The 245,652-nt window shown below is 41.4% G+C and overlaps 1 protein-coding gene across 9 annotated transcripts; it reads right to left on the bottom strand.

Moving 5' to 3' along the window:
* On the bottom strand, positions 15,173–232,293 carry TBC1D4 (TBC1 domain family member 4). Of its 9 annotated transcripts, none has more exons than XM_021065667.1 (21): positions 230,922–231,419; positions 99,615–100,202; positions 97,282–97,371; positions 93,055–93,159; positions 85,548–85,680; positions 76,918–77,009; positions 76,214–76,324; positions 74,969–75,088; positions 67,090–67,164; positions 65,542–65,768; positions 63,620–63,784; positions 58,608–58,631; positions 49,161–49,321; positions 46,071–46,280; positions 42,494–42,652; positions 38,488–38,646; positions 35,173–35,417; positions 30,011–30,170; positions 25,861–26,030; positions 20,437–20,613; positions 15,173–17,738 (listed from the first exon to the last, which is right to left on the bottom strand). In XM_021065667.1, exons 1-21 carry the CDS (start codon positions 231,417–231,419, stop codon positions 17,505–17,507), a joined length of 3,903 nt encoding a protein of 1,300 aa, XP_020921326.1. In that variant the 3' UTR covers positions 15,173–17,504. The 9 variants fall into 9 exon arrangements, with proteins under 9 accessions (XP_020921326.1, XP_020921332.1, XP_020921333.1 ...); XM_021065673.1 differs by lacking the exon at positions 230,922–231,419 and adding an exon at positions 106,537–106,843; XM_021065674.1 differs by lacking the exon at positions 230,922–231,419 and adding an exon at positions 103,484–103,647.

Here is a 245,652-nt window from a genome sequence, read left to right on the forward strand (position 1 = left end):
GGAAGGGGCTTTGCCTCCCGGTTCCACGGCGCCCCCCTGGGGCAACTCGCGCAGTGAGTGCAGCTTCGGCAGAACCCAATCCCCACTGAGCAGGCCCCTGCTGCAGTGCTACGACCAGCAGTGCACAGCACCTCCGGCCTCTGGGGCGCAGTTTTCCCGCACACTCCCTAGAGGGACTTCTCGGTGGCGTGCCACTGGCTCGGCACTTTCCCGTCTTCCCTGGCACTGCCTAGGGGAGCTGTACAGCCTCAGCAAACTTCTCCACCATCCAGGGAGCCTCAGCCACGCCCTCTCCAATGAGTCGGATCTGTCTTCAGGTAAAAGGCTGAGGGTGGCTTTTCCGGATCTGTTCCTTCCGTGGGTGCGCTCTCTTGCTGCCCTTAGAGGCTGCCCCCTGTACCTGCTACTCTTCTCTTCTCCACAGTTCTTTTCACTCCTCCCTGGCCAACTCCCATTACTCGATTTCTGTTACAGTTAATGAACGTCTCTAAGATGTGGTCCCTGATCAAATAACTTGCGCTTTATGCTTTATGTCCCCTGACTGGACCCCGGCTGATCCACCCTACAATACATCGTACGTAGCCAGGGACATATCCAGGCTTTGCGGGATCTTATGTAATATGAGTCCTTCTTCAACGGAAATGATAGGAAACTATTAATACGAAGTGAAGGACACAATCTTGGGAGGATCTCCAGCAAATAAGGAACCCTAGGATGTTGGCTTCATGGTAAATGCACCACCGAGGGGCCACCCTCTTCTTCAAGGAATAAAAACACAATGGGCAGGATACCTGTGTCCCGTGTCAGATGACCTTGTTTCTCAGCATCATGGTGTTGGGGAAGCAGAATTAGTTACCTCTACTCTGCGGAGGGAGAGTGTTTTGAGGAACAGCTCATCAAGGGATATCAAAGCCTGCTGGACAGTCTGGGTCTTCACCCTTTCCACACATTTTCCCCCTCCCCACCCCCACAACTGCCTCTCTGTTGGTCCTCTCCTGACTCTTCAAGGCTCACTTTATAGGTACTTGAACTCAGTTGCTTGGCTGCCTATCCTCCTGGGCACAGACTGTCTCCTTACTTCTGCACAAAGCTTAAAACATATCTTATTATGAGGAGTTCCCATCATGCCTCAGCAGAAATACATCTGACTAGTATCCATGAGAACGCAGGTTGGATCCCGATCCCTGGCTTCGCTCAGTGGGTTAAGGATCTGGCATTGCCGTGAGCAGTGGTGTAGGTCTCAGGCGCAGCTCAGATACTGTGTTGCTGTGGCTCTGGCGTAGGCCGGCAGCTACAGCTCCGATTAGACCCCTAGCCTGGGAACCTCCATATGCTGGGGGTGTGGCCCTAAAAAGACAAAAAAAAAAAAAATAGTAAAACATATCTTATTATGGAACTCACCAAACTGAAATGTAGATATTTATCTGTCTCTCTCCCCAAGAACAATGCACATAGTCGTTATTCCATAAAAGTTGTATGAGTCGAATTAAATGATGCCAAATTCAGGTGTTCAAAAAACATCCCTGAGATTATGCTCTTCAAATCAAACTTTGTGGGTGATTGATTATTCTTCCTACTCAAAGTTGTGACCATGAAATTATGAATACAAAATGAGGCAGTCTGCCATTTCCAGTTCTATAGATTTTAATTCTAGATTGTATAATGTATCAATCCAATAAAATTTAAAATAATTCCCCCAAACCAAAAGAGATGATGCAAATCTGAACCAAAAAGAAACTGGGTGTCAGAACCAGAGAACCAAATACATCTACAAAATGTTTTGAAGTGACTTTCATTTAAATGATATTAGCACAGAAGTTACAGCCACCATCAGAAGACAATTTCCATCTTGTCCTCTCCCAATAAAAAGGAAACCCATTTTCTGGAAAGCTTAGATCATTCTGTTGAGGGCAAATGGCCCAATATATTCTTCCCCCACTCCCAACATTTTCTATTGCCACTGTTCAATTACTTTACCAAACACCAGTGCTGCAAAAGGTTGAGATTTCTTCCATCCACTCACCCCTCTTCCAGCCAGTCAGCCAACACAGCACAATGCGAATAAGCACAGGTCTAATTTCAGAAATCCCACCTCTGATCAAGTAGGTCCTTTCTTTTTCCACACTGTTTCTCAAAGTGAAGCCAAACTTGTTTTCCACCTCACAGCTACAGGTCCCTAGAAATCACTGAACAGATTCAGATTCCATCAGGTCGCACAGCTTTCCTTGCAGGCACACACAACATCTGAAATCGTGATGGAAAAACCTGATTTATGGTCCTTCTTGAACGTGTGGACTCAGAATGTGTCCACAATTCCATTTCCCATCCATAAGCTCATTAGAACAAAATACTGTAGCTCTGACTCCCTCCTACAATGATCATCTTTTTTAGTCAGATCTTGGAGAGACAGCAGTGGGTGATGGCTTGGAGAGAGATCTTAATTCTCTCTGCTCAGGAACTGAACTGGGCAGCTTGGGTGAAAACCAGACATCCTAGCCACTAGACCAGCTAGAGGTAGAAGCATCAGTGCCCTGATTCTTGCTCCCTGTTGAAAGCATGAATGTTTCAAGGAGATCAAGACTGCAAAACCAGGTACAAAGTTTAGTGTTTGAAACACAGCATGACACGTGGGAGAGCACACAGAGAAGTAGTCAATTTATCTAAGGCAGAAGCAAAGCAGAAATACACACCCAGAGAAGGACTGCAGGTGCGGGTGTCCCCCCTCGATGAGGCGTGCACAGGAGAGGTGACTGAAACCACTTACATGGGGCACTTCTTCCAGGTCTTCGTCTTCCTTTGGCCAATTATCTTGTTTTATCTTTTATACCTGGCCGGACTCAGGAACCTCCCAGATCTGTGTGCATACCTTTTGGCCAAGATGGATTTCAAAGCAAAGCATGGTGGGAAGGTTATCTAGACGTATTAGATAACCTTCTAATCTAAAAGGAAGGAACTACATGATCTCTTGGTCTCTTGCCCAAGTAGGGCTTAGCCCCTCTTTGGATCCTGTCATTACCATCATTTAACAAGTTCACCCAAGACAAGTACCAATTATTTGCCTTATGTCCACCGTTATTTCTATCTCAAAGTATAGATAGGGGGCTGGCTGTAAATGGTTATCCTGGAGCCCACCTATCTCCTGCCTCAAGAAGTGTAAAGAAGAGGCTAGTTATAAATGCCCATCCTGGAGCCTGCCTATCTCCTGCCTCAAGAATGTTTCCACGATTCCATTTCTCATCAGAAGAAAATATCGTAGCTCTGACTCCCTCCTACAAAGACTGTCTTTTCTAGTCAGAGCCAGGGAGTAAAGCTAGAGAAAGTTATGAGGAGCAGAGCTGGAGAACGTGAAGACATTTCTTCTTCTTGACTTCCGCCAGACCCCAGACTAGACGGCCACGTCTGCTCTGGGTAAGGATGGCACGTGGAGGATACAGATTCGTATCCAGGGATTTCTGTAACCTTTTATAGAAATCCACTAGAGCAGCAATTGATATGTCCCTAAATTCTATGTGAAGCTCCAAGGAAAAAAAATAATCACCAAGGGCTATAAACTGGCTTCGATATGGGAATCCAATAAGAAGTCAAGAGTAGTTCACAGTCGCTCTCAGGCTTTGATTAAGGCCCTCTTCACACAGCTTTTGAACATGACAGGTCATCAGATACGAAAAGAATCATGTCTCTCTTTCCTTATTCATCTCCACCCTTCTGACCACCCCCCCAATCTTAAACAGTCTTTGCTTCATGAATCATTCCTAAATTGCTTATCTCAGTACATTCAATACGAGAAGCATTCTCAACTGGAACAAATGCACAGGAAACCACACCGCAAGATATTATGAGACTTAGAGACGATGTGACCTAGATAAACCTAGGAATACTGCTCGCTACCCCAAGGAAGTCTACAGTAGCACGGCAAAGGCACTGACAGGACAAATGCTGCAGTCAGAATATGCAGCATTTGAGCCCCAACTTCATCCCTTACTAGCTGTGTAATTTTATATTTTTTTCATCTGTAAAATAAAGATAAAATTGTAGAGGTCCAGGATGGAAAACACAGCTTCATGATTTGGAGGTGATGTGACTGCTTAGGCACAAACAATAAACACTTTCATGATCTCTGAATTTTACGCTCTCTTAATGTGATAGGGTCAGTCTATAGACTTAAATTTTAACCAAAGCTGCACAACCTTTTACATGTCTTTTCTGCCTTTGGACATGAGCAACTAAACCAGCTGACCATCAGTATTCTGACAAATACTGTCACTGTCTGAATGAGAGGCAGAGTTAAGAGCAGTATCAAACTTCCTGAAAGCATCAGGCATGCTGACTTGGCTCTGTGGATGGTATCCTATTATATTCTTTAATCTGAAAGAAGAGAGAATCGCTCCAATTATCCATGAGCCAAGAGTCAGTTAACAGACACACATAAATTAATACTATGTAACAGAACCAACCAACCTAAAGTAAGTCTCTTCCTTCACCTTGGGTTTCTGTGGGAAAGGATTCTTGCTCCCTGGATGAGGATGGGAAAAAGCTACAAGAAGCAGAGAGGTTAATGAGATCTGTAAAAGCGAGAGACCTGGAAAGCTTCTCAGGATGAGTGTTGGGGAAAGTTCCCATAGACAGCTGAGAGAGAAAGATTCCAGCTGTGGCGGATTTAAAGAAGAGCGTCGAGAGAATTTAAGAAGTGAGGCTGCGGTTTATAAATTGGATCTTTTTTTTTTTCCCCCTACAAATTTCGTTTACTTTGATGTGGAATTTGAAAGCTACGGGAAAGCGAGACTGGATTACACAGGGTTCTGGATAATATCCGGGTTATACTGTCCAAAGTAGAAAATTATTACCATTTCAATAGAAATATGACTTTGTATACATTAAGCAAATTTTGTCATGTACCCATGGAACATATATATTCCCTCCTCTTTACAGAGAGTCACTGAACTAGATTAAAAAGTTATTTTTCAGATGTTGCCATATGATCTGGGGGCCCAAAGCCATCTTAAATTCTGGGAGCATAGAAAGCATTGGAAAAAAAAAAGATTTAAAGTACATTGCTGCCTAGAAAATATACAGATATGCTTAATTCACCATATACTAGCAGCATAGTCTAAGCATTATTTTACTGAATCGTGAAGGAAATCCCAAATACAATATAACCTTTAGGGCACAGACTTTAAGAACTAGAAAACATTCAGTTATTTTAAATTGATTTTTCACATATGTAGTTGAATGAAAGCACATCTGCAGGATATATGAAAGTATATAAATATGGAAAATGTTAGTAAATGTTGGTTCACTTTAGTAGCCATTAATCTTATGCTTATAGAGATTTTAGAGATTTCTAATGACATGTGTACGTCACAATATTAACAATACCAGAAACAGAACTGTATTCATGACTATATTTTGAAATGCATGGAAATGATGACAAAGGAAATACACCAACATATTAATAATTACTTGTAGGTGGGAGCAGCGATGTAAGTTTTCTTAAAATTTTCAGGGTTTTGTAATTCGTTATTCTGACTTCATATTTAGAAAAAAAATTACAATCAATTTATTATTTTAATGAGTAATACTACAGTGAAAGGCTGTCTACTAGAAGACTCTGGTCAATTTAAGCCTGAAATTCTTTCGGTGTCATGTAGACAAATGACTATTAAAATTCCACTCATGTAATTAAAAGGCTTTCCTGATCTCAGGAGACTGGGGTAAGTGCTCCCCCATTTCTTCTAATAACACCACCTCATCACATCTAGCATGAAACATATCCGACCAAGTTTTGTTGCCTCTTCTTATCTACCTTCTCTGTTAGACTATGATCTCAGAACCTAGCACAGTGGCCTGCATACAGCAGGTTTTTAATAAATGCTTCTTGAGTGAATGAAAAAATAAATATTCCGATTTACCTCACTAGTGGATTTGTATGCTATGCATAATGCTCTATATAAATAAGAACGTACACGTTCCCATGACAAGGAGAAGCAGATACAACACAGCACAACAATAGAAAGACAGTTTATTAGTGTGAAATAGAATAAAAGTATACGTGTGTGTGTGTGTAATTTCTATGCCCCCGTTCAGGCACAGAGCTCCTAAAATGCTTGCGATATCCTAAGTGATAAAAACACTAGGAACATGTTTTGTTCTAATATTTGGGCGTTGACCCTGGTTCCTGAGCCTTAAATCCCTTGGAATCTCCTAGGTGATAGCAGTGTGACTCTTGGTAGACTCTTGGATAACTTCAGGATGGGACCTAGTCATCAGAAGGACCAAGCCATCCTTGGAAGCTTGGAACATTGCACCCATTTCCATCCCCTGGGGAGGGGAGAGAGGGACTGCAGACTAAGTTAACGATCCGTCCTGTCTCTGCAATGAAGCCTCCGGGAGGTCCTCAAAGTGCAGGGTTCAGAGGGCTGCTGGGTGGGTGAACACCTGGAGCTGCTGGGTTGGTGCTGTTCCCCAAAGGGTCATAAAAGCTCCAGGTCCCTTCCCACATACCTCACCTACAAATCTTCTCCACCTGCGTGTTCATCTGTATCCTTTATCACATCCTTTTATAGTAAACAGGTAAATGTGTTTGCCTGGCTTCTATGATCCAGTCTAGCAAATTGCTGAGCCCAAGGAGGGCATCGTGAAAGTCCCAATCTATAGCTTGTCAATACAAGTGATGCGCTGGGACTTGAAAGTGTTGTCTGAAGTGGGGGCTCTCTTGCAGGACTGAACGCTTAACTTGTGGGATCTGATGCTAACTCCAGGTAAGGAGTGTCAGAATGGAATTAAATCGTAGGAGGCCCAGCTAATGCTACAGAATTGCTGGATGTGTGGAAAATTTACAGATGTTGGGAGTTTCCATCGTAGCTCAGTGGTTAATGAATCCAACTAAGAACCATGAGGTTTCGGGTTCGATCCCTGGCCTTGCTCAGTGGGTTAAGGATCCGGTGTTGCCTTGAGCTGTGGTGTAGATTACAGATGCGGCTCGGATCCCGCGTTGCTGTGGCTCTGGTGTAGGCCGGCAGCTACAGCTCTAATTGGACCCCTAGCCTGGGAACCTCCATATGCCATGGGTGCGGCCCTAGAAAAGGCAAAAAGACCAAAAAAAAAAAAAAAGAAAAGAAAAGAAAATTTACAGATCTGGTGTCAGACGTGTTGGAATATGGCAGTACTGTGAGAGTAAAGAAGAAACATAGGGAGTTCCCATTGTGGCTCAGAGGTTACCAAACCCAGTTAGTATCCATGAGGACTCGGGTTTGATCCCTGGCCTTGCTCAGTGGGTTAAGGATCTGGCATTGCTGTGAGCTGTCATGTGGGTTGCAGAAGCATTGCAAATCTGGCATTGCTGTGGCTGTGACGTGGGCCAGCAGCTCCAGCTTTGATTCGACCCCTAGCCTGGGAACTTCCACGTGCCTCGAGTGTGGCCCTAAAAAGATAAAAAAAAAAAAAAAGAAGAAGAAGATGATGAAGTAGAAACATAGGAGAGTTTTCTTGCACAAACAGGTCTTTCTCTATTTGCCAACTTTCATTCATTTACAGAATGATGCTCAGTATCCCCCGTGTGACAGAAGTTGAGTAGAGAGTCATGAGAGTGGTATTTAAGAGTTAAGCATTTACGGAAGTGCATGTGAAAATAGTCTTTTATCTTTCCAGATTATAGATTTTTTAATAAACCAGAATTTTAAAATGAAATTTATTTTCTTGGTTAAATTAGGAGAAAATATGTATCATTCTTCCGCTTGCATCATTCCAATGAAGAAAGGCCCAACTATAGAGAAAATGCAGTCGCTATGTGCCAACACCAAGAATAAAGAGGAGGAAAAGGACTTATTCATCTATTTTTAAAAAAACAAGTCTAATCATAGTTTCCACTTGACTGGCACTACTTAGTAAAAAAAAAAAAAAAAAAAAAAAAAATTATTTACCCGGGTCATTAGTTTTATGGTATTTTTTTTTTAAGTCAACTATAAGATAAAGATGGATTATGGCAGTTAGACTAAAAGGCAAAACTAGAATTCTCCTTCCATCTGCCTTAATTTAGCTGAAGTTTTGGAAAATCAGTTACCACGGAAGTTATGTGGCTGCATGAAGCCATGGCAGTCTAAATGAAGTTCATCATCTTACAGATAAGACAACTCAGGCTCCAAGGATTTCCTCACTGGCCTCAAGTTCACACATACTAAGGGGAGGAGCCAGACCTCAGGCAGGCCCACATGTTGACAAACCATGCTCCCAAAAGGGGGCGCTGTATCCTCCCATCCACTCTGGGCTTCCCCAGATTAGCCAGGTTAAAGGTTCTGGGAAGCCCCCGCCAGAGTGGAGAAGTCTGTGTATTGTGGCTCAGTCTACCATCCCTCAGACTTATTTGGCCATAAAACCTGTTTGCCTTTGAGCAGTCATAAACGTCCTCCAGGAACAAACTTCGGGAAAGCCTGAGAGAGTCCACATATCTGGGCTACAGAGTCACAAGCACTAGATCTCACAGAGGCTACCAGCAATTCATGTGGCTGCCCATCCACAAGTGCACTAGGAGAAACCAGTTCTTCTCTGTAACTTACCATCGACGCAATACACTTGGGCTGGAGACACCTCAGCTCCGTGAAACGCCTACCAAAGCACAAAAGGTAACCCATGCTATCTGACTGTGCCTGTCACAGGAAAAGGTAACCTGACCAGTGAACCTGCGCAGCTGCCATCCCTTCCGACAGAGGGCTGCTGCCCTCTCTCAGGAAGTGGTGTTTTGTTTGCGCTGCCAGGGACTCTAACTAAAAGGCAGCGGACTTTGCCCTTAGTAAGTCCTGCCCACTGCCTCCAGGCTCAGAAAAATAGACTCAAGCAAGTCTATTTTCCAAATGCGCGCTGGTATTGTCTTGCAATCCTTTCATAGAAACAGCATGTAACATGTATTCTTTTGATTCTTGGAATATCTGGGATGGTTTATCCAAAGGCATACATGGCTGCTAATAAACTTGACTTCAGGAGACATGGGAAGGAAATCAAGCATATGAACTCATTCGGGTCACTGGTCCATCCCTTCCTGCCTTGCCTCATGACTTTAAATGTAAGTGCTATTAAAGTACTAATCAATGCTCTAAAAAATTCAAGAGAACCTGGAGTTCCCGTCGTGGCTCAGCAGTTAACGAACCCGACTAATATCCATGAGGACGCAGGTTCACTCCCTAGCCTTGCTCAGTGGGTTAAGGATCGGGCATTGCTGTGAGCTGTGGTACAGGTTGCAGACTCAGCTTGGATCCTGGGTTGCTATGGCTGTGGTGTAGGCCAGCAGCTACAGCTCCTATTGGACCCCTAGACTGGGAGCCTCCATGTGCTACAGGTGTGGCCATAAAAAGCCAAGAAAGGTAGTGGGGGGGAACCAAAGTGCCCAATATCCAATCCGCACATTCTAAGGTGCTTTTCATTTAATCAAAAAATGACTTTTACCTTGGCGAATTTACTCTAGTTCAGAGTGTTGAAGGTTCGACAATTTGATTTCATCGGCACACAAACCACAGATTCATTTCTCATGGGTGGACCCCCCAAAGCCCCCAAAACTCAGTCCTGAGACTGATGTTTAAAATCAGAATCCCAAAAAGCTATCTGTACACCTGTGGTCCTAGCAGCATTATTCACGAGCGCCAAAGGTAGACCCAACCCAGTATTTACTGACAAGATGAATGGGTAAATGAAATGTGCCATAAACATGCAATATTAGCCTTAAAAAGGAAATTCTGATGTATACTATGCATGGAAGATCCTTGAAAAACACGCTAAGTTAAATAAGCCAGTCCCAAAACACAAATACTGTCTGATTCCACTTAGATGAGGTACTAGAGTAAGTCAAATTCATAAAGACCCAAAGCAGAACGGTAGTTGTCAGGGGCTGGGGTTGGGGGAATACGGAATTCTCAGGTAAAAGGTCGAAAGCTTTTGTTTTGCAAGAAGATGAGAAGAGTTCCACGGATGGACGGTGGTAATGGTTGCACAGAGTGAATACTTAGTGCCACTCAACTGTACACTTAAAAATGGTTGACGGCAGAGTTCCCACTGTGGCACAGGGGGTTGGGAATCCAACTGCAGCAGTTTCAGTTACTGTGGAGGCTCGGGTTCAATTCCCCAGTGTGCGGATTTCCATATGCTGTGGGTGTGGCCATAAAAATTTTTTTAAATGGTTGATGCTGAGTTTTGTGTTCTGTGTATTCTACAATTTAAAAAATTCAGGGAGAGGAGGAGGGAGTGGGATGGATTGGGAATTTGGGGTTAACAGATGCAAACTATTCCCTTTGGACTGGATTAGCAATGAGATCCTGCTGGGTAGCACTGGGAACTATGTCTAGTCACTTACCATGGAGCATGACAATGGGAGAAAAAGGAATGTATACATGTATGTGTAACTGGGTCACCATGCTGTAACAGCAGAAAATGGATAGAACACTGTAAACCAGCTATAATGGCAAAAATAAAAATCATTATAAATGAAAAAAAATTCTGAATCCTTGCTTTTAACTTAACATACCAAAACAGGCTCCGGCAAGGGACTCAAGTATTTGCACTGTTATCACGAGCCTGGCCTGTATGACAGAGAGAATCTCTAAGTCAGAAATGGAAGGCTGCTTTGAGGACATACATTCCAACAAGGAGAGTCCAATGAACTGGATGTGTGGGGCCTCTGTCCAACACAGACACATCTATCTCAATAGGGACAGACTTGTCAGAGGGACCAGAACACGTGGATTCTGGAGTCCTCAGGTCCAATTTAACAATAAGAACAGCTTTGCCAGGGGTCTTGGCTAACGTTCCCCCCACTGGACTGCCAAAACCTGCCTGGTTTTCTTTCTTCTGGTCTTCCAACACTCACCAGTCCTTTCTAGTTAACCCAATCATTCTTTAGCTATGCAACTACAGTCAATTGGAGCACAGTTGAAGCTTTCAGACCCAAGTGCTATTCTGTTTAATGTAACCTTACAGAGGAGAGCAAAGATTGCTGATTTCACTCTAAGGAATCTCGTATTTCCTTTATATGAGGTTTTAGGGGATACCTCCTTAGAATGCCCAGGTATTGACATGTATAGATCTTACCCATGATAGTAAATAAAATATTTAGTTGAAACCCAACTTTTTGTTCTGCTTTATAGAGTTGGTATCTAGAAAGGTCAAAATTTCTTTTTTTTAAAGCAATTTTTAAACTGGAGTATAGTTGGATTTACAATTTCGTGTTCGTTTCAGGTGTAAGCAAAATGAATATATATACATATATCTCCATTCTTTTTCAGATTCCTTTCCCATATAGGCTATAACAGAATAGTGAGTAGAGTTCCCTGTGCTGTAGAGCAGATCCTTGTTTATCCATTCCATCCACGTTTCCCCTTTGGAAACCATAAATTTGATTTCAAGATCCGTGAGTCTGCTTCTGCTTCGTAAATACGTTCATTTGTATCATTTTTGTTAGATTCCACATAGAAGTGATATCATATGATGTATGCCTTTCTCTGACTTCACGTAGCCTGAGAATCTCTAGGTTCATCCATGTTGTTGCAAATGGCATTAGTTCGTTCTTTCCATTGCATATATCTACCACATCTTCTTTATACATATCTCCGTTGAAGGACAGTTAGGTTGCCTCCACGTCTTAGCTACTGTAACACTCTGATCTTAGGAGCCATCAATTATGATATGAAATGTTGATGGGAATCACCAAAAGATCTGAGACAAAATACAGCTTAGGGACAAGGGGACCAGCGTTAAGAAAATAGAAATTAAACATGATATAAAAATAAGAATGAAAAAGAGAAAGTAACTGTGGGTCTGTGTGTATGTTATGGAGAAAGGTACAGAATAGATATTACCGAATGCCCAGTAGCTCCCAAATATTACCAACACAACCTGAGGATAACATAGAGCTGAGTTTATTATCACAGCAAGGGAGAAAGCCACCTCTATAGAGCTTTGGTTGCATCTCAGAAGCCAAGTTCAGTTTAAGGTCAGTAATTAAATATGGAGCTTGATTAAGACTAGGTAAAGATTATGATAAAATGGTTTAAGATTGGTGAAAGAGCAAGGTGAGAGAGTTCTGAGGTGAGGGATTCGAAAAGCCTTGGGGTATAAAGTGTCTACTGAAATGTTTAAGAGTCTTGGGGGATGTCCCTATAATGAACAATACATTAATTTGTCTGGATAAGAGTCTCCAAGAATAATAAAATCATGCCAATGAAAACAATGCAATAGCAAAGTTATGTTACTATTGACCATAAGTTGTGTGGAATACATGGTCTTAAGTTCTCAGTATAATATGTACATCCATAATATTTAATATGCAATATATTTTATCAACTGCTATATTACACAGCTTTAGGGAGCACCACCCATATTATAGTTTTATCAGCAATGCTCCTGAATTATGCAATGAGATAGCCTATTTTATCTGTAGCAGGTACCGTAATATAGTTAAGGTAGAGTGTAACATACTGTATGATATAAATTATATAAAGCACATGTTTATAATAAAAGGCAAAGCCCCAGAGTCCTTTCGCACTTACAAAGTGTCACTCCGTACATTCTGGTTTTTTTCCGTAAGAACAGTACATTCATCAGGTAAGAACTTACTCAAAGAAGCTTCGGAGGGAGACATTTCTGAGGACCCAACATCCAGCAAAGTACCTGACCATGCCAGGCCACCACCACAAAAAGCTAAATAAAATTACACCTACTTCTCAAGTTACCTAAAATCAATGACCAGGTGTTTTTTATAACAGGGTAATGATGTTGTCAGCTTTGTTAATATGCATACTCCCAGCTGGGGGCCCTGAGATCCTGAGATGTCTGTGAAGGTCAGCAGTACCCCCGGGGGGCGCGGGGGAGGGGACACCAATGCTGACAGCTGGCCCTGGGCTACAGCGGAGGTGATCGGTTCGTCCCCTCCCCCCACCATCCTAAGCATGTCCTGAAGGAGTGAGCAGAGGGAGTGAAGGCAGAAAGAAGTCTCGAGACTGCGCACCCCCTCCCCGCCCCTGCGGGGATGCACGAGAGACAGTCAGTGTAAAGCAAAAGGAAGGGTGGTTCAAGAAACGAGACGGGGGCTCAACCATTTGACCAGAGCAGAGGACAAGGCAGGAGACCAGACGGGACAGCTTATCAGGGACACGCTCGGGAAAGGCCAAATGTGTCATCTCAAAAATTGCATGATCCTGGGACGAAAGAAGAGCCTCTGAAGGGTTTTACAGGGACGATAAACTGGGTGAGAGTCATGACTCCGGACGGTCCCTCTAGGCGAAGGAAGGGCAGTCCAGGAAAGCCATGATCACGCAGATCGGGGCTGGCTCCCTTCGCTGTGCCCTCACCTTGAAGCAGCGTTTGTAGCAAAACAAATCTGGTTCCATAACGTGGAGAATCAGGAAACGGACACAATACCGAATGTCACGGGTAAACTGGAAGGAGGCTAGGTTACTACCCCCAGCATTTGAGGCCACCAGGATTTCACTCCAAAACCGCCACCCAACATCTCTCCTGTCGCTTTCCCCCGACGCTTCCAGCTGATGCCCTCTCTCTTCTAGAGCCTTCTCTTCTTTTGACTGAAATGTTCCACCCCCGCCTTCCACCTGCCCGTCTCACTCATCAAAACAAACACCAAGTAGCTCAATATCGGTGACTCTGGAGCCCCTAGAAATGGGGTTTGGTCTCAGTTTAACAAACACCAAAGTAGCTCAATATCGGTGACTCTGGAGCCCCTAGAAATGGGGTTTGGTCTCAGTTTAACCCAAAGACAAAGACAGGAACTAAGGTACCTGCGACAGCGATGGAGGGCTTATGGAACCAGGTTCTTCTGCCAGATGCACAGCCAAGCAAACGCTGAGATGCCGAGGTTCGCAGCAGAGAAGGGGTTCATCCACGGGATAGCGAAGAGACCAGAGGACAAACCTCAAATTCGCCTCCGAGAAGGGAAGCGGCTCGGGGTACTTAGGGATAAAGCTGAAGCGTGGGGAGCGTGGGGAAGGCGATTGGAGAGAAGGAAAAGGAATCCGCGCAGGCGCAGCTAAACTGCACGCTTCTGAACACAGGGCACACGCTCTGAGGGTGGAGTTTCAAGCCCTCTGACCTCCAAAGGTCACGCATCGGACACTCGCACATGCCCAGTTGGAGGCTCATCGTTTCCAATCAGTCTTAACCAGCTCAAGTTCCAACTGGACACAGCTGACTCTAAGTTCCTGAAGAAGAACTTGGCAAACATCTTATTGTCTAGGCTCCCTGACACTGGGGGATGTGCAGGTTTTCCTAGAAACAATTAAGGCAAACTTGATCCGATCCGTGTAGGCAGGTTAAGTTCATTAAGCAAGTTACAGTTTAAGGGATCTGACGGATGACCACCCTCGGTTTCAGGGAGAAATGGACAAATATTTAGCAGACAAAACTAGCAGGTTTCATTGACATACTGTATCAAAAAGATAGAGAACTAGACTGACTTGCTTTCCCAAGGTCACTGTCACATACCAGGATTTGCTGTTTTCGGGGGGAGGGGGCAAGATTTTGATGGCATTCACCTAACTGCAGCCTCGCAGTCCCTGGTTTCTGTCCAAAGGTATTAAATGGATTGGAGCAAATCTTAGCATGCCTGTCTCCAGAGTTAAGAGACCATTCTACTTAAGCCCACCTTGACTGCTTAAAATGTTTAACTATTACATGTAGTGCAAAATGTTATACTGAGAAGATACATTATCCTTTTATTGAATTACAAACATGCTTGAAAATATTCTGAAGATATATGTGTGTGTGTGTGTATATATATATATATATATATAATGTAAACACATTCATATCCTATCCATCAATAAGTGCCCCTAAGGATTTTATTTGAGAGCTAACCCAATTTTAAAATTTTGTATTTTTTAACCTCTTTCTCTCCTTTGCTATTTATGAGGCATAAAAAACAAAAGGGGTAGAATGCAAATTTGCCTGTGGTTGTCTTTTTGTATTTATCAGCAAAAGGTTCCATCAGGAACGAGGTTGAAAATTAGTAACTGACAATGTACTTTCATACATGTTTCTAAAAATTATCTTTGTTGGCTCTGATTTAAAGAATTATCAGTGGGCAAATTTTAAGTAGCAACAATCCAACCGGTTCAGATTTTGCAAAGGAGTCTAACCAAGACCTTCTCTTTTCTTACAAATAAAAGTAGTATCAATAAGCCAAGGAAACTGCAGCAATGTATTTATTGAAAATGAACTAGACATATACTAATCAGATGAAGATGTAACAACGCATGAAGCATAATTGGTGCAACCTTTAAAAGATCACAAAAGAAAAATTCATTTTCAAAAGAAATACTGTATCCAAGACAACTTGAACTCTAAACACGGTAAAACAACTCGTAATGTTGACTCTGAACCTCCAGAATAAAATTTATTTTAAATTGAACAACTGAAAGGAAAAATTTCTTTTCCCAACTTGAAGATGCCCTGGCTACCACTTGTGTATCACACACATGAGAGAATTTTCATTGCCAAACAGTAACCAGATAATATTCATTATATTCCTCATAGGAAAAACGTCTCCTACAAATAGAGAAATCTGGGGGAAATCCAAGCAACAAAATAGCTGGTGCCCCCAAGTGAATGGGGTAATGAGAATCAGCATTTTCTAGAACCTAGAAATTACATTAATAGTCTGCTAATAAGACTTTATTTTCTTTTAAGAAAGTGCATGGGTTGGAGGGCATGCTGTTTTGTATCAAGAATCAATACATATACACTGAGCAATGGTCTAGAAGAGGTTTTAGATGCTGATCATCTGCTCATCAAGATTTTCTGAAACCTTTAGAGCTTTCTTCTTTAACTCTATAATACATTATAGCTTGTGTATAACAAACTCCCTTTGAAGAAAAGTATTCCAGACAATCCATCTGTGATAATATGCAAAAAGCAGTGGTGATAAATATTGTTTGGAAAGGCAAAAATGCTGCATCAACTTTCCAAGGCACTATCATAGAATCATCTCTGAAATGGAGAAATTCCACGGGTACGTTACAAATGCCTTTCCTTCCACACCCAGCATGCACGAATGTCCTCTAATAATCTGTAGGCTGAGAAAGTCGGGAGTCCGGATACAGAACTGTAGGCTTTAGAAGGGCTTTCTCCCTCCCTGCCCATGGATTTCAACAGTTTGTTTTACACATTCCACAGTTCTCATAAATCGTTACATGAAAGGGGAAGATGTGAGCTTATCACACCTCTCAATTGGCATTAAAAAAAAAAAAAAGATTCTCACCATAGTAACATCATCTTTAGAAAACCAATCATAATTGCATTTCCTTATTCTTCATTTAAGGTAGTGAGATCTAAGTAAGAGCTCCCACATTTTGGTGGGAAATGGCAAATCCTTGTCACCAACTGTGGCACCAAATAAAAGGGAGTGCATTCACAACTGTAGGAGTAATTTAAATAAAAGGTAGAGAGTTAGGAGTTCCCATTGTGGCTCAGCAGCTAATGAAACTGACTCATGAGGATACAGGTTCCATCCCTGGGCCTCGCTCCGTGGGTTAAGGATCCAGCGTCGCTGTGAGCTGTGCTATAGGTCACAGATGCAGCTTGGATCCCGCCTTGCCGGGGACCCCGCATCCTCGTAGACACTATGTCAGGTTCTTCATCTGCTGAGCCACAACGGGAACTCTCCAAAATTAAATTTTTGAGGACTGATATTTTTAATTTAAGTAATAATGCTGGTCTGATTTGCTAGAAAGTTAGTAACATTCTCTTTCACCTTGAGCTGGGTGGGCCAACTCAGCCACAGTCTTGCTTTCTCCTTGCACACACCTAAAGTAATGCTTGACCAGACTCAAAATGCATGTAGATGCAACATGCCCATTGGCACAAAGCAGGCAGCAGGGGGAAGGCCCCCACTTTCCTGAAAAACCCATAGGAGCTTGACTGGCAATCAGTCATTTTCCATATATATATATTATATATATATTGTCAGTAGATTTTAAGACAGGTCCACATAAAGCTACCCAAAAGTTTTTAACCTCCCCACCACTGAGTGAAACATGCTGTTCTTTGGAGAAAAAAATACATTCATTTTTTTCAAGTATATGTCAATATACAAAGATGTTCTAGCTTTGTTTCACTACAAAGACAAAATGATTTCACATGTGTCCAAGGGAATTTCACTTTAGCTTCCCTTTGATGTGGATTTCATGAAGTTTTGATTTTTTAAAAAAGTTGCCCTAAATATACATCTACTCCTTTTTTTCAGAAAGCAAGAACTCTCTAGGTCCATTATATATATGTATGTACATAGTCAACATGGACAGCAAAAAACAGTCTGCTTATGTACAATGGCATAGAACTGGCATGCTCTAAGGAGAGCGAGGGCTACCACTCCGATCTGGGCTCAGACCCGATTTGGTGGTTCTGTCAGCTCCGGTGTCCAGCGATGGGCCAGGAGCATGCAGCCTCCTCCTAACTGACGCATCCTGCATCCTCGCATCCTCGGGGCACTTCCTGCCCCGGCGGCCTGCCTCCGTTTATGGCTTGTTTCCGATCTTGGCTTTGTTGTTAGGGTTGCAGTTCAAGTCTCTCAGCAGCGGGTCAAAACTGGCCAGAGCATCTGGCGGCAGCAGCTTCCGGATGTGCTCCACCGCCTTTTGATAAGCTGTTTTCTCTTGTTCCAGCGTCCGGATCAATGACTTCATTTTGGTCTCTCGGGTTAAAAGATTTTCCAGGTTGGATTCCAAGGTTTGGATTTTAGCATGAGCTATCTGTTTGGAGCGGAAAAACAAAATCCTCCAAATCAAAAATTTGAAGAGTTTGGTTCATCATAGCAGCGGCCAGACCTTACATGTATTAACTAGTCATGTCCTATTACTTAATAAAATAGCATATGAAGGAGTTCCCATCATGGTGCAGCAGAAATGAATCCGACTAGGAACCATGAGGTTGTGGGTTCGATCCCTAGCCTCAATCAGTGGGTTAAGGATCTGGCGTTGTCCTGAGCTGTGGCTCGGATCCCACGTTGCTGTGGCTGTGGTGTAGGCCAGCAGCTGCAGCTCAGATTCAACCCCTAGCCTGGGAACCTCCATATGCCGCTGGGGCAACCCTAAAAAGCAATAAATAAATAAATAAATAAATAAATAAATAAATAAATAAATAAAAATAGCATATGAAGCAATAACTCCAAAACTTTCCATGAAATGGAGATTTTTTAGGTTTCTCAAAAGTATAACTAGGATACTAGACAAATACATATTTCACTAAAGACACAAAAAAAATGCAGTATTAAAACCTTTAATATTAAAATATTAAAACCCTCCCACGGTGGGAAGGGTTCTCACTCCACACACTGGTCTTCTCCTGTTGTGAGTGAAATCTGACAGAGAAACAGGAGATTCCTAACACGGCTTGAGGTTCTAAAAGAAGCTTTTTTTGCCCTCTGACTAGAAACAGGGGGAGTTTTCTCAACACATACTTGAGATCCTATCAGTTTTTAAGGTTGTTGGGAACCCAGAGATGATGACAGCTTTGAACTGTCACAGAAAAAGTTTGTAACCATTAATAAAAATCATTACAATATAAAGCAGGTACAAATCCACTTTTCCGAATGAGTATTCAATTAATCACCATTGAAACATCCTAGTAATGAGGAATACTACCCCAATTGTTTACTTTTCTTTCTGAAAATAGAATGTTGGCTCTTTTTTTTTTTTTTTCTTGTCTTTTTGTCTTTTTGTCTTTTCTAGGGCCGCTCCCTCGGCACATGAAGGTTCCCAGGCTAGGTGTCTATTTGGAGCTGTAGTCGCCAGCCGATGCCACAGCCACAACAACAAGGGATCCAAGCTGCATCTTTGACCTACACCACAGCTCACGGCAACGCTGGATCCTTAACCAACTAAGCAAGGTCAGGGATCGAACCCACAACCTCATGGTTCCTAGTCAGATTCGTTAACCACTGAGCCATGATGGGAACTCCTTGGCTCTTTTTTTGAATAGAAAAAAAAGCATAAAATTTTCTATGGGCCAGAGCTAATGGAGATGAAGCGAAGGAAGCAAGTGTTCCTTCTTGGGGGGCAATGAGAAGTCCCTCATTTCGAAACTATTTCTCTCCTAGTGCTTGTTGGAGGGCTCACCACACATGGAAGCAGAGTTTTATGGTTTCCGGTTTGTGAGGTTTGGGGGAAGGGCGAAAGCAGAAACCAAGGAGCCTTTAGGCACTTAAGCTCTAACTCAGAACTGGTCTCCCCCCAACCTGCCCGGCCCCCAGCTCCCCAGAAGGTTCACTTTCTCACCTCCTCCTCCTCTGATCACAGTCAAGCCCCACCCCTCAGGGCTCGGATATACAGCACACTTCATACAGACTGCAGATGCTCAATATTAGTTTATACTAAATCACTTCTCACATTTTAATTGTGCACTGATCAACAGAGATACTATTTTATATCCTGAAATAACTATAAACTCCTTGATGGCAGAGATGATACGACACCGGCTTTTACTCAATTCTTTCAAAAATGTCTCCTTTTCTTTCCATTTCTATGAGCTTTACTCTAGACAGTTCTCAATCCCCAATCGGATTTTGTCTGTTTTTCTAGGGCTACACCTGCGGCATATGGTGGTTCCCAGGCTAGGGGTCCAATCAGAGCTGGAGCTGCCGGCCTACACCACAGCCACAGCAACACAGGATCCAAGCCGTGTCTGGGACCTGCCCCACAGCTCACGGCAACGCCAGATCCTTAACCCAACGAGTGAGACCAGGGATCGAACCTGCATCCTCATGGATACTAGGCAGGTTTGTTTCCACTGAGCCATGACGGAACTCCCCCCAGTCAGATTTCTACAAATAATTGCTAGCGGGTCTCCCTACCTTCTCTCCCCATTCTCATCTGTCCTCATCAAGGTTTCCAGACTGATCTTTCTACACTATGGTTCAAACACATTCAGAAATCTCCCTTCCAACATCATTAAAGCCATGTTCTTTAACTGCCTCCATCATGTTTATCCCACCTCCTCCCCACAAATGAAATCTTAAGCTGTTAAGCTCCCTCTGCTGCGCTGTCATATCCTCCTGATGTACACCCCCCCCCAACTCCTCACTCATTTCTCCCACCGACCCTTTGGAGACCAGCTCAAGCTCCAAGCCCCCCAGAGATTTCCCAATTTCCTACAGTCAATCCCTCTTCCCTTTAACTTGAACCAAGTGTGGCACAACATCCAATAAGTATTGAACCAGATTCTGCTTTGAATTGCCATTTCATGATTTTATAAGAGTACGCCTTCCCTCCCAACTGAAATTTACTTTGCTATGTGCCTTTGCAGCCCCCAGAGCCCTCGGACACAGACTGATAATACAGGCCCACAGTCAGCAACCGCTCCATGCATGTCACAGCTCTAGCCTTCCTGGGGTGACTCTGTGCAGACAGGAGGCATCCCAGTACTTTTTTGGTCACATCGTTATCCCTGTACCTGTAATTTTTCTAGGAGATCCATGTTCTGTCTTTTCAGTTGGCTATTGGCCCTCTCCAGCTTCTCCATGGGCTCACTCTCCTCAGAGGCATATAAAGATTCCTGGAGTTCATCCTGCAGCACATGATACTCCACCTCATAGGCATGTAACTGTTTAGAAATGTCCATCTCGAAAACCTGCCATGAAAACACCACGGGTTAGCCTGACCTTCAGGATGGACACAAGATACAGGCTCTGCATCTGGGTACTTCATGTAGATTTCCAAATACTTACTAATGAGGAAGAGGACAGCATACTAAAAGGAAGAAGAGCAAATGTGACTGTCATATAAGGACAATGAAATGAATGAAACATTCTCATGAGGCCAAGACACTAGAAAAAAAGTGTTTTGTTTTGTTTTGTTGTCTTTTTGCCAATTCTAGGGCCACTTCCACGGCATATGGGGGTTCCCAGGCTAGGGGTTGAATCTGAGCTGCAGCTGCTGGCATACACCACAGCCACAGCAACGCGGGATCCCAGCCGCGTCTGCGGCCTACACCACAGCTCATGGCAATGCCGGATCCTTAACCCACTGAACAAGGCCAGGGATCGAACCCGCAACCTCATGGTTCCTAGTCAGATTCGCTAACCACTGAGCCACGACGGGAACTCCTAGAAAAAAGTTAATGTTCAAATGTTTTTCAACCCAGATGTACATAATCTAGTAACTATCTCCCCAAATGTAGCATACCAGACAAACAACATTAGTTACTGAGTAACTCTTATCTGAGTTAGAGATCATCCTTTCTGATTAAAAGCAAAATTGCGTAGGATAGCTCTATAACAATGAGACCAAAAGCCCTTCTAGTTATTTGTCCACGAGGCAGAGAGGTCTTATAATAAATATTTTCATCCTTTTGCTAATCCATCACTAACATATCCTACCATAGATATACATAGGAACCTTAAAATTGCACACCCAGAGCCCTGTCCACAGCTGTGGGGTTTAGTCGAGGCTGCCTCTGCTCTCCGATTGCCACCAAATGGGAAAACAATTTGCTTAGATGTTACAGGACAGCTAACTTCTCTCTCCATTCATTCCCTCTGATAATATATTTTCAAGTATGTCTTTATTTTTGGCTAACATTTAAAGATCTGTATGGCATGACAACTACTTAAGAGGAAGATAAGACTCCTTGCTACTAAGTGTGATACTGTGATATTTTAGGCACTAAAGCAGAGTTCTTTTTTCCTTTCTAATCTCATGTCAGGTTTTTTTTGTTTGTTTGCTTTTTGTTTTTGTTTTTTGCTTTTTAGGGCCACACCTGCAGCATATGGAAGTTCCCAGGCTAGGGATCTAATCAGAGCTACAGCTGCCAGCCTACGCCACGGGCACAGACAGCAATGCCAGATCTGAGCCGCGTCTGCAACCTACACCAGAGGTCACGGCAATGCCGGATGCTTAACCCACCAAGGGAAGCCAGGGATCAAACCCGCAACCTTGTGGTTCCTAGTCGGATTCGTTTCCACTGCGCTATAATGGGAACTCCACCAGGTTAGCTTATTTTAACAGAATGAAGCAGCATTTGTTGTAAGATGTACATAATCTAATGTTAACTTTGTGGTCTGAAGTGTTTAGCTGTCCAGTGGCTTGGTTGTTCAGCAAACCAAATTGTTTGTCATTGAAGTGTTCTGAGGTATACCTTGATATTTAAAAGAAAATGCTCATTCAGGCAACTTTGATCTGGAATCTACTTTTTAAACCTTCTGTCCCCTGTAGCTTCTGTCCCCAAGGCCTCTAGAAATTAGTATGCTAAACTGATCCAACTTGATGGGAGTAACTTATTCATAGGGCTTGTTTTCCAAAGAAAAGTATTGTTTAGAGGAGCAAAAAACCCTCCTTGGTTTAAGCTCACAAGGAAGCACTGCCATTTAAGCCTAGTATTTACACTAACACTGTAGGGAGAAAAGAAACTACAAAAACCTCATTTGCTTGCTTACCCTACTCCTATTAAAGATAGGCAAATCTTCAAATTTATATGATACTTCTCAATCTGGTTATTCCTCTCAAGCAAGCATCATTTTCCTCTACCCAGTGGGTATGAACACAATGGACTACTATATAACCATTAAAAATGACGGCCTGGATCTATACTTATAGGAAAATGGCCAATGTTGTACAGCTATTTTAATAAAAAATCAAGCTACAAAATAGCAGGTAGAGTGTGATGTCACTGATACATAAAAGTAAAACTGGATACATATTTATATGTGTATATACTTAGAGATTGTAAAAGGATGTTTAGGGAGTTCCTGCTGTGGCACAATGGGATCCGTGGGAATGCAGGTTCGATCCCTGATCGGGCACAGTGGGTTAAAGATCCAGTGTTGCTGCAATTGCAGCTTAGGTGCCAACTATGGCTCAGATCTGATCCATGTGCCATAGGGCAGCCAAGAAAAATAAAAAAGGATGTTTACAAGTTTTTAAATCTCAAAATGTGGAGATTTGTAGTTACTTTTACTTTCTTCTTTATGCTAGTCAGCATTACTTGAGTTTTTGTTTTGTTTTTTTGGTTTTTTTGTTCTTGTCTTTTTGCCATTTCTTGGGCCGCTCCTTCGGCATATAGAGGTTTCCAGGCTAGGGTCGAATCAGAGCTGTAGCCGCTGGCCTACACCACAGCCACAGCAACATGGGATCCAAGCTGAGTCTGCAACCTACGCCAGAGCTCACAGCAACGCCGGATCCTTAACCCACTGAGCAAGGCCAGGGATCAAACCCGCAACCTCATGGTTCCTAGTCAGATTCGTTAACCACTGAGCCACGATGGGAACTCCTACTTGAGTTTTTTACAGTGGCCGTAAATAACTCCTCAAAGTCTCCTTTAAAATTAACAGTTCATTCCATAGTTAATCAACTCTATTTGTCAGCAAATTATCTCCAATTTCAAGGCTATATATACCTGCCTATCAATTCCATCCATTACTCTTTGTTACACTCTCTAAAGCTAGGCAATTCCCTCATTAGTTTTTTTAATTAATTAATTTATTTATTTTGTCTTTTTCTAGGGCCGCACTCATGGCATATGGATGTTCCCAGGCTAGGGGTCGAATCAGAGTTGCAGCCACAGCAACACAGGATCCAAGCTGTGTCTGCGACCTACACCACAGCTCATGGCAATGCCAAATCCTTAACTCCCTGAATGAGGCCATGGATGGAACCTGAATCCTCATGGATACTAGTCGGGTTTGTTACTGCAGAGCCACAATGGGAACTCCCCCTCAATAGTTTTAGTAGAGAGGCGATCCGATTTTAAATCAGGTAACCATCTCTCTCTAAGAGCACAATCTCTGACTGCTTGCCAGCCAAGAAGATACTTCTGAAGAATCAGTAAACAACTGAATATGTAAATAAAGGTCATCTTTCTCAGTTCCCAAAGCACTGTAACAAAGAAAACTGCTCGGGGACATTTACAGAACATTCTGCTTGGGATTTCAATTCAATGTAGTGGACAGAAAAACGTATCTATGACAATATGAGTTCTTCATATAGAGTGAATTAGAGTGTACAAAATCCTTCTACTGAGTTATATTTGCTCCTAAAAACAATACATTATTCCCACTTTGTAAGGGTGGGAGTTGAGACCCAGAGAGGTTGTGACTTGCCCAAAGTCACTCGGCTAGTGAATAGCTGGACCCCAGTGCAAACTCAAACTCCCTTTCTATTGCTCTAAACTCTGTCTTTTTATCTGCTACCCCACGTGCCTCTAAAAGCGGTCAATTTTATCAATACTCACAAGTCGTGACTGCTTTCTCTACAAATGTGTTCTTAAATTTGTCCATGTCCTTTTATGTCAAATGACAATACATAACTACCACTTACCTGGTCCCTATGAAGAGCTTGGGACTAGACACACGATGTGCTGATTACTCTCCAGTTGCTTCCCAGGTCCATTCTCTGCCCTCGTCCATTCCCTGTACCCTGGGAGGCGGACCCCTGTGACTGCACTCCCCACACTTTCCTTCCTGCTGCCGTCTAGCTGGTACCACCCATGGGAAAGGCCATCAGGAGATCAAAAGGGGCAAAGAAAGCAGCTGGGTGCTTCTTCTGTGCTCCTTCCATGTCTGGCTCACCAAGAGCACAGCCACCTCTCACTGGGCCTGGTGACACTATTATATCCTCCTTCTCCGAACGCAGCACCGCAAGGATAAAGAGTCTCCCTCTGGCACTAGTTCCTGGGCACCTGGACACCTTGTATCTGGTTCTTTAATTGCCCACACCCGTGTAAATGGTACCTTCCTTTGAATCACTGGAGGTAGACTGTTTTCAGCAAGAGACCCTGACTGACACATCATGTAAGGTCTCATGTAAGCCTCGCAAAGTCTCTTGGAGGTGAGAATACTAGGGTTTGAAAGGTTAGGTGATGGGTGCAAGCCAAACAACTAATAAAATAGCTGGATGTTGATGGAAACCCAAGACTGTCTAATTGCAAAGTCTGTGATCTTATCATGGGTACTCCTTATACATTTTACAACAGAATTAACAATATTACAAAGGTAAGTGAGTCTCAGTTTGTTTATTTATTGGGTCTTCCTAACTCTGCCAGTTCTATCTTCGGTCTTACCATTGGCCTAAATTGGAAGATGCCTGAAAAACTCAGGATGCACTGAATCCCTTTGCCTGTGCACAGCCTCCAGGCAATGTTGGAATGGAGAAATGGCACAACAATCTCATTTCTAAGTAAAACATATCTGATCAGGAGTTCCTGTTGTGGGTTAGCAGAAATGAACCCAACTGATATCCATGAGGTTGTGGGTTCAATCCTTGGCTTCACTCAGTGGGTTAAGGATCTGGCATTGCCATGAGCTTTGGTGTAGGTCACAGACACTAGTCGGATCCTGCATGGCTGTGGCTGTGACATAAGCCAAGCAGCTGTAGCTCCGACTCAACCCCTACCCTGGGAACTTCCAAATGCTGTGGGTGCAGCCCTAAAAAGCAAAATAATAATAATAATAATTATATTATTGATATATACACACATGATCAATAGAAAAAAAAACTGTCAGGCAAAACTACATCTTTATGCTAAAACATTTTAATATACATAATTAGTAGAGAAACTCTATAGGGACTTGCCATTGTGGCAAAGCGGAAACAAATCCGACTAGGAACCAAGGTTTAGGGTTCGACCCCTGGCCTTGCTTAGTGTTTTAAGGAACCAGCATTGCCATGAGCTGAGGTGTGGGTCACAGATATGGTTCGGATCTGGCGTCGCTGTGGCTGTGGTGTAGGCCGGCAGCTGCAGCTCTGATTCAACCCCTAGCCTGGGAATCTCCATATGCTGCGGATGCGGCCCTAAAAAACAAAAACAAACAAACAAACAAAACCAGAAATTGCTGTATAATCTTATCCCTTATTATTACCATTTAAATCATTTAAACCATACCTGGGTGATAATTTTCTCCATTTCAGATGTATTCATATCAGGTAGCGTGTTTTTAAGGAATTCGACAATATTTTCAAAGTTTTCACATTCCATTATGAGTGTCTCTTGGTTACTCAGCAGGCTGAGGGCGACCTTAAATATAACTTCAGTTCCCTGGAGAAAAATAATATCTGAAAAAAGAGATATAATTGTCATGATCAAAATTATGCATACACTATTGCAAAAAGTGTCCTCCTTATGCAAATGGTTTTTTGTGTGGTTTTCTTTTGTGGCTGTTGTTTTAATTACTGCAACAGAACCTCAGAATATTTTACAAAAGAAAACTGGTCAAGGAGTTCCCGCTGTGGCGCAGCAGAAATGAATCTGAATAGGAACCATGAGGTTGCGGGTTCGATCCCTGGCCTCGCTCAGTGGGTTAAGGATCTGGTGTGGCCATGAGCTGTGGCGTAGGTTGCAGACGAGGCTCGGATCTGGCGTTGCTGTGGCTCTGGTGTAGGCTGGCAGCTACAGCTCGGATTAGACCCCTAGCCTGGGAACCTCCATATGCCGCAGGTGCGGTCTTAAAAAGACAAAAGACAAAAAACAAAACAAAACAAAACAAAAACTGGTCAAGATCACAGAGATTTGAAGAAATACTAAGATGACCAGAATAAACATGTTTAAATTTTCTTCTTACTTATTTAGGAATCTCAGATAAGGCCAGGGTAAAAAGAAAAAGATGTTATGTATCTGCCCATGAATTTTTAATTTTTAGTGGCAAATTTAATGGAGACTAGGTATTGCTCAAAAACACTTATTCAACTCATGTTTAGATTTTTCTTCACAAGGGAAATACCAAAGCAAATCAACACGACCAATTAGGGCTGTTTAAACTCTCATGACAATAATAAAATAGTAAACGAACCAGTTAATAAAGTAATTAAATCTGCACTAGAGCAGGAATTTTTTTAAAAAAACTTAAAAAGGAAACTCAAAGCCAATATATAACCTAAATCAGAAGTAAAAAAGAAAAGCTACCCTAACTCTGAACTCTGTTTCCTAACAAATACAACATGCAATAGTTTTGAAACGTTCTAAATACTTTTGTTTTGTTTTTGTTTTCAAGATCTAAAGCTTTTATTATTTTTATTTTCCCAATATATTTTTTTCTACTGTACAGCATGGTGACCCAGATACACATATATGCAAACATTCTTTTTTCTCACATTATCACGCTCCATCATAAATGACTAGACATAGTTCCCAGAGCTACACAGCAGGATCTCATTGCTAATCCATTCCAAAGGCAATAGTCTGCATCTCTTAACCCCAAGCTATGAGCGTTCCTCTCCATCCAGGCCCTCTGCAATCAATAATAAACAACAGGGAGCAGTCAGAAAGAGGGAACCAGGAGTTCCTGCCATGGCTCAGTGGAAATGCATCTGACTAGCATCCATGAGGACACAGGTTCGCGCTCTGGCCTCGCTCGGTGGGTTAAGGATCCGGCACTGCCGTGAGCTGGTGGTGTAGATCAAACCACACAGCTTGGGTATGATGTGGCCGTGGCTGCAGCATAGGCCGGCAGCTACAGCTCCAGTTCGACCCCTAGCCTGGGAACCTCCTTACGCAGTGGGACCCAGGAAACGATTACTCCAAACATGGTCATTCTTACTCCTGCATCTCTCCCTTTCCTGATAGTCTCTATTTTTCACCACATTCTAAGAAAAGGAGCAGCTATTGTAGAGCTGATAGAATCATTCATATTCTCTGAGCCAAAAAAACCAGACAACTGCAGAGATTTGTTTCCTGAATTCTGATATCAAGCTTCCAAGGATAAGTCAAAGAGAAATACCCTAAACATCACTGTGATTACAGAAGCTATTTTTTCTGAGAAGAAAATCTATAAATGAAAGGATTTATAGAAGACCCCAAAATGGGAACCCAACCTCCAAAGAAAACCTCTCTGGAGAAAAGCAATGGTGTATATATATGCAATAAAGAGAAATCTGGTAAACATTTCATTTTGTGCATCTTGGTTTTACTCTTTTGCACACTTTGCCTATAGACTGTATTATTACTAATGCAGTGTTTAACTCTTAAAACCACAGCCTCCACTAAGAAAGATATCATACACTGTAATCTGGTATGTGTATACATATGATGCATAGATTATTCAAGCTTGAAGTTTCCCCAAACAACATTTTTCCCTATGACGGTTTCCCTGTACTCCGTTGCATTTCATTTTTTTGCTAATGCTGGCAATGCCCTACAATCAGGGCAATACTTACACATCCACCAAAAGCTCTAACTTAGCAAAAGCACAGTTATAAATATGGATGACTTTCACCACGGATACAAGATAGATGAGTAGAACATAAAAGCTCAGAAAGGAAGCCCTTTCTGAGATCATTAAGGCCTAAACATTAGAACAAATCTCTGGTAAAGAGCTGATTTTAAAAAATAATAATAACTTTTGCTTTTTAAATAATGGATTTAGACAAACCTAACTAAAAACTCGTGTTCCCATAAGGGAGCAAGAACCATGTCCCACTTTCTTTTCATTCCTTGTTCTTAACACTGTGGACCAAGGCAGCAACTCAATAACTGACCTCAGGCTGGACCCCCAGTGCCCAGAGCTTTTCCCTGAGCCACCCAGTCTTAGAGATGGGCACCAACACCACCCTGGCATGAAGGCTAACGGGAATTTCAGTTACCTTGTGAAAACAAAATGGCTTATTAAGAAATGCCAGGGAGTTCCCTTCATGGCTCAGTGGTTAATGAACATGACTAGGATCCATGAGGATGTGGGTTCGATCCCTGGCCTTGCTCAGTGGGTTAAGGATCTGGCATTGCCGTGAGCTGTGGTATAGGTTGCAGATGTGGCTCGGATCCCGAGTTGCTGTGGCTGTAGTGCAGGCCAGCAACTGTATTCAGATTTGATCCCTAGCCTGGGAACCTGCATATGCCACGAGCACAGCCCTAAAAAGCAGAAAAAAAAAAAAAAAAAAAAGAAAGAAATTCCATTAGAAGAGTTCCTGCTGTGGCACAAAAGGTAAAGATTCCAACTGCAGCAGTGACTCAGATCGCTGAAGAAGCACAGGTCTGATCCTCGGCCTGGTGCAGTAGGTTAAGGGATCGGGAGTTGCCACAGGGCAGGCTGCGCTGCGGCTCAGATTCAATCCCTGTCCAGGGAACGTCCATATGCTGCAGGTGAGGCCATTGGGGGAAAAAAAGCCACTAGAGACAACACTGACATAGGTACTTTCATTGACACACTCAAAGAACATGCTTCTCTGTGTTTTGAATCCAGGGTGAAGAGGACAATGGGGGGAAAAAAATTGGAAAGATGTGTATAAAAATCTAAAAAAATATACAGAGGAAGTCTTAGTTCAGATTTTTAAAAAATTATACTCTGGAGCTCACGTTGTGGCTCAGCAGAAATGAATCTGACTATTATCCATGAGGACACAGGTTCGATCCCTGGCCTTGCTCAGTGGGTTAAGGATCCAGCACTGAAATGAGCTGTGGTGGAAGTCGCAGACGCGGCTCGGATCCCCAGTTGCTGTGGCTGTGGTGTAGGCCAGCGGCTACAGCTCCATTTGGACCCCTGGGAACCTCTGTATGCCGTGGGTGCAGCCCTAAAAAGATAAAAAAAAAAAAAATTATACTCTGATTTGTAGGTATAAACAAAAATAAGAGCACCATTGCAGCTTACTCAAATATGGGAGCTCGATTCTTCTTTTATTTATTTATTTATCTTTTTGGGTTTTTTTGCCTTTTCTAGGGCCGTTCCCGCAGCATATGGAGGTTCCCAGGCTAGGGGTCGAATCGGAGCTGTAGCCACCAGCCTACGCCAGAGCCACAGCAACACCGGATCCTTAACCCACTGAGCAAGGGCAGGGATCGAACCCAAGACCTCATGGTTCCTAGTCGGATTCGTTAACTACTGCGCCATGACGGGAACTCCTTCTTTCCCTTTTAATTTCAATTTTATCGAAGCCCAATATGGTTTCAAATTACTCTCAGAATGGAACCAGGCATATTTATTAAATGCCACAAGCAATGTGCTATTCTGTGTAATTCCCAACAAAACCGCTGGAGCAGTGTATGGCTAGAAGCCTATCCCCCGGAATAAATGCCACTGTCCCATTGGATTATCAGCGTCTCTTACCAAAAACTCTGGCTACAAATCCTAATGGAAACTGAGAGGCAAACAATGTCAGGAACCAGGGGGCAGCATAAAGACTGGGGCTGATTTCATTTTCTTCAAGATGATTGTAGAGAGCTCTGTGATAGTCATGAAGGAGCCTGGACAGCTGGTACATCTGTATCTAAAGTAAATTTGGAGAAGAAAAATAAAATATTATGCATTTATCTAAGTGTACATAAAATATACTAGCTTTAATTTCATTACTAATATTTAATAACAAATTCATGTATGTTCCAGAAATAAAAAGAGTATTGCTTTATATTATTACTATGTGAAAGCTGACAAACCCAAGTTCATTTAACTGAGGTCATAAAGTGGGTCACTGTAAGTCCATCTATGACCACGGACCATGTTTCTCTACCATGTCTCTTTTTGGCATCACCATAGCTACACAGAAGTGGTCATTTTTCCTCCTGTAGGGAGGCATTGCTTTTGGAATTTAAGCAGAACTGTCCTGGCTCAGGACTTTCACGGAAGGTCCATTCTAATTTCAGACCCATTCCAGAAAAGCTTCCATTTTAAAGAATCTACCACATCCAGTTCAGAAACAAAGTTTGTCTCTCTTTGCTGGGCTGGGCATCAAATTTATGACCGAACTCTGGCTTAGACCCACAGACAATCTGCATGGCTAGGACACTGCTAGGCTTAGAAGGTTATGGAGCCAGAAGCTTGAGCTGTGATTTCTAACATCCAAGGTACTCCAGCAGCATATTTTCCTTGAGAAAAGAGATTAAGGCAAGAAATGAAGTCTGAATGTTTCTAGTATTGAAAGAAGAAATTATTTCATTTGGCTACTGAGTTGATTACTTATATTTCAAAAAAAAAAAAAAAGAAGTTATGAAGACAACAGTTTGTCGTAAAGCTTAAACTCCTGTCTGTGGTGGCCAAAAGTAAAGCAGTAGCAAATAATAAACAAATTCATGAATTGTGCTTTAATTTAAATTTTTATCTACACAGTAACACACTGAGTAGTGGGTCCTTGGCCAGTCACATCAGCTTAACATTTTGGTGTGAAATATATACTAAATCCAGCAGAACTTTTTCTCTAGAAGACATTAGCAAAATATCACCCACAGTTAGCGCTATAAAAATACCTTAAAATAACCAATTATATTGTGAATTCAACCACTGTTGTTTTCAAAGCACAAAACTAAAAATCAAAATACTATACATCAATACAGCAAATGTTTGATCTCTGTAACACACACCTGTGGAAACTGAGGTTCCACACAAGCTGCAAAGGAAAGAATTAAAGAGCCACAGGAAGTCATCACTATAAAATAAGCTTAGCTGCAGTCAAACAAAGTTTTAAAAATGAGATTATAATCTCATGAAGTCATGTTGAAAGAAATCATGTATTTCCACTTAGGCCATTTACAATTTAGAAAGTAAATATACTGGGCTCTTTCAACAGAAGAATTAGTAATTTGGGGGCACAAAAATCAAAGAAGTCTATTTAGCAGGATAAAAAGAAAGCCTATCATCAAAAGCACTCTGTTCTGGTTCAGCAATGATCATAAGACAGAAGCAATACTACAATGTTTAATTTTTTTAAAAGGCCTTTACTTTTCCCCTCCATTCTAAACTTGGGGCTAAGAACATTTTTCCTGGAAAGGTATATTTACATTAAGTTTCTTTTGCAAAAGACAAACAAAAACACAACTCAGTCTTCCTTCCAAGGAAATTTTAATAATAAGAGGCCATTTCCTAAGGACAAATATTTCTTCCATTCTGCCCTATAGATAACATGGAAAATCTTCTGATAGAAGAGATAGAACTAGAGGAAGGGAGATGAAGGGGGGGGGGGAGATGGGAAAAAATAGAAACCAAAGACTCCTGATAAAAAGATATAACACTTGGGAAACAATAATGGAAACAAATATGCAAAAGAATGTGTAGATAGATGATGGATAGATAGATAGATAGACAGACAGACAGACTGAATCACTTTGCTCAGACAGACAGACAGACAGACTGAATCACTTTGCTCAGACAGACAGACAGACTGAATCACTTTGCTATACAGCAGGATTTAACACATTGTAAGTCACCTCTACTTGAATGAAATACATTTTTTTTTAAAAGATATTATGTTTTACACTTAACACAGAAAACAGCAGACACAAAACATGATGGGACATCTTTAAAAAGACCTCCACCCCCCTCATTCGCAGATAAGGCAACTGATGTGTTCAACCTACAGTATCCAAGCTCACCCCACTCAGGGAATCAGAACTTCTATCAGGTGATGCCAAGCCTTCTGTCACTTGCGCGTTCAAAAGTCATTTATTGGATAAAAAAACACTTTTGTCAGAGTTCTTGTTGTGGCGCAGCAGAAACGAATCCGACTAGGAACCATAAGGTTTCGGGTTGGATCCCTGGCCTTGCTCAGTGGGTTAAGGATCTGGCATTGCCGTGAGCTGTGGTGTAGGTCACAGACGCAGATGCAGCTGGGATCCTGCTTTGCTGTGGCTGTGGCTCTGATTCAACCCTCACCTGGGAACTCCATATGCCACATGTGCAGCCCTAAAAAGAAAAAAGACCAAAAAAAACAACAAAAACAAAAACAAAAACACTTTTGTCTCTCAAAGTGGAAAAGTGCTGCAACTCACTTTATGGATCAAAAAGTTCTACACTCCCAGAATAAGATCCCCAATCTTGTGGCCTATGAAGAATGCTGACCCCAAAGATTTTAGTACATTTTCATTTTCATAATAATAGACATAAAATATTTCTTGGTAATTGCAATGGTCATATTCAATGAACATAAAAATTAAATTTATGCAAATTTATGCAAATTTTATAATGTCAAACTAATGAGGACTTTTTAAATTGAAAAACTGTCACATTTTAAAAGTAATATCTGGGAGTTCCCGTCGTGGCGCAGTGGTTAACGAATCCGACTAGGAACCATGAGGTCGCGGGTTCGGTCCCTGCCCTTGCTCAGTGGGTTAACGATCCAGCGTTGCCGTGAGCTGTGGTGTAGGCCGCAGACGCGGCTCGGATCCCGCGTTGCTATGGCTCTGGCGTAGGCCGGTGGCTACAGCTCCGATTCAACCCCTAGCCTGGGAATCTCCATATGCCGCGGGAGCGGCCCAAGAAATAGCAACAACAACAACAACAACAAAAAAAAGACAAAAAGACAAAAAATAAATAAATAAATAAATAAAAAATAAAAGTAATATCTGTATCTATCCTTTTATTTATGAACCAAGCCAACACGCTACTCACAGATACACTCCATTCTTTCAAATTCCAGAACTACTATTTCCGAAAATTAGAGCTGATGAATTCCTTACAAGGGTGTCAATGCTTCCTACCCAATATGATACAGTAAACTGTTTAGAAATAAAATAAAAAAATAAAACCTTCATAGATTTTACAGTCATCACCATTTCACATGGGTGTTTATGGACTTACGAATAGTTATTAACTTGGAGTCACTGTACTTGATTTATGTAGCCAGGTGATTAATCTTCATATGAACTCTTCACATGAGCTCTCAGCTGAAACCCAACACTGAGAGCAAAGCCCTGCCTCCCTGTCAAAAATTTCATCTTGAACAACTAATGAAAAATGGAGCACTTCCCTCCACTCATCCTCTCAAGAAAATACCACTTACTGTAATACTCAAAAAGTGAAAACAAACTCCTTTTTTGCCGATGGATCCGTAACCAAAAAACTAAGTGTAAAAACTGATCATCGGGAACCAGGAAAAAAGCATATTTTAAAAGTATTTTTAAAATACTTTAGGAGTTCCCTTCATGGATAAGCATTTAAGGAACCCAACTCAGATGTGGGTTCGATCCCTGGCCTCACTCAGTAGGTTAAGGATCCGGCGTGGCCTTGAGCTGTGGTGTAGGTTGCAGATGCAGCTCCGATTCGACCCCTAGCCTGGGAACCTCCATATGCCGCGAGTGAGGCCCTAAAAGGCAAAAAATAAAAACATAACAATAAAAACACTTTAGTTCTTATCTAACGCACAGTATCATAGCATCATTCTTCCCTCATGCCAAGGGAGGAGAACCCTGGCATCTTTCTCTTTAAAGTCTTCCTGCGTATTTTTACAACCCACAGCTTTAAATTGCAAGGTAGTGATGGTTTGAGATATCCTATCTATAGACAAAATTTTAACTTTCTGTTAGAAACCAATACATTAAGGAAAGCGAAGTTTAAACTGGAGAAGAGAAATGTGTAAACAGGGCAAGTTTGAAATAGGTGAAAGATAGCAATGGCAACGGATACCTTCCTTAACCAAAAAACCTTAACGGTGCTTCTTCAGAGCGTGCTGAGAAAAGCAGACTGAAAAAGTACCACTGACTCAGAACACTTTATCCTCTACCAGGGCCTGTCCAACATTCAGATGAAGAAGGGGAGACATGGAAAGTTCTAGAAGCATTGCATGGAAAGTTCTAGAAGAAGCATGATATAGATGTCTATTATGTATGCACTCGAAGGAAAAGAATAAAACATTAGATTTTTATATTTCAAACAAAATATCTATGCTTCTTTTCGACTGACAAGTTGAGGAAAAGGTAACAAAGATATCTTGATACTTGCTCCAGGTACTTAGGAAACAGACTTGAGGACTCACTAGAATTGCTTATTCTTCTACCTCAGGAACTACGGAAATGGGAGTTTCCATCGTGGCTCAGTGGTTAACGAACCCGACTAGTACCCATGACGACACGGGTCTGATCCCTGGACTCGCTCGCTGGGTTAAGGATCTGGCATTGCCGTGAGCTGCAGTGTGGGTGGCAGACATGGCCTGAATTCCGCCTTGCTGTGGCTGTGGTGTAGGCCAGCAGCGACAGCTCCAATTTGATCCCTAGCCTGGGAACCTCCATAGGCCCTGGGTGGGGCCCTAAAAAGACAAAAAAAAAAAAAAAAAAAAAAGAAAACAAAGAAACTATGGAAAAGTTACTCTACATATGGATGCCATGCACTTAGAGCTTGGCAAAATTGCAAATCCCACCATGAGCTAAAACATGCCTCTACATTTTTCCAAGTTCCAAGACAATGGGTCCCAACTTCTTTAAATCTGAACCGTAATTCAGAAGAGGGCTTCCGCTAAGATTTCTGGTCCCAGCGTTACACGTCCCTCGTGAAGATGTACCGCTCACCTGTAGTGACATCATGTCAGGCCGGTACTGCTTGCGGAAGCCCAGGTCATACATGAGGAACTTCAGCATTTCAAAGGCTTGCTCTTCACTCATGTGCAGAAGCAGGACTCCGGCCACAAAGCTGATCCCCTGACAGTAACCCACTTCTTTGTCCAGCAATGAATAGGCTTTCAAGAGGTTAAAGAGAGACAACTGCCCTGCCCCGAGCTGTGCTGAAAAATAAGGGTGGGTAGGGAATGTCCTCCCTGCAAAAGAAAAGAACAATATTTTTGAGATGTCCTGATGCTTTGGAGACCAGAGTGAAATTGCAATTGAGTGATTTCCAGGGAGAAACAAATACTCTTTTCCAAACCAGTGAGAGTTGCTTAGAGCACCCCTCTAAGAGTCTCCCTCTAGACAGTCCCAAGTCCCACCTGCCAGTCCGTCATCCCACCTCCATGTATATGACAGTGGACAAACACTGGATGCTAACCAGCACTTCTTTTTAGGAAAAAAAAAAAAAATCCACAGACAAATCAAAGACATATTCAGGAGAGCTCCCTGAAGAATAGAATATAAAACTTATTCTGACTATAAATCAAGGCAAACTCTAAGTTCATATAAACTCCACCTGCTAACTGACATCAGAATTCTACAGGAGGGGGAGTTCCCGTTGTGGCTCAGCGGTTAATGAACCCGACTAGGATCCATGAGGATGCGGGTTCGATCCCTGGCCTCGCTCAGTGGGTTAAGGATCCGATGTTGCTGTGGCTCTGGCATAGGCCGGCAGCTGTAGCTCCAATTTGACCCCTAGCCTGGGAATTTCCATACGCCCTAGGGTGCAGCCCTAAAAAGCGGGGGGAAAAAATTATTCTACAGGCAGTATTGTAGGATTTAAAGAAAAATCTTAGACGTTCACAGTAGATTCCTTCCTGCTTTTCTTGTAATATGATGCTGGAGGGACCTTGCAGGGGTTGTTTTGTTGTACATCCAGTCTATCATTCAGGAAATAGTTCCTTTTCAAATATTCCTGGCTCTCTGCTTCTTACGCTACTTCTATGAGTCATGTAGACCTACCTCTTTTCTTTTTTCAATATATCCAAAAAGTCAAGGATAGGGAAGGGTCACGCTGATTTTAAATAAACTCCACCCTAAATTTCAGTTCTGTGTACAACATTACCATAGAGACACTTCAGCAAACAGACAACATGAATCTAGGGTTACTCAAAAGCTGGTACTCAACACTGAAACAAAGCCACCTTTACCACCTAGGCTGTACACGGTGGTAGGGGACTTTGCTTGCACCATGAAAATGACAGGGTGTTAGCTTCCTTGTGAAATGATTACGCATGTCAGTTAGAACTTGTAAGCATGCCAGATTTTTAAATGTTTTCCACCACATATGCTTAAAAGTGATTTTATCTTTCCAGGAACTGAAAAGTTGAATTCTGCAGCGTAAGGAAGGGGAAGATAGGAGAAAATAACACGAACACGCTGAGGAAACACAGATGGCTACGAGGAAAGTCAAATAAGCAATTTTTTAAATTATCTTTTTATTTTCTCACCAAAACTTTTGGCTGAATAAAACTATACATATACTGTCTATACAAGACATTGATTCTAGCTCCATTTTTTCCCCTAGCAGCCTTTCCCTGTAATGTGATTTCATCACTGTCTGTTTTAGGGCATCTTAACTGGCTGTAATTGCAACACCCCAATTTCGCATCTCATTATCAATTTCTGGTCACAGAACCACAGACCTGCAGGGGTCTATAGGGACTGCCTAGTTCACTGTCCTCATTTAAGAGAAAGGATTGCAACTCAGAAACAAAGTAATTTGCCTAAAACTACTGTTCCATGGCAGAATCAGGGCAAAAACTGAAGTTTTCAGTTTCTCTGTAAGATTCTCCTTTTCATTTCTACTGGACTCGAAAAATATTAAGCGAGTTGGCCTTTTCCCAACAAAAGCCCTTTGTCATCCAAAAGAAGCAGAGGCCCAACTATACTTCAGTAAAACTTTTAAAAAATAGAAAGACACGGCTCAGATCCTGAGCCACTGTGGCTGTGGTGTAGGTCAGCAGCTGTAGCTCCGATTCAACCCCTCGCCTGGGAACTTCCATATGCCACAGGTGTGGTCCTATTAAGCGAAATTAATTAATTAATTAATTAAAATTAAAAATAGAAAAAAAAAAAGCCTAGGTTTTGGACAGTGATTTTTACCTACCTTAATATAAGGTGACTGAATATACAGTAATCCCTTGTTTCTCCAAATGGGTTCAGATAACATATTTGGCCACCTTACCAACTTTTGGGGATTCAGATGAAATAACCCAATGTCAATATATAATATTTAATCCAATAAGTTACTTTAAAGTAATAAGATATGTTAATTTAGAGAAAAATTAGATACAGTGTAATTTTTAAAATCACCATTTTTACTTTCCATAAGTTATTTGAAATTCTATACCTAAAAAGATGACTTTATGATGCTGCCACTGGAAGTGCATGTAACATTAGGACAGCTAATTTTTTTTTCACCCTATAAAAATGTATTCATGATTTCCACAACATAACCACATACTGTATTGCCTTTTTTTTTTTTTTTTGTCTTTTTAGGGCCACACCAGCAGCATATGGAGGTTCCCAGGCTAGGGGTCCAATTGGAGCTGTAGCAGCCAGCCTACAGCACAGCCACAGCCACAGCCACAGCCACTCGGGATCAGAGCTGCATCTGTGACCTACACCATAGCTCACAGCAATGCCAGATCCTTAACCCACTGAGCGAGGCCAGGGATCGAACCCACATCCTCATGGATGCTAGTCGGGTTGGATAACCACAGAGCCACAATGAGAACTCCCCCGTGTTGCTTTTTAAAGGCTCACTCAAAGGTTTGTTTTCAGCAAGCTGTCCAAGAAGACTTAGTAGACCTGTGTTAAATTTTCTGGTGCCCTTGTAACCTTTTCTAACCTATTTCAAGACCAACGCTGATTGAAATGATGATAAAGGTCAGTTGTTCCAAAAAAACAGGAGCTGAGAGCACCCAATAATATGATCTTTACAATGATTCAAACACAAGATGACTTTCTTTTTAGAGGGCAAGTCTGAGGATGAAAACCTCAGGCATTTACATTCAGGCATTTAGAGTCTCTTCAGCCAGACACGACGCCACCTTGCCCTTAGGAAATTTCAGACACAGTCAGCAACCTGCAACCAAGAGATCCTCTTGATCAACACCAAAAAAAAAAAAAAACAAAAAAAAAAAAAAAAAACCCAAACCTCAACAGATAGGACCTAGCGTTTACTTCTGCAAATCATAAGCAATATGGCAGACATACCTAAGTCCACTAGAATAGCATGCTGCTGGGCCGTGAGCTGCTTTAAGAGCTCTTTGTAGGATGTGTCAGGAGGCTGATGCTTATTAGGCAATCTGTGTCTCAGACGATATTGCAAAGCGAGGAACTGCCAGATTTCTCCTCGCCGACTTTTGGGAACACCTACAAATCAAAGAGATACAAAAGTAAGGTCTAAAACACTGGAATGACGTTGCTACCTCATAGCTGATTAATGTGATGCTTGAAAACAGGCAGCTATACCGTCCTCCGTCCCACCCTACAATGAGACAACACGATGCAGTGACAGAAGCATATTTTGACAAGTTGAATCCTGTAGCTGCTACTGTCTCACGAAGGAAAGTCCTCAAATAATGAGGGTGATAATGGCAATATTAACAAGAGCAGCAGCCACCACTGACTGAGAACCTAATAGAACGTTTATTGAGGATGCCTGGCTTCTGAGCACTGTCATTATAGAAACTGCACCTAAACTACTCACATGTGCTCAGACAACAACCTAATGAGACAGGCAATTACTATTATCTATGCTTTACAGATGGCAAAGCTGAGGCAGAAAGGGGCTAAGTAATATGCCTAAGTTTGCTCAGCTAGTAAGCGGCACTTTAGAAGCAGGACTCTAGTTTCAGAGGCTAAATTCCGAAATATTAAAATGCATTCCTGGAGTTCCCATTGTGGTGGAGTGGAAACGAATCCGACTAGTATCCATGAGGATGCAGGTTCGATCCCTGGCCTTACTCAGTGGGTCAGGGATCCGGTGTTGCCATGAGCTGTGGTGTAGGTCGCAGACACAGCTCAGATTCCACGTCACTGTGGCTGTGGCATAGGCCGGCAGCTGTAGCTCCAATGTGACCCCGTAGCCTGGGAACTTCCATATGCTCTGGGTGTGGCCCTTAAAAAAAAGCCAAAGAAAAAGAAATATTCCTGCTTATTTTCTCTTTTTATTTGGCTTGACGCTAGTGACAAACGCTAATGTTCATATTCTAATGTCTAAATACGTGTTACTAAAAAGTAACTTTGTAAAAGAGAATGAAATAGCATTCTTCCATGGTCCACGAAAGAATGAAATAATACAAATGGCACATACAACATGAAGGTAGTGATCCATAGTATCACTCAACCTTGGAAAAGAAAATACCTAGCATATACAATGGTCTATTCATATATAATGAAGCATTCACTCCAGTGTGCTTGAAAACCAAAGGGTCTCAGATGAGCAATTCGAAGTATACTAAAGCTATGTTCTTTATGCCAAGAGACATGAAGTAAAGCACTGGGAGGGACAGAATGCAATTCTGTACAGTGCAGGCAATTTTATTTCACTGTTTTCAGTCCAAAAAGCCTAGATAAGGAATAGGTTCCTGAGTTCCAGCTGGTTACAGGGAGGTTTAATGGTACTAAGCTATTTGGAATACAATGCCACAGTTTGCAAGCCCTGAAAGAACTATCATGCAAAACACAGAAACTCAGGCTCAGGGACAGGAATTATTACAAAGTCCTTCACAGCATCTACCTCCCCACTATCATTTTTTGTCCCATTTCCTCCTGTTCCCTGCCATACTAAGTGTGCGTGTGTGCATGCGTGTGTGTGTGTGTGTGTGTGTGTGTGTGTGTATACACTCAGTATCTTAGTGTATAACCTTAAGAAGCTTATGGTTATTTTCACGCCTCCAGTTTCTGGTTCCTACCGTCACCTCTATGGAATTCTAAGCACCTCCCATTGATTGCCCAGTGTATCTCTATTTTTCTTTTTTTTTCCGGGGCGGGGGGGGGGGGGGGCGGTCACACCCATGACACATGGAAGTTCCCAGACTAGAGATCGAATCAGAGCTGCAGCTGCTGGCCTATGCCACAGCAACATGGGATCCGAGCCTCGTCTGGGACCTACACCACAGCGCAGAGCAATCCAGGATCCTTAATTCACTGAACGAGGCCAGGGTTCGAAGCCACAGCCTCATGGTTACTAGTCAGATTCGTTTCCACCGAACCATGACAGGAACTCCTATTTATCTTTAAGCCTGAATGTCAATCTTCTGCAGAACCTCTCCCTAGCATCTCTGGGAGTAAGTATTCCCTTTTCAGCTACTCTGTGACTCACACTGTAGCATCACCAATACTGGACTGCAGTTAGCACCATACTGTCTGTTTCTCTAGTTTCTTCACTTAGATGGTGAGCTCCTTGAAAACAGCACTTTCCTATCTGTATGATGAAATCCAAGAATTTATCTTGCTACCTATGCATTTGTTGAATGAATAAATGAATGATCTTATGCAAAGGGTCATTTTTAGAGGGTAGCTTTCATTAGCCCATTAAGTGAATTGCTGATCAAAGGAGTGGGCTGTTTTATCACCCATCCAATAGCAATTCTACAAAAAGGATATTCACTTCAATTAAATACTTATTGAGCATCTGACAAGGAGCAGAGCACAGAGCATGGCCTGGAAGATACCTGTCACTGAAAGACGAAATCCATTCTCAGGAAAATGCCTCATGCATTCACTCAGTAAATAACTTGTGCAAGATGCTGTCTTAGGTGCATGGTGTGTGGTGGTGGGATGAGAAAACATTAAACAGGTCTAGACACAGATACAAAATTACAGATGGTGAAAAGCACCATTACAGGGAAAGAATCCAAGAGAAAGACTAATAAAGCAAAACTAATTTTTTTTTTTTTTTTGGTGGGGGAGGACACTGAAGAAATGGAATCTGAACTGAGAGCTGAGGGATAACAGGACTCTCCAGGCTGGGAATGGAGGCACGATCACTTTGAGAAGAAGACTATATGGAGGCCCTGAGAGGGGCAGAGAAAGAGAGGGACCAAGGAGGAGTGAGAAGATGATGAGGTGGAAAGAAAGGGTGGTGGGAAATGGGAAGAAGGCAGAGAGGATGGAAGAAGGAGGGTACAAAGAACGGGAGCATCCATGCAAGAAACAGCCTGTGCCACACTGGGACCCAGAGGAGTTAGCGTTTCTGGAGCACGACAAGGCAGGGAGAGGGAGCAAGCGAGACGAGGGATGAAGGAAGGAAAGCTCATGCAGGGCCTTGGGCACAGTACTAAGGAGTTCAAACTCTGTGCTGTAAGAAATATGAAGATGTGCACCCCTAAGACATCTTTCAAAGTCATACCAAAGGATGGCGGGAGCTACAACTCACATGCATTCTATTAGCCATTATTTTGTCTCCCAAATGATGCCTTCAGTGGAAATCTTTGGGATTTCCATATCTTCAAGGAAAAAGAGCATGTATCGAGTGTGTAAATGTAGCATCTTATAAAATTAATCTCGGAGTTCCCGTCGTGGCTCAGTGGTTAACGAATACGACTAAGAACTATGAGGTTATGGGCTCGGTCCCTGGCCTTGCTCAGTGGGTTAAGGATCTGGTGTTGCCGTGAGCTGTGGTGTAGGTTGCAGACGCGGCTCGGATCCTGCGTTGCTGTGGCTCTGGCGTAGGCCAGCGGCTATAGCTCCGATTGGACCCCTAGCCTGGGAACCTCCATATGCCACTGGAGCAGCCCAAGAAAATGGCAAAAAGACAAAAAAATAAAATAAAATAAATAAATAAATAAATAAAATTAGTCTCAATTCAAAAAATTAGGCAACAGTTTCACATTATCATAGGCTTTTTTTCTCCTTCTTTTTTTCCACCTGTACCTGCAGTGTATGGAAGTTCCCAGGCTAGGGGTCGAATCTGAGCTGCCACTGCAGCCCTATGCCACAGCAACACCAGATCCCAGCCGCATCTGTGACCTAAGCAGATCCTTAAACTACTGAGCGGGGGCCAGGGGTTGAATCTGAATCCTCACAGACACTATGTCGTAACCTGCTGAGCCACAATGGGAATTCTTAATTTCCTTTTTTCAGTAGGCAAAGCACAAAGAAAAAAATTATGCCTGAGCTGCGCACACACACACACACACACACACACACACACACACACAAATCTGTGATGCTTTAAAAAAAAAAAAAAAAGACTTGAGACGATCCGGAATACCTTCTTTTAGAGAAGTATGAATATCTTCCATATCACATCGGATTTTAGCTCTGCAGTTTAACAACTTCTTATCCCAGGTTATGAAGACCTCCTTCTGACACACACCAACTTCTTCATAATCCAGTTTAACTTTCCTGGACTGGAGTTCATCTCTGCTTGCTAAGAAAGAGAATTTCCAATATGACCAGCATGTTTTCTAAAACCTAGTATTTGTAATGTTTTATTGCATTTGAAAAACCATACCAAATAACTTAGGAATCAACCACTAACCTTTTCTTAAAAAGAACATTAAAAAAAAAAAAACCTGAGAATATATGAAAGGTTCTCAAATTTTGAATCATTTCATGTAAAAAAAATATTAACTTTCTCAGGAGGTTTTATTCTGTATCTTACAGATGATAACGCCGCTAAAAGCATTAAAAAAACAAGCCATGTCTGCTATGCTAGAAATTTCAATTTTTTGACAAATGTGATAGCCTCAGAAGTGACACCTTGCTCATTTTAACACCATGAATATGTTAATATTTTACATATGACATTTGTGAGAAGACAATGCCTCATGCTAACCTTGACTTGAGAAATATTTGATCACGGTAACCTGATACATTTCTATACCTGTTTCCAGAGTTACCAGCACTGCCCTTAGGAACACTAAGTCCTATATTCCTGTGTCCATTTTTAATCATCTTTAAGAGTAAAATTCATTTTATTGAAACTAACACTACTTTCACTTTTCAAAATGATACAGAATTCTCTCTCATTTGATGATCTAAAATCTAAGCCCAGAGTTCATCAAAAGAAATGCAACTACTGGAGTTCCCGCTGTGGTACAACGGGATCGGCGGCATCTTTGGAGCACTGGGACACACGTTTAATCCCTGGCCCAGCACAGTAGGTTAAGGATCCGGCATTGCTGAAGCAGAAGCATGGGTCACAACTGTAGTTCAGGTTTGATCCCTGGTCTGGGAACTCCATGTGCCACGGGGCAGCCAAAAAAAAAAAAAAAAAAAAAAAAAAGGAAAATAGAAGAAGAAAAAAAAGCAAATACTAACTTCACTTGGTCTTTATCTTGAAGAACTGATTCCAAAAGGGAAGAAGGGAGAAAAAACATGTGAGTGTATTTCTTCTCTTTCACTAGGACCACACTGAACAGGAGATATCTGTAACTATTCAAGCTCCAGGGCTCAACCACCTTACCTGCTGCAACACAAATCTTTGTCATGCATCCAAAGTCCTCGACAGCACAAAAACAACAGCAGAATGAGTATTACTCTTTACTTACTGTTTAAAGCCATTACAAAAGAACTAAAATATCTTACAATAGGCTGTGATTCCAGCAGGCCAGTAAAAATTTATACGTGAAAGTCCAGATAGAATCAAACGATAAATTGCACTACCAAAAAAAAAAAAAAAAAAAAAAAAAAAAAAAAAATCCTCCTGGACACCACTAGGTGGCAGTCTAACACAGTTTAGCTTTGCTTCTCTATATTTGCTTTGTGTTTCTGTGATTATCAATTTTTAAAAAGAAGCTAGTTCATTAAAGCTAATAATAAACATAATTCTACATATATTTACTAATGATATCCCTCACAATGGACAAAGCATAATATTTCCTCTGATTTTTTTTTTCCTCCAACCTTCTCTAGATCATTCATTACTCATTTAAAATCATCATCATCTACTAAGTGCAGGTCACAGGCCCTGAAGATAAAGAGCTGAGTAAGAGCAGTTAATATCTGCTTTCAACTGGTTAACGAGGCAAGAGCAAAGAATCATGAAGAAATGCTTATCCGCTGGCTAAAAATTTTAGCGGATTAAGCTATTTTTTGTCTGTTACGTTAAGTACAGAAATACAGAACTGACAAAGGCTTCTGTTCATATATTCTAAATGTTACCTCCTCTCTTATTCTTCCACTTTATACAGTAAAACTGACCTCAGAATACACAGAGTCATTTGTATTAAAACATTCCAGTTCCTTAAGCTAACCCAGATAGTTGAGAAACTCTATGGTGTACTGGGAAAAAGCCCAAGAATTAGGATAAATAAACTAGAGTTTTAATACTTGTTCTGCAGTACAACACTGTTTGATCTTGGGTTAATTCCTTAGCCTCCCCAGGCCAGTCACTAACAGCTGCAGAATGAAGAATGGAGCTAAATAATCTCTAAGGCCATATCCAGTTCAAATAACCTATGATTCTAAAATTACCCGTTAATATTTAATATAATATTCTACTGCACATACTCCCAACTGTTAATGAGTACAATTTCATGCTTTAAGTGTTTTAAGGAAATAACCGTTTTTTCCAGCCTCTTTTTCTATTTACGAGTTAGTTCAAGATATAATCAATTACATAAAAATATAAACCCAACTCCTTTCAAAAAATCTATGGAAGCTTCAGTTGCCGTACCATTTATCACACCAAACTTTTAAAAAGCTTGTCGATAACGATTAATTGCATTTTTAACTTGAAAAAAAAAGATTTATTTCCTAAGGATGTTTAGAAATCTTATGTACTTTTCTTTCTGCTAAGGACAGAGCAATAAAGAAAAATTATGCCCTAGCAAGCTAAATAAATATTAAAAATTTAATTGGACTACAGGCATAGTAAGAAGAATCTATAAGATCCATGAAGAACACAGAAACGTGAATGCCTTCACTGAAAAAGCTTTTTTGGAAGACAACATACTAAAAGCAAGTCTGAGAAGAACCTAGATTATTTATATTTTTCCGATAATCTTAAAAGGCAAAGGGTCCACTTAAGTTAAATCTTTCATTTTACAAATCTTAAAAAACAAGGCCTTTTTATGTTAAGTAATTTTCCCAAGATAATGGCATTGGTACATTTTTCAGATTTCGGTACTGTGTGCACAGCTTCCTGTGTGTGATTCTATCAGTGCTGGGGGTAAATAACATCATTATTTCAAAGTTTAGAAAACACATTCTAAAGCATTTGGTTTTCATAAGGCAATAAAGTGCTACAAATAGCATAATAGCTGTTATAAATTATCCATTTATCAATTTAATGATTCCAATAGGAATGTTGTAAATAGCGAATTTATAAAACAGTAAAAACATTGACACCTTGATAAGTAATTAGACAGCTGAACTGGATACAATATAATTCATCTGAAATAGGCACATTTCTTATTTACAATTAGCCTGAAATTTGAAAATCATATTCAACAAGACATGAACTTGCTTGTTCACATTTGAAGTTCTTTAAGAGATATTAATGATATTAAATCATATTAAACTTTCAATCATATTAAACACATTGACTTCACTATATACATTCTATTACCTTCTATCATTCGATCACCCAAATATCCTCTAAAAGAGTCTGATGTTTTAAATCCAGTCAACAAAAAGGCAATTTTCTTAAGCTGACTTTTCCCAGGACATAACCACCTCATACACCAGAAAGAAACTATTTCAATCAGTAGCTATTCTAGTAAAAGCGGGCACACAGTCCGAGAATGAGGGCAGGTCTGTCTGAGGGCAGGACAGTTTTAACAAACTACACCTTTACACCATGGTATCATATCCTATCGTTGAGCCCCGTTTGAATGGCTAACCTTCAAGTTTCTGGTTTTCTTTTTCCATTCGAAGCAACAGGATTTGCTGGTGTATAGCTTTTCTCCACAAACTCCTCAGTTCTTCCGACTTTTTCCTTCCTTCCACCTTTTCCGTGTCATCTTCAACAGATGTGAATATAACCAGCGGTTCCTCCTCCATGGTTGGCGCCAGAGGGGACAGTGGCAGCAGCTCACTCCTGTCCAGTCCATCTGCAGAGAAGAAAACAGTGAGCGGCATTCCTAAGCAGTCACCCAGACGACAGAGGTTCTCTCTAGACTTGACACTCTCTCCTCCTATAGTCTACCTTTAAAGAGAGTCACAAAGCCGCTGTCCCAGGAACTGTGAGTTTCTGGAACCAATGATTTAAGTAAATTCACTAGCCTGAATTCCCCTTTCGGATTTCCCTCTCCCAGTGAAATGAAAGCGTAGGTAATTTCACCACTTCTTCTTTCGGCACAAAAGGACTCAGAAGCTAGATGCTCCAAAGTGACCTGGCCTTTCCCCAGAGTGCAACACTTCTGCAATTTAGGTATGTGGACTCTCTGTGCGAGAAACTAAAAGATTCCGTCAGGAGGTGGTAGTGTGATCGCCTAAGGTCTACTCCTTACATCAGAACCTGTCCAGAGAAAAGCAGCTGAGAGACTCTGGCCATGGCCTGGCTCACTCAGCATCTCTGGGCATTCCTGCAACGCTGTGACCCAATTTCCAGGGCTCGTTCTCTCCCTCTGTTCCAGGTCATCTTTTGCACTGTCGCCAATTCTTTTCCTGTTAACAAACAAGAGGAGCTCTCATTGCGGCTCAGTGGTAACAAACCCAACTAGGATCCATGAGAACTCGGGTTTGATGGCGGGCCTCACTCAGTGGGTTAAGGATCCAGCATAGCTGTGAGGTGCAGTGTAGGTCACAGACACAGCTTGGATCCCACGTTGCAGTGGCTGTGATGTAGGTTGGCAGGGGCAGCTCCAATTCACCCCCTAGCCTGGGAACTTCTGTATGTCGCAGATGCGGCCCTAAAAAGATAAAAACAAAACAAAACAAAAAACCACCACCTGATTTTGTGTCTTAAAAATTTCAATGGTTGCCTACATCCCAAAGAACAAAATCCAAACGCCTGGGAATGGCATATAGATCCCTTCAGACTTTGGCATCGAGAACCTTGCCAGCTCCCAGGCTGCTCTCATCACACGGAATTTCTCAGAACTCCCTGACCCACAAAGTTCTAATGACTCTACAGCTTTTCTTTCTTTCTTTCTTTCTTTTTTTTTTTTTTTTTTTTTTTTTTGTCTTTTTTTTGCTATTTCTTGGGCCGCTCCCCGCGGCATATAGAGATTCCCAGGCTAGGGGTCTAATCGGAGCCATAGCCACCAGCCTACACCAAAGCCACAGCAACGCATGATCCGAGCCGCATCTGCAACCTGCACCACAGCTCATGGCAATGCCGGATCGTCAACCCACTGAGCAAGGGCAGGGACTGAACCCGCAACCTCATGGTTCCTAGTCGGATTCGTTAACCACTGCGCCACGACGGGAACTCCTCTACAGCTTTTCTAGTTCCTCTTTCGGAAAGACACTTTTCCCAGCAGTAAGTTTAAATAAATATCTAACTTTACTGTGAAGCTTTCTCGGACCACCCCAGGCAGAGTTAATTTCATCTCTAGAAATGCTTTTTCCTTGATTTTTTTGTCCCTTTATTAACTGATCTCTGCCCTACCCTTATTGTTTACTTCCTTAATAAACTATTTTTTTAATTTAAACGCATGCATAGAATACTTAGTACCCTTGGATTTTGGCTTTCTTGGTTTGAGAATTGCCCTCTAAACACCACTCCATTTTGATATGTTGGATTTTGACATTTTCTTCTTTCTGGTTTCTAGGAACACAGGTTTCAGTCTCCAAACACAAGTAATTTTTTAGTTGTCCTCTAATTCTTCCTCCCTTCCTTTTCCAGTGTGATTACAGAATACTGTATAAATAATCAGGATTGTCAGCAATTTATTCAAAACTCGTTATAGCTAAGTACATAACTAATTTTTAATTCTCCCATGTGTGCTAAAAATGAATGAATGTTCTCAATAAGTGGCGAGGTTCTATATAAATGTCTGATCAAGCTTATGCAACTGTGTTTTTCAAATACGATTCCTCTATATTTTATTTCCAGAGAGGAATATGTTAAAATCTCCCAGGAGAGCTATTTACTTATTCATTCATTTCTCCCCACAATTCTATAGAGTGTTATTTTCTAGCTCTCAAAGCTGTATAATTATGGGTGTTCTCGTCATTCTTAAATCTTTTTTGTTTATTCTTATATTTACTTTGCCCTTTTGGGCATTTTGCTTTAATTTCTTATTGGTCTAATGAGCAAAGGCAGCTGCTAGTGCTCTCTTTTTGCATATTTCTCTAGTGAATCTGGATCCATTTCTTTACTGTTCAACATTTCTACCTTCCTCTGTTCTGAGTGACTCGTAAAAAAAAAAAAAATGTTGCTTTTCTGATAATAAAAAGATCTATGACGTCTTTTCTAGCATTACGCTGGCTTCCCATACATTAGGGAGCAGGCCTCTTCCTCTTCACAGGTTTGGGGAAATCATATATTCACTCATTCATTTAATCGTTTGTTCACTCTTTTTTTTTTCTTTTGGTCTGTCTTTTTAGGGCCACACCCGCAGCATACGGAGGTTCCCAGGCTAGGGGTCCAGTCAGAGCTATAGCCGCCGGCCTACACCAGAGCCACAGCAACACCAGATCTGAGCCTCATCTGCAACCTACACCAAAGCTCACGGCAATGCCAGATCCTTAACCCACTGAAGGAGGCCAGGGATCGAACCCGCAACCTCATGGTTCCTAGTCAGATTCATTTCCGCTGTACCACGATGAGAATTCCTGTTTATTCATTCTTCACTCAACAAGCGTTTGCTGAATATCTGATAGGTTTTAATGATATCCGAGAGGTTAACCACTATATTGGATATAAAAAGAGAAATTATTTCTCCACTGCAACCACTTTAACATCTTTATACTAAAGCACCGAATTCCATCCCCTAATTTATGCTGCCAGGAAGGGAAAACCGTTTCCTGAGTACCACACGGACCCTGCTGCTGCATTGCTGACGGAGATTTGTTCATGGGCGAGGCAACCCTAAGAAAGATGCGCTGTCGCCAGGAAATTCGGCGAGGAGTGACGGGGGTTCCTCCAGTGTTTAGCGACTCATTGCTGCAGGTGGATGAGGTCCTTTTCCTCCCCTCTCCATCGCTGTAGGAAAGCACAAAAATATACAGCTTGTAAGGGGAACTGTATCACATGATCCTTCACAACCAAATGGTAGCACAAGCCATTCACAAGTTCCAGGACGGGCAAGCACAAGCCACAGGCACCATGGAGCACTGCATCCCTGGTCACCCAGGCCACCGCATCCTGGGACAGATGCGGTCCAGGCCACAGCTCAGTCATCAGAAGCTCACCTGTTTCTACTCATTCCACAGCAGCCCACCACTCCAAGTTCTAACCTGAGCAAAAGTAGTATTTATACAAAGGAGTGAAGGCTGGAGTTCCCGTAGTGGCACAGTGGTTAACGAATCTGACTAGGAACCATGAGGTTGCAGGTTCGATCCCTGGCCTTGCTCAGTGGGTTAAGGATCTGGCATTGCCATGAGCTGTGGTGTAGGTCACAGACGCAGCTCGGATCGCAAGTTGCTGTGGCTCTGGCGTCGGCCAGCAGCTACAGCTCCGATTGGACCCCTAGCCTGGGAACCTCCATATGCCGAGGGAGCGGCCCTAGAAAAGGCAAAAAAAAAGAAAAAAAGAAAAAAAAATGAGTAAAGGCTGATTAACTAATGAATCCATGCTTTGCTAAAAAAACCTAAAATTAGTAGTATATTCAAAACAATGTAAATATTTCAAGAAAGGCTCCTGAGGAGCTTTTCGTATAGCTCTTTTGGGATGGGCTAACAAGATAGCTTCTAGTCTTCTGTAACTGTTAACCATCTCCAAAGTGTTACCTACCCATAGCTGAATCACGACAGAAAGAAACCTGAACAAAGGCAGAATGGTCAACCTTGGGATTATTATTTCTGTTTTCTGGCTGCACCTGCATCATGCAGAAGTTCTCGGGCCAGGGATTTAACCCACGCCACAGCAGCGACCTGAGCCACTGCACTGTCAGTGTCAGATCCTTAACCTGCTGAGCCACACAGGAACTCCAACCATGGGATTATTGTGAGGTGATATATTAAAGAAAAAAGTGTGGCCAATAAGATTGGATAGGTTACATTTTAAAATATTAAACACAAAGTTTTTAATGGCTGTTGTGGCTCAGTGGGTTAGGGACCCAACCTTGTCTCTGTGACATATGGGTTTGTGCCCTGGCCTCACTCAGTGGGTTAAGAATCTGGCCTTGCTGCAAGTTGCAGCATAGATCTCACATGCAGCTTGGATCTGGTGTTGCTGTGGCTGTTGTGTAGGCCTCATCTGCAGCTCTCAACTGACCCCTAGCCTGAGAACTTCCAGATGCTGCAGGGGAAGCTGTAAAAATAAAAAATAAAATAAAATAAAATAATTAAACAGATTTCTTTAGAGCAAGACTACCTAGAGATTGTAATACGCTGGCATGTATTGTGACTCTCCAAAGGGAAATAGTATACAGAAATTTCCTAACTTAAATTATTTGACCCCAGAATCACCTTCCTTTTTTTTTTTTTTTTTTTTTTTCAGAAGGGTTGGCAGTTGGGGATGTCACATCTTTCTATGTTAGTGCTTTGTAAAACAAACATGCAGAAATGCTGCTCTGCTCTAAGAATTTCATTTCTAGGAAAGAGCACTCTAAATGACACTGGGGCTATCTGCAAGAAAAGGTCATTGGGGGAGAAAAAAAAAAAGGTCATTATGACTCAAACTTACTTTTGAAACCAACACTATCAGCAGTCAAAATACCATGCAATGACTATTGCTACTTGTGGTGGGAATATTTTACCCTTTGTAAATTTTGTTTGTTTGTTTTTCTTTTTAGAGCTGTACCTGCAGCATATGGAAGCTACTGGTCTAGGGGTCAAATCAGAGCTGCTGCTGAGGCCTATACAACAGCCACAGCAGTGCTAGATCCAAGCTGCATCTGTGACCCATGCCACAGCTCGCAGCAATGCCAGATCCTTAATTCACTGAATGAGGCCAGGGATCAAACCTGAATCCTCAAGGACACTATGCTGGGTTCTTTTAAGTTTTAAAGCCTTTGAGCTTTCCTGAGAGAATGATGAAGATAATATTTACAGGAGATGACACCAATGAGTGAAGGCACAGAACTTCTGATGGAGCCAGGAAGTGTTCGTAGTTAGGGCAGAAGTGAAATTCAGCTGGAAAAGCCATAGCCCTGCTCAGGTACCCAGAGGAACTCACTAGGGCGGAGGCAACCAAAAGTCAGAAAAGCAATTCAGCCCTCGTCTGTGATATGTTTATTTATTTTGTGTATCCACACTCACAGTTATCAGGTAATTCAGTTATTTCTAATCTTGGTATTTTCTGAAACTACTGCTTTGGGGTTAGCTAAATTAAGGTTAAGAAAAAGACATACTGGGAGCTCCTTCATGGCTCAGTGGTTAACAAACCTGACTAGGATCCATGAGGATAAGGGTTTGATCCCTGGCCTCGATCAGTGGGTAAAGGATCTGGTGTTGCCGTGAACTGTGGTATAGGTCAAAGACGCAGCTTGGATCTGGCATTGCTATGGCTCTGGCATAGGCTGGCAGCTACAGCTCCAACTGGACCCCTAGCCTGGGAACTTCCATATGCCACAGGTGCGGCCCTGAAAAGCAAAGAAAGAAGGAAAGAAGGAAGGAAGGAAGGGAGGGAGGGGGGAGGGAGGGAGGGAGGAAGGAAAGAAAGACAGACAGAGAAAGAAAGAGAAAGAAAGAAAGAAAGAAAGAAAGAAAGAAAGAAAGAAAGAAAGAAAGAAAGGGACATACCTTTGAGCTACTAAACAGACAGCAAGTGACATGCTCTATTATGATGCTTCAGAAAGTAGCTGATACACACATTCCAATATAGTCAAACCCACTTTGTTATGTATCCTGGATAAAGTTCTAACCCTCACATGTGTCCACGGTTCAAAACTCTGCAATACTGAATGAGTATGTCCACCTTCGCTTCCACTTTGGAAACCATTAACTCAAATATTTCCCTTTTGGGAACTATGACTCAAACATCCTATATATAATAGTTATACCCTAAAAAACACTCTTAATGTATCTTCATATGTGTAACACTACCTCACTGGCAGTTGTGTGCTAAATGCCTAACTCGAGGGTATATTTATTTCTAGCTTCTAGTGTAGTAACTGGCAATTAATAGTAAGCACTCAACACATAACCATGTAAATTAATATTGTAGGAGTTCCTGTTATGGCTCAGTAGAAATGAACTCAACTAGTATCCATGAGGATACAGGTTCGATCCCTGGCCTCACTCAGTGGGTTACGAATCTGGTGTCACTGTGAGCTTCCGTGTAGGTCACAGAGGCGGCTGGCATCTGGCGTTGCTATGTCTATGGCATGAGTGAGCAGCTACAGCTCCAATGAGACCCCTAGCCTGGGACCTTCCATATGCCGCACCTACAGCCCTAAAAATTGAGTAATTAATATTGTACAACCACAAAAACATTCACTCAGAAGGTTAAGTAAAATGAACAAAAAATATTGTCCAGGCTAACATGTTGGAAATAAATTTTTAAATCTACCTTCTTGAAACTCTTTTGTTGGTAATCACAATTTTTAAATTTTTCTGGCAAAAAGTTCTAATAGCTCCAATCCCCAAAAGCACAGGCTGAGATGGTGCTGGCGCTGGGAGGTACTGACAGAGACAGTACTGGTGATCAACAGCGTAAGGTGTCTTTCTTCCAGTTAAGTAACACATCTACATAAGGGTATCTAATTTAGAATTTGAGCCTAGAAAGCTAAAAGCAACTACTTCAAGGCTTCGCAGGATTAGGTGTTCAAAGAATAGTAGTTTGTCTTGACTCTTTAGTAGCTCTAACAACAAAACCAGAATAAACCAAACCGAGTTCTAAATCTGTATTTTAATGACATAACAAGTGTTTGGATAGAACTAAAATTAAAATTGAGAAGGGCCCCTATCATTTTTATTATTCCCTGTAAAATACACAGTTTGGGGGGGGGGGGGGCTATGTAGTTGATGCATAAGAGACCCATATATTCGCCCTCTATTACAGATTGGAAAATTTCATAACATCTTACATTTTCAATCCTGTAATCTAAATAAATTGCCAAATGACTCATTTTCCTCATTTGTCTGGAATTTAATGGCCAATGATAAGCCAAAAAGTAGCCGTCAAAATATAAGATAATGCTATACCAATAGCAAGAACGTACCTAACAGACCACTGACCCCTTATCATGTCCTGGAAAACGACATCCTGAAAAAGTGGTTTGGTGGCCAAGATAAGGCAAAAGCTGCCCTGCTTCATCTAATAAAAGAAATATGTATTCAGAAGTCAGGATCCAGATAAGGGTTTCAGCAGTCCGTGTATATATGCAACTTACAATAGTTTCCTTTTTGACTTGCATTTAACCAGCAATCTGACATTCCTAAAGTCGTAATTTCAAGAATTAAAACCATGTGACACACTTTTGTGTCTCAAAGTTCTTGCATCTCACTTTGAAAATTTTACTGGGATGAGGGGGAAAAGTTTTTGTTTTGGTGGGGGTCTTGGTTTTGTCTTGATTATTTTTTGGCTTTTTTTTTTTTTTTTTTTTTACTACAACATAAGTTTTCACTTTAACATCTCCTTTAATTAACCTTAGCAGGTAAGCAAGCATAACACTCACCTTTTGAGTAAAAATGAAAAAACAACTTGTGGTGTTTATCAAAGTAATAATAAAGCTAATGCAAGAAGATATCCTGTGTGCCAGGCATTGTTCGAAGCATTTTTACAAGTGTGAACTCATTTCAATGTCACTGCAACCCTATGGGGTAAATGGTATTATGATTCCTATTTATAGTGAGAAAATTGAGGTAGAAAGGAACTACTTTCTTGCCCACAGTCTTACAGAGAAGCAGAGGAGTCAGGATTGAAACCCAGACAGTCCAGAATCCAGACACTAGGCACTGCAGTTTACTATGCCAATGTAAATACGCTTTGCATTAGTTCAGACAAAGCACTATTGGTTCATAAAAATCAAGCTGCCGGGACTCCCAGGATCCCCTGTACTTCTGATGAAAAAAAAAATAGTCTCTAATTAGCAGTAAGTCTTTTCAGTCAGTATTTTTTTCCATTTCTTCATGGAATAATGTCATTTCTTTCAGCAAAGAAATAACTTCAGAGTATTACTATACTAGGTGTTCATTTTTATAAACATCTCACTTCCTTTTCTTTGTTTTTGAAATTACTGCATTTCAAAATGTAAGTACTTTTTTATTTTTAAATAAGAGGATCAAATCAAAAATATATTACTATGGTGGAATATACACCAACATATATTGGTAAATTAATTACATTAACATTTTTTTAAATGATGAGGCAAATAGGAACCATCCCCTTATTTTTTCAAATAATCTTTTTCCTCCTTCTTTTGTATTTTGGAATATCAATACGTGCACTATAAAACTGCTTCCCAAGAGATACATTCAGGAAAAGTATTCTGTGCCAGTATTAGCTTTATCAAAAATTTATTTAATTAAAACTTAACAACTTCGAAGCAAATACAATGTGAAGAATGCTCACCTATTTTGGTATTGGTGTATTCTACATTTTCTTTCCTTTTTTCTTTCTTTTCTTTTTTTTTTTTTTTTTTTGGTCTTTTTAGGGCTGCACCTGCAGCATATGGACGTTCTGAGGCTAGCGGTAGAATTAGAGCTGTACCTGCCAGCCTAGGCCACAGCCACAGCCACGTGGGATGCGAGCCACATCTGTGACCTTCACCACAGCTCATGGTAATGCCAGATCCTTAACCCACTGAGTGAAGCCAGGGATCAAACCCATGTCCTTGTGGACACTCATAGGGTTCATTATCACTGAGCCATGACGGGAACTCCGTCTACATATACTTTCTATTACCAGTCATCAATTAATCAAGAACCACAATCTATGAACACACATGAGAGCTTTGCAAGCAGAGAAAAAATCCTGTACTATGTGTGTCATGGTGTGAGCTGGGAGGCATTTCCAAGTCCTTCTGGACACAGCATCAATCAAAATATGGATATAAAATGAACCTCCCACAGAGCTTCAAGACAACTTTTTAATTTATCCTTGACCAAGCAGTTATAGCCTTCAACATATCAACTATAAAATTGATATTATTTTATTTATTTCTTACACAAATGGAATTTTAATGTATACTTGCCTGCTTTAATACAAATTAATTCCAGGGAGTTCCCATCATGGCTCAGCAGTAAGGAACCTGACTAACATCCATGAGGACACGGGTTCAATCCCTGGCCTCACTCAGTGGGTTAAGGATCCTGTGTTGCCATGAGCTGTGGTGTAGGACGAAGACGAGGCTAGGATCCCACGTTGCTGTGGCTGTGGTGTAGTGGTGTAGGCTGGCAGGTGCATCTCCAATTTAACACCTAGCCTGGGAACTTTCATATGCTCCAGATATGGCCCTAAAAAAAGCCAAAAAAAAAAAAAAAAAAAAAGGATTCCGGTAACAATAACACTGGATATGACACAGAATGAAGGTGTTTTAGTGACCACTCACAGGGACTCAACGTCAAGAAAGACGCAGTTAAGTTTTATTTCCTACCAGGACTAACACGCGGATACACTTTTCACACAGGTGAACTCTTAGGCCTGGACCAGTCTCACAAGGTGGTGCTCTGCTGGGTAGCAAATGACAGCCCATCCTCTAACCCCCTAGCACCCATCTAAAACTACCAGCATCATAAAGCCCAAATAAAAGGCTGCACACTGATTAAATCTATGTCTAAGTCACAATATATTATAACTCAAGATAGAAACAAAACTTGATTAATGTCACAGCATCATTCAACAGAAACTGAAAAGGCTTCCTCTTTGTAAATGCCTCAAGAAAGGCTGCATAGAACAGCACCGTGGTTAAACTTGAGGTTTTTCCCCATAGGACCCACAGTACAATTTAACTCATAATTGCTTCTGGGGCACAAATAGCTTATCTAAGTCCGGGCTTTAAGTGGGTATGCATCTATCATCCTATAGAAAATCTTTACTAATTATATAAAATTAAGAGTGAGCTATTCTAGTGGAAATCAATAGATGGCATTTGAGCTGAATCAGAGATAAACTGATCAGTGGAACCATGTGTAAATCAAAAATAAACAAAAAAGAAGAAAAAGAATTCTCTTTCCTAGGAGTTCCCGTTGTGGCACAGCAAAAATGAATCTGACTAGTAACCATGAGGATGCGGGTTTAATCCCTGACCTCGCTCCGTGGGTTAAGGATCCAGTGTTGCCGTGAGCTGTGGTGTAGGTTGCAGATGCACCTTGGATCCTGTATTGCTGTGGCTGTGGCTGTGGCTGTGGCTGGCAGCTACAGCTCCCATTGGACCCCTAGCCTGGGAACCTCCATATACTGCAAGTGCAGCCCTAAAAAGCACACACACACACACACACACACACACACACACACACACACACACAAGAATTTTCTTTCCTAAACCATACACTGACTGAATAAAAAAATTAAGTTCTCTGCTTTGGAATTTAAAATATCTCTGAGTATCCCGTTTGCTTACTCACCTCTTCATAATGTAAGATTATGAAAATGATATCAAGCAAGAAATGAAACTGCTGTGGGGCTCAATCTAACCATACGGAAAATAAAGAAATTCTAGGCCAGATGATCCCTAAGGTAATAATACACAGAAGTGGTCTTACACCCAACTATTAAAAAAATGTAGGTCCTAAAAGGATACACAGGAAAGCCTAACATTTCTGTTGGGCTTTTAAAAGTAGATAAAAAAATATTACTGAAGTGGTCTTATACCCAACCATTAAAAAATGTAGGTCAGCTACAAGTCTCCAAAAAGTCACTTTTTATCTTAGTGTGGCCAAAATCATTTTTTTCTCCTTGAACCTCTCCTGCTAGTCCAATCTTTATTCCTGGATTATACTCCCACCAGAAAGAAATCTAAATGTCAATGGCCTCAAACAGGAAGGTGGGATGTGTGTTTTCCAGTGGGCTTGTGATAGGAGCAAAGCAGAGAAACTACAATAAAGCAAAGAATAATCTTTTTTTTTTTTTTTCTAGGCCCACATCCACGGCGTATGGAGGTTCCCAGGCTAGGGGTCTAATTGGAGCTACAGCTGCTAGCCTACACCACAGCCACAGCAATGTGGGATCCAAGCTGCGTCTGCAACGTATACCACAGCTCACAGCAACACCAGATCCTTAACCCACTGAGCAAGGCCAGGGACCAAACCCGCAACCTCATGATTCCTAGTTGGATTCGTTAACCGCTGAGCCACAACGGCAACTCCAGCAAAGAATAATCTTTTTAAGTTAAGTTGTTCAGCCATGATTCTGGACATTCACCACAAAAAGCTTGTGGGTCAAGGGGAGAAAATGTCATCACAGATGGGGTCAGACTTCCATAATAAGGAAGTCGGTATTTTCCTATACCCAGCCCCGTGGGAGGTCTGGAAGGCCTCAGCAGTATCTCCAAGGAACCAATGTGTCAGGAATTAAGAAGAACAGAAAGATACTAATAAATGTCTTCAGTGAAAGCCAGATTGGACTTTTTTGTGTGTGTTTTTTTTGTTTGTTTGTGTTTTTGGTCTTTTTAGGGCTGCACCCTCAGCATATGGAAGCTCCCAGGCTAGGGGTCAAATTGGGGCTATACCTGTAGGCCTAAGCCAGTGACAGCAACTCAGGATCTAAGCCACATCTGCAGCCTACACCATAGCTCATGGCAACACAGGATCCTTAGCCCACTGAGCAAGGCCTGGGATCATCAAGCCCGCATCCTCGTGGATACGAGTCGGGCTCATTATCACTGAGCCACGACAGGAACTCCAGACCAGATTCCATTTTCTGAGTCTGTTTCTTTTAGGATTCTCATTTCTGCATCTTCTTGGGACTGGAAATAAACTCCTTCAATGTACATATGCACCTCCAAATTAGCACATTCATTTCTATTAGTTCAAAATTTAAATGAACTGTGGGCTTCGATCGAAGCCTATGGAAATGTCAATGTGGAACAGAGTAGAAACAGGATTTTTGTTTGCAATCAGCCTTTCATACGATCATTCATGATCTTTGATTACACCAGGCATCACATTTCTTCACAGCCCGGGAAGGATGGCATGCATTCAGGAGACAGACAAAACTGATTTTTTTTTTTTTTTTTTACCGCACCCGTGTAATGTGGAAGTTCCCGGGCCAAGAATCAAACCTGCGACGCAATTGTGGTTTGCACCACAGCCGTGGCAACGCTGGATCCTTAACCCACTGCACCACGAGGGAACTTCCCAAAGTTGATGCTTAAATTAATGGTGACCATCAGGTGGAAGAATGAATACATTTTTTAAATGAAAATATTTAGACCTCTAATCACCTTGATTCTGAAGCAGTGTCCTGTCTAGTAAACAGGGAAACAAGGAAGGGCATTAGCACAGAGAAGAGAGATGTCCCAAACCAGAGTTTAGAATAAAAAGATATCCCCAATAAGACACCAAAGAACACGGCTAAGCTCAATAATAGACCATAATGAGTGATTACACTATTTTGATCAGTGCATATGAGAGAACTAAAGAACCAAAACTGTACCACAAAGTACTTAATCAGCAAAAATCTTATTTTCTCATTTTAAAAGTTTTATAAGGGAAGTAATGACTGTCATTGACTTCTGGCTAGTGAATTTCCACATAAATTATTTTTTAAATAAAAGCTTAAAAGCTGAGAAGCAATAATAAGGAGGAACAAAGATGCTTGTCTATAACAGGAGGTACTATATTTGATATATATATATTTGATATATCACACACAATTATATTTTAGCTACTAAACAATTAAATAAAATTAAGCTTTTAAGAATCAAGTCCTGGTAAGGTGAAACAAAACATTTGCATACTTGCTTTCCTTTAGCATTTCAACGTTGTGCAAATGAACCTACCACTCAATAACTGTGATATTAAAGATATCTTGCCTTCTTTTTCTCAGCCTGCTTAAAAACAATAAACTACATGTTTTTAATAATTCAGAATAGTGGTCCTGGAGAAGGATGCTTAATCTGAATTTCAAATTTCAAATTAACCTGAGCTTTAAATAGTACCTTAGGAGTTCCCTACGTGGCTCAGTGGTTAACAAACCCGACTAGGATCCACAAGGATGCAGGTTCGATCCCTGCCTTGCTCAGTGGGTTGGGGATCTGGTGTTGCCGTGAGCTGTGGTGTAGGTCATAGACACAGCTCAGATCTGGTGTTGCTGTGGCTGTAGCGTAGGCCGGCAGCTACAGCTCCGATTAGACCCCTAGCCTGGAAACCTCCATGTGCCTCAGGTGCAGCCCTAAAAAGACAAAAATAATAATAATAATACATTAGCCTATGTGCCAACCCACCCTCTGCCTTACTTGCCTGTGAATATTTAGAGATTCACTCCATGCATCTAATAAGATATGAGGTACCCAAGTGAAAATTACATTTCACAGTATTCTGGACCTCTCCCTCTCATTATTCTGAACTGTTCCAAATATCATGGTAATTGTGTGCATAAGATGTTTTCTCTGATACCAGTGATAACAAGAAAAAGAGAGTTCAGAAATTACTGGCTTAAAACCACACGCATGAATATCTTAGGAAATAAATACACACTAAAGTGTAGAGAGTAAAGGGACTTGATGTGGGCAATCTACTCATAAATGGCTTAGAATAAAGAAAAATATATGCATATATGTATGCATATATATGTATGCAATCAGACAGAATGATAAAGCAAATGTGGTAAATGTAAAAAAATTGATGATCTTGGATAAATGGTTAGCAGTTCTCCACAATATTTGTGCAACCTTCCTGTAAATTTGAAATTATTTCACAATATCCTTTTTTTTTTCTTTTCTTTTCTAGGGCCGCAACCGCGGCATATGGAGGTTCCCAGGCTAGGGGTCTAATCGGAGCTGTAGCTGTCAGCCTACGCCAGAGCCACAGCAACTCGGGATCCGAGCTGCATCTGCAACCCACAGCACAGGTCACAGCAATGCCGGATCCTTAACTCACTGAGCGAGGCCAGGGATCAAACCCACAACCTCATAGTTCCTAGTCAGATTCGTTAACCACTGAGACACAATGGAACTCCCATGATATCATTTAAAAAAATCTCTCCAAGATTATAACTAGTAAATGTGTGTCTAAGTAACTTACTAACTGAAATTATTAAGAATTTTGTCCAACAGTTTTACTACTGTATAAAAAATCAATAATGCACAGGGTAGTTTCTCGGTGGCTCAGTGGGTTAAAGACCCAGCTCTGTCATTTGCTGTGGCTCTGGCTGCTGCTGTGGCAGGGGTTCAATCCCTGGCCCAGGAATTTCTGCATGACTGTGTGGGCAGCCAAAGAAAAAGCACACAGGTGTATACCTCTAAAGATACGTACAACAATACCCCAGGAGAATATGCTTTAAAAGCCAAAATACTAGAAATAACCCATATGCCCGTGGGCAAATGAATGGATTGACTGTGATACAGTAAATAAAATACTATTCAGCAATAAAAGTGAATGAACTGAAGTGCATACAAAAATAGGCATGAATCTCATAAAGTAATATTCGGTGAAAGAAGTGAGATGAAACAGAATTTATGCTGTATCATTCCATTTATAGAAAGTTTAAAACCAGGCAAAACTAAACTATGGTATTCGAGGTCAGGATGAGGGGTGGAGACTGGGTGGGGAAATGGGAGGAGCTGGAGGGGTGCTGGTAGCACTCCATTTAGTGACTGGGTGGGGGTGACAGGGGCGGGTGCTCACTCTGTGATAAGACACGATGCTGTCTGCTTAGGATCGGTGTACTTTTTAATGAAAATGTTAAAGTGTCTTTTTGGCCTTTTGATCCTATACTGTCAAATTACAAAACATTGTACAAAAAGTAAACAAAAATACAAAAAAAAAAAAAAATAGCGCTCTCTGATTTTTTTTTTTTTTTTTTTTTTGGTCTTTTTGCCTTTTCTAGGGCTGCTCCCGTGGCATATGGAGGTTCCCAGGCTAGGAGTCGAATCGGAGCTATAGTCCTCCGGCCTACACCAGAGCCACAGTAACACAGGATCCAAGCCGCGTCTGCACCCTACACCACAGCTCACGGCAATGTCAGATCCTTAACCCACTGAGCAAGAACAGGGATCGAACCCACAACCTCATGGTTCCTAGTCAGATTCGTTAACCACTGAGCCATGACGGGAACTCCAATGCTCTCTGATTTTTAAAACTTCTCAGAGCCAAGAAAACATTACAAAGCGCCAAAAACAGGATGATTTTAATAATGCTTCTGATTTAAAAGCCCTCTGCATGTTTAAATATGTCATTTCAAATGAGATAATGTCAGTGCAAAACTACTTGCCCTCTGACTTCAATATCCTCCTGTTAGAGTGAGGTACACAAGAATGATACCCACACCTAAGCAGAAACTACTGAAGATATATATATAACTTTACATTAAAAACTCTAATCTTGGAGTTCCCATCGTGGCGCAGCAGAAACAAATCCGACTAGGAACCATAAAGTTGAGGGTTGGATCCCTGGCCTTGCTCAGTGGGTTGGGGATCCGGTGTTGCCGTGAGCTGTGGTGTAGGTCGCAGACACGGCTCGGATCCTGAGTTGCTGTGGTTGTGGCGTAGGCAGGCAACAGCTCCAATTAGACCTCTAACCTGGGAATCTTCATATGCTGCAGGTGTGGCCCTAAAAAAGACAGAAGACAAAAACAAACAAAAAAACCTCTAATCTTTTTTAAAAGTCACTGCTTTTATACTCTATAACCAATTCATAGCTCATCTTCAACCTTCTTGGTGGCTTTCCCTAATTGTCACCTTCAGGCACTGTTCTGCTTCTGGAAGGAAACAAAGATTCTCCTGCTGCTCATTTGAACAAAACAAGGGGAAATTGCAAATGGGTGTCACGGGAAGCATTGTATTCTTATTAATAGGTACTACTACAGAGATAATAAGACAAACTGACATTTTGATAGGTATACATTCTCAGTTCTCCAAATTCATTGCTTCTTCAATATACATTATGCTAATTTTATGGCTAACTTCTTGTAAATCTTCTGCCATAAGGTTGTCCCTGAAAAACCCTTTAAAATCAATTCTGCACCAACTACCTTCACTAGAAATTCACTGTTTGAACATAACTTTGTACTAATTCAGAAGAAAGTTCAGATTCAAAATTTTATTAATCCAACATTAATTACTGTTCTTGGGGTACCAAAAAATTGACACACATAGATAAGAGATATTCACAGATAACTCAAGGGTTATTCTAATTTAACTAGTTATCGTGGGTTACCTAACTACACGCTAATTTTTGGATTTCCTAAGTCTAAAAGAAAGGAAGTGGAAAGAATACCTAGGAAGGTCTGAGTGGCACACAGGCTCATTTTTAGCATGTATTCCTCTCCCTGATTGCGAGAATTGCCAATTATCAATCAATACTCATCAGCAAGAGAGTGGGTAAACTCTGGTCTATTAAATGGAATACTATACAGCAATAAAAATGAATGGCTCAAGCTACACATAAAAATAGCAATGACTCTCAGAAACGTCTAAGGCAACAACAACCCCTTTAAAAGAACTTCCAACTTATTCTAGCACTTTCCAAATACTAGACTATCCCACTGAGAATGTGCAAGATCAGTGAGATTTCACAATTTCAAAAAAATGTAAAATCAATCATCAAAAAAAATCACATTTGATTTTGTGTAGCTCTAAGAGCAAAGAACAAGGTTTAATATATGCTACACATTTTCAATACTGGGGACAAAAACAAAACAAAATTGAATGTCTACAAGATTCAAGATCTCCCTCATGCTGTCTGAAAGAGTTGCTGACCACATGATCCTGGTACCCATTATGTGACTTAATTCAGAAACATCTATGTCATTGAAAAATCAGAGAAATGCCTAGGAGATATTCCATATACTTAAAATTATAGATATGTCATCTTCATCACTGAGGTACAGTTGTTTAAATCAGTGGCTTTTGGGCTCCCTAAGATATGTCCAGAGAAGGTAAGATTAAAAAGGCATGATCAGGGGAGGATTTCTTAGTATACGTTAGCACTGGGTCTGGTTCCAAACAAAGCAAAGCTTAGACTCTGGGGCGCAAGGCAAAGAAACACACAAAACTGTACAAAAAAACATAATCCAAAAAGTAAGATTATCATGTCACCTAAAAGCTTTGAAACATTGGTTTTAAAAGTTTTCTTCATATTAATTTGAATTGAAACCAATATATTAGAAACAGGTTAGAACAAGCACAAACGGATGCATTCATGTCACTCTAAAATTAATCAGCCACTTCTTAGTAACATATCAGTATATCACTGCAGAAAATGTTGCTTTGCAAACAGAGGACACTGATCTCACCTGATTTCATTTTCATACTGTGGGGACAGTCTACCTGAATTCTGGTAAAAGCTTTTCAGGAAAGAGGGGGCAGTGAAGGAAGGGGCAGAGGAGGAAGTATGAAGACTTGGAAGACTGGTGGAAGAATTATTCTCCTTGTGCATGCGCCGAACTGACGGAAGGCTGCTGAGTACAGAAAATACAGCAAATGCATCTTAATTTATATTTTGGCACAATCTTCATTCACTGTGAAATAGCATAGACACAGGTTCTTGCCATTGATGTAACCAGGGCTCCGTTTATACGGGAAAAAATTTATATGCATGCAGTTCTCTATTAGATGACTATGACCCAGTTCCTTGTCTCACAAACGGAATTCCTTGTCTACACAGCGTTTGTCTCTAAAAAAAACTTTTAACAATTTGAGGACAGAAGGTGTCTGTCTTGACATGCAAAAGATACTTCAAGGGGAAAAAGTAGGAAAGCACAAATAATTACAGGAAACAACTTCCGGAAGGAAACACTGATGATTCGTAGTAGTTCAAGGATCTGATTATTTTTAAGATATAAACCCTTCCAAAAATTTAAGAACATGTTTGATTGCTGGAATTCATCATAATACCTTTAACTTAACAAACATTAAGGTCCCAAGTTCTTTCCTGCAGCCTATGGAATTATGCAGCCATGGGTTTATTGGAATCTCTAAACATCCTACAGACATTTTTTTTTCGAGAAGAGACTTCTCATAGAAAGATTTAACCATGATATAAATAGTACCTTTTTATCTTGACAGAAATCCTTTGAGCATATACATTACAAAATGCAGAAAACATAAGGAAAAATAGAGACATCATTTATAGTTTAAAATAATTAATGTCAAGTTCTTAAAAATGACTTTCATTGGAAAAAAAAGACTTAATGCCTTGGGTAAATATAAATGATCATAAAAAATTTTTGATATGCACATGAGTAATACATTTTCATTTAAAAAATCTGAGGATAATTCTATTAATTTACCTTATTTTCATGTATCATAAATATCTTATTTTTAAATATAGAATCATTCAAAAAAACAGCAGTTCCATTGTATCCTTAAAAGAAATGCTGGTAAACTTGATAACAACTAATATAAAAATTAATCTTCTTTGTACTTAAAGTTGTGGGGGTTGTTTTCCTCTGACTGGGATCCCTATCAGACTGTTTCCTACACCAAACTCATAGGTAGAGGAGAAACAAAATTAGTTCTAGAATATAAATTCTGATTTGTGCTACTCAGTGAGATGTATAATCATTCTACGATTCCCATTTTACTCCCTTTATTATATCTTACCAAATGCCAAATGATTTTGTTAAATCATTTTTTAAACACCATACAATTTCTAATGGACACGTCCCATCAATTATGGTATATGCACCCTTTTGTATAGATTATCACTTTATTCTAGGTAAAATGCTTAACACTTTTTGTACTTGGCTTTAATTTGCTATGAAATAAAATACAGCCAAATTTTATTCCATGTGTAAAGGTAAAGTAGGTGATTTTTTTTTTAACCTTCGAGTCTCATGGTAGGCAACAGGATGTTATTTTCGAATTTGCTGACCGTTTCACGGAAGTCATCATCAAGGAGACACTAAGGAACACGTGTCGTCAGCAGTTTCGTTCAGACCAAACCACCGCCTGATACCTTGCGGCCTCCGTTTTCCTGGGAAATCAACATATTCCCGACCTAAACCTTCTCTCTCTTCTCTTGGGCTGTGTCTTAAAGCTGGCCTGTTGCCCTTAGTAACGAAGGATTTTAGAATTCAATTTATTTTTATGGCCTTTTCTGAACCCCTGAGCGCTGGCTGCAGCACGAGGTCACCACCCCTCTCGACTCCCCAGGGGTCAGCGCCCAGGGCCAGGTGGCCGGGGCTCCCGCTTGCGGAGAGCGGTTTGGACTCACCTGCAATGTTCGCTGGAGCCCTGCCTCAGCAGAGGGGAGCGGACCCCATGAGCCTTCCCATCCTGGAAATTCAGCTTTCTCTTCGTGCTGGAAGGTGGGTGGCTGAACGTGTGGGCCCGTCTTCGAAACTGCGGGGAGTCGGAATCCTCTTCAGGGAACGTCTGCCAAGCGGCGGACAGTGGGGAAGCCGGCGGGGTCCCCGGCGGAGAGTCTCCGGGCGAGTAGTCCTGCAACGCAAGAAGCCAGGCGTCTGCCTCCCTACATGGAGCATGGCAGACCCGCTCCAACACGGAGCTCCGAAGTGACAGGGGGCCTCTTCTTCCTCCTCCTGAGTCACGACAAACTGTTGTTTTGTTTAGTTTTACTCAATCCATGCTGAGGGCTAATCAGTATCACCACCACCCACTTCTGCCGATAAGCAGCTGTAAGACCGCATCCGTGAAGACAGGCCCGAAAGTGAAAGGCTTGATAAGAAAAGGTATCCTTTCCCCCAACCCCTTTGCGGTGCAATGCTATACAGCTACTGTACTTTTCTCTCCGTTGCCAAAAAAGATGAAAAGAGATCCTGACCAAAAGAGGGTGGAGTCTGTATTTACCTACCGACTGCTTTCCATGACTTATCAGTGGCATGTTTCCTGTACTGTCAAAACAATATCACACTGCTTAAGTGTCCCAGGCTCGTGGCAAAAGACTTCAGGAAAATAAAATAAAGCCTGTTAAGTATCTCCCCTCACTGGGGATGTTTCTATCCAACTACGGGTTCCCTGAGGTAAGAAAATCTTAAAAAGACATGAAAAACAGGAAATGAATGAAAAGGGAGCTATGCCGGAATGCCTCTCATATTGCAGGGGGAGACATCATAAATCTTTCAATTTAGACAAGAATGCTGTTTATACTTTCCAGAACAGTCTCCGCCACATAAATGTGTAGTCTGATGAACAATGGATTGGGGCTAATGGACTCATAACTGGACTTAAGTCCTCCATTCTACCAAAAGAAACTATAGTAAAAATATTTTAATATTTTTTCCATTTGAAAAAAAAAAAATAGGTTGCCTTTGCCTTAGGTGACATGTTACAGGAAACAGGAAACCAAACCAACTGAGAATCATCTGTGAAATGAAGAAGAGCTGAATATTGCAGTTAAAAGGGTTAAACATGGGGGGTGGAGAGCAACATGAAAACAGAACAAAAGATGAAAAGATCACCGTGCAAGTGCAGTCATCATATGGCTCCTTTTTCTATGGCTTTGGATCAACAGTTGCTCACAGACAGTCCCCTAAACCCCTGTTATCTCCAAAGAGAAAAAAGCCCCATAGTGCAGCTAGCCAGCCAGGGATGTTTTCCGTCCCACCAAGAGAAAGCTTCAGTTGGGTCAAGAGCAACATGCTACTATCCAGAATCTTCTTTCAAATAATAAAGGCTCAAATATTTATTTTTTTAGTCATAAGGGCTCATAACAAAAATTACTAGGCATGCATATTATCATGTTAGTGTTGGGTTTTGCCCAGTTGCAATGGTAGTGAAAAAGGGAGCTCCGCTTAGATACCTTCTCTGAAGCAAGACTGTTGGACCGTTCAAAGCTGTCCATACTTCCAAGCCGGCCTCTCATTCTGTTAGCTCCCTGAGTGAAGACAAAAAAATTAAAGCATTCATACAGTCTGCATTTTTACTTTTTATTTGTTGCTTGGTTGGTTGGTCTTTTTAGGGCTGCACCAAAGGCATATGGAAGTTCCCAGAGAAGGGGTTGAATCGGAGCTGCAGCTGCTGGCCTACACCACAGGCCCGGTAACGCTGGATCTGAGCCATGTCGGCAACCTACACCACAGCTCATGGCAATGCCAGATCCTTTAACTCACTGAGCAGAGCCAGGGATCGAACCCAAGTCCCTATGGATACTAGTTGGGTTTGTTACCTCTGAGCCACAATGGGAACTCCTGCATTTTTACTTTAAATATTAAAGGCAGCTGCCCCTTTATGTCGGCATTACACGGGAACTTCTGGGGTTCATTCAAATTTGTTGGCAGTATTAACAGCCATCCCCAGCATGGCAAAGAGAACAATTCACACTCTATTTCCATTATTTCTAAATCAGCCATTAGATAACCAGATATTCAGACCACACTTATTGAAGTGACTTTGGTCACAAGGTTAAACATTATTCACCCATAAGACCCAACCCATGAACTTGGTGTTGCAGACAAACACCAACATGGAAGGTACAGCACAACAAATCTTAACAGTTCTAAAGAAAATGGCTTAATACCCACAATTTCCCTACAACCTAGGTCACAGTTTATATTACAGGATTACAATAAACACAGGTTAAAAAAAGAAAACCGGAGTTCCCGTCGTGGCGCAGTGGTTAACGAATCCGACTAGGAACCATGAGGTTGCGGGTTCAGTCCCTGCCCTTGCTCAGTGGGTTAACGATCCGGCGTTGCCGTGAGCTGTGGTGTAGGTTGCAGACGCGGCTCGGATCCCGCGTTGCTGTGGCTCTGGCATAGGCTGGTGGCTACAGCTCCGATTCGACCCCTAGCCTGGGAACCTCCATATGCCGCGAGAGCGGCCCAAGAAAATGGCAAAAAGACAAAAAAAAAAAAAAAAAACCGCAACCAAAAATGTACAGATTTAGCTTCATTCATTATTCCATAATGCAAAATGAGTCCAATAAAGCCTTTCTCCCAGAAGACTAGATAAAAGTCAGCTTCAATAATGGTGAGTTGGTTCTTGTTTTTCGGTTCACACAGTCCTTTGATATGGATTTGGTAGATGATCAAAAAAGGAACCAAAGAGACCATCTCATCTCTACCCCTCACTTCATACATGAAGAAACTGAAGCCAAGTATTGAAGGAAAGAAGACGGAGAGGATCTTACGAGACAAAATACCAACTGAGAAGTTCCACATAATTCTAAAACACATGGGCAAGTTGTAAAGAGAAGAAGTAGACATACATCAAGTCAGTGTGACAGCGACTCTACACAAGGAAAAAAATGCAAAATATTTTTACAGCATTTCACAGTTTTCAAGTGTGTCTCCAAACATTCTTGGGTTTAATTTGGAAGGGGTTTAAGTGTTTAATTTTTAATCAAAGTAATGCCGACACAAAGTTTCCAAAGTCATATGGCGCTACCAAGCTTATAACGATAGGTGGCCATCACCGGCCGCCTCTCTCACACATCACATTCCCCAAAAGCAAACACTTGAAATTATTTCTCTCAGTACTTTTGTTGGACGCTCCCTGTGGCCCAGTGGGTTAAGGATCCAGTGTTGCTGCAGCTGCAGCGCAAGTCACAACTGCCTCGAGGGTTGGATCCTTGGCCTCAAAGGTGAGATGCCATGGGTGTAGCCAAAAATAAAATTTTTTTTTCTTTAATGCTTTTGTTACTCTTTTTACATTACCATTAATCTTTCCATTTTAGGCACTATCTATTCACCTTCTACTCTGGAAGAAGAGACTTTATGATTCTCACTTCATCACCCATCCCTCTACACACTTCTCTCTTCCCCTCTTCTCTCAGGAGAATTCTATCACAAGTTTCAGCTAAACCAATACTTTATGCTTAGATTTTTATGACCTTATAAATACTGTTTACGGAGTTTCCATTGTGGCTCAGTGGTAATGAATCCAACTAGTATCCATGAGGATCAGGGTTCAATCCCTGGCCTCACTCAGTGGGTTAAGGATCTGGCATTGCCGTGAGCAGTGGTGTAGGTCACAGACCAGCAGCTGTAGCGCCAATCTGACCCCGATCCTGGGAACTTCCATATGCTGTAGGTGTGGCCCTAAAAAGCAAAATAAATAAATATATACATAAATAAATACCATTTACATCTGAGTTATACATTTTGCTATTAATATAACTCATACCTTACAGAGTTTGTTTTCCCCAGAGTTAACAATTGCCTCAGTAATAACTAATTTATTACCAATAATTTATTTATTATTCATTTATTGCCAGCAGATTTCTATATGGTCAAACATCCCCTAATCCATTAATTACATTTTTTTCTTTTTCTTCGGGCTACATTTTGGAGACCTCTGTCTTCCTGTCCCAATCTGTTCTGGTGGTAATTTAGGCTTCCGGAATAGATGTTTCCAGTATTTTCCTTCAATGCTATAATTTTTTTTTTCTTTTTAGGGCCACACTCATGGCATATGGAGGTTCCCAGGCTATGGGATGAATCGGAACGGTTGCTGCTGGCCTACACCACAGCCACAGCAACGCCAGATCTGAGCCACGTCTGCAACCTACACCACAGCTCTTGGTAATACCGGATCCCTAACCCACTGATTGAGGCCAGGGATCGAACCCACATCCTCATGGATCTTGGTCGGCGTTCATTACCACTGAGCCACAACAGGAAGTCCCCTTCAATGCTATTCTAGGTTGGAATTTCTGTTTCCTTGAGCTCATTGTCTTCCTCTTTTTTTAGTTTACTTCCTCATTTTGATGGAATGTATACTCCAGGTGCTTTCCGAGAAAGGGAAACTGGGAAGTAAATTTTTTTTAATTTACATGTCTATAAATGTCACTGTCCTATGTTTGTGTTTTAATAATGGTTGGGCTGAATATACCGTTCTGCTTGGAAATGTCCCTTCAGAATATGTTAGCATTGCTCAAGTGTCTTGGTACAGAAGTCTAGTTTCACTAGGATTCTTGAGCTGTATGTGTCACCTGCTATTTCTCTCTGGAGCAGAATCTGAGCTGACCTTTGGGCGTTCTGAAATTTCACAACCAAATGCCTTTGCATTGCTTTATTCAGTCCTTCTAGTGTGCATTTTCTGAGTCCATTGAATCTTGAAACATATCCTTTAGCTCTGAAAAATTTCTTAAATGATTTCTTTGAAAATTTCTGCCTGCATCTTCTTTCTAGAACTCTTACCACCTGGCTTTTGGATCTCCAGACTGATCCTTTAGCTTTTTACCTAATTCTCCAATTTCCCATGACTTTATTTTGCTTTACTTTCTGGACAATTTTTTTCAAACTCTTGCTTTCCTAGCCTTCTACTGAATTTTTCATTTGAGGTCCACAATCAGAAAATTTTAAGAGTTCTTTCCCATTTGCAATTGACTTTTTTTTTTTTAAGAAATATGTTTAATCTTAAAACTTGTACTACTTTGTCAAATAGTAACATTTCACACCTATTTCTTTCATTTGTTTTTTATTTTTGTTTTTTTGTCTTTTTAGGGCCGCACCTGTGGCATATGGAGGTTGCCAGGCCAGGGGTCGAATTGGAGCTGCAGCTACCGGCCTAGGCCACAGCCACAGCAACGCTGGATCCGAGCCGTGCCTGCAATCTACACCACAGCCCATGGCAACACCAGATCCTTAACACACTGAGAGAGGTCGGGGATCGGACCTGCAACCTCATGGTTCCTAGTCGGATTCATTTCCGCTGAGCCAGAGGGAACTCCTCAATTGACTCTTTTATATTTATGATATCCTATCTTGTTTCATAGAAACAATATTTATTCTAATATGTGTATATTAATTATAGTTTTCTATCCCTGGTGGCTCCCTAAATAACTACATCAATTATAAAAGAGAGCTGCTTCTAACATTACTGAATACTTAGCATATGCCATGTACTATGTTAAGTATTTTACCATGTATTACCTAATTTAATCTCCACAACAATTCTAATGAAGTAAGCATATTTATTCAGTGTGCCTGTACAGAGAAGTAGGTTGCCAATGTTTACACAGTTAAAGGGCAGAACAGCAATTTGAATTCAGGGAGCACAACTTTAAAATGAACCTCTTGAACTATTACTCAATACTACTTCCTGAAGACACAGAGCTTTGTGAAAATACCATTACAAAAACAACAATTAGCCTACATTGGTTAAGAGTTATTTTGCAAATGTCCTAGAACTTGATGTAGGTTCTATCAGTTCGTTAGTTCTATTCAGTGACATGAAATACTTCCAAAAATAAACTATTCATGTGGCTGATAAATTACTGGGTTCATATGTGTGGTCAAGAAAAACAGGCCATGTTGCTTTCTACTTTTTTTGCTGCTACTGAACAACCAACCTGCCTGGTTATCTCAAATAGGTTATTCATAGAGAATGCAGTCAGGTGGGTATCAAATCATTTCCATTATTTGAAAAACAAGGGAGTCCTGTACTGGTGCAGCGGAAACGAATCCGACTAGTATCCGTGAGGATGCAGGTTCAATCCCTGGCCTCGCTCAGTGGGTTGGGGATCCAGCATTGCCATGAGCTGTGGTGTAGGTCACAGATGCAGCTCGGATCCCGCACTGCTGTGGCTGTGGTATAGGCTGGAGGCTGTAGCTCTGTTTCAACCCCTAGCCTGGGAATTTTCACATGCCACAGGTGCAGCCCTAAAAAAAAAAAGAAAGAAAGAAAAAGAAAAACAACATAAATCACACATTTTACTCATAGGAGTGTTTTTTTTTTTTCATTTCTGAGAATGCATATGTTCAACAAACCCAAAAGATACATATATAACATATATCCAGAATATATTTACACTGACGACAACAAAACACCCAGCAAAAATGAATTACCCCAGGGGTTATGGGGAATGTTGAGTAGTCATTCTCACTCTTTCCTACTTCTTAGTTGTTATCATTATTATTATTATTGGCTCTGACTGCAGCATGAGGAAGTTCCCAGGCCAGGGAAAGAACCCACACCAAAGCAGTGACCAGAGCCACAGCAGTAATAATGCCAGATCCTCAGCTGCTAAGCCATCGGGGAACTCCAGTTATTATTATTTTGTAATTTGCAAGCAGGAAAGCAAGGACAAGTTCTAGCCCTGGATGCTGCCCAGGCCACATGGCAGCCTTGCCCTATGTTCTGATCTGATCCATCCTAGGGCTGGATGGAATCCCATCCAGGGGCAGCTGGGGGAACAGGAGTTCCCGAGGGTTTCTCCTTGGGCTTCCCAGACTGCCCACTGATTCCCAGATTCAGACAGATGGGGAGGTCATCTGTGCCCAGAGTCTGCTTGGGCAAAAGAGAAGGAGACGGGAAGGGAGCCAACAGAAAGATGTGCTAAGAGGAAATATCTCATTCTTTCCCTCCGGATTCAATCACAATGAAAACAACGGCTCTCTCCCCTTCCATCAGTTCTTTGTCTCCTCTGCAGCCGCCTCCCTCACCAGCCCTGCTTGCGGGCTCCCAGGATGGCTCATCCATCTCTGCCTTCTGTCCCCAAGGTGCCCACAGACAACAAGACCTCTCTCTGCTCTCTGTGCCATAAGCAGTCTCACCATAGGAAGTGTTTTATCCATGAGTTTTCCTTACACACAAAGAAAAATAAATGAACTTGAAAATGATACTCTACCCTCCCCCAATTAATTCATCAGCAAGTGAGGACAATGGCTCTCACTCCGAAGAAACCATGAAATGAGGACAGTTTTCCAATGACTCACACTTTCTATTAGTAAATATTTCTCTTTCAGGAATATATGCATATACTAGTAAACAGTCTTCTTTTGGAAAACATCAGTTTAAGCAGAGGCAACCGACAAACAATACAAGAGCCTGTCTTTGCACCTCTGAACACACAGTGTTTCAGTTTTAGCTATTATAACGTGGTAATGTGGGTGTCGAGTCTTTTCCTTTGGACCCACTTTTGAATTATTATTGAGCTGAGCGCTAAGGCATCTTAAAAACATATCCTATTTCATAAACAACTATAGTTAGTTAAATAAAATATGCTGACATTTAAAAATAGCAGCAACTGGGAGCCAAACACCATGCCTGGAGTGTCAGTTTTCTACCATCTCACTCAGAAAGAAAAAAAAATAAATAAACAGACAAGTTTCAGAAGTCCACAAAACCTCTTTCCTATATAACCTTCGATACAACATGGGTACGTGCCAGCCTTCCCCACAAGTCCATGCTGCGGTGTATGGTGTAAGCGAGACCTTGTTAGGTCACATAATTGATGGTAGTTGGCAGCACACTGGGACACAAAAGCTACAGTATCCACCTTGACCGAAACAGACTGGCTGTGCCCTTGCTGAAAAGTCATGACAGCCGTTCAAGGCTCTGCAAGCGGCACTTCAAAGTCTGCCGCGCACATACGGAGCAGCGAGCCAAGGTCCTCAGCGGGGATCAAGAGCGTAACGCTCTCAATACCCTTGTGGCATTTTGGAAGTGACAGAGGTTTCGGAGCTTCCCACTGCTCTGTGTCCCACTTCATATCTACGGTGGGCTCTTTTCCTAACATTCTGACACCTCCTTTGCACCAGAATGTGACTGACACAGGTAGGAGGACGCCCATTTCACAGGTGGGGAAACCATGAGTGAGGAAAGGTAACTAAGCTCATTTGTATCATTTTTTTTAGATTCTCCATATGCCTGGTATCATATGAAAAAAGGATACAAATGAATGCATTTACAAAACAGAAACAGTCTCCCAGACATGGACAACATAGGCAATTCCTTGTCCTGGGCGCCCTGAAGGCTTTCTCCCCTCCACCCTGGCTCTGACACCCTGCATGGGGGCATCCCCACCCCCCACAGTCTGATGCCCTTATCACCAGCTCTGGTTTCCACTCACTGCACAGAACCATCTGCCCCAGCACCCATACAGCCTCTGTCTTCCTGCACTGAGCCACTGTGGCTGCCTGCCTCACAGACCCAAGGTCAAGACACCAGCATCTTGTCCAATAGCTTTCGGAGTGAACTGTTCAGGAAGGAGAGGAAGAGAAATCACTTGGCTTATTTCTAAACAGAATATATAAATTCACTAAATGGAACACATACATTTCTATGAACTTATACTCACTATTTTCAGCCTTCCCTATCAGCTTTCTGAGAATGAGCTAAAGAGGGGTTTCTTTATAACTTCAAAATGTGGCAAACTGGACGTTCCCATTGTGGCGCAGCAGAAATGAATCCGACTAGTATCCATGAGGATGTGGATTTGATCCCTGGCCTGCTCAGTGGGTTGGGGATCTGGCCTTGCCATGAGTTGTGGGGTAGGTCACAGACGCACCTCGGATCCTGCGTTGCTGTGGCTGTGCCATAGGTCAGCAGCTGTAGCTCTGATTCGACCCCTAGCCTGAGAACTCCCATATGCCACACATGCATCCATAAAAAGCAAAAAAAAAAAAAAGAAAGAAAGAAAGAAAGAAAAAGAAACAACACAAAATAAAATGTGGCAAAAGATAAAAAGGTCTCAGGACTGGGCATCAATGTTCTATTTCTCCTTTTCTATACATATATCTCTGCTACTAAATCTCTACTGCTCAAAGACAGATATCAGAGGCACCAAAATAAAGCTAGAGCTGCGAATGAAACTAAATTTTCAGAGATTATTTTAAATAAGGGCTAACTAAATTAATCTTAAGGTTTTTTTCCTAAGAAAATGTGCTGTGAGCCAGTTGAGAATGAAGCAAAGTAGTCAGAAAACACAGACAAGAGCCTCAGTTTGATCTTACCCTTGAGAAGATGTTTTCCAGGGAGCTAGTTAAGGATCTCTTAGCTTTATTTTTCAGGATGTCAAGTTTGAACCTTCCACTGCTCGTCGAATTTTCCGGGATTGTACTACTGGAAATAGTCTAGAGAAAGAAACACATCAATTTTCGTTTGGAAATACCCAAGGTTAAATGAAGCTTTAAAGACAGGCTTATGATAGGTCATTAAAAAGCACAGGAATTCTTCTCTAGCTCTGTTAGGAAGTAAGAAGTTGGGATTCACAATGTGAACATAAAAATTATATGGAAAAGGGGTTCAATTATTAATATTGTAAGTAATAAAAAGACAGAAATAAGACCTTTCTGCTAAGACATTCCTCCTGTGTTTAACAAAAATTAATCTTGAGATGTCAATGTTTATGGCTGTCATTCTGATTAACAACGATAACCATCCCTTTCCAAGTTGCCTGTATGTCCAAATTAGCAGGAAAAACAAGAAATAGGTTTCAAAGAACAAAGTATCTTCTAGTAAAGCCGGATTCTTCTAATGCCTTTGTTGTAATTCCATTTTCATGTGTGAGTGGGTCATTTATCTTTTCAACAAATATTCACCAATAGTACTAGACTGCATGAGAATCTACAGTGTATCCACTCTATTTGGTTCTCTAAACATTTTATTTCATATAGAGATAAGAAGCCACTATGTACATATGTATATTCCCTGGTTCGTTCGTTCGTTCGTTCGTTCGTTCGTTCTTTCTTTCTTTCTTTCTTTCTTTCGTTCGTTCTTCCTTCCTTCCTTCCTTTCTTTCTTTTTTTTTCCCGTCTTTTTAGAGCCACACCTGTGCCATATGGAAGTTCCCAGGCCAGGGGTTGAATCTGAGCTGCAGCTGCCAGTGTATGCTACAGCCACAACAACAAGGATCTGAGCCACATATGTGACCTTCACCACAACTCATGGCAACACTGGATCCTTACCCCACTGATCAAGGCCAGGGATTGAACCCGCATCTTCCTGAATACTAGTTGGGTTCATTAACTGCTGAGCTACAACAGGAACTCCTTCCCCGGTTCTTAGTGCCAGGAAACTTCCGAGAGAGAAGCCTTCTCCTTTGCTTGGGGAGGGAATATAGGACACAAAGCCACACCTAAGTATCAAATATGGAGCCAGGAGTGGTGGGTCTCGTTGGTCAAGAAGAAAAGGGTACTTTGATGGAGTGTATGAAAAAAAAAAAAAAGCAAAAATAGGTCAAGGCGAAACCTTCTCACCGATGGGCCTTCCCCAATGTGAATGTGTGTCCTCTGCTTGGCTTCACAGAGCTGCCTCAGATGTAAAATGACAAGTTCATTCTCCTCCTGGTCATTGATGGGCTTCATTTTCTGTTGAACAGACAAACCAAAAGCACATTATGGCAATACGGCTTCTGTTTTATTCTTTTTTTGAATTTTTTAATTAAAGTATAGTTGTTTTATAATGTTGTGCCAATGTCTGCTGTATAGCAAAGTGACCCAGTCATTCCTATATGTGTGTGTGTGTGTGTGTGTGTGTGTATACACACATTCCCTTTCTTATATTATTTTCCATCATGTTCTATCCCAAGAGAGTATACCATACAGCAGGACCTCACTGCTTCTCCATTCTAAAAGTAATAGCTTGCATCTACTAACCCCAAACTCCTAGTCCATCCCACTCCCTCCTCCAAAATTACAGGCCAATATCTTTGATGAATATTGTTTTATCCTTTTCTCGGTTAGTTGAATCTGTCTCACAGAGGAACATACATAAAACTAAATGTTCATGTCTAGCTGCTCTTGGAAGCACAAGCAACAGTGGCATTCTAGTAACTACCACATGGTACAATAGGATACGTAGCTTGAACTTCGGATGGAGAAAGGAAGAAAATGAACTCACAAAAACAGGGCCCAATTCTCATTCCTTAGGTCTTGTTTCTGAAGCCTAGAAAGAATGTTACCTGGACTCGTTCAAAGATGTCAGCTTGCTCATTATCAGTCAATGATGAGAGGTGCCTCTGTATTACCAGCTTGGCTCTTGGTGGGTAGAGACCTAAAAGAAGGGGAGGGGATTGTTGGTAAACAGATTCTGGCCCCACAGGTATATAAGTAATGCATTGGAGCTTGTCCCTTCACCAGCAGGTTAAATCTCTGGGAGATGCACTCCTGCCTACAACAAGCCTTGGAATACTGCAATGAAATGATGAAAATAAAAGAGAAAATCCCCTCTCTCACCAAAATCAGTGACGTGATGGCCTTGTCAGTGGCCCTGTGAGTAACCCTGAATTCAGATTTATTAACAAAAAATGTCTAAATGATGCCAAAGCAACAGCATAACCAGAGACAATGGAATATACTAACAAATTTAGCCACCCTAGAAGCTCATAGGGGTTTAGCGGAAATCTCTAAACTTAAAGCTTGACATTTAAAAAAGAATAACAGTATTAAAGAGCAGAACTAAAGCTTAGACAGGAAGCTCTCCCCCTTATGCAGGTCTTGGCAATAAAACGCCAAGGTCAGCATTAGTATTTAGGGATATTTTTTAGGGCTATTATTTTACCAAGAAACTGTTTACCTTTTGACATCATATTATTTATATATCACACTTCTACACATAATTTATATTAAGTCCTAGGCCAAAATTTTTTTCATAAAAACATTTTTTGTTTCTACACATTTTTTAAAAAAGGGAATAATGTAATTCTGATTTACAATGATTCACCCGGCCATCCGTTTTTAAGGAACAAATCTCCTTTGCACAGTTAGGGGCAAGTTATGGAACTGCTACTCATGGTATTGTATTTTGATTAAAAAGAGGATATCTAGGCGTTCCCATGGTGGCTCAGCAGTAAGGAACCCAACTAGTATCCATGGGGACATGGGATTGCTCTCTAGCCTCATTCAGTGGGTTAAGGACCCGGCATTGCCATGAGCTTTGGTGTAGGTCACAGATACTGCTCAGATCCCACATTGCTGTGGCTGTGGTGTAGGCTGGCAGCTGCAGTTCCAATTCAGCCCCTAGCCTGGGAACTTGCATATGCCACAGGTGCAGCCCTAAAAACACAACCAGTAAATACACACATACATATATGCATACACACATACATAAAAAGAGGCTATCTAGTTATATATAATATTTAATGAACCTCATAGGTAGACTTCTCTTTAAAATCCCTGGAAGAGTCACCTCAAAATATGCATTGTTTTAAAAGAACCAGAATTCATTGCACTGTGGTTCGAATGCATACAGTGCCTGTTCTAAACCACCATGCAGTATATAATGGGAATCAGAAAGAAGAAAAGCTTCTAAAAAGTCCTCTGCTCTACCTTTCTTTGTGAAATGGACACCAAATTACTGTGACAATCTCTGTCATCCCATACAGAAACAGTGGGCACTAAACTTCATTTTGACAGTGTGAGGCCAAGCGTTACCCCAGCTTATCATTTGCTGGCCAAGTCTCATTAAGAGTCTCTTTAGGCAATGTATTAAGACACTGATTCGCAGGATTGTTTTTGTTTTGTTTCATGTGGTTTATTAGTCCATTATGTTATTTGCACGCATAGGAGGATAAAAGACCTACAAGAAGAGAGGTAAAGAGGGTACTTATTTGAAATAGGTAACTAAATCCACAGCCCAGGAAGTTTCTTGAAACCTTTATTTCGGGAGCGGCATTGCAAACAGATGGAGTTTATTTTCAAATTATGCCTGCCCCCTACACTGCCATGAATTTGTTCTGACTTCCTTTAATTCCCCCAATGTGGAATCACTAATTAGCGAATTAATGCATCCTGCGTGCTAAGTATATTATGTATCCCTCAGGGATGTTACTGTAGGAAAACAAGATTGAGGATAATTGCTCCGCCTCTATGATGCTCAACATCACTTTGGTTTCACCCTCTGAGGACTGGTCCTTGAGAGATGGTCCCCTTAGGCACTGCCTCCTGGATTCACTCTGGTCCACCGACACAGCGGACACGGTTCCTTCCCATCTAAATGGAGAGGCTCCTTTGACAGGGGCAGAGATATCAGGGCTCGCATCAGCACTCTCATCTACTCCCTTTCCTTTTTTTTTTTTTTTTTTTTTTAACTCCAGTAAAAACAGAGCTCCTTATTAATGCACCCAAATGTATGGACAGGATTCTATAATTCTGAGTAAGTGATATGAAATCCTACTATCTAGGTACGTCTAAATATCTTTCTCATTTTCTACTATTAATTTGTTTTGAGTCTAAATGTGGTCCTTTCTCCAGCTTTACACTTTCGTACCTACGCATAACACAAGTTGAGAAGTCACACTGTTATCTGACGTAGATGGCAACAACGCCTGGGGAAACACACGGATGCCAAGGCTTCTAGACATCTTGGCCCTGGACATGGCAGATTTCTGATACACTTTCAGAGAGAAGCATCAGGTTGCTTTGGAAACAGATTAAACAAGTTCAAATCCTGGTTCTGCCCTTCCCAGGCAATGAGGACGTGGCCGTTCTTACCCACTCTGTGTCTCAGTGCTTCAGGGTTCTCACGAGTAATGTGAGGATTCAAAACGGTCCCTATTTGGCAGGATTTCTACATGGAAAACACAATAGTGCCCAGAGACAGTAAGTCATATGAGAGTATCTGCTTTATTGTTATTGCTTTCATTCTCTCAGAGCCCTGCCCTATCTTTTGCTCACTTTGCACGATGTCAAAGGCAGGGGTAAGAAATCCAATCAGAAGGTGTCATCCAACGCCTCAGGAAAAGCAGCCTTTGTGAATCCTTTCCAATCCATAAGAATCTTTCCTTTGCTCCCTTCAGATAGATGCATACTTTGAAGCTAGGGAAGCTTAAGTTGCAAAGTCCTTTGCAGTCTTGGGAGGGGTCCCACTCATTCTGGATGTATAATTTGTTTTTTAGGGTTTTTTACGGCTGCACCTGCAGCATACGGTAATTCTCAGGCTAGGGGTCGAATCGGAGCTGCAGCTGAGGCCTACACCATGGCCACAGCAATACTGGATCCAAGCCACACCTATGACCTACAACACAACTTGTGGCAATGCCAGATCCTTAACCGACTGATCAGGGCTAGAGATTGAACCCAAATCCTCTGAGACAACTTCAGGTCTTTAACCCTTGAGCCACAATGGGAACTCCTAGATGTACAACTTGTATTCTCTTTCTTTACAAAGGTCCCTAAAAGCATAAACACTTCGGATGCCACAAAACTGAGTCCCAGCCTTATATACACATAAACAGAGTACTTCTTATCTACTAAAGCTCTGCTGTAGGGTACGCCCAGCTTCTGACAGGCTGCCTACTTTTATGAAAGTTTAAAACTTTTTTTCCATAATAGAAAATATAGCTTAAAACACACCTACAATGTAGTTTTAAAAGAGAAATAACAAAAAAAAAGACAAAACAAAAAAAGAAATACAAAGTTGCCTTTTGATTCCAAAGTGTTTAGCTTTGTCTGCATAGACAGAACATGTGTACAGTGTGAAGTTTGAAAACTAAAAATTCAAAAAGGAAAATGATACTCATCATTATCTTACCAACATCTAGAGCATATTTGCTTCCAGTTTTTTCTAATGTAATTTTTTATTTATATATAGAGAGATTTGATTTATATCTTATTACTCAAGTAATATAACTTCCATATTTTTTTTCTTTTTAGGGCTGCATATGGAAGTTCCCAGGCTAGCGGTCAAATCGAAGTTGCTGGCCTACGCCACAGTCACAGTAACTAGGGATCCGAGCCATGTCTGTGACCTGTACCACAGCTCACAGCAATGCCAGATCCTTTAATTCACTGAGCAAGGCCAGGGATCGAACCAGCATCCTCACGGATACTAGTCAGATTTGTTTCCACTGCACCTCAATGGGAATTCCCCTAAGTTCTACATTTTATATATTAAAAATACTTATATTTAAAATAACATATTAAAATATTAGAATTTGCCAATGATAGATGCTAAAATCAGTGGGCACAGTCACGAGGGCAAATTTAGGTAGATTCAAACTATCTTCCCTAAGACATGTGTTGGCTCCAAAGGGAATGGTAGTGATTTTACAGTGAAGGATTCCTGAGACCACCAGGACCAGGGGGTGAGGCCAGCAAGACTAGGAGTAAATCTTATCAGCATCACAAGCTCTTTGATAAGATGCACTGAGAAGGAGGCAGCCCCTTTTCTATAGAGCTTTTGTCTCAGAGGAATGACTTCAGTCCAAATGTGAGAGGCGGTCAGACAGGCTGAACTGATGGACGTACAGCAAAACAACTGAGTGATTCCTCATAGGAGATGTCAAGGTCATGAATGAAAAGGAAAGCTGGAGGAAGAGTGGCAGACTTCAGGGCACCACGGCGAGTCAACAACTATTTACAATACACGATGCTAACTGGGATCCTGGACAAAAAAAAGGACCTGGGTAAAAAATAAATACGTAAATAAATCAATTAAATTAAATCAAATGGAGCTGGCAAAGATCAAAAGAAGTATTTCGTTTGAATAATAATATTGTACCAATGCTAAAGTCCTGTTCTGATCATGGCGCTGGGCTATGTGAGATGTTAATGACAGGGAAAATGTGGGGACGAATATTTGGAAACTCTCTGCAAGTCTTCTGTAAGTCTTTAGACCAAATTAAAAGTTTTTGGGGGGTTTTTTTTGGGGGGCACACCTGAGGCATATGGAAGTTCCTGAGTCAGGAACGAAATCTGTGCCTCAGCAGCGACCCAGCTGCCGCAGACACAACACCACATCCTTAACCCGCTGTGCCACAGCAGGAACTTCTAAGAGTTTTTTTAAAAAGAAATAGAGGGTAGGAGTCCCCGTCGTGGCACAGTGTTTAACGAATTCGACTAGGAACCATGATGTTGCAGGTTCGATCCCTGGTCTTGCTCAGTGGGTTAAGGATCCAGCGTTGCCATGACCTGTGGTGTGCTTCGCAGATGCAGCTTGGATCCTGAGTTACTGTGGTTCTGGCGTAGGCTGGCGGCTGCAACTCCAATTAGACCCCTAGCCTGGGAACCTCCATATGCCATGGGAGCGGCCCTAGAAAAGGCCAAAAAAAAAAAAAAAAAAAAAATATGGGGTATTATTTTATATACTTCTCTAGATTCGGCATCAAAGAGTAAGTACTACTCAGCAAATTATTCTTTTCACTCAATAATATAACTTTAAGACATATCCAAGTTGATAGGTGAGATTCAGTCCCATTCATTGCTCCACTATATGAGCATAGTTCAATTGCTACTGATGGACATTTAGGTTGTTTCCAATTTTCTAATATTTACAAATAATACACTTGAAAATGTCACCTTATGAATCTATACATGAGTTTCTCTTATCAAGACATGGAATTGCTGGTTGACAGCGTATATATTGTCCTGCAAATGGCTATACCAATTCACACTCCCATCTGTATCACATAAATGTAACAATCCCTACAATCTTAGCAACAGTTAATCGGGTGAGTATCTTACTGCTATTTTCATCTTCATGTCTCTGATATCTGATAGGATTGAGCATCTTCTCATTTTTATTATTGGACCTCTTTTTTTCAGAGGAGCGTTTTTTAATATGATTTGCATAATTTACTACTGGTGGTTTTATCCTTTTCTTATAGATAATAACCACCCTTAAAAATTCTGAACAGGAGTTCCTGTCGTGGCGCAGTGGTTAACGAATCCGACTAGGAACCATGAGGTTGCGGGTTCGATCCCTGCCCTTGCTCAGTGGGTTAACTATCGGCGTTGCCGTGAGCTGTGGTGTAGGTTACAGACTCGGCCCGGATCCTGCGTTGCTGTGGCTCTGGAGTAGACTGGCAGCTACAGCTCTGATTCAAACCCTAGGCTGGGAACCTCCATATGCCACAGGAGCGGCCCAAGAAACGGCAAAAAGACCAAAAAAAAAAAAAAAATTCTGAACATCAGGGAGTTGCGGTCATGGCTCAGAGGAAAAGAATCTGACTAGTATCCCTGAGGATGCAGGTTCGATCCCTGGCCTCGCTCAGTGAGTTAAGGATTGGCATTGCCTCAAGCTATGGTGTAGGTCACAGTCACGGCTTGGATCTCGGGTTGCTGTGGCTGTGGTGGAGGCCAGAAGCTACAGCTTCAATTAGATCCCTAGCCTGGGAATCTCCATATGTTCATATGAACCTCACGTGAACCTCCATATGTTCATAAGAACCTCATATGAACCTCTATATGAGGGTGCAGCTCCAAAAAGACCAAAAAAAAAAAAAAAATTCTGAACAGCAATCTGCCGTTTGTTGCTTATCATTTAACTTGCAAGTAAGCAGCTGTTGTTATGTAAAAATGTTAAGATTGTATGAAGTCAAATCTATCAATGCCTTCTTTTGATAGCTTCTGCATTTTTGTGTCTCAATGAAGGCTTTTGCGTTCAGGGACAAAATAACATTTTTATTTTCTTTTAATGATTTTAATATTTTGTTTGCTTACTCTTTAGACTTTGCTCTATCTAGAAAGTATTGTGAGTGGGGTAGGTGGAAGGAATCTTTGCCTCTCTGCATAGCAAACTGATGGAACATCATTTCCTGAATCATTCAGCTTTTCCTCCCCAGCTATAATATTCCCATTACTGGATTAGCAATGAGATCCTGCTGCACAGCACTGGGAACTATGTCCAGTAGCTTTTGATGGAGCATAATAATGTGAGAAAACAGAATGTATACATGTATGTGAAACTGGGTCACCATGCTGTACAGTAGGAAAAAAACCATATTGGGGAAATAACAATTAAAAATAAAATAAATAAACCCTATAATTTCCCTGTACCATATATCAAAGAATGTTTCATTTCTGTAAAAATTATATATATATATACATATGTTATGTTTGAAAATAAGGTGCATTCTGTAAAATCAGAATTATACATTTTAAAATTTAAATAGTCCTTGTTGGAGTTCCCGTTGTGGTGCAGAGGAAATGAATCCGACTAGGAACCATGAGGTTGCAGGTTTGATCCCTGGCCTCGCTCAGTAGGTTAAGGATTCGGCAGTGCCATGAGCTGTGGTGCAGTCCAGCAGCTGGAGCTCCGATTAGACCCCTAGCCTGGGAACCTCCATATGCCGTGGGTGCGCCCCTAAAAAGACAAAAAGACAAATAAATAAATAAATAGTCCTTGTTTACACAGTGGATATTCAGTAAACACGGCTATTCATCAGTTCTGCCACGTCCCTAGGATCCTCCTGCCTACTAAACTGATATCACAATTTGCATTTACAATGGCTAGTCCATTTTCTGCTTTGTGCTGGAGTTTGTAGTCTCCCCATCGACTGTAACACGAATCAGACTAAACTGCATTTACGTGCACGCACGCCTGTCTTCTGCTCTAGACTATAGGCTTCCTGAAAGCACAGTCCACGTCTCAATCACCTCTGCATCCCCAGTGCAGAGCACACAACCCAGCGCATGCAAGATGCTTAACAGGTGCTTAGTAAATTGTGTGTCTCCTCTGGTGCAGTAGTTCTCAGCCTTTTTTGCTAGTAAGAGACAAGGAGAAGAAGCGAAGATGAGTCAAAATCACTTCTCCTTCACTCCCCTCCCCCTCGTCCAAACACACTTTTGAACCTGCTTTATGATATTACGGCTGCGTGATTTTTTTTTTTTTTTTTTTTTTGGTCTTTTTAGGGCCAAACCCAAAGCAAATGGAGGTTTCGAGCCGGTCTAATCAGAGCTGTAGCTGCCAGCTGACACCACAGCCACAGCCACAGCAACAGCAACACAAAAGATCCAAACTGTGTCTGCGAACTACACCACAGCTCATGGCAACGCTAGATCCTTAACCCACTGAGTGAGGCCCAGGATTGAACCTGCATCCTCATGGATGCTAGTCAGATTTGTTTCCGCTGAGCCACGATGGGAACTCTAATATTCTTTCTTCTTTTTCGCTTTTTAGGGCCACACCTTTGGCACATGGAAGTTCCCAGGATAGGGGTCGAATCAGAGCTGCAGCTGATGGCCACAGACACAGCCATGGCCACAGACAGAGCCACATCAATGCCTGATACTGAACCCACTGAGCAAGGCCAGGGATTGAACCTGCATCCTCATGGATACTAGTCAGATTCATTACCACTGAGCCACAACGGGAATTCTCTGTGATTTTCAAATGTCCCTCAAAAGCCATGCAAGTTTCACTCCTGTTCTAAACTTTTAGAAGAAAAAAAAGAAAAAAGAAAAAAAAAAAAAAAAAAACACATTACCAAGTGCAAAGGGAAAAAAAGGAAAGACTTAAGTAAACAGTCCACATTCTGGGATGGTTTTGCCTTTCTTCATTCATACAACAAATATTTGGTCAGTTCTCACTGTGCAAGTAGCAGAGTCTTAAGAACTGTGGGAAATGCTCGTTCCTCCCTTGCATCTGCCTTCAGAAAAAAAAAGCAAAAAATTTAAAGAGAGAGAGAGAAAGAGGAAAAACAGCCAAGCACCTAGGAGAGACTGACAGCAGAAATCTGACTGGACATGAGAAATGATGCTTGGGGCTCTTGTTGCACCTCGAAACAAAGAACCAGTCAACAACAGTAGCGGCTTTCTCACTTCCAAATGCCAAAGCAAACTCCTGTTTTGCCAAGGCCAACTGATACGGTACCTTCAATCCGTTCACAGAGCTTATGCAAAGAGTGCATAGGGCAGGCCTCGCACAGCTTAATCTGGGTCTTGGCACTCTGCAGGGCAGCGGCCGTACTGAAAGCCTGTTTGAGAGTCAGCATCACCTCATCGACCTACAAGAAGAAACAAAATCCAGGTCTATAAACCTTTGCTTTCAGGGTAACACATTAAAAGCCCAACAGCGGAGTTCCCGTTGTGGTGCAGTGGAAGCAAATCTGACTAGGAACCCTGACATTTCGGGTTCGATCCCTGGCCTCGCTCAGCGGCCAGGGATCGAACCCACAACCCCGTGCTTCCTAGTCGGATTAGATTCTGCTGCACCACGACGGGAACTCCCACGTGCTTTTTCTGAATTCCACTGAGTGCTCCTCTATCACAGTTCAGTGGCAGCCAACCAGCTCTTTGTTTCATTAGTTTATCAGATGAAGATCTCTTCAGAAGTTTTGTCTGCAACACATAGGGAGCGAAAAAATAGGTTTAACATCCACTTGTATTAATAGGTATCCTATTTCCTTGATCCTTTTGGATGACGTTTATAGAGCCAAAACAAGCAAACATGTGTTTACCCAAAGTTCTGGAAAGAAATGAGCTCAATAAATAATGCTGGGGAGATCCTATGAAGGTGGCTGGTCTTTTCTCTATGACTTCTAATTTATTATCATTTCGCTTCTGATGTGTGACACTAAGAAGTTTTGAGATCATGCACTTTTTAATCGCTGGGTCTCCCCACTATGGAGTCAGCAGCTTGAAAACTGGATGCTAGCTTCTCCCTTGCTCTTCCCACGACTCAGTCAAGAAACCGAAATTAGCATCTGGTTTCTTGCTTGCTTCTCTGAGGTCAACTAACAGCTCATCCTCCAGGTATCAGCAAGCCAACTTCAGGCCAGGCTCCCCTCTGTGACACAATCATCAGTTTCAAGGGTGGTTTTCCCAACCACTGCAGAACTGAGATCTAGGTCGAAGACCTGCACTGGGGAACCCTGGGGTACCAGGGCCTTATGCATTCTTATTTTCATTTGCCTTGGAATGTATGAAAAAGCAATTTTAATTACTTATACAGATGTCTATTTCTGATTTCTTGTTTCTCATTTATTTATGGCACTGAAGGGGTTAGTCATCTGCTCAGTTTGCACATAGGTTTATTATTTGTTATTTAATAATACTGTGTTGCAGGAGTTCCTATTGTGGCTCAGTGGTAACAAACCCAACTAGTATCCATAAAGATGTGGGTTCAATCCCTGTGCCTCTTCAGTGGGTTGAGGATCTGGCATTGCCGTGAGCTGTGGTGTAAGCTGGCAGTTGCAGCTCTGATTCAACCTCTTGCCTCCAGGGAACTTCCATATGCTTTGTGTTCAGCCCTAAAAAGCAAAAAATAAACAAACAAACAAACAAACAAAAAACTGTGCTGTTAAAGGCCTCCAAATGGAAATAGTGAACTTTCATGTTTTCTTATCTATTTCTAGAGGAAATAAGAGGTCATTTTAATAGTGAGTGAAATGTGATTACCAATTTCTCCCAGTTGTAAATATTCTAAAAACTTTATTTGGCTTCTAAAAGTTTTAATTTTTTTTAATCTACTATTTTTTCCCAGATAGCCTATACGTTCTATGACGGGATTAAGGCAACTAAAAGTTAAATTAGTATACTATGAATAACTGTATTGTTTTAAGCCTAGATACAACAACAGCAATAACAAATTGTAAGTGGTGTTAAAAGATTAAAAGTAGGAGTTCTCGTCGTGGCGCAGTGGTTAATGAATCTCACCAAGAACCATGAGGTTGCAGGTTCAATCCCTGGCCTTGCTCAGTGGGTTAAGGATCCTGCGTTGCCCTGAGCTGTGGTGTAGGTCACAGACATGGCTTGGATCCCGAGTTGCTGTTGCTGTGGTGTAGGCCGGCGGTTACAGCTCCGATTAGACCCCTAGCCTGGGAACCTCCATATGCTGCAGGAGTGGCCCTAGAAAAGACAAAAAAAAAAAAAAAAAAAAAAAAAAGATTAAAAGTAAAAGAGGAGGCAAAGATAAATCAGTCATATGAAAACAAAAGAAAACACTCTTGGTGTGACCATCAGGCAAAATTAAATTTCCAGAGAAAAGTATGTGATGGAACCAAGAAAGACAATTTACAATACTAAGGTTAAAATCTGTCATGGAGATAATACTCATAAACATTTATATGCCAAACGTAGGTGTTTTGTAGCATTTTAGAATAAGAATGACAGAATGTGTAAGGACTTCAAAAGATTTTCTAGACTAGGAGTCCATCCCCTGGTGGCTCAGCAGGTTAAGGATCTGGCATTGTCACTGCTGTCGCTCAGGTCACCACTGTGGCATGGGCTTGATCCCTGGCCCCAGAACTCGCAAGGGCTGTGAGCATGACCAAAAAAAAAAAAAAAAAAAAAAAAGGATTATCTAGCCTAATTCTCTGGAAAAATCTACACTCTTAACCCTATACAAATCCTGGGTCTTGGTACCCTGGATTTTGGGGTGGGGGGGGTGTTTTGTTTTGATTAGTTTCTTGGTTATACTTTCCCTGGATATTATTGTCTGCTTCTATGGGTCTGTGGAGTTCTACTTTTTCTTTGTCTCTGAATAGTAGTCACTGTCATTTTTTTTTTTTTTTACACACCTTTTAAACCAATTTTGGAGAAAGCAGAAATGATATTTTTCAGAAATCGCAAGGGTTGCTTAAACAAGTTTAAGCCACCTGCCTTGGGCTATTTCACATAACAAGGAAAGAAGAAAGGTCCCCTCCTGGGACCATCAGAACCCGATACTGTTTATCAATTCACAGCAATTGCTGTAGAGAAGTAACTGAAAATGCTAGTTGTGAACTCTTTGTACTCAGAGAGTCAACACAGCATGTGTGGTTTTACAATACTTTGTCTTTCCCAACTGCAAAGCCACATCAATCACACACTGCTTAGACCTATAATATTTGACTGTTTCATTCTATATGTCAGCTGCTTGAACCATCCTCCTCTATACAGGAAATTTACATTTAATTTTTCCTCTAAGCTTGCAGTTCTAGTTCTCACCATCCAGTTAAGGTGCTTACTGATAAAATTCATGTCAACAGGATTTCAAAGATTCTAGCTAGACCCGTTCTTAAGAATAACGATTCTCAAACAGGGATTCTGGTCCAGCTTCCATGTAATAGGAAGACATTCTCAGCCAGCCTGGTCTGTTGCCTTAGTCACAGAGCTTCTTAAGGGGGAAAATGCAGCATGTTCCCTGACTTTCCACTGACTCCCTGTGTCGAAAACTCATTCCACATGCGTGAGGGTAAAACAAAAATACTAAAAACCACAAACAAAACAAAACTGGTGCAAGAGGTTGGACAGCAGAAGGTGTTACAGTTTTCCTTTCAGTGTAGGTTATCCAGTAATCAGAGATTAACCAGCACCTAGGAAATGATTGCCTGACATGAAGAATAACCCACTCACTCACTCAAAACACACCTAACAAACACCTGCTATGCTAGAAACTGAGGAAGACGACAACAATCAGAACGGTCTGAACCCTGTAGGATTCACAATCCAGTAGAGTAGCAAGTTATGTGAAAAATACATAAGAAAAAGGGAGTTCCCATCATGGCGCAGAGGACACGAATCCAACTAGTATCCATGAGGATGCGGGTTCAATCTCTGACCTCACTAAGTGGGTCAGGGACCCGGCATTGTCAAGAACTGTGGTGTAGATCTCAGACTCGGTTCAGATCCCATGTGGCTGTGGCTGTGGCACAGGCCAGCAGCTATAGCTCTGATTTGACCCCTGGCCTGGGAACTTCCAAATGCCATGGGTGTGGCCCTAAAAAGCAAAAAAAAAAAAAAAAAAAAAAGAAAGAAAGAAAGAAAGAAAGAAAAAAGAAAAGGGATTTACAGGATCTCTTAGAAACCTATGAACAAGATGAAGCAAAAGCACTGACGACAAAGGAACTAAAGGAGTCAATTCCTGAAAAAGAGGGTGTCAGAACGCCTTCACTAAGATGTGATCTTTAAGCAGGATCCTAAAAAAACACAGCGAAAGAGAAGGGGAAGGGGGTTCAAGTCACAGCAAAGTGAAGCGTGGCCTGCTTCCCATCCAATGCAGCAGCCAGAAAGAGAATGAAAACAGATAAAGAGAAAGGAGTTCCCTGGTGGCTCAGTGGGTTAAGGACCTGCTGTGGTCCAGGTTAGGTCCCTGGCCTGGAACTTCTGCATGCCGTGGATGCAGCCAAAAAAAAAGAAAAAAAAAAATAAGAGGTAATGGCCAAAAGAAAGAAAGAAATACAATCTCCTTGTATAGAAACAGGGTAGCAGGGTGGACCCTTGAGGGGTATGGGGATATGGTTGCCTTCCCTACGTGATGGTATAAAAGGAGTGAGGCCAGTTTGGCATTAGCAGATGCAAACTATATGCAATATCCTTGATAAACCATAATGGAAAAGAAGATGAAAAAGAATATATATGTATAACTGAATCGCTTTGCTGTACAGCAGGAATTAATACAACGTTTTAAATCAACTGTGCTTCAATAAAACAAATTTTGTAAAAAACCTTCAGTACCTATGGAATCAAAAATTATAACCAGGAGATCCTGTCATGGCTCCATGGAAACGAATCTGACTAGAATCCATGAGGACAAAGATTCAATCCCTGGCCTTGGTCAGTGGGTTAAGGATCTGGTGTTGCCATAAGCTGTGGTGTGGGTCACAGACACGGCTTGGATCCTGCATCACTGTGGCTGGGTGTAGGCCAGCAGCTACAGCTCCAATTCGACCCCTAGCCTGGGAACTTCCATGTGCTGCCAGTGCAGCCCTAAAAAGCAAAAAAAAAAAAAATATATATATATATATATATATATATACATACATATATATATTATATATTATAAACTTACCTTATAATAATAGAAAAATTAAACAATAAAAATAAAAAAATTAAAGCTGTAAACCCTGGCTCTGGCCTCCTCTGAGAGGCAGACCCCTCACTCCATGCAGCCAACAGTAACCTCAGAATGTCAGCTGCACTTGCGTGGGCCCCGCCACTCATTTAGATCCTTGATCTTATGTGTCCTGTGCTTGAAACAGTTGCTCCTCCAGTAGCAAGCCAAATAATGACACCATCCTACCTAGTTGTCACACCAGCCTCTGCAGTCTAGCCTGGAGACAGCTTAGGTCACAGAACAGCACGTGTGAGGCCACAGTTGTCACGAAAGGGCGAGCTTTCCAGTGGGCACCAGAGAAGACTAAGGAGGGCCCTTCTGCCATACTAGACAATCGAGATTTTTGCCCCTTAATAAGGAGGGAGAAATAAAACTATCACAGGATGTAGGAAGTGGATAGATGAGAGAGTAAACCAGTGGCAGGGAGACTAGTTAGGACACGAACGCAATAATGTCAGTAAAGAAGATGAATGCCCAGACTTGGGTACCAGGCAAAGAGGAAAAGGAGAGGAGACGGATACAGGGATATTCCTATCTTTGAGTTTATCAGATTCAGTAAACAGGTGGATCTAGATGGTGCAAGAGAGCAAGCTATGGTTTCTAAATTGGGAAGTTAGGCAAATGCAGCAGCCAAAATAAAATACAGGATCTACCACAGGTTTGGGGAAGGCAGGAGAGCAAGAGATCCGGAAACACGATGGAAGAATCAGCCACAGACTGGAGGAGGGACGGAGAAAGGGTAAGCTGCATGGGGGATGGGTGAGGAGTGGGGCAAATATCCCTGAAATTGCTATCTTCTTTTTTCTTTCTTGGGTTTTGTTTGGTTTGGTTTGGTTTTTTAGGGCCGAATCCGTGGCACATGGAAGTTCCCAGGCTAGTAGGGGTCAAATCGGAGCTACAGCTGTCAGCCTACACCACAACCACAGTAACACGAGATCCGAGTCTCACCTGCAACCTAAACCTCAGCTCATGGTAATGCCGTATCCCTTAACCTAGGGAGCGAGGCCAGGGATCCAACCTGCATCCTCATGGATACGAGTCAGGTTCATTACTGCTGATTCCACGATGGGAACACCTATCATTTGCTACTCTTATGAGATTGGCATTTTCCAGGGTTGTAGCCGTGGCTCTCTTGAGCTTTCTTGTTTTCTTCCCGCCCTGGGCGCTCATCATGTCCATGCCTTCAACTACTTTTTAGATAACAACTCTCCAATTTCTATCTTGAGTCCTGAACTGAACCTCTAAGACCTCTGATATCTCTCCTGGATAGCAACATGTGGATTTTTCATTGCTGTGGCTAACTATCCAGAGTGAGAACCAAACTCCAGTTACTCTCTTGAGTAAGCACCTGTTCGCCATGGGAGTCCAATAGTCCCTAGAGAAAAGGGTTAGGACCTGAAGTAGAGCAGTAGTCCAAAAGTGCCTCTGCACCAGTTCATTCCCTGGTTCCTCAACTCAGTGTCCACACTGGGAATGTGGAGGCAAGCGTGAGCAGGAAGGATGACAACATGCATCCAGGAAATGAGGAGGATGCTGCCTGCCTTACTCTGCATATGTCCAAATGGTGTGTGTTTCCCTGGGGGGGAAGGAAATAACTTAAGGAAATGCTTTGCTTCAAAGAATGCTGACAGACCCATGGAAAGGTCTGTATTACAATGCTTAGAAGAGATAACACGAGTGGAAGAATGAGTGCACAATTTTAGGAAAAAACATCAACTTATTTTCAGTCAACCAGATCTATTTCCAAGTCTGCCCTACGTCTTTCTTCTCAAACTCTAACTGCACCCCCTTTTAAAAGGGGGGGGTGGGGTAGGTGGGTGGGAGTGTTGGAGAGAAAAGCCGACTTTCAAATTCCAAAGAAAGAAAACAAAGGCTCAAAAAGACCATAAGGAAAGTTTTTTTGTTTTGGGAGGGGGGTTTGTTTGTCTGTTCTTGCTTTTTAGGGCCACACTTGTGGCATATGGAGGTTCCCAGGTGAGGGGCTGAATCGGAGCTACAGCTGCCAGCCTATGCCACAGACATAGCCACGCCAGATCCTTAACCCACTGAGCGAGGCCAGGGATCGAACCCACAATCTCATGGTTCCTGGTCAGATTCATTTCCGCTGTGCCACGATGGGAACTTTCAAAGAAAGTATTTTTAAAATGGGGGCAGGGCTAATGAAATTAAAAGGAAAAAGCAAAACTGTCCTCTACCCTGCTGAAATCAGCACCACCTATTCCGAGATGTCACAGCAATTGAGAGAATAAGAGGTCTTCCTTATCCGATGACAGGAGCAATGGAAAAAGTAACAGTTCTCCTCCTATTATTAGTCTTTCCTATCTTTGAAAAATCCTCCCAGCAACACGTCCCGATTTGTTTTTATCCAGGCTTAAAAACCGCCAGGACACATTTGCTTTTGGCTTTCCTTGGTGGTACTGCTTCAAAGGGCAGAAATCTACTTCGAAATGCTCTTCTTTTTCCACGGATGGCCGCTGTGTGAGGCCTGGGTTCACCAGAGATGAATCTCCCACTAGCCTAGGGGTGTGGGCGGGAGCTCGCAGACAGCAGTCACACCACTTACCAGAGACTCGCTGGCACACTGGAACACGTAACAGATATACTGGCTCAGCCCAGGCTCTGGCGACTCCCGACAGATGAAGCCAAAGTGATCGACGTGCTTTATACCCTGGAGAAGGAAGAAGGGCAGCGTTGACGGGATTATGTCCTTTTAAGTGACACCATGGAAATAGTCCTTGCTCATACACTTGCATGAATTTCTCCTTCACGGCGCTGTGATGGGAGACGATGTCAGAGCAAACTTATCCAGTGGCCTTTTGATACATAAAATAAAGGGTGAGACCAGCTCAGATTGCTCTGTTTCTGGCACTCACGCCAACTCAGGGCCACAGGAGGAAGATTATGAGGGCATGACCCACTGTCTCCTGTAATAAAACCACTACTCAGTGTTTACCGGTAAAGGAGTTTCCAATGTATTGCTTGTCTCTGAACAGTCAGTTTAATGATTTATCATAAACCCTGTTCTTGTTTACAGGAGACTAAGAATCATTAAAGACTAACTATGCTCTAATTAAATGGCACACAATTCCCTCAAGTAGGCATTAAAAATACTAGAATATTTGCCTATTTATAGACATTCAAGGAGCCACAACTTGCGGTCAGAAGACTAATACTTTAAAGAAATTATTGTAGATGTCAACTATCCAAATTCACAAACCTGGACTTTCTGAACACAAGCTAATGAACCTCAGCTACATGTAATAAAACATTCTGAATCATCTGAGAATCGCAATCAGCCTGCATACATATAAACCAATTAGTAGACAGCATCTTGGTATACTGGCAGAAAGCACAGTACTTTGAAAAGCCAGGAAGACAAAATATTTAAAGTTGTCCTACAAATCACTAAACCCCAGTGGGTTTCACAAGTCTTTCATAGTCTTTCGCAACTATCAATTGGACCACTACTCAAACCATGAAATTATTCCACAGTTAGAAGCTCAGTTTCATAATTGTTTGAAAATCTGTATTTTATGACTTAATCATAAAAATCACACAGTCAGGAGTTCCCCATCATGGCTCAGCAGAAATGAATCTGACTAGTATCTATAAGGACAAAGGTTTGATCCCTGGCCTAGCTCCATGGGTTAAGGATCCAGTGTTGCCATGAGGTGGGGTGTAGGTCTCAAACATGGTTTGATGCCTGGCCTCACTCCGTGGGTTAAGGATCTGGGTTGCTGTGGCTCTGGCGTAGGCCAGCGGCTAAAGCTCTGATTCGGCCCCTAGCCTGGGAACCTCCATATGCTGTGGGTTGGCCTAAGCAAACAAACAAACAAACAAAAAGATAGGAAAAAATCACACCGTCAATAAAGAAGTATAGAATAACAGAAAAGAAGGAGAAGGAGGAGGAGAAGAAAAGGGGAAGAAGGAGAAAGAAAGAAAAGAAACAGGCTTTGAAGTCAGAGATTTGTGCTTCGATCTTGGTTCAACCAATTTACCAGGTATGAGGTACTGTGCTGGGTGCTAAAAATTATCTCTGAGGCTCCATTTCTCATTATAAAAAACAGTAATGGCACCTGCCCTCAGAAGTTTTTGAGATTTAGAACTCAGAAATATCTTAGAGTTTCTGTCCTCTTTGATAGACAGTAACCACTATTCTTGTAATAATAAGCTCAATCTACCCAACAGATTTGGGAAAAGGAAATTAACTGATAAAAAGGGGAAAAAATTTCAATAAGCAGAAGTGAGGCTACAATCCATGAGGTGAAAGTAAATTCCATATGATACACCTCATTAGTGATTAATCTTCTACTAGCTTAGCACTAACTGGAAGAAATGTATAGGACCTCATCAGCTCAGCGGGTTTTCAGGCAGTGGTAAAGAAAACCATTCCTTTATTCCCCAGGCTTGCCAGGGACACCATCCTATCGATACTGAAGAAAGAAACATTTGGAGGTGTGCAGGTGTTAAAAAGGACGGCCATCCTGAAGGCGGCCAGGCTCCACTGGTTCAATTCTGTGCAAAGAAGGAATAAGAAAGAGCCACTCACTGAGGTGCAGAAGTTAACCTGCTAATTATTTGTCTTTGCACAGATTTTCCTGTTTTTATTTAATCCTTTTTTTGAACCAGAATGTCAGAATACAAAGCTTGTTTATTAAAAAAAAAAAAAAAAAAAAAAAGGAAAAGGAAATTCTTGTTTGAACTGTCAGTTTTACGTATTTGGTTTGGCTGTTTCTTTTTTTTTCTTCTTCTTTTTCTATTTTTTGTTTTCCTTTAGATGTTTAACAAGCATGGCTAGTTTCCTTGCTGGGAGGCACAGGCTTTTCCAATGACTCCTCTTGCTCTGGGGACCAGGAACTACAATGGTTTGTTCACCACTCTTTGCCCCATATTTGGCATAAGGCCCAATGTGCCGAAATATTCATTCAACAGTTACTGAATGCCCAAACATTAAAATCCATCTTAATACATGTTATTCTCTGATGCCCTACAGAGTAAGACACCTGCCCTCACAGAGCTTATGATCATGCAGGACATGCCTGCCCCGATACACAAGGAATTATAAGAATCCTTAATAATATGTTTCAGTTAAAATGAATAATCTTTCCTCTTTTTTTTTTTTTTTTTTTTTTTGTCTTCTTAGGGCCACGCCCAAAGCATTTGGAAGCTCCCAGGCTAGGGGTCGAATCAGAGCTGTAGCCGTCAGCTTACACCACAGCCACAGCCACACCAGATCCTTAGCCCACTGAGCGAGGCCAGAGATCGAACCTGCATCCTCATGCATCTCAGTCAGGTTCGTTAACCACTGAGCCACAAAGGGAACCCCCCAAGTGAATAATCTTTCTACCCAATTTTTTGTCCTTTATATAGGAATTTAGAAATTTGCCATATATTCTTCCTACAGTCAGATGCTGGCTCTCTAAATTCTTACAATAGAAAACTTTTGCCCTCACAACATAATTCTGTGTCTCCACATAATAAAAGAATCATTAAAATGAAATAGTAGAAATGGAAAAAAATATTAGGAATGAGACCGAATTAGCTGAGGCTAAAGAGAGTAATTAACCAGATGTAATAAAGTTTGCCATTTTCAAAGGGAAGAATGTCTATCATACCTTTGGCAATGCTAACTCCAAAACTAAAAACACCAATTTTTTAAAAACAGGCAGTCCTGATTTTTCAATGTGAAAATATAGGGAGGGGTGTTGGCAAAATCCAAGTCCCTGAAGGTACATTTAAGGTACATCTGCCAGGAAAGGAGCCAATGCTTCTCTATTCCAGGGACCTCCTCAGAGGCATCCCTGCATATTTAACGTTCCCATATTCAGCTTGAGAGGCTCCCTCTACTCCAGTATCTTCAGAAATTCTGCGTTTGCAATATATTTAGATAGCTCTAACCTTTGGATAGACATTCTAAAGTATCACTGTGGTGCTTAGGACACTGCTTTATGTCTAATATGACTTTGAACACATAGAGTTGCATAGATTACTTTAAAAACTTACAAATGCAGGGAGTTCTTGCCATGGCTCAGTGGTAACAAACCCAACTAGTATCTATGAGGACCCGGGTTCGATCCCCGGCCTTGCTCAGTGGGGTAAAGATCCAGCATTGCTGTGAGCTGTGGCGCAGGTCTCAGACACAGCTCAGATCCTGTGTTGCTGTGGCAGTGGTGTCGGCTGGCAGTTGCAGCTTCAATTTGACCCCTAGCCTAGGAACTTTCACGTGCTGCGAGTGCAGCCCTAAAAAGACTAAGTAGATAAATAAATAAATAACTTAACAAATACACAATTTGAGAATTAAAAATAAGTAAAAGGACAGAGATCTCCACCAAAACCTTTTTTTTTCTCAAAATTTCCTATTTACATGAATAAACTTGAAAGCACAAGTTCTCCTTTTATTACTTACTATGGCATAGAGAGCAAACATGACTTGTTAATGCCCACAAGACCTACTGCCAAGATTCTGAAGAACATTAACTGTGAAGATATTTTTCAAAAGAACTCACCACCACAAAAATTCCTTCCACCCCTTGGATGAAATGACACAAGGAGGAGAAAGGATTGATGAACATGAGGACAAAGCGTTATGATACTGAGGCACCTGACCAGGGTGCCTCACCCTGGCATAAACCCAAACACATGAACACTCTTAAGAAAAATCTACTTTTAAAAAAAATTTTTTTTTTTAAGAATAAAATCTGAAGGAGTTTCAGCCTAGTTATTTTGCGGTTACTTTGGAAAAAAGTCTTCATTGGTTTCTTCAAATACTATTCTCTACTTTAATACATACCTGGGAACAAGAAGAGATATCTTTAAAATTCTTCTCAAGCACAACTGATTTAGTGTCTGGACTGATGAGGTTAATCTCAAACCGGCCAACCTTAAAAATAAAAACATTCCAATTAATTCCAGCTGATCATTCTAATATTTTACTTTACAGTTAAATATCTGACTAATTATACAGATGCAAATGCTCTCTCCCAGATGTACATATTCACACGTGTCAATATCCAAGCCAATCAATATTTCAACCCCAATGACCAGCTCCCTGAAAACATTTCTTCCTTTCATCCAGAAATCATGGAAATTAAGTTGGTCTTAATAGACAAGAAACTACTTTTTTTCCCAGATTAGAAATTATTGTCTTTTCAAAAAAACCCCACTTTCCCTCACTTTATGATTTGTAAAGATTCCAATTATTTAATTACAAATTATAATCATACTTTCTAACAAATGATCAACAGAAAGATATACTCGCAATTTGGGATGATGAATTAAGAAAAAATATGTTTTGGCTTTTTGGGGCTGTACCTGCAGCATATGGAAGTTCCCAGGCTAGGGGTGGAATTGGAGCTACAGCTACTGGCCTACACCACAGCAACAGCAACTCAGGATCCAAGCCACGTCTGTGACCTACACCACAGCTTGAGGCAACGCCAGATCCTTAACCCACTGAGTGAGGTCTGGGATCAAACCCGAGTCTTCATGGATACTAGTCGGGTTTGTTACCACTGAGCTATGGCAGGAACTGCCTAAAATTTTAAATAAACAACCATTTAGAAAAAAAATTAGGATTCTGGCTAGCTAAGGAAAAGAACAAATCTAATATCCTAAAGAAGGGAGAAAACTCAGCATATCACCAGAGTATAGACACTTTAACTACATGCCTAGAGTTATCAAATCCAAAACAGAACAAAACAACCCATGAACTTCTGCTATAGCAAATACTACACACTGAGATTGTTTACCAAGGTACATGTGGAATTTCCTTCTCAAGGGCTCTTTGCAACAGGAAAAAAGGAAGTCGCTCTTTTTTTTTTTTCCAAGAAAACACAAATCTGAGAAAAACTCAAATTAATCCTCAAAGCTGAGGTTTAATTAAAGATCCTCTACAGGGTGTTGTTAAGAATTGAATTCTTTTGGGAGTTTCCACCATGGCGCAGTGGTTAACAAATCCGACTGGGAACCATGAGGTTGCAGGTTCAATCCCTGGCCTTGCTCAGTGAACCGCAGATGCGGCTCGGATCCTGCGTTGCTGTGGCCCTGGCGTAGGCTGGTGGCTACAGCTCCGATTGGACCCCTAGCCTGGGAACCTCCATATGCCACAGGAGCAGCCCTAGAAAAGGCAAAAAGACAAAAAGACAAAAAAAAAAAAAAAAAAAAAAAAAAAAGAATTGAGTTCTTTTAAGACAATTTCTACTCTGACATTTTCTACCCTATACAACTCCAAAAAGTACTTTTTAGAATTAAGAATTGTCTTTTACACCTATAACATAGCTTGTACCCAATTATTTTAATAACTGATCTAGTAAATTATTAGGTCTATGATGTTTCTTTAACTGTCTCTCTTGTGTGACAGAATACACTGGGGTATTCTCATCTGAATATACATCAATGAGTCTCTGGACCTTTTTTTTTTTCTCTCTAGAAAACTCTCTTTTCCTCATGACAATTCACACTCTTTCAAATTATATCTTCAGACCCTTTATAAGGTTGGCTTTCTGCAGTCGTTTAAAAAAAATTATTTAAGAATCAAGGAGTTCCCGTTGTGGCTCAGTGGTCAACAAATCTGACTAGGAACCATGAGGTTGCGGGTTCGATCCCTGCCCTTGCTCAGTGGGTTTAGGATCTGGCATTGCCGTGAGCTGTGGTGTAGGTTGCAGAGGCGACTCAGATCCCGTGTTGCTGTGGCTGTGGTGTAGGCCGGCAGCTACAGCTCCGATTAGACCCCTAGCTTGGGAACCTCCATATGCCAAGGGAGCGGCCCAAGAAATGGCAAAAAGACAAAAAAAAAAAAAAAAAGAATCAAGCTAAGGCAAACGCTGGTGATGCTAAGAGTAATCTATTCTTATTTCCCCACCAACTTTCCCTGACACTCCTCTAAGTGCTTCTTTCTCCTCCTCTCCCTGCTCCCTTTTTTCTTACACTCCATGTCTGCCTCTCACCCCTTCACTACTCTCCTTTGTTTGCTCTCTTTGTCCACTACCGGCTCTGCTTCCCAGGGGGTAAGACAGAAAAGTTGGATGCTTGCAGACTGAGGAACTGGGAGGAGCTGGCCACCCGGCCGCTTGCGTCTAGTAAAGGAGGGGGAAACACCCCGAGAGCTCGCGGCCAGGGCAGCACCTGGAACAGCATCGTTCTGTTCTTCTCCGAATCCGAGGGCTGGACGTGGCTGGGCGCGCTGGCGTGCCTCCTCCGCGGCTGGGGCTTCTGGCTGTTCTCGTGAACTTTCCTCTGCAGGACACCCGTGACGCTGCTGCACCGGGACCGGAACTCCTGCTGTTCATCAAAGGCAGAATCTTCCAAAATCCGCTCGGGGAAGCAGATGCGAGAGCTGGCCGGTCCAGGCTGGCTGGGAGCGGAGGAAAAGACCGGGTGGGTGTCGGCGACGCCGTCCCCTTCCTCGGACAGCGCGTCCGCGAGGGGAGCGGGCGCCTCGGCCACCAGTGCCGCCGAGTCCTCGCCCGCATCCGGGGGGCGGGGCTCGCCCTGGACCCTCAGGCGCTGCTGCTCGTGCAGGCTGAACTTCTCAATGCAGTCGTCGATGAGGCTGGACGGGGCCTTCTTGTGGGTCACCGTCACCTTGCCGCAGTACAGGACCTCGAACTTCTGCGAGTTGTAAAAGGCATCCTCGTTGTCTTTGCTGGGCTTGGCATCCTCTTTCATGGCCGCTTTCGATAACTGCCTTATGCTGCTGATGACATCCGGAACCTGGAAAAGAATTCCAAATCCTCACTTCAGTGGAGTATTTAGGGATCATTTATGTTTACCTAGACCTGTTATTATCACACAGATTGCATTCTCATACCAAATGACAAAATGCAGAGAGGAATGGACCCTACATAACATAAAGTGTAAACTTAAATTATACTACCAGATATATATGATTTAGGGATCAGACTGAAATTTTATGATATCAGCTTTAAACTTTTCCCTTTTAAATGTAATCATTTCCCGAAAACAAAATCATAAGACTACATAGGCCACAGCAATCTTTAGTAAATCATCATATATCCTTTGAGTACTTTTAAAAGTTATTATAAGGAGTCAAAAGGTTAAAAATTAAATTAAAAATAAAGTGTAACACTGAGGTACCAACCACGACTGAGATAAATAAATTATTACGAGCCTCAGCTGAAAGGAACCCAAAGTTTCAACAATGAGGGTAAAATTAACTTTCTCGATGAAAAGATTAAGATCCAGACACCCCCCCCCCCCAGCATTAGCCATCAGGGAAGATGCAAATTAAAACCATAGGAAGATGTGATTTACACACCTGTTACAATGCTAACATCAAAAAGGCCAATGCCCACCAGGATACAGAGCAACTGGAACCCTCAGCCATTGTACGCAGAAATGTAAAAACAGCACAACCACCTTAGGAGGCTGGCAGTTGCTAAGGAGTTAAACCTAGATCTATCTCATGACCCAGTCATTCCACTCCTAGAGATTGAGCTGAAAGTCTTTAAAAACATATGTCCACAGAAAGGCTTATACACAGATATTCATAGAAGCCTTAGTCACAATACCTCCACAAGTGAAAACTCACTAATCACCAAGGAAACGCAAAGAAAACCACAATGAAGGATCACCCTATACCTGTTAGGATGATTATCATCAAAAAGACAAAAGAAAGTGAGTGCTGGGGAGGAAGGGGGAGGGGAGAAAACCCCTGTGCGCTGTTGGTAGAAATATAAATAGATGCAGTCACCGTGGAAAACAGTATGGAGGTTCCTAAAATACTGAAAATAGAACTACCATATGATCCAGCAATCCCACTTCAAAAGAAATAAAATCACTCTCTTAAAGAGCTCCCCGAACCTCCATGTTCATCATAGCATTCTTCACAATAGCCAAGACATGGACACAAGTGAAGTCAGCCGAAGTGTCCAGTAAAAGATGAATGGATTTTTTAAAAATGTGATAAATATTATTTAGCCAAAAAAAAAGGAAATCCTGCCATTTGCAACAAAATGGACGGATCTAGAGGGCATTATGCTAAGTGAAATAAGTCAGATGAGAAAGGAAAATACTGTATGATCTCACTGTTATGTGGAATCTTAAAAAATAAAAAAAATAGGAGTTCCCATCATGGCTCAGCAGAAACGAATCTGACTGGCATCCATGAGGACACAGGTTCAATCTCTGGCCTTGCTCAGTGGGTTAAGGACCCAGCATTGCTGTGAGCTGTGGTGTAGGTCACAGACACGGCTTGGATCTGGCATTGCTGTGGCTGTGGCATAGGCCAGAGGCTACGGCTCTGATTCCATCCCTAGCTTGGGAACCTCCATATGCCGCAGGTGTTGCCCTTAAAAAATAAAAGGACCAAAAAATAAAAAATAATAAAATATTTTAAAAATTAAGAAAAAATACAAGCTCATAGATGAAGAGAATAGACTGGCCGTTGCCAGAGGCAGGAGAGGAAGGAATGGGTGAAGGTGGTCAAAAGGTACAAACTTGCAGTTACAAGTAAGTTCTGGGGATGTAAGGTACAGCATGGTGACGAGAGTGTTATAATACTATACCGTATATTCAGAAGTTGCTAAGAGAGTGGATCTTAAACATTCCCATCACAAGAAAAAAAAAATCCATAACCATGTGATGCCAGTGAATCTTTATGTGAGGAGAGTGATGTTAACTCAATTTCTGGTAATCATCTTGCAATATACACACGTATCAACTCATCATGTTGTACCCCTTGAACTAAATACAATGCTCTATGTCAATTATATCTTGATAAAACTGAAGAAAAAATGAACAGATAAGCCAAAGGCAGTACACTCACACAAAATGGAATACTGGAGTTCCTGTCATGACTCAACAGTTAATGAACCCGACTAGTATCTGAGGACAAGGGTTCGATCCCTGGCCTCCGCTCAGTGGGTTAAGGATCCGGCATTGCCTTGAGCTGTGGTGTAGGTCGCAGACCCTGCTCAGATCTGGCGTTGCTGTGGCATAGGGATCCAATTGGATCCCTAGCCTCGGAACCTCCCTATGCCGAGGGTGTGGCCCTAAAAAGACAAAAAGACCAAAAAAATTAAAAAAAAAAAAAATGGAATACTACTCAGCATCTCTCATCTGGCTTACTGCAATCATCTTTTAACTCACGTCCTCTGCCCCCTTCAGTCTACTCTCAAAAGTAAACAGGATCCTGTTTAAGCTTGTCATGTTGCTCGCCTCATTCAGACAAAATCCCCACAAAGTCCTACAGGGACCTCCCCCTCTGCATGTGACATCCCGTGTGTGACCATTAGAGAGTCAACTTAGATGCCATCTTTTCATCCCCACCTCATTTCCTCTAACCTTACTCCTCCTACCCTCCCGCCTCCCTCACTCTGCTCCAGCCACACTGGCCACCTCGATGTTTTGTTTTGTTTTGTGACACAGGTATTTCTTATTAAAGTATAGTTGATTTATAACATGCCTTCAATTTCTACCACACAGCAAAGTGACCCAGTCATACATACATACATACATACATATATATATATATATATATATATATATATATATATATACACACACACATACACATTCTTTTTTTTCTCATACTATCTTCCCCCATGTTCTGACCCAAGAGACTGGTCGTAGTTAGCGGTGCTGTTTGAACAAGGCAGGCACAATCCTCCTTCAAGGTCTCTGAACTCCAAGCTCCTCCCTTAGAAAACTGCAGTTCACTCCTCATCTCATTGAAATCCATCTTCTGATGTCACCTGGCAGCATCCCAAACACGCACATGCACACAGTCTGACACAGCCAGGGTTCCCCTAAAATTTTCCCCCATTTATTGCTCTCTATAGTACTCACCTCTTAACATTCTGTATAATTTACTTGCTAGAATATAAGCCCTTGGAGGGTAATGATTTCTGGCTCCTCCCCACCTCCGTTTTTTCCTTGTATCTCCAGAGCCTAGACTAAGACCTGGTACAGAGCAGATGCTCAGTATATGCACCGGAGAGGAAAAAAAAATCACCATTTGGGGTAATTTTTACCTTTGGAAAAGAGAGAGCTTCTTATAGATGGGGTTGCTTCACATTCCGACATATATGGTATTTCTTCAAATCTTCTACCACCAATTCTAAAACCAGAATCCCTTCTTTTTTACATAATTATTTTGGATATCCTGCCAGAGCATTCACAGTTTAAAAATCACAATGTTTTTAGCTTGCTAGTAGAATATTTCCTATGAAAGAATAAAGTCCAAATGCTACAGTTTCAGGGACTCACCCTGAACAGTTGACATATCTCCAGGGAAGTCAGATGTTTTATTCTAACACATGATCAGCAACCTTAGCCCTCTGTCATTTTCTTTTTGCTTTTGTATCTGACAAGGGCCAAAGCCATGGACAGTGACCTAGACATTGAACCCTGCGAAAAGTACAATGATTCTAGAAGGATAGGCAAAGCCCTAAAATAGATGGCTCCCTCCTTCCTCACTAATTATATTTCACTAAATACTTTGGGTCCTGATTTTCCAACCCAAGTACACCTAAATTTCCACAGTGTCTCTATGCTGTGCCAAATAAGAGATATTATCTGTAGGATTTTTTTCTGAACTTGCAGAATTGTGATCTTGTCACATACATTTTAAGGAATATTAGAGTTATATTCTATCGCTGAGACTGTAAATTAAAGTCAATCTGACCGTCTTTGTATCAATTCCTCTCTAGTATAAGTTTGTACGTTTTCTCTGTTGTTACACGGAGAGCTGTTATGTGAAGAATTGATTAGTGGCTGAATTTCCATGGTCTCAGTGGACACTTTCTTCTGACCACAGGTAAAAAGCTCAATTAGGAGTTCCTGTTGTGGCACAGCAGAAATGAATCCAACTTGGAACTGAGAGGTTTCGGGTTCGATCCCCGGCCTTGCTCAGTGGGTTAAGGATCTGGCGTTGCCATGAGCTGTGGTGTAGGTGGCAGATGCAGCTCGGATCCCGAGTTGCTGTGGCTGTGTCGAAGGTCAGCAGCTGTAGTTCCTAGCCTGGGAACATCCATATGCCATGGTTGCAGCCCTAAAAAGCAAAAAAATAAAATAAAATAAAATAAAAATAAAAAATAAAAAAGCTCAATTACATATAACTCTGTGAATGACCCAGTTTATATAAGTAAAGCTTATCATCTTGACTAAACTGATAGGTAATTTAATCTTCCAGTAATTTTAATTGTTAACTGCACCATAAAACACAGATTCTGTGCCTGTAATATCTTCTCTCGGGTCATGAATAAACACACCTTCCAATGACCTGGGCTGCAAAGAGACTTAACTGTGAAACTGAGCTAACAACATTCGGCTCTGCTTTTGCTTTTAAGTAGCAGATACACATAGAAGTGAATATTATACAGCCCCTGCCTCCAAACTCAGAGCTCATACCAGAAGAGACACACTGATAAAGCAAGGACAGTAAAATATCCATGACGGGGAAATGAGTTATCAGAGAACCATGAAAACGTTCTGTTGAGACATATATTTAAGGGACTCAATCAGAAGCAGCACAGGAAAAACACACAATCTCTAGTACTTGCCCAAACACAAGGCGCTTTGAGAAAACAGTATTCTGCTGCTATAGGACAGTGTTAACAGACATATATATATTTTTTTTCTTTTTTTCTTTTTCTGTAGCACCTGAGTCATATGGAAGTTCCCAGGCCAGGGATGGAATCTGAGCCACAGCTGCAACCTATGTCACAGTTGTGGCAACACCAGATCCTTAACCCACTGTGCCACAGTAGGAAATGAGTCTGACTCCTTGTGTTACTGCATCTCTCAATGTCTCTTTTCCTCTCAACCATTACACTACGTTCATACATTACACTAGTTCTTACAAGAAAGACTCAGCTGGGGTGATTCTGTGTCTTTAGTAAGTGCTTCAGTAAATTGAGAGTTTCTCCCATGTGACCACTGGGAAAGAAGTCTCTGTTCAGAAGAAACTGAGTGGCAGCTGTCAGCAAACAGAAGTATGCAAATAGTAAACGGCTACCTAGAAACCTGATGAAAGTTCTCCAGGATTGAGACAGGTTTAGTAAATTTCTGTTGATTATACGAGAGAGCTGGTACTCCCCAAAATGGAGACCTGTGGCTTTCCACTCTGTCCAGTGCTCCCCTCAACTAGGAAGTGAATGTGTGTGGCAAGAATGTCTCCAGGTGCTATGAGACACCTCCAGCCACACATTCTAGGTGTGTATTCTAGTTATTTGTGCTCTGGCTATGAATAACGCCAATGCTGAGGATCTGCCTACATCTCACAGAGGCTGATGAGGATTCAACATCAATTCAAGGCAAAGGTTTTATTATATGGCAGCACCTAATTTTAACACAAAATAACAATAATGAAAAGGGAATTAAAAATCCCTCTACCTCGGGATTGAGAGGTTTATACTCTGTCCCCAGATCAGCCAGGCATTTGTGTCATTCTGCATCCATCCTAGAGTTTCCTCGCTAGTACAGTGGGGCTGGATAGATGACCAATAAGCTCTCACTTAAATCTCACTTAAGCTCTCACTGAAATTTCTATGGGTTTATTTTTGCATCGATGTCAATACAAGAGAAAGATAATGGATATTAAATGGAGATAGAGAATCATCTCTATTATTAAGCCAGAAATAGTGTCAGTCATCGACATTATTCATTTCCATTAACACAATAACCAAGTCAACAAACAATAAGATGAATGGGGCTTTTTTCAAATGCCTCATGATATTTAGAAAAAGTACAATGCCACCTTTAGCTAGTACTTTGTCCTTACACCTTCAGTGATCTCGCTAAAAGAATTTAGATTCAAGTATCCAAATTCAGACGTTAAAGCAACTCCTCACTCTAAAGAAAAGAAAAACTGCCATTAGATCCCCAGATTTTAGGTTTTTGTTTCTCATTAATTCATTATCACAACCAGTAATCACACTCCAAGAAATCTAATGATATTGTAAAAATTACATGTCACCTGACTTTAAAAGAAAATAAATTCTACAACTACCACCCAGTGATGTTAAAAGGCCTACACAAACACAGGAGAAGAATCTGGATATTGAAAAGCACAAAAGAAAGATACCTTTGGTCAGGAAGCCAGCTGAAAATTGGAGTCGTTCTCCAAGAGCATGAATATGCCAAACTGATGTAATTAATCCTTAGTATTAGCTCTCTGTCGCACCTAAGAAGTTCTTCTTTCTAGATAAGCCAGCAGTAATTTCACAGTATTTGTTCAAGTCCGCGTTATCACTCTGCAGCCAATTATAAAACTTCCCAGGAATAACCGTTATTGCTTCAAAAGTAAAGTATTTCCTGACTCTGCAATCAGGAAACACACTGATTGTTCAGGACTAAAGAACAGACACTAGCTTTCTTAAAAAAGAAGCATTTTAACTTTGTGTACCATGTCTTTCTTAGGCTGTTTAAATAATCATAAGCCTCCAACGTGCATGAATTATGAAGGCAGGAGAAATTTAATCTATAATACAATGTCGTCTTTCCTCATAGAGTTTCAGTGATAAACAGATGAACTTCAGCAGATATTTAAAAATGGATACAAATAGGAACGCAAGGATAAGCTTCATAAGACATATTTAAAGCAAAAAATAACTGGGTACATTCTTTCACAACCAACATGAGCTTATTAGCTGCTGATTCATTATTAATCATTTAATAATAATCAGAGTAGACTCAGCAAAACTTTAATAAGCACAAAAAAAGGGGGGGAAGGGTAAAAAAAAAAAGTTCAGGAAAGATACTAGGAAACACTTCAAGTAAACTGAAAAAAAAAATCTGCCAACTGAGAACTAACAATTTAAACTAGTCTCAAAGAGAAACAGTGAAGAAAAGGTATGTATTTGCTTTGGAAGTAATACACATTATTAAGGGATAGGTAGATTTCCTTTCTAATTTTGTTTCACTTAAGAAAGGAGTAAAATCAGCTCAGCATTTGGAGAAAAGACTAGTTTGGTCATTTAATGTTATAATTTCTTTCTCTTTTTGTTTTTTAGGGCCACACTCTTGCCATATGGAAGTTCCCAGGCTAGGGGTCCAATAGGAGCTACAGCTGCTGGCCTACACCACAGCCACAGCAACGTCGGATCTGAGCCTCATCTGCAACCTACACCAGAGCTCACAGCAATGTCGGATCCTTAACCCACTGAGCAAGGCCAGGAATCGAACCCACATCCTCATGGATACTAGTCAGATCCATTTCCGCTGCACCACGAAGGGAAATCCTAATGTTAGAATTTGTTGGGCTTTGAAAATCTTATCTTCAACCAATGGAAAGTGATTGGAAGGTATATAAGTGCCATGAGATAGTTAACTTACATTAAGGAAACACTCACCATTACTAAGAACCCACAAAGATGTTCCAGCCAGAGTTACTCTGGAAGTAAACTCACTCTGGGTGTTCATTTTTAAGATGAGGCTGTCTGTCAATCTCATTAAGCAATAAACTGATTTTTAAACCATTTTAACGCTTACCCGAAAGTACTTCAGTGACTCTTTGTATCTGGTCAAGTGTATAAATTATCCTTTTAAGGTAAATTTTGCACAGTAAAAAAAAAAAAAAAAAGAAAGAAAGAAAAGGTGGGGAGCTAGGGAGATCAAGTCAAAATCAACTGGTTTTAAGATCACAGAATTTTAAAATGAAAGACATTCTTAATGGAACCACTGGTTCCCACTATCTTGTTTAACAGATGTGGAAACAAACGGTTTACATCACAAGTTAAACCAAGAAAGAAGAAACAACGAGATTACAAGGAACGCGACACTTTGGAGCCAAGCAAAGCAAGACTATCTCTAGGACTTAAACTGCAGTCATACAAGTTGCTTAGGTTTGAGTCTTGGGCTTCAGCCAAGACAGTTTCCTCTCTCAGACTAGGCTGTGGTTCTTAGATATTCTCAATTCTTTTGCTCCCAACTCTTTCTTGGCTCCTCACGTCTCTAACCGCCCCTTTCCTGGTGCCTCTGAGCTTAAGCATCAGAGAGAGAAACTCCTTAACCTTCCTTCCAAGTTCAACCCTCCTGTTCTGTCTCACTGCTCTCCCTGCTCGTTACCTTTGAATTCTTTCTCCCGAAGTTTTAACTTGTGCCTTTACAATCATTCAAAAATTTAAAAAGTGATCAGTTATAAAATAAACCAGGGTAACTCACAAGAGACATCCAGGGGCTCATGTGATTTTGATTAAGAGAATGGAAGCTCTTCTGCAGGGGCTGAGCTTAGCGCTACAAGGATATAAGACAGAAGTCGGGGTTGGTGAGAAGCTGGATAGCAAAGGAGAGGCAAAGGACAGACCTTTTCAAATGCCCTTTCAAAAGCAAAAATCACTTTTTTATTTCTTTTTATTTTATTTTTTTATTTTTCTTTTTAGGGCCGTACCCAAGGCATATGGAAATTCCCAGGCTAGGGGCTGCATCAGAACTATAGCCGCCGGTCTACACCACAGCCACAGCCAGAGCAATGCTGGATCCCAGCCATGTCCGCAAGCTACACCACAGCTCACGGCAACGCCGGATCCTTAACCCACTGAGCGAGGCCAGGGATCACACCTGCATCCTCATGGATCCTAGTCGGATTTGTTTCTGCTGCACCACAACAGGAACTGAAAATCACTTTTTAAAAATGGCTCAGTCCACAGCATGGCATATTAGAAAAGTACCGGATCGTTAATCCACTGAGAAAGGGCAGGGACTGAACCCGCAACCTCATGGTTCCTAGTCAGATTCATTAACCACTGCGCCACGACGGGAACTCCTGGGTATGATTTTAAAGGCAAAGTCAACATGATTTGTTAATGGATTTAACATGGACGGTAAAAGAATGAGAGGAAGCACGGGTGAACTTTATGGGTTTTAGATAGAGGATCGAGAAAAATGGAGCTGTCATGAAAGTGTGAAGGATGGCAGTGGCTTAAGAGAGTAGGAGCTGAGTTTTAGACAGTTAATTTTATGAAGCTTACAGACATCCAAGGGATGACGTCAGCAGGCAGTTGAGGGATGTGTCTAGAGCACAGAGGAGAGGACAGAGCTGAGAAGGGAAAAAAAAAAAAAAATAGGAAGGTATTAGCATATACGTGTCATTTAACACCGTAAGATTAGACATGTTCATCCCCAAAAGTGAATACAGATGACACAGAAGGACAGAGCAAGAGGGAGAGAGAGAGAGAGAAAGAGAGAAACAGCAAGCTAAGCAGAAAGAGAAATATCTCCAGGAACCAAGCCCTAAAGTACACAATGCCTCCAGGCTGAGAGATGGAGAGATATGAGCCACAGAAATACAGCAAGAGCCAGGGGGTAAAACCAGAAAAGAATGGTATCCAGAAGCCAAGGAGGAAAGGCTTCCAAGAAAGAAGGAAGAAGCACTATGAGATCATGGGTGACTTTGACAAAGAACGTTTTGGGAGAGCTTGGAGCAAAAAGCCTTCCTAGAGTAGGTGCAAAAGATATCAGGAACAAAATCCAAAACATTAAGTACAGACAACCTTTTAGGGCTGTAGCTGGAGGTACGGTCCAGTCCAGGGAGGGTTCTCTCATAGATGGGAAAATGACAGCTTCCAGGAGAGAATTTCCTGTAGTGATTCAGAAATTGATGGCAGAGAAAAAGAGCAGAATTGCTAGCAATGCCTTCAAGTAGAAAGGAAGGGACAGAATCTAGGGCCTAATGGAAGAATCTGAACTGACCCAAGGCATGGATAGTGTATCTCAAAAGGTGCATATGCTGGAGTTCCTGTTGTGGCTCAGAGGGTTCAGAAACCGACCGGTGTCCGTGATAATGCAGGTTCGAACCCTGGCCTGGCTCAGTGGGTTAAGGATCCGGCGTTGCTGCTAGCTGCGGTGCAGCTTGAATCTGGCATTGCTGTGGCTGTGGTGTAGGCCGGCGGCTGCCACCCCAATTTGACCCCTAGCCCAGGAACTTCCATATGCCTCAGGTGCGGCCCTAAAAAGAAAAAAAAAAAAAAAAAAAAAGTGCATATGCAAGAAGACATGGTGGTAGGCGTTTGGAGAAGTTCTTCTCTGACTGCTTTAATTTCTCAGTAAAACAGAAAGCATGATAATCAGCTGAGGGGAGGGTGGGGAAGAATATCAAATCGAGTATTGACCAGTAAACATTTAATTTATTATGAGGTGAAGTTATCTTTAGAACACTCAGGCTCCCCTTTCTGTGATCTGATGATGTGAAAATGTGACTCTTACAATCCTTTCACAGGGAAATACGCATTTTAATCTAAGGTTTAACTTGAGAACCCAAGTATCTTAGGTGACACTCAGGAATCAACCAGTAATTAGAAAACAGGTTTTGCACCCTGAACTGAAACAGCACAGGTAAACTGCTTTTTCTGCCTAGGATGAAATAAAAAAACTAACCTATATAAGTAACAGTGACATAAGAAATAAATTTTGGAAAAACCTCACATGTAGTAGGGAAAAAAAATTTACTCTGTACCTTACCAAAATAAGAATAACATAGTTTGATTATAGAGTACTTGGGTCTAATTCTACATTTCTTTTTTTGGATATGTATATATATACACAGATATAACCAAAAAGATGAATTAAACAAAGTCATCAAGGGAAAAAAATAAAACTTCTTATAAACATGTAATCAGGAAAAGACTTTCACTTTCTAACAGTAAAAACACAGAATAGGGACATCTAAAAAATACTCCTGAAAGTTGTTATTCACTTACGCTGGCATTAAGAGACCCACAGCTTCAAAATGCACCATAGCACTTTTGATGAGAGATCAAACTATTACCTGTTTATTCAAAGTAATGCTTTCTATCCATCAAATCAATCCAATTATTTGCTTAATGCTCACATTTATTTATTTATTTATTTATTTATTTTGTCTTTTTGCTATTTCTTTGGGCCGCTCCCACGGCATATGGAGGTTCCCAGGTTAGGGGTCTAATCGGAACTGCAGCCCCCGGCCTACGCCAGAGCCACAGCAACGCGGGATCCGAGCCGTGTCTGCAACCTACACCACAGCTCATGGCAACGCTCGATCCTTAACCCACTGAGCAAGGGCAGGGACCAAACCCAAGACCTCATGGTTCCTAGTCGGATTCGTTAACCACTGCGCCACAATGGGAACTCCTCACATTTTTTTTAAAGATACAATTCAAAACCAATAAGATCCTAGCCAGGAGAACTAAGAAAAAAAGATAGAAAACACAAATTACTAATATCAGAAATGAAAGATGGGACACCACTAAGATCCCATGGAAACTAAAAGGATAATAAAGGAATAAAATGAACCAGTCTGTGACCAGAAATTTAATATCCTGGATGAAATGGATTCATCCAGGATCATTCCCTGGATGATACAATCTGCCAAAACTCATACAAGAATAAGAAGGTGATATGGTTAGGCCTACAACTATTAGAGAAATTGAATCAATAGTTAATAATCACATAAAACAGGAGTTCCCGTCGTGGCGCAGTGGTTAACGAATCTGACTAGGAACCATGAGGTTGAGGGTTCGGTCCCTGAACTTGCTCAGTGGGTTAAGGATCCGGCGTTGCCATGAGCTGTGGTGCAGGTTGCAGACGCGGCTCGGATCCCGCGTTGCTGTGGCTCTGGTGTAGGCCGGTGGCTACAGCTCTGATTCGACCCCTAGCCTGGGAACCTCCATATGCCGCAGGAGTGGCCCAAGAAATGGCAAAAAGACAAAAAAAAAAAACAAAAAAAATCATGTAAAACAGAAAACACCAGGCCCAGATGGATATACTGAAATCTGTCAAACATTTAAGAAAGAAATAATACAAATTCTCTGCAATCTCTCTCAGAAGATAGAAGCAGAGAATACTTCCTGATTCATTCTATGAGGCCAGCATTACCCTAAAGTCAAAACCAGACAAAGACAATATAAGAAAACTACAGACCAATATTCTCATGAACAAAAATGCAAAAATCCTAACAAAATATCAGCATTCTGAATCCAAAAACTATGCACCAAAATCAAGTGGGATTTAATAACCCAGATATGTAAAGCCAGTTCAACATTCAAAAGTCAATGTTATCTATCATAGCAAAAACTAAAAAAGAAAATTCACATCAAACTATAAATTGGTGCAAGAAATGCATTTGATAAAAATCCAACATTCATTCATGATTAAAAAAAAATACTCTCAGTAAACCAGGAATAAAGGGGAATTTCTTCAACCATCTAGAAAAAAATCTACAGCTAACATCATACTTAATTGTGAGAAACTCAAGCAGAGGACAAGGATGTCTTCTCTCATCATTCTTTTTCAACATCCTACAGAAATCCTTGCTACTGCAATAAGGCAAGAAAAGGGTGCAGGGAAGGCGTGTAGACTGGAAAGGAAGAAATAAAACTGCCTTTGTTCTGAGTTGACACAACTGTCTGTAGAAAATCTGAAATAACTGACAAAAAAAGAAAACTCCTGGAAGTAATAAGTGATTATAGCAAGGTTGTATGACACAAGGTTAATATACAAAAGTCAATTGCTTTCCTATATGCTAACAATGAACAAGTGGGTTTTGAAATTAAAAACCCAACACCATTTACGCTAGTACCCCAAAAAGTTAAAAGCTTATGTATAAATCTAAAATATATACAAGATCTATATGAGGAAAACTATAAAACCCTGAGGTACATGATCAAGACAAACTAAATAAGTGAAGATATATTCCATGTTCATGAGTAGAAAGATTTTGTATTTGTCTGGATGTCAACTTGCTCTATAAATTCAGTGCAGTTTCACTCAAAACCCACTAGGTTCTTCTACAGATATTGACAAACATTCTAAGTTTATATGGAGAGGCAAGCAATCCAGAATAGCCAACACAGTACTGAAGGAAAAGAACAAAGTTGGAGGATAGATGCTACCAGACTTCAAGACTTATTTCAAAGCTACATAAATCAACACAATGTGTTACTGGTGAAAGAACAGATAAATAGATTAATTAAACAGAACAGACAGCCAAGACACAGACCCACATAAATAATGTCAACTGATCTTTGACAAAGGGATAAAGATAATACAATGCAGCAAAGATTTGTCTTTACAACAAATGGTTCTGGAACAACTGGACCTCTGCATGTAAAAAAAAAAAAAAAAAAAATCTAGACATAGATTTAACAACCTTTAAAAAGAATTCACCCCAAATCTAGAAAACCCAGATGATGGTGGGGATGGTGATGCCTGTTTAGATACAACACCAAAGACATGATCGATGAAAGAAATAACTGATAATCTGGACTTCATTCAAGTTCAAAACTTCTACTCTACAAAAGACAATCTCAAGAGAATTAGACGACAGACCACAGACTGGGAGAAAACGTTTGCCAAAGACACATCTGATAAAGTCTTGTTATCCAAAATATACAAAGGACTCTTAAAACTCAACAATAAAAAATCCATATGATTAAAACATGGGCCAAAGACTTTAAGACACCTCCCAGAAGAAGATACTCAGATGTCAAGCAAGCATTATGAAAAGAAGCTCCACACCTTCTGTCATCAGGGAAATGCAAATGAAATGAGATTCCACTGCGTACCTATTAGTGGCCAAAATCTGGAACATCGACAGCACCAAATGGTGACAAGGATGTGGAGCAATAGGAACTCTCATACATTCCTGGTGGGAATGCAAAATGGTTGAGTCACTTTGGAAAACGGGTGATTTCTTACAAAACAAAACACACTCGTTTTTGTTGTTGTTTTTACAAAACTAAACATACTCTTACTACATGATCCAGAAATCTTGCTCCATGGTATTTATCCAAAGGAGCTGAAAACTTACACCCACTTAACAACTGGCACATGGACATCTTAAGCAGCTGCATTCACGACTACCAAAACTTAGAAGCAACCAAGACATCCTTGAGCAGGTGAAGGAATACGCTGTCAGACCTCCAGGCAACGGAATACTAAGCAGTGCCAAAGAAGAAACAAGCTCTCAAGCCATGAAAAGATGGAGGAAACTTAAATGTGTATTATTCAGTGAAAGAAGCCAATCTGAAAAGGCTACCATGTTGTATGACTCCAATTGTATGCCATTCCGAAAAAGGCAAAACTACGGAGACAATAAAAAGGTCAGTGGTGGCAGGGATGGGGGAAGGGGGAGGCAAAAGCACAGAGAATTTTAGGACAGTGAAAATACTCCGTATGATATTATAATGATGGATATATGTCGTTATAAACGTGTCCAAATCCCAAATGCCCAACACCAAGAGTGAACCCTAAGGTAAACTAGGAACTTTGGGTGATTAAGACGTTATCAGCGTAGGGTCATCCTTTGGAAACAAATGGACACTTCTGGAGAGTGATGCTGGTATGTGGGGAGGCAGGGGGTGGATGGAAGTTCTCTGTACCTTCCGCTCCATTTTATTTGTGGGCCTTAAAATGCCCTAAAGAAATAACATCTTTTTTAAAAAAGTATGCAGTTCAATACCATTTGTACTTACTCTAACAAACGCTAGAGGGCGCTTTCCCACATGAACTAGTTTACCCAAGCAAAAAGCCAAAAATAAAGGTGGTTTTTTTGCATTTTTATTTTATTTTATTTTTTATTACTCAATGAATTTGTTACATTTATAGTTGTACAATGATCATCACAATCCAATTTTATAGGATTTCCATCCCACAACCCCAGCGCATCCTCCTACCCCCCCCAAACTAAAAATCCAAGGTTTTTTTTATACTAAAGAAATGCCACTGTTTATAAAATGGCATTACCACTGCTTCCATGTTAGCCTTACAGCATTAATCACTGGAAAGTAAATTAACTGGAATTTTAACTGATTAGACAAATTTGGCAATTAAGTAGGTTAATAAAATAGACTGAAAAAACAAGAGTATATCAATATCAGCCTTAATAACATCTAATCTGTTAGGTATTTTCAAGCAGGACGTAATCCTTTATCATGACAGTCGGAACTAGAGTCATGTAGACAAAATGCTAAAACTGGACGTTTGACAAGTAGTTTTATGAAATGTCTGAACTCTTGAGAACTTTTTGAGCAATGCTTGGTTGTGAAATGGAATAGGCCTCGGGAAAAGAGGCAAGGGACAGGAGGCTAAGCCCAGAGGGACCTGGATGTGACAAGCTCGAGCTGAGATCAGGTGATAAAGCTATAATGTTATCAAAAAGCAACAAATAACACGGGTTTCTCAGAAACCTATTTTGGTTCTGTATTACTTCAGATATTTATATCACCACAATAGCAGTGAGTGAGCATCTTGCAAATGAACAGAATAGGACGTCCGTGTGTGTGTGTGTGTGTGTGTGTGTGTGTGTGTGTGTGTGTGTGTGTGTGTCTTTTTAGGGCTGCACCTGCGCCACATGGCAGTTCCCAGGCTAGGGGTCGAATTAGAGCTACAGCTGCCAACCTACACCACAGCTACAACAACACAGGATCTGAGTCACATCTGTGACCTATACCACAGCTCCCGGCAACACCGGATCCTTAACCCACTGAGCGAGGCCAGGGATCGAACCCGCATGCATCCCCATGGCTATCAGTCAGGTTCATTACTGCTGAGCCACAACAGGAATTCCAGAATAGGACATTCTTGAACTTTTATCATCGGTTACTTGTAAACACTATAATTAACCCCTAAAGGGGAGAATGTCTCCATTTTTCAAATTAAAGTCCTAACCACCTGCTACCCAAGGATCACATGGAAAACATACATATGCCTCTCTCCAAAATTCTTCTGGAAGGAAGGGCAATCACAGGTAACCAGATGACCGCTCTCTGACATGACTTGCTCTTTCCGCAGGTGAAGGAAAAGCCTGTCCCTGCACACTGACTGCTCCACCTCCAACCGCCCCCGCAGGGTTCAGGGAGGTAAACTCCTGAAAACAACGTGAGTCATAATGCAGTGTTGCCCCCAACGACGTGAAAAACCAACACAATGAAATTCTGCGTCAACACTTGCCCCTCGGCGCTCATTCCTTCTTTCCATTTGGGAGTATGGTGAATATTACCTAGAAGTTTCTTTTCTTTTTTTTTCTCTCTTTTTTTTTTTTTTTTTTGGTCTTTTTTTGCTATTTCTTGGGCCGCTTCCGCGGCATATGGAGATTCCCAGGCTAGGGGTCGAATCGGAGCCCTAGCCACCGGCCTACACCAGAGCCACAGCAACGCGGGATCCGAGCTGCGTCTGCAACCTACACCATAGCTCACAGCAACGCCAGATCCTTAACCCACTGAGCGGGGCCAGGGATTGAACCCACACCCTCATGGATGCGAGTCGCATTTGTTAACCACTGAGCCACAACGGGAACTCCATACCTAGGAAAGTTTCTGATCAGAAAAGACCTTTATTCACAGCGGATACTGGCTGTTGAAAGACATTCTTCTTTGTTCCTCTATATAAAAGACATCCCCTCCTCTTCTCTTCTTTGTGTGACCTGGCTAAAAGAGACCACAGGAAGTGTACAATGATGGAGGTGATCTGGACAACCCCATCTCGCTGTCATCTTTGATTACAGAAAAGAATGAGAAGCTTGAGCCTTTCAGAGTTCTGGGGAAAGGACACATTCTCTCTCTCTTTTTTTTCTTCTTTTTTCTTTTTACAGCCTCACCTGTGGCATATGAAAGTTCCCAGGCTAGGAGTTGAATTGGAGCTGTAGCTGCCGTCTGACGTCCTGCCCAGAGCAACACCAGATCTTGTGGCAATGCTAGATCCTTAACCCACTGAGTGAGGCCAGGGATCAAACCTGCATCCTCACAGACACGATGTCAGGTTCTTAACTCACTGAGCCACAGCGGGAACTCCAAGAACACATTCTGCTTATGCCCCGGGCAGGCATGGGACTTAAAACCAAATGCGTAAATACAGGACCCCCAGAGCAACCAAACTTTACCTTTGAGGCCTCCGAAATGTCACCAGATCGCTTGAAAGCCACCCGGATGAGTGCACTGTGTCATGACTAGCCTTTGCTCAGCACAAACCTAGCTCTCTCCACCCTGGGACATGATCTGTGGACAGAGACATCCTCTCTCCTTCAACAGAAATCACATGACACCATTACCTTTCAATTAATGCATCTTTCATAAAATTGTTATGATCTCAAGTAAACTTGGGCAACCCAAAGCTCTCTCCCCACCAAAGTATTTTCACTTGTCCAATTTCATGTATCTTGAACATTTAACTGCCCAATTTCAATTCCTTGAAGGAAAGCCTCACTCCAGAATTTTAAATAGAATGTGTGACACTGAGGTATGTTTTATGATGGAAGAGCCTAATTTTCTAATGCCCCAAATGCTTCCTCACAGCTATGTTAGAAGGATTAATAATTACGGCAATGCTTCAAGGCTGACAGTATAATCAATTTGACTGAAGATAAAAGAAATTAAGGAAATCTGTCCAGTAGCAATGAATAGTTAGCCTGTAGAGTGTGATAAGGTGGTCAAAATGGATTTTCATTAAAATTTTCCATGGAATCTATCGGAGCTATGTCTTGCAAAAATTCACAACTTCCAAGTCAGAAAGCAAATTCAAAGCAAACTGGCAGCCCTCATATTTTTTCATATGTGAACGACTTTCAAGGAATAAGTTGCTTCTTATCACAAATCATTTATGACAAACTTATCCGCTTGAAACAGGCACTGTTTTATCAAAATAGCACCCACCTTGGAGTTCCCGACGTGGCTCTGTGGTTAATGAATCCAACTAGGAACCATGAGGTTGCAGGTTCGATCCCTGGCCTCGCTCAGTGGGTTAAGGATCTGGCGTTGCCGTGAGCTGTGATGTAGGTCACAGACGCGGCTCGGATCCTGAGTTGCTGTGGCTCTGGCGTGGTCTGGCGGCTACAGCTCCGATTAGACCCCTAGCCTGGGAACCTCCATATGCCGCAGGTGCAGCCCTAAAAAGACAAAATAAAAAATAAAAATAAAATAAAACCAAGATTTGGAGAGAAAGAGTCCTGGGGTCTCTGGTTGGAGCCATCCTTGGAGATATGACTAATGAGCTCTCGGTCTCCTCCAACTTTGGGGGCCACCCAGGGTCCTCTCCTGAGGGTGCAGGGTGAGGGTTTTTCACCCTTGCCTCAAAGAGTCAGACTAGTAAACGAGTCTATAAGAATATATATTAATACAGATGATAAAATTTGTGAATATTACCTATAACCTGTCAAACCCAATCATTGGGATTGGGTCCGTCTGTTATGACTTTGAAACCCAAAATAGCAACTGATTACACAAAACAGAAGTTTATTTCTCTCTCACATAAAAGTCCAGTTGGCAGTGCAGGTCTGTTGTGTGTTGACATTGTGTCATTAAATAGCAAAGATTTGGGTTCCTTCAATCTTCCTGTTATGCCTTGGGGGCCTCGATCCCACTGTCCAAAATAGTGGCAACTGTATTCTAGGCAGCAGAATGTGATGAAAGAGTGAATAAGAGAGAGAGGGAGCAAGAAGTATACACACACACACACACACACACACACACACACACACACACACACACGCATATGCACACACACGCATGTGCACACACACACACACACACGCATATGCACACACACGCATATGCACACACACATACATAATAGACATTTTCAGTCTTATAGAAGGTTTCTCAGGAAGTTACCTCTTCAAAAAAAATCTATGTACCCCCCAGTGGCCAGAAGGAGAGGAATTTCTAGCAGCAAGAGAAGCTAAGAAATGTAGTCCTGACTCTGGATGGCCATACACATAGTTTAAAATTCTATTACTAAAGAAGAAGGGAGAACAGAAATCAGGAACAATTTGCATTCTTGTCATAATTATCAATGACTCATCAGAAAAAGGGCATCTGTCAGACCACTTCAAAAAAGAAAAGTGGAGGCTAGGTATGTCAGAATATTTAAACAATCACATAATGGTTCTAAAAAGAGGGAGCTCATGTCAAAACTGCAGAAATACGTACTTAATAAAGATAAGACTGGACTAGATGTTTCCAAAACTTTCCCCAAATTGAAGAAGCAGAAAACCTTCTGGCCAACCCTCAAAGACAGTCACAGAACTACAGCTTTTTACTTAAAAAGATAACAAATCACTTCTGACGGCAATGCAGGGAAGCTATACCCACACTCATAACTGAAATTTATATTTTTCCCAAATAGAACTATGTTAGCAGGTGGTCTTTAAGTAAACTATACAGTTATTTAGCGATAGCAATGGAGCAGCCACTCACAAATAACCACCTAAAACTTATTTTAATCTGTCATATGCCCCCACTCGTATTAGTCTGATGCAGTCTCAAATGAGATTAACTAACAAATACAATTAATATAAATTAAATTCTCTTTTTTTTTTGGGGGGGGCGCATGCCTGCAGTATGCAGAAATTCCAGGCCAGGGATGGAACCTGTGCCACAGCAGCAACTGGACCCACATCAGTGACAACCCGATAGGCCACCAGGGAACTCCCAAGTTAAATTCTTAATAATGTTTCATCTTGAGAAATATAGATTCTATGGGAGTTCCCGTTGTGGCACAGTAGAAACAAAACTGACTAGGAAACATGAGGTTGCAGGTTCGATCCCTGGCCTTGCTCAGGGGTTAAGGATCTGGTGTTGCCATGAGCAGTGGTGTAGGTCGCAGATGTGACTCGGATCTAATGTTGCTGTGGCTGTGGCACAGGCCAGCAGCTGTAGCTGATTCCACCCCTGGCCTGGGAACCTCCATATGCCATGAGTGTGGCCTGAAACAGCAAAAAAAAAGAAGAAAGAAAGAGAGAGAGAAGGAAGGAAGGAAGGAAGGAAGGAAGGAAAGGAGGAAAAGAAAAGAAAGAAAAAGAAGACAGATAAATAGATTCACTTCATTCCCATAGGCCAAGCACAAGGAACACCATGTTTTAATCTAGCATTGTTTTTATTCTAAGAATTTGCTGAGCAGCTGAAAGGTAACCGTGGTTGTCTATAGTTTTTGACTTTAATTATTTGCGGTATGTTTTATTTACATCTCTGTCTTCATAAACGGTATACTACTACTAGGTGCAATATAAATGTTTGTCTGATTTAAAGCATGAGCAGCATACGTTCAATGTAACACAGCGGTCACTGTTGCTGGCCAGCTGCTAAAAAAAATATCAAAACCTCTGCATGATAAGGCACCTTCAAATTCACACAGAGTGACGCAGTTAAAGGTCAGGGAGGCCCCGTGTTGTCTCCAGGAAATGCGCTGTTTATGAGCACTGGAGCCCCACAAGAATAACTGTGACGGGGCCGTCCGCTTACTTTTGTAGACCCTGTTCTCCAAAACTATGGAAGGAGAGATCTGACACACAAAGTATTTTCTGATTCTTTAGTAACATCATGCTTGTTTCCAGAACAAAACTGTCTCAAGGTTCTCTTTAATGGACATTCAAAAGGACCCTGAGAAGAGTTCCCGTTGTGGCTCAGTGGTAAGAAACCCAACTAGCAACCATGAGGATGCAGATTCAATCCCTGGCCTCGCTCAGTGGGGTAAAGGATCCGGCATTGCGGTGAGCTGTGGTGTAGGCCACAGACGCGGCTCAGATCTGGTATTGCTGTGTCTCTGGTATAGGCCAGCAGCTGCGGTTCGAATTAGACCCCTGGCCTGGGAACTTTCCTATGCCATGGGTACTTTTTAGCCAAAAAACCCCCACTATTTTAATGATATTCTCTTATATTAATGACATATATTATCAACTAAACCAGGCCTAAGAGAATTTACTTGGGAACTTGCAGCAACGAATACATAAGGTAGCATGCAAATATATATTAACAACATGCAAAATATACCTTTTTTTGCTTTTTTATTGCCGCACCTTCGGCATATGGAGTTTCCAGGCTAGGGGTTGAATCGGAGCTACAGCTATAGGACTACACTACAGCCACAGCACACCAGATCCAAGCCATGTCTGCGACCTACACCACAGGTCACAGCAACGCCGGATGCTTAACCCACTGAGTGAGGCCAGGGATTGAACCCGAAGCATCCTCATGGATACTAGTTGGGATTCATTACTGCTGCGCCACAACGGGAACTCCCAAAATATACTTCTAATTGATAGAAAGCATTTAATGCCTTAAGTTCCCCTTTCAAAATATAAAAATCTTGTGATATGGTGTTTTCATATTTTAAACATTTCAAAGCCATCAGTCACAATCATTTAAAATGTTAGAGACACATTAATACTATGGTTATGTCTTCGAATTGGTTAGTGAAAAATCCATCAAAATGATTTTACTCCTTATCTGTTGTTCAATCTTAGCACTGTTTCCCACATAACCCAACTCGTATCATAAACACACATCAGTATATTTTTTACATTTGATTTTACTAAAAGTTGGTTACAATTCCTAAAAATTCTTTAAATATATATTAAATCTGTATCAATGATTAGAAACTGTTTTCGACTGACATGTGAAAATACTACAAAAATCGCATCAACCATCTGACATTTAAAACACCTCTGAGTCGTCATCATCACCTTCCCACAAACACTAGTCTTTCCTTAAGATCCCGACTGTGGGTGAATGGACTGTAACTATCATTTAATTATTTACTTAACTGTCGGAATGACTGAAACTGATTTTCACCTTTAGCCCCAGGATTCCTGATTTTAAACATCTTAGAAGGGAGAGTGTATGCTGCCTCTATCCAGCTATGGCAGTCCTCTAATTATTTGAATTTTCTCTGTGTTCTTAATAAGATACATGCGGGTCTGAGAAAGTGCCCCACAGTTTTGCTTCAATTTTGCCCCAACAAAAATCTGACTTGGGAGTTCCCATCGTGGCTCAGTGGAAACAAATCTGACTTGTATCTATAAGGATGCAGGTTCTATCCCTGGCCTCGCTTAGTGAGTTAAGGGTCCGGTGTTGCCATGAGCTGTGGTGTAGGTCGCAGATGCGGCTCGCACCCCGAGTTGCTGTGGCTGTGGTGCAGGCTGGCAGCTGTGGCTCCCATTCAACCCCTAGCCTGGGAACTTTCATATGCCTCGGATACAGCCCTAAAAAAAAAAAAAATCTGACTTGAAACCCCTGGCACTTCATGGAAAGGAACTCCACCATCCCCCCAGCTGCTTCCTCATTGTTCAAATGATTGTTAAGGCTCTTGGCATCCCCAAATCTTTACCCTCTCTGAAAACTGCCAGAGTCCATGTGAAAAGCAAAAAAAAAAAAAAAAAAAAAAAAAAAAAAAAAAAAAAAAATCCACCGAAGGACATTACAAAAGTTGGAATAATTAAAAAGCTGTTCATGAATTTTTTCCTGGAAAGACTCATTGCTGTAATTCTTCTCAAATAAATATATGGAGATACTGCAATTTGAGAGCCCAGAAGTCATGCGAGGATCCCTATGTGTTTCTAAAAGATTTCCTGACAGTAGGCAGACATTGCTGTAGTTCACAGGAAAATGAACAGTAAGAACAACCCTATAAGACATTAATATCATTCTCATTTTACAGATGACACACAGAGAGATTAAACACTTGTCTCAAATGATACAGTAAGTAAATACCAAACTAGAATACGACAAATCATCAGATATGAGAAATCTTCAAATTGATAGAGAAAGATTAGTCAGCTCCTGAATTGAGATGTGTTGTATGTATACAATACACAGCAAACTTCAAGGACTTAGTACAAAAATGTAATAGAGCTCATTAATAATTTTTATTTTGATTACAGGTCGCAATTACAATATTTTGGATATACTAGGTTAATCAAAATATAGTATTAAAATTAATTTCACCTGTTTCTTTTTACGTCTTTTCTAAAAAATTATTTGACAGCAAATTTTCCTTGAAGAAATGTTATGAGCAAGAAAGCATTGATTTTTTTAGATATATTAACATATGACATATTAGTTTCAGGTGTACCACATAATATTCTATATTTGCAAATATTGCGAAATGATCAATAAATCTAGTTAACATCCATCAGCATATATAAATTACAAAATATTTTTCTCCTGTTTTTTATTTTTTTGTCTTTTTAGGACTGCACCCACGGCATATGGAGGTTCCCAGGCTAGGAGTCGAATCAGAGCTGCAGCCACCGGCCTAGGCCACAACCACAGCCACACAAGATCCAAGCCACATCTGCAACCTACATGGAAACTCACGACAATGCTGGAACTTCAACCTACTGAGCGAGGCCAGGGATCAAACCTGTGTCCTCAGGGAAACTAGTCAGATTTGTTACCGCTGAGCCACGACAGGAACTCCTATTTTTCTCTTGTGATGAAAATTTTTAAGATTTACTCTTTTAGCAACTTTCAATAATACAATACAGCATTATTAACGGCGGTGCCCATGTTACACATTACATCCACATGACATTTATTTTATAGCTAGAAGTTTGGGGGGTTTTTTGGTCTTTTTTTGGGCTGCACCCATAGCATATGGAGGTTCCCAGGCTAGGGGTCTAATTGGAGCTGTAGCCACCGGCCTATACCAGAGCCACAGCAACTCGGGATCCGAGCCGCGTCTGCGACCTACACCACAGTTCACGGCAACACTGGATCCTTAACCCGCTGAGCAAGGCCAGGGATCAAACCCGCAACCTCATGGTTCCTAGTCAGATTTGTTAACCACTAAGCCACATCGGGAACTCCAACAACCTAGAAGTTTGTACTTTTTAATCCCCTTTTTCCTTCTTTTAATGTGGTCACTAGAACTTTTTAAATGACATATGTAGCCCACATCATATTTCAATTAGACAGCACAGCTTTAGAATTCAATTCTCTATGTACCCTTCAAGGGCAAATTAAAGGTTCCAAACTATCAAAAACCCATCCTGAATTCTTTACGTAGAAACGATCTCCCTCTCCCCATGGCATACAGTAGGCACTCAATAAATATTTACTGAATGAACTGCTAAAACACATTTTGTTCTTAACCTCATGGTACTTACAGTCTGACTTGTATGTAATTTGCCTTTTTACTTGTGTCTCCTACAAGATCCTAAAGTTCCTTGCTTATATTCTCTCTTATCTCATTATCTATTTCCTGGACACACCCCTGTCAGCTTCCCTGAACTATTCTTTCTCATCTCCTGCCCTCCAGCTCCCAACCCATTTCTAAACTTATCTCCAACGGGCTAACACACTCCTTTCTGGATACCTGCAGCACTGCCTTAAATCAAGCTGGCAGGAACTCTCCAATTACTCGAAATTTCTACTTCAATTTGGCAACACGAAAAGATACAGGGGAAAAAAAAAAAACAAAACAAAAAAAAACCCAGGGAGTTCCCATCGTGGCACAGTGGTTAACGAATCCGACTAGGAACCATGAGGATGTGGGTTCGATCCCTGGCCTTGCTCAGAGGGTTGGGGATCCGGCGTTGCTGTGAGCTGTGGTGTAGGTTGCAGACGTGGCTCGGATCCCGAGTTGCTGTGGCTGTGGTGTAGGCCGGTGGCTGCAGCTCCGATTTGACCCCTAGCCTAGGAACCTCCATATGCCACAGGATCGGCCCAGGAAATAGCAGAAAGACTAAAAAAAAAAAAAAAAAAAAAAAAAAAAAAATCAAAAACAGTAAAAACACATGCTATTGCGGAGTTCCCGTTGTGGCTCAGCAGAAACAAATCTGGCTAGGAACCATGAGGTTGTGGGTTCGATCCTGGCCCCGCTCAGTGGGTTAAGGATCCAGCGTTGCTGTGAGCTGTGGGGTAGGTCAAAGACTCAGCTGGGATCCCGAGTGGCTGTGGCGTAGGCCAGCAACTGTAGCTCCGATTGGACCCCTAGACTGGGAACCTCCATGTGCCTCAAGTGCAGCCCTGAAAAGACACACACACACACACACAAAAAAAAGACATGCTATTGCAAAATATAAGAATTTGAGCCCATGTTTTTGAAAATTAAATTACAGTAAAATATTTCCTTAAATAAACACCATTTAGATGGTTTTCCTATGGTTCACCTACGAGTTTTGTGGGCTGATTCAGGGGGAAAAAAAAATTGAGAGAGGTTATTCATTCCATATTTGTGAAAAAACAAAAATAAGCATTAAATTATACTTTCTTTATGAAAATTCCCAGGCTAGGGGTCAAATCGGAGCCACAGCTGCTGGCCTACGACACAGCCACCGCAACGCCGGATCTTTAACTCACTGAGGAAGGCCAGCGATTGAACCCACATCCTCACAGACCCTATGTCAGGTTCTTAACCTGCTCAGCCACAATGGGAACTCCTAAATTATATTTTTAAAAAACCCTCAGCTTAAGGACTGATGAAAAGAACCCAAAGAAAAATCTTTCAGAAACCTCCTTGCCTTTCTTGTAAAAAGAATTTTCTTTATTGAGATGAAATGCACATAATACTGACCTTTCTCCCCCTACCCCCGAGGCATGCAGCAGCTTGATGTGGTCTAGTTCCCAGACCTAGGATTAAACCTGTCAGCAGTGGTAAAAGCCCAGAATCCTAACCACTAGACCACCAGGGAACTTAAACATCCCTAAAAATTGTGATGACCTACACATACTGGATAAACACGTCCGCTCTCTTTTAGCCTAGTGAACAGTAGGTGACGAACATAAAAGCATTGCTCATAAATCTTCCCTGCAAACTGCCTCAAGGGCATATCAGCAGAGATAAGATGTCCTCAGAGAATGGGAACAAGTGGAGAACAAAGCCATACTGCTCTGCAGCCTGGGAGGCCCTGTGCCTACATCCCCCTCCCCTTAGGAAAACTGCCCCCAAGACCTCTGTTTGATCAGTGCCTGACCCAGGAGCTCCTCGGCCTTAACACCCGCCTCCAATCACCCACAGCACTTAGAGCTTCCCCTAAAGGGCCCTTAACATTTTTAGTTTCCCAACGGTATCTGCCCCACCGATGTGTCTCATGCCTTGGTCTGTGTCCCTAGCACAAAACCTAGCACAGATGGCTCACACTCAGTGTATGTCTGCAAAATAAGTGAACAAATGAATGAGCAAACAAATAATCAAAGAGAAAATGATGGTTGTGCTCACCTTCCTACATCAGAATGCTGAACAGGTTCTTGCCCGCACCCATAGTGTTTTCATTTGGGGAAACAGTACTAATCAAATTATAAATGCCACCTGAAAAGCAGGCGCCTGCTTTAAAAAGAAAGCTAAGAGCCTTTGCACAACCATCGCTAATGTAAATACAGGAGCAACTTGCAAATGAATATTGGGGAAAGTTTGCTCTTATAAGTACTATTTGCTGTGGACTTGTTTTGTGCACGTTTTTTTTCTTTTGTCTTTTTAGAGCCACACCCTGAGCATATGGAGGTTCCCAGGCTAGGGGTGGAATCAGAGCCACAGCTGCCAGCCTACACCATAGCCACAGCAATTCGGGATCCAAGCTGTGTCTGCAACCCACACCACAGCTCACGGCAACACCGGATCCTTAACCCACTGAGCAAGGGGCAGGGATTGAACCCGCATCCTCACCAATGCTTGTCAGGTTCATTAACCACTGAGCCACGATGGGAACTCCCTGTTTTGTTCACACTCTAGAAAATAACAGCTAACATTTATCCAGTACTTGTTTTATGCCTGGCGCTGTTCTAAATGCCATATATATTTTATCTCCTTTAATCCTCATAACCACCCTTTGGGGTAATTCTGTTATTATCCTCATTTTACTGATAAGACACTGTGCTAGATTTGCAGCTTTACAGAACCCACACTACTCTAAACCATGTTCACTGAATCAAGAAAGTGGAGACGACAATATCCAATCCCGAGACAAGAATAAAGATCAAAGATGTTTTGATGATAACAGTAAGTTGATATCAAACACTGGGTTTCTGCGACAATGTCTGCTTATGATTAACTGTGTATCCCACAAAGCTGCCATGGCCAGCTATGATCTTAAAACAATCCACTGTGTTTTTATAAATATCAACAGTCTAATTTTCTCTTAACAAGGCTTATCCACCAATACTAGGCAGAAAACAGAGATTATAAAGTTGCTCACGTATAGCTGCATTATCAGATACCTGATGTCAGTACCCACTGGGTCAAGGTACCAATAACACCATCTTACACATTCAAACAACTACATGAAAGTTTGCGACAATAAATCTAGACTACAAACCACCACTACTATTTAGCATGTCTAAAGAATATGCTAGAAGAACAGTTCTTATGAACACATTGTGCACTTTTTATATGGTTTCACAGGTTTCTATAAAAATGACACCTGCCGTAAAATAATAAAATTTATGTAGCTTTGCTGTTTTTTAAAATGATACTCGCTCATTGTAATATCATAAAATAAAAAGATAAGTACAAATGAGAAAATGCTCTAACGTAGATGACGACTGATATTTTCGTGAACACTCTCCAGATCTTTCTTTTGCACATAAAATTAAGGCATAAAGTTTAGAATAAGTAAAATCATTCTAAACGCAAAGTTTTGTGAGCCCCTTTGTGCTTGAAAATATAGCTTAAGCACTTTTCCATCCCAATAACTACAGATCTTTATCATCATTTTTAAGGGACTTTCTAGAAGTTCCTGTCGTGTCTCAGGGGTTAACAAACCTGACTAGTATCTATGAGGACGAGGGTTCAATCCCTGGCCTCTCTCAGTGGGTTAAGGATCTGGTGTTTTGGTGGGCTGTGGTGTAGGTCGCAGATGAGGCTAGGATCTTGAGTTGCTGAGGCTGTGGCATAACCTGGAGGCTATAGCCCTGATTGGACCCTTAGCCTAGGAACATCCATATGCTGCAGTACAGCCCTAAAAAAACAAAAGAAAAAAAAATAAAAAATAAAGTGCCTTCTAGGACAGCAATTCTCATTCTTTAAAATCGTTGAGAGATTCAAAGAGCTTTTATGTGCGTGGCTATACCAATTAATAATCGCTATTTTAGAAATTACAGTTGAGAACATTTTAAATATTTAGTAGTAGTTAATTCATTTACAATAACAAATTGCATATTAACTTTTGTCATGTACTTTCATTTAAAATAAATTAATTTTTCAAAACAAAAATTTTGTGAGAAGATAGATATTTGTTTTACATTTTTGCAAACCTTTTTAATATCTGACTTAATAGAAGCAGCTGGATTCTTTTATCTACTTCCATATTCGATATGCTGCAACACGTTCCTTTGGTTTAAGTATACAAAGTCCAGCCTCACACCAACATATGTTCAAGGAAAAGGAAGGATTTTAAGAGCCTTCTCAGATAACTGTGTATAGTCTCTAGTTTCTTAAAGATTTACTACAATGCAGGAGTTCCTGTCATGGCTCAGTGGTAACAAACCCGACTCAGATCCATGAGGACTCAGGTTCGATCCCTGGCCTCGCTCAGTGGGTTAAGAATCCAGCGTTGCCATCAGCTGTGGTGTATGCCACAGACTCAGCTGAGATCCCACATTGCTGTGGTTGTGCTGTAGCTGGGCAGCTACAGCTCCCTACAGCTCTGAATCAGCCCCTAGCCTGGGAACTTCTATATGCAGCAAGTGCGGCCCTAAAAAGACAAAAACAAACAAAAAGATACTGCAACAAAATCTAAAGCTGGAGTCCGTCGGGCAGGGGAACGACAGGACATGAGGTGGGTCGATCCTGCCTGCTGGGCCCCGGCGGCGTGAGCTGTGGTGGTGCAGATGCGCTCGGATCCGTGTGCTGGGCTCTGGGAGGCGGGCACAACCGATCGACCCTAGCTGGGACCTCCATATGCCGCAGGACGGCCCAAGAAATAGCAAAAAGACAAAAAAAAAAAAAAAAAAAATCTAAAGCTGTATCACTGAACTTTCCGTACTCTGTTTCATAAAAATCCCTTTCTTTATCTTGCTCTTCAAATGGATCTTTTATTAATGCACACCTTTATAACTCAAACATTAGTCTTTTGGAAACTATTAGTTCACTGAGTTATTCAAATGTTGATATTGACAACATTTTGTTAAATAATATCAAAATGTCATTTTTGTTAACAGTACCATGAGTCTCATCAGAAGTCTTTAGTTTTGACAAGCTCCTCATGATAAATACAAGTTTTTCCAAAACTCTCAATACTGTTGTTTGTGTTCCTTGAGGTGCTAAGACACTTTGTCCATCTTTGAGACACTGTCTGCCAAAAACACCCAAGACTGACTAACCAGCTTTTTTGCTGTGAGTTATTCGTTCAAGTAAAAATGGTATTCCACAGAAAAAGTGGCAATTTCCACTCACATCTTGTACCAGCTTTCTGGTATTGCCCTACGAAACGATCACAAACTTCATTCATTGCCCTATAGTTCGACAGGTCCGAAGTCCAGTACGAGCCTCACCAGACCAAAATCATGGCGCCATCTGATGATGTTCCTTTGCGAGGTTTCTAGAAGAGAATCCAGTTCCTTATGATTAAGGACTGAGGACTGGCTTTTTTCGTTTGTTTGCTTTGTTTTTTTTTTTTTTTTTTTTTTTGTCTTTTTGCTATTTCTTGGGCCGCTCCCGCAGCATGTGGAGGTTCCCAGGCTAGGGGTCGAATCGGAGCTGTAGCCACCGGCCTACGCCAGAGCCACAGCAACGCAGGATCCGAGCCGCGTCTGCAACCTACACCACAGCTCACGGCAACGCCAGATCCTTAACCCACTGAGCAAGGGCAGGGATCGAACCCGCAACCTCATGGTTCCTAGTCGGATTCGTTAACCCCTGCGCCACGACAGGAACTCCTGCTTTGGGTTTTTTTGTTTTGTTTTCGTCTTTGTTTGTTTGTTTCTTTGTTTGGTCATGCCTGCACCATGCAGAAGTTCCTGGACCAAGGATCAAACCTACGCCATAGCAGTGACCCAAGCCACAGCAGTGACAGTGTTGGGGTCCTTAACTTACTAGGCCACCAAGGACCTCCTGAGAACTGTTTCCTTTCTGGTTGTCAGCTGAGGGCTCTTCCCAGCATCACATTCCTTGCCTTGTGGCCCCTTCCTCTATCTACAAAGCCAACGAGAGGGGTCCAGTCCTTCTCATGGCACATTTCTTCAAGCTCCTCTTCCACCTTCCTCTGTCCTTTTCAGGGACTCATGTGATTACACTGGACCCCCTGTATAATCCAGGATAAACTCTCCATCTCAAGATCTTTAACCTTCAACACGTTTGCAAAGTTACTTTGGCATGTAAGGTAATATATTCACAGGTTCTTGGGATAAGGATACAAACATATTGAGAGGCCACCCTTCTGCGTACCACACAACCTGTACAACTGCACAAAGGCTTTTCCTACAGACAAACAACATAGTTGAGTATGTAGTCCTCATTGTGTCACATACATTAAAAAGATGTGTTCTCAGGGGGACAATAAATTGAATAATTTCTGTTGATCCTTCAAGGATATTCTTAAATGGATCCAGCCTTTTTTTTAACTGTGACTCTTTGGTGGTGACAAATACAGTGACCACTTGTAAAGTTTGGGGCCACTACACTGATTTGTGCTAAGGCATCAGCAGTTTTACCTATTATTGCTTGTAGACCAACAGTACAAATATCAACCTAGTGAAAAGAACACATTACATCTTAATAGTATGATGAAAATCACTTTGCTGACCCACAGAAAGCATCTCAGGAAACCCAGAGTTCTACAATTGTTTTGAGAACCATGGTTAATAGAGAATTCCACCATGCCCACAGTTATAAAGTACTAAAACATTAACCTAAGTTATCTCCACCATATTCAATTACAGACATACAAGTTATTTTTTTATATTAAGAAAAAAACTTTAAAATGTAGAAAATATTAGCATGATTCACCTCTGAAAAGACATTTAAAATAAGAATAAGCTCTCGAGAAATAGAAGGAAATACAATAATACAATAACCATAAAACATCTGTACTGCACTTCAACAGACAGAGGTTATTAATCAGAATTTAATGCCTTCCAAAACTGTTCAAACAGGCTCCAATACCACTTCTCCAGTTTACTGGCTGTGTGGCCTTATATGAATGTATTAGGAACTTCTCCAAAACGGTAATCTTTTTTCTTGTATAAAAAGGTCTAAAAAGACGTACTTCAAATGATGACTGTAAGGATTAAATGAAAGAATACACATTTTGGGACATAATCATGCAACTACAGATTTTCATACTAAGTGAAGTAAGTCAGAAAGAAAAAGACAAATACCAAATGATATCACGGATATGTGGAATCTAAAATATGGCACAAATGAACCTATCTACAAAAATCAGACTTACAGACACAGAGAATAGGCCTGGGTTGCCAAGGGAGAAGGGGAAGGACTGGGATGGATGGGGAGTTTGGGCTTAGTAGATGCCAACTATTACATTTAGAATGGATAAGTGATGAGGTCCTACTCTATAGCACAGGGAACTGAATCCAATCTCTTGGAACAGAACTCAATGGAAGATAATATAAGAAAAGGAATGTACACATATGTACAACTGGGTCACTTTGCTATACAGCAGAAATGGACACTACATTAGAAATCAACTATAATTTTTTAAATTAAAATAAAATACATTTTAAAAAAACTAGGAGTTCCCTCCGTGGCTCAGCAGTTAACAAACCCCACGAGGATCCATGAAGAGGCAGGTTCAATGCCTGGCCTCACTCGGTGGGTTACGGATCCGGCGTTGCCATGAGCTGTGGTGTAGGTCGCAGACTCGGCTCAATCCCCAGTTGCTGTGGCTGTGGTGTAGCTGGCAGCTGTAGCTCGCCCTGGGAACTTGCATATGCCGTGGATGTGGCCCTAAAAAGAAAAACAAACAAACAAACAAAACTATCTCATGTCCCCTCTACTCAAAAAACTGTGAGGGCCCACCACCACTCTGATTCTCATCCCCCCGAAAATTCGTTAATTAATTAATTTTTTAAAAGATGGTATGCAGCTGTAAACCAATGTTACCTCAATTTTAAAGAATAAATTTACAAAGATAATTATCTTAGGCGGAAGAAAACGACTGCATTCAGCATAGAGGTCCCAAACACCTCTACAGAGAAGAGGCACTAACTACAGAGATTTTAGCATGTGCGTGACTTAAAAAAATAAATTTATCAAATTTTAATAAATTTTCTGAAAAAAATATTGCTATTCCTTTGAAGTATTAAAGTAATCCTGGGAAGAAAGTTCAAGGAAAAAGTAGAATTCCTTCTAAAATCCCCAGGACTGGGAACCTGGCAAATATGTGTCCTGCTTTGTGTCCACCTGGCCAGTGGGTAAGGCTAGGCTGTCATCTCCTGCGACCTCTCCCCAGTGACTCCTCACTGAGGAGGCTCAGCTCTTAACTCGGTGGAATATCTGGATAGGAATGATGCGTCACACGCTGACTACACTAGAAGACCTCTTTCACAGCTTTTTTTTTTTTTTTTTTTTTTTTTTTTGCTTTTTAGGGCCACATCCACAGCAAACGGAGGTTACCAGGCTAGGGGTCCAATCAGAGCTGTAGCCTACCAACCACAGCCACAGCAATGTCAGATCTGAGCCATGTCTGCAACCTACACCACAGATCACTGCAATGCCGGATCCTTAACCCACTGAGCAAGGGCAGGAATCGAACCCGCGTCCTCATGGATGCTCATCGGATTCGTTTCCGCTGAGCCACGGCAGCAACTCCTCTTTCACACACCTTTTTTTAAGCAGGTAATGAAGCTCACGAGTCCTAACATGACACGCATTCCTCCAACAGTATAATAAGTTACCTGTATGCTATCAAAGGCTATTTATATAAAGAGTCCTTATATTACTTGATGGGTTACTAGAAAGAGCAAACCTACAGTTTATGATGTTCACAATCCACTAGAGAAAAAAAATGACACCTTGGTATGTATGTATCCTTACTGATAGTGGGTCTGGCTGCTCACGGCTCAAAAGCCTATACTCGAGAGGCTAGACTGGTGGAAAGGAAACTGCTTTATTTCAGAGGCTGGCAACCTGGGGCCAGCCGGAGGAAGGAAGGGGTGAGCAGACTCGTGGCCAAAGGCCAACTCCCCCATTGATAATCAGTGGGTAAGAGCTTTTTAAGGGGGAGTGTCAGGGGTGTATAGGCAGAAAGAGGGGGCTACCGGCAGAAACAGCACAGTCACCTCTGACAGTCATCTTGAACTTGGTCATGCGGTGGTCCGACCAATGTCATCTTGATTGTTTTCAGTACAGTTAATCTTCAGTTCCAGGGTCAATTTGTTCCAATGTCTATGAGGCCACTTCTTGGAACTGTGGCAGCTTATGTCATGGCTACAATCTTGTCATCATGTAGTTAATTTCTTCCACCCAGTGGCGGTTTCAGTATCTCTGAAACAGCTCAAAGGATATGGCTCAGAATATTATCTACAGCCTTTGACGAAGGACTAAAGAGCCTTGACATGGCTTAATGACTAAACTATAATTACTGGTCTTTGACTGATTTCCTTTGCTTCTGCATTTTCTCGCTTCTTGGATTAAACCATTTCTTTTTTTTTTTTCTGTTTTATTATTTAATTTTTTTCACTGTACAGCACAGGGACCAAGTTCCTCTTACATGTATACATTTTTCCCCCACCCTTTGTTCTGTTGCAATATAAGTATCAAGACATAGTTCTTCTCAGTGCTACTCAGCAGGATCTCCTTGTAAATCCATTCCAAGTTGTATCCAATAACCCCAAGCTCCCGATCCCTCCCACTTCTTCCCTCTCCCCCCAGGGCAGCCACAAGTCTATTCTCCAAGTCCATGATTTTCTTTTCTGTGGAAAGGTTCATTTGTGCTGTATATTAGATTCCAGTTATAAGTGACATCATATGGTATTTGTCTTTGACTCAAGTTTTTCTATGGAGTTCCCGTCGTGGTGCAGCAGAGACAAATCCGACTAGGAACCATGAGATTGAGGGTTCAATCCCTGGCCTCGCTCAGTGGGTTGAGTGAGGATCTGGCACTGCCATGAGCTGTGGTGTAGGTCGCAAACGAGGCTCAGATCTGGCATTATTGTGGCTGTGGTGTAGGTCAGCAGCTGTAGCTCCAATTTGACCCCTAGCCTGGGAACCTCCGTATGCTGCAGGTGCATCCCTAAAAAGACAAAAAGACAAAAAAACCCACAAGTTTTTCTACAGACAAGAGGCAGGCAGAGGCCATGAGGGGGAAGGACCATAGGGTCCTCCTCCATTTCATCATGACTCCAGAACCACTTAATTTGGGGGTTCCTTCCATTTTAACTGCTTGGCCTGTTTAAGCTTCTTCATTTATGTACAGAATCAGATTTTTTTTTTTTCTGCAATCCCACTGGCTCTGGACTTTCCAACAGAGCACCTGCTTTGTCTCATGACCTGCTATTAATGTAGTTCCTGTATTCAAGCAATGTTTTCCACGGGGTTATTTCACAGGCTGATAACTTGGGTAAAGGGTAAATGCTTAATCCAGTTTCCTTCATTATAAATCACAAGCTTCAACTCTCACACCTCCACAGGTGTAGAAAAAATTCAGTACAGACTCAAAGACAGTTCCATTCATTATACTAAAACAATAAAGCACATTCTTCCTCCAGGCATGAATGCTATTAATGGAGTTTATATCTCAACCTTTTACCATCTCAACAGCTGTTTTCAAAGGAGGGATAACAGAACTGACCTAAGAGCCGCACCACCGCTCAGAGGCCTGAAACCTTCTCAGATCTTGTTGACTGCGTTTTTAAAAAGATAAAGCTCAAGTTCAGCCACAGAGACAAACTGTCCTGAAACAAGTTTTGAACAAAGGGACCTTATCTCACCAGAAAAAAAAGCAAAGAGATTCTTAAATAAAGGCTAAAAGAGATTCTTAAATACTTTAAACATTTTTGCTTTTTTTTTTTTTTCCTAAAAGAAGTTTGTTTCAAGATAATAATTTCCATGCAGGGAAAAATTTACAAGTTTGTCTCCTCATGGAATTCATTAGCAACAAATAAACCCCAAACCTAATGTCTGTTTTGCAATTTCTACAATTCAAAAAGGATGAAAATTAAACAATGATAAAATGGACAAACGATCATAATGTAGATTTGGGGAAAAAAACAAATTAACTTACACTTAGGTACAGCATAATGAGGAGACATTTTTTCTGAGTGTACTTAACTATTTCTTCTCCTACAATATTGCAAAAATATTCTGGTCATAGAAGAGGCATATTTTCAGATGAGAAAAGATTCAGAAGCTTGCCCCATACAAGTCTTTGGGAGAAACTATTTTTTAAATATGCTTGAACAAGGAGTTCCTTGTGCAGAGGGTTAAGGATTCAGTGTTGTCTCCACAGCAACTTGTGCTCTATCCCTAGCCTGGCACAGTGGGTTAAGGGAGCCTGCGTTGCTGCAGCTGTGATGGAGGCAAGAGATGCAACTCATATTCAATATCTGGCCTGGGAACTTCCATATGCCACAGGGGCGGCTGAAAAAAAAGGCTTGAACAAAACCAGAGAAAAATAAGAACAAGTCACGGGATGAAGGAAAGAGTGACTCCACCCTGAGGGCTGTGCCTCCGGCATCGGTGCCATCAATCCCACTGGCCAGGATAACAGGGGGCTCCGGCCAAGGAGGATCTAGGAAAGAGCTTCCAGGTGGGTTAGTATGCTTGAGATGTTAGAAGAATTTATGAATATGACTAAAGCAGAGAAGGCATGAAAATACTGGTAGAAACCCAGGAAAAAAATTAAAGCCGTACAACCAAAGACGTGTAATTATGGCACATTAACTCTTTGGTGAGTATTTTTTTTTCCTTTGGTGAATGTTTACAGAGTTACAATAGCATGACCTGTTACTCATGATCAAAATTTTAAATCAACCTGAAAAGAAATCATGAAATTAATTGTGGGCACCACATGATGTAATGATATCAATTTTAGCAATATCTTTAAAAGTACAGACACCAGAAACTAGAAAGTGGAAGTGGAAGAAAAGAGATTAAAACACACATGCACACACAAAGGTGGCAGAAATGACACAAAAATCTTGAGATGTTATTTATTGCTGATGGAAGCAGAAACTGTGAAAGTGGGTAGAAGACCTGCAAACAGTTAAGAGAATTTATAGTGTGAGAAGAGGGCAAGGAGAGGCAGAGGCAATTAGTATGCATCTTTGGCAAGACCAGTTTCTTTGACTTCTTTCTGTTTTTGTTTTGTTCTGGACCTCTTTTCTTTGAAATGTCTCCATACCTAAAGATGACCTTTCCACAAAATTCTGTCCAAGTGAAGAATATCATGATCTATCAAAGTTATGTAAATCAGAAAAACCTAAGAATTATCCCAGCGTAGTGGATCTGATAGAGCCTCAGATTCTTTTTCATTCTCCCACTGATCAGTGAGGGCAATTTGCCTCACCCTGAATCAGGGCTTGCCCTTTGACCAACAGAATGCAAGTGCATAACATGCTGAGACTGCCAAGCCTCAGTATAAGAAGGCCTGGCCGCCTCTGCTTTCTTACTCTGAACAGAAGCCAGCAGCTATCTAAGAAGTCAGACGGCCATGAGGCCGCCATGCTGTGAGGAAGCTCAAGCCAGCCGCGTAAAGAAGCCGCAGGGAAGAAAAGAGATGCTGAGCCAGGCTCCATATGTTTTAACCAAGCAACTGAGGCTTTGGACACAACAGTGAAGAAGCCACTATGGAAACTGCAGTCCTACAAGATACCATGCAGAGAAGAAATAAACTGTTCTGACCATGGAGAACCAAACTGTGGAATGGTAAGTAAATAAAAGCTGTTGTCATTTGAAGCCACTAAGTTTGGGGTTGGTTTGTGATGCAATAAACAATACAAAGTCATTATCTTGAAATGAGATGGTGCCACAACAAACACCTAAAATATGTGGCATTGGCTTTGGGAGCGGGCACTGTGTGGAGACCTTGAGGAGACAGTGGGAGCAGGAGTAGTAAGGAAGTTGCCAGACCAAAGGAGCTGTGTATTGGAAAGACCAGAAATAAAACTGTTATTCACAGTGACGTGAACACTAGAAAGAGCATCTAATGAATTTGTGAACCAGGTTATGGGGATTCTAGGCATAAAGGTAAATGTGCAACTAGCCTTATTTATCTGCAGGTGATAAAGCATAAGAGATGCAAGATAAGCCAAGAAGAAACTATTCAGTTTTCAAAGCAGAAATTAGAGGACATCTAAAGGATCTAGGACTTTACGGGTCCTACAGTAAAACTGCTTCTCATCAGCACTCTTTTTCAGCAAAAGACCCTCTGAGTAAAAATAAATAGTCTCATAGCCTCTGGGCAAAGACCAAAATAGGGCTCTGCCAATAAAAATATCAAGAAAATAAGACTTTTTTAAAACCTCAAAGATTTAAGGCCCTGCCTCCTAGATCTCTTTTAGCTAGACAGAGGGCTTGTTCCAGGGCCCTTAAAGTGTTCTCCCATAGCAACCTGACACCCAGCCTAGAGAGAAGGGCCAAGCCATCTCACAAATATCTCCGGGTGTGACTTTTATCCAACAGAGAAGACTAAAATTTGATATACAGGAAGTCCTTAAAATTTAGGGAGCTATAACAGGTTGGACCAAAATGAAATGAAACATTCTAAAATGAAAAGAGGCCTCTGGGCCCCCAAACCTCTGTGGGCAGGAAGCAGACTGAAAAAGCTATTGTGTGCAAACACAGTCATTTCTCATTGGAGAGAAGGGATGGCACAGAGGGTGGAGCCAGGAACTACAGAAAGTCATTCCCAGTGAGAACTGGGCCCTAATATTCTCCGCCCCTATAATAGGGGGAACTGGCTAGATTTCAGAAATGCTATGGACCAGTGCCTGTTATCTAGCTCCATAACCTCACACCCACACATCCACTTTGAACGGAGTATCTACTATACTTTTCTTAGCCTGATTTTCCCATTTGCTATTGGAAAAGAAGACCAGATAACTTGTCCTTTCAGTTTACAGATCTCTGCATCTGAGAAATCACACCCAACACACTTCGTTTGCATTTAGGTATGATTTAATGAGGAAGATTCTAATATTCGAGTGTGAGTCTGATCCTATGATAGAATAGGTGAATTAGGAATAGGTGAGTGAATTTTTCTTGTTAAAGAACAAAATTTGTGCCCAGAGGGCAGATCAGGTAGATTTATGCATATATCCATAAATTATTTGATGGGGGTTATTTTCCATGTCTTAAATCTCATCTGGTCTTGTGATCGCTCTGACCAATAAAACACAGCAGAAATAATGTTATGAGATTTCTGCACCCATGCATTAAGAAGGGCTTCAGGGAGTTCCTGCTGTGGCACAGTGGGTTAAGAATCCAACTTAGTGGCTTGGATCACTGTGGAGGCACAGGTTTAATTCCTCAGCCCGGAGCACTGGGTTAAAGGATCCAGCATTGCCACAGCTGCAGAACAGGTCACAGCTGTGGCCTGGATTCAATCCCTGGCCTGGGATTCCCTGGCGAGTGTGGCCATAAATTAAAAAAAAAAAAAAGAAGAAGAAGAAAAAGGCCTTCAGCTTCTATTTTTGTACTCAGCTTCTATTTTGTATTGTTATAGCTGCTGGAAAAGCCAGTCACCATATAAAATATCAGACTACCATGAGACTCCAGTGCTATGGGAAATCTAAAAGTGGTTATAAGGAGAGACAACAAAGAGATATCTGGCCAGCCCCTAGAAGACACAGCAATCTCAACTGAGACACCAGACAGGGAAGAAGCCATCCTGAAAATTCCAACTCTATCAGACACCATATGGAGTAGAGAGAACTGTCCTTATCAAGCCCTGCCCAAACTGCAGAATAGTGACAACTAAACAATAGCTATTGGCTTAAGCCAATAATTTGTAAGGTGATTTGTTATGCACTTCGGAAAAGTCAAAACGCCTAATTTCCCCCTCTCCCTTGACCCCCATCTCCCAGGAAAATACAGGACATCATTGCTTTCTCTCTCTACCTCCTTAATATTCCTCTAACAAGTCTTCCATCTCTTCACTCTCACTGTTCATACTCTGTGTCAGCACTTTTTTGAATGAACTACTCCAGCAACTTCCTTATACCCCTCCACCACTCCCCACCACCCCAGACACCAATCCTTTTCCAAATTACAGTCAAAGTTTCCTTCCCAGATGCAAATCCAAACTCAAGCCCCTGCTTAAAATCATCACTCGATCTCCAGAACTCACAGGAAACCCCTTAGCATGGTATACAAAGCCTTCCCCAATTTGCCTTCAAACAACCCTTCAGCTCCACGTGCCATCATCTCTCACAGGCCATGAGCGCTCCGGAAAAATAATAAGTCTGACAAATCCAAGAGTCGGTTCTGGAATCCAGGTGCCTGTATGCTGCCACTAACTAACCATGGGAACTTGGGCAATCGCTTGAAACAGACTCCAGTTTCCTTTACATAAACAACAGGGTGAGAGCAGAACTAAATGATTCTTCAGCTCTCATCCATCTCTAATAAGCTGAAATTCTCAAAATGCTTTTTAGAAATTAGAAAAGAAAGAAAATGGGTTTTAAAGGGGAAGTTACACATCCATCTTTCTCCCTGGTCCCAAGCTCTACCCTCGTGCCAGCCTGAGAGCTTGTCTCCAGGATCAACTTCCCTCATCTGTGCTTAATCCCCCTTTCCTTTCTCTCCAGTCTTGTTATCTTCACAAACCCCAAAGCTTCCTTCTGATGGTGGCTCCCATGACGGTGGAGAGAGCAGAATGGGGGATTTGTGTGCATGATTCTTTATGAGTCAGGTACTTCACAGGCAAAAACCACCTCTAAATATTTTCCATCAGTACATCATACGACAGGATCTTGGCATGAGGCAGTTTGTCAATAGCTGAAAATAAAGAATAATCAGAGAGAACCCAGGACGTCACCTTCAGGGCATACTCTTCTCTATCCAGAGTTACGTATAAAGTTTAAAACCACAATTCTCTGGCAGTGAGAAAGTCCCTTCTTAGCAATAAACAACACCATTTGCGGATCCGTCTGTTTTCTCACCCACAGAATACAGCGCATTTATTTTCCAGAGTAAAGAAGATATTTTTGATTTGGATTTTTACATTTTTCTTTTAGCTCCTGGAAAATAAAGGCAACAAGTTCAAACTAGCTTTAGAATGTTTCTAACAAACTGGAAATGATCAGAAAAACTACACTGTAAGCTCCATGAAGATGGACACTTTTGCGGTCCAGGAGACTGAACTATTGGTCAAATTAGCAAACAAATTAATGAAAAGGGAACATTAAGCAACGAGGCAATTATTCAAACCAAGAAAACCTGTGGACTTTGGCTCAAATGGACAGTTCCAATGAAAATTCTTACTGGCACCTCCTGAAACATGCAGATCCTGACTTGTTCTTCCTCCAGTGATTAGAAAGCTATTTAAATGAAGTGATGTGTATTCTGTAAGATGTCTAACAGGCAGGCAAGGGTGTCCCAAAGTCAAGGATATATACATGGCAGGCATTCTAGCAGAATCATTCTCATTTACAGATTGGAGGGAGGGGGTCAAATAATTTTACTAGTAAGAAATGTAAAACATTTTTATATTCAAATAAACAAGATGTATTAAAGAGTAGACTAAAATCTGCTTTTACTCTTTTTTTTTTTTTTTTTTTTGGTCTTTTTGCCTTTTCTAGGGCCACTCCCACAGCACATGGAGGTCCCCAGGCTAGGGGTCTAATCAGAGCTGTAGCCACCGGCCTACACCACAGCCACAGCAACACAGGATCCGAGCCGAGTCTGCAACCTACATCACAGCTCACGGCAACGCCGGGTCCCCAACCCACTGAGCAAGGCCAGGGATCAAACCCAAAATCTCATGCTTCCTACTCAGATTCGTTAACCACTGAGCCACGAAAGGAACTCCTGCTTTCATTCTTAATACAAAGCAAGGCTTCAGAGTAACTTAGGGCTTGTGGCAGACTGCAGAGATGTCACCTCCATTCTCCCCAGATGTATAGCTTCACTTTCCTCTGCCCTTAAGCTTTGATTGTAAAATTCAGAAAGACTGAATAGAACGTTCCACAGAACGTATCACCACTCGCTCAATATAAGAAAAAGCCAGTTGCTGAACAATGGCTGTGTTATAGTAAAGACTTCCATTTCCAGGTAATAATTTCAAAGAAAAGAATAAAATATTTAAAGGTGAACTTTCTCTCTCTCTTCTTCTTTTTTTTTTTTTTTTTTTTGGTCTTTTTGCCTTTTCTAGGGCCGCTTCTGCGGCATATGGAGGTTCCCAGGCTAGGGATCAAATTGGAGCTGCAGCCACTGGCCTACACCACAGCTGCAGCAACACGGGATCCGAGCCGTGTCTGCAACCTACACCACAGCTCACGGCAACGCTGGATGCTTAACCCACTGAGCAAGGCCAGGGATGGAACCTGCAACCTCATGGTTCCCAGTCAGATTCGTTAACCACTGCGCCACTGTGGCCACTTTCTAACCACATTCACCATTTAAAAGGTCATCTGTAGAGCTCCCACTGTGGCTCAGAAGAAACAAATGTGACTTGTATCCATGAGGACAGAGATTTGATCCCCAGCCTCACTCATTGGGTTAAGGATCCAGCGTTGCTGTGACCTGTGGTGTAGGTCGCAGATGCGGCTCGGATCCTGCATTGCTGTGGCTGTGGTGTAGGCCAGCAGCTGTAGCTACGATTTGACCCCTTGCCTGGGAACCTCTATATGTCGAGGGTGCGGCCCTAGAAAGACAAAAAAAAAAGTCATTTGCCTACTTGACTCCATATATCTTCTTTGGTACCTAAAATTTTTACTTTACAAACCACTGTCCACGTGGTCTTCCACGCCTTAGTAAACACACACACACACAGCAAAAAGTATTATGATTTATGATGAAAGATTCCTAATAAATCATTTCATATATGAATTTTAAGTGGGCTCAGAATAAAGGGTAAAATTTACAAGGAATGTAAAAGTGTGAGAAATTCAGGAAGTGTCTATGCCTAAAAACATATACTGCCAGAGTTTCCACCATGGCTCTGCAGAAACAAATCTGACTGGCATTCATGAGGATGCAGGTTCAATCCCTGGCCTTGCTCAGTGTGTTAAGGATCCAGTATTGTGTGAGCTGTGGTGTAAGTCACAGACTCGGCTGGGATCCCATGTTGCTATGGCTACAGCTCCGATTCGATCCCTAGCCTGGGAACCTCCATATGCCGCAGGTGTGGCTCTAAAAGGACAAATATATATACACACACACACACACACACACACACACACACACACACACACACACACATATATATACTGCCTAACCACAAAAGAGGAAAAGAGAACTCACAGAGAGATAAAGTTACACACACACAGGGGGTCTGAACTTCTGTCTCCAACCCAAATCAGAGGAACCTGTCAAGCAGGCCAGTCATCAGGCCCCAGGTGAATGAGGTCCATAGTCTGGTTTCACAGAATGTCTGGCATTTGCAGTCATGAGGAAAGAACATGCAGCCCCTATGCTCCAGGGCCCCTCTCTGAAGAACAGCTCCAGGCATCCAGGTCCAAAATAAACCAAACCAGGAGACTGAACTGCCTTTCACCCATGGGCGATGACATACCCCTGTAGCTGGCCAGGTATCACAGATCCAAGGTCAACACATTTTTAACTTCTCTTCCTCCACACCCTCAGCTTCATGTCCTCACTATTTTTCAGGGAAAAGTGTGTGGGTTCTTTTGGTGGGGAGACAGTACAAAAATAATTATTGGTTCTAATTTCATAGGTGGTAATAAAACCATTTTCTAACAATTGGTTTTTCATCATCACTAAACAAAATGCTTTTATGATCATCTCAATATTGCTTAAAATACATTCTGAAATATTTTGAAGGTTTTTGGATATGACCATTTGGTCAAAAAATTTAACTGATTTTGATCTGGTAGATACCTTAATGAATAAAGACAAGTGTAAATAACTTTGTTTAATACACCAACATTTTCAAAATTCACATTTTGCTCCAAAATAATTAATGCATATACAAAGAAAATTCTTTGCTACTTACTATTATTTGCTTTTTCTCTAGTTTTATTGAGATATGATTGATATATAACACTACATCAGTTTTAGGTTGACATCATGATTTGATTACTTACTATTAAGTATCTCATGATACAAATTTAAATTACATTAGATTTTATCATAAAAACATACTTTTCCCTCTTCTAAGTACATTATAGCATCAACACAAAAGAGTACTTAGGGGAGTTCCAGCTGTAGCACAGTGCAATCGGTGGCATCTCTGCAGTGCCAGGATGCAGGATTGCTCCCTGGCTCAGCACAGTAGGTTAAGGATCTGGTGTTGTCGCAGTCATGGCATATGTCATAACTGCAGCTTGGATCTGATCCCTTGCCCAGGAACTCCATGTGCCATAGGTAGCCAAAAAGGAAAAAAAAAAAAAAAAAAACAAGAGTACTTATGAAGCCCAATATTTCATCTATTTTTGTGTTCGCTATTAAAGATTTTGTGTTTCCTACTTAAAGAGACTGAACAAATTGACAAGCAAAACACAGATTCAAGTGAGACAGAGGACAGAGGATGTGAACAAGTAATTCTTTTTGTACTGACATATAGTTGATTTACTACTATATTAGTTTCAGGGGTACAACATTGTGATTCAATACTTTTATAGACTACACTCCACTTAAAGTTATTATGGAGTTCCCATCATGGTTCAGCGGGCTTAGAAATAAAACTAGTATCCATGAAGATGTGCGTTCCATCCCTGGCCTCTCTCAGTGAGTTAAGGATCCAGCATTGCTGTGAGCTGTGACATAGGTTGCAGATGCAGCTTGGATCCTGCGTTGCTGTGGCTGTGGTACAGGCTGGCAGCTGCAGCTCTGATTCCACTCCTAGGCTGGGAACTTCCACATACCACATATGCGGCCCTAAAAACAAAAAGTTATTATAAAATAGTGGCAGAGTTTCCACTGTGGCTCAGAGGGTTAAGAACCCAACATAGGGAGTTCCTGTTGTGGCTCAGTGGTTAAGGAATCCAACTAGGAACCATGAGGTCGAAGGTTCCATCCCTGGCCTTGCTCAGTGGGTTAAGAATCCGGAGTTGAAGTGAGCTGTGGTGTAGGTCGCAGATGCGGCTCAGATTCCGAGTTGCTGTGGCTCTGGTGTAGGCTGGCGGCTATAGCTCCAATTGGACCCCTAGCCTGGGAACCTCCATGTGCCACAGGAGCGGTCTTAGAAAAAGGCAAAAAAAAAAAAAAAGAACCCAACATAGTGTCTATAACCATACAGGTTTGACCACTGGCTTTGCTTAGCGGGTTAAGGATCTAGCATTGCCACAAGCTGCATCATAGGCCACAGGGGCAGCTTGGATCCAGTGTTGCTGTGGCTATGGTGTAGGCCTGCAGCTGCAGCTCCAATTTGATCCCTAGCCCAGGAACTTCAATGCTGCAGGTGTGGCGGTAAAAAGAAAAAAAATAATGGTTATATTTCCCTGTGTTGTACAATATATCCTAGTAGCTTATTTATTTTCTAAGTAGTATTTTGTGCCTCTTTATCCCCTACCCCATCTGCCTCTCCCCCACTTCTCTCTCCCCACTGATAACCACTAGTTTGCTCTCTAAACCTGTGAGTCTGTTTCTATTTTGTTATGTTCATTCCTTTGCTTTATTTTTTAGATTCCACATATGTGTTATCATAAAATATTTGTCTTTCTCTTTCTGACCTCTTTAACTAAGTATAATATCCTCTACATCCATCCATGTTGCTGCAAATGGCAGAGTTTCATTCTTTTTTATGACTGAGTAATATTCCATTGTGTACAGACATGATATCTTCTTTGTCCATTCATCTGTTGATGGACACTTAGGTGACCTCCATATCTTGGCTATTGTAAACAATTCTACTATAAACACTGGGGTGCATGTTTTTTTCTGAATTAGTGTTTTTGTTTTCTTCAGATATATACTTGATAATGGAATTCCTATATCATATGGTAGTTCTATTTTCAGGTTTGTTTGTTTGTTTTTGCAAAACCTCCATATTGTTTTCCATAACAGCTTCACTGATGTATATTCCCACAAACACTGTACAATGGTTCCCTTTTCTCCACAACCATGACAACATTTGTTACTTGTGAACTTTTTGATGATGGCCATTCTGACAGGTGTGAGGTGATATCTCATTGGGGTTTTGATTTGCATTTCTCTGATAATTCTTAGGAATGTTGAGCATCTTTTCATGTGTCTTTTGGCCATCTGTACATCTTCTCTGGAAAAATGTCTGTCGCTGTCTTCTGCCCATTCTAAAATCATAAACAGATAATCCTTAAGAGAATGAGTAAAACAAAGACAAGGAGAGATGTTTAAAATGAAAAATAAAGAAATACAAATTAAGTCAAGAAGATGCTGGTTTTGAGAAAGATTATAAAATAAAAGATTACACACAGAGCTGGAAAAGATCCAGTAAAACAAAGCATTGATGGTAAATTAGAATAGGCTTTCAGTAAAACAATTGGGCAAAATACTTAATACCTTCATACAACTATTTAACTTTTTAACTCCACTTTAAGGAATTTGTCCACCACCCACCCCAAGTTAAATATAGAAGTATTTCTGCAAATTGTTAAATTCTTCTTAAAAAATAAATTATTTCCAAATTTTTTAAAAGATCCTTTAAAAACAGGGGTACAGATAAACAAGAAAGCTGTTCATCAGATTACTAATTATTAGAAACAATTTACATAACATATATCCCATATGAAAGAAATGTTCAATGAATTATAGCATATTCATTCTGAGAAATAATAAACAATCATTAATTTTTTAAAAGATGACATAAGAAAAAGCAGAATACAAAACTGTATGCATGGTACTACCACAACATAAAATGTTTTTTGTTTTATTTTAGAATACTTTTATTTTTTATTTTATTTATTTTATTTTTAAATGATTTTTATTTTCTCTATTATAGTTGGTTTAGTGTTCTGTCAATTTTCTACTGCACAGCATGGTGCCCCAGTCTCACACACACACACACACACATTCGTTTTCTCACATTATCTTCCATCATGCTCCATCATAATTCCCAGTGCTATACAGTAGGATCTCATTGCTTATCCACTCCAAATGCAACAGTTTGCATCTATTAACCCCAGGTTCCCAGTCCATCCCACTCCCTCCCACTCCCCCTTGGCAACCACAAGTCTATTCTCTAAAGTCCATGAATTTCTTTTCTGTGGCAAGGTTCATTTGGGCCACATATTAGATTCCAGATATGTGATATCATATAAATATAGTTTTCTATTTACAGAAAAGACATCAAGGTAGTATAAAGAGTTTCCATATAATTCAAACTTAGTGTCCCCTATTGTTACCACCTTCCTTTCCAATGGTATGTTTATCACAATTAAGGAACCTATAATGATATATTACTATTAACTAAAACCCATGTTTTATTCAGATGTCCTTAGCTTTCCCCAAAAGTCCTTTTCTGTGCCAGGGTCTCATCCAGGAGACCACAGTACAATTAGTCTTCATGCCTCCTTAAGCTCCCTTGGCTGTGACAGCCTCTCAGACTTTCCTTGTGGTTCATGACCTTGATCATCTGAAGTGCACTCATGAGGCAAGTTCCTTAATGGGGACTTTTCTGATGTGTCTGTTATGGTTAGACTGAACGGATGCGTTTGGATGAGAAAGATCACAGAAGTAAAGTGCTATTTCCATCAACACATTTAAAAAAGAAATACAGCAAAATGTTAACAATAATTAACTTGAGTGATAAGGGTCTCTGGGTAATTTTTTTCCTTCGCTCACTTACCTAAGTCTTTTTTTTTTTAATGTTTCACTAAAAGCATTTTGACTATAAAAGGAAACGCCTAAAGGGAAACCATGGAGTTAAAAATGGAACAATAGCAGAAATGTGTCACCTGTCTTTCCTCCCCCCATGCTCAAACATGGGGTGGCTACACTTGTCTACCGGCTGTTGCCTCCCCTCCATGTCACCAGCAGCTGTGGGACTGATATGACAGCTGCCGAATGACTTCGAGGTACTGGTGCATCTATTTAGGTCAGAGACAGAGAAGGCAAACTCTTTGGGGAGGGTTGTCACTCTTTCTGACATCTTTCTCACATGGAAGCCAACATGCAATATCCTTTTGGACATGAAAAGGCAGAATGAAGCTCATTAAATTTTCATCTTCATAGAGAAAAGATCGTGAGGTTAAAAAAAGAATCAAGTCGCAGAAGAGTATAAATGGTATGACATAATTTTTTACAAAAGCCTACAATATATACACCTCCAGTCAATCACACATATGCATTCTTCAAGTCTAGAAAGTTGCGAATCAGTTTGTAACTTCCTAAAGCAAACAAGAATTAAAAGGGAAATTGCTTTGGGTGTTTTTTGTTTTTGTTTTTTTTTTTACTTCTTATAATTACAAATTATACAAATTTCACCATAAGCATCTTTTATCGTGACTTAAAAGTGTTTACAAATGTAATAAATTCATTGAGTAATTTCAAAATTAAATTTTAAAAAAAAGGGTTTTAAAATATGGAGAAGCTTGAAGCCAAAAATCCATTCATTTACAGAGTTAAACTAACCTCTACATACAAAATGAGGCACAGTTCCCAAAAGTAAACTGAAAGAAGGAAGTCTCAATAAATTTCAAACATGACAAAGAGAGATAATAATTCTTAACTTTTCAGAACACAAATGCCATTTTTGTGTGTTTTGGTCCTTTTTCAAATGGAAATTAAATGTAGCTGTCTGGAGTCCCTGCACATTTCTCTCTCCCCAACTATCATTATTTTAAGAAGGATGTTCATGACATTTACCAACATCAGAGAGACAAGATTCTCAACTAAATTAATTCACTTGAGCCTTTCAAACAGCTGCAGAGTCTAAAAGCATTCAACCTGGGAGGGCAATACGCCCACATGGTCCTTCCCCTTTTGCTTTTTTTTAGGGCCACAGCCACAGCATATAGAAGTTCCCAGGCTAGGGGTCAAACTGAAGCTATAGCCACCAGCCTACACCACAGCCACAGCAATGCCAGATCTGAGCTATGTCTGCAACCTACACCGCAGCGCACAGCAACGCCGGATCCTTAACCCACTGAGCAAGGCCAGGGATCGAGCCCTCGTCCTCATGGACACCAGTTCATTACCACTGAACCACAACAGGAAGTCCCAGTCCTTCACTTTTTTTTTATGTGATTTGATACACATATCTCAGGTGAATCAGTTAAGAAATCCATCCAAGGGACCAACCCAGAAATGCAACACGAATCATCTTCACAGCCATTTAGAGAGTGAACACTGTGCTATGATTTTATTTCTTACATGTCTTATGGTTTCCAAGATCACTGAACATCACCTCAGTGTGGAAAATGGCAAAAGTATTCAAGTTTCTCCCCAGCTCAGCCTCTTTGAGTTCAAGCCTTGCCAGCCTTGGTTAAAACACACACACAGCATAGGCTACCTTGAACAGACAGCAGGTTTTTTGCTTTTATCCTTCATTTCTATAAGAAGAGTTTTATCACACTAACTGTAGCAAAACACAGAGTACCAAGAAACTGAAACACTGGAAAGTAAGTGGTGATGAGGATGAGAGGGTCAGGAAGGAGCTGGCACAGGACAGTGACTGGTCCAAGGCCACCCAGAAGAGTAACAGGCTTTCAGGGAATTCATCTTTACAAGATACATACTTCTATTTACTAAATTTCTTCATGGTTCCTATGAGAGTAAAATAAGCAGAAAAGACTTATTAGAGAAACAGAGCTCAGGGGAGATCAGGCATTCCCCCCACTCCCCGACATCACACTGGAAAGTGTGTTATCCTGCAAAACAAGATAGTATCTCATACATGGGGATTATTTACCCACAAGCAAAGTGAGGGTAGTTGAGGGGTGTGAAAGGCTGAGCAAGGAGTTCCCCTCGTGGTGCTGCAGAAACGAATCCGACTAAAAACCATGAGGTTGCGGGTTTGATCCCTGGCCTCGCTCAGTGGGTTAAAAATCTGGTGTTGCTGTGGCTGTGGTGTAGGCCAGCAGCTGTAGTTCTGATTAGATCCCTAGCCTGGGAACCTCCATATGCCGCGAGTACAGCCCTAAAAAGAAAAAAAAAAAAAGAACATTAAAATAAAATAAAAACAAGGCTGAGGGACATAAGGGAATCTAAGGCTTCTGGGACACGGAACCTACGGGACAATGAAGGGTCTGGCATGTTCATTCAAACACATCTAGAATTTGAGTAACCTAGATCATTAATACACTAGGAATACTGAAAATTTAACATGATAGTTTTGCACCACTTCACAAGTTCTTAAACAGAGGCAGGTCATGTCGCTGAAGAGCCGACCAAAGCTTCAGATGTGTTGCTGATCCGTGTGTGTAAGGAGAGGAAACCACCCAGCCAAGGCCCCGTAGGTCAACACTGGTACGAGGATACCAGCTATAAATTCCAAATCACTCTCCTTCAAGTATCATTCATCCCTTTGCACTCCTATTTATTCAAGGAAATATTTATCTGGGTGTTAACCAGTGCCAGGACCTGTGCTAGGTGCTGGATTTAGAAAGTTCATGAACCACAGGCTCTTCCCTCCGGGATATTTAAATCCCTGGGAGGATATCCTCTGTTTTTGCCAGATTCTTTCCAAATCTCTTCCTCAAACTGTCTGAAAGGTTACACTTTTTGGATACTAGAGAGATGGTCTCAGCAAGTGAAGTGTAATTTTTACATTTTCTCAAGTCTCCACGTAAAAACAGAACAACTGATCTCAAAACCCATGGATAGGAGTTTCCATCACGGCTCAGTGGTTAACAAATCTGACTAGCATCCATGAGGATGCAGGTTCGATCCCTGGCCACACTCAGTGGGTTAAGGATCCAGTGTTGCGTGAGCTGTGGTGTAGGTCGCAGATGCAGCTCAGATCTGGTGTTGCTGTGGCTCCAGTGTAGGCCGGCGGCTGCAGCTCTGATTTGACCTGTAGCCTGGGAACCTCCACATGCCACTAGTAAAGCCCCTAAAAATACAAAAAAAAAAAAAAAAAAAAAAAAAGGGACAACATCCACAACAAAACTAGATGAGAAAGTATCTTCTCAAATCCCAAAATACAAATCACTGATACAAATCACATGCAGCAACAGGATGTGCTCTGTCCCCACATCTCTCAGGAAAGAAGGAAAAGGAAGCAATGGGGTGACGAAGGAACCTAAAAGCCAGAGTCACCAACCGGTACACACTGTAAAGCCTGGCGGGCCAATGGGAGGACAGTAGCTGAAACCAGAAGGTTTCTGTCAACTCCAAAAAGAGATCAGTGAGAGGACTGCTCTCCCCGAAATCTGCTCCCCAAGGACTCAATCCATGCAGACAAGAAACTGCTGGATGTGGAATCAAACTTGAGCAGAACAGGAAAAGGAAAAAATAGGTCCAGATAAAAGAGGAAGGGGGGAAGAAGCCAGGAAAGCTCAAAACATCAGCTACTCAGAGTTCCTGCTGTGGCGCAGCGGGTTAAGGATCCAGCATTGCCACAGTTGTGGCACAGGTCTCAGCTGTGGCTTGGATCTGACCCCTGGGCAGGGAACTTCCAATGCCACAGGTGTGGCCAATATAAAATAATAATAATAATAATAATAATAATAATAATAAGCTACTGCATTTTTTAAAGTTTTATGAAGGTATAATTCACATACCACAAGTTAGCACCTTTTTAAAGCATACTGTTTGCTCTTTTTTAGTATATTTACAAAGTTGTGCAATCATTACCATTACCCAATTTTAGAACATTTTCAACACCCCCAAAAGAAACCCTGTGCCTATTACCAGTCACACTTCCATTCCTTTGACCTTCCTTTCTCTACTGCAGTCCTGGGAACCACTATTTAGAGTTTCTGTATGTATGGTTTCAGCTATTTTAAATACTTTATATAAATGCTGTTATACAATATGGTCTGGAATAACTGGCTTCTTTCACTTGGCACTTTTTGAGATTCATCTAGGTTGTAGCACGTAGTAGTAATTCATAAACTTCATTCCGTTTTGTTGCCAAATAATATTTCATTCTGTGGATATAACACTTTTTTTATCCATTCATCATGTAATGAACATTTGGGTTGTAACACTTTTTGGCTGCTATGAACATTCCTGTATAAGTTTTGTATACAGTATGTTTTCATTTCTCTTAGGTACATACCTAGGCGTGGAACTGATGAGTTATATGGCAACTCTATGCTTAACCTTTGGAGGTACTCCTGTCTGTTTTCCATAGTTGCTGCACTATGTTACATTCCTACTAACAGTGTAGGAGGTTTCCAATGACTCTATCACTTTTCTAACACTTGTTATTGTCTTTTTTTGTTTTACTGTAGTTGAATTACAGTGTTCTGTCAATTTCTACTGTACAGCACAGTGACCCAGTTTTTTATATATATACATATATGTGTGTATATACACACACATATATATACATATACATTCTTTTTTTCACATTATCATTACTGCTCTGGTAGGTGTCAAGTAGTAACTCATGGTTTTGATTGGCATTTCTCTTTTTTTTTTGTTTTTGTTTTTGTCTTTTTGCCTTTTCTAGGGCAGCTCCCGCGGCATACGGAGATTCCACCGGCCTATACCACAGCCACAGCAACAAGGGATCCAAGCCAAGTCTGCAACCTACACCACAGCTCATGGCAACGCCAGATCCTTAACCCACTGAGCAAGGCCAGAGAGTGAACCTGCAACCTCATGGTTCCTAGTCGGATTCATTAACCACTGTGCCACAATGGGAACTCCTCTTTTTTTTTTTTGGCCACAGCCACAACATGTGAAAGTTCTTGGGCCAGGGATCGAACCCTCGCCAAGGCAGCAATTGATTTGCATTTCTATAATGGGAAATGATGTTGAGCATTTGGATATTTACATATCTCTTTGGGGAAAATGTCTTTCAAATACTTCGCCTATTTTTTAATTGGGCGATCTGTAGTTATTTTTAATTTTCTATTGAGGTACAGTTGATTTGTAATGCTGTGTTAGTTCAAGTGTAAAGTGATTCAGTTATACATATATATATATGTTTTTTGCATTCACTTCTATTATAGGTTTTTATAAGATATTGCCTATAGCCCCCCGTGCTACACAGTAGGTATTTCTTGGTTATCTACTTTATATACAATAGTGTGTATATTTTAATCCCAATCTCCTAATTTATCCTTCTCCCCTTCTTCCCTATGGAAAGGATAAATTTGTTTCCTACATCTGTTAGTCTATTTCTGTTTTGTAAATAAGTTCATTTGTATCCTTTGTTTAGATTCCACATATAAGCTATAACGTGATGTTTCTCTGAATGATTTACTTCACTTGGTATAATAATCTCTAGGTCCAGCCGTGTTGCTGCAAATGTCATTATTTCATTCTTTTTTATGTGTAACATTCCATTTTTTATATAGCACATCTTCTTTATCCACTTATCCATCGATGCACACCAATTGCTTCCATGTCTTCGTTATTGCAAATAGTGCTGCTATGAACCCTGGGGTGAATGTATCTTTTCAAATTACGGTTTTCTCTGGATATGTGCCCAGGAATGGGACTAAAGGATCATATGGTAGCTCTATTTTTAGTTTTTTAAGGAATCTCCATACTGTTCTCCATAGTAGCTGTACCAATTTACATTCTCACAAAAATTATAGGAAGGTTCCTTTCCTCTACACCCTCTCCAGCATTTACTTGTAGACTTTTTGATGATGACCATTCTAATATGAGGTGATACCTCATTGCAGTTTTGATTTGCATCTCTCTAATGCTTAGACTTGTTGAGCATCTTTTCATGTGCCTTTTCACATGCCCATATGTCTTCTATGGAGAAGTGTCTTTTTGGATCTTCTGCCCATTTTTTGGTTAGGTTGTTTCATATATTGAGCTATATGAACTGTCTGCATATTTTGGAGATTAATCCATTGTCAGTTACATCATTTCAAAATATTTTCTCCCATCCTGTAGGCATTTTGTTTTGTTTATGGTTTCCTTTCCTCTGCAAAAGATTTTAACTAGTTCCCATTTATTTTTGAGGCAGATCCAAAAACATATTGTTATGATTTATGCCAAAGAGTGTTCTGCCTATGTTATATGTCTTTAATGTAATAATTTTATGTCTTTGTCATAATAATTCTTTATATATTCTGGTTACAAGTCCCTTTAGATGTATGAATTGCAAATATTTTTCTCTCAGTCCGTGTGTTGTCCTTTCATTTTCTTGAAGATAAAGCACACAAGTTTTTAATTTTGATTAAGTCTTCTCTTCCGACCTTTATATTTCAGAGGCCATATCCAAAAACCATCAACCAATCCAAGGTCATGAAGATTTGCTCCCATATTTTCTTCTGAGTTTTATAGTTTTTAACTCTTATATTTAGATCTATGATCCACTTCAAATTTTGAATAGCATGTGAAATAGGCTGAAAATTCATCTTTTTCCTTATAGATATACAGTTGTCCCAGCATCATTTGTTGGAAAGATAATTATTTTCCCATTGAATCGCCTTGGCCCTCTAGCCAAAATTAATTCACAATAAATATAACGGTTTATTTCTTGACTCAGAATTCTGTTCCATAGCTCCATGTGTCTTATTCTCTGGGTGAATACTGAACTGTCTTGATTACTATAGCTCTGTAGTAAATTTTGAGGTCGGTAAGCCTAAGTACCAACTTTGTATTTTCTTTTAATGTTTTGAACATCCTAGGTCTCTTGAATTTTAAGATCAGCTTGTCTATTTCTGCAAACAAAGCCAGCTGGGACTCCACCAGGGATTGCAGTGAATATGTACGTCAACCTGAGGATGCCATTTTAACCATATTAATTCTTCTAATTCATGAACACTGATGGCTTGCCATTTATTAGACCTTTTTATTGTTTTTCAATGACATTTTGTAGATTTTAGTGTATAAGTCCTTCACTTCTATTAAATTTATTCCTAAGTATTTTATTTTTTCATGCTTTTGTAAATGAAATTGCTTTCTTAATATTGTACTCAGCTTGTTTATTGCCAAATGGAAATTTCAGGTCTTTATCATTTCACATAGAGCAAAGTCTAGACACATACACTTTCTCTCTCTTATATTCAAATGTTTTAAAATATCAGCTCTTCAGAAAGAGCTACTGATCAGTTATCAGTCTGACCCTACAGAAGAACCCATTAAAAGTTACACTTCAGGGGAGTATGGCACAGCAGGTTAAGGATCCAACATTGTCACTGCAGCAGCTTAGGTCACTTTGTGGCATGGGTTCAATCCCTGGCCTGGGAGCTTCTGCATGCCAGGGCACAGCCAAAAACAAACCAAAAAAAAGTTATACTTTAAATATATAAATATGTGTGCACATAATTATACAGATATATCTATTTTTTAAGGCTAGGAGTGTACATATAGAATGTTACTAATGTTCATATCACAGTGTTGGTTGGTATGAGCAACCTTTTTTGTCTTTGCTCAATTTATACTTTTTTTCAATAATTAACATGTTAAATTTTTTCTAATTTTAATTTTGCTTTTTTGTTGCTTTTTTTTTTTTTTTTTTTTCACATTTCAGGGCCGCACCCACGGCATATGGAGGGTCCCAGGCTAGGAGCTACAGCTGCCAGCCTACACCACAGCCATGGCAAGGCTGGATCCGAGCCATGTCTACAACCTATACCACAGTTCACAGCAACGCTGGATCCCTAACCCACTGAGTGAGGCCAGGGATCAAACTCACATCCTCATGGATCCTAGTCAGGTTTGTTAACCACTAAGCCACAAAGGGAACTCCTCTAATTTTAATTTTTCTATTTATTTTTTTTTATTTGTTGTTGTTGTTGTTGTTGTTGCTATTTCTTGGGCTGCTCCCGCTGCATATGGAGGTTCCCAGGCTAGAGGTCGAATCGGAGCTGTAGCCACCGGCCTACGCCAGAGCCACAGCAACGCGGGATCCGAGCCGCGTCTGCAACCTACACCACAGCTGACGGCAACGCCGGATCGTTAACCCACTGAGCAAGGGCAGGGACCGAACCCGCAACCTCATGGTTCCTAGTCGGATTCGTTAACCACTGCGCCACGACGGAAACTCCTCTATTTATTTTTAAAAGTGTGTTTTCACTTCTGTCCAGGAAGTTTGCCAACTGCCCCAGTTTAAGACTAAGAAAATAATGACTGGGTTTAGAATTGTCTTGTTATTCCATTTCAGTAGTCTTAGCAAACATTTGATTCTTTTCTAGTGTGGATTTATACAAAAATACCCTTTAGACTTTTTTTCTCTTCAAAATACTCTGGTTGATAGATAATTTTTTTTTTTCTTTTTAGGGCCACACTAGTGGCATATGGAAGTTCCCCAGAGAGGGGTCAAATAGGAGCTGCAGCTGAGGCCTGTGTCACATCCATGGCAATGCAGGATCCAAGTCACATCTGTGACCTATACTGCAGCTTGTGGCAACTCTGGATCCTTAACCCAACAAGCAAGGCCAAGCATCAAACCTGCATTCTCTTGGAGACTATGTCAATTTCTTAACCTGCTGAGCCACAATGGGAACTCCTGATTGATAGATAATTTTAAGTTTTGGGCTCTTCTTGAATTTTTACAAATTAGTTTAGTTCACTCCAGTTTGAAGGAGACAGTCTGATTCAGATTGATCCTTGATGAAGTTTCATAGTAAAATAAACAAAATCCTAAATACAACTTGAAGGAACAAAGCTATAAATACAATAATAAATTAATACTCTGTTGTCTACAGACCTTCATGAATGTTCTCTTTAATCCCAGTTTCTCTTTAGATACTTGTTTAACTTCAATTAATGGATTTTACAACCCTTTTCTTCTAGATAGCCATAAAATTTCCTTCTAATCCTAGGCTATTAGGATATTATTGTCAATTTATCTTTATCCTGCTCCATCATCTCTAGGAGAAATGAAGCTGAACACAAAACTTTTTTTATATGCTTAAACTTGAAACAGACAATCAAGTTACTTCTTTTAAATTATATCAGCAAAGTCTTGATTTGTTTTGTTTTGTTTTTTTGTCTTTTTAGGGCCATACCCACGGCACATGGAGCTCCCAGGCTAGGAGTTGAATCAGAGCTGTAGCTGCCGGCCTACACCACAGTCATAGCAATGCTAGATCTGAGCCGCATCTGTAACCCACACCACAGCAACACCACAGCTCAACACCAGATCCTTAACCTACTGAGCAAGGCCAGGGATCAAACCTACATCCTCATGGATACTAGTCATATTTATTTCCACTGAACCACTTGAGGAACTCCTGAACACAAAACTTTTAAATGTTCTGATCTACTTCACAGAATTGATAAAGAATTTACTCAGCTCCAGGATTTTAAAATTTGTTCACCAAATTCATGTTTGTTTATCCTGATTTGCCACAGATCTAAAATTCGGTTGCCTATTTTGTACAAAAGAAATAACAGCCCTCTCATAATACTGTTCTGAGCTTTAAATATGCTAATACAGGAGTTCCCTGTGGCTCAGGGGGTTAAGGATCCAGCACTGTTGCTACGGCTGTGTTACACCCGTGGTGCAGATTCAATCTCTGGCCTGAATCTTCTGCATTCCATGAGTATGGCCAAAAAAAAAAAAAAAAAATGCAGGAAGCTCTTAACACAACGCATGCTCATGATTATCACTCGAAAAATGGTAGCTCTAATATGTTTTCAAAGCTTTTCTATATTATTTCCCCCTTTTGCACTCACAGTTCCTGTTTTCAGTCTGTCCTCCTAAACCACGCCTATCATACTGTGCACAGCAATCCAGGTGTGGACACACTGCAGCGTTATACACAGGATAGGACCATGTGACTTCTTCTGTCACCTTCTCCTCAATTTACTTTAACAACCGCAACCCATAACCCTAGTGAATTATGCCCCAAATAAACTGGGAGCCAATGAAGACTAGAGGTCAAAACTATAAATAAACTCCACACGTGCTATATTTGCTTAGGAAGATGGGTCATGGCATATCTCAAAGAAAGTCACTACACTTTGTGCAGCTCTATATTTGGATCTAATTAAACACCAATTCTTTTTTCAGAACTATCACCTGGAAATGAATAGTGAAATTAACTACCCTAGAAATACTGAAAGGGGAAATTCACAAGCTACATTCTAAGCATAGACTTAAAATATCTTAACCAATCTCAAATGTCAGACACTTCACACAGACCATGAATCCAAGTGGCAAAGGCTACATCAGGTCACAGAGATAAAGAAGCCAAAAGTACCCTAACCTCATGCCACATATTTTCACAGGTGACTTAAATCTTTTTCTTAGGAGCTCCTGTCATGGCTCAGCAGTTAACGAACCAGACTAATATTCATGAGTATGCAAGTTCGATCCCTGGCCTCGCTCAGTGGGTTAAAGATCTAGTGTTGCCTTGAGCTGTGGTGTAGGTCACGGACACAGCTCAGATCCCACGTTTGCTGTGGCTGTGGTGTAGGCTGGCAGCTTTAGCTCCAATTCGACCCCTAACCTGGGAACTTCATACGCCACGGGTGCGGCCCTAAAAAAAAACAAAAGAAAAAAATAAATAAATATTCTTCATAACTGTCTTTTTGCTTTCCTAAGCCTAAAAGGCAAGCATATGGTAAATATGACAACAATTCAAATTCTAATGCATGGAGTTCCCGTCGTGGCTCAGTGGTTAACAAACCTGACTAGTAACCTTGAGGTTATGGGTTCAATCCCTGGCCTCGCTCAGTCAGTTAAGGATCCGCGTTGCTGTCAGCTGTGGTGTGGGCTGCAGACACGGCTCGGATCCCGTGTTGCTGTGGCTGTGGTGTAGGCTGGCAGCTACAGCTCTGATTCGACCCCTAGCCTGGGAACCTCCATATGCCGCAGGTGCGGCCCTCAAAGAAAAAAAGACAATTCTAATGCAGATGATTACAGTGAAATAAAATACATTCTTCCCACCTTTACAGTGGAATGTAGTGAAATGGAGGTAGTTACCACTTAGTATGAAATACCAGACCTTATGTAAGATCCAGTTAATGTTATCATTTTATAATTGATATAATTCCACATCAATACATATCAACAAAAGTCTCTGCCCCAAGAGGCCTTTAGGATCCCCCTCAAACCCACAAACTTTTGGGGACAAGGACTTTCCCCAAAATGCTTCAGAGGCCAAAGTGTTATAAAAACACAATACTGAAATTGTAAAAAACTGTAGCAACAGCCCAGCTGCAGTAACCACAGGATGCCAATGGGGTCCTTAAGAGCCTTAGGGCTTCAAAAGCATGACCTCTGCTTGCAATATTAGCTTTACTTGATCCTATACATTTTCAGAAGGCTAAGGAGGAATCAGACAGCTTGCCTAGGTATATTCTCAGGTTTTTTACATGAGATAGGAAGAATTCTACACCGAGGCCAATAGACAATCCCAGGTGAGTTCTGGATGACACCCCTGAAATAGCTGACTTTATTAAACCAACACGAGGTCACTCCGTAGAAAGTCTCCATAAAGAGCACCTCGATCTCCTTCTACACACAGAAACCCTGGGGCGGGGCAGGGCAGAGGAAGGGTTCTCAGCAAAGTGAACCAAGAGGTGAATTGCTTACAAAGTCAGGCCAAGAAGCCCTGACCACATCCTACAAGCAGGAAAAGTCATCCATTGAAAGACTTTTAATATGTTGAAGTGATGGAAATACTTTAGAAACATTAATCTGACCATGAGTTCAATTAATCACCTTGGATGGGTGCCAAGGAAAACAGATAAAGGTAGACTACTTAGGACACTCTGTCAATAATCCAGATATGAGGGAGTTCCCGTCATGGCACAGTGGAAACGAATCCGACTAGGAACCATGAGGTTGAGGGTTCGATCCCTGGCCTTGCTCAGTGGGTTAAGGATCCAGCGTTGCTATGAGCTGTGGTGTAGCTCACAGACCCCACTCGGATCCTGTGTTGCTGCGGCTGTGGTGTAGGCCAGCAGCTATAGCTCTGATTTGACCCCTAGCCTGGGAACCTCCATATGCCACAGGTGCAGCCCTAAAAAGACAACAACAACAACAAAAATCCAGATATGAGGTGATCCAGCTGTGGACCAAGGATTTGGAAATGGAAAGGAAGAAGTGCATACAAAAACCATCCAGGAGTTCCCATTGTGGCTCAATGGTAACAAATCTGACCAGTTTCCACAAGGATGTGGGTTCAATCCCTGGCCAAATTCTAGGTTACAGGCATGGCTCAGATCTGGCATGGCTGTGGTGTAGGCCCTCAACTACAGCTCCAATTGGAGTCCTAGCCTGAGAACCTCCATATGCTGCTGGCATGGCCCTAAAAAGACCAAAAAAAAAAAAAAAATCAAAGTCCAAATGTGAAGAAGGAATGCAAGGGTGGAAAGAAAGAAAATATAAGGTAAAGTACGAGGCTTGAGAAGCAGTCACTGAATTACTACCATGAATTAAAGGGGGATGGCAGGAGAAACAATCATGACTTTAAGGGATGAACTGGTTTCAGACACACTGAGTCTGGCGTGACATAAGACAGCCAATCACAGACATTCACAGCACTGACAGAAGGTATGATGTAAAAAGAGTCCCAGTGACTACAACACTGCTGAGAACGGGCAGCACTAGAAAAAACACTGCATTGATGAAATTTCCATTACAGGTCATGAATTTATCTGCCGCCCAAAAAAAAGTTAATCCAGCCATGTTTACATAGGATACCATTTGTGAATACTTCTAGCCTCAGCTTTGTTTATCTTTATGCTTTAAACTGTGCTTATGAACACATAAACTCAAATAACAGACCACCAAATGCGGTTCTGACAGTGAAGCAAGCATCACATTATTAATACAAAATTGATGCTGTGGCCTGAATTTATTTAATTTAATTAATTTATTTATTTTAGGGCCATAGATACGACACATGGAAATTGCCAGGCTAGGGGTCAAATTGGAGCTGCAACTGCCAGCCTACACCACAGCCACAGCAACGCCAGGTCCTTAACCCACTGAGCGAGGCCAGGGATCAAACTCACATCCTCTTGGATACTAGTCAGGCTCGTCACTGCTGAGCCACATGGGAACTCGTAAATTTATTTTAGACTTTGGCTTTTCAATATCTTTCTTACATTAACTGACTTTTTCTTTCTGATTATTTTGTGAGGAAGACCACACAATTTGCTTGGATCCAGGTATAATGGCTGGACTATAGAAGGAAGAAAACATCTTGGGTGAAAAAGTTTCATTTGATCACCTCCTGATAGTTTACAGTTTGGTACAAAAGCATATGAACCGAAAATAATCTTAACTTTTAATGTGTGTTATTTCTGGCAACAACATGAAGCCCTCCATCACAGAATAAAGAAAACGACAGCTTAAAAAAAAAAAGCACTTGTCGTGGCTCAATGGTTAACGAATCCAACTAGGAACCATGAGGTTTCCAGTTCCATCCCTGGCCTTGCTCAGTGGGTTAAGGATCCGGCGTTGCCGTGAGCTGTGGTGTAGGTTGCAGACACTGCTCAGACCCCACATTGCTATGGCTGTGGTGCAGGCCGGTGGCTACAGCTCCGATTCGACCCCTAGCCTGGGAACCTCCATACGCCGTGCGTGCAGCTTTAGAAAAGGCAAAAAGACAAAAAAAAAAAAAAAAAAAAGAAAAGAAAAAAGAAAAAAAGAAAGAAAGAAAAGAAAACAACGGCTCACTTAAATGTCAAGTTCCTCCTCAACCATTTTACAGAAAAGCTTTGTCAAGGGTCAAGGGACTTTGTGATATGACTCAGTAGGGATTTTGTAATACACTTTGATTTATAACTGAAATTAAGAGGCACATTAATTGCAGAAAGCAAACTCATGGAGAAGTTTGACAAATACTCAGTATAAAACCTTGATCCACAAATCTAAACGGCTACTTTGTGAAATAAATACTATAGCATGTTTTCCTTTATTTTCTCATATTGTAATAAGTAGAATTTGCACAGATAAAAAGCAAGCACTGCTTCCTTCGTAGTGACAAGTACACCATCCTAAAGTAACATGTGAACAGTGGGGAGAGCTGGGCATGGGATAAGTGGGAACTCTGTACTACCTCTGTCACTTTTCTGTAAATCTAAAACTATTCTAAAATGTAAAGTTTCTTTTAAAAAAGTAATCACTGTCCTCTTTTGCTTTTTAATTCAAGGTCCCATTTTGCTTAATCTCATAAACAAATCTGCATTCAGTACATATGTGTCTTTAAGATTTACGAGAATGACTACAACCCAAGGACTAAGACACCATCTCCCTCTAATTTCCAAGGTCTCACACTCCAGGAGCTTAAGAGCTAGGAGAGAAGAAATAAGACCCAGGACACTGAAGATGCAATACACAAAGGGCATAAAGCAACGTTTTTCCCCTTCCCAAGCACCCCTGTAAACCTCTTCTGCCAGGCGAAATCTTCCTCTCGATTTAAATCCAAGAGAAGTCTCACAGTTGTGTGGCAGGTGTTGTCGGATAAAAAAAAAAAAAAAAAAAAAAATCCCTAAAATAGTCTCATCTCAGTAATTAAATACCCAGTTCACAGAAAAACCAAATTCTGGACTTCATTCAAAAGTAGGGAGTCAGGAGTTCCCATGTGGCACAGTGGAAACGAATCAGACTAGGAACCATGAGGTTGTGGGTTCAATCCCTGGCCTCCCTCAGTGGGTTAAGGATCCGGCATTGCTGTGAGCGGTGGTGTAGGTTGCAGAGGAGGCTCAGATCCTACGTAACTGTAGTTGTGATGTAGGCCAGCAGCTGTAGCTGCAATTGGACCCTTAGCCTGGGAACCTCCATATTCCTCTGGTGCAGCCGTAAAAAGCTAAAAAAAAAAGGAGGGAGTCACCTTCCCCAGCTCAAGCCTACAGCGTCTCTCTTCAGTTGACCAACAGATCTCCCTAGCACCCCCTACTGGCTGATGAGTGGTTTCTTCTGACTCCCTTTAGGGAGGTAATCTGGCAGAGAAAGTCCTAACGTCCCTACCAACCTGCATTGGTTCGCCATTCAGATGCCCAGAGGTGACTGCTCCACTCACAGGTGGGCTCTCTGCTTCAGCCTTCGCAAGCATCAATGGACCGTCTCTGAATGGTCACTGACAATTCCACAGAATACCTCTGGCCCACTCTCAGTGGGAAAACAAAAACGGTCACTTCTCACCCACCATCCTCTACTCTTTACTGTTGGCTGCATCAGCCAGCTTCTTCCCCTTTAGATTTCTCTGGCATCACTGATACACAACCCCCTCTGTTCCCCAAGCTCCAGGGCACACATATCAGGCTCTCTTCTCTCTCCCTCTCTGTCTCCTCCTTCCTCCCTCCCTTCTTCCCTCCCCCTCTTCCCCCCTCACCCCTCGCACAAGCACAAATGGATATTATAACTGTACATAATTCAAGGCACTTTTACAGTAATTCAAGTCTGAATATGACCTTTATCTAAGGAACCCCTTTACTATGCAACTAATTGTACAATTCCCTCAGGTAATTGCTTAAGAAAGCTTGGCCAGAGCTTCTTTTGCTAGTCCAGTTCTGTTGCAATCTAAGAGGTGTTTATAAGAAATCATCTGGCCTCTTTACAGTTCTGCTATCTTCCCAGTCCAGTGCTGGAGAAGGAAAAAAAAAAAAAAAAACTGCTGAAGATTTTGCAACATTTTTACACCCGATTCCTTGGATTACTACCTAAAAATGCATGAATCTAGCTAAGAGCTCAGATTTTACCAACTTTTTAGTGTTAGTAGTCTATTACCAGCTTTAAGAAAAAAAAATAGATTTAAAGAAAGCAGATATCTAAGTTCAGATTAAGCATACCCATAAGTTTTATGGGAAAAGCCATTAAAAGTAATATTAAATGAGGAAAAATATTTTTCCAAGTACTCTAATAGATGTGTTTCTTACACTGCAATAGGAAATGAATGAGAACCACATGGTAATAAAAGGGTTTATAACAATTAACAGTCTGCTAAAGACTGAGACAGAAGCCAGCTTCATAAACAGTAACTATGGTTTCCCAGTCATCACCACCTTTAGGAGTGGTGTAACATTTCTGAACTCAAAAATTTCCACTGAATCCAGGAGTTCCCATTGTGGCACAGTGGAAACAAATCCAACTAGCATCCACGAGGATGTGGGTTCGATCCCTGGCCTCGCTCAGTGGGTTAAGGATCTGGCGTTGCCATGAGCTGTGATGTAGGTCACAGACGTGGCTTGGATCTGGCTGTGGCTGTGGTGTAGGCCAGCAGCTACAGCTCCGATTCAACCCCTAACCTGGGAACTTCCACATGCCATGGATGTGGCCCTAAAAAGAAAAAAAAAAGTTCACTGAATCCAAAAATCTTTACTAAGTACTTACCACATGCATGGTACCAGACCACATGCTATAGAGAATGTAAAAATAAATTATATGATATAGTGGCTCTCCTCAGGGGTAATAAGATACATACAAATAACCACAGAATATCAAACAGGATAAGCATGAAAACACCATTATGACACTAGCAGAGATGACATTTTCTGGAAGGATCAGAAGGCCTCAAGCAGGAAGAGGCATTTTTGCCAGATTTTAAAGGAAGAGCCGGATCTCAGTGTGCAGAAGTGGAAAGAAAACTGCAATAACAAACACAAAGAGAAGAGGAGAAGATATATTTGAAGAATGCCCAGTAACACATTTTAGCAGAAAGAGGACAGGCCAGAGAAGGCCAAAGAACCTGGATGTGGAAAATTCCTAAGGAAGGAGTAGGGGAGGAGTGCTGGACAGAAGAACCAAAAACAAAATGGAAAGGGGACTTCTCTTATTTAAAAGACACTTGACCCCAGAGAAGTTCCAGTGAATGAGGGCTGCCACTCCTCACCGACTGCAGGTGGCCTTCCGACGACATGGCCCTGGCAAATTCAGAGAGCGGTGAATGTGGTCAAATATATGGTATGTAAATGCTAAGTCTGGAGTTTGCAGAAGTTTGGCATTTTGTTGTTGCTTTTTTTGGCACAGTCCATGGCATGCGGAAGTTCCCAGGCCAGGGATCCAACCGGCACTGCTACAGCGACCCCAGTCAGTAGAGCAACAATGCCACATCATTAATCTGCTACTCCCCAAGGGAATTCCAGTTTGGGATTTTTTAAAAAAATTTTTGATTGTAGTTGATTTACAAGTTCTGTCCATTTCTACTGTACAGCAAAGTGATCCAGTTAAGCATATATATATATATATATATATATATATATATGTATATATGTGTGTGTGTGTGTGTGTATAAATACACATATATAAATACACACACACATATGCATTCTTTTCAGTTTTGGATTTTAAAAGGTTTGAATTTTTTAGAGTGCCGCTTCAATACATAATCAACAAAATCTACATTTTCCTTCTAAAGTCTGAAACTACCTGAGTATCCACAGGGATCCGGAGAGGCAAGTAAGAAATCTACAAGTGCTTAAAACAATGGGAAAGGCAGATACCTCCATTTTCAAGCAGGGAAGCAGGAATCCTAACCAGATTGCTATTAAAGTTTCCTGGGGCACAATCAGAACTTAACAAAGGCTGACAAATAACCCCACACAGTTGTGGCTGGTGAGATCCTTTTGTGTCCCACCCAGCTACAAGGTAACGAGTTATGCCTGATAGAGTATAAAGTACGCAGATGCCATGGGGACAAGGAAGGGAAGAAGAAAACATAAAAGCAGGAAACTGTTCAGGAAGAAGGAGTGAACAACTTCTCCAGAAGAAACAGAGCACATTATGAGAGTGGAACCAGGCCTTTAGAACACGGAACTTGAGTGAATTCAAAATGCAAAGCAGTTATTTAAAGCAGGAACGACTGAAGCACAGTGGCACACGCGGTTATTATGAAGAGCTTAAGACATTCTGACAATCAACAAAAGTATCACCCTTCATTCAAAATTTGCATATTTACTTATCAACAGAAACCCTATCCACATATGCAAAATGAAGCACCAAGAAAATCTTGGCAGCCCTGCCACACTGGCTTTCCAAGTTTCTTTCAGGAAAGAGATGAGCCAGAGGAACAGCTGCAGGACACCAGCAGGGCACAAGCATTCTGCACATCTCGCAATGGCACAAACTGCATTTCGGACCCGAGACAATAAAACAAATCACTTGCTTCACAAAGCCTTTTCCGACCCTTTTTTTGGTCAGCTCCGATTTCGTCCTTGGACTCACCACTCTGGTTGGTTTTGGTCTCTCTGACCCCGCTTCCCCTCTTCCTAACTGCGGGATCACCTCCAACTGAGTTCAAAAAAGTGCTTGTGACTAAGAGTTGGGTCCTGGTCACCCTTGCAACCAGAGGGTCTGCTATGGAGTCCTCAGGTGTTGCTTGTTGAATTGGAAACCCTGTTACTAAATAGCTCTTTGGAGTATATTTATACAAGCTTTCCTGTTACAAAATGTTCTATAACAAGGACTGCAGAATAATTATTTTTTTCTAGGAACAATTACACTTCAAAGGAGCACTGAGGGCTATTCCCTTGGTTGTGTGAGTCTTGGAAGAAAAACATGGTATGAGCAAGCATAGGACAGACTAGACAAAGATAACTTCTCTAATAAATCTTGTTTTCAGTAAAACAATTTGGGGCTTTAAAAAATGTGCCTCATTTCCTTTAATATTAAAAAACAAGCAAAAAAGTTTAAAAGAACAAGGAGGGACTTTGAAAGCGACTTTTTTAGCAAAAGAGAACCGTATTCTAAATCTATAAAAGATACATATTTGTTCTAAAGTTAACTATTGGGACTTTGCTTCATCACTGACATTGGGATAAATCAATCACTTATGGTCTTCATTCTTCCATTTCATCAAATGTCCTACAAAGACATTTTCTTCCCTCACCCCCATTAAAGGTACCTGAGGTACAAAGACTGTGCACTAAAATGCACATTTAGTGAACTAAGGACTGTTTATAAGGCCACCTGTTGTAATATACATGGACTTTATTTTATTTTGGCCACACTGCGGCATGTGTTAAGTTCCCGGGCCAGGGATTGAACATGAGCCACAGCAGCAACCTGAGCTGCTGCAACCACACCAGATCCTTAACCCACCGTGCCACAAGGGAACTCCACATGGACCTAATTTTAGGGGGTTAATACTGCTGATGTACATTTGAACTACTGAGCAAAGATGAGTCCATCCGTCCCCTGATCTCACAGAGGTCTCTGGGATGCTATCTGAAAAAGTGTTAAGAAAAAAAATAATAATATTAATTCAGGCCTGAATTCAGAAAGCCACTGCTGCTGGGACAGCTGTATGATGATATTAGTGTCCTTTCTCATAACCAAGATAAGAATCCATTAACAACCAACCGCAACTACTATTTCATTTATCTCCATCTTAAAATATCCTTTGATGAGCAAATTACCTTTTTGTCAAGCAAGGGTTCATCAATCATTTCAAATGGAAAGTTAATTAATTGTGGATAAGAAGAAAATCAGAAGTTCGTGTGAAAATACTGAAAATTTCCACTATGAATTCCACTATCACAGAAAATTCTTTCAAAAATTCAATCCTTCCCAATATTTAAATCTGTCTTTAAAAAAAAATGGTACTTCTGTTACACATTTATTAAATTACCTTTTATAAATGTGCCAGAAAGAGTGTGACAAGGACCTTTCTGGGCATTTATGTTAAAGGCAACAACAATGTAATGTGTCTTTCAATAAAACAGTCATAAAAAATACTTTTTTTCTAATAAAAATAAAGAGAGGGAGCTCTTCAATGCATTTCTAAATGTCACAGAATAGGAGATCGTTAATCTGATAATTTGTCCATACAAGCAAAACAGAGTTCAATCAAGCATCAGCTATTTGTGGATTTTAAAATGAATTTTTGCTTTAATTTTCCATTCGTTTGCATGTCTAGCCACCATCTGTTTACAGTTTTCCTTTAAGTTACTTATAGTTTTTACTCAAATTATACTTCAAAAAAGCAGGCCAATTTTAGAGTTACATTCCCTACTAGTTAGGCGAAATGACCCAGTTGACAGAGAAAATGTATTATAATGGCATAAAACCAGAGGTAATTGGGGGGTTGGTGGGGGGGCAGAGTTTCGAAAAGCAACACCACCCTAAATTGGAAACTAAACACATGAGCCCAAAGTAATAATCACAAACTAGAACTAAAAAAGAACTGGCATCTGCCCTGAGTCAACAGAACATTTTCTACATTTTTATTGTAATATATCTACATTAACGTCTCATTTATATAGATATCTCTATATTTAAGTACTTCTTTTCTTTTTAAAGCTAATTGGCAAGTTTTAGGAAAATACCTCAGGAAATTTCCATACAATTGATTTCCAAAATTAAGTGGCATAATAACATGCATATTTTCCCCCTGGTTAATAGAGCAGTAAAAATACAGAGAAGCGCTGTTTTTTTTTTTTTTTAACAAGAGGCAGTTTGTTAGGGCTAATAACTTGCCACAGAAGTTACAGTTTATGAAAGAGAGAGGGTTTTCTTTTCAAATTGAAAAAATAAATAAATAAAAAGGCAAGTAAAGCTGTAAAAGGAAAGGAAGAGACTGAATAACCAGGCAGGTGAAGACATCAATCAACTCCAGACACTAGGGAGTCCCCGTGGTGGTGCAGCAGAAACGAATCCGACAAGTATCCGTGAGGATGCAGGTCTGACCCCTGGCCTCGCTCAGTGGGTTAAGGATCTGTTGTTGCCATGTGCTGTGGTGTAGGTCACAGACGTGGCTCAGATCCTGTGTTGCTGTGACTGTGGCACAGGCCAGCAGCTGTAGATCCAATCTGACCCCTAGCCTGAGAACTTCCGTATGCAGCAGGTGCAGCCCTAAAAAGAAAGAGAAAAGAAATTCCAGGGACTGTTTACTCTATGGATTCTAGACACTTCATCAGGGAAAACCCTGATGAGGCCGTAAACAAAAACTTGCACGTTCTATGAATCCACAGCTACTTCTGTTTAGTCCCCATTTTAAGGCCTAATTCCTTTGGGGGAGGTCTTTGGTCTATTTTTATGCCACAACTTTTATTCTCTCTCGATATAAATTAATTTTTTAAATTGTGAATGAAGAAGAGATCCAAGAAAATAGTCACTTAATAAACAGCTGTTTTTGAATCATTTTAGATAATGCTTCAGGCAGATCATTTTTTCAAAACTAATACAGTGAATTGATTCCTATTACTAAGCCATTGCACAGGACGTGTGCTTACAACCTAGTAACTTAGGAGGTTAAACTTTTGGTATTGGTTACTGCCAGCCATATGATCCTAGATATGTTAAGATAAATGCACGTAAATCAAATAACGCGTCGCCTTCACTCCAAATTTAAACTCATTTCCTAGCAATACTGGTAGGAGATTCCAGGAACTACTCAGCCACTGGCTCAACTTCTTACTTGATGGGGCAAACATCTACACAGGCTTGGAAAGCAGTCTTGCTCAACACAATGTCTGGTAATAACCACAAAAGGCGTTGGATGTGCAAAAACTATGTGAAGGGGAAAACATCCCCAAATCAAACATCTCTCAACGGAAGTAGAAAGAGCGCACATCTGCAAAGCGCTGACTGTGAGGCTCGTGTCTGGCAACATTATTAAAACAGAACTTCCACACAGCAGCCCTTCAGTGTCACCCCATCTTGAAGCTTGACGCTGCCTTCTATATTTAGACCTCACTGGCCCCTTCCCCTTGGTCCGACATTCTCTCTCTTCAGTTGTTCACAAACATCGAGATCACCTAAGGGCTTAGGACCACTGCTCTCACTCCTCTTTGCACCACGACAGAATTTGCACCAGTGCTTTATTCGCTCTTTAAGTGAAAAGGCTTTACATGTTCTCTGTGCTATGGTGCTTAGAGAGCAAAGAGAAAATGCTAGATTATTTTTCTCCTAATAATTAATTTTGTAAACTATGAATCCATTCCTCATGCACCTTGGGAAACCCTCCCCTACAAGTGTAGTCGTAAGAAGAGGAGCTGAAATAAGGAATAGACCACAAGAGCATGAACCATAAAAATGAAGTCAGGAAGCATTAGTATTGGTATTAAATAAGATAAAACCTAGTTTTTAATACCTGATGTTCTCTCTAGGTATAAAAACTCACAGGGGATGTTAAAATGCAGGCTCCCTACTAATGGAGTGCCTCTGAGCCATGGGGTTTGTTTATTACAGTTTGTTGGGGTGGGGGGGGGCAAGGAATAAGGCAAGCGAAGTTCTCACATTAGAGTATAAATGCTTCATCTAGGAGTTGCCTTGCAGTGCCGTGGGTTAAGGACCCAGTGTTGTCACTATAGCTTGACTGCTGCTGTGGTGTGGGTTCCGTCCCTGGCCCAGGCATTTTCATGTACTGTGGGTGCAGCCAAAAAAGTAAACAATTAAAAAATAGGTTTTTCATCTAGAGACAGATCTCAAACAGATAATTGTTTTCTACCATTCTGATGTGAACTACCAAATCAGACTTCGGGAGTTCCCGTCGTGGCTCAGGGGAAACGAAATCTGAGTAGGATCCATGAGGATGCAGGTTCCATCCCTGGCCTCGCTCAGTGGGTTAAGGATCCAGGGTTGCTATGAACAGTGGTATAGGTCACAGACACAGATCTGGTATTGCTATGGCTGTGGTGTAGGCTGGCGGCTACCACTCCAATGTGACCCCTAGCCTGGGAAGCTCCATATGCCATGGGTGTGGCCCTAAAAAGAGGAAAAAAAAAAAAAAAAAAAAAAGAAAATTCACCAAATCAGACTTCTAAGGAAAAAATGTCAACATTCACCCGGGAAACCACCATATGCTTTGCATACCCCTCCAGCGCATTTCTGCTCTATCCTTACTTTTTTGTGTGTGTGTGCCTTTTTTGCCATTTCTAGGGCCGCTTCTGCGGCACATGGACGTCAAATCAGAGCTGTAGCTGCCGGCCTACACCACAGCCACAGCAACGCAGGATCCGAGCCGTGTCTGTGACCTACACCACAGTTCACGGCAACACCAGATCCTTAACCCACTGAGCAAGGCCAGGGATCGAAGCCACAACCTCATGGTTCCTAGTCAGATTCGTTAACCACCGAGCCACGACAGGAACTCCTCTATCCTTACTATTTTTAATAATTTATATAAGTATTGGAAAACTGGTATGATGCTGGCTGACCTGAATCTATACTAGATTTTTCTATAAAAACAAAAAAATCAGGAATGAATGTGTAATAGTCTCATTGAACTCTGATGAAGAAAAACAATACCCTTAGAAGCTAAATCACGTGCTCGCTTCGGCAGCACATATACTAAAATTGGAACGACATAGAGAAGATTAGCAATGGTCCCCAGGCAAGGATGACATGCAAATTCATGAAGCATCCCATATTTTTAATGGATAAGCAATGAGATCCTGCCATGTAGCACTGAGAACCATGTCTAGTCACTTCTGATGAAGCACGATAATGTGAGAAAAAAGAATCTATATATGTATGTGTAACTGGGTCACCATGCTGTACAGAGGAAAAAAATTTACAGGACACTGTAAACCAACTATAACGAAAAAAAAATTAAACTCACTATATATATAAAAAAGAAGTTAAATCACTGTATGTGTAGAATCAGGGACTGAACACAACAGAAACACAAATATAATAGACAAATGGGAAACAATTTTCTTCCAAAGTAATTCTGGAGACACAGTTTCCTGGATTTTTTGTCCATTCTGCAATGGACTCACACAGCCTCTGAGGCACTATTACAAAAGTCTTTGCCTTCTTGGAACAAAGCTTGCCACAAACATCCACAGGGCAGATGAGGGAGAGATAAAAGAAGAAGGCGAGTTGACGCTAAAACCCTCTTCACCACACATCTCTTATGGCTCCCCTATTTCCAACCACTACAGCTTTGATCCTTAGTTGCTACCTTTCAGAGACATAATGATGATGGGAGCCCCACAACCTAAAAATCCATGCATCCTGGAGATAAGAATAAATTAACTGTGGAAACTGCCACTGCTGAATCACCCATCACAACACTGCTCATACCACACGTCTAGACTATAATTATACAGAGTCACCCATGCTGACAGTCCCAGCTTTGTGAAAAGGCTGTTGTGTTTTGTTTTGTTTGTTTGCGTCTTTTTAGGGCCGCACCTGTGGCATATGGAGGTTCCCAGGCTAGGGGTCAAATCGGAGCTGTAGCTGCTGGCCTACACCACAGCTCACACCAACACTGGATCCTTAACCCACTGAGTAAGGCAAGGGGTCGAACCTACCTCCTCATGGATATTAGTTGGGCTCATTAGCCTCTGAGCCACAATGGGAACTCTGTAAGAAGTTTTTTTTGTTCGGTTTTTCACTCTTAGGCATCGATGAGAAAGTAAAACCATCGTGCTATGTTGGTTTTTTTTTTTTTTATTTTTAATATTTTTATTTTTATTTTTGCCATGCCCACAGCATGAGGAAATTCCTGGGCCAGGGATCGAACCCATGCCACAGCAGCAACCCAAGCCACTGCAGTGACAGCACGGAGTGCTTAACCCACTGCACCACAAGAGAACTCCCACGTAATGCTTTGATATCAAAATAGTTACCTGCTAGAAAAAGAGTGAAGCCTGTAATAGACATCAGGACCCTATTCATAGTTTATGAGTGTCAAGGAATATCACAATGGCAATTTGCTCAAACTTAGCATTTTGTGCCTTTGCATGTGTATGGATGCATAGAAACATGTATGCAGGTATAAATGCATAAACATAGAAGAAAATGATGCAAAGAGTCATGACATTTACTCATATTGATAGTCATGTCCATCAAAGGTCATGGGTGCAAAATAGCAGATATGCATGCATCTTCACATTCCTTCACAGGTTCATCATTTACCAGTACACAGAAAGAACACAAATAACGCTGGTGAGGCTGTGCAGACAAGGGAATCCTCACACACTGCTATTTGGAATGTAAATTGGTGCAACCACGGTGAAAAACCAAAAATAGAACTACATTTGACCCAGCAACTCCACTCTTCTGTACATATCTAAAAAAAAAAAAAAATGAAAACACTATTTTGAAAAGATACATGCACCCCAATGTCCACAGCAGCATTATTTACAATCACCAAGATATGGTATCAAATTAAGTATCTAACAACAGATGAACGGATAAAGACGTGGCATATCATATGTGTGTGTGTATATAATGGAATACCACTCAGCTATAAAAAAGAATGGCATTTTGCCATTTGCAACAACATAGATGAACTTGGAAAGTATTATGCTCAGTGAAATAAGACAGAGAAAGACAGATACTGTATGACATCATTTACATGTGGAATCTAAAAAATAAAACAGGAGTTCCTGTTGTGGCGCAGCAGAAACAAATCTGACTGGGAACCATGAGGTTGCGGGTTTGATCCCTGACCTCGCTCAGTGGGTTAAGGATCCAGCATGCCTAGAGCTGTGGTATAGGTCGAAGACGCAGCTCCGATCTGGCATTGCTGTGGCAGTGGCATAGGCTGGCAGCTGTAGCTCCGATTCGACCCCTAGCCTGAAAACCTCCATGTGCCGTGGGTGCAGCCCTAAAAAAAAAAAAACAAAAAATAAAAAAATGTAAAAATAAAAGTTAAAACAAACTAGTGAATATAACGTAAAAGAAACAGGTTCATAGATACAGAAAACTACTGGCTACCAGTAGGGAGAAGGAATCGAGAAGGGGTAATAAAGGGGTGAGGAATTAAGAGGTACAGGCTATTATGCATAAAATAAGTTACAAGGCTATATAGTACAACACAGAAAATACAGCCAATATTTTATGACAACTATAAATGGAGTACGACCTTTAAAAATACTGAATCCTATGTTATACACCTATAACACATATAATGTTGTATATCAACTGTACTTCAATTAAAAAATTTTTTTTTACATACAAACACCCCTGACTGTACAAATCTATTTAGGTCTTAGGTGTGGATAAAGTATGTTTAGTTAATTAGGGATACCTGTGTTCCAGACTGCTAAAAAAAGACCCATCCTCTTCAAATGCCAGCTCTCCTTTGGCAGACTCCCTCTTGCTACTCGCTATAAATGTCTAATTTTGTTTTTTTCACCTTATGACCAATGATGAATTGGTTCCACTTCGCTGTGCCTGAGAATTTAAGCCAGTTTCTCCAAAAACTGTACACAAAACATAAACTCTAATATTTCTTACTCTGTTTAATGACAACACTCATTTTCCAATCCCATTTTTCATCTTACTAAAAAGTAAGGCCAACAGATACATCAAAAGCTGTAATGATGCAAACATAAAGCAAACTGAAAAGTTTGAGGACAATTAAATTTTGACAATTAAATATTCTTAATCGTCGCTCTCATTTAAATTATCTGTTTGGTGATAAAAAAAAATTGCAACTCTCAGGAGTTCCTGTCGTGGCTCAGTGGTTGACATATCCGACTAGGAACCATGAGGTTGCAGATTCAATCCCTGGCCTTGCTCAGTGGGTCAAGGATCTGGCATTGCCGTGAGCTGTGGTGTAGGTAGCAGATGAGGCTCAGATCCCATGTTGCTGTGGCTGCAGTGTAGGCTGGCAGCTACAGCTCCGATTCGACTCCTAGAATGGAAACCTCCATATGCCTCAGGTGCAGCCCTAAAAAAAAAAAAAATAATAATAATAAATAAATAAATAAAAATAATAATCAAATAAAGCCACAGGGCAATTACAAACGCCACACCAGAACTCCACCATCCTGCCTCAGCAGTTTTTGACCACTATCTCCTGGCCACTTCTTTCGTCAGGTAACAATCTTAAAAGCCAGATTGAGGGGGGAGGGAGGTACTACAGGACAAAGGGAACACGCTTTCACTACAAACCTCAAGACTGATGATGCCATCAACACTGCCTTCCAAAACTTCAACATAAACAGGATTAAACCACCCTTTGAATCAAATGTCAATAAATCAAGATATCAATGTTTATGAAAACTGATTATTTAAAGAGTCCCTCAAGTGCAATATATTATGAAGGTCAATATCCTTCTATAAAACTAATAGTCTCACAGTTCCCGTCGTGGCTCAGTGGTTACCGAATCCGACTAGGAACCATGAGGTTGCGGGTTCGGTCCCTGCCCTTGCTCAGTGGGTTAAGGATCCGGCATTGCCGTGAGCTGTGGTGTAGGTTGCAGACGCGGCTCGGATCCCGCGTTGCTGTGGCTGTAGCGTAGGCTGGCGGCTATACCTCCGATTGTAAAAAGTACAAAAGACAAAATAAATAAATAAACAAAATAAAATTAATAGTCTCCATTGTAGAGGGAACATCATTTCTTGAAAGAAAAAAATCAAGCCAAGCAAGAATCCTCTGTTCGAATTTCCATGCTGTCACTAGAGCTGCTGTGTGATCTTCAGGATGATACTTAAGTCTCAGACAAACGCTACTTTCACATCCATAAAATTAAGATAAAGATATCTGTTGCCACTACTTACCCGACTACTATTTATACGAAGGTGCTTTTAAAATCATATCCAAATAGATCAGCTGCTACTTTCATTTTCTCCTACAGTTGAAGCAGATTGAGACAGACTGTCAAACAGAAATACTCCAATTGTACAGATGACTGGATAAGTGCTGAATTTCTATCCCGCGCCCACCCCTAAAGAAAATGGCACGAGAGAAGAGCAAATAGATTCAATACCACATCCCACAGTAAGCATCCATGAAGTCGATGAAGCATCATGATCAAAAACCATGATCTTTTAACATTTCATACTGGGTGTGTGTTTTTGTTTGTTTGTGTTTTCATTTTACTTTTTAGGGCCACACCCATGGCATATGGAAGTTCCCAGGCTAGGGGTCGAATCGGAGCTGTAGCTGCCGGCCTAAACCATAGCCACATCCATTCAGGATCCAAGCCGAGTCAGCAGCCTACACCACAGCTCAAGGCAACCCCGGATCCCCGACCCACTGAGCGAGGCCAGGAATTGAACCCACATCCTCATGGATATTACTTGGATTTGTTTCTGCCGCGCCACAACAGGAACTCCCTTTATTGGGTGTTTTAAGTTGTCATTAATATTTCATATCTATCACATCCTTATGCTTAACGATTTTTTTCTTTCAGATAACATAGCAAAGTTAAATGTTTATAAATGTCTTACCCTACTCTATAAAGTAAGTCAATATGGAAATCAACAGTCCAGACAAGATAAAGGAAACTTTGCCTCTATAATCTCCATCACTGAAGGTAAATCCTATTTTCATCTAATCACAAGGAAGAGTCCAGTTCCACAGCTCAATTAATAAAGCCAAGGTCCTATTGCGGAAAAACTCCTAGGGTGTGTTTATAAAACAGAGTGATCCAGGGTTGACCCAGTGCTTTCAGGATCTTCTGGTCTGACCTTAGACATCTAAGGCTTCGGAGTTTGATAACTGTGGTGCTTTTCTGATAGGACGTCCAGGCCCGGACATTTATACTTCTGTCCGATGAGAAAGTCTATACAATTTTTCTTCAAAAGAAAATTTCTGACAAAATAAAATTAAAGGTATCAATTTTCTTTTGTCCTTTTTTTTTTTTTTTTTTTTTTTTTTCCTTTTTAGGGCCCCACTTGTGGCATATAGACTTCCAGGCTAAGGGCCGAATAGGAGCTGCAGCTGCCAGCCTACACCACAGCCACAGCAACTCGGGATCCAAGACGCCTCATTGAACGAAACCACAGCTCATGGCAACACCAGATCCCCAACCCACTGAGCAAGGCCAGGGATGGAACCCGAGTCCTCATGGATACTAATCAGGTTTGTTAACTGCTGAGCCACGACAGGAACTCCAAAGGTACCAATTTAAATGATCCCCAAATACATTTAAAATCTATTTATGGATAACTGTCCCTAAAAAGCAAAAGAAAAAAGAAAACATCTGGGGAAAGCCAGAAAAAATGAGGGGAAAATGTTAAGATACTTGCTATAGATCGAATATTGGTGCCTCCTCCAAATTTATATGTTGAAACCCACTCCCACGGTGTGCTGGTATCTGGGAGGTGACTGGGACATGAGGGTGGGGCCCTCATGAATGAGATTAGTGCCCTCGGAGACCCCAGAAAGAACCTTGCCCCTTCTGCCATGGAGGTTATAGTAAGAAGACAGCCACCTATGAACCAAGAAACAGCAGACAATGAACCCGTCACCACCTTGACCTTGGACTTACCAGCCCCCCGACTGCAAGAAGAAGATTTCTGCTATTTATAAGCCACTCAGTCTATAGTATTTTTGTTAGAGCAGCCCCCAAAAGGACTAAAACAACTGTGAAATGCAAAGAGAAACTCTGGAAACTACAGGACTTCAGAACATAGCGTAGTCCTAAAGAACTTTTATAGAATGAAGATTTTTAGATTAATTTTATAATCTATACAATAAAGTATTCCCAAAAATACCCATAGAGAAAAGGAGGAGATCTAATTTAGTTCATATAAAATGGGCAATATTGGTGAAAAGTATTTCACTCTAACTCTCCAAGCTTGGCAGGACCATTTATTCATTATCATATGTAGGGAGCCCTCTGGTGAACATGATAAAAGAAAATTATGATAAATGCATGTGACAGTGGAGAATCCCAAAGTTTACACAAAACATTCTCACAGTATCTGCAGCTATAACTCATCACAGACTTACTCTGCAACGGGAAATTACAAAATTCACCCTATAATCTGATAAAGAGATGACAAAATTACACTTTAAGTTGGAAAACATTCCTTTCTCACTATGAAACATACCTGTCTTTAAAGGCTGAACACTCTCTATTCTGAAAAATGGAGTTTAAATTTGCATTGTGTCATTGCTTCACAATTAAATAAATGGGATTTTGTGGGGTTTTTTGTTTTTTTGGGTTTTTTTTTTGCTTTTTAGGGCAGCACTCAAAGTATACAGAAGTTCCCAGGCTAGGGATCGAATAGGAGCTACAGCTGCCAGCCTACGCCACAACCACGGCAACTCAGGATCTGAGCCTCGTCTGTGACCTACACCACAGCTCATGGCAATGCCAGATCCTTAACCCACTAAGTGAGGCCAGGGATCAAACCTGCGTCCTCATGGATACTAATCAGATTCATTTCCACTGAGCCACAATGGGAACTCCTCATTTTATAAATTTTAAATTAAATAAAGCGTTCTTCAAGAGTCGACGTTGCTCCCTCACCTTACCCTAAGCACACACTCTAAACTCTCTTTTCTTTCATGTTGCCCCATCTTCTTTCCAGACATAATTAAGGAGTCACCACCTGAGTCTAGGAAGCAGAATTGGAAAAATGGCATAACTGAGAAAGAGGTCATCACAAGCGTTTTTCTTGTTAAGTGTTGTTGTTACACCAGTTTAGTACCCAGCTCCTCAGGGGACAGATGGAGAAATCACAATTTACCAAATGTTTATGATACACACAGATGGCCGTTTCTGTTTTGAATCTTCCATTCCTTTATTTTCCATTTGATCTGGGTGGATGTGAACACGTGCTCCCCCTGAAGGCCTTTTTCTGGGCAACGAGGGCCCCTCTGGCTGAGCACCGCCCCCTCTCTCCACCCACACCTCCCTTTCACAAGGCCAGAGCGGCTCCATCCCTGGGGGTGTTGGCTCAAATCTGCCCTCCCACACTGCTCCCCTCAATGCCACCGCTGTAACTGACAAAATCCTTGCTAATTCTCATGCAAAAGCAAGGTGAACCAATGCCTCGTAGTTTAAAATAAGCTGAACTCAGGAGTCCCCGGGGTGGCTCATTGGTTAACGAATCCGACTAGGAACCATGACGTTTCGGGTTTTTGATCCCTGGCCTTGCTCAGTGGGTTAAGGATCCAGTGTTGCCGTGAGCTGTGGTGTAGGTCACAGATGTGGTTGGGATCCCGCGTCAACTGTGGCTGTGGTGTAGGCTGGTGGCTACAGCTCTGATTCAACCCCTAGCCTGGGAACCTCCATATGCTGTGAGTGTAGGCCTGAAAAGACAAAAAAAAAAAGATGAAAAAAAATAATAATAATAATAATAAAAAGCTGAACTCAAACTCAGCTCCTGGAACAAATGAACATCTGAGGAAATCTCAAGCTAAGCTAATTCCTGGGGTGTCCCAGAGAGACTAAAAGGAAAATGAGGTTGTAATGGGCTTTCGAGCAGCTTTCCTGTTTTGTTTTTTTTGTTTGTTTTTGTTTTTTTTTTTACAGCCACACCTGCAGCAAATGGAAGTTCCCAGGCTAGGGTTCGAATCAGAGCTGCTGCTGAGGGTTAGGCCACAGCCACAGCAACACAGGATTCCAGCCACATCTGCGACCCACTTCAAAGCTTACAGCAACACCAGGTCCTTAACCCACTGATCAGGGCCAGGGCAAACCCACACCCTAACAGAGACAACATCGGGTCCTTAACCTGCTGAGCCACAACGGGAACTCCCTAAATACTTCTAAACAATCAATTATAAAAGATGGCCTAAAAATTATAACGGATGGAATTTTCTAGTGGATTTGCAGAAGCTAGTAATAATATGCACAAATTATTATGAGCAATCTGAGTGTTGGCTTTGTTTCTATGCAATCTTCAGTCTTGAGAACTCTGAGGAAACAGATGTCATGTGTCTACCAAGCATATGGGTGGCAGCATTATAGGAAGATGTTTGGTACATTTTCTAAATGTTCTAAATGATCATCATTACTTTAATGATCAGGGTTAGGCAATAACTGCAATGATAAAAACAAAAGGAATCTGATGCTGCATTCTTGTTACCAAAGATCTTTATTAAGGAACTATTTGCATGTTGTTAGCAGTAGGCAAATCCCTCCTTTGTCATTCAGTGAATTACACAAATAACTAAACAAATTATGGAGTATTTACCATGAGCCTGAATCTGCCTGGTACAAAGGGTTCAGACTAGTATACTCCAGGAACAGAATATAGTAGAGAACATAGACTTGTGTGCACAGCAATTTCAAAATAACGTGTTAACTACTAAGAAAGCAGTATTGAGGGGACCTATGAGAAGAGAAGGGCAAATCAGTTCAGTCTACGGTAAGAATGGGCTTTATAGAAGAATTTTATTTGCTAGAAGAGAGCCTATTATTACATGAGTGAAGTGTAGTCAGCTGGAGTGGGAGAGAGAAGGATTCCAGGAAAATCCCATACTCTCTGGTGAAAAGTGGCAGAAACCCAACTCAAACTGGCATAAGTAAAGAAAGAGCACTCAGGTTCTGTGTTTAACCAGAAAAGGCCAGTGTGGATTGGCCTCACTGACAGCGGAAACCAGGGGCCCTCCATCTCTTAGCTGCCTTGGCTGCCCTCCCTCTTGGCTAGAGGGGCCCCTTGCAGCCCTGTCTCATTAAGGGGACAGGATCAAGTGTGGAACATCCAAGAAGAGGGCTTCCTGATCTTGTGCATCCCTAGAGAAAGCCAAAGTGCTTAGTGGCTTACACAGGTGTAAGTGTGCCACCTGCCCAGGGGAGGTTCTCGGGCCCAGGACCTGAGAGGGACAATGACTACAAGCTTCGCTCAAACCACAGCTTCTCAAACATCAGTTTCCTGCAGCCAATGTGGCCCTGAACAGACAAAACAATAAAACCCATGACAAAGTAAGAATGTCAACAATGTCACGGGTGAGGCAGAGAAGAGCACTAAGGATAATAAAGAGGACAGAGTGACCAGCACTCTGCTAGCCCTGCGTGGGAAGCTGAAATTTGGCTGGGGAGGGTGTGGGCATTTATAGCCAGTTTTGGAGGACAGGCGATAGGCTGTACATGTGGCATATGGAAGTTCCCAGGCCAGGGATCAAATCCAAGCCACAGCTGCGACCTACGCCACAGGTGCAGCAACTCTGGATCCTTAACCCACTGCATCACAGCGAGAACTCCTACAGCCACTTTTAGATAAACATAAAAACGGCAAAGAGAAAGCAATTAAAAAGTTGTCATTAAACCATAAATTACCTATTTCAAGTACAGAAGCAGAAAAGGGTCACTAATATATATATATATATATATACATTTTTTTTTTAGGGCCACGCTTTCACCATATGAAGGTTCCCAGGCTACAGGTTGAATCAGAGCTACAGCTGCCAGCCTACGCCACAGCAACGTGGGATCCAAGCCACATCTGTGACCTACACCACAGCTCACAGCAACACTGGATCCTTAACCCACTGAGCAAGACCAGGGATCGAACCGCATCCTCATGGTTGCTAGTCAGGCTCGTTAACCACTGAGCCACGACGGGAACTCTGATCACTGATGTTTTTGAGTCTGATATGCTTTCTATATCCTTATAACCACATCCTATGTTTGGTATTATCATCTTCCATTTACGGATGAGTAAACTGAGACTGAAGACTAAGCCTGTAAAGGACACACAGTAAACAGTGGAGGAAGCAGAAAAAATCGTGCCTGTCTTACCGTGGTGTATATATTCCTTGCATACCGCCTCTTGCAAGGATCAGCACAAGTGCTGAAAAACATACAACACAACACGGACACTTTTTGCCTCAAATCTCACTTGCATTCCATGCCATTCAGTGGTTTGAGCACCGTCTCTGGGCGAGTCGCTTCCCCGTCACACACAGTGGCCCACACTTTGCCAGCATTCACTGCATCCATCTCGGGTGTCGGTGGCCTTCCTCAGCCTCTTCTCTCACACACGATGGGGAAGACAGGAAGCTACCCCTGCCACTTGCCCAGAACATTCTCTGACATGCACCATACTGCCCTACTCTCTACTACTTTTAAGTACATGTAAAAGTGGAGATTTTTAAGAGAACTTTTAGTTCTTTGCACAATCTGTTCCCACTTCTGTCCTAATATTTGCACCACAGCATGAGGACACAGCATAACTCATAAAATAAAAACAATCTACTTTCCCTTATTAAAAAATGGTAATGCGGAGTTCTCGTCGTGGCTCAGTGGTTAATGAATCCGACTAGGAACCATGAGGTTGCGGGTTCGATCCCTGGCCTTGCTTAGTGGCTCGGATCCCACGTTGCTGTGGCTCTGGCATTGGCCGGCAGCTACAGCTCCGATTTGACCCCTAGCCTGGGAACCTCCATATGCTGCAGGAGCGGCCCAAGCAAAGGCAAAAAGACAAAAAAAAAAAAAAAAAAAAAGATAATGCAAGATTTTTTCCCCTTTTACAAACATTGAGGTGTATGAGTGTAAGATAAAGGCAATGAAAATTCTTTAGTCCACTAAATAAATTACTACAGGAGACGGATCTTTCCTAATGTAATTGAATCATACAGCATATCACACATAGTACTCATCTAATATACACTGACTCAAACAACAGGGTAAAAGAGACTCGATGGCAAATTGAAAGGCTTCAAACAGATAACTAAAAAAAATTTTCATACATAAGATTGTAAAATATTTTACTTTTTTGTGTGTTTTTGTTTTTGCTTTTGCTTTTTTGGGCCATGCCTGCAGCATATGAAGTTCCCAGGCTAGGAGTCCAATCAGAGCTGCAGTTGCCAGTCTACACCACAGCTACAGCAAGGCGGGATTGGAGCCACGTCTGGGACCTACACCACAGCTCACGGCAATGCCATATCTTTAACCCACTGAGCAAGGCCAGGGATTGAACCTGCGTCCTCATGGGAGGGAGGGAGGGAGCGAGGAAGGAAGGAGGGAGGAAAAAAGAAAGACGATAGCTCTACTTTATATAGAATACCAACTAATTCCTCAAGATAGAATGGTGGAATAAAAAAATTACCATTTCACAACCATCATAGTAATAATGGATTCAGGTAAGAATCACTAGAAGAGTTCCCATCGCGGCTCAGCAGAAACAAATCTGACTGCTATCAGGACTCAGGTTCTATCCCTGGCCTCCCTCACTGGGTTAAGGATCCGGCACTGCAGTGAGCTGTAGTGTAGGTCCCAGACACGGCTCAGATCCCACGCTGCTGTGGCTGTGGTGTAGGCCAGCAAACACAGCTCTAATTCGACCCCTACCCCAGTGGGAACCTCTATATGCTGCAGGTGTGGCCCTCAAAAGCAAAAAAAAAAAAAAAAAAGAGTCATCAATGGATGCTAATGGGTAAAAGTCTGAAAATACCTATGATTAATTGACAAGTAGACAATTCTCTTTAACTTTACCCTGCAGAAACCTGGCTGGCATTATCTCAACCAAGTGATCAAAATTAGCACCACCAGCTATGGGACAAATCAACATCTCTTGTGCCTCTGGATGTGATGAAGGACACACGTCCGAGGTATTCCTTCCAAAAATGCATAAATTGAATCTAATCATGAGAAATTATGGTCTAACACAAACTGAGAAACATCCTACACAGTAAGTGGCCTCTTCAAAGAGTAAGTGATGCTCTGTAAAAATGGCAAGGTAGGAGTTCCTGTTGTGCTCAGCAGGTTAAGAACCTGACATTGCATCCATGAGGATGCAGTTTCAAACCCTGGCCTCATTCAGGAATTAAGGATCCAGCGTTGCCACAGGCTGTGGTGTTAAGTCACAGATGCAGCTTGGATCTGGTGTTTATGTGGCTATGGTGTAGGCCAGCAGCTACAGCTCTGATTCAGCCCCTAGCCTGGGAACCGCCACATGCTGCAAGTGAGGTCCTAACAAGACAAAAAAAATAATAATATAAAAAATAAAAAGTAGCTCATGTCTCCAGGTGATAACAGACGCTCAGAGAAGAGCTAACTCACCAGCAGCAGGTAATTCCTCTCTAAATCTGAGCTGGCTGTTAGGTGTCCTGACCTTCTCAGTGAGAAGTTGTTGCTGTTCCCTGTGAACTGTTTGAAGGTATCTAAACTCTATCTGGTAGAGCGCTGACTCACACTCCCCACTTGTGCTACAAATCATTTATAAATCTGTTTTTTAAAATCCTTTTTTTTTTTTTTTTTTTTTGCCACACCTACGGCATATGGAAGTTCCCAGGCTAGGGATCAAACCCATAGCAGTGACCCAAGCCACTGCAGTGACAACACCAGATCCTTAACCGGCTTCACCACAAAAGAACACCAAAAATCTGTTCTAAACAATTTTAGAGGAAAATATATACAATTACTGCAACTTGAGAAAAACATCGTCAGCCTAGAAGATACTCAAAAATGCCAAAATAGCATGTCAAAAAGAAAACCTGCAGACTTTTCCAACACACCCCAATCTACTAATATCATAAACTTTGTTATTCTGTTTAGCCAATAATTAAAATGATGATAAACTGCTGTTTTAAAAGACAACTTCCACCTTCTGAATTTTCACCATCAGGCTTTCCTCGTGAAGTTGCACATATTCCACAAGTTAAAATTTCCTAGGGAAACTGTGGCACAGCGTGTGAAGGATCCAGCGTTGTCACTGCAGCGGCTCAGGTCACTGCGGTGGCATGGGCTCAGTCCCTGGCCGAGGAACTTCCACATGCCTCAGGTGTGCCCACCCCCCCCAAAAAAAAACCTAAAAAAAAAAATGTCCTGGGAACTCCCAGAAACTTAACAACCGAGAAAAAATAAAGCAAATAAACATCTCTATTAGGTTGACCATGCTAAAAAAAAAAAGTACATCCCAACTTACCTGAGTAATGCTTATGTTCAGTTCTCTCTAGAAACATGCTTTTGAATAGTAGCTGCTCCTGAAATAGCCACCTTAAGAAAACCTAGTCACTTGTAACTAACGATGAAAAAATGAAAACACTCCATCTAAATGTTCAAAATGGGGCGAATCCAATCCATGTCCAAGGCACCTGTCGTTTCAGGAAGCATGGCCATCAAACTTGCAGCCAAATTCTACAACAATGGTCGAGTTTAAAAGGCATGATAGAGTTCCCTGGCTGCTCAGCAGTTACGAACCCAATTAGCATCCATGAGGATGCTCACTCAGTGGGCTCACTCAGTGGGCTAAGGATCCAGTATTGCCATGAGTTTCGGTGTAGGTCATCGACTCAGCTTGGATCCCGAGTTGCTGTGGCTGTGGCGTAGGGCCACAGATGCAGCTCCAATTCAACCCCTAGCTTGGGAACTTCCCTATGCCTTGGGTGAAGCCCTAAGCATATTTTTAAAACAGCATAAACACAGAAGGCCATATAACACTGAAAATTCAAGTTACAATGAAACATTGAAGAAAACTTTTACAATGTTAAGACTTTCATCCAAAAATATGGTGTGTTTCTGCACTTACTGCTTCTAGCAGTTCAATGTCAACTTATTCCACTACAGATAAACAATGGGTAATCCAATTCCCTTAGACTCATATTTTAGAAAATGTAGAAATAGTTTCCCACAGCTATATGCATGATAGTAAAAAGGGCATATGATATGAGATAAAAATATTTCTGGTTTGAGGTAATTTAAGTGGAGAGCTACATTTTTTACTACCAAATGTTTAATACTCTGTAGCATTTTGTGCACCATGTATTTTGAGAGCAAAGAGCTTCGCTGCTGAAGCTGAAGATAATAAGTTCAAGCAACACAACTATTAATGCTTCTCTTTGAAAGTTCTATAAATATGTTTCCCATAGAGAAAAATCTCTTAAAAAAAAATTGGCTTGTTCCTCACCCAAGAGGTAATTCCAATTTCTTGATGGAAACTTTTTAAGCGAAAATTGCCATATCTAAATATCTGTATGCTAAACTTTATACATAAATTTTAGCCCTTGTACAGTATCTTAAGCTGATTTTTTTAATTCAAGTCCAAGTATTGTGATAAAAATTTTTTCAACCATTCAGATTTTTAACCGTTCAGATTTAATACTTTTAACAGTTGAACAGTTAATACTTTGAATGGTTCAGATTTAACACTATGAACTCTCATGAGCCTATGTGCTACGTGTAATTCTGTAAGCCTAATATGTTTGATCTTAGAACCTTGGGTTCTTTCACACTGCTCACTCAAAGACAATACATTAATTATACAAAATAATAAGGTTGTCTAGTACAGAGAGCATTTGACAGAAATTAGAAACCCCTGCTATGCCTAAATCTTGGTATAAATAGATAAATACTTCACATGTGGCTGCTTAGAACCCATCCCTTAATCTCCTCTTCTTTCTGCCAATTTCTATTTCTGCTTTGTTCGCTGTTGAGGAAAACAAGTACGCTGGTCTGGTCGGAGAGTTTAATCAGTGTGGTAGGCAGAATAATGCCTCCTCTCAGAGATGCCCATGCTCTAATCCCCAATACCTTACAAAGCAAAAGGGACTTTGCAGATGTGCTTAAGTCCAGGATTTTGAGATAGGGAGATTATCCTGGATGAGCCCATGAGGCCAGTGTAATCATAAGGCTCCTTAAAAAGAAAGGAGAGAGGCAAGGGAGTCAGAAAAGGGGATAGAAGGATGGAAACAGATGTCCGAGTGATGCAATTGCTGGCAGGAAGCCACAAGCCAAGGAATGCAGGCCGCCTCTAGAAGCCGGAAAAGGCAAGGAACAGATCCCCCTCCAGATTCTTCTGCCTCCAGAAGACAGCAGTCCTGCCAACACTTTAGTTTCTCCTACCCATTTCAGACTTCTGACTTCCAGAACTGTTAGGTAAAAATGTGTGTTGTTTTAAGCCCCTGAGCTTGTGGTAATTTGTAACAGCAGCAATGGGAAACTAACACGGTCATTTTTATTGATCAACAGTTTATATTGCACCACTATGAAAATAAGCTTGAGTATCTAAGAGAGTCAAAACTACTTAGAAAATAACATACTAAATGTTAAAATCAATGTCTGATTTTAAATTTACATGGGGAGGTTCCGTCGTGGCTCAGCGGTAATGAATCTGACTAGTATCCATAAGGACGCAGGTTCAAACCCACCTCGATCAGTGGGTTAAGGATCCGGCGTTGCCGTGAGCTGTGGTGTAGGTCGCAGATGAGGCTTGGATCTGGCGGCGTTACTGTGACGTGGTGTAGGCTGGCAACAACAGCTCCGATTCAATCCCTAGCCTGGGAACCTCCATATGCCGCAAGTGCAGCCCTAAAAAAAAAAAAAAAAAAAAAAAAAAAAATTTAAATTAAAATTTATGGGGGATTCTGAGGACAGCACACAATCTTTAGACAGGCATATTTTGACCTACTCTGTGTCAAACGCTGGTACTTAAAAGATGAATGATATATCAAGGTGGAAATTCTCACCTTCAAGTAGTTCCAAAGAGCCATACGAGTGAACAAACCTTTACCATAAGGTGATAAGCGCTTTAACTGGGGACAAGAGAAGGGCATTTCTATGGAGGTGGGAGGGGACACAAATGAAATGGCTAAATCTTCAAGGGGGAAGTGGGCCCTTGAGACGCCTGAGGCTGAGGTGAGCCAGGGCGAGGGGTGAAGTGAGCAGTCGGCCATGCATAAAACTGTACTTCATCTTTCAAGGAATGAGAAACCAGATGGGGGTTTTAAGCAGTGGAACGACTGGCACAAATTTTAGAAGAAAACAAAAACAGAAACAAAAACCCACTGCATGTGTTGTGAAGGATGGGAAGCCTGGACTGAAAACAAGAAATATACAGTGAAGCCTGAACCTATGCTTGTATCAATACATTTTAATATGAATTCATGGAGTTCCCATCATGGTGCAGCAGAAACGAATCTGACTAGGAACCATTAGGTTGGGGGTTCGATCCCTGGCCTCACTCATTGGTTAAGGATCCGGCGTTGCCGTGAGCTGTGGTGTCGGTCGCAGACGAGGCTCGGATCTGGCGTTGCTGTGGCTGTGGTGCAGGCTGGCGGCTACAGCTCTGATTGGACCCCTAGCCTGGGAACCTCCATATGCCAAGACTGTGGCCCTAAAAAGAAAAACAATAATAATAATAATAATAATGAGTTCACAAACACTCAGGGATCAAATGATCATACCTTCTATCGCCTAGACACTTTCCTAGGTGATAAAAAAAGAAAATAGAACAGGTCGAGTGCCTTTGAGATACAACAAACTATAGCTTTGATTTTACAGCAGTGTACAAAACAGACACAATGGGAGCAGCTATCTGCACCTTGGGTTCTCATCTAGAAACTGTATTTTCAAGAGAAGGCACTAAATGCAAACCACAAGAAACCACAAAGTAATATGAAGAAACAGTTATGTGGACACTTTTCAAAAATGCAATCTAGGGAGTTCCCTGGTGGCCTAGCGGTTAGGATTTGATGCTTTTCGCCCACTTCGGCCCAAGTTCAACCCTGGTCTGAGAAGTGAGATCACACATCAAGCCACTGCATGACACAGCCAAAAAAAAAAAAAAAAAAAAAAAAAAAAGTTGAGGGCAATCTAATCAATCTCAAAAAATAAAAGTGGAAGTACCTGCATTCTTGCCGAAAAAATCAAATAGCTCCCACACACACAGGCACCTTAAAAGCTTTATATTTTTAATCCCTCTAAGGAGAAATTAAAAATATATAATTTCTTCTTTGCCACAACCCAGGAAGATTTATGTACCACATGCACAGACAGAGTTCACTACTGACTTTGCTGGAAAAGTATGTAGTCATGACAATTTGAACCAATTTAATTTGCAAGTTTTAACAAGATCAGTTAAAGCCAGAGACAGAATGACAACTCTACAGCCTTTCCCAATCCTGCCAGTAAAAAAAAAAATCAATCATCACAGTCTCTGTTCTCAATGTAGTTTCCCCCCTACATGACAGCAGCCACGACAATTTGATCTGTGTTACAGTTTTGGGGTCTGTTCCACCCATAAGAGGACAAATGAGATGCTTATACATCTTGTATTTAATGGTACAGTTTAACTATACTCAATATTTAAGGTCAATCAACGTTCAAAGAGAGCTGAGCTAATTATTTATTAGTTGTAATTTCTATTTTAGGGCTACTCAAATAGTGACTTCAGAAGAAACTTGGGCAATTTATAAACATCACAATATATACTAGATGAACACGTTTTGGGTACTTCCTCAATTATATAATAAGCAACCTCATGTCAAAAATGTCAGGAGGAAGTGGTATTAGTTTTTGCCACGTGAAAACCATGTCACATTTAACCCTTAAACTCTCCGTTTTCTCTTCTGTGAAACAGGGCTACTAATAAAACTCATCCACAGAATCATCTTAGAAGTAAATAAAATGTTCCGTAGAGCATCTAGCACGTAATTAAGTTGGATACACATTAGTCACTGTGGTTGTCATGTTATTATTAAGAAGGTCTTCATAATCCTCAGTAATAAGACAGGGCAATGCTAGAAGACCCCAAAATAGAAGACAAGCGTAAAATCACTTATATTTGGTCCTGGAATGTAATGTAAAACTAACATTTAAATTAGAGTATGACTGATTTGGGGGGGGGAATAGCAAAAGATGACAGGAAAACAATGCAGATTTCCTATCCTTCCTATCCCATCAGAGCTGAGAACTATTTTCTGGGTCCTGGTCTCTGCTAAAAACAGCACACTGCAGAGAGACTGCTACCATACAACTTTTTTTTTTCTTTTTGTCTTTTTAGGGCGGCACCCAAGGCATATGGAAGTTCTCAGGCTAGGGGTCATAGCCGCCAGCCTATGCCACAGCCACAGCCACGCCAGATCCAAGCTGCATCTGCGACCTACACCACAGTTCACAGCAACGCCAGATCCTTAACCCACTGAGCAAAGCCAGGGATCGAACCTGCGTCCTCATGGATACTAGTCAGATTTTGTTTCTGCTGAGCCATGATAGGAACTCCTGCTATGGTACTATTGCTCTGCTTATTTTATGAAGGTTGCTTTACGGAGCTCCACTGGGCTTTTGTAAGTAACTACTTTGCTTCAGCTGAGAGGCCCCTAGTTGGATGTGGGCAGATGGAGAAGGGAAGACAGTGGCCAGGGTGTGTCACTGAAAAATAACTGTGGACCTGCCCTGTTCCCTGTTGAGTTTAACTATCAAGAAACTAAAAGGCTAGATTTGTCATAGCGTTTCTAAAGCCAACTAAAAGAACATAACAATTAGAATTACAGACACAAAGGCAGTTCGATTTGCCAGATGTCTGGTTTTAAACAAGATGAGGTTTGCACTTTCCATGTGAATTTATAAAGCGTCTCAGTGTTTCGGTTAGACTCATCTGAAAGTACTAAAGACAGCATTGCATAAAACAAAAACATAATTGTATTTAACTCAAAGCACCCTGCCAAGGGTGGGCAAGATCAAGTAAATGGCTGGACAAGCTCTCATTATAATGTGTCCAGAGTACAAAGGAGCTGGGTTTTCCTATCAGAGGACAATGGAGCACCAAGCAGACAGCTTTCCAGCCACCCTTCCAAAGCTGAAGTCACAGCTGAAGCAGCAGGAGAAGGACTGGTTCCTCTTCCCTTTTCCTTTTTTTTTTTTTTTTTTTTTAGGGCAGCACCCACAGCACATGGAGGTTCCAGGCAAGGGGTACAATCAGAGCTGCAGCCGCCAGCCTACACCCACAGCCACAGCAACTCAGGATCCGAGCCGCGTCTGGGACCTGCGCCACAGCTCATGGCAATGCAGGATCCTTAACCCACTAGGCAAGGCCAGGGATCGAACCGGCTGCCTCATGAATGCTAGCCAGGTTGGTTAACCACTGAGCCACGACAGGAACTCCCCTCTTCCCTTTTTCTACATCAGCGATTCCCAAGGAAGCGAAAAGGAAGAATGTACATCAGAACAAGCAGCGAGGCTCTGTCTCTCACCAACAGAGACAGTAAGCCTTGGTGGAGTTCCTGTTGTGGCGCAACAGGAATGAATCAGACTAGCATAGAGGGATGAGGGTTCGATCCCTGGCCTCGCTCAGTGGCTCCAGATCCGTCACTGCCATGAGCTGTGGTGTAGGTCACAGATGCAGCTCAGATCTGGCGTTGCTGAGGCTGTGGTGTAAGGCAGCGGCTACAGCTCTGATTCGATCCCTAGCTTGGGAACCTCCATATGCCTCGGGTGCAGCCCTAAAAAGCAAAAAAACAAAACAAACAAAAAAAAGAGATATGCCTTCTTCTACCCATACCTGAAAGCTCCCTCTTGTATTCGCCAGGGAGTCCTGTCCCTACTCAGAAGCACAGCCATGACAGTTGTGGAGTTTAATTGCAACGACAGAGACCAGGAAAGATAAGGCTGAAGGTATGACGTATCTTCACCTGCCTCACAAAGCACTTGAGACCCCTCTGGAATCCAGGCGGTGGGAATTACAAGAACATAGAGGCATGACAAGAGGGTAACTTCCGAAGTTTGTTTAATGTGTTTTATAAACAGATAAACTAGGAAAAAAACAAACACCTGAAAAAATCAGTAGCTGTTAAGAGTAACAGAGAACAAAGGCAAAGAAATCACTGATGTTAGTCATTCTAAGTACTCAAGGAACTCAAATAATATTGAGTTGCTGGGGGAAAGGTGGAAGAATGCGGTGGTAAAAATAAAATGGTGTTCCTCAGTTAAAAATAAAATACTGTGAACGTCAATTTAGAGGAGAGAATCATCAAGCGCAAAAGAGTAGAAAAAAGTACACCAAAAGTTGAATAATTTCACGTTGCAAATAAGAAGTCAAGTTTTGTTCATGTTTCATGTCTTTAGTTTCTTGAACACCTTGATGAAACATGGAATCTTGGGTGTGTAAAAAAAAAAAAAAACCATGGTGTATTTCCCAGCTTTTCTATAAGCCTCCTAAAGACTTACAACTCAAAGCCAAAAGAATAAATAAAATCAAATGCCTCTGGCTCTGGGGTTGATCATTTATCACTTCAGTCTGTATGTTTGCTTATAAACCTAATTTCAAGTTTTATTAGTATTGCATTAATATATTAATGTATAATACAAATTAATTATGACTTACAAGGGTTTTACTTTATATTCCAAAACTGGAAGGGAATTGTATTAATGACAATCATTTACTGATTGCTTCCTAAGAACCAGAAATTTTGCTAGGTCCTTTATGTACATGATCTCATTTACTCCTCACAAAATCTCTGTGAATAGATACAATCTCCTCTATTTTCCAAACAACCCACGAAATAAGTCACTTGCTCAACAAATAACAAACGCTACAGAGGGTATGGAGAAAAGGGAACCCTCTTTCACTGTTGGTGGGAATATAAATTGGTACAACCACTATGAAAAACAGTATGGAGGTTCCTCAGAAAACTAAATATAGAACTACTATATGATCCAGCAATCCCACTCCTGAGCATATATCCAGACAACACTTTCATTCAAAAAGATACATTCACTCCGAAGCACTATTCACAATAGCCAAGACATAGAAACACCTGAAATGGCTATTGACAGGTGAATGGATTAAGAAGATGTGGCACATATACACAATGGAATACTACTCAGCCATAAAAAAGGACAGAAAATACCATTTGCAACACATGGATGCAATGAGTCTCATGCTAAGTGAAGTAAGTCAGAGAGAGAAAGACAAAAGGCATATGGTATCACTTATATGTGGAATCTAAAATATGGCAAACGACCCTATCTACAAAACAGAAACAGATCATGGACATGGAGAGCAGACTTGTGGTTGCCAGTGGGAGGAGTAGAGAGGAAGAGAGATGAACTGGGAGTTTGGGATTGGTAAATGCAAATGATTACATTTAGAATGGATAAGCAATAGGGTACTACTGTACAGAATAGGGAACCACGTCCAAAGTTTTTGAGTGGAACATGGTGGAAGATAATATGAGAAAAAAAATGCACACATATGTGTGACTGGGTCATTATGCTTTACAACAGAAATTGACACAACACTGTAAGTCTACTATACTCTAATTTTAAAAAAAAGTCACTTGCCCAAGGTCACAGATGCTTCACCAATGGAGGAGCTAAGTGCTGGCATCAAGAATGTGTGAACCCCAAAGTCCATGCTTTTTTTTTTTTTCGTACTCTATTAAAACTAGAATTTCCTAATGGTATGACACAGACATCAAAGAACATAATGACACAAAAATAGTTGAAAATATTGAGAATATTTCTCAATTTTACATCTTCACAGAATTTGAAAGAATCTATAGGTATATGTTGTTTGTCTCTGTGTCCCATACAGCACATACAACAATGCACAGCACTGTTCTAGAAAATGCTCAAGTTGTTACTGAATAATTAACATTTGTGAATGTGCAGAAAAGAACCCCTCCTTGTCCACAGGGTCCAATGGACTTCTTATGGAGATTTGAATATGAACTAGCCATGGACCCTGAACGCGTCACTTCCTCATTCGTATCAAAAGGCATAATAATGTCTATTGTGTTTTTCTCAGAAACCATTGTAAGGACCCAGTGAGATATATGCAAAGCACTTTCTAAACTGTATAACCCTCTAGGAACATAAGCACTAAAACCAGCAGCCACACAGTAGCCACTCACCCAGCATAATATCCAGTAGTGCTAATACTCATTTCATCTAGTTTTGTTTCCTTTCTTTTTACAGTTACACCTATAGCACATGGAAGTTCCAGGGCTAGGGGTCAAATCAGAGCTGCAGCTGCCGGCCTACACCACAACCACACCACAGCAATACCAGATCTGAGCCGCATCTGCAACCTACACCACAGTTGGCAGCAACGCCAGATCCTTAACCCACTGAGTGAGGCCAGAGATGGAACTTGCATCCTCATGGACACTATGTTGGGTTCTTAACTGGCTGACAGGAACTCCCATTGCATCTGTGATTTATGGTTGGTACAAAAATCAAAGAAAAAACTCTGGATTGGTAAACTTACAATTTACTTACAAGGGCATGCTGAATGATGAAATAAAAATTTTTCAAGCCTAAATGGAATGTACTACTACCTCCCAGAACGTGTGAACAGATAAAAAGTTGTCAAATCTTGCTGCCATCTTCCTATCATATTTATAATCTAGATCAATGGCTGCTAATTCAATAAACCTGACTCAAAGCCTAGAAACTTTCATTTTTGAAAACTTGTTTCAGGTAATTCTAGTCCCAGTTGCTTTCAGAACCACTTCAGTAAGCCTCTCCTCCATATAATTATTGTCCATAATCAAATCTAAGATACCACAGATTATAAGACACATCCAGACTGCAGAGATATTCAAGTGGGGAGAACATGGTTATCTCAGAATTAGTGAAATATACTTAAGTTGAAGACTAGCGTCTTTATTTTAGGACAAACCAGAACACTAGAGGGCGCCCAACTTAGTAGCACTGGGGCTATACTTATGTAATCTGAACAGCCCCATAGTTTTAAACAATCAGAAATAACCCTTATTTTGTTGTATTGCTACAATCAGATTTCCTTGCTATTTTTGCAGAAACACACTACAATACACTGACTGCATTGATATTAACTGTTGTCAAAATAAATAATCCTTTATAATATCAGGACCAGTTGGTTGGTCTTTGAATTTTTGATACTCAAATTGTTCTCAGCCCAGGCCTGTATTATGTAACCTTGAGTTATTTCAAACAGTCACTTCAATGATTGTTGTTTCATATCTGTGAGGAGATGGGACTGGGGTAGATTTATTTCTAAATCTTCTAGATGAAAAATTCTATTTCTGGAGTTCCTGCTGTCACACAGTGGGTTAAAGATCTGACATTGTCTCTGCAGCGGCAAGAGTTCCAACCCAAACCCGGTACAGTGGGTTAAGGATCTGGTGTTGCCACAGCTGTGATGCAGGTTGCAGCTGTGGCTTGGATTCCACCCCTAGCCTGCGAACTTCCATATGCAATGGGTGCTGCTGTAAAAAGAAAATTCTATTTCTATGTCATTGTTCTTTAATTCATGCCTCCAAGCAATCAATTCCTTAAGGGTGAAGACTTTACATAACTTGCTCCAAAATGTACAGACACACACACACACTTCTTTTCACACTATCTGTTGTGCTCCCAGGGATCCTCCCCTCTCAGGACATGGAGGTGCATGTTCCTTCCTTTCCTTCCCACCCAGAATTTTCCAGAACTCTTGCTCACAGCGCAGTAAGACAACAAATGCAAACATCTGGTGCCAGATCCTGATTTCTACTCTTCTAGCTCTTTCTACCATTTTGTAATTTCCTGTAGTACACCTCTTCTTTACTTATAATTCTGATTGGAAAAACCAGAGTGGTATCTGTTCTTTTTTTTTTTTTTCCCACTGTACAGCAAGGGGATCAAGTTATCCTTACATGCATAAATTTTTTTTCCCCACCCTTTGTTCTGTTGCAACATGAGTATCTAGACATAGTTCTCAATGCTACTCAGCAGGATCTCCTTGTAAATCTATTCTAAGTTGTATCTGATAACCCCAAGCTCCCGATGGTATCTGTTCTTTGCACTGACACCTAACTAATGTAACATTCAATTGTGTAGTGGAGTTTTACTTGGAACCATCACAGTGCCAGGGCACCATTACAACACCAGCCATTTAGTCCCAAAGGATTGTGTAATTTGGGGGGTTTTTTGTTTTTTGTTTTATTTTGTCTTGTTTAAGGCCACACCCATGGCATATGGAAGTTCCCAGGCTAGGGGTCGAATCGGAGCTACAGTTGCCACAGTCTACACCACAGCCACAGCAACACCAGATCCGAGCCACATCTGTGACCTACACTGCAATTCATGGCAACGCCAGACCCTTAACCCACTGAGTGGGGCCAGGGATCAAACCAGAGTCTTCAAGGATACTAGTCGAGTTCATTACCACTGAGCCACAATGGGAACTCCGAATGTGTAATGTTAAAACTACAAATTATTCATGACATAAGTATATACGTTAATATTAAATGTGTCAGTACTACATAGTATCAATAAACTGGTGTCTAATTATAACATAGAATACATATATATCTAGTTCAAATGTGCACATGCACATGCAGAATCCTTATTAAATATAGGAATTTCACGAGGTGTGATAAGAATGTCATTTTCACATTTTAGGGGTCATAACTATAGCAACTGTACAAAAGTTCACATAACCTGTTATATTTTCAAAGACTGGTTTAGTTTGTCTTTAAAGGTGTGGGGGGACAGTTTGATAAAGTTTATTAGTTACTAATCATGCCCTAGGGAAGTGTTTTATTCCACTGGAGAAAACACTTGTTTATATTACCTTATTTTCTTATTATCAAAGTACTTTGTTTCTTCTGTAAAAAGCCTACTCATTTCACGTTTGTGGTTGATATTTTAGCACTTCATCTATTCAGCCAAGAATCATAAATAAAATAATTAATATGTTCAATATAAAGTGTAAACTGATTTTTTAAAGCTGAGAAATCAAACTAATAAATGAATTCAGTGAAGATGCAGGAAACAAAATCAGTTGTATCTATACACACCAACAACAAACTATCTGAAAGAGAAATTGAGAAAGAAATTTCAGGAGTTCCCGTCCCAACGTGGCTCAGTGGAAACGAAACTGACTAGTAATCATAAGACACAGGTTCGATCTTTGGTCTGACTCAGTGGGTTAAAGATTCTGCGTTGCCATGAGCTGTGGTGTAGGCTGAAGACTTGGCTTGGATCTGATGTTGCTGTGGCTGTGGTATAAGCTGGTGGCTACATCTCCGATTCGATCCCTAGCCTGGGAACTTCCATATGCTGTGGGTGCAACCCTAAAAAGACAAAAAAAAAAAAAATTAAAAAAGAAAGAAATTTCATTTATAATTGCATCAAAAAAATACTTAGGAATAAATTCAACCCAAGAGGTAAAAGACCTGTACAATAAGGCCCTATACAAAACAACCTGTACAAATCTATGAGACACTAATGAAAGAAACTGAAGAAGGTGTAAATAAATGGTAAGATATTACATGTTCTTGGGTTGGGAGAATTAGTATTATTTAATCTACATACTATCCAAAGCAATCTACAGATTCAGTACAATCCCTATCAAGTTTCCAATGGCATTTTTCACAAAAATGTTTTTTTTTTTTTTTTTTTTTTTTTTGTCTTTTTGCTATTTCTTGGGCCACTCCCGCAGCATATGGAGGTTCCCAGGCTAGGGGTCTAATCGGAGCTGTAGCCACCGGCCTACGCCAGAGCCACAGCAACGCAGGATCCGAGCCGCGTCTGCAACCTACACCACAGCTCATGGCAACGCCGGATCGTTAACCCACTGAGCAAGGGCAGGGACCAAACCCACAACCTCATGGTTCCTAGTCGGATTCGTTAACCACTGCGCCACGACGGGAACTCCACAAAAATGTTTTTAAAATTCCTAAAAATTTTAGGGAACTACAAAGACTCTGAATAGCCAATACAATCTTGAGAAACAAGAACAAAACTAGATGTAGCATGCTTCCCAATTTCAAACTATATTACAAAGCAATATTAATCAAAACAGTATGATACCAGAATAAACACAGACACATAAACCAATGGAACAGGACAGAGCCCAGAAATAAACCCAGGCATATATATGATCAATTAATTTTTTTAAGGGCCACACTCACGACACATGGAGGTTCCCAGGGGTCGAATTGGACCTGTACCTGCCAGCCTACACGACAGCCACAGCAACGCAAGATCTGAGCCACATCCGCAACCTACACCACAGCTCACAGCAACACCGTATCCTTAATCCACTGAGCAAGGCCAGGGATCAAACCTGCAACCTCATGGTTGCTAATCAGATTCGTTTCCGCTGAGCCACGATGGGAATTCTGTATGATCAATTAATTCCTAACAAAAGCACCAAAAAACACACATGGAGAAAGGATAGTCTCTTCAATAAACAGTATTGGGACACTGGATAGCCACTTGCAAAAGAATGAAACTGGACTTCTATCTCCCGCCATTCAGATAAATTAGTTCAAAATAAACTAAAGAGTTCTTAAATGTAAAACCTGAAAACATAAAACTCCTAGAAGAGAACATAGGGGAAAACTCCTCTACGTGAGTCTTGACAGCAATTTTTTTTGATATGATACAAAATCATAAGCAAAAAAACAAATTTAAAAGCAAAACCAAACAAGTGGAACTACATCAAACTAAAAGGAAAGGAAACGATCAAAATGAAAGTACAACTTATAGAATGAGAGGAAATATCTGCAAACCATGTACGTGATATGGGGGGTAATACCTAAAGTATACCAAAACCTCACACAACTCAACAGCAAAAAACAAATTATTCAATTTTAAAATGGCAGAGACTCTGAATAGACATACATACACAAAGTAACTCTTTAAGGTTATGAATGTGTTACTTTACTTGATTGAGGTAATCATTCCACAATGTGTATGTACATTAAATCATCAAATTGTGCACTTTAAAAATGCACGATTTTATTGGTCAATTATACCTCAATAAAGCTGGAAAAAAATAAAAATAAATTTTCACAGACTTCAATGTAACATTGCACCTGACTTGACAGGAAGAGGCCTTTATCCCAGGTCATTCATTTATTCAAAACACTTTTTTTTTTTTTTTGACTTTTTAGGGCCACACCCACGGCCTACACCACAGCCACAGCAACGCCAGATTCGAGCCTAGTCTGCAACCTACACCACAGCTCCCCGCTCACCCTCTGAGGGATCAAACCTGTATCCTCATGGATACTAGTCAGATGCTTTTCCACTGTGCCACAACAGGAACTCCCACACATTCTATTTTAAATAGTTCCTTTTATTTTCTGTAAATTTTACCTCAATAAAAAGAGGACAGCATCATTCCAGCAAGCAGCATACAGTTTAGCAGCCAAATAATCGTCTTACATTCTTCCCCTTTTCCCAGCAGGGTATGAAGAAAAAACTCATCTGAGCCTCTGCCATCTCCATTGCTTCTTCCTTCCTTCTATTCTGCTATGTTCTGGTATAATTTTTAACTGCTCAGTTTATGTGGAAAATCCTTAAACGGTCTCTCAGGCCAGCAGTTGCTGAACCAGCGTGGTTTCTGGACTCAAGAGAATTCTTTTTTTTTTTTTCAAAGGAAATTTTTTTTTTTGTAGAATCCCAATATATCAATCAAGTGAAAGCAGCTGCTCTGGTTGAAGACAGCAAAGGGTGGAGGATGTCCAAACACCTCCCTGGGGTTCCTCCTCAGCTCACAACCACAGGCTGCACAGAAAGCTGCAAACGGACACTTTGAGGAGCAGGAGAAAGACGTTCATGGGCCATTTCTAGATAACTCCAACTAAAACGTTATCACAGGAGATAGGGCCTGTGATCCGGATAATGACTTCCTTCCTCCATGTCACACACATGAGAGGGATGGAAGGGTTTAAAGATACAAGTTGTTTCATCGCCACCAGTGTCTCTCCGGTGAAAACTGCTTTAGGCAATTTGTGACAACTTTTATGGACTAGTTAACAATGGAATGTGGGTTAATATTTAGTCATAAAAATTGACAGGTTCCTGGAGTTCCCATCATGGCGCAGTGGTTAACAAATCTGACTAGGAACCACGAGGTTGCGGGTTCGATCCCTGGCCTTGCTCAGAGGGTTAAGGATCCAGTGTTGCCATGAGCTGTGATATAGGTTGCAGACGTGGCGAAAAGACCAAAAAAGAAAGAAAAAATTGACCGGTTCTTAGAAAACTATGAAACAAAGATGATGCGTCTATAAACCACTTGCTCATTTTTATTGTTTTTACTGCCACCGTTAATAAAGGTTTCAAATGATAGTTCCTCACTTTTAATTGGTGTTTTAATTCAGCTTTGTCAGCCAATGTGACACATTTTGGAAAGGAATGCTGATAGCTGAGGTTTTTTTTTGGGGGGGGGTGTCTTTTTGTCTCTTTAGGGCCACACCCGAGGCATATGGAGGTTCCCAAGCTAGGGGTCCAAGCTGAGCTGTAGCAGGCGGGCTACACCACAGCCACAGCAATGTGGGATCCGAGCGGAATCTGCGATCTACACCACAGCTCACAGCAACGCCGGATCCTTAACCCACTGAGCCAGGCCAGGGATAGAACTGGCATCCTCATGGATACTAGTCGGGTTCATTAACAGCTGAGCCACAGGGGAACTCCATAATTTTTTAAAGATATGCTCACATCATATGTTCATAGTTTCTGAACATGTGGAGCTTTCACATATTAATCAGGGCACTTTGGACATAAACTCCAAATGTCATATCTTTATCTTCTATGAAGGAAGTACAAAAGTTAATCAATTTCCCATTTCTGGGCAGAGAGTAATATATATTGAGTAACTCCAGACATTATAAATTGATTTAAAAACACATGTAAGAAATAATGAGTTTATCTGGGAAGAAAAGATAAATACGAACAGGTGCATAATAATGTAAGCAACTAAAAAATAAAAATTCAGTCAAATCTCAAGTAGCTGATATAATAAAAAGCAGTCAGGAGGAAAGCTACACACAGCTGGTTAAAATGCAGTACAAAAGAGATTTACTTATTTAAAATTACATTCTATATTTAAGAATCCATTTACTGATATCATCTAAAAATATAAAGCTTTTTGTCCAGTAGCCCTGGGAGCTACTTGCTCTCCTGTAATAAAGACTTGGCTTCCTTGTAAAAAAAATAAAATAAAAATATAAAGCTTTTAGAAGTAAAATAGTTTAAAGCATTGATTTGCTTAACAAGAAATGGCCAAATGTCAAAATATTTGTATCAGTTTCTGGGCTAAATACTCCTTTTAATTTATATTACACATATGTAATATAAACCTTACACATTAAATATAAATTGATTATACTTCTATTTAATATATATTCATATTTATTACAAACATTTTACGTGTTAGAAACATAAATTATAATATAAATAACATTTTATATAAGTATTAACATATTTTAATATTTTGCATAACATGCAAATACACTAACAGACTTCATATATATATATGTATGTTACAAATAGGAAACAAGTTGGGCAAAGACAGTCCCAGTTACATGTTTATAAGCAGTAGGAAAAATTATCTACTGATAAAATTATCTACTTGATTACAGTGCATATGTGCACATAATAATGGTTACTATTTGATAGAGCACCTTTTATTTGCAGACCCTCTAGGAGGCACTCTGCCTCTATAGGTAGGCTCTATCAGCTCCATTATAGAGACGAGAAAACTGAGGCTCAAACAACTTAAATGATTCACTCAAGGCCACATCACTAGTGGCACAGCAAAGTTCTAAAAATACGTTAAAGGAATGACATATAGTTCAGTTTTGCATAACCAAATAAAACAAGACATACTATACTGTCAGGGGGACTAGAAGTGTATGCAATAAGAATTTGGCTGCCTTCAGAACCCTTCCCAAGTGATAGGAGTATCCTTGTTATGCACAGTGGACCCCTGAGACTATACCTGATAATTTATGCTTGTACCGTAAAGCTCTTAGACAGTTTATGCTACAAGAAGATGCACCAGAAGGACCAACCATGTAATTAGCAGGTAGGGCTTTGTGAGGTCAGCCTGAGAGGGGAAGGGGCTGCAGACTGGCTTCAATTACAGGCCCAGTGATTCAATCACTATGTAATGAAGACTCAAGGAAAACTAGATGCTGAGGTTTGGGTGCGCTTTCCTAGTTAGCAATACTCTTTTGTGTATTGTCACATACTGATGTTCCAGGAGGTTAACTCAGAGTTCTGAACACACAGAAGAAGGTAAAGTTACCAATTTTATCCTTCCCATTTGTAATTTCCTAGAGAAAAAAAATCACGGAACATGTGTATCTGTTAACAAATAAATACCAAAGGTGTTACTGCTATTACACTAAACGGAGTACATCTCAAGAGGAAAGAAGGCAATTTGGTGCAAGAAATGAATGACAACTGTGACTATTCTTTTTTGTTTGTTTGTTTGTTTTTTTGGGCCATACCAGGGCCAGGGATCAAATCCAAGCCACCACAGCTGTGACCTACACCACAGCTTATGGCAATGTTGGATCCTTAACCTACTGCACCAGGCCAGGGTTCGAAGCTGTGCAGCCACAGAGACAACACCTGATCCTTAACCCACTGCACCACAGCAAGAACTCCAACTGTGGCTATTCTGATGTAAAGCAGAGGTTCAATAAATCCAGGTTTAAGGAACCCATAAAACAACAATCATAAAAATATTGGCATGAGTAAATTGCAGTTTTCTCTACAAAAAAAAAAAAAGAAACAAAATTTCAGGAAAATTATTTTCAAATGCATTAAAAATCTTATCGGCTTGCACAAGTTTTATTCTTCGTATCTCCAATGTACCTGGCATAAATTAGCCACAGTAAATGACTTTTGATTAATTAAATCTGATATTATATTGCTTTGTGAACAGTATAAATGAGATTTTTAGGTAGAATATTTTTTTGCTTCCACCAAGAATCCTTAAGTATTGAGATGCATACTTGGAGTAAGCTGGTTAACAAAATTTTCTTGACTATTCAAATCTTGATTCCCTAAGGATCTCTAACAAGCAATACATTTCATATACTACAGCCTATATTTTCAACACAATAATTCGTTAAGTTCCCTGTGGCACAGCAGGTTAAGGAGCCAGCACTGCCACAGCTATGAAGCGGGCTGTGGCACGAGTTCAATCCCTGGCCCAGGAACTTCCACATGCTGCAATCGAGTTCAAAAAAACTAATAATAATAATTAAAGTACACATTAAAACTCAAATTTGGATTTTTCGGAGTTCTGTCGTGACTCAGTGGAAAAGAATCTGACAGTATCCATGGGGATGCAGATTCAATCCCTGACCTCACTCAGTGAGTTAAGGATCTGGCGTTGCCGTGAGCTGTTGTGTAGGTTGCAGACATGGCTTGGTTCTGGCATTGCTGTGGCTGTGGTGTAGGCCAGTTCCTACAGCTCCAATTCAACCCCTAGTCTGGGAACCTCCATATGCTGCAGGTGTGGCCCTAAAAAAAAAGAAAAAGGAAGGAAGGAAGGAAGAAAGAGAGAAAGAAAGAAATTAATTTGGAATTTTTTTTCACCAATTCATATCCCCCTTACTGCCAAATAAATGATGTTCCACTGAGACTGACCTAAACCGTTATTCAATTTTCTTAAAACGATATTAATTATAAGTATAGTAATGTATAATCTTCCACTGGGGAGAAAAAAACACTTTCTTTTTTGTCGGCGGGGGGGTCCAGAGCACAGGGTGGGGAGTTGCTGCACTTTCAGCATGTGGAAGTTCCCAGGCCAGGGATCGAACTCACACCACAGCAACAATCCAAGCGGATAGGGATGGAGTGGGCACAGGTAGTTTTAGAAGTCCCAATAAAGGTCCGCAGATAATGAGGGAAATTTAGGGGACACTGGGAGATCACCATAAATAAATAAATTGCTCCAGAAAACCATCAGCACAAGGCAGGCTTGCTTCATTTAGTGGAGCCTTGAGAAGTGCCTCAGGTCGCTGGGAGGAGGCCTGCATTCAGATTCAGACCAAAGGCAGGAGTTTGAAGACTGCCCTTCTGCTGATTTGAATTCACACCTTACTGGACACCAAGGAGGAGCTACTACTCCCAGAAAGGAAGAGGCAGGCTTTTCCAGCTCCCACTCCCCTTGGAGGACAAAACTGTAGCCCACCACATCCTGAGGCTGAGCTTCCTTGTCTGCCCGCTTGCATCTCTTACAAGCATCCTATCCTAATAAATCCATTACCTATCACTTTGTCTCTCGATGAATTCCTTCTGCGCTGAGACATGACGAACCTGAACTTCAGTGAGTCCAGACACAGGGTGAGTGATTCTAATTCAAAACCATAGGTGTAAGTCCCAATCTGCGCCTAGGCTGGGTCTGAGTTCTGGCACATGGATTCAAATCCCAATCTGTGTTCTGGCTAGGTTCAGGCCGTTAGTGCTGTCAGTTTCAAAGCCACTGCCATGACAACCCAGGAACCTTAACCCACTGGGACACGGGGGAACTCCAACATTTTCTATTTTAAAAGATATTATTTAATAATGTTAAACAAGAAAAAAAATCATGTGTGGATTCTGGTATGGAGAACTGCCAGCAATAAATAGTGCAAAAACAAAACCAAAAGGAATATTCTGTGAAACACAACTGTTTCTAACAGTGCACTGTAAAATAAATTTCAATTGTAATTTTTTTAAAAAGTAGATAATCTATTATTCCAAACCGTAGCATAAACTCTGTACTCATATTATTTAATAGGGGTCTTTCCAGTTTTTTTTAATATAAGACTTCTAAACTACATAAAAATATTGTTCATGTGGATTTAAAGCTGCATGCAAAAACTGCTTCCAACTTTTGACTCAAAGATTTCAAGTAAAGGATACTATCAGTTCCAAAATTAAACAGATTTTATCTTACTATATTTATTCAGCATCTACAGAAAAACATAAAGAAGCTGCTAATAGGCAGCTTCAAATTGGCAGTCAGCTTTTCAACAGAATTTACGGGATGGAATCTGGCATGTTAGGACAACGCCGACTCCAGATACAGGCAAGCAAGACCTGACAAGAGCCTGCAGTGTCCCAGTCCTTTTTCCCAGGGTTTACAATGATTTGATCTAAAAGATAGATTATGCTCTCGAAAAATGATGTGTAAAGTACTTTACTTAATTACATTGAATACGTACTTAAATGTAATTTTTTTTGCAGTTGTCAGATTCCTCTCCCAAACTACCACTTCCAATTTGAAAATGAAATACTCTCTAGGAAAAAAGCAAAAAACCTCAGTGTTTTTCCTAATTAAATATATGCTACTTTTTTCAATCTACTTCTGATTGTTTTCAGGAAAAACGAATTGGAGAAAAATCCAAACTTACGTTTTCACTGCCTAATTGAGAGAAGTTAGAGAAAGCGAAGGCTGTTTTATGTAACGAACCAAAAAGGACAAAGCAGCTGGTCTTCTCTCCCTCTCATCCTGTCTTTCGAACTACGTGGTTCACTGAACACTGAAGAAGCTTTTCTTTTTTTTTTGAAATGGGAGTTGCAACGTTTACTTCAGGATTTCTCTTGGTTTGTTTGTTGTTGTTGTGTTTTTTTTTTCCCATTGCTTTGTTTGCTTTTGTTTGCTTGTTTTTCTTTTTCTTTTTTGCCACACAGGCGTATGGGGAAGTTCCCAGGCCAGGGATCAAACCTACACCACACAGTAGCAACCAGAGTCACAGCGGTGAGAACACAGGAGCCTCAACCAGCCAAGCCATCAGAGAACTCCCTGAGGACGCTTTCTTGATCCATCTCCCCATAAATGAGTGGATGAATGAACCCTTGCTCCCACTGCCTCTGTAAAACCTGGATGTTCGCGTGCCCACAGCCCCACAGCCTGCAGGTCGTGAGCAGCCCCACCTTCCATACACAAAAGCTGATCGGGCCCCCTGCTGAATCGTCTGCGTCTGCGTTTGTCCCCAGTTCTGTTTGTGGTCATGACACAGCCATTGTAATCATCTTCAGGTAATTAAATAGAATGTAAACTGATAAAATAGGAGTTCCAAATGAAACACGAAGGGGCTTAGAGAACTGAAGCATGTTACTAAGACACTAAGACACTGTTGTCAAATCAAATATAGAGGAAACAGCCATACAGGAAAATGAGGAGAATTGTAAAACTTTAGGATGACTTAGCACTCAGACCAATGCACGAGCGTTGTTCACATTCTGAAACTCCATTTTAAAGGGCTCTTTAAAGTGTGACTTGAAAAAATAGGAGGCTCCACTCCCATTAACACCCCCATCTGCAAAACCCGACCTGGACCTGCCTCAAAAGATTAGTAAAGAGTTGGTTTTACTTTTATTTGACAAGTTTATATATATATATATATATATATATGTATGTATGTATGTATGTATTTTTACATACATATATGTATTTTTACATATATATGTATTTTATACAGACATATATATGTTTGTTTTTTTCATGCAGAAATGTACTACATCTTAATATGGATGATTACAAGATAATTATATATAATTATATATATATAACACCTTGATTTAGACAAATTAATTAACTGATTATTAATTAATATAACGAGACAGACCTTAGGTGTTAATGAGAGTTTCTCGACCTTGACAGTATTGATATTTTGGACCAGGTACCTCTTTGCTTGTCAGAGGAGGTCCTGTTCACTGTAGAGTAAGTGCCTGTAGCACTCACAGCCCCAGGATGACAATCAAAATTGTCACCAGACATTGCCAAATGCCCCCCGGGGAGATAAAATTCACTCCCTTCCCCGGTTGCGAATCCCTAGGTTTAATGGTCTAACTAGGAGAATACAGTAAACCTCTCTCACGACTTCTCAAAGTCTAAATCAGAGTTCAATCAGACAATGATGCAGAAATGAAAACTAGAATCCTTGACCTACAAGGATAGGAGAATTTACAAATCTTTTGTTTGACACAAGCAATATTATCCAAGTTGTCTGATCATAAGAAATACCAAGGATTCTTATAAATATGAATTTCAAGATGTTTTCTCTAGAAATAGTTGATTTCAGGTGAACCCTAGAAATCTAAATTGTCTAATGAGCACCTTAGGTGATTTTTATAAACATGCAAGTCAAAGAACAGTACTCTAAGCGGGCTATATTTAATTTATGCATCTTCGGGAGAAAATGTTTTGTCTATATTGCATGACAAAGTCCTCAAAATTTCCACATGCATAAAAAAAGCCTTTCTTTTTTTATCTCATGCTTAAAAATGAAATGAAATAAAATATCCACTAAAGCTGAAACACTGGGCATCGGAGCTGTCTAATATTTTTGACAAAGACAAGCCAAACAAGTGGCCATGAGTTCCCGTGGGGGCCTAGGAGTCAGATGCCATCTCTGGATTGTGCAACCTTGCCTTTCAAACCTTTCAAACCTTTCAAACCCAGGGTGGTAGAAGGAGAAAGCCCTACATAACTTTTAACTGGGATCCTGGTTCCCATAAACCTTTCAGCCCTTCTTTTACCTCAGCAATCTCTCTTTTTTTGTCTCTTTGCCATTTCATGGGCTGCTCCTGCAGCACATGGAGGTTCCCAGGCTAGGGGGTCGAATCGGAGCTGTAACCACCAGGCTACACCAGAGCCACAGCAACGTGGGATCCGAGCCGCGTCTGCGACATACACCACAGCTCACAGCAACGCCAGATCCTTAACCCACCCAGCAAGGCCAGGGATCAAACCCGCAACCTCATGGTTCCTAGTCGGATTTGTTAACCACTGCGCCACAACAGGAACTCCAACAATTTCCCTACTTACCTCCCATCACAGCCCTATCTCTTGTCACCATCTGCCCCTCCGGCAACTCCCTACTTTCCACAAGTCCTGCTCCCGCTCCCAACCAGCTCACTCATACTGGACACCTGCTCCACCAGCAGGCCCTCAGGCTGGTCGTGCTCAGTGATGGGCTCCAGTTCCAACAGGAAGTAGATCTTTTTTTTTTTTTTTTTTTAAACCAGCCTGGGGCAAGCACTGCCTTAGCTTCAAGGTCATCTTCCTTTCACTAGTTCTTGGTGTTCAGGTCTCAACTGCTTTTTTTTTTTTTTTTTTCAGCGTACAGCAAGTTTTACTGATGCCCTCAGAGGGAGCGGGCCACCCTGGGTAGGGACTGGCCTCAAAATTCTCCAGACACTGACCAGATAACCTGTTCATTCCCACACACTTTCATCTAATCTCTTATTGCCTGATTACCTTGCCTTTATTTCTCCAGCTGGGTTTCTGATAGATTGTCTGGCTTTGCTTTGTATGGTTCCCTCATAAAGGTTTGTTTTTGTTTGTTTCTAGGGCCACTCCCGCGGCATATGGAGGTTCCCAGGCTAGGGGTCCAATCGGAGCTGTAGCCACCAGCCTACACCAGAGCCACAGCAACTCGTGATCCAAGCCACGTCTGCAACCTCCACCACAGCTCTTGGCAACGCTGGATCCTTAACCCACTGAGCAAGGGCAGGGATCGAACCCGCAACCTCTTGGTTCCTAGTCAGATTCATTAACCACTGAGCCACTACGGGAACTCCCAAAGGTATATTTTTATGCCTGGCCACCAAGAGGTACTCATAACAACTAGAATAATGATAATAACAATGGATCGCTATCATGTGAAAGCTTCCTCTGTTACAGGCCTTAGGCTAAATGCTTTACACGAATTACCTCGCTTCCTTTTTAGAATGCTCTGAGATAGGTACAACTATTAGTCCTACTTAAAAGGACAGGGGAAGAGCCTCAGATGAAGTAAATTGCTGGTTCTCCCATTTTCATGTGGTCTCTGTGCTATGACACTGATTTTTTTTTTCTATATGCTTTCTCTGTGTTCTTTTTCTTAAAACAGTGAGAATACCATTCGTTGTCTTTAATTATTTAACATTTTTCCTATGTGTCTTTTCTCTTCCGACTGCAATATAAACCTCTAAGGCCCAGGTCTGTGGTCACACTTCTTACACACCTGGACTCACAGCACAGTCCTACTCTGAGAGGAAACACTCAAAAACGACGACAAAAAGATACATTTTGTTGAAATCATTTCAAAAGAGCATATAATGCATGCCAAATATATATGAGTCATCGTACCAGATGCTGGAGATAAAAAAAAATGGCACTGTCTCCACCTTCAATGGGTGTACAAACCAGTAGTCGAGCAAGACTTACAAGTGAACACGAAGACTCTGAGACACGTTCTGTCATAAAGGAGTAAGGGAGCCGCAGAGGGAGAAGCAAACTTCACCTGGAGGCTGGGGACTGACATTGAAGATTTTACAGAAGAAATGACTTGTGCAGCATCTGTAATGATCAGGAGACCACCCTATGAGGATGGTGGACATTCCCACCAAAAAGACGAGTGTATGAACATAAAAATGTGAAAGGCCACATGGGCCTGAGGACTAGTGAGAAGTTTCCATTAGCTGGAAGGTAGAGCTGGAGTACAGGGTAGGGGCAAGGGGAAGGGGAAGAACTGAAGCCACATTAAGGAGTCTGGGCAATCTCAGAGTAACCCGGTTAGGCATAAAAAAGAAGAGAAACATGGAGTTCCCGTCATGGCTCTGGTTAATGAACCTGACTAGTATCCATAACCATGCGGGTTTGATCCCTGGCCTTGCTCAGTGGGTTAAGGATCTGGAGTTGCCGTGAGCTGTGGTGTAGGTCGCAGACACAGCTTGGATCCTGCAGCTATAACTCCAATTCGACCCCTAGCCTGGGAACCTCCATTTGCCGCAGGTGCAGCCCTAAAGAGACAAAACACAAAAAAGAATAAAAAAAGAAAAAAAAAAAAAAAGAAGAAGAAGAGAAACAAGGGCTAAAGTAAATGGTTGAACCAAATTTATCCCATGGATGACTACAGAGCCTTACAGACTGGCCACTAGCATTATGCAAGATTAAGCTGCATCCATTCACGTGTTTCCATGAGTCGTCAGCATGATTTTTTATTTTTATTTTATTTTGCTTTTTAGGGCCACAGGTTCAGCATACAGATGTTCCCAGGCTAGGGGCTGAATTGCAGCTACAGCTGCCAGCCTACACCACAGCCACAGCAATGTAGGATCCGAGCCATGTCTGCGAACCTACACCACAGCTCTGGGCAACACTGGATCCTTAACCCAGTGAGCAAGGCCAGGGATCGAACCCGCATCCTCAGTGGATCCTAGTCAGGCTCATTACCTCTAAGCCACAATAGGAACTCCAGTCAGCATGATTTTTGACCATTATCTTCAATACCATCATGACTCCTTAAGCCACTAGCTTACAAAAGAGCGCATCTAAAATTCTGCCGTATGTCTGAGCACCAGTGAGTGTCTGTACCACAAAAGTAAAAGCAGCAAAGCAACCAGGAGCTCATCATCAATTTCCACTACTTTTTTTTAACCTTTTTTATATCACTTAGAATCTATAATACATATGGCCTAAAAGAAATGCAAGTGATAATTTAAAAGAAAAAAGGTTTAAAGACTAGACTATCTATGCTGATTTGTTGTTTCTCACCACATTCCAGAAAGGACCCCCAGTGAAGGACCATCTGTGGATTTTAATAACCATATGCTCTTGAGCTCCCATTCCCATATATAATGAAACTATAAATTTCTTTAATACTACAGTTTCCAAAAAGTACTAGGTGATAAAAAAGCTGTAGCTCTACCAAGATGTTCTTTCACAGTGGCAGGATTACACTTCTGGGCAACTTGAAAATCACCAGGAAGCCATTTAAAGCAATTTTTAACTTGATTAAACTCATAAATGCCACATTCTTTGTAGAAATTTTAAAATGACAGAAAAACCACTGTCACCAAAATTTCCTAATCACCAAATTCTTCACTGCTATATCTAGATAGAAGTATCGACTTTAAAAAGTCTTAGACAGGCATTCCCATTGTGGCTCAGCAGGTTAAGAAGCCAACTAGTATCCACGAGGATGCAGGTTCAAGGCCTGGCCTCGCTCAGTGGTTAAGGATCCAGTATTGCCGCAAGCTGTGGTATAGGTCACAGATGTGGCTCAGATCTGGCACCGCTGTGGTTGTGATGCAGGCCTGCAACTGCAGCTACAACTCAACCCCTAGCCCAGGAACTTCCATATGCCACAGGTTCAGCCCCAAAAAGAAAAAGAAAGTCTCAAATTAAGAGTCTCATTTTATTAAAGAATAAAAGTGCATAAAAACCTTAAGTCTTAATTTTCTGCCATTTTTCTCCAAAGTCTAGAACCAGGCACCAGGCTCTGAAATTTCTGCATTTCCAGAGACCAACCGCGAAGCTTACATGAGTGGAAGCTCATGTGAGTGGATACGGAGGCCCAACAAATGCGTATTCTCTGAAGAGCTTTCCCACCTATTAACACAAGCTTATGTTACTATCTCAGTTTTTTACCTGCTTCTGCAGAAAACACTTAAACCTCTTATTCCCAGTGGCTAACTAATTTTACACTTGGTTAGCTGTCAATCAGTACTTGCTAATGGCCATGGTGGAGCTGATAGCAATGGTGTGATAAGGAAATTAAAACACACTGCTAACAAGATTTTCATGGCTTCCACTGCCTAACATGTAACCAAAAATCACCCTACACTCACACCGTTATTGGTTTTGTTTTTCTCCAATGGCTATAAAAGCCATTGAATTTTAGCATTAATTATACCATATCAGTTAGGGATAGCAAATTGAACCAGAGAGCAAACACAACTGTGTCTGATGATGATCTAAAGCGTAACAGGATGCCTAATACAACTACCAAAGTGTATGTCACCTCAGAAATAAATAAGCAAAGAGAAGAGTGTTATATTTACATCTTGCTTTCTTCCTGGGGAAGTTAAAGCAGAAACCTCTCTCTTAGGAGGTAAAATGCTGCTTCTTTCCAGGACTAAACGTTCTCCTTCCACCACTCATAAACCCATGAGGACAAATGCTGGGAAAAAAAAAAAAAAACAAAAAAAGATACAGCAAAACTGAGCTGAATGTCCCCTAAAATGCCTGGAGCATCATTTCCAAAGCTGAGAGAATCATTAGCACCTTGGGCAAATTGCCCGGCTGCCAAGGCAACCCCAAAGGACCATAAATAAAGGCTTAATTATATTAATTAGGGCAAATGCTTCCTGGAGAGCATCTTTTGATTTGGAGGCCCAGTCTCAGCCCTGGAGCCAGCATGTTCCTCAGCTCCCCCCTCATCCCAGACATCTCACTTCCCCGCTACCTATAACGCAGCTCCTAATTATGCTTCAGTGTGTCCTTGATCCATTTCTTCTCCAAGCCCCCTTCTTACTATCCAACAACAAACATCATCTATTGCTACCTTCTAGCTTCAGCAGAGCATGAGTGATAATGTCCATACAACGACTATAGACCATAACCTATGACTGGAGGCTGATCTGCCACCTCACTTCTCATGGAACGGCCCAGCTACTGATATGCAAAGTGATAGACACTGTTCCTGCTGTTCAAGTAACAGATGTTCTTACATCTGTCAGTCATACACCTAAACATTTGGCAACTGTTAATATACTCACAATACTGCCAACATGCTGGCAGTAAGACAGTGTTTTGACTCTCACCATAGAAAGAAAACATATTATGACAATTTGACCAGAGAGAGAATCAAGAAAACTGAGGTGTCCTAAAGACCGCTGAGGCATTTTAACAAGATTATTCTGTGGCCACTTTTATGGTTCATGCTGTTTTCTGTGCCTAAGTTAAAAATTGGCTCCTGGAGGAGTTCCCATCGTGGCGCAGTGGTTAACGAATCCAACTAGGAACCATGAGGTTGTGGGTTCGGTCCCTGCCCTTGCTCAGTGGATTATCGATCCTGGCGTTGCTGTGAGCTGTGGTGTAGGTTGCAGATGTGGCTCAGATCCCGAGTTGCTGTGGCTGTAGCTCCGACTGGACCCCTAGCCTGGGAACCTCCATATGCCTCGGGAGCGGCCCTAGAAAAAGGCAAAAAGACAAAAAAAAGAAAAAAAAATTGGCTCCTGGAGTTGCAATCAAAAACCTCTGTACATGTTTTGCTTTGTTTTGTTTAAGATCCCAAATACAACTGTTGTCATGATCTTTGCCTTTCTCTGTATAACTTATTTCACTTAGTATAATAACCTCTAGGTCCATCTAAGTTGAAGCAAATGGCATCATTTCGGTTTTCTAATTGCTGAGAATAAAAAAATGACACAAATGAACTTATTTACAAAACAGAAACAGACTCACAGACATAGAAAACAAGCTTATGGTTACCAAAGGGGAAAGAGGAGCAAAAGAGATAAATTAGTAGCTTGGGGTTAACAGATACACTCTACAATACATAAAACAGATTAAACAAGATCCTACTGTATAGCACAGAGAACAGTATCAATACCTTGTAATAACCTTATAATGGAAAAAAATCTGAAGAATATATATTTTGAATCACTTTGCTATACATCAGTAATCAACATAACACTGTAAATCAACTATAATTCAATTTTTTTAAAACCAACCCTGTACAGGAAGGGGCTTTGCATCCCCTAATTCAGGGCGTCCTCAAATCCAGGCTGCATATAAACACCACGCTGGCTATATCCCACCTCCCAGTTTTGTTTTTTTGTTTTGGTTTTTTGTCTTTTTAGGATCGCACCCACGGCCTATGGAAGTTCCCAGGCTAGGGGTTGAATCAGAGCTGAAGCCGCCAGCCACAGCCACAGCCACATAGGATCTGAGCCACATCTGCGACCTACACCACAGCTCATGACAACGCCGGACCCTTAACCCACCGAGCAAGGCCAGGGATTGAACCTGCATCCCCATGGATGCTAATCGGGTTCACTAACTGCTGAGCCAGGACGGGAACTCCCAGTTTCTACTTTTTAAACGTATTTCCAGGACTCTGATGCAAGGTGTCTGGAAAAGGGCCCAAGAATCTAGCGGACTACATACTTTTCTTAAACTCCCCACAAGGTTCTTATGTGCAACTAGGTTGAAAAACACCCTCATATTGATTTTGGGGAGACAGCAGTGGGTGATGGCTTGAAGGAGATCTTAATTCTCTGCTTAGGAATTGAACCTGGGCAGCCTGGATGAAATCCAGGAATCCTAGCCACTAGACCAGCTAGACGCTAGAAGCAGACCTGCCCTGATTCTTGTCCCCTGTTGAAAGCAAGAATGTTTCAAGGAGGCAAAGACTGTAAAAGTAGGTATGAAGTTTATTGTTAGAAACACAGTACAACATATGGGAGAGCACAGAAATACAGGTTACTAGTCTTCTTTATCCAAGGCAGAAGTAAAGCAGCAATACACATCTAAAGGAGAAGCGAGGGTGGTGGTGCCAGAGAGGTGATTTTTTTTTTTCTCTTATCTTTTCTAGGGTCCCACCCACAGCCTACGGAGGTTCCCAGGCTAGGGGACAAATCGGAGCTGTAGCCACCCATCTACGCCACAGCCACAGCAACTCAGGATCCGAGCTGCGTCTGTGACCCACACCACAGCTCAGGGCAACACCGGATCCTTAACCCACTGAGCAAGGCCAAGGATTGAACCCAAAACCTCATGGTTCCTAGTTGGATTCATTAACCACTGAGCCACGACAGGAACTCTGAGAGGTGATTTAGATTACTTATATAGGACAGTTCTTCTGGGTCTCTGTCTTCCTTTAGTCAGTTATCTTGTTTTATTTTTCACACCTGACCAGACCCAGGACCCTCCCCTGATCTGTGTGCACATCTTTTGGCCAAGATGGATTCCAAAGCAGAGCATGGCAGGAAGGTTACCCAGACTTATTACAGCCTGGCACTGCCTCTCTGTCTGACCCAAAGGGGTCTCTCTGCGCATGTGTAGTTGGGGTCTCGTCTGACCCAAAGAGGTCTCTCTGCACATTTGTAGTTGGGGTCCTGAGGATGGGCAGTACGTGACCTCTCTGTTCTTCTGTCCAAGCAGGGTTCAGCTCCTTTTGATCCTGTCATCACCATTGCTTAACAAACTCACAGAAGACAAGTACCCATTATTTGCCTTGTGCCTGTTGCTGTTTCTATCTTGAGGTACAGATACACGGCTGGTCGTAAATGTTTACCCTGGAGCCGACCTATCTCCTGCCTCAGGAAGTGTAAATAAAAGACTAGTTGCAATTGTCTCTCCCAGAGGCCACCTATCTCCTGCCCAAGATGTGTAAATTCAAGGTTAGTTGCAGTTGTCTATCCTGAAGGCTCATCTATTTCCTGTCTCAACAGCAACTTCCCTACCCCCTGCTGAAATTCTGCTTTGATTAGCCCCAATTTGGGTGAAAGTGGTTGCCAATCCTAAATCATTACTAATGATTACATCATCTCTCTTAGGACTCTTTGGTCAGAAAAAGAAAGGTGTGTAAATGACTGCTAATATCAAGCCCTCTCATTTTACAAATGAAAATTTTGCCCTATAACCTATTTATCCCCCCCTCAACCAGCCTTCATCATCTCTGTAAATGATAACAAACCCATTCATTAAGAAAAAAAAAAAGCAAACTTGGGAATCATCCTTAATTGTCATCTCCACAATAAGCCAAGCCTTCCTTGACCCACTTCTTCCTTCTGACCACAAGTAGCAGAAAATTCACCTCAAGCCACATAAACTGAAAAAGTCCGCAGCAGGTGGTCATCAGGCTTGTTCCGATCTGTATTCAGGTGTCCTCTTTCCCAGTCTTCCCCAGAGCGCCCTCCTCTGTTTCATCATCACTCTGGTTGTGACAGAACTCTAACAGTTCCAGGCTTGTCATCTGTAGACAACATCCAAGGAGAAAACTTCCTCGGGAGCCCCAAGCAAATTTCTCTCATCTCGTACTGGTACAAATGAATACACTCCCTGGGACCACTGGATCTCCAGGCACAAACTTCTAAACTGGCTTGCGCCCAGATTCTTGGACAAATGAATGACATTCCCAACCTTAGAGCACGGGATGGGGCCAGCCTTCTATTGCATATAGGCTGATGGGCAGAGGGAGAGATAACTGAAGAAAATTTTAAGATTTTATTAGAAAAAGAGAGCTGGAGAATCTATTTACGCAACCCAAACTAGAGTAAGCTTCTTCCTATTTCCTCATAGCACCACGTTCTTTTCCCTCATAGCTCCCATCACCTTGAAATTTGATACCTGTGGACTTTTTTTTTTTTTTTTGGCTTTTTAGGGCTGCACCTGTGGCATATTGAAGTTCCCAAGTTAGGGGTCTAACTGGGAGCTGCAGCTGCCAGGCTACACCACAGCCACAGCCACGTGGGATCTGAGCAGCATCTACGACCTATACCACAGCTCACAGCAGCACCAGATCCTCAACCCACCAAGTGAGGCCAGGGATCGAACCCAAGTCCTCATGGATACTAGTCGGGTTCGTTACTCCTGAGCCACAACAGGAACTCCAATACCTGTGGACATTTATGGAGTACTTTTATTTTTATTTTTTATTTTTTTGTCTTTTGCCATTTTTATTGGGCCGCTCCAGCAGCATATGGAGGTTCCCAGGCTAGGGGTCGAATCGGAGCTGTAGCCGCCAAATGACGCCAGAGCCACAGCAACGTGGGACCCGAGCTGCGTCTGCAACCTGCACCACAGCTCACAGCAACGCCAGATCCTTAACCCACTGAGCAAGGCCGGGGATCGAACCCGCAACCTCATGGTTCCTAGTCAGATTCTTTAACCACTGAGCCACCACAGGAACTCCTTTTTATGGAGTACTTTTAGATGGCACTATTCTAAATGCTTTATATAAATGGACTCACCCAATTGTCACAACAAGGCTACATCCCCATATTACAGATGAGGAGACTAAGGTACAGAGAGAGAGAAGCAGGAACTTCCTGAGGGCATGGAACCCACAGTGGTAGAGCTCTGAGCACCAGGGATCAGATGCCAGAGCCCAGGCACTCAGTGACTACAATATGCTATTCTTCTTCCTCAGCTTTGTCTCTCTCCCACAGACAACTCTGAAATACATGAAGCAGGGAATATGTTTGTTTTAAAAATACCAGGGTCAGGAGTTCCCGTTGTGGCTCAGCACTTAATGAACCCGACTAGTATCCACGAGGACGTGGGTTCCATCCCTGGCCTTGCTTAGTGGGTTAAGGATCTGGCATTGCCATGAGCTGCAGTGTAGGTTGAAGATGTAGCTCGGACCCCACATTGCTGTGGCTGTGGTGTAGTCTGGCAGCTACCGCCCTGATTCAGCACCTAGCCTGGGAACCTCCATATGCCTCAGGTGCAGCCCTAAAAAGACACACACCAAAAAAATAAAAATAAAAATATCAGTGTCCAAGGGAGTGCCAGGCACATAGGAAGCATTCAATTCACCTGAAAACTGAATCAATGAATAGATGGTTCCAAGAATGAATGAATGAACTGAATGAGGTAATGAGTAAAGGAACAGCTTGTAAAACCATGATTCAGAGGAACAGAGTCTTGAAGTTATATGATTAATTATGGAAGAGTGGGGTCCAAAGCTTTGTGTCTCTGTGTCCAATCTGGCTTCTCTAGGTGAAGGTCTGTCATCTCTGCTCCGCGTGGTCACACCTGCAGAGTCAACAGTCTTTTCTTCTTGGCAAAGTCACTGAACAGCAAATGAAAACTCCAACAGGAGGGAGTTCCCACTGTGGTGCAGCAGGTTAAGGATCCAGTATTGCCACAGCTGTGGCACAGGTCAAAGCTGTGGCTGGGATTCAATTCCTGGCCCAGGGATTGCTATATGCCGCAGGTTCAGGGGGGAAAAAACCTCCAACAGGAGACAGTCACTTCTTTAGAGACAGATCATATGGGAACATGTTCAAAACAAAGAATATAAGCAAAGAATGGGATTTTCCTGCATTTAGCCTACCTACAGTAGATACTAAAAGTAAGAAGCCCAAACTGAAATATATAAGCATCAGGTACTGAGGAAATGTGAACTTTTTGTTGTTTGGGTTTTTTTTTTTTTTTTTTTTTTTTTTGTCTTTTTAGGGCATGTGGAAGTTCCCAGGCTAGGGGTCTAACTGGAGCTGCAGCTGCCAGCCTACACCACAGCCACAGCAACTCGGGATCCAAGCCACATCTGAAACTTACACCACAGCTCACAGCAACACCGGATCCGTAACTCATGGAGCAAGGCAAGGCATCGAACCCACGTCCTAATCAAAGTCTCCTCTTGATTTACAGAGATCTAAGTATCTGCAGAACATTTGCTATAAATCTCTTTCATGCTGGCAGCTTAACTTTTAAAAATAAATCATCTGGAAAATGTCAGCAGCTAAGAAAAAATGACAGGGCAGGCATATGTTGGTTCCCACTGACAATGTCCAGAATTAATTCTGCTCTCAGAAGAAAAATCAGAGCCTAATCACAGCAAACAATGTCTCCAGAGCAACTACCAATTGGTACAATCACATACACACAAAAGCTATTAACCTGCCTGGGTCCTAAGTAAATGGGAATAATGTGAATGGGGTAATAATTCAGATCCAAGACTAACAAACAGCAACTTTGATACTTAGAATGTACATTACAGTGTGTCCTTCTGCAGAAGTGACTTGTGAGCTTATCTTCCACTCTGGGAGCAAAAGAAAACAACTTTAGTAAACAGGCAAACCTGCTCTTAAACTATTTATATGTTGGCCTTTTACCTGAAAAAACAGCTCTATGTGCTGGTTCAGAAAATGCACCATCAGCAACATCTAGGTCTTCAAACCACGTTTACAAATGGAAATCTAGTTTTCAAAGATCATTTTCAAAAGATGACTTCAAAGATCATTTTTTAAATTTTTTAAAATGTTTTATTTATTATATATACATATTTTCTTTTTAGGACCACACCTGCAACATATGGAAGTTCCCAAGGTAGGAACACAGCCACAGCAATGCTAGATCTGAGCCACATCTGCAGCCTATGCTGCAGCTTGCAGCAGTGCTGAATCCTTAACCCACTGAGCGAGGCCAGGGATTGAACCCAAATCTTCATTGACACTGTGTCCAGTTCTTAACTTGCTGAGCCACAATGGGAACCCCTATTTATTCTTTTATTATATGCCCACGGCATGTGGACGTTCCAACCAGGGATTGAACCCACACCACAGCAACAACCCAAGCCACTGAAGTGACAACACCAGATCCTTAACCCACTGCGCCACAAGAGAACTCCTCAAAGACCATTTCAATCATTTGGAAAAAAAAAAAGTGGAAATGACAAGACAGAGCACCTCATTGAGAAAACCCACACTGCTCCATCAATGGAGCAAAAAGGTCTCCTACCCCACACAAGGGATCAGACATTGAAAAAAATGTGGAGATGCCCAGAGGTAGACAGATTATGCCTGAAGGCAATGGGGGGATGAGGAGAAAAGGCTCGTTTTGAGGAAGAGAAGGGACAGGGGGTCTGCATTTATGAAGGCAAATGACTGTGGCACTTTATAATTTTTCCTGGAAAAATAAGGTCACCGTTCCTTGTGACGTTTATTTCCCTTAAAATCCAACCCCAGGAGTTCCTGTTGTGGCTCAGGGGTAACGAACCCGAGTTGTATCCATGAGGATGTGGATTCGATCCCTGACCCCAATCAACGGCTTAAAGGTCCAGTGTTGCCATGAGCTGTGGTGTAGGGCCAAGACGTGACTCAGATCTGGTGTGGCTGTGGTGGAGATCAGCAGCTGGAACTCCGATTCAACCCCTAACCTGGGAACCTCCATATGCCTCGGGTGCAGCCCTAAAAAAACTAAAATAAAATGAAAAATAAATAAATAAAGTCCAACCCTAACACATGGGAACACTGCCAAGAATGAATACTACCTCAGTACCTTAGTGTAGCTTAGTACATGCCCCAGTGGCTTCTGAAAACCATAACCAACCTATCAACTACTCTTATAAACATCAGATTAAGAGAATACAAGGGAAGTAAAAAAAAAAAAAAAATACTCTGTCACAAGGGCATGCTGTTTAACCAAAGAAATTCAGAATATAAACCTTACAACTTATTACTGGTCAACAGTTCACCGTGGACATTGGCTGTAGCTTTTTTTCTTTCCCATCCCTGGTCTCACCCTGGCGGGACTCCTCTCCATTCATTCGTTTTTCTTTTTAATTAAAAAATAATTTTTGAGACATCTCTTAGGCACTTCCCTGCCCCTTTATAGAATAAGGTTGAAAAATCAGTGCCTAAGAACGTGGTCCATTTTAGATTTGGGAGTAAAAACACAGAAACCATTCAGAGTCATTTGTAGCTAAAGAGTCTTCCAAAGGAGAACATGTTTCCACGGAGAAGCCTAAATGACCGCTGCACTGAACCAAAAAAAATACTCGATTCTTGCAAGGATGTATTCACAACGCCACTCTCGTTAATCATCTTCCAGATGCCTGAATGCTTGATTCACATTATTCGAAGAAAAGGCTATTGGACACGCCTGTGCTCATGTTGGCAGCTTCACTAACTTCCTGTGTTTTGATGAAAGGGGGGAGTCCATCACAAATTAGGCTATGAAATTTTTTTCAGAAACTACATAATTTACTTATTTTACAAATGTCTGCCTTATAATCCTCACTTAATACTGCAAGCAGGGTGATGTCTCTAGAACTATAAACATTCATAACAACAAAATATTGTGCAACCAACACAATCAACACTTGTCACCGTTAACAACAGAAGGTAACACGTAGGAGAACATATGCGTATCATCGCCAGCAGACTGTAAACTTTCACCAGTGGATTTAAATTCCTTGAGGGCAGGGACAAATTCTTATTCCACTTAATTTCAATTTGTTGGAAAGAACCCCTACTATAGAAATAGTTCCCCAGGCAACCATGAACAGCCAAGATCACTCTCCCTTCACAGCTTACATTCTAGAGGTGGTGACAGTACCCAGACAAAGAGCTTAAAACATTCATTTTAAATGTGTAAATGCAGAGTTCCTATCATGGCTCAGAGGAAATGAATCTGACTAGCATCCCTGAGGACACAGCTTTGATCCCTGGCCTTGCTCAGTGGGTTAAGGATCTGGTGTTGCGTGAGCTGTGGTGTAGGTCACATACGCAGCTCAGATCCTTCATTGCTGTGGCTGTGGTGCAGACCAGCGGCTGCAGTTCTGATTCAACCCTTAGCCTAGGAACCTCCATATGCTGTGGGATTCGGCCCTAAAAATCAAAATTCAAAGAAAACAAAAAAAACCTCCAGGTGATACAAGCTAAAGTTTAAGAGCCCCTAATCAAGGATATAAATAACTACTTCTTATAGCTGTTATCATTATTAATCCATATCTATTACTTTTTGACTTGGCTCCCAGAAGTTTAGAGTATAATATCTAAAAATCAAATCAAATGCTGGATAATTGTGGTGAATCATGCAAATGAGATAACAAACCCTGTTAAACTATAAGGTGGGCTTAGGTAAGAATAGTTGAGAAATTAAAGATTGTTTTTATACACTCTTTAAAGAATGTCTATACTTTTTCATATACTAAGATAGATATAGTCATGTTCACACTCCAGTTATTAAAATGAATATAATTTCAAATATATATCTTCGACCTAATTTGCAATAAAAAGAAATGTTTAATACCAATTAACTTCCAGATCCCTAATGGTATATTAGCTATTGGTTAGTAGTCTATTGTTATCATTCACACACTTTATTTACATGAACATAGAAGCAAATTTATCTAATACCAGCTATTAATTTTAACAGAATAATTCAATCATTTGAATGTAGGATCAGTGAGGGAAGTTAAACTGTAAAAGGCTGCGAAGAAATAAAATATTATACCACCCACTTTCAAAGTGCTTTAATAATACTATTAGAAGCTACAGAAATCCCGTTTCCTAGATCCAGCCTACTGAACCGTCCTCAAATTTGATAAAATAATTATGGATGAGGAGTTCCCTTCGTGGCTCAGTGGTTAACGAACTCGACTAGTATCCATGAGGATGTGGGTTCGATCCCTGGCCTCGCTCAGTGGGTTAAGGACCCAGCGTTGAGGTGAGCTGTGGTGTAGGTCGCAGACACAGTTGGATCCTGCGTTGCTGTGGTTGTGGCGTAGGCTGGAGGCTCCAACTCCAATTGGACCCCTAGCCTAGGAACCTCCATATGCTGCAGTTGTGGCTCTAAAAAGACAAAAAATTTTGAAAAACAATAATAGTAATAATCACGGATGAATACAGAGGGGCTGTGCCCAAGACCAGCACTTCTTCCACTAGGCTATGTTCATGCCAATCGGCCTTCGCAAGATTCCTTATGAAAACAAAAGCAAAATCAGTACGCAATGTTAACAGCTCTGGAGGGAACCAATAGGAAGGGGCAAGGACCAGACACCAGATAATGCCTCAGAAGAGGGAAGACCAGTTTCCAAAAATGGAAATAAACTCAATCAAGCAGACAGTGCACTATATTTAGGGGGTCTGGCAGTAGACACGGGGTGGTCTTCAAAGTGAGCAACAGGGACTAATAGAGGCAACACAGAGTAATGGTGCATCCCAACAGGTATAAAGAACATGTCACTGGAAATCTAAGAATCAAGCAGAAAGGCCATCCATTCAATTTCAGATAAACTCAGGAAAATCTCTCAGGCTGCCTAGCCAACGAGAATTCGATGCCTGAAACCAGGACCAGAGGTGAACTAAAAAAGCTGCGAATGGTCTGGAGCCTGAAAACAGATTTGCTTATTGGTTTGCAAAAGCCTAAGCCATAAATGTATTTCTCCACATTGTATAACTTATCACTGAAAATGTATATGAAGATACAATTGTGAGACACAAAAGACAACTCGATTGGCTCATCCAGAAGCACTGTTTGACTTGGAATCTGAAATTGATAATAAACTATTCACGAGTTATATAATATGGATAGTGGAAAATTCCATGGCTCTAACTTTGAGAATCTTAGAAATTCATGTAAAAGTTCACAACAGTTCCAAAGTGAAAACTATCCAACTAGTTAAGGGCATCCACAAAATAAAAGAACTGAAGCAGCAAATTTAGGCTTCTATATTTAACCAGGAAGATCCCATTACCTGGAGGTCCTCTTTCCAACCCAACCTCTTACAAGAAATGAAACTTGAAAGGGATCAGTACCTTGAAAAAGAATAACTCCCATATCTTTTACATGGGGCTGCAAAAACCTGCATTCAGATTATCTGAAATGAAACCAACAGATTTGGGGGGGATGATAATAATTTTTTAAATTTAATTTAATTGGAGTATAGTTGACTTAAAATGTTGTATTAGTTTCAGGTAAACAGCAAGTGAATCAGTCATACATATAAATATGTCCATTCTTTTTTCCCATGTGGGTTATTACAAACTACTGAGTAGATTTTCCTGTGCTACACAGTAGGTCCTCATTAATTATGTTTTACACGGCAGTGTGTATAGGTTCCCACCCCCCCAATTCTTTTCTCCCCCCAACAATTTCACCCATGGTAACCATAAGATTGGTTTTACAATCTGTTGAGTTTGTTTCTGTTTTATAAATAAATTCTTTTGTATCATTTTTATTAGATTCTACATTTAAGTGATATATGATATGTGTCTTTCTCTTTCTGACTTAATCTCATTTTTTCCCTTTCTGTCATACTATCACAGATGACTAGGGCCATATTAAATATATCTAAAAGCTTAAGCCCAGAGTTTTCCAAACTTACGGTTGTTCAGAATCCTTTTTAAGGTAAATTAAGATGTTAACATAATTATGTTACTGTTACTTTATTTTATTATGTTCACAAAAATCTAGACATAAATTTTACATGCTTATAGCTCTAGCTTTTAAACAACCAAAACCAAAACCAATTAACAAAATACCCACAAACACAAGTGTAAAACCAATAACAGTTACACTAACAACCTATATTCAGTGTGATGTAAAGGTGTTATTTTCCAAAATTCATGGCTATGGCTGATGTTACTGTGGACCCCACGAGTACTTATTTTTTTCTTTTTGGCTGCACCTGCAGCATGTGGAAGTTCCCAAGCCAGTGATCCAACACATGCCACAACAGTGACAATGCTGGGTCCTTAACCCACTGGACCACCAGGGAACTCCTGCTTTTTTCTGAGCCATTTTTCTCTACTTGAACTCCTGCAAAAATGGTACCTCAGCCCATCAGGTCACTGGGCTTTATCTAACCTTAAAATGTACATATTCTTTTCACTGTAAATCAAGGTAATTAAGATAGCACAACTTGGTGCAAATATTTCTCACTTTATTGTATATGTTTTATAATGACAGTATGATGCATTATTTTTATACTTCATAATTTTACACTTTATACTATGTAATTATATCTGCATAATACAGTTTATACTTTATCATACTTTTGAATATTTATATCCTTTATGATTCAACAAAATATATTCAAATACATGATTGCACCTTTTCTTAAATACATATCCTAAATATTTTTTGTTCTAAAGTAGTTATAAAGGTTGCAAACAGGCTCTCATTGTTTACTTCCCTGCCATTCCTAAGGACACTACATAAAAGATAACACCAGAGTTCAGTTTCACCAGCTTAACAAATCATAGGGACTTTTCATTTTCCATTAAAACAAAAATACACACTGGTAACAGTGTATCCAAGCATGCATTCAGCACTTCATTATTATTTTACAAATTTAATAGGCACATTTGACTGTGGAGATTTTTAACATTCAAGTGGAGGGAAAGTGGACAACTACTGCATTATCTCACTTATATACGGAATCTAAAAAGTCAGACATAAATGCAAATTATGGAACAGTGGTTGCCAGGAGCTAGAGGATGGGAAACACGAGATATTGTGAAAGGGGACCAACTTTCAGTTACGCAGGATGAGAAAGTTCAGAAGATCTAACGTACAGAGAGCATTATATATACATTACAATATAGTTAATAACACTATAATGTATATTTGAAATTTGCTAAAAGAGTAGATCTTAAGTGTTCGCACCACACACACATACACAAAACGATAACCATGTGAGATAAAGTATATGTTAATTGGCTTGGTGGTAATTCTGACATCAAAATATCACACTATGCTTTTAAATATACATATATATATATACATATATTTTTTTTTTTTTTAATTTTTAGGACCGCATCCATAGCATATGGATGTTCCCAGGCTAGGGGGTGAATCCGAGCTACAGCTGCCAGTCTATGCCACAGCAACGCCAGATCCGAGCTGCGTCTGCAACCTACACCACAGCTCGTGGCAACGCTGGATCTCTGACCCACTGGCCAGGAATCAAACCCGAATCCTCATGGATACTAGTCAGATTCATTACCACTGAGCCACAACGGGAACTCCAATACATACAATTTTTACTGGTTAAATATACCTCAATAAAACTGGAAAACAAAACAAAATGACTATGTTGTTTAAAAAGTGAGGAAAAGGTAACAGCATGAAACTTTGTGACACTAACAACTAAAAACTAATTTTTCAACAACTGCATTCCAGAGTAGCAGATAAGAGAACTGCCTGCCCAGACTGGAATCTTGTTTCTACCATTACAAGCCTAGTGTCTTTGGGGAAATAATTTAGCCTTTCTATATGTCATATCCTCATCTGAAAAATGGGAGGAAGACTGGTACAGACTTTACAAAATTACTGTGAAGATAAAATGTGACAGCCTAGGAAAAGCACTAAGGGCCACACCATCACCCAGCAAGAGCTCAATAAATGTTAGCTTTTAAGGAAATGCATTAAAAAGCTACTCAGAGAGACATACTGTGGTGTATACACTGTGCTTAATTTAACAAGTCAATGGGTGCTTAGCTGATGCTTCCCAATGAGTTATTACATTTGTATTAATATTTTATGTAGACCATATCTCTAGCAAAATCCTTTTCGTAGTCAATTATTCTGCATATACTACTAAATTAAATTATAATTGATCTGTCCCTTATTTTACAAGGGGACATATGTAAGTAACAACCTGGAAACATAGCCCAAAAGAAATGCGAGTCTAAAATCACCATCCAGGAGTTCCCGTCGTGGCGCAGTGGTTAACGAATCCGACTAGGAACCATGAGGTTGCGGGTTCGGTCCCTGCCCTTACTCAGTGGGTTAATGATCCGGCGTTGCCATGAGCTGTGGTGTAGGTTGCAGACATGGCTCGGATCCCGAGTTGCTGTGGCTCTGGCGTAGGCCGGTGGCTACAGCTCCGATTCGACCCCTAGCCTGGGAACCTCCATATGCCGCGGGAGCGGCCCAAGAAATAGCAACAACAACAACAACAACAAAAAAAAAAGACAAAAAATAAATAAATAAATAAATAAATAAATAAATAAATAAAATAAAATAAAATCACCATCCAGATGATTTTAACAAAACAAAGGCCCCTGAGGAGTTCCCACTGTGGCTCAGCGGTAATGAACCTGACTAGTATCCATGAGGATGCAGGTTCAACTCCTAGCCCCATTCAGTGCATGAAGGAACTGGCACTGCTGTAAGCTGCAATGTAGGTCACAAACATGGCTCAGATCTGGTGTTTCTGTGGCTGTGGCGCAGGCCATTGGCTATAGCTCTGATTCCTAGAGGCCCTGAGATTTGGAAAGAGGAGAAAGATGGAAGGAAGGAAGGAAGGAAGAAATGCTTGCCATAATTATTCAGAGTGGCCACAATCTTATTCGCCAAACTGTCAACTCTATTTTTTCTGCCTGATTTTCATAATAGCCAGTATATCAAACATGCTGAATGCTGTTATTTCTCTGGCTGCAAATAAATAAAGCTTTAATTTTTGCAAAAACATAATTTAACATTAGACTATATTCCTAAAAAAACTTGTTTATTCCTTCTGCAGAACTTCAAACTTTGGCTTCAAAGGTAAAGTTTTCACACAACATATGGCTAATCTTACCACATCTGGCAGAATAATGTCTATCTAGAAAAGACATGCAAAGTTAGTAAGCTAGAAAATGAAAAGTTTCTTTAAAAATCCTCTGTAAGTCTGATAGTCTTCTTCTTCACATTAACTCAGGGCCTGAGAATGACTGCAAAAATAACCAAGGGGGAGTTCCCATCAGGGCTCAGTGGTTAACAAATCTGACTAAGAACCATGAGGTTGCAGGTTCGATTCCTGGCCCCGCTCGCTCAGTGGGTTAAGGATCCGGCGTTGCCGTGAGCTGTGGTGTAGGTCTCAGACGCAGCTCAGATCTTGCATGGCTGTGGCTGTGGTGTAGGCCGGCAGCTGTAGCTCCAATTCGACCCCTAGTCTGGGAACCTCCATAAGCCATAGGTGTGACCCTAAAAAGCAAGTAATAATAATAATAATAATACTAACCAAGGGACCAGCAGTGGTCATATACCCGAACCAGATGAACAAAAACACAGAGGGCAGTGGTTCTCAAACTGTGGTCCCCAGGCCAGTAGTCTGAGCATTGCCAGGAACTTGATAGCATCAGCAACTGAGGGGGGGGGGGGTCCAGCAGTCTCACCAGGTGATTCTAACACACACGCGAGTCTGAGAACCTCTGCCTTAAGCCCTGATACTAACATTCTCACCTTCATTACAACAACCTTCACAAGTGGGAGGCTCTGGCTCATTTTTGCCTTTCCCCCAGATATTGTATGTATGCATGTATGTATTTATTTATTTAAAAATTTTAGGCCTGCACCTGCAGCTTATGGAAGTTCCCAGGCTAGGCATCAATTAGGAGCTGCATCTGCTGGCCCAGCAACATGGGATTCAAGCCACATCTGCGACCTACACCACACAGCTCATGGCAACACTGGATCTTTTACCCGCTGAGTGAGGCCAGGGATCGAACCCAAATCCTCATGGATATTAGTTGGGTCCCTAATCCACTGAACCACAATGGGAACTCTTTCCCAGATATTTTAGATAAAATTCTACCACTGAGCCCAGGCCAATTAATTCCACCTCAGATCAGAAAGGGAGAAAACAACCCAAAAATTATTACAGCAAACCTGAGCAGAGAGGGATCTACCTGTACAGAATAGCACAAAGGACTTGGAAAGCGGAGAAATGTGAAACCTTCCAGATTTCTATTTCTCTGCCTTCCTTACTAGAATATTCCCAAAGCCACTGACCCTGAACTGTGAGGAAGAACTGGAAAATGACTTTTCTGAAATATATTGGCAAAAATTAAGTTGAAAATTGGTTACCTGAGAAAAGGCTCAGAAAATACTAAATATTTTAAGGGGAACAGGAAAACCAGACTTCAAGAATGTAGTGCTGAAAAAAACTGGTGTCAATGACATTTTTTAATTTTAGGAACGCAATTTGTAACATCTCTTTGAAAGCACATTCTTGCAAGCTTCAAGAAACACATAAATAACATCCATGAAAATTTAGCAAAATTGTTTTTGCCTTTTAAATGATGACTCATTCTATAATTATAAATACAATTTTGGACTTTCCTGGTGGCCTAGTGGTTAAGGATCCAGCATGGTCACTGCGGTGGTACATGCGGGATCCCTGGCTGGGGAACTTCTGCGTGCCTCAGGCATGCCCCCCTCCAATTATTTATACACACACACAAATATATATATATACATATATATATATATAATTTTCGTGGTGTTAAGAGTCTCATACAAATCGGAGTTCCCGTCGTGGCGCAGTGGTTAACAAATCTGACTAGGAACCATGAGGTTGCGGGTTCGATCCCTGGCCCTGCTCAGTGGGTTAAGGATCTGGGGTTGCCGTGAGCTGTGGTATGGGTTGCAGACACGGCTGGGATCCTGCATTGCTCTGGCTCTGGCGTAGGCCGGTGGCGACACCTCCAATTAGACCCCTGGCCTGGGAACCTCCGTATGCTGCGGGAGCAGCCCTAGAAAAGGCAAAAAGACCAAAAAAAAAAAAAAAAAAAAAAAAAGTCTCATACAAATCATAATTAACACCTTTAATCTCTAACAATATTTATAAACATTAATGTTTCCTTTTACAATCTGGTAAAATATGCATAACATGAAACAACTGCTGCTTTCTAATGGGGAAATGGAGATAACGCTATGTGTTACATACCCTCTTTCTGAAAGCAAATAAAGATTAGTATTTGAAGAATATTAGCAAGCTTCCCAAGATCTGAGGTAGAGAATCAGGTAGTCTTGGCTCCCCCAATTCACTTTAAATCTACAACTCACTTTGCGCCACTGTGATTTTTTTAGAATACGTAGAGTTAAGCACTTTTACTAGTTCAAATAACCAAGTTTGGCTGATATGCTTGAAGCCTGACACTCCTCCTGTACAAGACTACACAGGTTTGAATAAATGGGAAGCAACCTGTATCAGCATAGACTTGATCTGGAACTGGTTCGTTCTCTCCATACCCTCACCTCTCTTTGCATCTGGGAGAAAGAGCTCTGCATCAGATCATTCTGGCAGAGCGCTGCTCTAGGTGGACGTGGGTTACCCTCCTTAGGCTGACTCTGAACCACCAGGAAGGTGTGGAACCAGAGGGCACATCACTATGGCAACTCCCCACAACAGACCCAAGCTACTGCACAGAGCTCCCATCCCTGAGGTCACATATACAGCCACATCCTCTCCCTCAAAGATGAGTGAGTAGATATTCTGCAAAACATTATCATATTATATATAGAAACCATAAATCCTCCATCTTGGTGGCTGGGCAGGAACACAAACTTGGTCATTCAGCTATGATCACCTAGATCCCAGCTGGCCCTAAATGGTCCCAGATTATACTTGGTATGCGTGTATAATTTTTTTTTTTTTTTGTCTTTTTTTGTATTTTCTAGGGCCGCATTCGCGGCATATGGAGGTTCCCAGGCTAGGGGTCTAATTGGAGCTGTAGCCACCGGCCTACACCACAGCCACAGCAACACGGGATCCCAGCCGCGTTTGCAACCTACACCACAGTTCATGGCAACGCCGGATCCTTAACCCACTGAGCGAGGCCAGGGATCGAACCCGCAACTTCATGGTTCCTAATCGGATTAACCACTGAGCCACAACGGGAACTCCATGCTTGTATAATTTTAATGGTGCTCCCTTTTTCAATAAAAATTGTCCTAACTTAAACAATACATTATATGGTCATCCTACAGAGAGGCCTATTTCAGGAAAGAAACAGGCAAGAGAGACAAAGCAGAGGCAAATTTACTCGAGGATGTTTGTGGGCCTTCTGCTCCAGGTTACCTTCCATACTTTGTTCACTGACTGTAGAAAACACTTAGAAGACTCTTCATAATAATATTAAACTCCAACTAAATAATTCTCCACCTTAAACAGAGAACTCAGCAGCAAAGCAAACAGCAGGGCTTCTTTCTTCTCATTTCAAAGGTGCTCAGAAGTATTCAGAGGGTCTACTCTATATGAAGCCCACTGCTGGACAGTAACAATGTCATGAGCCCATCCCTCTAACAAGTTCAATTGCAGAATCCTCACTTCTGGGAGTTTTACTTATAAATTCTACCCCCCCCCCCATCATCCTAACTCTCTCCACTATTTCAAAAGGAAATGTGACAAAGAGTACACCCTATCTGACGGCACCGGTCCACTCAACAAATATTTATACCCAAGATCAAAAGTGACAACCCTTAGATCTCTGAAGCCAACCGTCAGATGTGTTTTGTTTAGCCCAGAAAGGATTCTTAAATGTTTAAAATACGTGCTGATACTTTACAATGTGGACTCATGCATAAAAATCCAGATTTCCATTTTCTCTTGAGAAGTCAAAAGCAACAGGAACATTTGGGCTTATATTCTGTTAATGTGACTTCCAGCTGGAGCTGAGCAGCCCTTTGAGAAAGGACACCCCTGACTAGTCCTCCCATCCTCACTCAACCCTCTTCCCAGCCCTTTGAGTTTGTAACCCTTGATTTATGGCTGGAGATAATCCTTAGGCGGACAACATCTGGCCTTTCAAATTAACAGCCCTCTGCCAGGGACTCCCTAGGTTTGAAGCAAATCGAGATCTATAGCTTTAGATCAAAGGCTTAACTGGGAAATGGCCACAAACGGGAAAAGGTTTCTTTTTTTTCTTTTATCAAAAAGCCATATGGCTTTCACTGCTCCTACAAGACCAAAAGGGGGAAATAAGCCTAAGCAGGTTATTATTTGTAAGGTAACAGCACATTCAGCCTCTAACATCTAAATATGAAATGAAGGTAAATAAAATAGGATGTTTTAAATGACCTTCCTATGAGTCCGGGAAAGATCCAATAGCCACGTTGAGAAGTTAAGGTGCCATAAACCATAAACAAACTTCGGTCATCAGTGACATTAGCAACGGTGTGTCATGCAATCACCACCAAGAATCATGAAATAGTCCTTAAAGTCCTGAGAAGATGCAACTCCTTCCACCTTACTGATAAAACCTCAAAATTTAATACAATTTCCATGGTGGTAACTTATAAAGAACATGCTGCATCTGATTTCAACATAGGTAAAAGCTAAAAATAAATTTTGAACAAATAAGCATAAAATGAAATCCATTTTAATCATGTTTAGGACCCCGAGATAATCTGTAATAAGACATTTTACCATAAAATAGCAGTGGTCACTTAAAACTACTCTCTTCACATCGGGAGTTCTGAGTGTCAGAATATGAAACTAGTTTACAAAGTAACTGATGAAATCTGCCACAATGACCTTTTATTTCCTTCAACTCTGCTACAGCCCTTTTGTGAAAAACTACTGGACCAACACAAAGTATTTCAATTACAGATACTAATTATATTAATTTTTAAAAACTAAAACCTTATTTATATGACATTTTTCTCATCTATTAATTGCCCAGCTACTAAAGAAACCACCACATAGTCCAACTGAGACTTTATATTTTGACAACACTATTTTCCCAAAGAATCTAACGTACTTGGCCCAACCATTAAATAACTATTATAAATGACAGCCTTTGGGGGGCTTTTGATATGGTAAAAACCACTTACACATTTTTTTAATGGGAGAGGGGCTGTTGTCCCAGACAATCACTATGATAAAGATTGATTCCTCTCTCAAGAAGATAAAGGGCCGCATCCGTTTTTGTTTTTGTTTTAAGGAAGTAAACACGCACTGTTTAGTAACAGGCACCTCGATTTTGTAAACCCTGAAGAAATGACACCAGAAGAGATTTTCACCTCTCCTACGACAATGATTTTTTATTTCACTCGAGTAGGTACCGACTCTCCAATCAGTGTGTAAAAAACTGCCCCCAAAAGGCTTCTTGCCACTCAACGTGTAATCCCGCATTCTTGCCACTCAACGTGTAATCCCGCATTCGTATTCGGCCGACAATATGACAGCATCTAGTATCTTCTCCCTAAGCCCGGCTCCGAATCAGCTTCCCAGATCTGAGACTGCAGGTGCTAATGTGACTCGGACGCACCCGTCCAAACGGGCTAAGATACAGGACTCGACCAAGACCGACAAAGAGTGTGAAGGCCTAGAGGAGCCCGGCCTTCTCCCGCGCTCGCTCTTAAACACGCTCATGCCTACACGCAAACGCTCAGCCAAGGCTGGGCATCTCCAGTCACACCCTAGGCACCGAAATCCTTTCGGGACGCGCCCATCCTCCTAGGGCGCACCAGCTCCTCCACCGTCCTGAGGCCACTCTCTGCCTCCCTCCCTCTCCTCTGTTCCTGCGGGTTTTCTGCCCCGCCGCCCCTTTCGCCCTCAAAAGCAGACTCCCGGACTTCGGGTCCCAGGAGCGGGACGAGCCTGCGCTCAGGCGCGCCACGTGGAGGGCGCGCGCCAGGAGCTGGACGAGAGACAGTCCTTAACTTGCGGTCCCACGGCCTGCAGCCCTGCCACACCTCTCCCCCGTGCGTTGGACCCTCCCCCGCGCCTCCCAGCCTCTGCTTGCCTGATTGGGGTCTGTGGCGCGGAAAACGTGGCAGGCCATCTGCGACTCGGGGTCGTCGGGCTGCGCCTTGATCAGGTAGGCAAAGTAGGTGAGGTCGTGGCTATTGTGGATGAAACGCGAGATGTGCTGCGCCTTGTGCTCGAAGATGAACACGGCCGGGTTGGGCTGAGCGGTCGCGGGGCAGGAGGCCCCCACGGCCCCGGCGCCCGGCGCGGGGACGCAGCGCAAGAAAGGCGCGCTGAGCACCAGGAGCACCTCGCGGGGCGCCGGCGCCCCGCAGCCGCCCGCCTCGGGCTTCTGGCTGCGCCGGCGGATCTCGGCCATTAGCCAGGGCAGCATGGGCAGCGTGGTCCTGCGGTCCAAGCACGACCCCCCCACGTACCACAGCCGGAACCGCTTGTCGCCCGGTTTCCCGGGGCCCAGCTGTGCAGGAGCGCCCGGCTCGGGCTCCAGAGGGTGCGGGAATGGCTCATCCTGAATGCAGCTGGGGGGCTCCATAACTCGCACCTCCCGAGGGCACCGAGACGGTCGGATAGGCGTGCCGCGCGCCCAGCTCTCGCGTTGAAGCGCGCCGAAACTGTGCCAATTGCAGCGTCGGGCCCCTGCGCCCGCCTTGGCGAGACCCCGAACTCCGCGCTTCAGCGGCCCTGCCCCATGCGGCACTACCCCGGGCGCGGCTCCCAGGCTCCGGCGGCGGGCACCCGAGGAGCGCCAGGCAACAGGACTGGCAGGAGAGGGCGGGTTAAATCGTCATCCTCCTTTCTCCAGCTTGCGCCGAGGGCCGGACCTCCCCTTCCTCGTCCGCGACTCCTCTGGGTCGGAAGACCACGCCGAGGGCCCCGCGCCGCCGCAGGTCGCCGTCCGCTCCAGCGCTGCAGAGCCGCTGCGGCCGCCGTGCTCGCCCCGGGCGGGCACTGGGAGGCTGGCTGGGCGGGGAATGGGCTGTGGGCGGGAGGGGATGACTTGGGGCGGAGCTGACTCCCACCAGGGTGACCGGCTGTCACCTGGAAGGTCGGGGCCGCGGAGCTTCGGCGGGATCGGTACTCAGCGAGGGCCTGTGAGAACTCTTTCGCTGGAAAATAACAAAAACAAAACGTGGCCTCGCGGGGGCCGCGCCTCCTCCAGTCGCCGCAGCCCAGCTCGCTGCTCCTCCTCCAACTGTTCCCGTCCCTCCCTCGCTCCTTCCTTCCTTCCAGGCTGCTGCTTTAATCCGGCTGCCACCCCGCCTCCCGTCCGGCGGGCAGAGAGCGTGTCCATAAAAGCTTATCTGTGAATTCACCTCTACGCCTCTTTCTCTGCCCAGGCCCCAGACCGCCCCTCCAATCCGCCCCTCGGGCAGCAGTCTTGCGCCTGGCGCCGGCAGTGCCCGGACCAACTCGGCTTTTCTAGAGTCGCCGAGATCTCCAGCTTCTTCTGGGCATCTCTGCTGCCCCCTGGAGGAGGGGGGGCACTCGCAATGGGGCAATGGGACTTTTTTAAAAAATCATACTTGCTTGGTTTCAATTCTTTTTAAAACCTGCACAATAATTTTTGAGTCTTATATCTTAATAATCTCAAAAAATAAATTACGAAATCATGATGAATTTTTTTCCACTGCAAAAGAAATCTATGATTTTTTTTTATTAGCACTTACAGGGGCTTTGGTCATCCGAAAAAAAATATTTTTTCAGAAAAGGCTTTTTAGGTCTTTGTGTTTCAAGGCAAATGAACACTTGGTACATGGTTGGTTTTTTTTTTTTTTTTTTTGGTCTTTTTAGGGCTGCACCCTCGGCATATGGAGGTTCCCAGGCTAGGAGTTGGATCAGAGGGATAGCCACTGACCTACGTCACAGCCAACACCAGATCAGAGCCAGGTCTGCGACCTACACCACAGCTCAGGCATCGCTGGATGCTTGATCCACAGAGCAAAGCCAGGAATCCAACCTGCATTCACGTCAGATACTAGTCAGATTTCGTTTCTGCTGAGCCAGGAGGGGAACGCCCACGTATGATTTTGACCTCAAATACTGGTCAGGTCTACTACCTGGTGAACTAGAAGGGACTTGGTGGGCCTTTTCCTTCCTCCAGCCTCTCAAGGCTCTTGGTAGATTGTCTCTTTGATGACATACTCTTAAACCTCTGTAATGTGTGAGGATATTACAATAGTAAAGCGTGCTCCATCATTTCCTATTCAAACTTTTTTGGCGCTTAGGATCAGGTAGGTTGTCTAACTAAACTCACCTGACAGGTTTTACAATACTCACAAAGACAACATGTCACAAAATATAGCTTTCTTCCTATGTCTCACTGAGATATTCAAGTTTCAAAATACAGGCCCAACAATCTTCCATCTCCAACTACAATCTCATTCCTTCATTGTTCAGGAGCTACATGCAAGTAGTGCCTTCCCCTGCACCTCTCAAGTTGGAAGATTCTGACCCCAAGTCTTCTCATGGGTCTGCCAAGGTCCCAGAAAACAATCAGGTCACATGGGTAACAGCAAAGTACAAGACCCACCATTTCCAAAACAGGACAAAGTAACAAAAATAAACACGAGCACTGAAACAACTTTAAAGTCCCCTATCCCTTATGAGAGTATTTTTCCAGCAAAAATTATTTTTCAAGAACCAAATGCACTGAACAATCTACACTTATATCAAGGTCACCAAACACGTATCCTCAGAGAGACTGTTACATGGTGGTAAAAACGTACACAAACAGGATAGAGAAAAGGACAAGCTGTTTCGATTTCTCCAGGTGTCAGCCCATCCTTACTAGCTGACCAGGGTCTATCAGCTGTGAACCCTTAGGGATGATTTGCTTTTCTCTATCTGCCAAACCAGCTCTGCCAACATCGCTCCCAGCTTCGCGGTCTCCTTGGCCTTCTCCTCCGTCTTCCGGCGCAAGGCCGGCACTCTTTCATCAGCCTCCTCCCTGGGATGCTAAAGGTGATTCAAGGCCTTCTCCTCTGAGGTCTCCACTGCGCTTTCATTTGGATGGTATCTTCCGTAACTCGCTCCTGGTCCTCTGATAACGCTCTCACGTGCTGTGGGGTGAGAGCCACGATACCCTCCCTCAGCCTGTCCAGGACTGGAAGCAGCAACTGCTTCAGATCTTCCTGGGACTCCAGCACTGCCCCTCCCTCCCGTGCCTCTACCTCTTCCAGGTCGAAGAGGCGCATCTTTCTTTCCTGCCTCATCTTCAGAACCGCATCTCCCTCCCCCCACTCCCCACACCCACCCCCCCTGCCCTGGGGGACAGTCCATCACCAGTTACTGCTAGAGTCAAACTTTCCTTGTCAGTAGTGCTCCCGAAGAATTTTTTTTTAGATTTCCCCTTTTATGCCTTTTGCTTCACAACTGCTCTGAGAGGAAACGGCCTTGCAGGAAAACTGCAGAGCAGCGAACACGATCACAATAAAGTTTTTTTTTGTTGTTTTTTGTTTTTTGTTGTTGTTGCTGCTATTTCTTGGGCCGCTCCCACGGCATATGGAGGTTCCCAGGCTAGGGGCCGAATCGGAGCTGGAGCCACCGGCCTACGCCAGAGCCACAGCAACGCGGGATCCGAGCCGCGTCTGCAACCTACACCACAGCTCACCGCAACGCCGGATCGTTAACCCACTGAGTAAGGGCAGGGACCGAACCGCAACCTCATGGTTCCTAGTCGGATTCGTTAACCACTGCGCCACGACGGGAACTCCCACAATAAAGTATTTTTAACTCCAGTTTCACTTTAAAATATAACATGCTGTGACAAACATGAATCGTCCTAGCTCTTAGTGCAGCCAACTTCTTAAAATGTGGGGGAAAAAATTATATTTTATTCATTTTATCTACCCAGCCCAAAACTAGTGTAGAGATTTCCCACCCTTTCATAGGTAGTAATATATATTTCCAAGGAACTCAGAAAACATTCTAGGGGAGTTCCCATTGTGGCGCAGTGGTTAACGAATCTGACTAGGAACCATAAGGTTGTGGGTTCAATCCCTGCCCTTGCTCAGTGGGTTAACGATCCGACCTTGCCGTGAGCTGTGGTGTAGGTCGCAGACGCGGCTGGGATCCCGAGTTGCTGTGGCTCTGGCATAGGCTGGCAGCTACAGCTCCAATTACACCCCTAGCCTGGAAAACTCCATATGCTGTGGGAGCGGCCCAAGAAATGGCAAAAATAAATAAATAAATAAATAAATAAAATAAAAAAAATAAAACATTCTAGGGATAAGTTAATCATTCCAATTTTGAAGCAGAGAAGTTTTTTTTTTTTTTCTTTTTAGCAAATTGGACTTTCATTCTTTTTACCCTTACTGAATTAAAATTCAGAGTTAGGTAAGTGGTAAACCAAGTAAGTGGGAAAGACACTGAAAGTTCCCCATTTTCTCCAAGGTACATATAGGAAAAAGGAAAGCCTCCCCCTTTATTTATTTATTTTGAGTTTAATGTTATTCTTACTATAAAGCCTTGGGACCCTTTTTTTGTTTTTTCCTTTACAAGGCCATTATGATCACTTGCCATTATCTCTATTTCAAATTTCTGAGTGCACCCTGGTGGCTCTCTTATGAACAGAATTTAAGCTCCAAGAGCTGGAGGAATCAGGCTCCCTGACTTCAGACTATACTACAAATCTACAGTCATCAAAACCATATGGTACTGGCACAAAGACAGAAATATAGATCAGTGGAACAGGACAGAAAGCTCAGAATTAAACCCACGCACCTGTAGCCAACTAATCTATGACAAAGGAAACAAGAATATACAATGGAGAAAAGACAGCCTGTTCAATACGTGGTGCTGGGAAAACTGGACAACCACATGGAAAAGAACGAAATTAGAACACTCCCTAACACCACACACAAAAATAAACTCCAAATGGATTAAAGACCTAGATATAACACCAGACACTATCAAACTCTCAGAGGAAAACACAGGCCAAACCCTCTTTGACATAAATGACAGCAACATCTCCTCAGATCCACCTCTTAGAGGAACGGACGGTAAAAACAAAAATAAACAAATGGGACCTAATCAAAGTTTCTGCACAGCAAAGGAAACCCTAAACAACCCACATAATGATCCGGCGTTGCCGTGAGCTGTGGTGTAGGTTGCAGACGCAGCTCGGATCCCCCGTTGCTGTGGCGCTGGCGTAGGCCGGTGGCTACAGCTCCGATTCAACCCCTAGCCTGGGAACCTCCATATGCCGCGGGAGCGGCCCAAGAAGTAGCAACAACAACAAAAAAGACAAAAGACAAAAAAAAAAAAGACAACCCACATAATGGGAGAAAATCTTTGCAAGTGAATCAACTGACAAGGGATTCATCTCCAAAATTTACAAACACCTTCTGCAGCTCCATACCAAAAAAAACAAACAACCCCATCCAAAAAGGGGCAGAAGATCTAAACAGACAGTTCTCCAAAGAAGACATACAGATGGCCAAAAAACACACGGAAAGATGTTCAACATCACTCATGATTAGAGAAATGCAAATCAAAACCACGATGAAGTACCACCTCACACCAGCCAGAATGGCCATCATCCAAAAAAGTCGACAAACAGTGAGTACTGCAGAGGGTGTAGAGAAAAAGGAACCCTAGGACACTGTTGGTGGGATTGTAAATTAGTGCAACCACTGTGGAAAACAGTGTGGAGATTCCTCAGAAAACTAAAAATAGAACTACCATTTGATCCAGAAATCCCACTCCTGGGCATCCATCCAGAGAAAACCATGACTCACAAAGACACATGTACTCCAATGTTCATTGCAGCACTATTTACAATAGCCAAGACATGAAAACGACCTAAATGCCCATTGACAGAGGAGTGGATCAAGAAGATATGGTACATATACACAATGGATTATTACTCAGCCATTAAAAAGAACGAAATACTGGCATTTTTAGCAACATGGATGGACCTAGAAATTATCATGCTAGGTGAAGTCAGCCATACAATGAGACACCAATAACCAATGCTTTCACTGACATGTGGAATCTGAAAAACGGACAGAATGAACTTCTTTGCAGAACAGATGCTGACTCACAAACTTTGAAAACTTATGGTTTCCAAAGGAGAGAGTTTGGGGGGTGGGAGGATGTGCTGGGGTTGTGGGATGGAAATCCTATAAAATTGGATTGTGGTGATCATTGTACAACTATAAATGTAATGAATTCATTGAGTAATATTTAAAAAAAAGAATTTAAGCTCCAAGATAAAGACATTATTATTAATTCATTAGATTTTCTCACTTAGGTTACTCGCACCACCACACCTTTGTACAAGGTAGAACCACATCTTCACCTGCAGAACCTTAGAGAATTGCATGCACATAAAAAAGTGTTCAGTTATAGTTTGATCACTCAAATTTGGAGAGAGAAAAGAGGACAAGATACAATTTAAAATGTTTGGCAGCTGTTTCACAGAATATGCAGTTCTATCATGTTCACTCAATGGTGGGGCAATAAATCAACCTCTGACCCCCAACCCTTCCACTTTCAACCCCACTGCTGCCCCCAAAAGGACAAAAGTATATATGCTCATGAAAAGCATGTCTCACGATCTGCAAGAAATATCTCCTGAATAGTCTTGTAGGCACCTCAACCTATTGTATCTGGCAGTGAACACATTTTTAAAGTGCTTCTTTTTAGACAATCCCAATATTATAATGCTATCAGCATTCATTGGAAGTTACTACATTCAGTCAAATCCTAGTTTACAAATTATGCTAGATGAGAAATATAAGGACCTGAGCTAGAGTGGTGCTATAAGACCACAGAAGTTCCTGGCAATGTCTTCGCTTGTTTCCTTGCTTCCAAGCACAAGTGTGCTCTTTCTTTTTATTCTCTTTCTCATGTTTCTCTCTGTGTGTCTCTCTATCTCTCTGTCTTTTCTCTCTCTTCCATTCTATGCCCTTCCCTAACATTTACTGTTCTTCTCTGCTTAAAAATCTCTAAACGAAGACATTTCCTAGAGCTCAAAGCACAAATCTTTCTAGTCTTATATTTGCCTCTGCTGGCACCCCTACTCCCTCACCCAGACAGCATTTCCATTTCCAGACGCAGTCATTACATGTTCAGGTCTTTATGGGGCTTCATTGGCTTCTTCCTCTCCCTGATTGCTCTTGCTTCCTACGACCCACAACTTGAAATTCCCCCATCCTTCACTACTGAAACACTCATCTGTTGTTTAAGACCCAAGTCAAGAGTCATATCTTCTGTAAAGTTATTTTTTACTTCCCCAGTCAGAGTTAATGGCCCCCTCTTCTTTGACCTTTTTTTAAAAAATACATTTCATTATTATAGCTTATTACATTTATGGCTCTTGGGTGATCTGCCTGTGTTCTCCACCACAAAGACAGAATCATGGAGTTCCCATTGTGGCTCAGTGGTGATGAACCCGACTAGTAACCATGAGGAAGCTGATTCGATCCCTGGCCTCGGTCAGTGGGTTAAGTATCGGCATTGCCATGAGCTGTGGTGTAGGTTGCAGATGTGGTTTGGATCCCACATTGCTGTGGCTGTGGCATGGTCTGGCAGCTTGCAGCTCCAATTCAACCCCTAGCCTGGGAACTGCCATATGCCACAGAAGTGACCCTAGAAAAGCAAAAACAAAACAAAGAGAGCATCTTGAGAGAATGAATGATTTATTTTATGCTGTATTTTCCTCCAGCAGAAAACACAGTAGCTGACACTTAAAGGGTCTTAATAAATATGGAGTGAATGAATTAGTACAATTGAATGAATGGCAAATGAGAATTTAAGAAACTAAAGATTAAGAGGGGATTTTAATATCATAGAGGTGATATACCAAATTATTTAATTAGCTAATTTCAGGCAGTCATACGAATTACATCCACCAGCTAATTATAAAATACTGGAAAATAATAGAATGCCTCTCCAAAATTGTGATGGAGTTCTGACTAGATAGTAAACAGAGCACAAGTGTTTGTGACCGAATAAAAATTTGCTATCTCAGGGAGTTCCCCTCATGGCACAGCAGAAATTAATCCAACTAGGAATCATGAGGTTTTGGGTTCGATCCCTGTCCTCGCTCAGTGGGTTAAGGATCCCGTGTTGCGGTGAGCTGTGGTGTAGGTTGCAGATGAGGCTAGGATCTGGCATTGTTGTGGCTGTGGTGTAGGCCGGCGGTTACAACTCTGATTAGACCCCTAGCCTGGGAACCTCCATATGCCACGGGTGCAGCCCTGGAAAAGACAAAAAATAAATAAATAAACAAACAAAACATAAATAAAACACATACACACTAAATAAATTGCTCTGAAATACAAAAAACAGCAACTAAAAGAATGACAGTAAAAATAAATGGTGATTTTAACAAATCATTCTCAGATACTATAACATTAAATAAACTAAATATAACCAGATTTATAAATTTCAATAACATGATTTTTAAAGTATATGAAATGAATAAATGACTAGGGAATCCAAAATTATCACAGAGCACCTGTGAAAGAAGGTAAAAATCCATACATCTGGAAAGAGACCCGATATTGAATAGTCCTGGTTAAAAAGAAAATTATAAGAGAAACTTTTGAATATGTGGAATTGAGTTTAAAAATGAATTATCTGTCAAAACTTGTGTAATATAGATAAATGTACTGATTAAACTACACTTATCAAAATAGAAAAGAAAGAATGAATGAAAATAAATCAATTAAGAATTCAACTTAAAAATAGAAAAAAAAAATGTCGTGGAAAAACCCAAAGAAATAATAAAGAAATAAGTTATAAAGATTAAGTCTAGGAGTTCCCGTCGTGGCGCAGTGGTTAACGAATCTGACTAGGAACCATGAGGTTGCGGGTTCGGTCCCTGCCCTTGCTCAGTGGGTTAACGATCCGGCGTTGCCGTGAGCTGTGGTGTAGGTCGCAGACGAGGCTCGGATCCCGAGTTGCTGTGGCTCTGGGTAGGCCGGCAGCTACAGCTCCGATTCGACCCCTAGCCTGGGAACAGCCGTGGGAGCAGCCCAAGAAATAGCAAAAAGACCAAAAAAAAAAAAAAAAGATTAAGTCTAGAAATCAGGAAAGTAAAGAATGGGAAAGCAATAGAAAGGAATACCAAATAAGAAGCTTTTCATATCTATTGATTATCTATACTTCTTTTTGAAGAATTTGGTGCTCGTATTTATTGCCTATTTTTTCTTTTTCTTTTTCTTTTTTTTTTTTTTTTTTGTCTTTTTTTGCCATTTCTTGGGCCGCTCCTGCAGCACATGGAGGTTCCCAGGCTAGAGGTTGAATCAGAGCTGAAGCCACAGGCCTACACCAGAGCCACAGCAACGCGGGATCCGAGCCGCGTCTGCAACCTGCACCACAGCTCACGGCAATGCCAGATCCTTAACCTACTGAGCAAGGCCAGGGATTGAACCTGCAACCTCATGGTTCCTAGTCGGATTCGTTAACCACTGCGCCACGACGGGAACTCCCATATTGCCTATTTTTTTAACTAGGGTCAAATTATGGATTCATCTCATATTAGGAATAGTAACATTTTGTTCAACATACATTTTCTTTTTTTTAATGATTTTTATTTTTTTCCATTATAGTTGATTTATGATGTTCTGTCAATTTTCTACAAACAGCAAAGTGACCCAGTTACGCATAACATGCATACATCCTGTTTCTCTCAGTATCCTCCATCATGCTCCATCACAAGAGACTAGACATAGTTCCTAGTGCTATACAGCAGGAACAGCATTGCTAATGCCATTGCTTATCCATTCCAAAGGCAATAGTGTGCATCTCCTAACCCCACATTCCCATTTTCTGTATTTCTCCCAGTTTATGTTTTTTGGGTATAACAAAAAGAGAGAATATAGATGATTTTTTTTTCCTTTTCTCTTTTTTTCTTTTCTTTTTTTTTTTTTTTTTTTTTTTTGCTGCACCCACAGCATATACCCAGGGCATGTGGAAGTATGGAATATGACCCACTCCACAACTATGGCAACACACCAGATCATTAACCCAGTGCGCACCAACAGGAAGTCCAGATTTTTTTCAAACACTCGTGGAATAGTCAAAGAAATTAACCACACTTCCTCTTTGGACATTGTTTAGGGTATCTTCACAAAAATTGAGATAATTATTCATTTATTTCAGCCCACACACCAAACATCGGTGCTATACATCTCAATGCTTTTGACAAATAAATGGATAACAAGAACTACAAAAGTGCCATATTTTAAATTAGGAAATTGAGGCACAAAACAAGTGGGTAGGAAGAATAATGTTGTAGAAGATGAACAGAAGACACAGCAACGGATTGCTAATCAAAGGCACATTGTCTGGCTCACAGAAAGTGATGAATAAAAGTCTGGTGAATGAATGAGTTTAGAGCTCTGAAAGGACAGAATCAGAGAGTTTCAGAAGTTAAAAATTACTGCAGAGGGAACAGTTTTTCCTTCTGCCATAAGGCTGGGATAATTTTACAAAACCCATTTTTATCTTACTGCATAATTCAGAAGTGCCTCGAGTGATCTGAAAAACTGTGTTGTAATAAAACCTATTTGAAAAGAAATGTAGGGTTAAAAATGAACATTTATTTCATGCATGTTTTCAGGCCAGACAGCTCCACATCAGCCAAGCATATGAAGTCAAGAACAAGTTATGAAATACTATATATTTGAATGAGCATATTAGTGTGGAAAGATTAAATACTTCCCACACTATACATTCCTTTATCATTGTGTGAAATTTCACATTTATGCTCTTTAGAAATATGTGGATTTACATTAATATTATTGGCTATTTTCTCTTCAACCTAATGAAAATCTTTGCAAATGAAAGTGATATTGACATTGCAGTAAAATTGTCCCCCGGTGAAAATGCTTCCTGTTTAATTACTGTTTATAATGGGCCCTAAAAACAGTACTGAGGTTCCTCAGAAAACTAAATATAGAACTACCATAAGATCCAGCAATCCCACTCCTGAGCATATATCTGGACAATTCATTCAAAAAGATACATGTGCCTCTATGTTCATTGCAGCACTATTCACAATAGCCAAGACATGGAAACAACCAAGATGTCTACTGACAGATGATTGGATTAAGAAGATGTGGTACATATACACATGGAATACTACTCAGCCATAAAAAAGCAAAATAATGTCATTTGCAGCAACATGGATGGAACTAGAAACTCTCAAAATAAGTGAAGAAAATCAGAAAGAGAAAGAACATCATATGCTATCATTTAAATCTGGAATCTAATATACAGCACAAATGAGCCTTTCCACAGAAAAGAAACTCATGGACTTGGAGAATAAGCTTGTGGTTGCCAAGGGGGTGTGGGATAGACTGGGAATTTGAGGTCAGTAGATGCAAATTATTGCATTTAGAATGGATAAGCAATGAGTTCCTGCTATGTAACACAGGGAACTATATCCAATCACTTATGATAGAAGATAATATGAGAAAAAGAATGTATATGTGTGTGTGTGTGTGTGTGTGTATAACTGGGTCACTTTGCTATACAGCAGAAATTGATAGAACATTATAAATCAACTGTAATTTAAAATTTAAAAATAAACAGATCTCTTTTAAGTGTGTCATGAATGAATTCTTTCACATTTTCCTTACTGATTTTTAAACACATCACTCAAGCCACTAATATTATAGAGATTAAAGTGAGTATACATGTAACATTTTTAAAACCAATAATTGAACAGGTAATATATATGTAGATGGTAAAGAAATTGAAAGTTACAAAAAGACAAATGCAGCAAAATGTAAGTCTCCCTTCCACTCCTTTTTCGAGATACCCGTTTTCTTTCTGGAAACAGCCCCTGTCATAAGTTTATTTTGCATGGATCTAAAAATGAATTCATAATAATAGCCACCATTTGTTGAATACTCACTCTGCACCAAGGAGCCTCACAAAATCGTATAAGTACTATCACTATACTCATTTTACACATGAGAAAACTGAACCATATAAGCATTAAGAATCTTTTTAGGGTCATAGTTTGTAGGTGGAAGAATTTGGGTTCAAACAAAGGCCACTACTCATATTTCTATAGGTTTTACTCAGATACTATACTAAAAAAATAATTAAGAAGAAATTAGCTGAACTAGTGGTAATAGTTACTGGGGTAACTGAGGGCTGGTACAACTTAACAATGATGCCTTTAAAGGGTCTTTAGCGGAGTTCCCGTTGTGGCTCAGCGAAAACAAATCTGACTAGCATCTAGGAGGTTGCGAGTTCCATCCCTGGCCTTGCTCAGTGGGTTAAGGATCCGGCATTGCTGCGAGGTGTGTGTAGGTTGAAAACGTAGCTCAGATCGTGTGTTGCTATGGCTGTGGTGTAGGCAGGCAGCTGTAGCTCCAATTCGACCCCTAGCCTGGGAACCTCCATATGCCACAGGTGTGTCCCTAAAAAAAAACAAAAATAAAATGAAATAAAATAAAGGGTCTTTAGCAATTAAAACTACTTTACTTAGTTATTAAGTAATATTTATTGAAATCCTATTACGGTCCAGGCACTGGATACATACTTGCCATCCTCACATGAGGAATACAGACAATGGAAAAGCCAACTAAACTTTTATACAGTATATAGAATTGGAATAGTGCCATAACAAAACTCTAAAATTGTGACATTGATTCCAGGACCATATGGCAGATGGAAAGGAAACTGTTAGTGGGGGCAGGAAAAATAGCAAGAAAATGATTTCAGGAGACTAGAAAATGGTGAGGAAACTGCCGTAAAAGCTTAAAAAATAGTGGCCCATGTTATGAAATGGTAAAAGTATCACCTGCAGTAACTTGAAAAATAGTCCATGCACTAACTAGATGGACTTTTGGATTTGAGTAGAGATTTCCACAAAGAAAATCAGGAGTGTTTATACCAGCTTAAATATAAGGAGCTTCCAGAAAGAGATTGGTGCAGAAAAAAACTGACCCATTTATTAGCAGAATTTAGAGAGATTATAGAAGGGCAGAAATTTGCCAGTCTGAAATATAAACTATTTCCAGCTTCCCAAGCAAATAAAAGATTCTCAAATCAGGACATGGCCTAAGGGGAGTTCCCATTGTGGCTCTGTGCTAACAAATCCGACTAGTATCCATGAGGATGCGGGTTTGATCCCTAGCCTCACTCCGTGGGTTAAGGAGCCAGTGCTGTGGTGTAGGTCACAGACACAGCTCGGATCCCACGTGGCTGTGGCTGTGGTGTAGGCCAGCAGCTGCAGCTTGGATTCGACCCCTAGCCTAGGAACTTCCTTCCATATGCTGCAGGTGCGGCTCTAAAAAGAAAAAAAAAAAAAAAAAAGACTCTACACAATCTATGTTATAACATATACCCAGCATTGTGATGACTAAGATACTAACTATAAACCCAATAACTGTTGTGTCACTCCTCTGGTATTTAGTTGGCATGAAAGAGATTGCTCATCAGGATTCATGAACACATTTTGATTTAGGCTTTCTCCTTATAGGTCTATTCAAACAAGACAGTCTTTGTGATTCCAACAACTTCACGTCTAAACACAATGTCAAAGCATTTTTCTTACATGACATGGATGAGAATTTCAGTCTCAAGAGCTGTGGCCATAACTATGGAGGGCTGACAACAAGAAGGAAAGACGCCTCGGAAACCCTGAGGAACATCAACATTTAAGGGAAATAGAGGTCAAAATGCAGCCAGCAAAAAGACCGCGAAAGACAAACCAGAGACATAGGAGGAATGTGATGTTATGGAAACCCAGTGAAAAAAGAAGTGGCCCTCATTTTAAAATGCTGAGTACAGGAGTTCCTGTCGTGGCACAGTGGTTACCGAATCCGACTAGGAACCATGAGGTTGCGGGTTCGATTCCTGCCCTTGCTCAGTGGGTTAACGATCCGGCATTGCCGTGAGCTGTGGTGTAGGCTGCAGACTTGGCTCGGATCCTGCATTGCTGTGGCTCTGGCATAGGCTGGCAGCTACAGCTCCGATTCGACCCCTAGCCTGGGAACCTCCATATGCCGCGGGAGTGGCCCTAGAAAAGGCAAAAAGACAATTAATTAATTAATTAATTAAAATAAAATACTGAGTACAGATCAAATAAGATGAGGACTAAAAACGTTCCATTCCATTTAGCCACATGCATGTTATCAGGGACCAGAGAGAAAGCACTTTTACTTTAAGATTTACATTTTTTCTATTATAGTTGATTTACAATGTTTTGTTAATTTCTGCTGTACAGCAAAGTGACCCAGTCATACTTATACATCCATTCTTTTTCTCACAGCATCCTCCATCATGTTCCATCAAAAGCGATTGGATATAGTTCCCCGTGCTATTCAGCAGGACCTCACTGCTTATTCACTCCAAATGCAATAGTTTGCATCTACTAACCCCAAAGTCCCAGAAAAATATGGAACGCTTCACGAATTTGCATGTCACCCTTGCACAGGGGCCATGCTAATCTTCTCTGTATTGTTCCAGTTTTAGTATATGTGCTGCCAAAAGGAGCATGAAAGCGCTTTTAGTAAGAGCAGAAGCTAGAATGCCATGGGTTGTAGAATTAATGAGAGAGGGAGACATTAAAATGCAAAGTATAGACATCTTTTTAGAGAGGCTTGGCTGTGAAGGGAACAATAAAGACGAGTAGCTAAAGAAGGGAGTAGGGGGGATGGCCTGGGGGGATGTTTTGCAGTTTGGCTCAATTTAGTAGTTTTTAACTAGCGGAGAGTATTGAGCACTGTTAAACCCTATTGGGGAGAAAACCAATAGAGTGAGAGAAGTTGAGTCTACAAATGGAAGGTTAATCA

Source organism: Sus scrofa, chromosome 11 (assembly GCF_000003025.6).
Source record: "Sus scrofa isolate TJ Tabasco breed Duroc chromosome 11, Sscrofa11.1, whole genome shotgun sequence".
Lineage (NCBI taxonomy): Eukaryota > Metazoa > Chordata > Mammalia > Artiodactyla > Suidae > Sus > Sus scrofa.

Bases quoted from the DNA above. Each gene is read 5' to 3' on its own strand.
- TBC1D4 (XM_021065667.1), bottom strand. From the start codon at position 231,419: ATGGAGCCCCCCAGCTGCATTCAGGATGAGCCATTCCCGCACCCTCTG. The intron at 97,372-99,614 runs GTGCTGCCCTGG...TTTATTTTTAAG, and splicing joins ACAGAACGATGCTGTTCCAG to GTTGGCCGGTTTGAGATTAA. The intron at 85,681-93,054 runs GTAAGTGGTGTG...TTCTTCTTGTAG, and splicing joins AGTGTGCCAGCGAGTCTCTG to GTCGATGAGGTGATGCTGAC.